Here is a 215,781-nt window from a genome sequence, read left to right as displayed (position 1 = left end):
TGATCATGAAATAAAGATCTATCACGAGAACCAAAAATTAAAGGTAATTGTGAATATTCAGCAGACTGGTTGCAGAAATTTAAGAAAAGGCACAGCATTAAATTTTAAAAGCGTCTGATCACAAAGCAGCAAAAAAATGCATTGTTTGCTGCGAACATAACTGATGAAAATTTACTCCAGAACACATCTACAATGCTGATTGTTTTTATACCTTACATAAAACCTACAAAAAAGTAAAATACAGATACAGAGTACCGTAACCTTTTAATCAAAACACGGAATTATAGGTGGAGACTGAAAGCCTGCCATTGTTTATTGTTGTTCAACACCTAAATCAGGTATTCTCTCCTGATGATGCTGTGCTGCTTTTGTTACTTTGCACACATTATATTTTTATTATATTAGTGGTATGTAATAATTTTTACTGTTAAGTACATTTGGTATGGGTGATGAACAAGTGTAGGACAAAGACTGCTGACCAGTAGCACATAATTTCAGAGTTGGAAAGGAAATGATAGTGATCCCAAGCCATCTCATTATATATTCCAAAATCTGAAAAAATCCAAAACACTTCCAGCCCCAAGCATTTTGGATAAGGGGTAGTCAACCTGTTTCTCCTTCTAATGTTTATTTTCATTGGTATTACCACAATATTAAAACAAATATAAAACTAGATGAACATGGACATTTTTTTTGAAAAACAACACAGTGAATGGATAAGTTATATAGATTTACTGTTCTAAAGAACCATCATTCTACTTCCTTGAAATTCCCATGTCAAGTAAATGAAATTCTGTTACTCTTCAATAGGGAGGATCTTCTTTTCTCTATCCATCCTATCCAAAATTTCACTGTAGAGCCCCATCATCTGTTGAAATAAGTAAGTAATGTGCCACACTGGTTTACCTTTTTTATATACAAAGTTTATTCAATGACTACATTACAACAGAAACCTATATGCAATACTCAGGACTACATAAAACACTATTTACAGTTTCAAATTAAAATATGTTATTACTATCTACAACACACTCCAGCTTCTGAGGTGCCTTCAGCGCCCCTCCTCCTCATCGCAGCATAATCCCCACAGGCCCCTGACTGGTTTTGCCCTTGTGATACTCCACATGCCATGAATAAGAAAGTATTTTAAGTAATTACTTAACTTCAAAAACTAAGAAGAAGATAGGTAGTCAGAAGTTCTTCATCTCTCAGCTGTTCTATTGGTGGATTTCAAGGAATTATAATTTGTTTAAAACTGTATTTAATTAAACACAAAATAGTCTGCAGATGCTGGGGTCAAAGCGACATGCACAACATGCTGGAGGAACTCAGCAGGTGGACAGCATCCGTGGAAATGAACAGTCAATGTTTTGGGCCAAGACCCTTCGTCAGGACTGAAGAGGGAGGGGGCCCTATAAAGATGGTGGGGGTGGGTGGGGAGGAGAAGGCTGGTAGGTGCCAGGTGAAAAACCAGTAAGGGGAAAGATCAAGGGGTGGGGGAGGGGATAGTGCTTTCCCCTATTCCTTCTTCACCTTTCCTGCCTATCCCTAACCCCACCCCTTGATTTTTCCCCTTACTGGTTTTTCACCTGGCATCCACCAGCCTTCTCCTTCCCACCCTCCTCTCCCCTTCTTTATAGGGCCCCTGCCCCCTCCCTCTTCAGTCCTGACGAAGGGTCTTGGCCCAAAACGTTGACTGTACATTTCCACGGATGCTGCCCGACCTGCTGAGTTCCTCCAGCGTATTGTGCGTGTTGCATTTAATTAAAGCTTGTCAGTCATTTAAAATTACTTGCACCTACAATTACTGCAGAAACCAAAAATGGAGGGGAGAGGCATGGGAACACAAGATTGTATTCCTTAGATCAGAGCCTATAATCGTTCTCTCACTCCGAACCAACGTAACACCTGATCTACAACTCACCAAAAGTCATTCCAAAATTTGCCTATTACATTTTTTTAAAAATTATTGAGATACAGTGTGGAATAGGCCTTTCCAGACATGCCACCCAGCAACCCCCGATTTAACCCTAGCCGAATCAGAGGACAATTTACAATAACTGGTACGTCCTTGGACTGTGGGAGGAAACCCACGTGGTCGCGGAAGAACGTACAAACTAATTACAGGCGGTCACGGGAGAACGTACAAACTAATTACAGGCGGTCACGGGAGAACATACAAACTAATTACATGCAGCAGCAGGATGTGAACACGGGAGATCATACAACCTAATTACACGTGGTCACGGGAGAACATACAAGCTAATTACATGCAGTCACGGGAAAACGTACAAACTAATTACATGCAGCAGCGAGATGTGAACACGGGAGAACATATGAACTAATTATAAACACAAAATAATCTGCAGATGCTGTTGTCAAAGGAACACTCAATGCGCTGGAGGAACTCAGCAGGTCAGTCAGCATCAGTTGAAAAGATTAGTCGACGTTTCGGGCCAAAGCCCTTCGTCAGGACTGAAGGAAGAACTTTGGGGAGGGTTTGAAGAATGCCGGTAGTTGAAAAAAATAGTAATTTTAAAGACAAAGGGGTGGGGGAGGGGAAGCAGGGAGGCGATTGGCCGGAGAACAATGCGAAGTAGTAGAAGGAGGCGGAACTATGAGGGAGGTGATGTGAAATAGGGATAGAGGAGGGGGGGGGGAGGGAATTACCAGAAGTTGGAGAATTCTATGTTCATACCAAGGGGCTGGAGACTACCTAGATGGTATATGAGGTGTTGCTCCTCCAACCTGAGTTTAGCCTCATCATGGCAGTAGAGGAGGCCATGTATGGACATATCTGAATGGGAATGGGAAGCAGAGTTGAAGTGGGTGGCTACCGGGAGATCCTGTCTGTTGTGGCGGACGGAGTGGAGGTGCTCGATGAAGCGGTCCCCCAATCTGCGTCAGGTTTCACCAATTACAGGAGGCTGCACTGGGAGCACCGGATGCAACAGATGACCCCAACAGATTCGCAAGTGAAGTGTTGCCTCACCTGGAAGGACTGTTTGGGGATCTGTATGGTGGCAAGAGAGGAGGTGTAGGGACAGGTGTAGCACTTACGCTTACAGGGATAAGTGCCGGGTGGGAGATCTGTGGGGATGGACGTGCGGATAAGTGAGTCGTGGAGGGATCGATCCCTGCGGAAAGCGGAGAGGGGTGGAGAGGGAAAGATTTGCTTAATGGTGGGGTCCTGTTGAAGGTGGCAGAAGTTGCAGAGGATAATGTGCTGGATCCGGAGGCTGGTGGGGTGGTAGGTGAGGACAAGGGGAACTCTGTCCCTGTGGTGGTGGCAGGAAGATGGGGTGAGGGCCGAAGTGCGGGAAATGGAGGAGGTGCGGGTGAGGGCATCATTGATCACCGTAGAAGGGAAACCACGATTCTTAAAGAAAGAGGACATTTGAGATGTCCTGGAACGGAAAGCCTCATCCTGGGAGCAGATGCGGCGGAGACGGAGGAACTGGGAATAGGGAATGGCATTTTTGCATATGGCGGGTTGGGAAGAGGTATAGTCGAGGTAGTTATGAGAGTCAGTGGGCTTGTAGAAGATGTCAGTGGACAGTCTAATACAAACTAATTACATGCAGCAGCAGGATGTGAACACGGGAGAACGTACAAACTAATTACAGGCAGCAGCAGGATGTGAACACGACTCACCTGTGCTGTAAAGTGTTGTGCTAACTATTATGCTACTGCGCAATATACTTTGGGTAAGTGACTGTAAAAAATAACTGATTGTCAATATCACCATCATTGTAGCCTTGACCACAGAACAAACTTACAAAGTGGTTTTTAAATGAAGTACATCTAATAAATATTATCTTTTGTCCCTGATGACTTCAGACAAAACTAATATGCCCAGGGTGAACTCGTCAACTTTATTTTGCCAGGGAACAGTGAAGTTTAAAGAGCCTGCCTATATTTCTAAATTAGATCCAGATATATATAAAACAATGAAAAGGTAGAACAAACAGACCTTTTCCCACTGTTTCAGAAACCATGATTCATATACAAGGACTCTGGGCACAAGATTACACTCCTGGGGAAATCAATGCTCCCAAGTCAAACAAGCGTTAGTGGTTAATAATATGATTGAAAACGCAACTTTTCAAAAAAAAATCAAGAAAATTTATCATAGGTCATGCAGCAAGTCCTTCTTCAGCACTTCTAACTTAATCAATCATTAATTTAGTTATTTAGATCAAAAAAGGTTCTGGGCCTTGCTGAGCCACTGAGCGCTAACAGCTAAGGAATAAATCAAAGACACATTGAACTGAAATATTAGCTTTCAACAAGGGGAAATGCATCAGTAAAATGTTAATTCCAGACAAATTTTTGAGAAATGGTTGATGGGAAAGATTAAAATGTTGTTCTTAATTAATTCCCAGAATAGTATACTTCCTTTAGGAAAATAAATATCTCGTGAAGAGAAAACGTACTTGTCTTGAGGAGAAACAATGAGATTGAATAACATGATCTGAATTTATTTACATAATAAAGAAAACTGTGGTAATGAATATGTAATAGCTTCTGGTTGAATTGGATATCTCATAAAGGTAGGCACATTGAATGCATGTGTGATTAACCTGCATCTGTTGCTACCTGTTTATTTGCATGACTATAGTTCCTGTTGCTCAATATTTGCAAACCGCAATAAGAGGCCAATATTGTAAATCACTTGAATGTATTACTTAAGGATAGCAAGCAGTTCATGAAGGATGATGAAATGTGGGATGGCCAAATCCAGACACTCCAGCATATTAAGGTGGATAAAGAACAAGATAAGCAACGAGAAAAGCAGATATACTGTATGCCATGCATCAAAAATTTAATACAGCATAAAGCTTTGAGGAATAGACAAAGTGCAGGATGAAAACTAAGGTTGCAAGTAAAATTCAGAAAACAATCTTGGTTTTATAACTACATTATGGACCAAAAGATAACTATCAGACATAACCTGTGTGGGGAGATGGGTCATGCAGGAAGGGTTCACAGTAAGTAGTTTGTGGCTGCTGTTTTCACAAACGAGAGGAAAGACATCAATGGCTAAGACTGATGATGCTTAGGCAGAAGATATTGCTGAAATGAAATTCAGTAAAGCATTTGGCAAGAGTGGTTGACATCTGGAATTGACTGCCAGAAGAAGTGGTTGAATCATTTAAACAGGCACTAATATAGGCGATATACAGAAAGATATGGGTTAGTACAGATAAGCAAAAAGATTGCCATGGACATGAAAGGCAGGATCTGCGTTGTACAACTATTTTGTAAAATAAGTATTTAGAGGATTACCATTTGTAAAAGACTGCAAGGTAATTCTAGTGGGGGGGTCAATAGATGAGTGAGTAAGAAGGAAGTTATTGGTTAAAATGGGAGAAAGGTCTAAACCAAGTAAATGAAACCAGTTGATGTAACTTCAGTGATGGGCAACCTAGTAGAATCAATTCTGAGGTACAGTATAAACATTTGTTTTTAGAAAGGAGCACTTCGATCAAGGTCAATCAGAATTGATTTGTTAAAGGAAGTCTGTGTCTGATTTTTTTGGCTAAATTTTTTGAGGAGTCACATGAAGGATTGATGAGAATAGTGTTTTTAATATAGGGTACATGGACCTCATGAGCTTTTCAACAGGGTCAAACAATAAAATCCCATGGGGTCCAAGGGACAGTAATAAATGGTATCTAAAATGGGCTCAGTGGAAGAAGCATAGTGGTTGAAAAATGTCTTTGTTATGTGGAGTTTCACTAATGACAATGCCACAATCACCCAAGTGCTTAGTTAAATAATCCCAACTGGCTTGTCATATGTGACTCCAATTCCTTAAATTTGATTATCGATGCTCTCAAGACAGATAAAAAGAGTGTCAATTACAGTACTCACAAAATGCTGGAGGAACTCAGCAGGCCAGGCAGAATCTATGGAAAAGAGAACAGTCGACACTTCGGACCGGTACCCTTCAGCAAGTCCTGCTGATCGGTCTCGGCCCGAAACATCGACTGTATTCTTTTCCAAAGATGCTGCCTGGCCTGCTTGGATTTCCAGCACCTGCAGATTTTCTCTTGTTTGTTAATTACATTACTGCCAAGTCTACTGAGAATGCCACTGGCACGCTTTGGAGCACCATTCTACACTTTTCCTCTCCTACTCATGTCTTCTATTAATTCTATATTTTATTATGATTTAATTATGTAATTTAGTACAAAATTGAGCAATTCCATCTTTGTGATATTGCTTTTACCTGACTTTCATAGCTGGTCCTGAGAGAACCCAGATATTTCAGAAAACGCATTCCAAGGCCACACCATTGTTCTGCTTCAGAATATTTTGCAAAACTATGTAAGCAAGCTCCAGTGTTCCAAGCTCGAGTCATCAGCCACAGGATCTCAGTCTCTGGGTATTCCTCCTGCTACACAGAAAATTCTATAAGATAGTAAGCCCAACTTTATCTCACCAGACAATAAATTCAAATTTCAATCTGCAAGTCCATTCTTCCTCATGATAAATGTCGATATTTTCATCTTCATACTACTTAAATTTCAAGGATGCATTGTGTATTGTTTCCACAATTTGCAATACAACAAAACAGGAATGCTCTTATTCTTGGCCTCAGTTGGTCGGGGTCGACTATGGATGTTGCATCTTAGCTGTCTGTCAATACACAAGCCAGAACAGTACAATATAAAGAACAAGCTGTTACCCTTGCAGCAGGCTCCCCCTCTCCATGCAGCTGATGAATCCAAAGAAATGGCAGAGACCGATACACTTCGGCATCCATGGTGTTGAAGGAGTTGCCAATCAACGTTGAACTCAATGTAGCATGCCTTAGCAATTCCAGGTCCAGATTTTTCCCTTGGGTTTACTCCCGAAGCCTTCCCAATGAGTGGGTATAGCCGCAAGGTAGTGGAAGTTTGACGTCAGTTTTCCTTCTCCTAGATGAGCTGCCAACCACGGCTGAGAAGTTCCATCTGCCTGAAGCGACTAGTTTAAGGTGCCACTAACCCACCTTTGCCCCTTCTGTTAGTTCCACTGGGCTTAGTAGCTAAGTGTTACGAACCCTGTGATGGGTTGAAAAGGACCAGCAGAAATGGAACACACCTGGAGTCTGGTTTACTATAAATTAGGACTATATTTATTACTACTACGAATTAATATCATTAAACTCGATAATACGATACAGGTTATAAACTATTCCACATATCCGTAAATGTGTGTGTGGATACAAAAATAAATAATAGTCCAGGAAGTAGATATCAGTCTTACGGTGTCAGGTAAGTTTAAGCAGTTCAGTTCACTTTGTGTTGCGTCGAGTTGAACTGAGGGAGGGAGAGGGGGTTAATTGAGTTGATGTTCAAGTTGGCAGCTTTAGTTGTTCTTGCTTCCGAAGTCTTCAGAGTCACTTGGTGTAACCCCCACACATACACAGATGGACAGAGCCCCTTCTAGGGAACGGTCTACTAACCCATGGCACGGGTTCACCACCAGCAGACCCCCACAGGCAAGCTCTTACCCACTCTGGTAATCACGGGTCGAAATTAATCGGTTCGTGGCCTCCACCCTTGTGGTGGTCTTAAACTCCGCCAGTGGTTCCTCGGGTAGCTTCCACAGTTCCCTCGTGTCGTGTCTCCTCTGCCGTTATCAGACCAAAGGATCCGCTTTTTATAATCCATCGAAAATTCCAGTGTCCGTTAGCTCAACTGCTCTGAGCTGTTACCATGGTGACTTCCCAGGTCGTGTCTCAGCTGGCGCCGTACTCTCTCTCTCTCTCTCTCAACGTCACAATTAAAAGTGTTATCAAAACAAAGTCAGAGTCCTCTCATCTTTTAATTGCCTCCTTGTTCATTAGACAGCTGAATTTTCTAGCAGTTTCTCACCTGCGTGACACTAAGGCACACATGAAGGCCAGAAGTAGCACGTGGTTGTCAGACGCTATTTGAAATGCATGCCATTGGGAGCATTTAATAGGTAGTGGGAGCTTATCGCCACTATCTCCTCCCAGCTATGATAACCTTAAGGAACCAAGGATCAAGTATATAATATGGTTATAGAGCTATTTATGGCCAAATGAATGCTATCAATATTATCTTACCAATAACTCACTTTGGGGCTTCACACAGGCATCTAGTGTGCATCAAACTCAGAGAAATTGTGTTGAGAGAAGGTTCAGGAGTTAGCTATTTCTTGGAAGTTTGATGTTTCTCTGATCCATTCCAAACTCATTGTTCTGGCATTGGATTTCTGTGAACATGTCTTCAGCAAAGGATTTATTCCCCCCCCCCCCCATGTCTTTCCCATAATCATCCCAATAACTTACCGAACTCTCAATAATTACTAATGCTTCCTCATAGAAAGACCAGACTTCCTCCAGAATCCAAGGTTCAATTTCAGTCACTCGTGTCGGGAGTGAGATCTGGATCAGACTGTGTAGAATCTTGCTGTGTGGAAAAAAAAATTGCAAATCCTTAATGCAGTCTACAGACATTAAAAGGAGGATTGAAAAAAGGAATGGTTTGTGAAAGGGTGGACCTTCAGGGATCTCCACTGGCCAGGCCATGCTCTCTTCTCAGTGCTGCCATGGACAAGAAATACAGGAGCAGTTGTTAACCTTCAACCATCAGGCTCCTGAACCAAAATGGATAATTTCACTTACCTCAACACTAAACTAATTCCACAACCTATGGACTCACTTTCAAGGACACTACAACCCATGACCTCAGTATTATTTATTTATTTTGCATAGTTTGCCTTCATTTGCACATTAGTTGTTTGTCAGTATTTGTTTGTGTGTAGTATTTCACTGATTTTATTGTATTTATCTGTTCTACTGTAACTTCAAGAAAATAAAGTATATCTTGACATATATGTACTTTGATAATAAATTTACTTAGAAGGAGTAATTAAATGACAAAAGGCTGATGTTGTGAGGTGGAAGAGTAATTACAGATTTTCTTTCCTTCCTGATGGGAAGTAGAAGTGTAGAGGAACTGGCATCCATAGTGAAAATAAGACAATCAGGGTATTCTACTCTAGATTGACAACTGCATTGGTACTGCTTTTTACACACATACGGAACTTGTCATTGTCATCAATTTTGCCTCCAATTTCCACCCTGCCCTGAAGTGTACTCTGACGCCTCCCTTTTCTCAATCTTTTTGTCACCATCTTTGGAGACAGGCTATTTACTACGTTGTTTTATAAAACACTATCTTGATTGAAGTGATTAAGAGCATGTGAGTATCACAGGTGTAGTTGGGAAGGAAGTGAACCAAAAGGAAGTAAATGGGGTCGAGGTATGTGTGTTTGAGTTCAGTGGGGTAGGTGCTGGCAGAAACAATAGGCCTACCTGGACAATCAGGTTCATGGATCTTGGGTATGAGGTAGGAACAAGCAGTGCAGGATAAGGAGAATATGAGACTGTTGGCAAATCTCTGTATGGGAGATCTCCAGTCATGTCCTCACCCACTCAGCTGGTTTGCTTACATTCTCCTCATAATTCATATTACCATCCAGCTTTGTATCTGCAGCAAACATGACGGATATTTACTGTATAAAGTCATCTCAAGACTTGAAGTAATATACCCAGATAATTAATTATTTAAGAGGCCAATCTTCCGTAATTAAAAATGATGAAAGGTACACTTGTTGGCATTTGTCTTCACACTTGTCACATTATTCAGGCACAAGGTCAATGAGTTTTACTTAGGAAGCTTAAACAGCTATCTTTACCAAAGGAACCAAGTAAATATTCACTTCAAACAACAGGAATTCTGCAGATGCTGGAAATTCAAGCAACATACATCAAAGTTGCTGGTGAACGCAGCAGGCCAGGCAGCATCTATAGGAAGAGGCGTAGTCAACGTTTCAGGCCGAGACCCTTCGTCAGGACTAACTGAAGGAAGAGTGAGTAAGGGATTTGAAAGCTGGAGGGGAAGGGGGAGATGCAAAATGATAGGAGAAGACAGGAGGGGGAGGGATGGAGCCGAGAGCTGGACAGGTGATAGGCAGAAGGGGATACGAGAGGATCATGGGACAGGAGGTCCGGGAAGAAAGACGGGGGGGGGGTGACCCAGAGGATGGGCAAGAGGTATATTCAGAGGGACAGAGGGAGAAAAAGGAGAGTGAGAGAAAGAATGTGTGCATAAAAAAGAGTAACAGATGGGGTACGAGGGGGAGGTGGGGCCTAGCGGAAGTTAGAGAAGTCAATGTTCATGCCATCAGGTTGGAGGCTACCCATACGGAATATAAGGTGTTGTTCCTCCAACCTGAGTGTGGCTTCATCTTTACAGTAGAGGAGGCCGTGGATAGACATGTCAGAATGGGAATGGGATGTGGAATTAAAATGTGTGGCCACTGGGAGATCCTGCTTTCTCTGGCGGACAGAGCGTAGATGTTCAGCAAAGCGGTCTCCCAGTCTGCGTCGGGTCTCACCAATATATAAAAGGCCACATCGGGAGCACCGGACGCAGTATATCACCCCAGTCGACTCACAGGTGAAGTGATGCCTCACCTGGAAGGACTGTTTGGGGCCCTGAATGGTGGTAAGGGAGGAAGTGTAAGGGCATGTGTAGCACTTGTTCCGCTTACACGGATAAGTGCCAGGAGGGAGATCAGTGGGGAGGGATGGGGGGGACGAATGGACAAGGGAGTTGTGTAGGGAGCGATCCCTGCGGAATGCAGAGAGAGGGGGGGAGGGAAAGATATGCTTAGTGGTGGGATCCCGTTGGAGGTGGCGGAAGTTACGGAGAATAATATGTTGGACCCGGAGGCTGGTGGGGTGGTAGGTGAGGACCAGGGGAACCCTATTCCTAGTGGGGTGGTGGGAGGATGGAGTGAGAGCAGATGTACGTGAAATGGGGGAGATGCGTTTAAGAGCAGAGTTGATAGTGGAGGAAGGGAAGCCCCTTTCTTTAAAAAATGAAGACATCTCCCTCGTCCTAGAATGAAAAGCCTCATCCTGAGAGCAGATGCGGCGGAGACGGAGGAATTGCGAGAAGGGGATGGCGTTTTTGCAAGAGACAGGGTGAGAAGAGGAATAGTCCAGATAGCTGTGAGAGTCAGTAGGCTTATAGTAGACATCAGTGGATAAGCTGTCTCCAGAGACAGAGACAGAAAGATCTAGAAAGGGGAGGGAGGTGTCGGAAATGGACCAGGTAAACTTGAGGGCAGGGTGAAAGTTGGAGGCAAAGTTAATAAAGTCAACGAGTTCTGCATGCGTGCAGGAAGCAGCGCCAATGCAGTTGTCGATGTAGCGAAGGAAAAGTGGGGGACAGATACCAGAATAGGCACGGAACATAGATTGTTCCACAAACCCAACAAAAAGGCAGGCATAGCTAGGACCCATACGGGTGCCCATAGCTACATCTTTAGTTTGGAGGAAATGGGAGGAGCAAAAGGAGAAATTATTAAGAGTAAGGACTAATTCTGCTAGACGGAGCAGAGTGGTGGTAGAGGGGAACTGAATAGGTCTGGAATCCAAAAAGAAGCGTAGAGCTTTGAGACCTTCCTGATGGGGGATGGAAGTATATAGGGACTGGACATCCAAGGTGAAAATAAAGCGGTGGGGGCCAGGGAACTTAAAATCATCGAAAAGTTTAAGAGCGTGAGAAGTGTCACGAACATAGGTCGGAAGGGATTGAACAAGGGGTGATAAAACAGTGTCGAGGTATGCAGAAACGAGTTCGGTGGGGCAGGAGCAAGCTGAATATTCACTTCACCCAATTGTCAAAGTACAAAGAGCGGTTAACAGAAGACTAACAGGAAATAAAAACTCAAAAAGATACACTATCACTTTTAGCAAAAAAACTGTAATTCCATGAAATTTCAGTAATACACCATGTCTTTTTTGTAAATATTATATATTGGAAGCTGTTTTGGGAAAAAATCCATCATATGAGCCTCATGACTAGGAGAAATACACCTAGATAATTAATTCATAATGAGGCCAATCCTTTGTAATCAAGATTAATGATTCTATAAGGCATGCAGTTACATGGGGAGAACAAATACAATGAAGTATATGCTAATAAAAGAAGTATCATATTTCATAGCAGGGAAAATGTTTTTCAAGTTTGAGTGCCTTAATAAATCTAATATAATTCTACAATACAACAAACAATTTCATGAAGCATTGAATTTTGTTGTGTTCTGTTTTACTTCAAAGAGTTGGTACTTGCACTAACTTAAAAATATTGCTAATAAAGGGAAATGTTAATGGATTGTGCTAAGATAAGGTGAAGGCTGCATGGTGATGGGTTGCCTGGTTAAACAGATTAATGGAGGAAGTTAGAGGGTGAATGTACTTCTTTTTCTCTGTCATGTGTTGCTAAAAGCAGGATTGTTGGATTGGCCGGCAGGTAAAGTTGTAATAATGTTGGACATCTGCAGAAAATACTATATCTTATGATTCTTGGAGGAACTGCTCACTAGAACCCCCAACATGCTTGTGTGATCAAATAAAGGTCTGTTATCTCTGGTCTCCAGCTAGCATCTTAATCGACAACATCTTGAAGTGGCACACGCACAAACTTCTTTTTATGGTTGAGACAAGACTTCCTGTGAATAGTGTGTGAGCTGCATATATACAATCGAACAATGCAAGGCAAATATCAGATGAACTTTGCATAAAGATTGAAGCAATCTGGTATATATTCAACATAATTTGGGTGCACATATACCACCCAATTCAATATCAATAGTAATGTAAAGCATGCTACAATGTTGAAGATATAATTGCACACATAAAAGATAAAAAACTACAGTGTGATTAAAATTCTGCCCTGAACTGTTTTCCGGTGTTGTATATAAGATTATTTATTTTGATTAGTGAGTTATGCTGAAAACCTGATGTTTTTTTTTCTCTTTATAGCAATCGATGTCATTGGTATTGCAGCCATTCAATAAAACTTTTCATGTCACAATTATAATTTCTGACAGGTGGTTCCCATGCAAGTTTGTTACCAAATGAATACTGACAACAGCAATGTGAAACAAGAAACAATGAACTGGAGACAATGCTCATAAATTCCTGGAAAAAGATAAAATTTATGTGAACAAGTGGTTTTACAAGCCCCTCTGACTTTATTACTGACCTGCATCGTATTACATCCATACCAGGTTGCTTCTTTTGAAGAGATAAAGCAATCTTCAATGCCTTTTTACAGAGTGATGGGTAATGAGCAGGAGGTTCCATGGATAAAGCTTTGGTTTACAAGAGAATAAAAATTCTATTATACTCCATGTAGTAAACTGCTATACAAAATCATTTACTGACATGGTTATTCTGTGGCTGGACCAAATACTTTGAAATTGTAGTAATATTAAATAAGCAATACCTTTTCATAGCACAAAAATAAAATATAAACACAATGAATATAAATTCAAATATTTTGTTTCTAAAGGCATTGTACTGCAAGTTTTCTAATTGAGCCACAGATAAGGAACAATTCTGCCATTTATAGAAAGAGGAAAAAACAAATCCAAAGCTTTAAATCATCCATGCCATCAAAACACACAAAATGTAATGAGTTATAATAACACACCAAATGCTGGAGGAACATGCAGAACCTAAGGGCAGGAATTCACTGTTGACGTTTCAGGTCAAGACCTTTCGTCAGGACTGGAAAGGAAGGGGTAGAATCCAGAATAAGAAGTGGGGGGGAGGGTGGAAAGTACAAGCTTACAGGTTATAAGTGAGACCACATGAGGAGGATGGATGGGTGGAAGAAAAGGTGAAATAAAATAAAATAAAATAAAATAAAAAATATAAGTGAAAAGCTGGGAGGGGAGAGGTGAAAGAGCTAAAGAGCTGAAGAAGAAAGAATCTGAAAGGAAGTCTAGTGGACCATGGAAGAAAGAGAAGGAAGAGAGTAACCAGAGGGAGGTGATGGAAAAGTGAGGAGAGGGTAAGAAGGTAAGTAGAATGGGAAATAGAAAAAGAATGATAAAGAGTTGGGGGAAGAGATTACTGGAAGCTTGATTAAGGCATTCAATGTTCATGCCATCAGGTTGGAGGCAAGCCAAACAGATTATGAGGTGGACAAGGGAGTCATGTAAAGAACAGATTCCTATAGAATGCTGGGGGCGGGGGGCAGGAGAGAATGATGTGCTTCGTGGAAGGATTCCGTTGGAGATGGCAAACATCCCCCTTAATTCCTCAGCTAAAACAGCAGAAAATTTCAGTGGGATTCTTACATTCCCAAACAATTGTGAAATGCTTATAATATTAAAATTCAAATATTATTTCACAACAACATAAACCTGTTTGTTAAAAGAATTCACAAGGGTCTGTTAAGTGGTAATAACTTAATTTTAATGAAGATCAAAACATTTTCCTGCAGGCACAAGTTAATTTGCAGACTTCACCATGTCTGTCAAGGGCAGACAATCGCTGAATAAAATAGAAGAATGATGGCAGTAATCATTTTCTGTGTAATTACAAGAGTCATAACCTTTTAACAGTCTGGTCCAGACAACATTCAAATAATAATGCAGATGGCTTGCCTCACGGAAACTTCCATAAACTAGATTACTCTGAACAAGGGAGCTGTTAATTAGATAAATATTTTTTGCAAAGTAATGTCTGATTAGGAATAATGTGACATCTATAAATAGCCCCATCAAACAGCTATTTTCAGATTAAAAATAAAAGGCTGACATGTAGCTGACACTATCACAGTTGCACTAAATTATCTTTGCAACAATTCTAGCCTGCAAATGAATAGTTAACATGGTAACCAAATGTAACTTGTACAGGTTTTGACCAGGCTTAAAAAGCTATAACTGAAGCACAAACTGCAGATGCGGAATCTGGAGCAAAAAAGAACTCCTGGAGGAACTCGGTGCGTCTTAACTTTGGAGGAAGGAGGATGGTCAACATTTCGTGTTATGACCCTACACAGGTCCTGATGCAGGGTCTCATTGACCAACCCTCTGCCTCCACAAATGCCGCCTGAGCTATGAATTTCTCTAGCAGTATGTTTTCTTGCTAAAAGGTTTTAACACCTACCTGCCAGAGTTTCCAGTGTCTTAGGTTCTAATTGCTGTAGATGTAAGACTCTCTCTAGTACATGCTCTAATTCGGGATCATTTAATTTAGCCCTGGCTTCAAATTCATAAAGTAGAAGTAGGGTCTCTGTAGGATCTTTTGAGAAGTCTCCTGCAGAGAAAGAGAGAGTGATTGATAGCGCAACAAAATGGTTACACTAAATACATCTTGATTCATACCGTTTAAAATATTAACTTTAACATTCATAGAACATTGCTTTAAACAGTTTCACTGTAGTGATGCTCTAATGATAAACATTAAAAAATTAAAGCAAAACTGTTTAATTGAACAGAAAAAAAAACTTCGATCTGTGGAACGGAAATTCTCAATGATATGGAATACACAACAGATATTATCGTACTGGAAGCAAGGGGCATCAAACATGTTCAAGTACTTTTCCACATGTTTCATTTAGTTAAGAAAAATATATTTTCTTCATTGTTTCTCATTGAGATTCCAATATGTTCCTGGAAGGTTAGATAATGCACTTATGAAATATGGCTTAAAAGTGACTCTTGAGTAAATTGTTCTTTATTGTGGGTGGTGCTCTGACAGAGTGGATTGCTTGCCTGTTGTGGAATTCACCCATTTTTCAGCTTTTTGAAAATTGCTTGAATGAATGAAGCTTGATAGCAGAGGTTTAATAACAGGAAAATAATCCACTCCAACAGATTCTCATCTATAAGGAGAAGACGACAGTTTATGTCATGTTTTCTCTCTATTAAGCTTGAAAATTAGATATGTGCAGGTCAAGGTAATACAAGATCTCCACAGGATTTTTAAGAACTGTTCACGTGGGAACCAATCAAACAATATAAAACAATTCCCAGGGAGTAGTTTTCATGAAAACTATTTGCTCCACATTCTGGGCCTATCAATCAATTTGCTCCACATTAATGCCTATCAATACATAATTTTCATGTATAAGCAGGAGAACTATAATTTTGACTGCAACTTTTTCACCTATATTTAGAATTTTGAAATAAAATGAATTAAATTGGGGGATTCAGAAATATTAACCTGGTCTCTAATGACAGTGTGGGTACAAACGATGCTGATTCATTCAAACAGATTTAAGTTATCCTTAATCACTGACCGGCAGTTGTGGATTTTAATGTTGCCCAAATCTCCCAACAAACTTTAATATCCTCCCTTGCTTGAGTCAGACTTCCAATCTAAGAGATGAAAACAATAATGAAATGCTAGGGAATGTGTAGAAATTTCTAGTATTTTAACTTGGCAAAATAAAATATTTTATAAACTTATTTCATACTGTATAATTTGCCAAATTGTACATCCTCATATGTTCCAGTCGGGTTGCTGTGTGTGCAACAGTGAGATCTTCATGAACTTACAATAATTAATTGATAGCTAAACCATAACAATTTGAGGATATGGATAAATATACACTTACAAGCAGATGTCATAAGAATATGAATACAATAAAAGTAATATTAGGACAGTTAGCACCTTGTGCCTACTCCACCATTAAATAAGACAATGGCAACATCTTCTACCACAGTGCACTAAAATAATATTCCTTAATGACCTTAATATGTAATAATCTATCAATTTTGAATATATGTGTCTACATAGAGACTAATTGGAACCCCAGAGAAACAAAAAACATATTTCCAAAGCACATGTATCCTGTCTTGTAGAAGCTTCCTTAGGTAAGGAAAGACACAAGATCCTAGAAGATAAAAACAAAATTAAGCTATAAATTTAGACAGTACATTACAGATTATAAACACAAGACACTAAAACGTTGGGATTCCTGCTCCAGCCAAGTGCTAGGGTAATTAAGCGAATAGCGTTTAAGGAAACTGATGCATGTCTAATAATGCAGTGTCAGGATGAAGTATTCTGTTTCACTGGGAAATCTCACCAGATGAAGCAGAAGGAATCTATTTTTCCTAATAAGCTAAAGCTTAGTCAAATGTTGATGTACTGTTAAAATAACAAAAGAGTAGCAAGCTAAGTTCAAGTTGAGATCTGATTGAGGTATAGAAAACAATGAGGGATATAGCAAAAGTAAGAAGTTTAAGGTAATGGGTAGAGGTTTGAAAGGTGTTCAGAGGAACATTTCTTTCCTCACTCAGAGTGACTGGAATCTGGAATTCAAGGCCTGGTAGGATAGGTGGTGAGGCAGAATCCCTCATATTTATTAACAGTGCAAATGTCCACATAACTGGTCAAGGCATAGAAGGTTATCAGTCAAGTGTTGGAAAATGAAATAGTGTAGGTAGTGTAGGTGGGTACCTGAAGTTTAGTAAAAATATGGCAAGCTAAAAAGCCTACTCTGTGCTGCATGACTTATTCACTATAATTATCCACAATGAAGTTCATTTGCTATTTATAATCTCACAGTCCGACACTATATTAATTATAATTTTGTGTCAGCTGCAAATTTTAAGTTACACTTTCAAATCATTTATATAGAGCTTCTCTTAGAGAGGTTAGTTATTAAATTTCTGTAAAATTAATGTAATATATTTTTGTATCAATTGAGATGGTTGTTTAATTTGGTTGATAAGCGTTTATGGAATATAGTTTTCAATTAAAAATCCCTAACCGGGCTCATATGCAAACTTGGCTCGATAGCTAACTCTGCTAACAGCCACCTGACAGTGAGAAGGCCACCTTTCATAAACCACATACGTCTGGAATCCGTATGATTTGGGGTTCAACTAAACAGGAATGTCATGATGTTCCAATTAAAGAAACCTCAATTTGAGCAAATGCTGTGTAAATACTACTCATAAACAATTATCGGCCGGCACATTGCACACTGCAATAAATGATAAAGGAAGTATATATATTAATTTCAGCTTTATCAAAGTTAGTAAGGGAAATAAAAGAGAGAAAAAAAGGGCCCAATACAGTTAAACCAGTCTAAATGTGCATGTGACCATTGGAGCTCATTCAAAAGCTGGGTATAACTGTTATTCACAGCGTTGAAATCATTGTCTGCATGAAAGCATCAGTCACGATCCAAAATTCCTTTGAAGTCCATCGCGAGCAAACTGGCTTTCTCTCTCTCAGGAGTACTGGTCCTCCTCCTCGGAGCAATTCATCTACACAAAGCACTTCTTGTAACGGGGACTCCCCTTCCCACAGCATTCTGCAGCATCTTACCTTCTGTCCTGCTCCCCTGCTCCAGCCAAAAAGACCCCAAACCAGACTACTGTCTGTCACAAATCTCTCTCTTCCTTGCTCTCTCTAGTATTTTTTCCAGATTCCACCATCCTGATTGGCTGACACAACACTCCTAAGTTGAACAGCAGAGCTTCATATCTTAGCCAAAACCAAAACATTCTACCGGCAGGACACACTGCTTTTGCAGAAAACTGCTCAAAGAAATACCCAAAATGCAGTAGAAATCTTAACCAAGGCATTACACTCTCCCTCCACCAAAAACAGTCATGACCTCATGACTGTGGAACTTATTAAACCATTATTAATAAAACAGTAATGAAATGAATTTTGTGGTTTCAGGACCCCCATCCATTTGTAAATGGAAGTAGCATTTCCCAGCATGGAAATGGATATACCCACGTGCATCCTCTGCCGGCCTAGCTAGGGGTTTCCTAACTGAAGGAAGCTAAGTTCTGCTATAGGACAGGGGGACCTGAGCTGCCTGAAGATATGAGTAATAGACAAGGGGAGGCATCCTCTAGTAGAGAGAAAAGGTCACAAGGACTGGCTGAAGCTTGAGAAGCTGAAGATGAGATAAGGAGGTCTCAGAGAATCAGGAAACCCCTAGCTAGGCCGGCAAAGGATGCACCTGGGAAACAGAGTGTCATATCCATTTCCATGCTGGGATATGCTACTTCTGGTAGCTCAGGTCCCCCTGTCCTGTGACAGAACTTAGCTTCCTTCAGTTTAAGCAGCTGCTGTTGAACATCTTCAACCTCTTGGAAAGGGGTGTCCTCGATCAGTCTAATAGTATGGCAAGTACTTTTGGAGCAACCAACATCAAACTCATCAGTAGAAAAGACATCTTCTCAATTAATCTCCTTTCCATTCCTTGGGTATGAATGAGTCACCAAAGTTGCATGACTTCGATGTCAATTTCCTCGATCCAGGAGACTGTTTCTCTTCCATTTCTCCTTGAAAACTAGACACTACCGTCACAGGAAAAAGAGGGATAATTGGCATCCCATGTCTGAAGATAACATCTCTTCCTGAGGTGCTCCTGATAATTGCTGTCATCCTGTTTGTGTAGTCAGCTGAAGATTTCTGCATTTCAAGTCTCACCAGCACCCCTGCAGGTAAACGTGACTCTTCTTCCTGATCATCAGGAGCATCCACCTGGATAGCTGAGGTGTCAGGAATTCCAGCATATTTAGGGGTTTCCGTCACTCTAGCTACTCTTCCAGGACGTAACATGAAAGATTTAGACTGGATGTACCACATAGTTCCTCACTACTGCTCATCATCCAGCTTAGGAGGAATTAGCACCTTCTCAAAAGCATCTCTGAACACCGAGTGAATGGACAAGGTTTTCAAAAAGTTCTCTCCGTTTCCTTCCTTGCATGCTCCCATGAGCCTTCTTATAATAGAAGTATTTGTTCCTACAAGAATGGAAGCTCCACCCTTTGCGACCAGATCTGGGCAGACCAACACTGTCAATAGTCTCAGTTACTCCAACATCTGCTTCCAAAAACTCCAGTTTCAACAAGTAACCATCATACAGTACTCATCAGTACTAGGCCCCTCAATCTCAAGGGCACTGAGTAGCACCAATGCTAATTGTATCAAATACCAGTTGTATAAGGATCTATAAAGCAAAGTAACTTGAGGACCTGTGTCAAGTATGGCTCTAGCATAAGCACCTTCAATCCATATGGACACATCACAGCCTAGTCCCATTAACCCTTCAGGAATAGTGTTTTCCACTCTAGTATTTCCCTTGATATACTGATTAAAACGTATCCTCTCCAAGATGCCAGCCCCCTCCTTTACTGGGTCCCTCCGTAGTTTGGCCTCTTCTCTGTTTGATTATCCACTGACTTACTTTTCGAAAATTTTCCTGTCCCTCACAGCCTGGCTTGAAAGGTCCATCTTCTCCACAGTTAATACAGAAAATACCAGTTGCCTCTCTAGTCAAGAGACCTTTTGTAGCAGCACTCCTCTGCGTCATAAGTCCTACAGGTGTGCAGGGTTTCGCAACGGACGTATCACATTTAGCTGAAACATTAGCAGACAATCATCAAATCAGCTCAGCTCAAAAGTTTTCCACCTCATTCCTCAAAACCTCTATCTCTGTGGCATCAGGGTTCACTTTAGCAGCAGAGGGAACCACTGGAGACACTATTCAGCTTTTGAAAATGTTCCGTTCTCAATCATGTTTTCCTCCACTCTAACTTCTCTGAGTAACTTGGTAAAAGATGGAGGAGGGCACATTTGCGGGTCATTTGAATACATAGAATAATCACATCAACTGACAGCACACTCTTCACAATTTCTCTCAGACAGTTGAATGCCCCCTTTGTGACACAATCAAAGCAGCAGTTTCTCCAACCTAGAAAAATGGGCAGGCAGCTTCTCCCCTTCCTCCAAGAATGTGTACCTAAACTTGATCATAAGATTGGTTGAACTTTCAGCTGTGCCAAAAGTATCTTCCAGAGCTTGCAAGTAATTAGCTGATGTGGCTACTGGGTTTTCTGTCGTTAGGAATGTCACTATATCAGCTGCTGGACCCTTTAAACTCTCTACCAGTCTCTGTTTTTTCATATTATCTCAGCACTGCTATTGATCCAGTAACTGAGATGTCTGCTCAGACCTAGCTTCACATTCTTCCTTCCCACTGGGTATGGGCTTGACTCCAGAGAATACTCCCAGCCTATGACAAATATGGCTCTCCACAGGTGCACTTTGGAATTTATTAACCAGTGCTGTAATAGCCAAAACGAGCTCAGAAATTAAATCAGCCTCTGAAGGATCTATTAGACCTTTCACATTAGGCATCTCTTTTCCCTTACTTCACAGAAACTAGAACAGCTTGTCTTTAGGTACCTTTGCCCCAGCTTAAAATATGGACTGCCCATGATCCCACCTCTTCAGGATCTCCTAATGTATCAGGCAGTACTACTTTAGTCACGTCACTGCTAGCCTGGTCTAACGTGACATCCTTACCAGCCGACTGATCAAAATGCCATTCAATCAGCATAACTTTCCCCAACACTTTTACAGAACTCAGCACTCTGGAGTAACAGTTCATTGGGACTTCGGATATCCACCCTGCTTAGAACACAAGCATTATTTGTGGATAATCTCTTTGAATCACACCAAACCTTAATCCCTGCAGTGTCCATAATAAAATACTTTAATCACATTCCCCAACCCTAGTTTAAACACAGGTTTAAACAAACAAACCGCTTAATCAATTCCAAAACAGCAGTTACAGAGCATGCGAAAAATCCCAAGACAATGGTCCCCACAAATATAATCCCCTCAGAGGGCCCTTATGCAAACTTGGCTCGATAGCTAACACTGCTATCAGCCTCGTGACTCAGCAGTGAGAAGGCCACCTTTTCTAAACAATATACATCCAGGGTCAATATAATTTGGGGTTCAACCAAACAGAAACATTGTGACGTTCCAATTAAAGGAACCTCGATTTGAGTGAATGCTGTGTAAATGCACAATTATCGGTCAGCAAGAGGTAATAGATCATATACCACATAAAATTATGAAGTATATATATATATATTAATTTCAGCTTTATCAAACAGTTAGTAAGAGAAAGAAAAGAGAAAAAAGGGCCATTACAGTTAAACCAGTCTAAGTATGCACATGACCGTAGGAGCTCATCTCTTCCAAAAGCTGGGTATAGCTGTTACTCTCAGTACCAAACCTACTGTCTGTGTGAAAGCACCAGCCACAGTCCAAACTTCCCTTGAAGTCAATCTCGAACAAACTGGCTCTCGCTCTCAGGAGTATTAGCTCTCCTCCTTGGAGCCATTCATCTGCACAAAGCACTTCTTGCAATGGGGACTCTCCTTCCCACAGCATTCGCGGTACCTTCCCTTCTGTCCTGCTCTGCAGCCTCCGCCAAAAAGACCCCAAACCAGACTACTATCTGTCACAAATCTCTCTCAGACCCGCTCTCTCTAGAACTTTCTCCAGATCCCACCCTCCTGATTGGCTGACACAACATTCCTAAGTTGAACAGAAGGGCTTCTTATCTTAATTGAAACCAAAATATTCTACCAGCAGGACACACTGCTTTTACAGAAAACTGCTAAAATGAAATACCTACAGCATGCAGTAGAAATCTTAACCAGGGCATTACACATATAGGGAGTAAGGGTCACAGGGAGAAGGAGTGAGATGATTGAAAAAAAATCAGCTGTGATTAAATGGCTTAGTAGATTTGATGGGCCAAAATGCCTGTTTTTACTCTTATATCTTATGAAACTGAGATGATACTGACAAACATAAGCTGCATCACCTGCTCCGAAGTAATTGTTGCTTTTCGACCAATCTCCAGACTAGCCGCTGCCGCCATTAGTAAACAAGTCTTTTGTCCAACCAAAATGGTCTTATCAATTGATAACATCTGTGAAAACTAATGGCAAATACAATTCAATTTTATTATTTCTAGGTGACTGATCTATATTAAAAATTTAGTTCTGGTATTGGAGGCCAAAAGGATGGAAGCAAATCTGTGCTCTTTACTTCAACTGACATGGGATCAGATCTTGTAATTAGATTTTAATCAACTAAGCGCAGCTTTCATCTTCACCTCAAGTGCTGACCCAGGTTCTTTAGCACAAAAACTTGATTCCTGTGCAACACTGGACCTGACCTGTGCAACAATTTCTGCAGCAAAAAGGTGACAGATTGTACCTACATTATTGGGAGCAGATTCCTACAGAGTAAAGGCAGCTTGAGGTCTGCATACCTAGAAAATTACCAAGCACTATATGTCATTATGAAAATCAAGAGCATTTCAAATTACACATTCAGAATATCTATCTTAACTACAGACTCTCAATCAAATGGTTCTATACTATATTACTCCTTAAGGACCAACTACTGAACTAGTTATGCTATGTTAATAGATTGGGCTTCTGGTATTTCTAATAACATATACGCAATTATTGTAATTAAGTCATGGAGACAACATTGAAACAAAGACAATGGCTATGTGTTGGATGAATTGACACCCAGTTTGCTAATAAAGAAAATTAGTTAATGTCATCTTTTTCTTTTAAAACTTTACTCTATCCACCACAGAAGTGATCAGGGATGGATAAAAATACTAGCATTATCAGTGACATCCACATCCTATTAAATTAACATTTTAAAAATTATATATACATAAATCCACTTTGCAAACACTAATTCCTTATTTTTAAAAGCTTAGTAAATTATTTAGAGTATTAGAAAATGTATTCTGCTGAAAGGAATGCCATAAAATACTCAAGACACAGTACACACCTGGTAAGAAAGAGTGAAGAATTCTCTCATTCTAGCTGGGCAGTCTTCACACTGTAGAGCCGAATTCCATGCTTATAAATATAAATCACATTGATATTATTTACAATGTTTTTTTTTAAAGTCAGTTTTGGTTTGTTACTGTAATTTTTTTAAAACTGCTGATTATCATGTCATAGATTAATGTTCATATATTTAGGTTTTTTGTGAGAAACTCTTCCAGGTCAAGCTCTTCCTATTACATACTCACTAAACTGCTCATAGTTCAAAGGGCAACAGGGCTGAAGTTAAACAAAAGCTGTTGTATGTGTGTTATCATAGCATATTCTCACAAACATTAATCGTTTTATGAAAAGCCTACAGAGTACGTTATTTTGATGCATGTTGCCAGCTGCACTTTGTGGATACCATAAAAATGCAATGGAGAATATAAAATTACAATCTCCAGACCAGATGGAGGGTTTTATCCAAAACATCGATTACCTATTTCTCTCCATAGATGCAGCCTGGTCCACTGAGCTTCTCATGTGCTTTGGCATTCCTCCTGATTGCAGCACTTACAGTTAATGTGCCTCCATAAAAATACAATCTTCCCTTCCGGTTTTATTTTTATTGGCAAACGACATGCAAGTTTTTCCACACAGAGGGTGATGGTTATATGGAACAAACTGCCAGAGGAGAGGGTAGAGGCAAATACAATCACAACATTTAAAAGGAACATGGAAAAGAATTTCAATTGGAAAGGACCAGAGGGATACTCAGATCCGAAGCAAGGTGAGGCAAGCTGAGGCAAGCTAAGGCAAGGCAGATTCGAGGCAACACGGCCTGGGCCCAAAAGCAAGGAGCAAGCCCGTGTCTGACTAATAGAAGCGCTAGCCAGATTGGAAAGATTGAATTAAGGCGGCAGGACCCAGGCCCGGCAGTGTATTGAAGCAGCAAGGTCCAGGTCCAAGAGTGAAGAATGAGTCAGTTTTTGGCTGATTTAAATGCTGGGCCAGATTGACAAGATCAGGGGGTTTTGGCCAGAAGCAAATGATACATGGTGTTCAGCTTGTTGCTTGTCAAGATTTACTCATCTCCATGCTGAACTAAGTCTATGGCCTGCAATTAACAGGCTCCTTGACCAGCTGCAGTGATGACTGACTTCATGGCTGTCAACTCACTTTCATGAACTTTAGTTCTGAATGTTACTGGCTTACTTTTTATTGTTTGAACAATTTATTCTTTTTTTCCACATTGAGTGTTTTACGGTCTTTTTTAAAATGGGTTCTATTGGGTTTCTTTGTTTTGTGGCTGCCTGTAAGGAGAAGAATCTCAAGGCTGTACATAGTATACCGTACATATTTTGATAATAAATGTACTTTGAACTATTGAACCTTACATGGTCAAATGGGAATAATGTAGACAAGTATCACAGTCAGTGCAGATAAGTTAGACTGAAAGGCCCATTTCTGTGCTGTACAACAGCAGTGGCTGATGCAACAATAAATTTATTCTCATAAAAAAAAGCACGTATTATTCTTGAATGTGGACACACAAGATGCACACATTCCAGAGAAGTTTCATGGGATATGGGAGGAAACTTGTATTTAAAAGTGGCATGCTAAATACTAATGGGAAGAAATTAAGCTTTGGTCACCAAAGTTCAACAGATAAATTCACATCCAATCCATTCACTTCCATTAACATCAATAGACCTGAACATGTAAGTACAAGCAGTGGTATTTGCATGTAGAATTTTAGCAATCAGAGGAGAATTTAGTTTCCTGTGCATCCACCAATGTTTGGTACATGTCTGATCACTTGGCTGCACTTCTACCTGCATACAGGGAGATGCTAAAGAGCCAGGCTCCAAAGATTAGGACAACAAAGAGGTGGTCGAGGGAGGCAATGGAGCGGCTACAGGATTGCTTCAAGTCGGTGGACTGGGCCATGTTCAAAAACTCATCGGTAGATCTGAATGAATACACCATGGCTGTCATAACCTTCTAAAAACAGTCGTAGATGAGTGTGTTCCCACAGAATCATTTAGTCTTCGCCAACCAGAAGCCCTGGATGAACCATGAGATCCACAACCTGCTGAGAGCCAAAACAGAGGCATTCAAGTTATAAGAGATCCAGGTAAGTTCTCCAGAAAGCCATCTCTCAGCCAAAATAGCAATTCCAGACTGAATTTAAAACAACAAAGGATGCTCAATAGCTGTGGCAGGACATGAATGCAATCATCTCTTACAAAATTAAATCAAACAACATAGGTGACAACAGGGCTTTGTTTCCGGATGAGGTCAATGCCCTCTATGTTTGCTTTGACAGTCAAAGCACAGAGGAACCATCACGAACACCAACAGCTTCCATTGACCCGTAGATATCAGTCTAAGGCCAACATGAGAGCATACTTCAAGAGGGTGAACCCAAGGAAAGCATCTAACCCAGATGGGGTATCTGGCCAAGTACTAAAGACCTGTAGTGATCAACTGGCCTGAGTGGTCACCGAGATCTTTAACCTCTCAGTTAGGCAATCTGAGGTACCCCCCTGCTTCAAGCAGGCTTCAATTATATCAGTGTCTAAGAAGGACATGATAACCTGCCTCAATGACTATCGTCCAGTAGCACCTACATCCACAGTGATGAAGTGTTTAGAAAGGTTGGTGATGAAACATATCAACTCTTGCCTCAGAAGTGAGTGGATCCGCTCCAGTTTGCCTACCAGAGCAACAGGTCCACAGCAGATGTCATTTCATTGGCTCTTCACTCAACCCTGAACAACTGAACAGTAAAAATGCATACATCAGGATGCACTTTATCAACTGTAGCTCAGCATTCAATAGTGTCAACCCCTCAAAACTAATCAATAAACTTCAAGACCCTGGCCTCAATACCTCCTTCTGCAATTGTATCCTCGATTTCCTCACTTGCAGACCACAGTCAGTTCGGATTGGCAACATCTCCTCCGCAATCTCTATCAGCATGGCGCAGCACAAGGCTGTGTACTTAGCCCCCTGCTTTACTCACTGTACATTAAAGACAGTGTGGCTAAGCACAGCTCCAATGCCATATTTAAGTTTGCTGACAAAACCATTCTCATAGGCCAAATCAAAGGTAGTGATGAATCAGAATATAGGAGGAAGACTGAAAATCTGGCTGAGTGGTGCCACCACAAGAATTTCTAACTGAATGTCAGCAAGACCAAGGAGCTGATTATTGAATTCAAGAGGAGGAAACATGAGGTCTTTGAGCCAGTCCTCATCGGGGGAATCAGAGGTGGAGAGGGTCAGCAACTTTAAATTCCTCAGTGTTATAATTTCAGGAGATATGTCCTGAGCTCAGCCTGCAAGTACAATTACAAATAAAGATGGCAGCATCTCAACTTCTTTAGAAGCTTGTGAAGATACGGCATGCCATCTAAAACTTTGACAAACTTCTCTAGATGTGTGGTGGAGAGTATACTGATTGGCTGCATCCCAACCTGGTATGGAAACACCAATGCCCTTGAACAGAAAATCCTACAAAGGGTAGTGGATACGGCCCAATCCATCATAGCCCTGCCCATCACTGATCACATCTAAACATCGCAGGAAAGCAGCATTCATTATCAGCGACCCCCACCACCCAGGTCAAGCTCTCTTCTTGCTGCTGTCATCAGGAAGGTACAGGAGCCTCAGAACTTACACCACCAGGTTCAGGAACAGTTATTACCCCTCAGCCATCAGGCTCTTGAACCAGAGGGGATAACTTCAGTCAACTTCACTTGACCATGACTGAACTGTCCCTAAAATGTATGGATTCATTTTCAAGGATTCTTCATCTCATGTTCTCGATATTTATTGCTTATTTACTTATTAGTATTATCATTATTATTATTTCTTTATTTTCTTTACTTTTGTATTTGCATAGTTTGCTGTCTTTTGCTCACTGGTTGTTAATCCTGTTGGTGCAGTCTTTCATTGACTCTATTATGGTTGTAGGATTTGAGTATTTCCATAAGAAAATGAATCTCAGAGTTTACATGGTGAGATAAACAGTTGAAGTTAGAAGTTTACATACACCTTAGCCAAATACATTTAAACTCAGTTTTTCACAATTCTTAACATTTAATTCTAGAAAACATTCCCTGTCTTAGGTCAGTTAAGATCACTACTTTATTTTAAGAATGTGAAATGTCAGAATAATAGCAGAGAGAATGATTTATTTCAGCTTTTATTTCTTTCATCACTTTCCCAGTAGGTCAGAAGTTTACATACACTTTGTTAGTATTTGGTAGCATTGCCTTTAAATTGTTTAACTTGAGTCAAACATTTTGGGTAGCCTTCCACAAGCTTCTCACGGTAAGTTGCTGGAATCTTGTTCCATTCCTCCAGATAAAACTGGCGAAACTGAGTCAGGTTTGTAGGCCTCCTTGCTCGCACACACTTTTTCAGTTCTGCCCAGAAATTTTCTATCAGATTGAGGTCAGGGCTTTGTGATGACCACTCCACCCCTTGACTTTGTTGTCTTTAAGCAATTTTGCCACAACTTTGGAGGTATGCTTGGGGTCAGAAAGCCTTTGATAAAGTCCCACATAGGAGATTAGTGGGCAAAATTAAGGCACATGGTATTGGGGGCAGAGTACTGACATGGATTGAAAATTGACTGGCTGACAGAAAACAAAGAGTAGCGATTAACGGGTCCCTTTCAGAATGGCAGGCAGTGACCAGTGGGGTACCACAGGGTTCAGTGCTGGGACCGCAGCTGTTTACAATATATATTAATGATTTAGATGAGGGAATTAAAACTAACATTAGCAACTTTGCCGATGACACAAAGCTGGGTGGCAGTGTGAAATGTGAGGAGGATGTTATGAGAATGTAGGGTGACTTGGACAGGCTGGGTGAGTGGGCAGATGCAGTTTAATGTGGATAAATGTGAGGTTATCCACTTTGGTGGTAAGAACGGGAAGGCAGATTATTATCTAAATGAAGTCAAGTTAGGAAAAGGGGAAGTACAACGAGATCTAGGTGTTCTTGTACATCAGTCACTGAAAGCAAGCATGCAAGTACAGCAGGCAGTGAAGAAAGCTAATGGCATGCTGGCCTTCATAACAAGGGGAATTGAGTATAAGAGCAAAGAGGTCCTTCTGCAGCTGTGCAGGTCCCTGGTGAGACCACACCTGGAGTACTGTGTGCAGTTTTGGTCTCCAAATTTAAGGAAGGACATTCTTGCTATTGAGGGAGTGCAGTGTAGGTTCACAAGGTTAATTCCCGGGATGGCGGTTCTGTCGTATGTCGAAAGATTGGAGCGACTGGGCTTGTATACTCTGGAATTTAGAAGGCTGAGGGGGATCTTATTGAAACATATAAGATTTTTAAGGAATTGGACACGCTGCAGGCAGGAAGCATGTTTCCGCTGATGGGGGAGTCCAGAACCAGAGGCCACAGTTTAAGAATAAGAGGTAAGCCATTTAGAACGGAGTTGAGGAAAAACTTTTTCACCCAGAGAGTGGTGGATATATGGAATGTTCTGCCCCAGAAGGCTGTGGAGGCCAAGTCTCTGGGTGCTTTCAAGAAAGAGATGGATAGAGCTCTTAAAGATAGCGGAATCAAAGGTTATGGGGATAAGGCAGGAACTGGATACTGATTGTGGATGATCAGCCATGATCACAGTTAATGGCAGTGCTGGCTCGAAGGGCCGAATGGCCTACTCCTGCACCTATTGTCTATTGTCATTGTCCATTTGGAAGACCCATTTGTGACCCAGCTTTAACTTCCTGGCTGATGTCTTGATGTTGCTTCAATATATTGTGACGGGATCCTGAATTATCCCTTATGAACTGTGCCTCTAAAAAGAGAGAGAGCTGTACAACACACACATCTTGTTATTAAGAGACAGAGAGGCAAAGACTGCTCACAGTTTGCTTGGAGATGGTGTTATGGTTTCTCTGCAGCGTGTTTACACTTTTGCAAGGACACTGCCAACTTCTGAGTTCCTACAGAGAGAGAAGGGAGGAGCTACTTGTTGGACAGTTGGCATTCAGCACAACAGTATTTAAACTAGCGTAATTGCTTGTTTCACAGGTCACGCAGATGCACTAAGGTGTGGTGAAGTTACCACTATCCTGTTTAGGTGCCCACGAGTGTGGGACTGTGGATCGATTATGAGGTATCGATCTGTGATCACTAGTGCATGAAAGAGCGACCCTGTGGAGTCTACCTGTGTGTCTAACCCCTGCCTGGGTTGGTAGACTATCACTTGAAGACGGTGCTCTTAAGTTGGTCAAGTTTGGCTAACTTGGAAGTTTCGGAGGACAACGGGAAGATCGACGGCATCAGCTCACCTGAAGAACTAGACACCTCTCTCTCTCCATCACTAGTCAACTCAATACCACGAACTGAACTGAACTTTACTTAATATCGTAAGACTGTTAATTTATCCCCAGGCTTGAAAAAGCTTGGTTTTTATATTTCCACACTCATTGCTAACCTGTTTGATATATCTGAATTTTATTACTGTATTGCGTAGTTACTAATAAACATTGTTAGTTTACAGCAATACCAGACTCCAAGGTGTTTTCCATTTCTGCTGGTTCTTTAACCCGTCACTTGCAAACTGTAGTCTGGCTTTTTTATGGTGGTTTAGGAGCAGTGGCTTCTTCCTTGCTGAGCAGCCTTTCAGGTTATGCCGATATAGGACTCGTTTTACTGTGGATATAGATACTTGTGTACCTGTTTCCTCCAGCATCTTCACAAGGTCCTTTGCTGTTGTTCTGGGATTGATTTGCACTTTTCGAGCCAAAGTATATTCATCTCTAGGAGACAGAATGCGTCTCCTTCCTGAGTGGTATGACGGCTACGTAGTCCCATGGTGTTATACCTGCGTACTATTGTTTGTAGAGATGAATGTTTGTACAGATGTTCATGCATTTGGAAATTGCTCCCAAGGATGAACCAGACTTGACATCATTTTCTGACCTCAATCCGAGAGAAAATTTGTGAGCAGAACTAAAAAAGCATGTGCGAGCAAGGAGGCCTACAAACCTGACTCAGTTACACCAGTTCTGTCTGGAGGAATGGAACAAAATTCCAGCAACTTACTGTGAGAAGCTTGTGGAAGGCTACCCAAAACGTTTGACCCAAGTTAAACAATTTAAAGGCAATGCTACCAAATACTAACAAAGTGTATGCAAACTTCTGACCCACCAGGAAAGTGATGAAAGAAATAAAAGCTGAAATAAATCATTCTCTCTACTATTATTCTGACATATCACATTCTTAAAATAGTGATCTTAACTGACCTAAGACAGGGAATGTTTTCTAGGATTAAATTCAGGAATTGTGAAAAACTGAGTTTAAATGTATTTGGCTAAGGTGTATGTAAACTTCTGACTTCAACTGCATGTACTTTGATAATAAGTTTACTTTAAACTTTGGTCATTAATATGCACTGAGATTATTTACCACTAAGCTAACATTAAGTGAATAGACTTTGTAACAATTCAATGCTGCATCTAAAATCCAGGAAATGCACTGGAAAAGAAAATGTCAGTTAAAGTATCAAAGGCTGCTGCCTTGGACAATAGTATTTCACCAATATTTGAAGGTATGTGTTTAATATTAAACAATACATTCTCACCTATTTTTCGAAACCAATTGGCTTCACTACTTTTCAGCTCAACACTCAGCTTCCCTTCCGCTAACTGAATAATCAGTTTCTTATGAGCTACAATAAAAATGAAATCAAGTGTCAAAAAGTTAAAAAGAGTAGAGCATTATTTAAGTTATTTTCAATGTTTCAAATTGAGCTTTGCAGTGTACGTTTTTATGTGAGACTGTGAAAAACACAGATGATTTTCCATGTCTCGGGAAACACCAATTGGCGAAACTAGCCAACGCGTGATGAAATACGCCTTCATGTTCCAACAGTGACTTTGAATGATTGTGAAAAAGGGTTCTTGAGGATTAAGACATCACATTTGCCACCAAACTCAAGGTCTACGAGGCAACATCAATCCCTGCCCAGTGCTATGTTTCAGAAATCTTGACCACCAAGAACAAGTGCCTCAGGGCACTAGAAAACAGCATCAACATTATCCTTACAAAATCATGAAACAACAAGCAAACTGATGTCAGCCTCCTCTCCCAGATCAATCTTTCCCAGCACTGAGGTCTTATTTGCACCCAGTCAGCTATGCAAGGCCAGGCTTTGTTGTTTACCTGTCTGGCACCCAACTTCTGAAAGAGATATCCTTTTTCAAACTCCATCATGGGAATAAATTATCAGGTGAACCAGAGGAAAGTTTCAAGGCTATGCTCAAAGCCTTCATAAAGGAATGTAATATTCTCAGTGACTCCTCGGATCTCTGGCCCACACGGTCAAAGTAGAGAAACAGCACTCAGGATGATACTGGGAACACCAAGGTCATACTTTGGGACTACACATAGCCTTGCACAAGCAACTCAAGTAACTGACTATCAGCTACCACTTGTTCTAATTGTGGGAGAGTCCCACATTAGCTTTTCAGCCAGTTCAAAAATCACAATTGGAATTGGAAACAAGAGAAAATCTACAGATGCTGGAAATCAAAGCAACACACCCAAAATGCTGGAGAAACTCAGCAGGCCAGGCAGCATTTATGAAAAAAAGTACAATCAATGTTTTGGGATGAGACCCTTCGGCAGGAGTGATCGGAATGGGAGAGGAAGCAGACATCAGTTTGCTTGTTGTTTCATGATTTTGTAAGGATAATGTTGTTTTCTAGTGCTCTATTAATTGGAATTGGAATTGGTTTATTATCGTCACATGTACAAAGGAACAGTGAAAAGCTTGTTCTTCTACTGAAGTCACTCTTAATCCCAAGGGACTGCCAAGGAAGTTAAATAGTAAAGAGCCATTTCAAGTTTTAATTATTATTTCCCTAATGGATTCCAAGTGTTTTTGTATTTCAAGGACAGTTCTATAAGCTGATCTGTTTCGCAGCAGGGATCCAATGCTGTCTGAACTGTTCTCAGTGTCCAGGAAGCTGTGCCTTGTTGGGTGAGCACCTAAGTGCTCAATAATTGTCCAGCAATTTTCAGATAACCTTGGATATCAAGATTAGGATATCAAGACGTGCGATGCAAACCATCATAGGAAACCATCATTTGTTGAGCACATCTACAAACAGCAGAGCCGCAAGAAAATATCAACATCAAAGACCCCCATCATCCAAGCCATGCTCCCTTCTCACTGCCTCCATTGAAGGGGAGGTACAGGAGCTATACCACCTACACCACCAGGTTCAGGAACAGTTATCACCCTTCAACCATCAGGTTCTTGAACCAGCATGGATAATTTCACTCACCTCAACTCTGAACTATTTCCACTATCTATGGTCTCGCTTTCCAGCACTCTACAACTCATATTTTAAGCTTTTTTTTGTATTTGCGGTTTGTCTTCTTTTGCACATTGTATATAGTTTTTCATTATTTATATTGTATTTCTTCGTTCAACTATGAATGCCTGCAATAAAATGAAACTCAAGGTAGCATGTAGTAGCAGATACAGTGATGCTAGGAAGTTTGCGAACCCTGTAGAATTTTTTCTATTTCTGCATAAATATGACCTAATATGTGATCAGATTTTCACACAAGTCCTAAAACTAGATAAAGAGAACCCATTAAATAAATAACACGAAAAACATTATACTTGCTTATTTATTTATTGAGAAAATGATCCAACATTACATGTATTTGTTGGAAAAAGTATGTGAACTTTTGCTTTCAGTAACTGGTGTGATCCCCTTGTACAGCAATAACTTCAACTAAATGTTTCCAGTCCTGCATATTGGCTTGGAGGAATTTGCATTATCCAACTCCCATTAAGTTTCAGGTGACAGACTGCTACCCTCATATTGTCCCGTAAAGTGTCTTGATACAATTTTGAATTCATTGTTCCCTCAACAATTACAAGCTGTCCAGGCTCTGAGGCTATAAAGCAGCCCCAAACCATGTTGCTCCTTCCACTATGCTTCACAGTTGGAATGAGGTTTTGATGTTGGTGCGCGGTGTCTTTTTCCCTCCAAACATAGCAATGTGCATTTCTGCCAAGAAGTTCAAATTTTCTTTCATCTGTCCACAGAACATTTTCCCAGAAGTGTTGTAGAACACCCAGGTGGTGTTTTGCAGAACTTGAGAGACATGCAGCAGTGGATGTTGGAGAGCAGTGGTTTCCTCTGTGGTGTCCTTCCACAAACACCATTCTTGTTCAGTGCTTTTCTTACAGCGGACACATGAACAAAGATTTTAGCAAGTTCTAGAGATTTCTGCATGTCTTTTGCTGTTAATTTTGGGTTCTTTTTCACCTCCTTCAGCATTGTACGTTGTATTCTTGGTGTGATCTTTGCAGGATGCCCACTTCTAGGGAGAGTATCCTCCATTTGTAGACAGTTTCTCTTACTGTGGATTGATGAACTTAGTTCTTTGGAACTGCTTTTGTAGCCTTTTCCAGCTTCAAGCGTCCCAACAATTCTTCTTCTAAGGTCCTCTGAAAGTTGTTTTGATCAAGGCATGGTACAGATGCCTTGATCAAATAGATCTTTCTTGAGAAGAGCGGGCTCTGTCAGTAACCTGACTTTGTGTGTCTTTTTTTTATAGGGCAGTATACCTCTATAACCCATACCCACAATCTCATCTCACTGATTGGAACACCTGACTCCAAATAGCTTTTGTAGAAGTCATTACCCCAGCGGTTCAAATACTTTTTTCAACAAATACATGTAATATTGGAACACTTTTCTCAATAAATAAATGAAGTATAATGTTTTTGTGTTATTTATATAATTGGGCTCTCCTTATCTAGTTTTAGGTCTTGCCTGAAGATTTGATCACATTTTAGGTCATATTTATGCAGAAATAGAGAACATTTTACAGGGTTCACAAACTTTATAGCACCACTGTATGTACGTTGTTTTTAAAAAATTACTTTGAAATTTCAACAAATGCTTATTTCTGAAAGTGCAGTCAGAAACATGAAACTACCCTCTTGATAATTACTCTTAAGAGAAAAACAGGTACAAGATGAACATGTGAAATTGAAATAAAATACTATTCAGTGCAAACAGAAGATGAAAAAGCAAGTAATAACGGTTACAAGAATTTAAACATGCTTCCAGAGTCAATCCAATCAGCATAAGCCCAACTCAAGAATGTGTGCATAGCCCACTGCTCTACTGACCATGTGGCTGGCACAGCTCAAAGGCCATCTATAAATTTGCCAATTACACCACTGTTGCTGGCAGAATCTCAGATGGTGACAAGGAGCGAGATAGAATGGCTAGTTGAATGGTGTCATAACAATAACCTTGCATTCAATGTCAGCAAGACCAAGGAATTAATTGTGGACTTCAGGAAGGGGAAGTGGGGAGAGCAAAGACCAATACTCATTGAAGGTTCATTAGAGGAAAAGGTGAGCAGCTTCAAGGCCCTGTTATCAATATCTCAGAAGATCTAGCCTGGGTCCAATACATTGATGTGATCACAAAGAAAGCACACCAACAGTTATATTTCATTCAGAATTTGAAGGCATTTTGGATATCACCAAAGGCTCTACCTTCCACATTTGTACCGTGGAGAGCATTCTGACTGGCTGCATCACTGCCTGGTACGGAGGCTTCAATGCACAAGTTTGAAAGAGATTACAGAAGGTTGCAGGCTCAGCTAGCTTTATCATAGACACCAGTCTTCCCACCTTCAAAGACATCTTTTAAAGAGGGGCCATCCCTCTTTACATCAGTGGCACAGCAGTGGAAACTGCAAGCAGTTTCAAACTCCTGGGAGTGCACATCTCGCATAACCTTTTATGGTCCAAGAACACATCCTAAACAATCAAGAAAGCTCACCAATTCTCTACTTTCTGTGGAGGCTGAAGAGAGCTTGGCTATGCACACCTATACTCACATCATTCTACAGATGCGCAGTAGAGAACATCCTAACATGCTGCATCACTGCATGGTACGAAAACTTCATTGCAGTGGACAAGAAGGCTCTACAACGGGTAGTCAGAGCTACCCAACACATCACCGGCAGCAACCTACCCACCATCAAGGATATATACAGTATATGGAAAGGTTCCAAGGGCTAGAAACATCGTGAAGGATCCCACCCATCCTGATATTGGACTACTTGTTCAACTTCCATCAGGGAGGAGGCTAAGTAGCATCCATGCCAGGACTACCAGACTCAGAGACAGTTTCTTTCCCCTAAGTTAGGCTAATCAAAACCTCCACCCACTCACCCACTCTTCCACTATTTTATCATTTCCTATCAGAGTCACCTTATATACAGACACTTCTGTACCTGGAGTCACTTTATCGACATACAGTCAACCTATGTATTTACACTATCTTATGTATTTCTATTAATTGCAATGTTTAAAATTATTGTATTATATTATTGTGTATTTTTTGTGCTGCGTCGTATCTGGAGTAACAATTATTTCATTTTCCTTTATACATGCCTACTGGAAATGACATTAAACATTCCTGAATCAAACAGTCTTGAGACTCAATACAACAGCATCCATCCATCAGTGACTACCCTCACCAACTGGGATGTACCCTCTTCTCATTATTACCATCAGGGAGCGATGTTGGAACATGAAGGTCGCACTTTTGAAATGGCTTGTATCCCTCTGCCTTCAGATTTATGAACAGTCCATGAACAGAACCTTGTCATTCACCTTTCACACTATTTATTTATTTATTGCAACTTATAGTAATTATGTAATATCTTGCACTGTACTGCTGCCACAAAACATGTCAATGATAATAAATCTGATCGGATATCGAAAGCTAAATTTTCCCTTAAATGCTACCACCTTTTATAAGCACTTCAAAGGGCACTGACCTCATTCAAGTCTCATTCAAAATACAACTTTTAATATAATGTAGAACTCTCTTAGTATTTCGTATTATTTGCTTGAGGCTTAATCCACAACTTTCAGAGGAAAATGTACTACCAATTTAGTCAAGGCTGGAACCTTGGACCATAATACCATGACACAGCAGCAGAATTAGGTAATTCAGCCCATTGTGTATGCTCTGCCATTCCATCATTGCTGATTTATTATCCCTCTCAACCCCATTCTCTTGCCTTCTTCCTGTAATGCCTGGGCTAATCAAAAACCTGTCAACCTCTGCCTTAAATATACCCAATGCTTGTGATTTCACTTTGTTCTTTGAGTCTTGGAATTGGGATTCCCTTTGATGAGTTTTTTTTTCCTAAGTTCTCTCTATGATTCTAGGTTCTCATGCTTTTCTTGGGTTTGGTAAAGTTTTATATCTTGTTTACAAAACCTTCTGCTATTCCCATTGTTCCCTCCATTGGAATGTTCTGCAGATTAATAGTCCGGTCCAAGTCTGACCTATTTCATTCATCTTAATCCTGTTGCAGCTGGACTACTGGCTGCCACAGTATTTCCTCCATTTTCCATTCTACCAATTGTGAAGTATTGTAATTATTAGTACTGAGACAGTCAGTATAAAGGAGTGTGGAATTAGTTGCTCCTGATAATTCATGCCAACACCACATTTCCTATGTGGGTTTTGTGACCATAAGACTATAAGACAAAGGAGGAGAATTCCACCAATCAGCCCATTGAACCTGTTCTGCCAGTCCATCATGGCTGATGTATTGTCCCTATCAAACCCATTTTTCAGCCTTCTCCCCATTACCTTTGAGGATCTAACTAATTAGGAACCTATCAACCTCCTTTTTAAATATATCCAATGACTTGACCTCCATAGCCATCTGTGGCAAGGAATTCCATAGATTCAATACACTCTGCCTAAAGAATTTCCTCCTCATCTCTGTTCTAAGTGGACTTCCCTCTATTCTGAGGCTGTGGTCTCTGGTCCTGGACTCCACCACTACAGGAAACAGCCTCTCCACATCCACTGTATCTAGGCCTTTCAATATTTGATAGGTTTCAATGAGATCCTCCCTCATTCTTCTAAACCCCAGCAAGTACAGGCCCAGAACCATCAAACATGCCTCATAGATTAACCCTTTTATTCCCAGAATCATTCTCATCAACCTCCTCTAGACCTTCTCCAATGGCAGCACATCTTTTCTCAGATATGGAGCCCAAACCTACTCCCAATATTCCTATTGTGGTTTGCCAATTTTCCCTCTAATTTGCTTTACAGCGGCGCAGACCAACTATTGCTCTGAGCATAACATTTTTACACGGCCTGAAAACTGCATGCACCTTTAATGTTTTTCTTGTAATATGCACACTATGAATATTTAGAATGAAAATTGAAAGTCACATACTTTTGATTTTATTTACTAATTGAGAGGTGTAATGAAATACAGTACAGCAAAGAAAATCTTTCACATTTCATAAACGTTTTTGTCAGTATTTAGAAAATAGAAAATAGAATAGAAAAATTTAGAAAATAGTCTATGCCGTTAGTCCTTCTACCAAAGTACATGACCATACACTTCTCTAATCTATATGCCATTTCTTTGTCCATTCTCTCAATCTGTCCAAATCCTTCTGCAGACTCCCTGTTTTCTCAACACTACCTGCTCCTCCACCTACCTTTGTATCATCTGCAAACTTGTCCACAAAGCCATCAATTTTGTTATCCAAATCATCGACAGATAACATGAAAAGAAGTGGTCCCAACACTGATCACTCTAGCACACCACTAGTCATTGGCAGCCAACCAGAAAAGGCCCCCTTTATTTCCACTCTTTGCCTCCTGCCAGTAAGCCAATCTTCTATCCATGCTAATATCTTTCCTGTCATACCATGGGATCTTACCTTGTTAAGCAGCCTCATGTGTGGCACCTTGTTAAATGTCTTTCGAAAATCCAAGCAAGTAAAATCCACTAACTTTCCTTTGTCTATCCTGGAATTCAAAGAATTCCAACAGATTTGTCAGGTAATTGGGCACGTGGCCAATTGGTGAAGGCGTTCGTCTAGTGATCTGAAAGTCGCTAGTTCGAGCCTCAGCTGTGGCAGCGTGTTTGTGTCCTTGAGCAAGGCACTTAACCACGCATTGCTCTAGTGTCTGTGCGAGGAGTGGCACCCCACACAGACTTCCAATCTGCACCTAGTAAGGCATGAAAATGCCCGACGCAGGCCTTTCATGGTCTGAGTCGACGTTCCCTCCCTCCCTCCCCTGTCAGGCAAGATTTACCCTTAAGGAAACCATACTGACTTTGGCCTATTTGATCACGTGTCTCCAAGTACTCAAAAACCTCACCCATAATAATAGACTCCAAAATTTTCCCAACCACGGTAGTCAGGCTCACTGGCCTATAATTTCCTTTCTTCTGCCTCTCTCCCTTCTTAGGCAGTGGAGTGACATTTGCAATTTTCCAATTCTCCTGAACTATTCCAGAATCTAGTTATTTTTGAAAGATGCCTCCACAATCTCTTCAGCTACCTCTTTCAGAACCCCGGGGTGCAGTCCATCTGGTCCAGGTGGCTTATCAACCTTCAGACCTTTCAGCTTCCCAAACACATTCTCCTTAGTAACAGCAACTACACTCACTTCTACCCCTTGACATCTTGAATTTCTGGCATACTGCTAATGTCTTCCACAGTGAATAACACAAAATATTTATTAAGTTCGTCTGTCCTTTCTTTGTCCCCCATTACTACCTCTTCAGCGTTATTTTCCTAGTATCAGATATCCCCTCTCATCTCTTTTACTCTTTATATATCCGGGAAAAAAAACACTTCTGGTATTCTCTTTTATATTATTGCCTAGCTTACTTTCATATTTCATTTATTTCTCTCCTTATGGCTTTTTAGCTGCCTTGTTGTTGTTTTTGAAAAGCTTCCCAATCCTCTACCTGACCACTAATTTTTGTTATATGTCTCTCTTTTGCTTTTATGCTATCTTTGACTTCCCTCATAGTTGCATCATAACCCCTTTAAAATACTTCTTCACCTTTGGGATGGATCTATCCTGCTTTCAGCAACTGCAGCCACTGATGTTCTGCCGTCATCCCTGCCAACTCCTCTCTCATACTTCTGTAATTCCCTTCACTCCACTGTAATAATGATATATTGAGTTTAGCCTTTCTCTCTCTCTCTCAAACTGCAGGATAAATTCTATCACATTATGTTCAATGCATCCTAAGGGTTTCTTTACCTTAAGTTGTCTAATCAAATTTAGTTCATTACACAACATCCAATTGAGAATTGCCTATCCCCTAGTGGGCTCAGTGACAAGCTGCTCTAAAAGGAAACTTGTTGGCATTCTACAAATTCCCTCTCTTAGGATCCAACACCAACCTGATTTTCCCCGATCAAACTACATATTGAAATCCCCCATGATGATAACACCGCTTTTTTAAATGACTTTTCTATCTCCTGCTGAAATTTGTATCCTACATCCTGGCTACTGTTCGGAGGCTGATACATAACTCCCATTGGGACCTTTTAATCTTGCAGTTTTTAAACTCAACTCACAAGGATTCTAGATATTCTGATCCTATGTCACCTCTTTCTAAGGATTTGATTTCATTTTTTACCAACAGGCTCTTACCAACCCCACCCCCTGTGTTTACCTGCCTATGCTTTTGATATAATGTGTGTCCTTGGATGCTAAGCTTCCAACTGTGATCTTCTGTCAGCCACAATGTCAATCCTGCCAATCTCTAAACGTGCTAGAAGATGACTTACCTGATTCTGTACAATGCATGTGTTCAAATATAACATCTTCAGTCATGTATTCATCATCCTTTTCAATTTTGCCCCCATGTTACACTTCAGCTCCTCCAAATGACTGCAATTTTGCCCTATCAACTGCTCGTCGTTCCTCACAGACACATTACACACTGCATCTACTTGCATACCAACTGCCACATCCTCAGCCCTATCCCTCCAGTTTCCATCCTCTTCCCAAATCAGTTTAAACCCTCCCCAACAACTCTAGTAAACTTTCTTGTAAGGATATTGGACCCCTCGTGTTTGGGTGTAACACACTCTTTTTGTACAGGTAATACCTTCCCCTGAAGAGTGCCCAATGATCCTGAATTCTGAAACCCTATCCTCAGTCACACATTCAGCGGCCACATCAGGCTATTCTTACTCTCACTGGCAAAGGAGTTCAAAACATCATGTAAAATGTACAGTCTATAAAGTTATAGTGAAAGATGCCAATAAAAGCATGCTTACTGTAATGGACCATTTAAATTTGATAATTATACTGTCCAATGTTAAGTATTGAACAGCTAAGTGCCTTGATTAAAAGGAGATGTGTTTTTGTTATAAGGTGTTGTGTTCATCCACTAATACTGCATTTAATAATTTAACTTAAATGGCTGAAAAATTACAATGTATATGTAATAACCTTTGAACATAAAATAATATAACTGTACCCACCTAGCTTTAAATATGTTAACAGGGAGTCCAGTCGTTCATATCTGCCAAAATAAATATTTATGGTTAGGTACCATAAATGCAAGATTAAAGAGTTAGAATCTACCTATATATGTTTTAGCTCCAAAATATAACCAGGTCTGGATTCTATAGAGTTTAGAAGAATGAGAAATTTTATTGAAGCTTCCAAAATTACTATACAGCTTGAAAAGAAAGATGCTTTCCTGGCTGAAGAGTCAGGAACCAGTAATCACAGTCTCAGTATAAAGAGTAAGCCAGTAAGGATTGAGATAAGGAAAATGTTTTTCACTTCGAGAGAGCTGAACCTTTAGACTTCTCAATCTACGGTGGTTCAGTCATTGAGTTCACTCAAAACAGAGATTGATAAATTTCTGGATTTAAAGAGAGTCATGATTTATAGGTATAGTGTAGGAAAGACTAATTAGATATTCAGAACTGTGATAAATGTCAAAGGAAACTCAAGGGGCAAAATGTCCTACTCCTGCTCCCAATTCTTATATTTTTATTGTGTAATTTTAGCACATTCTTGCCTCCATCAGTAAAGTTCAGTTTTGTGGAGTAGAAAAATCACAAACTGTAACCCAGTAGTGACCTCTTTATCATTAAATTCTTATACAAAATTGAATAATTACATATTCATGTAGTTCTTAACCTGCTTTCAGTCTTCCTCCAAGCTTCCAGATTAATAGGGTTGCAAGCACTGCTTCAAACACTCAAATATCACTCCCATTTCACCCTATTTCTAATGCTCCAATCCTAAGATCTCCCTTCACTACATTCCTATCTCAGAGTCTGTCTTCTAATCATTCGAGATGCTGAAATACTTTGTTACATTTCTAGATCTTCCTTCAAAGAATCATGGAGCCCTTCTCACTACCACTGCAGGATATTCAGATCAAAAGCCTCAATTATTCACCTTTATAAAATTTATCACTGAGCAACAATGTTGCAAAGTTCCCTGATGAAGTACGTAAGTCGGTGATCTCAAGTAAATGTACTTGGCAAAGCAGCCCTGCTTCTTATAAAGTATCATCTGTATAATTTAAATTCAATTAATGATCTACAAGTTGGAAAAAATGATTCTTAATAAGGAACACCACAAAAACTACTGTATTCTCACAAAAGACCATCTGATTCTCCCATATCCTTCAGGGGAAGACATTTGCCATTTTTATATAGTGAAGCCCAATGAAGTTGACTCTTAAATATCCACTGAAATGCTAAGCAACCTACCGGGCCGTACCACAGCCATTGGATTGAAATGGAGGAAAAAAACCAAATAGACCACCTGATCAATAGGCACCAAATACGGCCATGGCAAATTTGCTCTTCACAAACATCTGGGGACTTGTATCTAAGTTGGAGGAAGAATCCTGTAGATTGGTCAAGCAACACCATTACATAACTTGTAAGGATTTTTAAGAATGAGTATGATTATGTACCAGACTCTCCAATTACAATTTCCAGGTACACAATGTATAATCAACAGCCACCAGAGGAGGTTGCACAGTTGTTTACAGCTGCATTCCACCAGGACCACTCTGCTCCATACCTCAACACAAACTCCAAACAAAGATGGATGAAGGAGCTGAATTCCAGAGGTAACATGAAGGAGCCTGCAATTGAAATCACGGTAACATTTGACTGAATGTGGTATAAAGAGAGCTTGGGAAAATTGAAATCATTCAGCATCACTTTGATGGTTGAAGCCGTATCTTTTTCAGAAAGGAAACTGATTGTGGTCATATAAAATCAATCATCCCAGATTTAGTCATCCCTCCAGCAGCTCCTTGAGGTGAAGACCTTTGGGCAACCATTCTGAGCTGCTTCACGGATGACCTTTCTTCCATTATAAAGTAACAACTACAGATATTTGCTGATGATCACGTAATGTTTAACTCCACTTGCAACTCAGCAAATTAAACAATCTATACCAGCATGCAGCACGGCCTGGCCAATATTACATTCAATAAAGGTGACAGTGTACTCAACATCACCCTTGACTGGAAACTCAACGATAAAGTTCTTAGATAAGAGGCACACCGAAACCTCTCCACCATCTAAAATGCACAAATCAAGAATGTGAGGGAATACCAGCAACTTTAATGTGTGTTGTTTGAATTTCCAGCATCTGCAGAATTCCTCGTGTTTGTGAAGGAATATTCTCCACTTGGCTAGATTAAGATAGTTAATGCCATCCAGGACAAATCACAAACAAGATAAAATCTGCAGATGCTGGAAATCTGAGCAACGCACACAAAATGCTGGAGGAACTTAGCAGGCCAGGCAGCATCTATGGAAAAAAAATACAGTCAATGAAATGTCGACTACACTTTTTTCCATAGGTGCTGCCTGGCCTGCTGAGTTCCTCCAGCATTTTGTGTGTGGTGCCAGGACAAATCAATCCATTTCTTTGGAATTAACATTCAATCCCTCCACTACCAGCATTAGCTGCTACAGCGTGTATCATCAACAGAGTACATCGCAATTACTTGATCTGATTTACTCTCACAGCAACTCAAATCTGTAAACTCTTCTATTGAGGAGGACAAGGTCAGCAAGCATATGGGAAAACTACCTTCAACTGCAAGCTCCCCTTCAAGTCACACACTATACTGATTTGGAAATCCATATTAATATTAAAATGTACATGGAAGTATCTCTTTAGTCGCAGAACTGGTACAGAAAAAACTTTTAATCATTTGTTGGATATACACAAATGCAGGTGAGTGATTTTGCTAATCAACTACAGTGGTGAAGCCAGAAGGACCAATGGAAACCAGGATCTTCCCCAATAACCATGAAGCATATTAAGGATACCCTTTAAAATTTGGTTAAATTTTAATTCTTACCCACTCATCTTTTTACACTGGTAAGAGGGAAAGCATATAAGAAACTTCACCATAATGCTGGAGCCTATGGTTGGGATAGAAGTAGGGCTGAATAATCAAAAGATTATCAAGGAACAGCTATCTTACTTTGGTTAGTTTGCTCTAGTTATTACTATCAAGAATTTCAGTGGTCAGATCAACAACAAAAGACTAAATATCTTGATTTGAATTCCTATTAATGCCTAAAATTAGTGTGAACTAGCATGGGAAAATTTCTACATCTTTTATCAATGGTCACATTGTTCACAGCGAGCATTGCAAAAATCTGCTGCACAGTGCCATGAGGTAGAAAGCATGAATGAGAAGAGAAGCAATCGTAGTTTAAACTTTGGTTTACTCCAAATAAAGTTCTGCAAAATGTTCTCCAAGATACTGTAATCAGGTCTCAGGGGCAAGAAACTCAAAATAATATTCTGGGAAGTATTCAAAACTGTATTCACCCCACCAGTAACAACCTTTAACAGGGCACTTAAAGAAAAGCAGTATCATTGGATCACAGCAATATTCAGAATAAAGGTGCAGGTAAGTTACCTTACGTTTTTATCCTCTGTGTCCGAAATAGATGGCACGAGGTGAATTAAACTTCTGCTTAAAATAAATTGTTCAAAAGAAAATTAAGCTACAGTACATCAAAATTACAGCACATAAACATCGTCTAAAATCTCAAATATATTCTTACAACTTAAAGTAAGGGGTCAGCCATTTAAGAACAGGGATTTCATACTTAAATGATCATCAATCGAAAGAATTGTCTATGGCAGAGAGCTGTGGAGGATGAACTATTGAATTTATTCAAGGCCATTATAGACAATTTTAGGGAGTGTTCAGGAGTTATGTGAAAATAGCAGATTTTAATTCAAACAAGAACCAGGCTTCAGTTCTTACTATAAATGTAAGTTTGTTCAGGAAGCTTGCAACTAGCCTTCAGTTTTTTTTGTAAGCAAGCAGTAAATTGAAGTTAAAAGCACAGGCTGGTCCACAGACTAAGAGATTGCAAATGCAAGAGCAAAACATTAAAACAATGGCATTGTGTTAATTGGCTTTCATCAAACCACTGTTGTGTCTTGAGTGCAAACTGATAGGCCAGACGGATGTTGTCACTTAGTGTATCAAGGATGGTATTTGTGTACTTACTGTATCAATTTTATGTACTCAGAGGAAGCCCTGATAACATTATTTCTGGGTGCCTGGCTCTCTGTTGTCAAAAATATTTTATAATATTTGTGTTCATTAGTTTCTCCCAAAGGCGTTTAGAACTTCAGAGGTGAACATGAAGTACAATGCGCTCCCACATCTCAAAAAAATCATTTGTCAACCCAAAGTATTGAAGTAAACCATGTCATTGTAACTACTGAAATTTCATTGAATCACATGCTGCTGCCATTGATCCTAAGGGTATAAAAATATGATGCACCTTTGGGTTTGTAAGCCTCTAGCAAGAATGTCTCCAGAATGATGTCTGTTAGCTGTGCTGAATAAAGACTTCTATATCACCAGCTTCAATGTCTCTACAGTGACTTCGATCAATGCCACAACAGACAAGTATCTTGGTCTTTAGTTTTCAGGGAACAAGAAGGAAAGAGGACCTCAGGGCAACTTTAGATTAGCTACGAGTGGAGCAGGCTTGAGGAACACATGGCTTACTTCAGCTCCTATTTATGTTCTTTCATTCATAGACTTTAATACACAATGCCCAGAATTCATATGCACCAGAGCACCCTGCAGGATTACTAGGAGCAGGGCACACTTGAAAGTCAATGCAGAGGTCTTGGGGGAGGGTTCTCCTTCTATTGATCAGGATGTCAGAGGTACCCGTAGATTAAGGCTCAAAACCAAAGATCGATGGTTGGAAGATTTCTGAAGATCAGAGTTTGTGAGTTGGTGATGGCCAGATATCAAAGACTAAGACTTGGAGGGAGGGGATTTGGGACTCAGATAGCTCAGTACCAAATGATTGCTTTCTCTTGATGCTGAAGCACGTGTGAACATCAGCCAGGTTAGATGAACCTCCCTACTTTCTTCTACAGTACCTTCCAAAATTTTTGCTTCTGTTTGAATAAACAACATGACCCAAGTTTATTAGTAAATCTTAACAGAGAAACTTAACAAAGTATATGAATGTTTACCATAATCTTTTTTAAGTTGGCACAAGGGGGGGAAGAAATGCTCAAGATGCAAGATCAAGCTGTTTTTAACAATTATATACAGACACCTTGTGGCTTCCATCAGCTGCAGATGGCTTCATATGAATTTCAAATGTTGTCATATTCTGTGAGTACTCCAGTGTAATAGAGAGCAGTACGTGGACAACCAGTTAGGAAGAACTTTCTTGGTGATAATTTCCAACAGAGAAGACCTTGAAATCTTTCTTATGTACCAAAGGTAAAAAATGAACAGGAGAAAATTTTTAAATTTAAAATTGAGTTGAAGTACTGAATCGGAGGGGGGGGGCAATGTTACCACTCAGACATAGTTGTAAAGGTAATTTGATTTTTCTGAATAACCAATAAGAAACCTGACTTACTACATCACATTAATGCCAGTTCTGTACCTGAGAGCTGTGAATAACTGAATACTGTCTTGGGAATATTCACATAGATATTCAAATGCTTTTCTGGCAGCAGCATCCTGCTCATTCTAAGGACATACAAGTGTCATTAATCACATATTAAAATATTAAGTCATTACAAAATGTATTTAGATTGTTTTAAAAGGAAACATCAATTAATTAACAACTTTCATTCTCAACTTTTTTTTTAAAACAATACTTTCAATATTGGGATTTTTGCCAAAATTAACAAGGACATGGTTGGAATTTGTCAACAAAAGTTTAAAGGATAGAAATTTGTCCTCTGTTGTAGTGATTAAACTTGGAAACACTAAAGTGCACGCACATTAAATTCCACTTGGGACCAAGTTCAACGTATATTTTCTACTATATATATAGTTATCCCTTTACATATCATAAGAATCACCAATAACACTCGTGTTCAAACTGGCTGACTAACTGTACTGTTTGCTGAACTGTAGGATTAGGCTGTTGATGATAGGTCAGCTATTTTTCACATTATTTGTTAATGCTCTGGATGAGGGAATTGATGGCTTTGTGGCCAAGTTTGCAGATGATCTAAAGATAGGTGAAGGGATAAGTAATGTTGAGGAAGCAGAGAGTCTGCAGAAGGACTGGGGCAGATTAGGAGAATGGGCAGAAAATGACAGCTAGAATAAGGTGTGGGGAGTCTGGTGAGGAAAACAAAGCCCTCTGATTGAGTGGAAATCCCCATTTCATTGCCATCTTATCTCTTCTTCTGGAAAACAGAGAAAGAGTTAAAGCCAATATGAGTAAATGAAACGTGTATGAACAGATATTGCAGAAGACTAAAGACATTTCAGACAGTTCTTTTAAGTAAATAACATTTGCGGATGCATTAGCTTTCATCAGGCACATGAATGTTAGCTTCAAGATTTCATCTTCAAAGTACTTGATAAGGTACATAAGTTCTGAGACACTGAAGAATATTCCTATATGAACCACAAATAATTAATTTTCTCAAACCACAAAGCTATGAAACTTTTACAATAGTGACTATTTTATTCTTTTTTTTGTTATCTAGGTGTTATTGGCAATCTACTGCCCATCCCTAACTACCTTTGAGGAGGGGGTGATAAGTCACCAACTCATCTTTCTCGTGAAAGTATTTCTGCAGGTTATTGAGCAGAGAATTGCCAGATATAGAGACAGTGACAATGCAGGGCGAGCAATATATTTAAAAACATGTTGCTGTGCAGGTGGAGGTGGTCCGATCCACCTGTTGCCTCTGCCCTCCTTAGTGGTCGTAGATCTGAAAAGTAATAGTGGAATAGCCAAACTACTAAAAGCTGTGCTGGCATATTGAAGACAATGACTATTCACCATTAATGTCTGCCTTTGTCAAAAAGCAGCAACCACGATGCGGTGCATGTTTTCCAGAGTTTCTGCATGAACCGTTAATGTCAATAGAGAACTTTGGTTTTACAGATGAGTGTAAGGCGTTCTCTCTTCTATACTTCAATTATCCAATTCTATCAGTTCAACACTATACTTCCTACTCTGTCAGATGCTTGCCCAAGCTTTCCTCAAGTACAGTATATCTCTAATATTAATTCAATTGCTACACTTCGTAGTGAACTTTGCATTCTTACCATTCTTTAGATAAACACATTTCCTCTGAATTACCAATTGGATTTGTTGATGATCTATACTCTTCCCCACAATTAGGACTATTTTCACTGCATCAATTGCATCAAAAAACTTCATAATTTTACAGACATCCATCAGATAAGCCCTCACATTCTACTGCATTTCTTTGTATCAATCAGATGTATCAATTGTAATAAATATTTTTGAATAGATATATTCCACAATGTTACGTTACTTTGCTGTACAGTGTACAGAATTTTGAAGTATGTCAGTCATCCAGTAGTAGCAGTTCTGAACTTCGCAAATGGGCATCATTTACATCATGTAGCGCATTTTTTTGTTGAATATTCTGATCTTACAAAACTAATCTTCTTTACCTCGAGAGCAACTTGTGCAGCAAGACTCAAAATATCAGTCACTGGGATTCTGTCAGTTAACATCTTATCCTCGCATCCTTCTGGCTTTTCTGCAAGATTCCCTATGATTTTAATCGCTTGCACAGCTAAAGCATAACAGAAATGTTCAAAAATTATGTCTTTCTATTCATACTTTATATCATTACTTTGAAATAACTCCATTATTAAACAGAATACATACTTTCTTTCTGCATTAGCCTATGGGAAATTTAAAGGGAAATTTTATTTATATACAGTATATATATATATTTTATATTTACATTAAAAGAAAAATTGAATTTCCTTGTTAGTTCCAGAATTCTCATCCTTCATTTACCCTTCAATCTCAAACAAACATTCCCTAAACCATGCAATTCTAGCAAAGATTGGTAACTAACTAGTTTCAGAAAAGGAGGAAGTCATGGAGGGATTGTCTACTGAGTCTTTGTGGGTGGAAGTTAGAAACAGGAAGGGGTCAATAACTCTGCTGGTTTTTTATAGACCACCCAATAGTAACAGGGGCATTGAGGAGCAGATAGTGAGACAGATTCTGGAACGGTGCAGTAATAACAGGGTTGGCATGATGGGGGATTTTAATTTCCCCAATATTGATTGGCATCTCCCTAGAGCGAGGGGTTTGGATGGGGTGGAGTTTGTTAGGTGCGTTCAGGAAGGTTTCTTGACACAGTATGTAGATAAGCTTATAAGAGGAGAGGCTGTACTAAATCTGGTACTGGAAAATGAACCTGGTCAGGTGTCAGGTCTCTCAGTGGGAGAGCATTTTGGAGATATAGATGACAATTCTATCTCCTTTACCATAGCATTGTAGAGGGATAGGAACAGACAAGTTAGGAAAACGTTTAATTGAAGTAAGAGAAAATATAAGCTAGATAGATAGACAGATATACTTTATTAACCCCGAGGGAAATTTGGTTTCGTTACAACTGCACCAACCAAGAATAGAGCGTAAATATAGCAATACAAAAAACCCCAACAATCAAACACCAAAATGCAAACTATGCCAGATGGAAAATAAGTCCAGGACCAATCTATTGGCTCAGGGTGTCTGACCCTCCACGGGGGGAGCTGCGCATTCGATGGCCACAGGCAGGAACGACCTCCCGTGCCGCCAAGTGTTGTATCATGGTGGAATATGGCCGAAGTCCAACAGTAAAAAGTTCAATATCCAGTCTGCAAACATGTTCCTCGATTGTAATATACCCCGGATTGCACCATCCATTGTTAGCCAGAACAGTAAGCACTGAACTCCTTTACGCTTACCGCTCTCAGCGCACTTCCAGTCAGCCAGAACGGTATTACCCACCGAACTTCTCTTCTTCAAAAGTCTCTGTTGTCTCGACCCGGTCCTCTTTCCTCGGCTTTGTGATCCCCCTCTGTGTGTTTTCCTCCGGATTTCAGCAGGGGTGTCCACCACTCTGTTCGCTAAGCCGGCCGGTCTTTGCTGGTCCGTGAAGTACACAATGCGACCCTTGCTTCTGTCCCGCGTGTCGGGATGTAACCATTTGCAGCGCTAAAGAAAACCCAAATAAAACTCTCTCTACCAGCATGTTAGAGAGGGTGCAGCTTCGAAGCGTTACCGTGAGAAAAAAAATACAAAAAATAACGTAAATTAAAAAGTAAGAAGAAGAAAGTAAAAATAGATCGGAACGGCTGTACCAGGCTGCATGCACGACCGGCACATGCGCACTATCAGGCAGGAACTTGGAAGCAAAAATTGGAAACAGATGTTCTCAGGGAAATGTACGGAAGAAATGTGGCAAATGTTCAGGAGATATTTGTGCGGCGTTCTGCACAGGTACATTCCAATGAGACAAGGAAAAGATGGTAGGGTACAGGAACTGTGGTGTACAAAGGGGGCTGAAAATCTAGTCAAGAAGAAAAGTTTACGAAAGGTTCAAAAAACTAGGTAATGATGGGAGATTTAGAAAATTATAAGGCTAGCAGGAAGGAGCTTAAGAATGAAATTAAGAAAGCCAGAGGGGGCCATGAGAAGGTCTTGGTGAACAGAATTAAGGAAAACCCCAAGACATTCTACAAGTATGTGAAGAGCAAGAGGATAAGTTGTTAGAGAACAGGACCAATCAATTGTGACAGTGGAAAAGTGTGTATGGAACCGGAGGAGGCAGAGGCGGTACTTAATGAATACTTTGCTTCAATATTCACTACGGAAAAGGACCTTGGCGATTTTAGGGATGACTTACAGTGGACTGAAAAGCTTGAGCATATAGACATGAAGAAAGAGGATGTGTTGGAGCTTTTGGAAAGCATCAAGTTGGATAAGTCACCAGGACCGGATGAGATATACCCCAGGCTACTGTGGGAAGCGAGGGAGGAGATTGCTGCGCCTCTGGCAATGATCTTTGATCTTTGCATCATTAATGGGAACGGAAGAGATTCTGGAGGATTTTGGAGGGTTGCAGATGTTGTTCCCTTATTCAAGAAAGGGAGTAGAGATAGCCCAGGAATTATAGACCAGTGAGTCTTACTTCAGTGGTTGGTAAGTTGATGAAGAAAATCCTGAGAGGCAGGACTTATGAACATTTGGAGAGGCATAATATGATTAGGAATAGTCAGTATGGCTTTGTCAAAGGCAAGTTGTGCCTTAGGAGCCTGACTGATTTTTTTCAAGACTGATGAAGGTAAAGCAGTGGATGTAGTGTATATGGATTTCAGCAAGGAATTTGATAAGGTACCCAATGCAAGGATTATTAAGAGAGTAAGAAGGCATGGGATCCAAGAGGACCTTGCCTTGTGGATCCAGAACTGGCTTGCACACAGAAGGCAAAGAGTGGTTGTAGACAGGTCATATTCTGCATAGAGGCTGGGAGGTTGGTGAACAGTGATGTGCCTCAGACATCTGTTCTGGGACCCCTTCTCATTGTGACTTTTATAAATGACCTGGATGAGAAAGTGGAGGGATGGGTTAGTAAATTTGTTGATGACTCTCAAAGGTTGGGGGTGTTGTGGATAGTGTGGAGGGCTGTCAGAGGTTACAGCAGGACATCAACAGGATGCAAAACTAAGCTGAGAAGTGGCAGATGGAGTTCAACCCGGATAAGTGTGAGGTGGTTCGTTTTGGTAGGTCAAATATGATGGAAGAATATAGCATTGTTGGCAAGACTCCTGGCAATGTGGAGGATCAGAGGGATCTTGGGGTCCGAATCCATAAGACACTCAAAGCTGCTGCGCGGGTTGACTGTGTGATTAAGAAGGCATATGGTGTATTGGCCTTCAGCAACCATGGGATTGAGTTCAAGAGCAGAGAGGTAATATTACAGCTATACAGGACCTGGTCAGACCCCACTTGGAATACTGTGCTCAATTCTGGTCACCTCACTACAGGAAGGACATGGAAACCATAGAAAGGGTGCAGAGGAGATTTACAAGGATGTTGCCTGGATTGGCGAGCATACCTTATGAGGATAGGTTGAGTGAACTTGGCCTTTTCTCCTTGGAGTGATAGACGATGAGAGGTGACTTTATAGAGGTGTATAAGGTGATGAGAGGCATTGATCGTGTGGATAGTCAGAGGCTTTTTCCCCAGGGCTGAAATGACTAACACGAGAGGACACACTTTTAAGGTGCATGGAAGTAGGTAACAAGGAGATGTCAGGGGTAAGTTTTTTTTACGCAGAGAGTGGTGAGTGCATGGAATGGGCTGCCGGCGACGGTGGTAGAGGCAGATACAATAGGTTCTTTTCAGAGACTCCTGGATAGGTACATGGAGCTTAGAAAAATAGAGGGCCATGGGTAACCCGAGGTAATTTCTAAAGTAAGTACACGTTTGACACAGCATTGTGGGCCGAAGGGCCTGTTTTGTGTTGTACGTTTTTCTGGTTCTATTTCTATGTAACTAGTTTCCCTGCCTTTACGTTGAATTGATGTTTATCTATCTCATGTTCCCCTAGATCTCTTTCCCTTCTGCAATCCAATTTACTTTCCTCCATGAAATTTTAACAAAAGGTCACTGGTTCTAGAAGTGACTAGTATTCCATTGGTGGGTCAATCACTATGCAGTGGGACAACAAACAATTTGTGGATCCGCTGACATGAAGTTTCACTGCACTTAAGGCCCACGGCATGCAAACTACCAAAATGTTTTTGCGCAAGAATCTTTCCTTTGCACACACCCTGAAGCTAATTAGATTAAGTCTAAGGCAACGATGAAGAGAGGAGGTGATACTCACTCGGAAATGGAAGGCCAAGTTGGCAGGTAACAAAGGGTGAATGTGGGGGGGAATCAGAAAACATGGTGACCAAATTCAGTAAATGAAGAGATCAGGATTGCTTGAAAATTCCCGTGAGAACCAGCTACCAGGATTCATTTGATCTAAGGAGAGAGGGCTAATTCAGTAGATAAGGTAGAGATGCAGTTACCGGTTCGGGAGTTTGCGGGAGTGGTGAATAGTCAGTGTTTGTAGGTGCATAGTCAGGTTTAATAGCAAATTGATAAGTGGGACAAGTGGTCAGATGAGGTTGTAGAAACAAGAAATTAAGCAGTTATGTAAAGAAGATCTACCTGATTCAGATTCTAAGGGCTGGCTTGGAAACTGTTCACCAGGTTAACAGATGCTATGAAGGCCTGCATGAACATGAGTAGTCCACATATAAGGTGCAATCTATACGTGCAGTAGAAATCCCAGAAACATGTGGTTCTGGGAACCTCCACGTGACAGTACAATGTACAAATGAAGGATCTAGACTAGGAGTTGATAACATGAATTTTAACGATGCCTTCTTTTTCACAGAAATTGTATTGCATAGTGCACAGAAATACGATACTGCGTGATACAATTTCTAGGCAAATGACTCAACACTGGTTAACTGGCAGGTATTGGGTGTATCGAGTTCTTTGGAAAAGGAACAAAACTTTTCTAAAGGTCCTTTAATTCCTAACAGTATAACAAATACTTTCGAAAGTCAAAAAAGCAAAAGATTGAAATCAGAAATAAAAGGCCAATGGCCTGAGACATTTAAGAGAAGTTTGTATAGGTACGTGGATCAGAGAGGTACAGAGGGCCATGGACTGAGTGTGGGTAGATCGGACTAGGAAGTAAAGCAGCTTGGCCTGGACAGGATGGGCCAAAGGGCCTGTCTCTGAGCTGTAGTGCAATCTTATAGTTCAACTCCTCCATTACAGGAATGTCCCTCTCCAGCATCGAGAACATCTTCAAGAGGCAGTGCCTCAAGAAGGTGTTACCCATCATTAACAGTGCTCACCATCCATCTGGTTGAGTGGTGTTGCAATAGCAATCTGCACTCAGCATCAGCAAGACCAAGGAATTACTCGTGGACTTCAAGAAGGAAAAGTCAAGGGAATAGAGAGCAGTCCTCATTGAGAGATTAGCAGTGAAGAGAGTGAGTAATTTTAAGTTCCTGGGTGTCAACTCTCTGAAGATCTATCCTAGGTCCAACATATTGATGCAATTACAAAGAAGGTATGACAGTGGAAATATTTCAAAAGGATTAAGGTGACTTGGTACGTCAATAAAGATTCTTGCAAGTTTCTACATGTGTACAGTGGAGAGCCAAGGGGTCACTGCACAGGATCAGAATACAATGCAGAAAATTGTAAACTCAGCCAGCTCCATCATGTGCACTAGCCTCTCCAGCATCAAGAACATCTTCAAAAGGTGATGCCTTGAGGAGGCGGTATCCATCTTTAAGGTCTCCTATCATTCAGGACAAGCCATCTTCTTATTGCTACCATCAAGGACGATGCACAGTAGCCTGAAACACTCAGTATTTCAAGAACAGCTTCTTCCCCTCTGCTGTCAGATTTCCGAATAGGCAATGAACCCATGAACACCAGCTCACAATATATTTTTTCCTCTCCTTTTGCACTACTTATGTAATTTAATTTATATACAGTATATATTTCTTATTGTAATTGTTTTTAAGATTATTATGTATTGCAACGTACTTCAGCCACAAAACTACAAATTTCACGACATATGCCAGTGATATTAAACCTGATGCTGATTCTGATACTGATTTTGAGTTTGCATTTCTATAGAAGATAGTTTGATGTCATGTAGTATTTGTCATGTAAATTGCAAATGGAAGTTCAGTTTAAATACTGGGCAAGTCCAAACAGCAGTTCAGCATAAATTCCCTCACCATCTTAAAGCTCTCATTTATCTAGCTGCTGCTGGATGTTTGAATTAAAATTACTTAGTCAGTCAGCCCTGACACTGCAGGATTGAGATGTAGTTGTAAGGGTATTAAAGATTCTACCTTCTGCACAGATAATCTTCATTGTCCTGGAGAACTGCACAGGTGTCAGTATATGATAGCAAATAATCCCAAGGGGCCATTTGTATCAAAACATAAACAGGGGAGGTGGAAGGAGATCAGGTAAAGCAATACCTAAGAACAAATACATAAACCCTATTTTTTTTTGTAGATGGTTCCTCACTTATGCAGGATGGTGACAGAAGAATCAACTGTGGAATATGTGTAAGGATAAAAGAACACAGAGTAATCAAGGAGAACGCTCACTCAAAATTATCCTGTGAGGGAATAAGAAGCTAACAAGTTAGAAAAACAAGGTGATGCAATCAAAAAGGCAGTGGCAGACTAGGGACATTGGAAGACAAAAGGAGGAACAGGTTGAGATAATGGATTTAAGAGGAGAAAAATAAAAACAGAATTACAATAATTGAAATATACAAAGAGCAGTAAATAGAGTTTCTCTCTGCGCCTAACTGATCATTATTGTTGAGGGTTAATACTTGTAACAGCAGCTCAAAAACCCACTCAATGATTCAGAAACAGATTCTTCCTCTCTACCATGAACCCATATTCCTCTTTTGGACTATACTTTTTGTAACTTAGAATAACTTTATGTCTTTGCACTGTACAGCTGCCACAAAATAAAATTCATATCACATAAGACAGTGATAATAAATTTGACTTGGAACACTGAGATGCAGGTAGGCAAGAGTAGATGCCCAGGTTAGGAACATTTGGGTTGAGGTGTTGGAAGGGAAGAAGGAAGTGGGGTGCTGGAAGGGAAAGGAGAAGCCGGTTGGGGGCTTTCAGGAGAATTCAATCTGCTCAGGTTCCTCGTCTTTTTTCTGCGATGGAAGGCTAGTCTGCTGAACATCAATTGAAACTAGTACAAGGCTACTTCAACACACCTCTCAAATCACCATCTCTTTTGCCAAGGTGGATATCGGAACACCACCACTGGCAGGTTGCTCCAAGCCATACCCAATACTAACCTGAAGCATTAATTCTGCTTCTCTCTATTTGTAAGCTGACTGACTTATTAAGTATCTCCAATATTTTCAGTTCTTACAATTACCTTTTTGTACATCATTTTCCAAAATAGCAATCTTGTAGATACTGAACTGTGTGAAGATATTATCAGGATCAATTTGTTCTGCTTCTTTTATGGCCTCTTTTGCCTAAAAATAAGAAGTTTGAGGAGACTTTTTAAATCTGTAAAAAGTAAACTCAAATTTAAGATTGCTTAACTGAACTAATTCACAAAGTTAACAGATGTATTGCTCCAAAGCAGTCAAATACTGCTTTATTTAGAGGCCATTTCCTAATAAGGTATTTGTTCGAGTAATAATCTTATTCATGAAAGGTACAAATTGTTTTAACACTGACAGAATAAAGAGTGTAACAAACAAAATCAGAAGTACGTCTATACAAAGAACTACAGCCAACTCCTGCTTTATGGAGAATGTGACTTGTTCCTAGAAAACTGTCTGTATCATAATTTTTGTAACATGAAGCTGCATCCGCTCAAACATCAAGAAATGAAATTGATAAAAAGTTTTTTTTTACTTTTTTTTAAACACATAAATTTCACAAGAACAAATTTTATACTACATTTTACATTAGTGAATCCTGTAAAGGATGACAGCTATAACGGAGGAATCATAAACAGAAAGGTCCTTTGGCTTAACTTGTCCATGCCATCTCAGCTAGGCTCATCTGTCTGTGCATGGTCGATATCCCTGCAATGCTCTCTTAACCTTGTACCTGTCCAAATACCTTTTAGAGTTGTTTGTAATTACATTCAATTAATGTGATTCTGATGTATTATCAACAAATCACCAGGATCGGATGGTTTCCATGCCAGACTGTTAAGATATTTGGCTGAGAAAATAAGGCATTTTGTAACGAGCTACTAAACCTCACTAAATTCAAGAACTCTTCTATTAAATCGGAAAATTGTTATTTTCCTTCTAATATTTAAGAAAGATAAGTTGAACAAAGTAAAAAAAAACTCAAAGAGAACAGAGTCAATGAACAAAATAATTTAGAATAGTGAATTTAAGCTTAAGAGAAAAGGCAAAAGTAAATAAGACCATAAGATATAGGAGCAAGAGGCCATTTGGCCCATTGAGTCTGCTCAGTCATTCAATCATGGGCTGATCCAATTCTTCAAGTCATCCCCACTCCCCTGCCTTCTCTCCATACCCTTTGATGCCCTGGCTAATCAAGAACCTATCTATCTCTGCTTTAAATACACCCAATGTCTTGGCCTCTACAGCCACTCGTGGCAACAAATTCCACAGATCTACCAGCCAGCCTCTGACTAAAGTAATCTCTCCGCATCTCTGTTCTAAATAGATATCCTTCAATTCTGAAGTCGTTTTGTCCTAGGCCTACCATGGGAAATACTTGCCATATCTAATCTGTTCAGGCCTTTTAACATTTGTAATGTTTCTATGAGATCCCCCTTCATTCTCCTGAACTCCAGGGAATACAGCCCAAGAGCTGCCAGACGTTCCTCATATGGTAGCCCTTTCATTCCTGGAATCATTTTCGTGTATCTGTACACAATACTCCAAGTGCGGTTTCACAAGTGCCTTATAGAGCCTCAACATCATATCCCAGCTCTTACATTCTACACCTCTAGAAATGAATACCAACATTGCATTTGCCTTCTTCATCAGCAACTCAACCTGGAGGTTAACCTTTAGGATATCCTGCACAAGGATTCTCAAGTCACTTTGCATCTTGGCACTTTGAATTCTCTCCCCATCTAAATAATAGTCTGCCCATTTATTTCTTTCACCAAAGTGCATGACCATACACTTTCCAACATTCCTTGTTTCCTCAACACTACCCACTCCTCCACCTATCTTTGTATCATCGGCAAATTTAGCCACAAATCCATTAATCCCATAGTCCAAATCACTGACATACATCGTAAAAAGCAGCAGTCCCAACACCAACCCTCATGTGCAGCACCTTGTTAAAGGCCTTCTGAAAATCCAAGTACATCACATCCACTGCATCTCTTTCGTCTATCCTTCTTGTAACTTCCTCAAAAAAACTGCAGTAGGATTGTCAGGCAGGATTTTCCTTTCAGAAAACCATGCTTTCTTTGGCCTATCTTGTCATGTAATCTCATCCCTAACAATCGATTCCAACAACTTCCCAACCACTGATGTCAGGCTAACAGGTCTATAGTTTCCTTTCTGCTGCCTCCCAGCTTTCTTACATAGTGGAGTAACATTTACAATTTTCCAGTCATCTGGTACAATGCCAGAATCTATCGATTCTTGAAAGATCATTGTTAATGCCTCCGCAATCTCTCCAGCTACTTTCTTCATAACCCAAGGGCACCTTCCATCAGGACCAGGAGATTTATCCACCCTCAGACCATTAAGCTTCCTGAGCACCTGCTCAGTCATAATTTTCACTGCACATACTTCACTTTCCTGACACTCTTGAATGTCCGGTGTACTACAGATGTCTTCCACTATGAAGACTGATGCAAAATATGCATTCAGTTCCACTGCCATCTCTGCATCTCTCATTACAATATCTCCAGCGTCATTTTCTATTGGTCCTATATCTACCCTCAACTCTCTTTATATACTTAAAAAAGCTTTTAGTATCTTCTTAAATATTAGTCGCTAGCATCCTTTCATAATTCATCTTTTCCTTCCTAATGACCTCCTTAGTTTCCTTCTGCAAGTTTTTAAAAGCTTCCCAATCCTCTGTCTTTGGCTTCCTTGTATGCCCTCTCTTTTGCTTTTACTTTGGCTCTGACTTCACTCATCACCCACGGTAGTGTCCGTCTTCCATTCAAAAATTTCTTCTTATTTGGAAAATATCTGTCTTGCACTCCCTCACTTTTCGCACAAACTCCAGCCATTGCTGCTCTGCTGACCTTCCTGCTAGTGTCCCTTTCCAGTCAACTTTGGCCAGCTCTCCTCGCATGCCATTGTAATTTCCTTTATTCCACTGAAATACCGACACGTTGGAATTTAGTTTCTCCTTCTCAAATTCCAAAGTGAACTCGATCATACTGTGATCACTGTTCCCTAAAGGTTCCTTAACCTTAAGCTCTCATATCACCTCCGGATTATTGCACATGGCTAAATAAATGTACAGTAATACAATAAATATTCAACTTTAATTAAAAAATGTAAAGTTTAACCTAATTCAACACCCAAAATACTGGGAAATAAATCCATAACCTTGCCATTTCATATGAGTTTTGTTTATTCAGTCATTTGATTAATTAAATCATCTGCTTTATAATAATGTTATATGCTACTGAGAACTACTTTGGGGAATCTCCCAATTGACCACCCTACAATTAGTGGAGTCCTAGATAATTGTGAACAGTATTTCTCCCATTTTGCCACACCAGTACCTGACTGACTGATCAACTGTCTGTGAGCTTGAGAGTAAGTTTATTTTGTATAGAGCACAAAATATCATTAACATTTTACATCATCATCCCTTCATGAGATATGTTAGAGGAAAAAATGGGTCTTTGATTACAAATGTTAACTGTTCCTCTTCTACATTTGCCACTTAACCTGTTGAGTGCTTCACATTTTCAGTAACTGCAATTTTGTGATTTTCATTAATAAAACAGCACTGTATGGAGAATGTTAACAATTTTTAAATTTGCACTCTATACTCAGTTGCCACACAAGATATGCAATACGATAACAAGTAAGAACTATGCAAAGTTCCTAGGCCTATCAACAATCAGCTGTTTCATCTGATGAGTGAGTAATGTTTCATTCCATTCACATCTCATTATAAAATAAAGCAGTCCAAATCAGCATCCAGGAAGAGCTAGACAACATTCTGAGAATTGGCAGTTACACTGGTGCCACAAAAACCCAGCAAAAACCAATCCAACATGAAAGTAAACACCTACCACTAGCACTCAATTGCACTATGCCATCAGAACCTCACTGTTATATCCTGGGCTCATCATTAACTAAGAAACTCAAATGAACAGGGCAGATAAATATCATGGCTTCAGAAGTATAAGATATAGAACACAGAAGCAAATTAGATCAACAGCTGGTTCTGCTTCGGTCACTGAGTCATGCTTTAATACTCCAAAACTTTTCTACAATCTACAAAGGCTTAATTGAAACTCCCAATCTGCAATAATTAATGCAACTCCAACAGCATATAAAACTGAATGCCATGCAGGACAAAGTAGTGATTCATTTGAACATTCAAACCATAGCTGCAGTGAAGTACTGCTGTTATTCACCAGTGTACTCCAAGGGTTACTTCTTCCCACCTGTTTATCACATTACTATCACCTCTGTTGGGTCTATCCTGCAGGTGGAACAGGGGAAACCAAAACACTGGCAATCCAATGCTGCATCAGGTCAAATTGGTGATCCAAGACCCCACTGTTTTCCTTGAGATTTAGGAGGCAAAGCTCTGCTTCCAGTTTATCACCGTTAGAAGTTGGGGCTTCCTCATTAGGCTCCAAGATCTAATTGCTGTGCAGAGCTTACATTTGTCATGGGTGAATGAAGATTGTAGAAAAATTGTTGGTGTCCATTTTAGCATAAGCTGGTACAATAACTCTCCACTTTTATATCACCATCCCTGTAGCACCATAAAAATTGAATATGTAGAACCCTCTCCTTGTTAATCATTGTTGTCATAAATAATTTCAAATTATATGAGCAGATCCAGCAAACATCAATTCATCTTTTAAAAGTGCTGTTGAAATTTAAGCTGCGTAGTCTACATTTAACCATATAACCATACAACAATTACAGCACGGAAACAGGCCATCTCGGCCCTTCTAGTCCGTTCTGAATGCTTACTCTCACTGAGTCCCACTGACCTGCACTCAGCCCATAACCCTCCATTCCTTTCCTGTCCATATACCTATCCAATTTTACTTTAAATGACAATATGGAGCCTGCCTCTACCACTTCTACTGGAAGCTCATTCCACACAGCTACCACTCTCTGAGTAAAGAAGTTCCCCCTTGTGTTACCCCTAAACTTTTGCCCCCTAACTCTCAACTCATGTCCTCTTGTTTGAATCTCCCCCACTCTCAATGGAAAAAGCCTATCCACGTCAACTCTATCTATCCCCCTCATAATTTTAAATACCTCTATCAAGTCCCCCCTCAACCTTCTACTCTCCAAAAAATAAAGAACCAACTTGTTCAACCTTTCTCTGTAACTTAGGTGATGAAACCCAGGTAACATTCTAGTAAATCTTCTCTGTACTCTCTCTATTTTGTTGACATCTTTCCTATAATTCGGTGACCAGAAGTGTACACAATACTCCAGATTTGGCCTTACCAATGCCTTGTACAATTTTAACATTACATCCCAACTCCTATACTCAATGCTCTGATTAATAAAGGCCAACATACCAAAAGCTTTCTTCACCACCCTATTCACATGAGATTCCACCTTCAGGGAACTATGCACCATTATTCCTAGATCCCTCTGTTTTACTGCGTTCTTCAACGCCCTACCATTTACCATGTTTGTCCTATTTTGATTAGTCCTACTAAAATGTAGCATCTCACACTTATCAGCATTAAACTCCATTTGCCATCTTTCAGCTCACTCTTCTAACTGGCCTAAATCTCTCTGCAAGCTTTGAAAGCCTACTTCATTATCCACAACGCCACCTATCTTAGTATCATCTGCATACTTACTAATCCAATTTACCACCCCATCATCCAGATCATTAATGTATATGACAAACAACATTGGACCCAGTACAGATCCCTGAGGCACAACACTAGTCACCGGCCTCCAACCTGACAAACAGTTATGCGCCACTATTCTCTGGTGTCTCCCATCCAGCCACTGTTGAATCCATTTTACTACTTCAGTATTAATACCTAACGATTGAACCTTCCTAACTAACCTTCCGTGTGGAACTTTGTCAAAGGCCTTACTGAAGTCCATGTAGACAACATCTACCGCTTTACCCTCGTCAACTTTCCTAGTAACCTCTTCAAAAAATTCAATAAGATTTGTCAATAAGATTTTTAAGTATAGCTACCAAGAAATGATATTAAACCTACTACTTATGTTTGTGATCAATGGTAGTATTTTCGGCTTTGTCATCATTATAATTAGCAAGCAGCAAAGAGTACTCTCTACATTACATTGAATGGTTACATCATCTTTAATCTATTCTGTTATCTCCACCCCAGAAATAAGAGGTGAATTATCATCGCTCTATTGCTGACAAACTTTTTTTTCATGCAATATAATGGCCGTCATCTGGATATCTTCATATCATTATCCAATTTAGTGCGAAAACATAATATGACCGAGGCCACAAAAAAAATTGCTCGTACAAACATTGCTATAGCTTCCCCCACCCGCCCCCCAACTCATAAGAAAAGAGCAATATAGAATAAAATTTACCTTTTCCTTCTGATTCAGATGCAAATAGCATGATGCCCTGTTTCTTTGTAGTCTAGCTAGATTCAGATCCATTTGCCCAGCAGAGAAAAAACTTAATGAATAACTGTACCACTGAAGTGCCTCAGTATAATTCTGCACCTAAAAATTTGGGAGGAGAAACTTGCTAAGTACTACGATTCCTGACCCTTCAAAACTTAAAAGGTGTCTGGATTTTTCAGAACTTTCAGTTGCACTTATGTCACAATTAGGATACAGGGTAACACTCTATTTGCAATACAAGCAAGGAAGAAAGTGAACAAGGAACTAAAGCAGAAAAAAGGCTGGCAGTAAGTCCTCTATCTCAAAACTCCTGTTGGCTACTCAACTCTAGAGGTTTAATGAATTGAGTAGAGTGAACCACACTTGCTATAATTACAAACCACTAACTAGTAAGTTGTAACCACCTGTTTTTCCTTGTGCTGAAGAGTTTCTTTTATGTTCATAGAACTTTGCAAGACATTTTCTGCTCCCAACTTTGACATGTTTATACTACAGTTTTACTCAGAGCCTCATGCTACGAGGGTTAGATCATACACTATATCATGGGCTTAAGTCAATTAAATGCATCTTTTGCATTCACAATTATAGGAAAAAGTGAAAAATGTGCAGAACAAGGCAGCTCAATCAAATAAAGGCTTTGGCATGTGTTTCACCATCCTTGGTCTCCCTCTGCCCCTCTTTTCCCCCCAACTAAAAGTAGATCAAATATTCAAAAATATTATTTTAACATTTAATAACTGGAAAATGTAGAATAAATAGAAGCTCCATTACTGGTATTGGTCATTACTGGACATTTTTCCCTAAAGCAGTCATAAAGTAAAAATTTTCAAAACATGATATGCAGTAAAGTCATTCTGTCCCAAAACTATAGGAGTAAGATCAGATCTAATCTAATCATGGAGGACTATTAAAAGTAATTTTAAGCAGTATATTTATAAGATACTAGTTCTAGAATTTTGTTGAACCAGACTATACATCTGACATGGGGCCATAAGTACAATGGAAGCATTTATATAATCCATTCTGTAATCTCCACCCCAGAAACAGAAGTGAATTATCATCACTCTATTGTAGACAAACTTCTTTTTCATGCAATATAATGGTCATCATCTCAATATCTGATAATATTTGGTAAAATAAAAACAGCACAACGTCTGGACTTGGACGTTTGCATTAAGTAAATGGAACTTGTGTTCTTGTAATGTTGAAGAAAATTTTCACAATCTTTTGCACAAGTTTAAAGCACACAACACAGCTAGCAGAAACCTCTGCAAAACTTGCAATTGTCACCAAATTGCAGAATTACTGGTGCTACAGCTAATTGTACACATCTGTGAGCCTTTACAAAACTTTTAAAAAAGCTCATTCATCTGCATCTGTGCATTAACTGGAGTATTTTAATGGCTTTTGGATTCCTAATTTGCTAGGAAACAGAGTGCTGTGTACAACCTAACAAGAAATAGCTTATGCATTTCTAAAGATAATATTCAGTCATAAAAATTAATGCTAATTGTGGGTGGGATTAATCTAAAGTCCATTTTGCCTTATGGGGAATACATAGGGTGAATGACCATCTTCTCTGCCATAAATTTTAATGACATGGTGGATTGACAACACCCAATTTTTAAGGTGTAAAGGGAGGACCTGTATTTGCTCACACAGAAGTAAGTTACAGTCAGAAGTCAAGAGAGAGAGAAAAAAACATTTTAAAGGAGTCCTATTTGCAATTGTTGTCATTTTACCAATTGTTCACAAAGCAGAATTTTTACCCTAGAAACTGATAAATAAAGTAACAACTGAATGCTTGAGGACAATTTATAAGGACCTCATTAGTAAAAATATTAGACATCACTAAATGTGAATGCAATAAAAAGCTGAACTCAGCCTTAAGGGACTCAGGTCCAGATTGCATCTCATAACTTTTGGTAGGATTTCATGAGAGCTCTAGTATGTCTCACCTCAAAATACTTAGCAGCTCTTTCCCAGAGGACAATGTGAAACCGAGTCAGAATTTCTGGTGAAAGTCTTTTGCCTGTGTAATGACCTAAAATTGTGATTAAAAGAATTAACCACAAGAAAATAAACAGGAAGACTTAATTATCGGAACACAGATTCACAGAGTCAAGCAACACAAAAACAGACACTTCAGTCCAACTGGTGCATGCCATACACTTTATTAGAAATATATTTAATTATAAAGTCTACTAAAAGATAATGTGGCATCTAAATTGAACTAACTTAAGGGGAATTTTCTTGATGAAACATTTCAAAATAATAATTTGATCATTACTGGAAGTTTAAGAAATTGATGTTCATGCCATCAGGTTGGAGGCTACCCAAACGGAATATAATGTGTTGCTCCTCCAACCTAAGTGTGCCCTTATCATGATAGTGTAGAAGGCCATGGTTGGACATACAGGAATGGGAATGGGAAGTGGAATTAAAATGGAGGGCCACTGGGAGATCCCCCTTGTTCTGGTGGATGGAGTGTGGTCTCCCATTCGATGTCGGGTCTCTCTCACTGATATACAGGAGGCCACACCAGGAGCACCGACATAGTATATGACTCCAACAGACTCACAGGTGAAGTGTCACTTCATCTGGAAGGACTGTTTGGGGCCCTGAATGGTAGTAAGGGAGGAGGGTATAGGGGCAGGTGTAGCATTTGTTCCACTTGCAAGGATAAGTGCCAGGAGGGATATCAGTGGGGAAGGACAAACGGACAAGGGAGTCGCATAGCGACCGATCCCTGTGGAAAGCAAGAAGTTGGGGGGGGGGGGGTATGGAAAGATGTGCTTGGTGGTGGGATCCAGTTGGAGGTGGCAGAAGTTTCAGAGAATTATGTGCGGAGTTTGGTAGGGTGGTAAGTGAGGACAAGAGGAATTCTATCCCTAGTAGGGAGGCAGGAGGATGGGGTAAGAGCATACGTGCGAGAAACGTAAGAGATGCGGTTGAGGGCAGCGTTAATGGTGGAAGAAGGGAAATCCTTTCTTTGAAAAAGGAGGACATCTCCTTCATTCTAGAATGAAAAGCCTCATCCTGAGGGCAGATGTGGTGGAGAAAGTAGAATTGAGAGAAGGGGATAGTATTTTTACAAGTAACAGGTTGGGACAAGGTATAGTCCAGCTATCTGGTGAAAGTGCATTGGTTTATAACAGACATCGGAGGACAAGCTGTCTCCAGAGATAGAGACAGTGAGATTGCGAAAGGGAAGGGAAGTGTCAGAAATGGACCAGGTGAATTTGAGGGCAGGGTGGAAGTTGAAGGCAAAGTGGATGAAATAGACAAGTTCAGCATGGGTGCAGGAAGCAACACCAATGCAGTCGTCAATGTAGCGTAGGAAAAGTGTGGGATGGTCATCAGTGTAGGCTTGGAACATAAACTGTTCCACGTAGCTGACAAACAGACAAGCATAGCTGGGACCCATGTAAGTGCCATGGCTACCCCTTTTGTTTGAAGGAAGTGGGAGGAGGAATCCTACATATCCTACCCAACACTGCTACAATGAGAAGTCCCAATTGACTTTTCTCATACCTGTAATAATGTCTTCTATTTTTTGCTTGGCAAGGACCTCTTTGCCTTTCTGCAAAAGTTGCATAAAATGCACCAGCAAAATCTCCCCAATGTCATGATGGGTTTCAAACTGCTTGGACAGAATTGTCAAAAATTCAAAGGACAGCATATCTCTGTTGAAATATAATGCATTAGTTATTAAGTCAACACCTTATGTGTGGATTCAGCAATAAATATTTTGTAGATTTATTACTACCTAGTACCAAGAAAATCTCTAAACCACGAAATCATCTTTTAATTGCAAGCACCTTTATTAATTAGCATGCTTGCAACTGGCCAAAAATAATTCAAGAAAAATTGTCTTCAATAATGAGAGGTGGACTGTTTTAATTAACTTTTACCTGTTCCAGCAAGAATTTTTTAAATGGGCCAATGTTGAATTAACTTTTGCAAGCTTACTCCTGCTAAAATTTTCTAGAACAATTTTTGAAAATGTACAATCATATGAAACTTCATTTCAGTTTGTTTAAAATTTTCTGGGTCCTTACAAATTTAAGTCATTCAGAAAAATTACAAATGAGACTGGATCATCAAAAAATGCAAAATAAATGTATAACAAGGAAAACATAAATGTAAACCCAATGATTTGTACTGGCAAAATTTCAAACAAATTTAATTAGAAAATGCGGCAATAATAAATAAGTCTTCCAGTTAGGAATACATATATACATTAAATTGATTTTTTCAGTGTTAATATATGACCAAAGTTGAGAGCAGAAAGGAAATAGTAACATGAATATCACATATTCTTTACACAACCCAAACAATTCTCAAAATATAGGAAACAAAATCAAAAACCTACTGCATCATTTTTACAAATGCTGTAGCAGCAAGTGAATTGCACTGACCGGTCATGTTCCATTAGTAGTTTTGCAGCTTCAAGACAAACAGTAAGCGAAACTTTTCCAAGGAGATCTCTGACAGCTAACATAAATGCCAAAATGGCAAACAAAAAGACCAATTAGTATCAGAAGTTGTCAAAACTTTTAAACCAAGTTATGTCAAAATGTTTGGAATTTATTTACTCTGTTTTGATACACTAGATGAATTTCATATTTTGTTTAGGGCAGTGTGACAATAAGAAGATTATTAACAAGGATGGCAACACAGGAACTGCCATTCAAGGATTTGGGTTTCTCTGTATTATTATTGCTCAAAACTGGTGGGTATTTATCACATATAAATTCCATCAAAAATGGTGAGGAACTATCTCTCTAGACTATTATAGTACTATTTGTGAAGGATCTCAGGTAGTGCTATTATGGAAGACAGTTCCATCATTGTGAATCAGCAATCACAGGAACAAGAACATACATCCCCAAACACAAATGATGTGCGACTTAGAATCCAGATTGCTAGTTTTAAAATGATGAGCCAACAGCTGCTCCAGCCTCTTAAGAAGGTACCAGTCAGGGAAGGAGTACTAAAGAATAGTTGCCATCCATTTTCAACAGAGCACACAATGCAGCCAAAGCATGGTGGCTTGATTTGTTCTTAATGAGTTAAAGCTTTGCCACTGTCTTTGGTACTTCATTTTATAGGACAAAGTAGAAAGCACTTTTCAAAATCTTTTAAACTGCACTTATAAACACAAGTAGAGAGCATTTTTAATGTCCCCTTAGCCAGAGAGAACTTAGCTTCACACCACAACTTGTCTTGTGTACTTTGAAAAAATCCTGTTTCTCAGTGCTAGGTAAGGATCATCCTACATCTGGAAGTGAGCAACCTTCAAGGAAGAGTTTCAAAGCTTTGTGAAATAGCATCGAGATGATGTAGGAGATATCCTCAGTACTAACAAGAGTCTGCCTGACATGATTACTGGATTCTCAAATTTCTAACATTACCATTAAAAAATTTCTGTTTCTTACCTGCAGAGACAGTTTCATCAGGAAAGGTACAACTTAAAAGGATTTTTATCTTTAAGAACAATCCAGCTGGATGGGGATTTTCCTATTGGATTAAGTAACCAGAAATCCTCATCAGCAAACAATACATTCCTTTCCTCTTAAGTTCTGATTAATTATTTTCCATTCATCATCTTTTTTTTTGCTATATTTTAGACTAGTCACATTTCCTGTGTCCTAAATCTAATAATGATGCACTCTGCATCTCAAAACTCCCAGCAAACCATGTCTCATTCTTTTGAAAATCCTCCCAGGCATGTCTAAATCAGACATGCAGCCATGCAGAGCACCAAGCTTTGTCTCCAAATACAACTCTTCATACTTTTCCTATTTTATTCTTCCCTAAAGATTTCCTGAGTAAATATTCTTGGTTCAAACAGATTTCAAATCTTTATAATTATAATCAACAACACCTTGTGTTCCATTAATGCTGCTTATTTTCAAAGTGCAAGAGATTTATGAATAGAGAACATTGATTTTAGTAACAAAGTAGGGACATTGTACGAGAAATTGTGAAAATATAATAGCTAAAGGAAAGACAGTCAATGTTAAAAAGTTAAAGCAATGAAGTAGAAATAAATGTCTTGGGCTGAGGAAATGTTGCAAGGTACAAGTGGGGTATCCTAAGTAAATTCACTGCACTTATTTGATAAAAGAAGTTAGAAAAAATAAGGAGCAAGTTTTAGTGCAGATGCGGTTTTAGATTATGTTGTTTTGAATGAGTTGAACATGTGAAGCCTTGGAGAAAATCAAAGAGAAATTGAAAAGAAAAATAAGTCAAAACATCCATGCAAAAGGTTGTTACCCATAGGGAATGAGAACGTAGAGAAGCTTGTCAATGTAATGGAGGTAAAAAAAAATATTTTTGGAAACAGAAATGGAGGTAAGACACCAAGGCTTTGCTATTTTGAATGAAAATTACAGCAATCTATGACGTTAAAAACAATAGAGGTACTTTAAGATTAGTTAGTACTTAGCTATTTTAGCTCATCAAACTCCAAATGCTGAAGAGATGACTGGAGTAAAAAACAATTGCATTTGTTAAAACGACAGGGAGACATTGAAAAGGGTTCTGTTGGCATCCAAACAGTAGATGAACCCAAGTTTCTCGGTGCTGTAATGGGAGCTTATAATGAAGAAAATGAAGAGGTAAAAGATGGAGCTCCTAGCTGCTGAAAAATTGATAATCCAGATTACCAAAATTTATCCCATTGTGCCTACAATGAGTATAATAATAACATGCACTCTGCAAGAAAGGAATTCAAGCCAAAAGATACTTCTAACTCTGAGAAAGGCTGTGAACAGGAAGATAACATCTCACAGTTGAAAACACACAGATATTTATGCTAAATTAACAGACATACCACATGGTAAAATTATAAGACATACAAGTTAGAGTTAGACTATTCTGCCCACTGAGTCTGCTTCACCATTTGATCGCTGGTTCATTTTCCCTCTCAACCCCATTCTCCTGCCTTCTCCCCATAACCTCTGATGCCCTTATTAGTCAAAAACTTAACAACCTCTGCTTTAAATACACCCAAGGACATGGCCTCCACAACCATCTGTGGTAATGTATTCCACAGATTCACTACCCTCTAGCTAAGGAAATTGCTCCTCATCTCTAAAAGAGTGCCTACAGAATTGCATAATATGCTTTACTTCATTTGCCAAAATGACCGCATCAAGAGCTCTCTCCTGGTGTTGCTTGATGTCCCACTCCAGATAAACATTAGCCAATAAACGCAAAACCTTGGCCTAAAGTAGAGAAATGTCAGTCAATTATAAATAATATTCTTCATGTTGTCTGCAATCCTTAATACAATGGAGTAGAAAGCCATCAATTCAACAAATGCATAATACAGTATTTGTTATAGTACTAAAGAGATGATTATTGACCTCAGGAGGAGAAAACTGGAGATCCATGACCCAGTCTTCATCGGGGTTCAGAGATAGAGAGGGTCAGCAACTTTAATTTCCTCCGTGTTATCATTTCAGAGGATCTGTGCTGGTCCTAGCGTGTAAAAGCCATTATAAAGAAAGCATGGTAGCACCCCTACTTTCATAGAAGTCTCCAAAGATTTGGCATGTCATCTAAAATTCTGACAAACTTCTATCCATGTGTGGTGAAGAGCATATTGACTGGTTGCATCACCGTCTGTTTATGGAAGAACCCGTGCCTTTTTACGGAAAAGCCTACAAAAGGTAGTAGATACGGCCAAGTCCATATTAAGCAAAGCCATCCCCACCATTAAGCACACCTACAGGGAGCATTGTTACAGGAAAGCAGCAACCATGATCAAGGACCCCCACCATCTAGGCCATGCTCTCTTGTCGCTGCTGCCATCAGGTAGGAAATACAGGAGCCTCAGGACCCACACCACCAGGTTCAGGAAGTTATTACTGCTCAACCATCAGGCTCTTGAACCAGAGGGGATAACTCCACTCAATTTCACTCGCCCCATCACTGAGCTGTTCCCTATTGACTCACTTTCAAGGACTCTTCATCTCATGCTCTTATTAATTATTGCTTATTTATTTATTTTTTCCCCTTTTCTTGTATTTGCATAGTTTGTTGTTTTTTTGTACATCAGTTGTTTGGTTGTTGGGTGTAGTCGTTCACTGATTCTATTGTGTTTCTTGTACTTACTGTGATTGCCTGCAAGAAAATGACTCTCAGGGTTGTACATACTGACATATATCTACTTTGAAATAAATTACTTTAATTTGCACTCTACTTCCATACTTCAGTTTCTTGCCTTTAGTGAAACCAAATTATATAAGAGAGGGAAAGAAAAAGCAGCTGTGATCATGGTGTATTAATGTAAATGCCTGCAAAACAAATTTTTATCCCATCACCTCTAACATGACCTTCAGTCATGTATGGCATAATACAAGATTCAAGGATCCTTCAATGCAAAGTAAGAAAATTAACATGCGATACAGCAAACCATTAATAAGACAAAAATCACTTTAGCCTTTTATGGATGTAGGATTGAGATGTTGGAATAATGAAGGCTTTATATAGAATCTGAGGAGGCTATAATCCATATTTGGTGGCACTTGAAATATCATCTGCAATTTTAATCTTTATATAAAGAAAGACATATATGCTTAGCAGTGTTGGAACAAACATTTACCAGATGAAGTTTCTTAAGAGAAAAAGAGCAGATTCCATTCCCGATAGGCCTGTGGACATAATTGGTTGTTCAGTGCACTTTAATACAGGTCAACCTTCACTAATCTGGCACCATTGGGACCTGAGGAGTGCCGGATTAGTGAAAATGATGAATTACAGAAGGATCACATTAACTATAATCAGTGCCGGATTATCGAAGGAACCGGATTACAGGTAGTTGGATTAGTGAAGGTCGACCTGTATTGGAATTGATTTCTGGGCAATAGGGGATGAAAAAATTAAATGCAGATAAAAAAAAATGAAACTTGAAATAAAGAGCTAGTTCTGATGTAATTGACTAGTTGAGCAGATTATAGTATCCTTAGTTATTTGGTGTTTATAGGATAGAAATTGATAGATTTTTGGACAGACTTCAGGACCATAAATTCTTACATCCTATGTCCTTATGTGACATAATGAACATAAAATCTGTACATACCTGCACAGGAGAACCTGTTGAATATCTTTCATCCATTTTCCCAATGTCATAGCTCTGACTGGTAGTTGAAAACACACCTTTAGTAACGCTAACAGTGTTAAAAATTCCAACCAACAGGATCACATTTTCCTTTGAATATTTTGCATGGCATCAGCCAACCAATCATATTCTTGCAGTAAAATAAGTTTGTGTGTACAGTATATGAAAGAGCCAAAGTTATCAAATAGAATTGTATGTATTTTGACTTAGGTGCAAAAGTTGGCAATTATTGAGTAACCAACAATCGTACTTCCATTATTTGCAAGAAAAATGCATTTCTAGTCTGTCACGTTATAAATCTCCAAAAAGAAACTAATTGATACTATGAAACAATGCAACAGGTTGAAGGCCCTGGTGAGGGAAATTATACTGTAACAGCATACCCTCTTCAAAGGTCCATTTTGATGATTTCAAATTTATAAGAGACAGACAATCAGTGCTCTGATCAGTACAATTTAACTGAAAAAGACAGTGACAAGTGTTATTCCTGTAAGGTGGTGGCACATTTAGTCGCAGCAGCCTCTCCACGTCCAACCAAAGATGTAATTGTTCACCTTTAATGTCTCTTTTTTTCCAATTACAATACACTGTTGGATACCCAGAACATCAGCTTCTGCAGGTATATCCCATCAGCGAGTCACTTAATAGTGATGGAGCTATGTATTGTCGTGCTGTCACCTAGACCTGCTGCATACTGTTGTTGCACGGAGGCCATATGCAGTCCAACAATCAGAGCAAATGATTGTCCTGGACATTTTTATAGTGATCACAAGACACTGCTGGACTTTGGTAATGTAAAAAACTGCAAGTTTGGTTCACTGACGAGGCCGCAGCAGGGTAACTGTATTGCCCCAGTTGTTGTGCATTGTAGGCCCTCATGCCACGCTATCGCCTTTTGCAGCCACCCAGGAGAAGAAACACCAGAGGCAAGAGCAGAGGCCTCTTTGGGTGCACTGGAATCCAAAGTGGGTTGGAAGCTGGCCCCTCCCATCGGTGGTGCCCTTCAGTGTTTGGTCAATGGAAGACAAGCTGGACCAGGACAACATCTCATGCGCCATCTATAGGCTATGCCACCCAGGGACTTGGGTTATATATATTTTTTGAGACTGGATGTTTTTCTGCTATCATAACTATATGTGCTATGTGCTGTGTTTTGCACCTTGGGCAGAGAAGCACTGTTTTGTTTGGCTGTATTCGTGTATGGCTGAATGATACTTAAACTTGAACTTGAATGAACAGATGAAAAGAATGAGATTGTGAAATCAGAGGAAATCACAATTTCTGAAAGGGGATGATAGGATAAGTTTTGAGTGTGTTTCTCTGGCTAGATAACCTTAGAGAACTTATTATTCTGAAACTATTTAGGAATTTCTGGATATCCTCTCACTGAGTACATTCAGGATTGAGATTAATATTCCAGATTCCATGGAATCAAAGACAAAGAGATCATGTGGGGTGGTGGACAAGATACAGGACATCTCATTATATTTAAGGGCAGAATAGAAAAATGTGCTATGGGTGCTTCTACCTCCTATCAGAATGTCGCATATCAAAGACATAGTGATAACATGTACTTTTTTAATTCTCCTTTCATTTTGCAGGTATAATAGAAAAGGCTGAGATAGGAGCCAGTGACTAAAAATAACTGTGTATCTTACATTACCCGACATAATCTTATTAAAAAGTTAGATGCATCCAAACAAGGATATTTAGAAAGTAAATTTGATGAGGGTACACTGGGTCAAATAGTTTGGAGTAGGAGTGGGTGGTAGAGGAGAAAAAACAGCTGTAGGATTGTATCCATTCAATTGCCAGGCCCCAGCATAAACTACTGCTCACAAGTTTTCATGCTTGGCAACTGGCAAGGAGGTTGCCATCAAAAAGGGCAAGGTTACAAGCACATTCAGTCTTCAAGTACAAGGAGAAGTTATTCCATCCATAGAGGACAACCCAGCAAAGTGTCTTAGAAAGTGATTTAATGCAGCAATGATGACAGTGCTAACATCATCAACACTGTAAAGCAGACTGAAGAGTGGCTGAAGAAGATCGACAAAACCGGACTCCCTGGTAAATTTAAGACATGATTGCACCAACATGGTCTTCTACCAAGGCTGCTTTGGTTTTCATGGTGTACAAGTTCCCCATGACCACCGTAGAAGGCATCCAGAGGAAAATTAACAAGTATCTGAGGAGGTGGCTGGGGATACCCCCCATGTTTTTTCTTCAATTGAGCTCTACATAAAATCAGGCCAGCTATAGCCCTGTTGTATTCGGTAGTGGAGAAGTACAAGGTGGCAAAGCGTAGAGTCGTGCTTACATTGAGCTGCTCTGATGACAAACTAATAAATTAAGCAGGAGTCACAAGATTGGACCGAAAGTGGGCTGTCAACTCAGCCACAGACTGGGCAGTGAGCTCCCTGCAATTGAAAGACATCATCAGCAACACATGACTGGGACGGCTAGGCCTCAGCTCTGCACATTTCCAATGATGGGGGAGTGCAAGTGCAAGGGATAGGTGTGACATAGTCCAGGCAGAGTTAAGGAATCTCAAAGACGAAAGGCAGTTATCCAAGGCAGTGGAGCTGGGGGTCACAGTGTGCCTGTACAAAATGGGATCTGGCCGAGTGCAAGATCACTTGGACAGAGCTTTGGAGACTGGGGCCCTTCCACATTTCTTTCCTTCTGAGGTCCATGTATGACACTCTCCCTACACCATCACAGCTGCATATACGGGGGCTGAGAAAGGACCCTATCTGCAAGCTTTGTGGTCAGCAGGGTTCAATGGCACACATACTGTCAGGAGGTAAAACAGCTTTAACTCAAGGAGGGTATTGGTGGCGCCTCAACAAGATCCTGCTTTCCCTTGCTCACACACTGGAGTGGGAATGGTGTTAAAAGAGACCAGCTGGTAGAGAGCCAAACGGGGCAGTCATTTTCATCAAGGAGAAGGCCACGTCAGTCATATTATAGAGGCCTGAATCCAATTTGCTGCAAACTGCCAAAGCAAGAGAGATGAGTCAATGTGGGGAGGAAGCTGCAGTTCCCAGAGATGGTGCAAACCACACTTTGACTAGACACTGTACTGTGGTCCACCAAAGACAAGAAAATCATTCTGGTGGAGTTCACAGTACCACGGGAGGAAGGATGCAAGGAGGCTCACGAGAGGAAGGCCCTGAAGTACTAGCCCTTAGTCAAGGACAGCAGGGACAAAGGATGGCAGACGTGGCTATTCCCCATGGAGATCGGCTGTAGAGGGTTCCCAGCTAGGTCAGCTCAAAGGTTGCCATCTATGCTGGCCTTGATGAAAAGAACCAACCAAATAGTTCACAGGATGGAGGAGGAAGCAGAAAGAGCCTCTTGCTGGATATGGAGCAGGCGAGAGGAGTTGAGCTGGAAGTCAGGAGCAGATGGGCAGTGACTTGGCTACCACTGCTATCTGCCAGCTGGAGAGTCCAGTGGTTAAGGTTCAAAACACTTTATGAAGGTTGGGCGCCACCTGACAACATCTGCCCCTGGGTGAAAGCTACAGTTACCTCATCAGGTAATTAAAGAAAGCACCCCAGTGCATGATGCAAGCTAGAAGTTTATATTGTATACTGTAATTGTGTTTGGTATAGTCTGTGTCTATTGAATCACTGCACATTTATAAAATTTTATAAAGGCCTTCCATAAATTGTAAAATTACTCAATTTTTCTAAGGACACTGAAGATTTTTCTTGGGGTTATTTCTACACTGTCATTCTTACTCTGCCTGCAATCAGAAACCATATTTAGTTTTTTTTTTAATTTAGTAAACCTTTCAGTTATAAGAATTGAGCAGGACAAGTTCCAACGAAATTCTTTACATGTAACTCACCCTGTGGCATCGGGAGTAATATATTGACAAAGACTGTGCATGGGGTTTAGAAGAATAGAAGTTGATCATATAAAATATGTATATAAAGTTCCTATAGTGAGAAAAGGATCTAGTGCTTTTCCAGCACATATGATGAATAAACTCTTCTCGGGCTTCCAGCCGGGTACAGGCATCGATTTTAACTGACATTTCAATGACAAACTTTGCCACCTTCATCAGGGATGATGCCTGGACACATCTAGTCCAGTGGTATTTATACAATCATTGTCTGTCCCTCCTTATTGGTTAGTCCTCATCCAATCAGGATTCCACTTGTTTACAATCAAATTCCAGTTCTTTCTTAGAGCAAGACTTTCAACTTTGTTAAAATTCTTTTCCTCTAGTTTTATTTCCACACAGCCAACAATAAGATAGGCATAGCTGGGACCCATGTGACTGTCCATGGTTAGACCTTTTGGCCGACAAACAGGCAAGAATAGCTAGAATAAAAGCTAGAATCTTTTGTGAGGTTTTAATTGCAGCAGTTTGAGAGAAATGCAATGAAAGATGGAAATTAAATTTTCTGCCTGTTTAGTCGACATTTATTATAAACCCACGGATTCTTACAGCTACCTGGACTATACCTCTTCTCACCCTGTTAGTGCAAAAATGCCATCCCCTTCTCTCAATTCCCTTCTTCCCCACATCTGCTCTCAGGATGAAGCCTTTCATTCCACAACTAAGGAGATGTCCTCCTTCTTCAAAGAAAGGGGCTTCCCTTCCTCCACCATCAACGCTGACATCAAACGCATTTCTTCCATTTCGCACCTGTCTGTCCTCACCCCATCCTCCCACCATCCCACCAGAGACAGGGTTCCTCTTGTCCTCACCTACCACCCCACCAGCCTCCGCATCCAGCACATAATTCTCCATAACTTCCGCCATCTTCAATGGGATCCCACCACCAAACACATCTTTCCCTCACCCCCAGTTTCTGCTTTCCGCAGGGATCGCTCCCTACATGACTCTCTTGTCCATTCATCTCTCCCCACTGATCTCTCTCCTGGCAGTTATCCTTGCAAGTGGAACAAGCGCTACACTTGCCCCTACACCTCCTCCCTCACTACCATTCAGGGCCCCAAACAGTTCTTCCAGGTGAGGCAACAGTTCACCTGTGAGTCTTTTGGGGTCATCTACTGTATCTGGTACTTCTGGTGAGGCTTCCTGTATATCAGTAAGACCTGGCGTAAATTGGAAGACCGCTTCGCTAAGCACCAACACTCCATCTGCCAGATCTCCCAGTGGCTACCATTTTAATTCCACTTTCCATTCCCATTCTGATATATCAGTCCATGGCTTCCTTTACTTCGTGATGAGGCCACACTCAGGTTGGAAGAGAAACACCTTATATTTCATCTGGATAGCCTCTGACCTGATGGCATGAACATAGATTTCTTGAATTTCCAGTAATGACCCCCCCACCTTCAACATTACCCATTCCAATTTCCCTTTCATACCTTATCTCCTTACCTGCCCATCACCTCCCTTTGATGCTCCTTCCCCTTTTCTTTTTTCCATGGCCGTCCGTCCCCTCCTATCAAATTCTCCCTTCTCCAGCCCAGTATCTCTTTTACCAATCAACTTCCCAGCACTTTACTTCACCACTCCCCCTCCCAGTTTCACCTGTCACCTTGTGGTTCTTTCTGCCCTCCCCCCACTTTCTTACTCTGACTCCTCATCTTTTTTTTCCAGCCCTGATGAAGAGTCTCAGCCCGAAATATTGACTGTACCCTTTCCATAGAGATGCTGACTAGCCTGCTGAGTTCCTCCAGCATCTTGTGTGTGTTGTTGGATTTCCAGCATCTGCAGATTTTCTCATGTTTATGGTGGGACAGCGGAAACCTGATTGGATGAGGACCAACCAATTCAGGATGGACAGTCGATGGGGGTTTAAATATCACTGGATGAGACAGCCCAGGCATCCCTGATGAAGATTGTAGAGTTTGTCAGCAAAACGTCAGTTAAAATCAATACTTGTACCAGTCTGGAAGCCCAATGGGAGTTTACATTCCTACAGTATATGTAAACATGGATGCTGAGAGACTATTTTATTTCTCTGAATATGCTACTATCAAGGATACTGATCTCAAGGTCAACCATCAATCTCCTAAAACTAGGATGAGAAGAAATCACTTCTATCAGAGGATTACAGATCTAGGAACTTCAACCACAGGTAGCTTTTGATTATCCAAGTACACATAAGATTTAGACTGATGGACTTTAGGGCAGTGGAATAATCAAAGGATAAAGGGAAAACACTCAGCCATGTTCGTCCTGATGGCAAAACTAGTTTACCCCTGATCATGCTTCTTATGTTGCTATTTTTAGAGAAGGGTTAAAGTTAATAATTTTATCAAATGAATCTTGTTTAAGAATCCATCAGAATTACTGGTTGAAACTCCAGGACCCTTGGGACTTGACTAATGCCAGACCACAGAAAATCTGAGCACAAAAATTGCTCCATGAGCAGAGCAATTATTCTTCTATGTACAGAGACTCCCAGGTTAAGCAAAGTTCCAAAAACTGTCCATAACCCAAGATTCCCCAAGTCAGAAATGTAAGCATTCCATTGATAGGTTAATTACCTGCAAATCAGTACAGATCTTAGTTGATTTTAGATCATAAATACAATTAATTAAAATGGACCTGAATGCGATTCAAAACACCACTGAAGTTGCCGAGCTACAGAATTATAGACTAGAGTGTTTAAACTGCATTAAATAAATTGACCTTACCTCAACCAGAAAGCACTTTCTTCATACTTTTTCTGCTGATAAGTTTCTACTCCAAAATTGTAACACAGCAGGGACAAATAACCTGTCTAAAGAAAAGGAGGTAACAAATAGTGAAGGATAGTAAATTTTAAAATGTGCATCATTGTGATTTGGAGCAAGCATCTATAAATCAGCAATGTGGGTTTCTGCCCTTTAAAATTAATAATAAATAGAAACTAAATTTGATAATTATTCCATCAGATATATAAAACTAATTTTGATTCAAAGGTTTCAAAGGTACATTTAATGTCAGAGAAATGTATACAATATAGAAACATAGAAAAGTACAGCACAGTACAGGGCCTTCGGCCCACAATATTGTGCCGACCCTCAAACCCTGCCTCCCGTATAAGCCCCCACCTTAAATTCCTCCACATACCTGTCTAGTAGTATCTTAAACTTCACTAGTGTATCTGCCTCCACCACTGACTCAGGCAGTGCACTCCACGCACCAACCACTCTCTGAGTAAAAAACCTTCCTCTAATATCCCCCTCGAACTTCCCACCCCTTACCTTAAAGCCATGTCCTCTTGTATTGAGCAGTGGTGCCCTGGGGAAGAGGCGCTGGCTATCCACTCTATCTATTCCTCTTATTATCTTGTTCACCTCTATCATGTCTCCTCTCATCCTCCTTCTCTCCAAAGAGTAAAGCCCTAGCTCCCTTAATCTCTGATCATAATGCATACTCTCTAAACCAGGCAACATCCTGGTAAATCTCCTCTGTACCCTTTCCAATGCTTCCATATCCTTCCTATAGTGAGGTGACCAGAACTAGACACAGTACTCCAAGTGTGGTCTAACCAGAGTTTTATAGAGCTGCATCATTACATCGCGACTCTTAAACTCTGTCCCTCGACTTATGAAAGCTAACACCCCATTAGCTTTCTTAACTACCCTATCCACCTGTGAGGCAACTTTCAGGGATCTGTGGACATGTACCCCGAGATCCCTCTGTTCCTCCACACTACCAAGTATCCTGCCATTTGCTTTGCACTCTGCCTTGGAGTTTGTCCTTCCAAAGTGTACCACCTCACACTTCTCCGGGTGGAACTCCATCTGCCACTTCTTAGCCCACTTCTGCATCCTATCAATGTCTCTTTGCAATCTTTGACAATCCTCTACACTATCTACAACACCACCAACCTTTGTGTCATCTGCAAACTTGCCAACCCACCCTTCTACCCCAACATTCAGGTCATTAATAAAAATCACGAAAAGTAGAGGTCCCAGAACAGATCCTTGTGGGACACCACTAGTCACAATCCTCCAATCTGAATATACTCCCTCCACCACCACCCTCTGCCTTCTGCAGGCAAGCCAATTCTGAATCCACCTGGCCAAACTTCCCTGGATCCCATGCCTTCTAACTTTCTGAATAAGCCTACCATATCGAACTTTGTCAAATGCCTTACTAAAATCCATATAGATCACATCCACTGCACTACCCTCATCTATATGCCTGGTCACCTCCTCAAAGAACTCTATCAGGCTTGTTAGACACGATCTGCCCTTCACAAAGCCATGCTGACTGTCCTGATCAGACCATGATTCTCTAAATGCCTATAGATCCTATCTCTAAGAATCTTTTCCAACAGCTTTCCCACCACAGACGCAAGGCTCACTGGTCTATAATTACCCGGACTATCCCTACTACCTTTTTTGAACAAGGTGACAACATTCGCCTCCCTCCAATCCTCCGGTACCATTCCCGTGGACAATGAGGACATAAAGATCCTAGCCAGAGGCTCAGCAATCTCTTCTCTCGCCTCGTGGAGCAGCCTGGGGAATATTCCATCAGGCCCCGGGGACTTATCTGTCCTAATGTATTTTAACAACTCCAACACCTCCTCTCTCTTAATATCAACATGCTCCAGAACATCAACCTCACTCATATTGTCCTCACCATCATCAAGTTCCCTCTCATTGGTGAATACCGAAGAGAAGTATTCATTGAGGACCTCGCTCACTTCCACAGCCTCCAGACACATCTTCCTACCTTTATCTCTAATCGGTCCTAACTTCACTCCTGTCATCCTTTTTTTCTTCACATAATTGAAGAATGCCTTGGGGTTTTCCTGTACCCTACTCGCCAAGGTCTTCTCATGCCCCCTTCTTGCTCTTCTCAGCCCCTTCTTAAGCTCCTTTCTTGCTTCCTTATATTCCTCAATAGACCCATCTGATCCTTGCTTCCTAAACCTCATGTATGCTGCCTTCTTCCACTTGACTAGATTTTCCACCTCACTTGTCACCCATGGTTCCTTCACCCTACCATTTTTCATCTTCCTCACCGGAACAAATTTATCCCTAACATCCCGCAAGAGATCTCTAAACATCGACCACATGTCCATAGTACATTTCCCTGCAAAAAGATCATCCCAATTCACACCTGCAAGTTCTAGCCTTATAGCCTCATAATTTGCCTTTCCCCAATTAAAAATTTTCCTGTCCTCTCTGATTCTATCCTTTTCAATGATAATGCTAAAGGCCAGGGAGCGGTGGTCACTGTCCCCCAGGTGCTCACTCACTGAGAGATCTGTGACCTGACCCGGTTCATTACCTAGTACTAGATCTAGTATGGCATTCCCCCGGTCGGCCTGTCCACATACTGTGACAGGAATCCGTCCTGCACACACTTAACAAACTCTGCCCCATCTAAACCCTTGGAACTAATCAGGTGCCAATCAATATTAGGGAAGTTAAAGTCAACAATGATAACAACCCTTTTTTTTTGCACCTTTCCAAAATCTGCCTCCCAATCTGCTCCTCGGTATCTCTACTGCTACCAGGGGGCCTATAGAATACCCCCAATAGAGTAACTGCTTCCTTCCTGTTCCTGACTTCCACCCATATTGACTCAAAAGAGGATCCTGCTACATTACCCACCCTTTCTGTAGCTGTAATAGTATCCCTGACTAGTAATGCCACCCATCCTCCCCTTCCCCCCCTCCATCCCTTTTAAAGCACTGAAATCCAGGAATATTGAGAATCCATTCCTGCCCTGGTGCCAACCAAGTCTCTGTAATGGCCACTACATCATAATTCCATGTATGTATCCAAGCAACACACTAAATGTAATAAAAGGACTCCTGACGAAGGGTCTCGGCCTGAAACGTCGACTGCGCCTCTTCCTATAGATGCTGCCTGGCCTGCTGCGTTCACCAGCAACTTTGATGTGTGTTGCTTGAATTTCCAGCATCTGCAGAATTCCTGTTGTTTATGTATCCAAGCTCTCAGTTCATCACCTTTGTTCCTGATGCTTCTTGCATTGAGGTACACACATTTCAGCCCTTCTACCTTACTGTCTTTACACCGTTTATTCTGCTTCTCTTTCCTCAAAGCCTCTCTGTATGTTAGATCTGGCTTTACTCCATGCACTTCTTTCACTGCTCTATCGCTCTTAGTTTAAACCCTCCCGAACCATGCTAGTAAACCTACCTGCAAGGATATTGCTCCCCTTCGAGTTCAGGTGCAACCTATCCAATCCGTAAAGGTCCCACCTTCCCCAGAAGAGATCCCAATGATCTAAAAATCTAAAACCCTGCTCCCTGCACCAACTCCTCAGCCACGCATTCAACTACCATCTCCTCCAATTCTTACCATCACTGTCACGTAGCACTGGCAGCAATCCTGAGAACGCCACCCTTAAGGTCCTGTTCTTCAGCCTTCTGCCTAGTTCCTGAAACTCACACTTCAGGACCTCATCCCTCTTCCTGCCTATGTCGTATACATCCTGAAATGCTTTTTCTTCATAATCATCAACAAAAACAGAGGAGTGCCTCAAAGAATGAATGACTGTTAAGTGTTAGAACCCCAAAGTCCACCCAGCTCCCCTCACTCCCACGCGTAAGCGGCAGGAAGCAACGATCCTCCCTCCCCCCACCGGCAAAAAAAGCATTGGCAGCCACCACCGAACACTCAAGCATGAAGCAAAAGCAACAGCAAAGATGCAAGACTTGCAGTACTGCAAAGACTACGCATTCACCCGGTATATGACATACCACAGGCTCTCTCGCTCCCTAATAAGGGAGAAAGAGATGTCTCCATTTCACAATGTAACTTTATATTGTCACGACTATCATTTGAAATGTTTTCTGAACATTTGTCAAAATTACAGATGAAAATCCACAAGACTAGTCAATTAGACATTTTATTTATATTATCTTTAAATTTAACTTGTTTGGGTGGTACAATTCCATTTAGTTAGTTTTGGCTTTACTTGACGATTTTGTTTCTCCTGCATGAGATCCAGGAGAACAATATGTATGATACATTTTAAAAGCTGACATTTTGTTAGTTTCAAAAAAAGTGCTACAGAGGTTAGAAATCAGGTTAATAACCTGAAACAATGACCTGGGTCAGGTTTATTTTCAGTAGTAGTGCTGTGGAGAAAAGTTAACCATCTGTGCACACATGGCCAAACATACAGTAGAGTTGAAAGATGCTGGCATTTTTGCTGCAATGCTGGACTCAAAGCATTCAGTGTAATGACAAAACATTCACGTGCTGAGGAGTGGGACTGGATTATGGAGACCTAATCGATTGTGATGTGTCCATCTTGTTGTCGAGATACAGAATATATGTCCACTCTAAGACATCTTCAACATCATCCAATGCCTCAAAAATGGGCAGAAGAGCTGGACGCTCTGGTAATAAGTGACAATCAAAGGGTTAGGTTAACAGAGTAAAATAGTTAAGTGAAGAAACCTAGCCATGAAATCCAGATAGGAAATGTGGTATCTGCATGAACTGTCAGGAGCAACTAATTCCTCAATGCTCTGTACTGACTTTCTCAGTGCTAATAATTACAATCCTTCACAACTAATGAAGTCAAAATTGGAAGAAATACTGTGGCAACCAATAGTCCAGCTGCAACAGGATTAAGCCAAACGGAACAGGACAAATTTGGACCGGATTATCAAACCGTGGAACATTCCAATAGAGGGGAACAGAGGGAATAGCAGAGGGTTTTGAAAACAGGATTTAACACCTTAATGAACCCAGGAAAAGCATGAGAACCCTGAATCACAGGGAGGGCTTAGAAAAAACACTCACCAGAAGGAATTCCAATTCTGGCACTCAGAGAACAAAGTAAAACCACAAGTCTGACCCAGAGTGATCACCTTGCATTTTAATGGGCTGAAAGCTGTACAAGATGGAAGTGTATCTTGTTTTTACAATTAGGATTCTGAATAAAGCTAAGTCTTTGGTCTTGTAACAACACTTATAATTATTTTGCAGGATTGAAATCAAAACTATTAAATCTGTGTGCAAACTGAATAATATAATGTTTTTAAAAAAGGCTCTGTGTATCAGACAAGAATACAGGAAATATATGTCCCTTGCAAGTTATTTCCACACACTGTGATGACAAAATTCATAATTTCACTATAAGATCAAGTATATGTATGCATTTCTTGTAGATCTGAGAAAATAAACTCAGCAAGTAAGGCATATTCTGCAGACAGAAATTGAGTTACTATTTCAGGTCAAAGGTCCTTCATTACGTATGTTTAGCTTTACGATTTTAGGAATCTAGGCAGAAAGTTAAACAGCAGGACTTCCGGGGTTGTAATCTCAGGATTACTACCCATGCTAAATATCTGTGTGGTGAGAAACTGATACACAGTGCAGTTTAGTACGTGGCTGAGGAACTACTGCAGGTAGTAGGGCTTTAGTTTTATGGATCATTTGGCTTTCTTTCAGTGCAGATGGGATGTGTACAAGCAAGATTGGGGAACCAATAGCTTTACTGGGAGGTTTGATAGTGCTTTTCACAGGGAGGAGGGAGGTTGTTTAAAATAGAATGGTAATAGCAGGGCAACAAAGATGTTATGATAGATAAGACTGAAAAGAAGAACAGCAAGGGACAGGCTAATAAATATAAATACAAGAGATTCTGCAGATGCTGGAAATGCTGGCTAATAAACATGGTAAGACTGATGGACTAAAATGTGTTTATTTCAATGCTGGAAGTATTAGGGTAAGGCCAATGAACTAAAGAGCATGGATCAGCACATGGAATTACAATGTTGTTGCCATTATGGATGCATGAGGGACAAGACTGACTGCTCAACGTTCCTGAGTTTCATTGTTTAATATGTGTTACATACCCCGTAACTGGGTTGCCAAACCAGCAGAAATGGATCACTCAGTTGGAGTCTGGATTACTGGAACTAAGAAAGTTTTATTAAAGAAATAAGCAACACAGTACTTTAATAGTAAGGATATAAATGCAACAGGTTAGCACTGAATAAACACACATGCACACAGAACTAGGATAATAGGATCAATCAAGCTCTATCGCAGTCTAGGGGTAAAATGTTCAATCACAAGTGACAGAGTTCAGTTTAGTTCAGTTCGCAGCAATCGTTGTTGTGCCGTTGAAGAGAGAGAGAGAGAGAGCGAATGCTGATATTCAAAATCGGATTCAACAGACCTTTGATATTTCTCGCAGTTAGCTTTCGGGCGAGCCCTTTGTAATGTCTTCTGAGGTCACCGACTGTGACCCCTCCGTTTTCAGATACGATCGTTCCTCTGCGGTGAACCCGGCACCCAGGCAAAGGTGGACACACACACCAGGTTCCCACCGACCGAATCTTTCCACCCTGTGCGTCTATGGCTGGTCCCGTGACCAGCCCTCCAAAACTCCCACCGACTTGTGGGGGCGCACCGCTTCCAGGGTCTCGATACCTCATGGTGTCGTGAGTGGTGTCTCGTGTGGTGTCTGTTGCCTTAGCGAACCTGTCTCTTTTTATCCCCCTGTTGGGGTATCGTCTGTCCATCACTTCAAACAGTTCAGGATCAAAGGAGCCGGTCTTGACAATACGCAGACCGGTGTCTCCTTCCGTTAAATTCTCTCGTCTCTTCATTAACATTTCCAAATGCTGCTCCATTGTCTTATTTATCTCTCTCCTGAAGCCAGGTGGCAGATCAACTGTTGATCCCACTGGTGATAGCACAGGACAGTCAACATCTTAGTCTATGTGTACTTTCGTCACATATGTAATAGGGAAGGAGGTAAAAGAGGTGGAGGGGTTGCATTACTGATAAAGGAGACTGTCACAGCAATATCTAGAGAGGACATAATGGAGGGCTCATCCACAGAGGCAATTTTGATGGAACTCAAGAAATAGGCTAGGTACAATTATGCTGTTGGGATTACACTATAGGCCTCCAAACAGCCACGGAAAAATGGAGAAATAAATATGTAGACAAGTTATAGAAAGACCCATAAACAATAGGTTTGTCATAATGGGGTCTTTAACTTCCCTGGTATTGACTGGAACTTCCTTAACACAAGAACTTTAGATGAGACAGAATTTTTTCAGTGCATCCAAGAGGGGTTCTTGAAACATGGAGAAAATCCAACTGGAGGAGAGAACATACCTGACCTAGTTCTGGGAAATGAGGCAGGCCAGATTACACACCTGACAGGTGTGAACATTTTGGGAATAGTGACCACAACTCATTATGTTTTAAAATAGTTATGAGTAAGAATAAAATTCGATCTTTAAAAGGATAAAAATGAGCAAAAACAAAGATAAGGATGGTAAGATAGGAATCTTTGATAAACCAAGAGGTCTTAAATTTAGTCAGGAAGAAGAAGGAATCTTACATTAGATTTAGGAAGCTCAGATCATACTGGACCCTTGTGGAATATAAGGATAGCAGGAAAGTGCTCAAGTAACCAATTAAAAAGGCAAAGGGGTCAATGAAATGTCTTCGGAGAATATCATTAAGGAGAATTCTAATGCAGTTTAATATTAAGAATTAGAGGATATCTAAGGAAAGAAGAGGTCCACCCAGGGATAAAGAAAGAAATTTGTGCTTAGAGTCAGAGCAAGTGGCTGAGGTACTAAATGAGTACTTTGTATTGGTATAGTGAAAACAGAGTGGGGCATGCTAATGCTGTGGGACATTCTGAGATGAAGGAGGAGGTTATGCTGGGTCTTCTGAAAAGCATCAGGGTGGGTAAGACCCCAAGACCTGATGGCATTTATACCAGAATATCGAAAGAAGTAAGAAGATTGCTGGGCTTTGACAAGGATCTTTGTGTCCTTATTAGCAACAGGTGAGGTCTTGGAGCACTGGAGAGTAGCAAATGTTGTGCCTTTGTTCAAGAAGGGAAATAGGGGTAATCTAGGTGATTATGGGCCAGTGAGCCTCATATTAATGGTAGGGAAGCTACTGGAGGGGACACCGAGGGACAGGATTTATGCATATTTGAAAAGGCATGCCATGCTTAGAAACGGTCAGCAGGCTTTATATGGGACAGGTCATGCCTTACAAATTTGAGTGAATTTTTTTAAGATGACAAAGGTGCTTGATGAGGATAAGACGTTTGATAAGGTCCTTCATGGTAGGTTGATTCAGAAGATAAAAATGCATGAGATCTGGAGTGAATTGCAAGCTTGGATTCAGAACTTGCATAGAAAACAGAGATTAAGTGTGGAAGTGTGGAAGCTCGAAGACCATGACCAGGATTCGTGTTAGGACCACTGTATATATACAGTAGATATTGGATGAAAACACTTTAGATGATGAGTTTAGCAAATCTGAGGGTGGCACAAAGATTGGTGGAGTTATGGAGACTGTAAAGGACTATCAAAGGATGCAGTCAATATTGATCAGTTACAGATATGAAAGAAGTTGCTGCTGGAATTTAATCTGGGCAAGTGTGAGGTGGGAGATCAAATGAAAGGAGAAAGTATACAGTTAATGGGAGGTCCCTTAATTGCATTAAGCTACAATGGGATCTTAGGATCCAGGTCTATTGTTCACTGAAAGTGGCTATGCAACTAGGTAAGATGGTAAGGAAGGTACAGTATATGCAATACTTGCTTTCATTGGTGGAGGTGTTGAGTATAAGAATAAAGAAGCTTCAGTCACTTCACACTCTATGTTGTGTAGTTCTGGTTTTAGAAAGGATTTGGAGATTGTGGAAAAGGTGTAGGAGCTTACCAAATGAAGCTGGTAGAAGGTGGTGCCTGGATTTGAGGGTATGGACTATAAGGAAAGGTTGGAAAAACCTGGGTTGTTCACCTTAGTGTCTGAGCCTCATGGGAGACCTAAAAGAGATTTTTTAAATTATGAGCAGCATAGATAGACAGTCAGAATCTTTACCGAATGGTAGAAATGTCAAACACCAGAGGACATACTTTTAGGATTAGAGGGGGGAAATTAAAAGCAATGTGAGGGGCACTATTTCTTACGCAGATGGTGATAGGTGCCTAGAATGGGTTAACAGTCCTCTAAGCAGGCAGTTTGGTGGTGTTTAAGAGGCTTCTAGACAGATACATGAATACTAAGAGAATGGAGAGAAATGCAGGAGGAAGATATTTAGTATAAATAAGCATCAAGATTACCACAACATCGTGGATTGAATGACCTGTGCAGTGCCGTACTGTTCTATGTTCTATTTGGGAGGTACTACTGCAGTTGTACAAGGCCTTGGTGAGACCACACCTGGAGTATTGTGTGCAGTTTTGGTCCCCTAATCTGAGGAAAGACATCTTTGCCATAGAGGGAGTACAAAGAAGGTTCACCAGATTGATTCCTGGGATGGCAGGACTTTCATATGAAGAAAGACTGGATGAACTGGGCTTGTACTCGTTGGAATTTAGAAGATTGAGGGGGGATCTGATTGAAACGTATAAGATCCTAAAGGGATTGGACAGGCTAGATGCAGGAAGATTGTTCCCGATGTTGGGGAAGTCCAGAACGAGGGGTCACAGTTTGAGGATAGAGGGGAAGCCTTTTAGGACCGAGATTAGGAAAAACTTCTTCACACAGAGAGTGGTGAATCTGTGGAATTCTCTGCCACAGGAAACTGTTGAGGCCAGTTCATTGACTATGTTTAAGAGGGAGTTAGATATGGCCCTTGTGGCTACAGGGGTCAGGGGGTATGGAGGGAAGGCTGGGGCGGGGTTCTGAGTTGGATGATCAGCCATGATCATAATAAATGGCGGTGCAGGCTCGAAGGGCCGAATGGCCTACTCCTGCACCTATTTTCTATGTTTCTATGTTTCTATATTACGTTAGTTATACTGATGACTCAACTCTGAATCAAATATGACAACCCAAGGACGAGTTAAAATCAATACAAAATCCAATGAATGCTCCATTTCACCACTGCCACAATCTGCATTTTACAGTAATCATAATTAGTATATACATATAAATTGCACTAACAAACCTCTTTAGGCATTCTGAGCAGCATATCTTTACAGCGCTGGATATAAGTTACTGCATTCTTATGTTCACACTGAATCACAGCCTAACGATAAAGAAGGAAAAGTGAATAGAATCTATAAATCAAAATAGAACACTGATTTGCATGACACTTTTTACAGATTCACCATATTAAAGTTAAGATTCTTCCTCCTTAAGCAGAAATCATTCAACACTAAGAGAGCCAGTGAACTGAGAAGATCAGTGCAACTGAACTATGGATTATAATTCAATGTAAGTAGCATCTTTACTGAAACAAAATAGTTTTATTTATTTCATTCCAGAGGTGGTAAGTTTCTTGGATATCAATTGAGCTAACTCTGTGTATTTCATCCATCTTCTTTCTAGTACTTACAATTAAGCTACTCTATGGACTAGTAGCATACACTCAGTGACCACTTTATTCGGTAAATGAGTAGAATTGGTGTGGCCTTCTGCTGCTGTAGCTCATTCCCTTCAAGGTTCAATGTATTGTGCATTCAAAGCTGCCCTCCTGTACACCACTTGTTGTAGCACATGGTTATTTGAGTTACTGTCGCCTTCCTATCAGTTTGAACCACTCTGGCCATTCTCCTCTGCCTCTTTCATTAACAAGATGTTTTTACCCACAGAACTGATGTTTACTGGATGTTTTTAGTTTATCGCACTCTGTAAACTCTAGAGACTGTTGTGTGTAAAAATCCCAAGAGATCAGCAGTTTCTGAGATACTCAAACCACCCATCTGGTACCAATGGTGATTCAATAGTCAAAGTTACTTACATCACATTTCTTCCTCATTCGGATGTTTGGTCTGAACAATTGAACCTCTTGACTTTCATGCTCTTATGCACTGAGTTGCTGCCATATGATATTTAAGTTAACAAGAAGGTGTACCTAACAGAGTGGCCACTGAGTGCATTTCTCCTCATGTTAGAAGTCATGCACAACATTTGGATTCTATGCAAGATTAGTCATCTTTTCTCCTATTAAGATTTTAGTCTTGTTTTATTAAAGACAATTTTCATCTCACTACTGTAACACACTGGGGTGATATGATAGAATCTGTTATAGAAACCCATCAAAAAAGACAGAAGCTCAAAAAGATATCTTAGTTTTCTCCAAGGTTGGCAAGAGTATTATTAATATGTGCATGTGGAAGAGTATTATTAATATGTGCAACAATGGGTTTAAATGCATTTGGAAGTTGACTATCAAGCACTTTGATTAAAAATGGGTACAAGGCCTCTTTATAAAATTCAGTGCTCAGAAATTTCAAAGATACACAGCTTTTGTTTTTACTTGTTGTTACTGGTATTATGCTTATAAGACTTTGTGCCAAATGCAGACATTCACATATTTTGTCTTAAGCTTTCTTTATTGGCTAAAGTTTTGGCACCGACAAGATGACATGAAAAGGAAAATTCTCTATGCTGTCTTGTTCAGCCTAAAATCTACAGTGTACCTCTCTGGCAGATGCTGCAAGTGAAGGATCCCTATGACTCAATTGCTGCCTGAGCAGGCGTACTTTTTCACCAGAATGTGAAACAATTGTCTAATCGTTATCCAGAATATTCACCAAGAGCATTGTAAGGTTATCATGCCACATTTTACAAGTGTTTATATGAAAACAGCATGATCAGAAATCTTTGTTTAGTTTGACATACTTGTCAAGGAGCTACCAATGTTTCCAGTATATCACCTGGAAATAATTTTTATAAAACCAAAATGTTCAACTGGAAATTGTGACATATTATACAAATTGTTAACTCTTGTAATCTTAATTTAGTGTCTCAAGATTTTGACATACTGATTCTGCCTGATAGGAATGCACTTTGAAAAGGTCCTTTTCCACATCATTCTTAAGAACATTTACATCTGATTTGCCATCAGATCCAGCTATTAGTTTCGCATATAACATTTCCAAACTCTGTGGAGATCATGTAGACAGAAGGGAAAAAAGATGCACATTGTTATTAACTTTCTTAATGCAATAAGAAGTAATAGGAAGTTTTTTAAATACTCATGTTATTGCATTTGTGAGAAAATTATATATTTATACAGCAAGCTTGGAAATCATTTCTGGCAGTTATTGTAATCACTAGCCAACTCTAAAATCAATCTACATCAAAATAATAGCAGTCAAGTTCAAAGTAAATGAACTTTGAAATTTGAGGCAACAATGTAATTTGCTTGTCAGCACTAACTAAAAAGAAACTTTGTACATCAGCAACAGATTATGGAATTGAAGCTTAATTTGACAGGGCAGTGAGATGCAAATCACAGTGCAGCCTCCCTCAGTAGGTGGCCAAATAACCATAGCTATGAGCACAGAATAACCATACCATTCAACTTTATGCATCAGGAACTCTGAAGGGGACTGATTTCACATTCCAATCTGCTGTTATTATATCACGAATCAGGTCAACAATGCCCTGTTTGCCAGTGCTAAAAGTAAAACACCTTTATTTTTCCAGATAAAATGGCCTACTCTCTTGTAGAATTAGATTGCCACCTAGAGCAAAGTTAAGAGAACTTCAGATATAAAAGGCCATGAAGAAATAACATGGGCATGAGAAACAGATTGCAAAAGTGTTGTCTCATGGAATAAAGCAAAGGAGGTTTGAAACAAGGAGGAAGACATTGGCGATGGGCATGTCCCCCCATCCCCCCCACTCCATTTTGTTTTCCCCTATTACTTTGGCTCTGAATGGCTGAATGGTGGTGAGGGGCAGCTGTAACACTTACAACAGTTGCAGAAATAAGTGTATGGAGGGATATCTAGTCAAAAAATGACTACACTCCCAATGTGGCCTCCTCTACATCAGTGAGACCTAATGCAGACTGAGGGATCACTTCGTCAGACACCTTTGCCCCATTCGCTGCAAGAGCCAGAATCGCCCAGTGGCCATCCATCTTAATTCTACTTACCATTCCCACATTGACGTGTCTGTCCATGGACACATCTACTGCCACGTTGAGGCCAGATGCAGATTGGAGGAGTAACACCTCAGATGGTCTCCAACCTGATGGCATCAACATCAATTTCTCTAACTTCTGGTAACCACTTCCTCACATCACCTCTCATTCCCTTACCCTGTTGTCTCTGTACCTTTATTTTCCCTTCCCCTGCCCTCTCACCTAGATTCACCTATCACCCACCAGCTTGTGCTCCTCCTCCTCCCTCCACCCTTATATTCTGGCTTCTGTCCAATTTCTTTTGAGTCATGAAGAAGGGTCATGCACCAAAACATCTCTCTCCACAGATGCTGTCTGACCTGCTGAATTCCTAGAGGTGGTTCCCGGCCCAAAATGTTATCTATTTGCTCTTTTCCACAGATGCTGTCTGACCTGCTGAATTCCTACAGAAGGTGGTTCCCGGCCCAAAATGTTATCTATTTGCTCTTTTCCATAGATGCTGCCTGGCCTGCTGAGTACTTACAGGATTTTGTGTGTGTTGTTTTTTGTCAAGAAGTATTTGTGGAAGGAGAACCTATGTTAATATTTCAAGTTAATGACCTTTTATCAGAACACATGCTGAATATTTCCAGAATTCTGTTTTTAAACCCCACAATTACATGTGGAAACTTTCATATAGTAAGTCAAACATATACAGTATAAAACATCTCTGTAACTGCACTTGTTCATCTTCCTGTTTTACACTCTTCCAGATTTGTTTCTTAAGCAGCAATGAAAATAATTGCGTCACCTGGACAACTTTGATTCCCCTTCCAACTCCCTTTCAAGGAGAATTTTTTTGTTTTCTTCTCCTCTTTATCTTGCTACAAATTAAAGCATGTTGTTTTCTCACTTTTCAAGTTTTGATAAAAAGTTAAATGATCTGAAACTTTAGTTCTGTTTCTCTTTTCACTATCTGACCTGTTAACTAACCCCAGCATTTTTGTTTGTATTTCATATTTCTAGCGTTTCATTTTTTTTCCTTTCCAATTATTTGGAACGCCTGCCTCCAGGGAGCAGAATGATTGACTACTATTCCTCCTCAACTCCCTCACTATACTCCCTCTATTAAAGCTAAGACAGATTTGGTTCAGATTTTGATATCCCACCTAACCCAATCCCTGTAAAGCTTGCTAACTCATGATCAACCAAGAACAAATTTAATCATTACAATGTAGGACTCTCCTTCCAACGGCATTTTGCAGCATCATCCCTTCTGCCCCACTCTGCAACTCCCACCAAAGGACCCCAAACCAGACTACTGAACTCATGGGTCCCAATATGCCTCCCTATTTGTCAGCTATGTGGAACTGTCTATGTTCCAAGCCTACACAGGTGTATCATCCTGCAGTTTTCCTACACTACATCAACAACTGCATTTGGTGCTGCTTCCTGCACCCATGCTGAACTCGTCGACTTCATCCACCTTGCCTCCAACTTCCACCCTGCCCTCAAATTTAAAACACCTCCCTCCCCTTTCTCGATCTCCATCTCTATCTCTGGAGACAGCTTATCCATGGATGTCTATTATTAACCCATGGACTCTCACAGCTACCTGGGCTCTACCTCTTCCCATCCTGTTACTTGTAAAAATGCCATCCCCTTCGTTCAATTCCTCTGTCTCCACCACATCTGCTCTCAAGATGAGGCTTTCATTATAGAATGAAGGAGGTATCCTCCTTTCTCAAAGAAAGGGGCTTCCCTTCCTTCACCATCAATGATGCCCTCAACCACATTTCTTTCATTTCATGCATGTCTGCTCTTACCTAATCCTCCCAGCACCCCACCAGGGACAGAGTTCCTCTTGTCTTCACCTACCACCGTACCAGCATCTGCGTCCAGCACATAATTTTCTGAAGCTTCCGCCATATCCAACAGGATCACACCACCAAGCATATCTTTCCCTCACCTCCACTTTCTGTCTTCTGCAGGGGCTGTTCCTTACACGACTTCCTTGTCCATTCGTCCCTCCCCACTGATCTCCCTCCTGGCACTTATCCTTGCAAGCCGAACAAGTGCTACACTTGCCCCTACATCTCCTCCCACACTACCATTCAGAGCCCCAAACAGTCCTTCACCTGTGAGTCTGTTGGGTCATATACTGTGTCTGGTGCTCCCAGTGTGGCCTCCTGTATATTGGTGAGACCTGACGTAGATTGCGGGACCGCTTCACTGAGCACCTACCAGAAAAAGCAGGATCTCCCAGTGGCCACCCATTTTAATTCCACTTCCTATTCCCATTCCAATACGTCCATGGCGTCCTCCACTGTCGTGATGAGGCCACAGTTAGGTTGGAGGTACACCTTATATTTTGTTTGGGTAGCCTCCAACCTGATGACATGAACATCGATTTCTTGAACTTCCGGTAGTGCCTCCCACCCTCCTCTCCTTCATCATTTCCCACTCTCACTTTATTTCCTTCCCTTTACCTCCCTCTGGTGCTCCTCCCCACTCCTCTTTCTTCCACAGTCTTCTGTCTTTTTCACCAGTCAACTTCCCAGCTCCTTACTTCATCCCTCCCCCTTCAGGTTTCACCTATCACTTATGTTTCTCTCTCCCTTTCCCCCACCTTTTAACTCTACTCCTCAGCTTTTTTTCTCCAGTCCTGCCAAAGGGTTTTGGCCCAAAAGATTGACTGTACTCTTTTCCAAAGATGCTGCCTCGCTTGCTGAGTTCCTCCAGCATTTTATGTGTGTTGATTGGATTTCCAGCATTTGCAGATTTTCTCTTGTTTGTTACTGTCCTTCAGAAAACTTTCCCCCATAATGCTGATTGGATGACTTACATTCCTAAATTGAACATACATTCCTAAATTCTTATTTTAGCCAAAAACCAAAACCTTCTACCAGCAGGACACACTGCAACTACTGAAATGAAAATCCTACAGCATAGCAGTAGAAATCTTAACTAGGGCATTACATATTGTTCACAGAATTTCAGATGGTGACGACGAGGCTTACAGTTAACATCAGTAAGTCCAAGGAATTGATTGTGGACTTCATGAAGGGGAAGTGGAAGGAACACACACCAAGTCATTATTGAGGGATCAGCAGTGGAAAGGATATGCAGTTTCAAGTTCTTGGGTGTCAACATTTCTGAAGATCTACCCTGGGCAAAACATATTGATGCAATCACAAAGAAGGCATGAGTCACTAAATTTCATTAATAGTTTGAGTAGACTTGGTATGTCACCAAAGACACTTGTAAATTTCTACAGAAGTAACATGGAGGGGATTCTCTCTGGTTGCATCACCGTTTGGTACAGAGGGGCCATTGCACAGGATCGGGAAAAGCTGCAGAAGGGTGTAAAGTCAGCCAGCCAGCTCCATCATCGGCACTAGACTACCCGCATTGATGAAACCTTGAAAAGACGATGCCTCAAAAAGGCAGCATCCATCATTAACGACCTCCATCATCCAGGATATGTCCTCTTCTCATTGGTACCATCAAGGAGGAGGTACAGGAGCCTGAACACACACACTCAATGTTTCAGGAACAGCTTCTCCCCAGCCACCATCAGATTTCACAATGGACAATGAATCCATGAAGATTGCCTCATTATTATTTTTCCTCTCCTTCTGAATTACTTATTCATCTATTTTATTGTAATATATAGTTTTTTGGTTATTACATTCTGCAATGTACTGCTGCCTCAAAACAACAAATTACACGACATATGCTATGATATTAAATCTGATTCAAAGCACATTTATTATCAAAGAATGTATAAATTATACACCTTGAAATTTGTCTGCTTACAGGCAGCTACAAAGCAAGAAACCCAAATAACCCAATTTTTAAAAAAAGACTAAAGCCACTGTGCAGAGAAAGAGAGGGTGAGAAAAACAGATCATGCAAACAATAGAAGCAAGCCAACAGCATTCCAAACCAGGCTGAGTCCCAGATCCACTCCCAGAGCAGCCGGAGTAGGCCCAAGCAGCAGGGTAAAAACAGAGCTGGACGTTCACAGCCTTGGCGCTGTGGAGAAAGGAATGAACATTCACAGGAGAGCAAGTGAGATCAGCCCAAACTTTGCCTCCATTCCCTCAGGGTACATTCGGGCTTCCAGACCATCTGTGTTGGCGTTTAAATTGTCCAAACACCAGGTAGTGCCTCGCTTTAGGACCTGGACACTGGTGCCACGATACGCTTGTGCTACCTAGCCCAAAGCCAATCTCCATCTCACTAAATTAACTCAACGCTTGAAATGATCCAACCTCACACCCGGGTAAGGTGGACAGGCATCAAAATCTTCCGCCTCAACTCCTCTCCAAATCACTCACTCCATCTCCAGCAGCAATACAAACTCAACCTGCGACCCTGGCTCGAACCCTCAGTACCCCAGCATGGCTCATCCCCTGGACCAGCCTCACCTCTTCCTGCCTCCTCACTGTCTATGGTGATAGCTTCCCATAACTGGCTTCAGAAAAGATGTTATGAGTATTGTTTTTCGTCAAATCTCTTGCCTTTCAATCCACCAACATGCTGTCGTACATCTTCGGTAGCACCATCCTAAACCAGAAGTACTGTTTTTGATTCTGTGCTGTGATTTTGATGATGACGAATAGACCACATTCCAATGAATGTAAGGAATGACTATACAACAGTCACACATCCTGCATTCGTTTTCTTCAATGCAAAGGATATTACATATGCAATACATTGAATTGATTTGACTTTATTACTTACATCCTTCACATACATGAGTAAAAATCTTTACGTTATGTCTCTGTCTAAATGTGCAATTTATAGTAGTGTAATAAATAGTATGTACAACAAGACAGTCAAAATAGCATAGAAATACAATTGCATCAGCGTGAATTAATCAGTCTGATGGCTGAATTGAAAGAAGAGCAAAATTGAAGGAATCACTTTGCTGAGGATATACTATAGACGTAAAAGCAGCAGGAGGTGGAGAAACAGACATATACTGTAGACGAATGACAGTGGTGTGTAAGAGATATCAGCTTCCTCAGTATTAAATGATAGGCTCAGGAGAGGAGTATTTTTTAAAGTGCATCTAAATGGTTTATTTAGGCCAGCACATGGATAGTCCCACTAAGGTCAGTAGTGGATCCAATCTTTAGACACATAGTTGGGTGAATGAACGTAATATCAATGGAAGAGCATTTTGAAAACAGTGAACATAATTCGAAGTTTTAAAGTTGTTAAGGAGAAATTTGAATATACAATGGAACTTAAGGGTTCTAAATTGGGAGAAGACCCTTTCACCATGATGAGACAGGATTTGGCAACAATGGACTGGGAGTACTTACTTGCAGATACGTCTAAGTGGGAGCCACTGAAAACTAAAGCACTAAATTTAAAGCCAACATGTTTTCTTCATGATGAAAGTAAGGCAAGCAAATGCCCCTTGATGTCAAGAGGATTAGATAAAGGGAGGGGTTTGACACCACTACAGTTACGGGACATTCCCAAACATGCCAACTTCCAAGATTTAAATGCTCTAACGCTCCAGAGTATGGTGAGCTGGTGTGACCTCTTTAAGGATGTTCCTGTAAATTGATAATCATGTTTTGGGCACCAAGAATTGAGTATTAAGGAACACTCAACTAGGTTCAGTGCTCAATCGTAAGCCGACCAATGATTTCATTTAGCGTTTGTTCTGTGCTCAGTTTCTTGATCCTGTTTAAGACTGTGTCTCAATCCTAACCTCGGATACTCCAGAACTTGGGTCCAAGCCATCTTCGTCAAAAACTCTCGTCACAGTACAACTGAGCCAACACAAACCCAGCAGGATATCATAGACTATCGTCTGCTGTGACTGTCCAATGTTGTCAGGGCTGTGATGGTAGGTAGCAGTCACTACACCCAATCCCACGCGACTGCTACCATCACAGTCCTCTCGACATTGGACGGCTTAGCAGTTCCCCAGGTGGCTGCAGCTTCGGCGTTCACCCAGAGTAAGAATCTGAGGCAGTTGAAGGCTTTTGTAGACTCGTGGGCAATGGGTAATTTTGTGGATTAGAAAACGCCCATCATTTTGACATACCGCTGCAAGAGTTGAGCCAGTCCTTGCCAGCAACTGTCTTGGACAGCTGACTGCTAGGTTCTGGGCAGATCCAGCAACAGACTGTGGAATTACAGATGAGGATAGGGGAACATGTAGAAGACATTAGTTTCTATATTATTAACTCTCCACTCATAACCCTGATCCTTGGGTACCCTTGGCTGTCTCAGATTAACCCATCCATGAACTGTAGGGAGGGAGGAATCATTACTTGGTCCAATCATTGTAAGAGGCTTTGTTTACAGCATGGCGTTCCAACACCCACACTCTCTAGTGACCAACGACCTATAATGGGGTAGATTCAGTGCAAGGGAACCTGAGACTTTCTGGAGACCTAGTCCAGTCCTCAAGAGCGGACAAGCCGGTTCTGGCCAACTGGGAGCGCAAGTCCCAACACAGTCTAGTCAGAATCCCACAGGAACTACAGAGAGGAAATTTCTAGGTCAGGAGAAGACCAAGGAAATGCCTGAGCAGTCTGGGAGACTTACCACTAAGCTGAAGGGAACCAGCTGCCAGGCCTCAAGGAAGGAAAAGACTCCTTTATGCTGATCCTTGAGGCCTATTCCCAGGGATGCAAGAACCCTTTGTAACACCTTGCTGCCACTGCCTGTGGATATAGACAGGGAGTCGGACTCTGATTTGGCCACTGTTTCCACAGATGAACTTTGTGAGCTTGGAGAGAGGACTCCGAAGCCCATTGAATCACCCCTAATAGCAAAGTCTCAGGAGGTGTCTTCGAAGGAAGGTCCGGACTAGATAGCAACACCCAAACTAGTTAAAATCCCTTTTGTTTACAAGGACTTAGAGGAGATCTTCAGCAGGGGAAAGGCCTCGACTCTTCCACTGCACCAACCCTATAAGTGTGCCACACACAGACCTGTTGCCTGGTAATTGTCCTTCGTAGGGTCATTTATACATGCTCTCAGGCCCAGAGGAAAACGCCATGGAGGAGTATATAAAGGAAGCTCTTGCCACAGGCCTCATTCAGCCCTCCACCTCACCCACTGGTGCAGATATCTTCTTCGTACAAAAGAAAGATGGGAGCCTGTGGCTGTGCATGTCATGGTCCCATCTGGCAATTCCCCACCTTGCTATTACCTCAGTAATTGGCATCAATCCCCTCGTCTAATTTCCAATTATTCCCAGTTCCACTAATTACACACACCTGCCTTGCATCAGTAAATGCAGGATAAAAACCCTGTAATCACAACAAGGAGCTGCCTTTCAGAGTGGTTTTAGAAAGGGAAGGAGTTCCATGAACTCAGTGATTATGTTAGAGACTGAAATAAGGAAGGCCCAGGCAAATAGAGAATCAGTAGTGGCAGTGTTCTTTGACATTGAAAAAGCCTATGATATGATGTGGAAGGAAGGATTATTAATTAAACTGCACAAGATGGGGGTTGGTGGGAGAGTTTTTAATTGGATTAAAGATTTTTTGTTTGGCAGAAAAATTCAAGTTCAGATTGGATCAGAATTATCAAAACAGTACATAGTGGAAAATGGCACACCTCAAGGTAGTGTGATTAGCCCATTACTTTTCATGATTATGATCAATGATGTCTTCACAAAGGTACCAGTGGGTATAGGTAGGTCACTGTTTGCGGATGATGGGGCCTTATGGAAAAGAGGCAGGAACATGGACTATATAATCAGGAAACTACAAGAAGCAATTGATGAAGTGATGGAGTGGGGTTATGATTGGGGATGTAGATTTTCAGTAGATAAAACTCAAACTGTATTTTTTACCAGGAAAAGGGTTGAGGTAGGGAAGAAGTTAAGGATGTATGGGGTTGAATTAGAAAGGGTTGCATCATTTAAATTTCTGGGAGTTATATTTGATTCACGATTAACATGGGCAGACCATATCGGGAAAGTTGAGGAAAAATGTAAAAAAGTAATAAATGTGATGAGATGTTTGACTGGTAGGGAATGGGGAGCAAGTTGTTCAGCTTTGAAGAGAATGTATGTGGCTTTAGTAAGATCTGTATTGGATTATGGAAATATAGTATATGGATCAGCAGCTAGGTCTCTTATAAGGAAACTGGATGTGATTCAGGCTCAGGCCTTGAGAGTGTGCAGTGGGGCTTTTAAAACGTCACCAGTGTCAGCCCTAATAATGCCTTTGGAACTAAGAAGGATGCAACTGATGGCAAACTACTGGGCTAACTTGCAGGGGCACAATGATTCTCACCCTACTAAAGGAGTGTTGCAGGAGTGCTGGGAAAATGGGAGGTTTCAGAGGGATACCTTTAGTCGGGTAGGGAATGATATCGCGAAAGAATGTGGAGTGTTTGATCTGCGGATAAGTCCTTCAGTAGTTTATCCGGTTGTAGCTCCATGGAAGCTTGTATGGCCTGACATAGACTGGCATTTGTTAGAGGTAAAAAGGAAAGAAAGATATAAAACAGATTTGGTAAATGCATTTAACTGTCATGTGATGGAAAAGTATAGTGATTATACTCACATTTATACAGATGGTGCGAAGGAACCTGAAACAGGAGTGACAGGGTTTGGGGTGGTAATACCAGCGAAAGAAATTGGAATCAGCAGAAGAACATCTAATAAGTTAGGGGTGTTCACAGTGGAGATGCTGGCAGTGTTGGTTGCATTGCAATGGGTGCAGAAAGCCAGACCATCCAAAGCATTGATATGTTCAGATTCATCCTCAGTTCTAGCAAGTTTAAGGTCTTTTCACACAAACAGTCGGCAAGATGTACTTTATGAAGTCCTTCAGTTAGTTACAAGAATTGCAAATCAGGGAGGTCAGGTAAAATTTCTATGGGTTCCAGCACATGTAGGGGTGAAGGGGAATGAGAGGGTGGATGAGTTGGCAAAGAGGGTGTTAAAGAAAGAAAATGTGGAAACGCACATTAGTATCAGTAAAGCAGAGGTTAAGTGTGTAATCTGGGAAAAAGTCAACCGAATGTGGCAAGAAAGATGGGACAGGGAGGGGAAAGGGAGGCATTTATATCAAATACAAAAGAGTATTGCAGTTACTAGGGTAGGTAATGGAAACAGAAGAGAGGAAATTGTGTGGACTAGGTTAAGGCTGGGGCACTGTGCATTAAACAAAACATTGAAAATGATAGGGAAACACCAGACAGGATTGTGTGAGGAATGTCAGGAAGAGGAGTCAGTAGAACATGTAGTTCTGAGTTGCAGGAAGTATGGGATACAGAGAGAGATGATGAGAAATAAATTAAGGGAGTTGGGGATGCAGGAATTTACATTAAAAAGGTTGCTGGGCATGGGTGAGAGAGCACAAGTCTGGGTATTTTTAGCGTTTTTAAGGGGTACAGGGGTTTTTTTTATAGAATATGACGAATAAACAGGAATAGGATACTAGGATGGTCAAAGATGGGAGGGTGAAGTGTAGGTTTGTGTGTGTGTGTGTGCGTGTGTGTGTGATTGGGTGAAGGGATTTAGAATGTATGTCTAGTGCACATTCTGGAGCAGAGGGTGGCGGTAATGCACCATTAAGCTGGATGCCAACCGCCGTAAAACAAGATACAGACAGACAGACAAGGAGCTGCCTTGAAACAGGAGTGATAGGGTTTGGGGTGGTAATACCAGCAAAAGAAATTAGAATCAGCAGAAGAACATCTAATAAGTTAGGGGTGTTTACAGTGGAGATGCTGGCAGTGTTGGTTGCGTTGCAATGGGTGCAGAAAGCCAGACAAGCCAAAGCATTGATATGTTCAGATTCATCCTCAGTTCTAGCAAGTTTAAGGTCTTTTCATACAGTCGGCAAGATGTACTTTATGAAGTCCTTCAGTTAGTTACAAGAATTGCAAATCAGGGAGGTCAAGTAAAATTTCTATGGGTTCCAGCACATGTAGGGGTGAAGGGGAATGAGAGGGTGGATGAGTTGGCAAAGAGGGTGTTAAAAAAAGAAAATGTGGAAACGCACATTAGTATCAGTAAAGCAGAGGTTAAGTGTGTAATCTGGGAAAAAGTCAACCGAATGTGGCAAGAAAGATGGGACAGGGAGGGGAAAGGGAGGCATTTATATCAAATACAAAAGAGTGTTGCAGTTACTAGGGTAGGTAATGGAAACAGAAGAGAGGAAATTGTGTGGACTAGGTTGAGGCTGGGGCATTGTGCATTAAACAAAACATTGAAAATGATAGGGAAACACCAGACAGGATTGTGTGAGGAATGTCAGGAAGAGGAGTCAGTAGAACATGTAGTTCTGAGTTGCAGGAAGTATGGGATACAGAGAGAGATGATGAGAAATAAATTAAGGGAGTTGGGGACGCAGGAATTCACATTAAAAAGGTTGCTGGGCATGGGTGAGAGAGCACAAGTCTGGGTATTTTTAGCGTTTTTAAGGGGTACAGGGGTTTTTTATAGAATATGACGAATAAACAGGAATAGGAGACTAGGATGGTCAAAGATGAGAGGGTGAAGTGTAGGGGTGTGTGTGTGTGTGTGTGAGAGAGAGGCAATGGAGAAGTACATTAGCGAGTCCCTCACGGCGGGCATTATCAGACCTTCCTCCTCCCCGGTAGGTGCCGGTTTCTTCTTTGTAGAAAAGAAGGACGAGTGGCTTCGTCCTTGTATTGATTACAGAGGCCTAAACAGTATAACAGTTAAGAATAAGTACCCTCTACCCCTCATTAGTTCGACTTTTGAACCACTGCATGGGATCACCATCTTCTCAAAGCTGGACCTTCATAACGCCTACCATCTAGTCAGGGTGAGGGAGGGGGATGAGTGGAAAACGGCCTTTAATACACCTTTGGGCCACTTCAAATATTTGGTCATGCCGTTTGGCCTCACCAATGCTCCCGCCATTTTTCAAGCCCTAATCAATAACGTACTGAGGGACTTTATTAATCAGTTCATATTCGTTTACCTCGATGGTATCCTGATATTTTCTAGCACCCCCCAAGAACATGTTCACCACGTCCGTCGAGTCCTCCAGAGACTGTGGGAAAACCAGTTATTTGTGAAGGCGGAGAAATATGAGGTCCATGTTCCTTCTGTCAGCTTCCTGGGTTATATCATCGAGAGTGGGCAGGTGAGGGCAGACCCCAAGAAGATCCGGGCAGTGGAAGAATGGCCTAGGCCCACAACCCACAAACAACTTCAATGATTCCTTGGGTTTGCAAACTTCTACCACCGATTTATCAGAGACTACAGTCGAGTGGTGGCCCCCCCTTACCCGGCTTACCTCGCCTACTACCCCTTTCTGTTGGGACTCCGAAGCTGACTCAGCGTTCATTGACCTGAAGAGGTGTTTCACCACCACTCCCATCCTGGTCCATCCAGACCCAACCCGTCAATTCATTGTTGAGGTGGACGCCTCTGACTCCAGGATAGGAGCAGTGCTGTCCCAACAATCAAGTTCAGATGAAAAGCTTCACTCCTGCTCCTTCTATTCTCGCCAATTGTCCCCCGCCGAGCGGAATTACGATGTGGGGAATCGGAAACTCTGGCGGTCAAACTAGCATCAGAAGAATGGAGGCACTGGCTGGAGGGGGCAGAACAACCATTTGTGGTGTGGACTGATCATAAAAACCTTGGGTATATTCAGACCGCCAAACGTTTGAACTCCCGCCAGGCCCATTGGGCATTATTTTTTTGGATGGTTAAAGTTTTCCCTCTCCTACCATCCAGGGTCTAAGAACGGGAAGCTGGATGTGCTCTCCCACCAATATGACTCCAAGGAGGACACTTCCAGCCCAGGGACTATCTTCCCACCATCCTGCGTGGTTGTCGCCCTCACTTGGGAGATCGAGTCCAAAGTAAAAGAAGCCCAACGGGATGACCCTGACCCCAGCAATGGCGATTGCCTGTATGTGCCCATTTCTGTCAGGTCTCAGGTTCTCTAATGGGGGCACACATCTCAGTTCGCCTGCCACCCCGGAAGAGATCAGACCCTAGCGCTGCTAAAAAACACTTTTGGTGGCTGTCCATGGAGGCAGATACCTGTTCCTATGTCTTGGCATGTTCCATCTGTGCCCGGGGAAAAGCCTCTCATCGGCCGCCTGCGGGTTTACTTCGTCCTCTACCTGTCCCTGGTCGCACATCACCCTAGACTTCGTCACCGGTCTACCCCCTTCACAGGGAAACACCACTGTACTCACTGTGGTAGACCGGTTCTCCAAGGCGGTGTACTTCACAGCCCTCCCTAAACTCCCTTCCTCTCAAGAAACCGCAGATCTTCTCGTCTGCCACATTTTCTGCCTCCATGGAATCCCTGCGGACATTGTCTCTGATCGAGGTCCCCAGTTCGTCTCACAGGTATGGAAGGCCTTCTATCAAGCCTTAGGGCCATCAGTCAGCCTGTCATCGGCTTCCACCCCCAGACGAACGGGCAGACAGAACGGGTCAACTAAGACCTGGAGGCGATGCTACGTTGTGTAACGGCAAACAACCCGTCAACCTGGGTGACCACCACCCATGGGTTGAGTACGCCCACAACTCTGAGTTCTGCCATTGGAAGGTCTCCATTCGAATGCTCCCTGGGGTACCAGCCCCCGCTGTTCCCCGCGCAATTAGTGGAGATTGCTGTACCGTCGGTTCAGGACCATATCAGTCGGTACCTTAAGGTTTGGGAGGAGACACACACGGCCTTACTCAGATCAGCAAATCGCAATAAAAAGACGGCCAACCAACACTGGACTCCGGCACCTGAGTACCAACCAGAGCAGATGATGTGGCTTTCATCCAAGGACATCCCACTCAAGAACGAGCAGAGGAAACTTGCCCCTCGCTTTCTGGGACCATTCAAGGTTGAAAGTGTTATCAAACCCGCAGCGGTCCACCTAGACTGCCAAGATCTATGCGCATCCACCCGACTTTTCATGTTTCCCAGTTAAAGCCAGTTTCCGTCAGCCCCTTGTATCCCCTGGCTGAGACTCCCCAACCTTCCTGTATCATCAACAACCATCCGGCATGCGCCGTCTGGGTAGGGGTTTCAACTACCTGATAGACTGGGAAGGGTATGGTCCAGAAGAGCATTCCTGGGTTCCCCGCTCCTTCATCCTAGACCAGGGGCTCCCAACCTTTTATTGCAACGCGGACCGGTATATTGTTGACAATATTCTTGTGGTCCAGCCGACCCCGGGGGGCGGCGGGGGGGGGGGTGTTTAACACAAAATAATCTGCAGATGCTGTTGTCAAAGGAACACTCATAATGCGCTGGAGGAACTTAGCAGGTCAGTCAGCATCAGTTGAAAAGATTAGTCGACGTTTCAGGCCGAAACCCTTCATCAGGACTGAAGGAAGAACTTTTGGGAGGGTTTGAAGAATGCTGGTAGTTGAAAAAAAACAGTAATTTCAAAGAAAAAGGGGTGGGGGCAGGGAAGCAGGGAGGTGATTGGCAGGAGAACAATGCGCAGTAGTAGAAGGAGGCGGAACTATGAGGGAGGTGATGTGAAATAGGGATAGAGGAAGGGAGGGGGAGGGAATTACCGGAAGTTGGAGAATTCTATGTTCATACCAAAGGGCTGGAGACTACCTAGACGGTATATGAGGTGTTGCTCCTCCAACCTGAGTTTAGCCTCATCATGGCAGTAGAGGAGGCCATGGATGGACATATCTGAATGGGAATGGGAAACAGAGTTGAAGTGGGTGGCTACCGGGAGATCCTGTCTGTTGTGGTGGAGGTGCTCGACGAAGCGGTCCCCCAATCTGCGTCGGGTTTCGCCGATGTAGAGGAGGTCGCACCGGGAGCACCGGATGCAATAGATGACCCCAACAGATTCGCAAGTGAAGTGTTGCCTCACCTGGAAGGACTGTTTGGGGCCCTGAATGGTGGCAAGAGAGGAGGTGTAGGGACAGGTGTAGCACTTACGCTTACAGGGATAAGTGCCGGGTGGGAGATCCGTGGGGATGGACATGCGGATAAGTGAGTCGCGGAGGGATCGATCCCTGCGGAAAGCGGAGGTGGGGGAGAGGGAAAGATGTGCTTAGTGGTGGGTTCCTGTTCAAGGTGGCGGAAGTTGCAGAGGATAATGTGCTGGATCTGGAGGCTGGTGGGGTGGTAGGTGAGGACAAGGGGAACTCTGTCCCTGTTGTGGTGGCGGGAAGATGAGGTGAGGGCCGAAGTGCGGGAAATGGAGGAGATGCAGGTGAGGGCATCATTGATCATCGTAGAAGGGAAACCACGATCCTTAAAGAAAGAGGACATTTGAGATGTCCTGGAACGGAAAGGTTCATCCTGGGAGCAGATGCAGCGGAGAGGGAGGAACTGGGAATAGGGAATGGCATTTTTGCATGTGGCGGGGTGGGAAGAGGTACAGTCGAAGTAGTTATGAGAGTCAGTGGGCTTGTAGAAGATGTCAGTGGACAGTCTGTCTCCAGAGATGGAGACCGAGACATCAAGAAAGGGGAGAGAAGTGTCAGAGATAGACCAAGTGAATTTGAGGGCTGGGTGGAAGTTTGAAGTAAAGCCGATGAAATTGACGAGCTCAGCATAGGTGCAGGAAGCAGCACCAATGTAGTCGTCAATGTATCGAAGGAAAAGTTGGGGAGCAGTACCAGAATAGGTTTGGAGCACAGACTGTTCCACATAACCAACGAAGAGGTAGGCGTAGCTGGGTCCCATGCGAGTTCCCACAGCTACACCCTTAGTCTGAAGAAAGTGGGAAGAGCCAAAAGAGAAGTTATTAAGTGTGAGAACCAGTTCCGCCAACTGGAGGAGGGTAGTGGTGGTGGGGAACTGCTGAGGTCTATTATCCAGGAAGTAGCGGAGGGCTTTGAGGCCTTCTTGATGGGGAATGGAAGTGTAAGCACCTGGCACTTATCCCTGTAAGCGCAAGTGCTACACCTGTCCCTACACCTCCTCTCTTGCCACCATTCAGGGCCCGAAGCAGTCCTTCCAGGTGAGGCAACACTTCACTTGCAAATCTGTTGGGGTCATCTATTGCATCTGGCGCTCTCGGTGCGGCATCCTCTACATCAGTGAAACCCGACGCAGATTGGGGGACCGCTTCGTCGAGCACCTCCACCACAACAGACAGGATCTCCCGGTAGCCACCCACTTCAACTCTGTTTCCCATTCCCATTCAGATATGTCCATCCATGGCCTCCTCTACTGCCATGATGAGGCTAAACTCAGGTTGGAGGAGCAACACCTCATATACCGTCTAGGTAGTCTCCAGCCCCTTGGTATGAACATAGAATTCTCCAACTTCCGGTAATTCCCTCCCCCTCCCTTCCTCTATCCCTATTTCACATCACCTCCCTCATAGTTCCGCGTCCTTCTACTACTGCGCATTGTTCTCCTGCCAATCACCTCCCTACTTCCCCTCTCCCACCCCTTTGTCTTTAAAATTACTTTTTTTTTCAACTACCAGCATTCTTCAAACCCTCCCCAAAGTTCTCCCCTCAGTCCTGACAAAGGGTTTCGGCCCGAAACGTCGACTAATCTTTTCAACTGATGCTGACTGACCTGCTGAGTTCCTCCAGCGCATTGAGTCAAATACATTGTGTTTACCCCAAGAAAGACTACAATGACCATGAAGCCTTGCGCGGGCACCAGTGCACATGCGTGTACATGCCGCTTCCCCCCCCCCCCCACAAATCGTTTTTGGCGATTCTGTACAGGGGGGTTGTTAATCACGACTGGAATATAGGTGATTAGAGGCTAATACACTCAATTTCATTTTTAAAAGGGTTTATCTAATGAATTTAATATTAAACACACAGCGCATATTTTCCTCGCATGAATATAGTGATAAGTCAATTAGCAGCAATGAGGAAGGGTTAATTAGCAACCTTGTCGTGAGAGGCCCCTTGGGTAAGAGTGACCATAATATGGTGGAATTCTTCATTAAGATGGAGAGTGACATAGTTAATTCAGAAACAAAGGTTCTGAACTTAAAGAAGGGTAACTTTGAAGGTATGAGACGTGAATTAGCTAAGATAGACTGGCAAATGACACTTAAAGGGTTGACGGTGCATATGCAATGGCAAGCATTTAAAGATCGCATGGATGAACTACAACAATTGTTCATTCCAGTTTGGCAAAAGAATAAATCAGGGAAGGTAGTGCACCCGTGGCTGACAAGGGAAATTAGGGATAGTATCAATTCCAAAGAAGAAGCATACAAATTAGCCAGAGAAAGCGGCTCACCTGATGACTGGGAGAAATTCAGAGTCCACCAGAGGAGGACAAAGGGCTTAATTAGGAAAGGAAAAAAAGATTGACAGAAAACTGGCAGGGAACATAAAAATTGACTGTAAAAGCTTTTATAGATATGTTAATAGAAAAAGATTGGTTAAGACAAATGTAGGTCCCCTACAGACAGAAACAGGTGAATTGATTATGGGGAGCAAGGACATGGCAGACCAATTGAATAACTACTTTGGTTCTGTCTTCACTAAGGAGGACATAAATAATCTTCCGGAAATAGTAGGGGACTGAGGGTCCAGTGAGATGGAGGAACTGAGGGAAATACATGTTAGTAGGGAAGTGGTGTTAGGTAAATTGAAGGGATTAAAGGCAGATAAATCCCCAGGGCCAGATGGTCTGCATCCTGAGTGCTTGAGGAAGTAGCCCAAGAAATAGTGGATGCATTAGTGATAATTTTTCAAAACTCTTTAGATTCTGGATTAGTTCCTGAGGATTGGAGGGTGGCTAATGTAACCCCACATTTTTTTTTAAAAAAGGAGGGAGAGAGAAACCGGGGAATTATAGACTGGTTAGCCTATCATCGGCGGTGGGGAAAATGCTAGAGTCAGTTATCAAAGATGTGATAACAGCACATTTGGAAAGCGGTGAAATCATCGGACAAAGTCAGCATGGATTTGTGAACGGAAAATCATGTCTGACAAATCTCATAGAATTGTTTGAGGATGTAACTAGTAGAGTGGATAGGGGAGAACCAGTGGATGTGGTATACTTGGATTTTCAAAAGGCTTTTGACAAGGTCCCACACAGGAGATTAACGTGCAAACTTAAAGCACACGGTATTGGGGGTATGGTATTGATGTGGATAGAGAATTAGTTGGCAGACAGGAAGCAAAGAGTGGGAATAAACGGGACCTTTTCAGAATGGCAGGCAGTGACTAGTGGGGTACCACAAGGCTCAGTGCTGGGACCCCAGTTGTTTACAATATATATTAATGACTTAGATAAGGGAATTAAATGCAGCATCTCCAAGTTTGCGGATGACACAAAGTGTTAGCTGTGAGGAGGATGCTAAGAAGATGTAGGGTGACTTGGATAGGTTAGGTGAGTGGGCAAATTCATGGCAGATGCAATTTAATGTGGATAAATATGAGGTTATCCACTTTGGTGGCAAGAACAGGAAAACAGATTATTACTTGAATGGTGGCCGATTAGGAAAAGGGGAGGTGCAACGAGACCTGGGTGTCATTATACACCAGTCATTGAAAGTGGGCATGCAGGTACAGCAGGCAGTGAAAAAGGTGAATGGTGTGCTGGCATTCATAGCAAGAGGATTCGAGTACAGGAGCAGGGAGGTACTACTGCAGTTGTACAAGGCCTTGGTGAGACCACACCTGGAGCATTGTGTGCAGTTTTGGTCCCCTAATCTGAGGAAAGACATCCCTGCCATAGAAGGAGTACAAAGAAGGTTCACCAGATTGATTCCTGGGATGGCAGGACTTTCATATGATGAAAGACTGGATCGACTAGGCTTATACTCGTTGGAATTTAGAAGATTGAGGGGGGATCTTATTGAAATGTATAAAATCCTAAAGGGATTGAACAAGCTAGATGCAGGAAGATTGTTCCTGATGTTGGGGAAAGTCCAGAACAAGGGGTCACAGTTTGAGGATAAAGGAGAAGCCTTTTAGGACCGAGATGAGGAAAAACTTCTTCACACAGAGAATGGTGAATCTGTGGAATTCTCTGCCACAGGAAACAGTTGAGGCCAGTTCATTGGCTATATTTAAGAGGAAGTTAGATATGGTCCTTGTGGCTAAAGGGATCAGGGGGTATGGAGGGAAGGCTGGTGCAGGGTTCTGAGTTGAATGATCAGCCATGATCATACTGAATGGCAGTGCAGGCTCGAAGGGCCAAATGGCCCACTCCTGCACCTATTTTCTGTGTTTCCATCAGGGAAGGACAGGGGAGCTTGAAGTAAGTGTTGCACAAACTTCCAGTAGAAGTGGTAGAGGCAGGTTCGATATTATCATTTAAAGAAAAATTGGATAGGTATATGGACAGGAAAGAAATGGGGAGTTATGGGCTGAGTGCAGGTTGGTGAGACTATGTGAGAGTAGCGTTCGGCACGGACTGGAAGGGCAGAGATGGCCTGTTTCTGTGCTGTAATTGTTATCTGGTTATATAAGTCACTTATAAGTCAATAGCATCATAACATTTTAAGTAACATTTGGATATTAAACACACAGCACATATTTTCCTCGTATGAATATATAAAATCATTGCAACACACCAATATCGCTGAATCACTGGGAGCCCTAGGCTTGTTTTCCTGCAACAAGACGGTCCTATCGAGGGGTGATGGGAGACAGCGATACTCGAAGGGGGTTCCTTATGTCCAGTCTATTCCGCAATTTAGTCATGGCATTCATTGCAGAGATACGTTGGAAATGGGAGCAACATTTTCAGTGCTTTCATGACTACCTCAGGATATTTAGTCTTGACTTTGATCCAGAATGCCAGCAGAGATGTTATGTCAAACATACTTTTCAGCCTGCCGTCATTTGTAAGCTCGAGGAGTTGATCTCCTTCCCGCGCTGACATGGATGACACGCGGGTGATGACACGCAGGTAATGACCTCGCGTGCGTTCAAGCTCAACAGTGGCCGTGACAGGGAATGAGGAAAGGTGCAGCTGACTTCTATCGCCAAATCATATCGTTTCCTCGCGGCCCGGTAGCACATGCTTTGTGGCCCGGTGGTTGGGGACCGCTGTCCTAGACCCTTCCCTTACCCAGGACTTTCATCGGGACCATCCAAATAAGCCTGCAGGGTTGCCCGGAAGCTCCCGTTGGGCGGGGGGATACTGTCATGGTCCCGGCTGGCAATTCCCCACCTTGCTATTACCTCAGTAATTGGGCATCAATCCCCTCGTCTAATTTCGAATCATTCCTAGTTCCACTAATTACACACACCTGCCTTTCATCAGTAAATGCTGGATAAAAACCCTGTAATTACAACAAGGAGCTGCCAGTTCATTGGTTGACTCTTGTATGAGTAACCTTGTTTCATGGTTCTTTCGGGCTGTCAGTTTGAAGTTCCGCATTGCTTTCCTGGATTTTCTACGTGAACCTTGTCTCATGTGAAGACTCTCCTGAATAACTATTCCATGCTCGCAACTGTGCTAACGCCTCTCGATCCTACCTCCATGCCTGTGTCCAGCACTTGGGATTTCCCCACAGCCACATCCTTGCAACAGTGCATTGATTACAGAGGATTAAACAGCATTACGACTGTTACATACCTCATGGGTATCTTGTGACTGTCTTATGACCATGATGTAATTGAGTATCTGATGAGCATGATGTAATGGTCTTGTGGAGGTCACATGATGTAATTTTCCCACCAGTGTGAGGTCACGTGATGACATGTTCACCACGGATATAAAAGGGAGACCCCTGGGGTGACGCAGTTAGTTTTAAGTTTAGTTCGTTATTTAATTCATCAGATACTCCGTTATGCTGCGTATTCATCTTATGACGCAGTTTCGTTTTAAAGTGGAGTTCTACTTTCTATTGTAAGTAGTATTGGAGAGTGAAGACCTTACCAAAGTACAGGAATTCGCCGAGTTGAGTAAAGCTGATATCGTTTGGTGGTTTTGGAGAGGATCGACCTTTATTGAATCTTCGTTCAAGAAAAAGTGACCTGCAACTGAGATATCCTCTGTTAAAGTAGGAAGGATAGTGCAGTATCTATTCTCCAGAGGAAAAGGTCAGTTCCTTTAAACCATTTTATTTCCGTCATCGTGAATCCTGCTGGCTCCAGCTGGGATCAGCAGTAACGTCACATCTTTGAGGAATTCTTTATTTCAGGAAAGTCTCTCCTAATTGACTGTATAAATCTCTTGGACTTTCGAATTTACTGTTCGAAGAACTGTGTTCGAATTTACCACTTTAAGAACTGTTTTTACATTTACCTTTTTAAGAACTATTCCAGAGTTACCGTATAGCAGTTAACTTCCGGTTAAATTAGTCGTTTGAATATTTTTTGCTACTGTTGAGCAGAGTTTAATAAACGTTTGTTTTTATAAAACCTGACTCAATTCTATATTCATCGTTGCCAGTCACGTAACACAACCAAGAATCACTACCCCCTTCCTCTTATGAATATAGCTTTCAAGATACTCCAAGGGGCACAGGTATTCACAAAATTAGACCTCCGAAGAGCTTACAATCTGGTCTGAATCAGGGAGGGCCATAAGACATAGCAGGAGAATTCGGCCATTCAGCCCATTGAGTCTGCTCTGCTATTCCATCATGGCTGATCCCACATCCTACTCAACCCCATACACCTGCCTTCTCGCCATGTCCTGACCAATCAAAAAATTATCAGCTTCTGCCTTGAACATACCCACAGACTTGCCCTCCATTGCAGTCTGTTGCAGAGCATTCCACAGATTCAGTACTCTCTGGTTAAAAAAATTCCCCCTTCCCTCTGTTCTAAAAGGTCACCCCTCAATTTTGGGGCTGTGCCCTCTGGTTCTGGATACCCCACCATAGGAAATGTCCTCTCCACATCCACCTCATTTAGGCCTTTCAACATCCGGTAGGTTTCAATAAGGTCCCCCCACATTCTTCTAAATTCAAGTGAGTACAGGCCCAAAGGTGCCAAATGCTCCTCATATGTTAACCCCTTCATTCCCAGAATTATCCTTGTGAACCTGAGGCTATGAATAGAAGATGGCATTCAATACACTGACAGGGCACTATGAGTACCAGGTTATGCCCTTGGGCCTTGCAAATGCCCCAGCCATTTTTCAAGTCTTTATAAATGACATACTCCAGAACACTCTCCATAAGTATTTCTTTGTCCACTTGTATGATATCTAATCTTCTCTAAATCCATGCAGCACGTCACTTACCTCATGGGCATTTTAAAGAGGTTACTAGACCATAGACTTTATCTCAAGGAGAAGTCCAAGTTTCATATGACAACTGTTTCATTTTTGGGTTTCATCACCTCTAATGGTAATCTCAAGATGGATCCTACCAAGACACAGGCAGTCAGACACTAGCCACCACTATACAACATCAAACAGGTCCAACAATTCCTGGGGTTCGCTAACCTCTACAAGATGATCATCAGGAACTTCAGCTCAGTGACAGCTCCACTGATGGCCCTGAATAAGAAATCCATGGGCCCTTCTGTCTGGACTACAGAAGCAGACGCTGCTTTTGCAGAACTTAAACAGTAGTTTACTCCCACTCCCATCCTGGTTTTTCATAACCCAGACCTTCTCTTCATTGTGCAGCAGGACCCCTTCAGACATCAGAGTAAGTGCCGTCTTGTCTCAACATCACCTTCGGACAGTAAATTGCACCCGTGTGCATTCTTCTCCAGGTGGCTATCACCAGCAGAGAGGAACTATAACATTGAGAATCAGGAGCTTCTTGCAGTTAAGTTAACTTTGGAGAAATGGCATCACTGGCTGAAGGGGGCCAAGAACCTTTTTATCATTTGGACTGACCATAAGAACCTAGCTTATATTCAGGAGGCCAAGAGGCTGAATTCCAGGCAGTCCAGGTGGTCTCTGTTTTTTAACTGGTTTATTTTCATCCTGACCTATTGATTTTGATTTAAAGACCAAAAGCCTCTTGATCTATTCCAGCGGTCCCCAACCACCGGGCCGTGGACCGGTACCGGGCTGCAGAGCATGCGCTACCAGGCCGCGAGGAAACGATATGATTTGGCGATAGGAGTCAGCTGCACCTTTCCTCATTCCTTGTCACACCCACTGTTGAGCTATTACGCATGCGAGGTCATTACCCGCGCGTCATCCATGTCAGCGCGGGAGGGGAGATCAACTCCTCCAGCTTGCAAATGACGGCGGGCTGAAAAGTATGTTTGACATAACATCTCTGCCGACATTCTGGATCAAAGTCGAGGCTGAATATCCTGAGTTAGCCACAAAAGCACTGAAAACGTTGCTCCCATTTCCAACGTATCTGCAATGAATGCAACGAAAACTAAATTGCGGAATACACTGGACATAAGGAACCCTTTCGAGTATCGCTGTCTCCCATCACCCCTCGATAGGACCATCTTGTTGCAGGGAAACAAGCCCAAGGCTCCCACTGATTCAGCAATTTTGGTGTGTTGCAATGATTTTATATGTTCATACGGGGAAAATATGTGCTGCGTGTTTAATATCCAAAAGATACTTAAAATGTTATGATGCTATTGACTTATATAACTATATAACAATTACAGCACAGAAACAGGCCATCTCTGCCCTTCTAGTCCGTGCCGAACGTTACTCTCACCTCGTCCCACCGACCTGCACTCAGCCCATAACCCTCCATTCCTTTCCTGTCCATATACCTATCCAATTTTTCTCTAATTGATAATATCAAACCTGCCTCTACCACTTCTACTGGAAGTTCATTCAACATTTACTTCAAGCTCCCCTGTCCTCCCCTGATAATTGACTTATCACTATATTCATGCGAGGAAAATATGCGCTGTGAGTTTAATATTAAATTCGTTAGATAAACCCTTTTAGAAACGAAATTGAGTGTATTAGCTAATTATCATCTATATTGCGGTCGTGATTAACACCCCCCCCCGAACAGAATCGCCAAAAACGATTTGTAGAAAAAATCGTACACCCATGTGCAAGTTACGCATGCGCACTGGTGCCCGCACAAGGCTTCATGGTCATTGTAGTCTTTTTGGGTAAACCCTGCGTATTTGACTGCTACTCTTGTCCCCCCCCCCCCCCCCCCGTCGGCCGGTCCACAAGAATATTGTCAATATGATACCGGTCCGCAGTGCAAAGCAAGTTGGGGACCCCTGCTCTATTACACTAGTTTGACGAACCAGAATGAGAGGAGCAGCCTACCACTATTTTACCTCAAGCTAAGGTGGTAGCACCAATTTATAAGGGAATCAATGCTCTTGTTCAAAAGGCCCAAGCACAAGGGGAGATTCCTGAGAACAGTCCTCTGGGTTGGCTGTTCATTCGTCAAGAATGACTGTACACCCAGGGATTGCTAGGACCCACGAGTTTATCAACAGAAGGTACTGGTGGCCCGGAATAATGAGAGAGGTTCGGCAGTATGTGCAGGGATGCAAGGTGGCTGCCCAGAACAAGGAGCACCGTACCCGACCTCAAGGGCTCCTCCATCCCCTACCCGCTCCAAAAAGACTTTGGGCACACATCTCCATGAACTTTGTTACAGGTCTCCCGCCATCCAAGGGGAAGTTGGTCATCATGGTGCTTGTCAATCGGTTTTCGAAAGCCTGTAAGTTCATTGCCTTGGAGAAGCTACCTTCCACAGCGGAGACGGCCAAGTTTGTCCACGGATTTCCAGTGCACATTGTTTCAGATCATGATCCACAGTTCTCATCACAAAGGCTTTCTGTAAACTGATAGGGGCAACAGCAAGCCTTTACTCTGGGTTTCACCCGCAGTCCAACAGCCAGATGGAGCAGACCAACTAAGATTTATAACGTACCCTGAGATGCCGGACTCGGAAAGATCTGATATGGGCAGAGATTACCCACATCTTACAGCACTCAGTGCATGGGATGTCACCATTCGAGTGCCAGCTTGGTTATTCTCCGCTTCTCTTTCCGGAACAAGAAGCTGAGGTTGGGGTCCCTGCAGCAGAAGATCTTGTCCAACACTGCAAGGAGAAATTAATGAGAGCAAGAGAGATTTTACTGGCCTCTACAAGACAGCGAAGACCAAGGCAAACTGAAGGAGAAGTCTGGAATCCATGCTACAGCCTGAGCAATAGGTCTGGCTGTCCACTCATGATTTGCCTCTCCAAGTGGAATCTAGAAAGTTGGCATCCAAGTTCATTGGTCTCTTTAAAATCATGAGGAAAGTATACCTGGTGGCTTACACCTTGCAGCTCCCCAAGACCCTAAAGATCAACTCCACCTTCCACATATCTAAATTAAAACCTGTCTGCACCAGCTCCTTAGCCCCACCATCACCCAGGTTTATCAAGAGGGTACAGATTTTCAGGGTGAAAAGTCTTTTGAACTTGCATACTGTTTGAGGTGTTTGGCAATGCCAAGTGGACTGGGAGGGATTCGGACCGGAGGAAAGATGCTGAGAGCCAGATCTGACTCTCATCCACAAATACCATCACTGCCTCTTCAAGCAACCAGGGCAGTCAGGAGTTGCCCATTGGGGAGGGGGTTCTGTTACAAGATGCTCCCAAGTACGCCAGCTTCTGAGATTTAAACGCTTTAACTCTCTGGAGTATGGATAGCTGGCATGGTCTCTTTACAGGCTTAGGACATTGGTGCCCAAAACATAACTGATAATTATGTTTTGGGCACCAAGAATTCAGTATTTAAGGAACACCTGAACATGGGTTCAGCGCTCAATCGTAAGCCTACCAGTGATTTCATTTAGCTCAGCTTCTTGTTCCTGTTTAAGACTGTACCTTGATCCCAGCCTCAGATACTCCAGCATTTGGACCCAAGCCATCTTCATCAACGTCTGTCATCACAACTACAGAATATGTGGCGGCTACTTAATAAAGGATTCCAGAGGATGAAGAGAAACCCGAAATAGCACAAATATACCATGTGCTAGGAGGTAACCAGAAAAAAAATAATGCCCATGAGGGACCAAAGAGGGAATATGTACGCAGGATACATTTGATTTCACTGCAGAGAAACAAGGTCAATGAAGTTGGAGAATTCAGGGAGAATGAATGTCAAACTCTAAAATGAATTGCCATCAAGATGTCTTAAAAGACTTGACAATGTATAAATTCCCAGGGCTTGATGAGATGTGTCCAATAATTGCTATTAGGCCAGGCAGCATCTCTAGGAAGAGGTGCAGTCGACGTTTCAGGCCGAGACCCTTCGTCTGTCCTGACGAAGGGTCTCGGCCTGAAACGTCGACTGCACCTCTTCCTAGAGATGCTGCCTGGCCTGCTGTGTTCACCAGCAACTTTGATGAGTGTTGCTTGAATTTCCAGCATCTGCAGAATTCCTGTTAATTGCTATTAGGGTCAGGAAAAGGATTGCTGGACATCTGACAAAATCTTCAAATTTTCTCTGGCCACAAAGGCATAGAATATACCTTATACAAGAAAGATATCATGAATCTAATATAATTATAGGCCAGTGTAATATCAGTGGTAGGAAAACTAATGGAAAGCTTGAGGACTGCATTGATATGGCATCGTGAGTATGATGTTAAGGAACAGATAATTTCTGACTAATCTGATTTTTCTGGACAATGACTGAGTACATTTGTGCAATTGATGTTGTTTATGTTAACTTTAGTAAGAGATTTGAAAGATCCTAAAAGGAAGACTGATCAATAAGATCCAGGCAATTTGGATTTGTAATTGGCTTCATGACTGAGGCTGTCTGTAATAGTCAAGGGTTGTTTCAGTCATTGGAGGCCCACAACCAATGGTGTACCGACATTTTTAACAATCTAAATGTGAATGTAGGAGTTACAATTAGTATGTTCATAGATCTCATGAAAAATGGTGGAGGTGTTGTTGGTGAGAGGGATAACCTTTAGTTTCAGGACAATATTGATGAGTTATTAAGAAAGGCAGAGAAAGGTGGAATTTAATCTTGAAAAATGCAGAATGAAGCATTCAGGAGAGGTAAGGTAGTAGAGTATAATCTAGGATAATGGTCGCCAACCAGTCGATTGTGATTGACCAGTCAAGCTTTGAGACTTTCCCAGTAGATCCCAAGGGGGGAAAAGATACGCACCGGACAGAAAAGACCAGAAGCAAAACCCTGCAACCCCGGAAACAACCTCTCTCCACAAATAGCTCTCCGCAGCAGGAGCACCGCTACTTCACCATTATCCTAATCGGCATCAACCTATCTTTATAATGCTCACATTACAACACTTCTCCCCCTTTAAATTCCAACATTCCTCAAATGTAAAAGAACTGGGAAACAAAAAACAGTGGTGTTATTAGCTTGTGTACCTCTGAAACTTATACTAGCGCCTCAGTAACAGTTTACCAATACGAAACACCTGAAAAATGTGGCAGATTCAACATTCAGTCTAAACATTCAGGAAACTGTCCATTCAAATATTCAGTCTGTCAGGTGGTTTGCAAGGGCGCTGAGCTGCAACAGATGAAAATGATTAAATCTAAGTACAGGAGCTGTCTTACTGACAGACACCTCACAGACTGTCTCAAACTGGCTGTCTGTAGTTATAAGCCAAATTTCAGGGAACTAGCAGAAAGTATTCAGTCCCAGTCATCACACTGAGTGCAACAGTCAATTTTTATTCATTTATTTTTCATGTTGAAATAAAATTAAATAGTGAAACATAGAATTAAAGGTGTTGTAATGTGAGCATTATAAAAATAAGTAATACCAATTAAGATAATGGTCACACAGCAACACTCCCGCTGTGGAAATCCGCCTGCAAGGAGAGACTACTTCCAGAGCTGCAGGGCTCCACTTCCAGCCCCTTCTTTCCGGTGCGCATGCGTGTGTCTAAACGATTTAGTAGATCGATCTTGCCTTTCACTAAGGCCGAGGTAGGGGACCTTGGGCTTAAAAAGGTTGGCGACCACTAATCTAGGACGTACTAAGGCACAGTGGAGCCTTAGTGTAAAGATCTTTGAAGGCAGCACAACAGGTGATAAGAATCTTGCCATTATTATTTGGAGTACTGAATATAAGGCCAGGGAGATCATGGTAATGTGGTAGTCCTTCGGATTCGAAGAAGAGACGCTGTTGTGCAGCTTATCTGTGGACACTGAGGTGGCTCTGCAGTCCCAGTCTGGAAGCGCAGAGTATAGCACAATGGGGGCACTGGAAGTCCATTGTTGTACTAATTGTGGCTGCTGTTCTGTGACACCGCTCACGGTTTTCCATCAGTTTTTGGCAACGCCTGTCTTCAAAACTAGTGTAGGCTTCACAGCACAGGGCTTGCCAGCGGGTTCTGTCAGCAGCCGCAGCTTCTAGTTCCCTTGGCTGGATGTCACAGTAGTGTAGGGTTTCCTTCACAGCATCTTTGTAGCACTTGTGTGGTCCACCTTGAGGTCTCTTTCCCATCAGCAGTACACCATAGAGCAGCTGGCGAGGCATACAGTGGTAGTCCATTCTGAGGACATGTCCCACCCACCGCATCTAGGCTCTGACGATCAGGGACTTAATGCTGGTGGATTCCACGCAATCCAAGACCTCCAGGTTGGAGACATGGTCTTGCCAATGAATGCCAAGGATGGAGCGGAGGGCGCGCATGTGAAATTTCTGCAGTTGCCTTATGTGTCGTCAGTACAGAGTCCAGGTCTCACATCCATATAGGAGAGAAGGGATGACCACAGCTCTGTAGACTTTCAGTTTTGTGGAGATGCGGACATTGTGTTGATTGAGCACTCTGGTACGCAGCCTCCCCAGAGCCTGGCTGGCCTTGCTGATCCTGGAGTCAATTTCTTTGTCCAAAGACCCATCACTCGAGATGATGCATCCCAAGTATTTAAAGCTGTTTACATTTGTCAGCTGGGTGTCGTCAACAGTGATTTGTGGTTCTATGGGGTTGGTGTTTGGCACGGGCTGGTGAAGTACTTCAGTCTTGTTCAGGCTGGTAGTCAGGCCAAAGAGCATAGCAGCGTCTGAGAATTTGTTCAGCAACTGTAGATCACTGTCTTTGTGCGCCAGGAGTGCACAGTCATCAGCAAAGAGGGTTTCTTGAATGACTGTATGGAGGCACTTCGTCTGTGCGTTCAAGTGACGAAGGTCAAAAAGAGAACCGTCCATTCGTTACCTGATGTACAGTCCCTCCTTCAGACCTTGGACAGCACGTGACAACATGCAAGTGAAGAACTGTTGAACAGGACTGGGGTTAGTACACAGCCCTGCTTAACCCCATTGGAAATGGCAAATGTAGCTGACATATCACCACTGCAAAGGACTTGTCCTGTCGTTCTGTCATGCAGCAGCTGAATCATCTTCACGAATTTCCTCAGGCATCCGTAACGTCTCAGGATGATCCAGAGAGCCTCCCTGTTTACAGTGTCAAATGCCTTTGTCAGGTCAATGAAGACAGAGTAAAGAGGCTTGTTCTGCTCGATGCACTTCTCCTGGACTTGCTTCAAGGCAAATATCATGTCTACTGTACTCCGTTCTGGCCGAAAGCCACACTGTGCCTCCGGGAGGTTCCTTTCCGAGACAGTGACAAGTCTGTTCAGGAGAATGAGGGCAAAAATCTTGCCTGCAATGGACAGCAGTGAGATACCCCTGTAGCTTCCGCAGTCTGATTTGCTTCCCTTGTTTTTGTAGAGAGCCACAATGAGGGCATCGCAGAAGTCATCAGGCATCTCCTCTGTGATCCAGATGTCTTCCAGGATGTCTTGGAACACCTGTAAGGTGTTTGGGCCTAATGCTTTGTAGATCTCAGCAGGAATGCCATCCTGCCCTGTTGCTTTATTTGAGTTCATCTGCAAGATCGATTTCTTGATCGCATCAGTAGAGGGCGGCAGGTCTAAGTCATCCAGGACTGGCTGCTGAGGGATCTGCTGTAAGACATCAGGACCAACTGTGGACGGCCTATTGAGTAGGTTGGAAAAGTGTTCAGCCCAGCAGTTTTTCAGTCCTTCCTGGTCTTTGAGCAGCCTGATTTAGAAGTTTATGAACTGACTTTATGGTGCTGAAGAACTCTCTGGTGGCATGCATGTCTGCATAGCATTCCACCTGCTCAGCCTTTCTCTGCCACCACTCGCCCTGCATTTCTCGCAGTTCCGCCGGTACTTTGGACTACAGGTGTCTAAACTTGTCTGTCTTTGAGGCAGATGACGGGTCATTCTGCCAGTCTGCATAGGCCTTGTTCTTGGCCCAAAGGGCTGCTGAAATGGTCTCGTGGTTTTCAGCAAACCAGTCTTGATGCACTGGTTTTCAGTCCGAGTACAGTTGTTGCAGTCTGTGTGATGACATCTTTGAACTGCGTCCACTTTTCAGAACAGGTTCCCACAAGCGGTGAATTGCCAGAGAGTTTTTCATTAAGTACATTTTGAAAACGTTGGACTTGATCTGGGTCTTGCAGTCTACTGAAGTTGAATGACGTTCTGACAGTCTTTGGTTGCTTACGATGCAAAGGGGCTATGTGCAGGTTGAGGACCGACCGAACCAGCCTGTGATCTGTCCAACACTCAGCACTTTGCATGGCCCGGGTGATGGTGACACCTTGAAGGTCACGCTGGGGTACAATGACATAGTCAAGTAGGTGACAGTGTTTGGACCTGGGATACATCCAGGTTGTTTTGTACTTGTTTGCAAGTCTGAACATCGTGTTAGTGATGCACAGGTTGGGCTAGGCACACTAGCTCAGAAGCAGCAGGCTGTTACTGTTTAGCTTTCCCACCCCATGTCTCCCAAGGACTCCGTCCCAGTTGTTGCTGTCTGTCCCCACCCTAGCGTTGAAGTCACCCAAGATGACGAGTTTGTCACTGGCGGGGGTTGTCCAGGTCCTTGGAGAACTTTCCTTGTCTTCGTCTGGACTCACGAGAGTTGGTGCACAGACACTGACAATGGTGATATACCGGGACTTGCGGAGAGGAAAGTGGAACTTCATGATACGTTCATTTATTTCAGTGGGTAGAGTAGGGATGTTCTTCAGCAGAGCAGTTTTGATTGCAAAACCTACTCCGTGGATCTTGTCATCAGTCTGTGGTTTCCCTTTCCAAAAGAACGTATATCCACTCTCTGCTTCCTGTATTGAACCCTCGTCTGCAGCCCGGTCTCACTGAGTGCAGCGATGTCAATGCGATAACGGTGAAGTTCGGCCGCTATGAGTGCTGTTCGCCTTTCAGGCCTTGCCACCTTGCTCCACAATCCACTGCAGCAGGAGAGGTCTCCAGCCATAATGGTTGTCCGTGCCACTAGATCAAGATCTCTTCTGCTGAGAGAGTGGGATTGCCCCTGTGCAACGGCTGTTCCACTTAAAACTCCATCACGCACAGGTTTCTGTTGTGCGATTCATCTCAGTCCAAACTCAACTTGTCAAGCCCTGCTGCGACGGGGGAGGCGAAGCAACAGGTGGAGATGACCACTGGCAGTTGTAGTCAGCACCTCTGGTGGGGGGGGGGGGGCCTGCCATGCCCTTTTCAGGGCAGCTCGTCCACCTTTGGTCCCCACCTGGCGCTCAGCTCTCACCTGTGGCTCCAAGTAATTGTCACACGTGCAGCTGCCACACCCCAGTAAACCGTCTCGGCAGACAGGCCAAACCAGGTGGGGGTAGCCGACCGGTCTTTGACCCTTGGTGAGGTAGGGGATCTGTCTATCCCAGTGTGTGAAGTCTGGCCCTGGCAGATTGAGCGCAGGAGACCGATTAATGGTCTAATGGTCAAGGAAGCCATGGTTCTATCATATAAAACATTCATTAGGCCACAGCTGAAATACTGAGTTTAGTTCTGGTCATCACACCACAGGAAGAATATGATTACACTAGAGAAGGTACAGGTGAGATTCACCACAATTTTACCTGGGATGAACAACTTTTCCTATGAGGATAAACTGGAGATACTGATTTGTTTCACTCAGGTCAAGAAAACTGAGGGAGGACCTAATTGTGATATATAAAATTAAGGGGCATTAACATGGTAAAAAAAAAGTTCCCTCATCAGTAATACATATAATAGAGGGCAAACATTTAAATTAAGGGGCAGGACATTTAGAAAAGATTTGAGGATGAATTTTTTTCCCATTCATATGATTGTTGACATTGGAAACACAATACCTGAGGGACTGGTGAATGCAGATACCCGTACAACAGTAAAGGAAGCACATAAGCCAAGGACTCTGTGTCAGAAATTGAGATACATAATTAGGTACCAGGTGACCAGCATGGACCTAGTGAGCTACAAAGGACTGATTTCATGCTTCATGACTAAGTAAATTATTGCTTCACCTAGAATTGTTTGACTACTAGATGGTGAGAAGGCATAAGCTTAAAGGTAAGATGTTTCATCTTCTCTTGTTGTTTTGGAAAGAAGAGCAGTGTTTGCTGAAAATAGAAGTGTGAATTGTGGGTGGGGGGGGGTGTCACATCCCTTTAGAATATGCTTGTCATAGGATGCAGGTAGAGATGGTGGAAATTATGGAAGATGATAGAGTGGATAACAAGAAAAAGGGAAACCCTCTCTTTCTGGCTGGGAGAAAAAGGAGACAAGAGCAGAACTGGGGCAAAAAAATCAGACACAGTTCAGAGTCCTGTCAGCATCATTAGTCTGTAACATTAACGCATTTCTTGCCCCACAGATGCCATCTAACCTATTTAGTATTTCCAACATCTTCTATTTCAGATTTCCAGAAACTGTCTAGCATCATTGATGCTTTTTTCTCCTCTGCAACTACCCTAATTTTTCTTCCTTTATTTACATTCTTCTGGATTCCTTTCTTGGATGACACAGAAAACACTGTGTCACATGAACAACTTTGGTCTTCATCTACTTAATTATATTGACATCGCTCTCCCAGGCCTCCCTCTCTAACTTTCATTTTCCTTTATTACTCTTTTTCATACAGATGGTACCAAAAGCAGCTGTCTTGTTTACAATAGATTTCCACCCTATTGTAGACTTTCCATGTTTTCACCCTATGCAGCTCAAACACATTCGTTTCCTCACTGTTTTGATTAGACTATATGCCTCAGATTTTCTATCACTTTCAATTTTAATGTCACTTAGGAAACAACATTAAAGGAGACAAGGACTGTACTATCCAGCTTAAGCTAAGAGTTGCAGGTGACACCCTAAAGAAAATGTTTTCTTACCTCTGATCAAAACCATTGATTTCCCTTCCACCTGTCATGCCTAAATTGTTAAACTTTTATTTGTAGGGATGCAGATTCACCTCAAACTATGAAAACAGAAGCATGACAATTTGCTCGTTATTTCGACCACAAACAGCAAGAACCATAATAGTTCCTTGGCTGTAACCTGGTACTGCCTCCATGACAGTTAATTCCCCATGACAATACTAGCCACTAAATCAGAACTCCTGTTTTTGGAAATTTTAATGGAACACTGTATCTATAGCTAAGCTTACTCTGAAACATCTTTACCAAATGAAAGTAAATTGAAAATTAAAGGAAGAAAGTAAATAGTAAATACAATCCTCTATGTTATTTCAAATGCATATTATGCTACTTCAAAATTATTAACCAAATTACATTTATAGTATAGTATACTATTAATTAAATATTTCTATAAATAAAACTATGTATTCAATTAAGGTTAGTTTTTAAAAAAAGTAAAATACTGTCACAGCTAAGTCCAGAAATCCATTTGCCAGCAGTGGCTTCCTACAGTCCAGCCAGCTTCGCCCAGTTTTTGTGAACATCTGGAATAGAAAGTAATAATCATTCTTTATGTAATCTATCTGTAAGTTATTGAACCATTTATAAATGCATGACAGCTGATTTTAAAGGGCACCTGATATACAAGGAACAGTCCTAAAATGGCATCAATTAACCGAGACCTTTGTGTACACTTGGATTCCAGCCAGTCAATGTGTCTGGGGCTTTTGGATGGGGAGCCAAAATTCTTGACCTATAGGGAGGAAGTATTAGTGTGCAAACAGCTACAGAAAGGGTGGATAATGTAGCAGGATCCTCTTTTGAGTCAGTATGGGTGGAAGTCAGGAACAGGAAGGGAGCAGTTACTCTATTGGGGGTATTCTATAGGCCCCCTGGTAGCAGCAGAGACACAGAGGAGCAGATTGGGAGGCAGATTTTGGAAAGGTACAAAAATAACAGGGTTGCTATCATGGGTGACTTTAACTTCCCTAATATTGATTGGCACCTGATTAGTTCCAAGGGTTTAGATGGGGCAGAGTTTGTTAAGTGTGTACAGGATGGATTCCTGTCACAGTATGTGGACAGGCTGACTAGGGGGAATGCCATACTAGATCTAGTACTAGGTAATGAACCGGGTCAGGTCACAGATCTCTCAGTGGGTGAGCATCTGGGGGACAGTGACCACCGCTCCCTGGCCTTTAGCATTATCATGGAAAAGGATAGAATCAGAGAGGACAGGAACATTTTTAATTGGGGAAGGGAAAAATTATGAGGCTATAAGGCTAGAACTTGTGGGTGTGAATTGGGATGATGTTTTTGCAGGGAAATGTACTGCGGACATGTGGTCGATGTTTAGAGATCTCTTGCAGGATTTTAGGGATAAATTTGTTCCGGTGAGGAAGATGAAGAATGGTAGGGTGAAGGAACCATGGGTGACAAGTGAGGTGGAAAATCTAGTCAGATGGAAGAAGGCAGCATACATGAGGTTTAGGAAGCAAGGATCAGATGTGTCTATTGAGGAATATAGGGAAGCAAGAAAAGAGCTTAAGAAGGGGGCATGAGAAGGCCTTGGCGAGTAGGGTAAAGGAAAACCCCAAGGCATTCTTCAATTATGTGAAGAAAAAAAGGATGACAGGAGTGAAGGTAGGACCGATTAGAGATAAAGGTGGGAAGAAGTGCCTGGAGACTGTGGAAGTGAGCGAGGTCCTCAATGAATACTTCTCTTCGGTATTCACCAATGAGAGGGAACTTGATGATGGTGAGGACAATATGAGTGAGGTTGATGTTCTGGAGCATGTTGATATTAAGGGAGAGGAGGTGTTGGAGTTGTTAAAATACATTAGGATGGTTAAGTCCCTGGGACCTGACAGAATATTCCTCAGGGTGCTCCACGAGGCGAGGGAAGAGATTGCTGAGCCTCTGGCTAGGATCTTTATGTCCTCGTTGTCCACGGGAATGGTACCGGATCCAGGGAAGTTTGGCTAGGTGGATTCAGAATTGGCTTGCCTGCAGAAGACAGAGGGTCGTAGTGGAGGGAGTACATTCAGATTGGAGGATTGTGACTAGTGGTGTCCCACAAGGATCTGTTCTGGGACCTCTACTTTTCGTGATTTTTGTTAACGACCTGGATGTGGGGGTAGAAGGGTGGGTTGGCAAGTTTGCAGACAACACAGAGGTTGGTGGTGTTGTAGATAGTGTAGAGGATTGTTGAAGATTGCAGAGAGACATTGATAGGATGCAGAAGTGGGCTGAGAAGTGGCAGATGGAGTTCAACCCGGAGAAGTGTGAGGTGGTACACTTTGGAAGGACAAACTCCAAGGCAGAGTACAAAGTAAATTGCAGGATACTTGGTAGTGTGGAGGAGCAGAGGGATCTGGGGGTACATGTCCACATATCCCTGAAAGTTGCCTCACAGGTAGATAGGGTAGTTAAGAAAGCTTATGGGGTGTTAGCTTTCATAAGCGGAGGGACAGAGCTTAAGAGTCGTGATGTAATGATGCAGCTCTATAAAACTCTTGCTAGGCCACACTTGCAGTACTGTGTCCAGTTCTGGTCACCTCACTATAGGAAGGATGTGGAAGCATTGGAAAGGGTACAGAGGAGATTTACCAGGATGTTGCCTGGTTTAGAGAGTATGCATTATGATCAGAGAGTAAGGGAGCTCGGGCTTTACTCTTTGGAGAGAAGGAGGATGAGAGGAGACATGATAGAGGTGTACAAGATAATAAGAGGAATAGATAGAGTGGATAGCCAACGCCTCTTCCCCAGGGCACCACTGCTCAATACAAGAGGACATGGCTTTAAGGTAAGGGGTGGGAAGTTCAAGAGGGATATTAGAGGAAGGTTTTTTACTCAGAGAGTGGTTGGTGCGTGGAATGCACTGCCTGAGTCAGTGGTGGAGGCAGATACACTAGTGAAGTTTAAGAGACTACTAGACAGGTATATGGAGGAATTTAAGGTGGGGGGTTATATGGGAGGCAGGGTTTGAGGGTCGGCACAACATTGTGGGCTGAAGGGCCTCTAATGTGCTGTACTGTTCTATAATAATAAAATATTAACGTCCTGAGTCTTCCATGTGAAATCATATACAGTATATGTGTATCATTGTCGTTTAAAGGCAACTCCTCTGGCCTGTAGAGAAAGATAAAGGCCAAAGAGAGAGGGACACCCAGTTTCAGTGGGCTACAAAATAACATATGCCATGGGCCGAATAAAGAATATGACTCTACTGAGGGAATATGAGCTAGGATTTAAATTAACGAGCAGGACAGCCAGGACAATAATCCCTTAATCACAAACTTAGCCTTGCGCAAATTGGCATGGCATACACAGATGAAAGTGTTGAACAGACAGCTCAAAACTGGTGCATAAGAAACAGTTTTCAATTTAGGAGCACTGGCACCAATCTTGAAGAATAGTGGAGTTGGACTATTGTGAGGGTTTTGCTTAAATCAGGCTGAAACAAATGCCCTGTTGAATGAAATAACAAAGGCTACAGGCAGAGCTTTAAGTTAAATAAAGTTCAATAATAAGAGTAAATGAAATGAAGAATGTAGCACTATGAAGCTGCGTGCGTAATTACGAGTGTCACAGGAGTGTAAATTGGTAAATTAATTTCTTATTGTCAAATGTACCAAGTTACAGTGAAAAATGTCTTACATATCATTTATACAGTTCAATTCATTACAACAGTGAATTGAGGTAGTATAATGTAAAACAATAACAGAGTTCAGAATAAAGTATTAAAGTTACAGAGTAAGTGTAGTGCAGGTAGACAATAAGGTGCAGGGTCATAATGAGGTAGACGTACATGGTCAAGAGTACATTTTATGGTATCAGGAAACAATACAATAGACTTATAAGAGTGAGATAGAAGTTGTGCTTTCAGCCTGGTGGTATGTGCTTTCACACTTTTGTATCTTCTGCCCAATGGGAGGGGGAAAGAAGAGAGAATAACTGGGATGGGTGGGATCTTTAATTATGCTGGCTGCTTTACCAAGGCAGCAAGAAGTACAGATAGAGTACAAGGAGAGGAGGCTAGCTTCTCTAATGTGCCAAGCTGTGTCAACAACTCTCAGTAGTTTCTTGTAGTCATCAGCAGAGCAATTGCCATACCAAGCTGTGATACATCTGAAGAGGATGATGTATCTATAAAAATTGGTGACGATCAAAGGAGACATGCCAAATTTCTTGATCCTCCTGAGGAAGTATAAGCTGATGAGCTTTCTTGGCTGTGGCATCAACGAGGTTGCACCAGAACAGGCTGTTGGTGACGTCATTTTTAGGAACTTGAAGTTCTTCAAGTTCAGCACTGTTGAGGTAAACAAAGATTGTGCACCAACCCCAAACCTCACCCCTACCCTTCCTGAAGTCAATGATTAGATCTTTTCTTTTGGTGACATTCAGGGAAAGATTGTTGTCATGACATCATGTTACTAGGCTCTCTATTTCCTTCCTTTACTCTGACTCATAATTATTTGAGGTATCATCTACAAACTTGTAGATGGAGTTAGAGAAGAACCTGACCATGCAGTCATTAATGCATAGGGAGTACAGTAGGGGGCTGATGATGCAACCTTGTGAGATATGAGCATCGACAATAATCATGGTAGTGATGTTACTACCCATCCTTACTGATTGCAGTCTAAGCATATAACAGTACAGGGTACAGAGCATATATTAATAATGTATGAAGCAATAAGATCCAAGTAAGGAAAAATGTTGTAAAGATTTTTTTTAATCTGAATGTTTGAAGCAGTCATCGTTAAATAAATGAATTAGCAGGACAAAGTAGAAAAATGGGCATTACCTAACATCATAAAAGTTTGCAAACTGGGATCTGAATATTCCAGGTAATTGATAGTTCAGGAAGTTAGGAAGAATGAAAACTGCAGAGAAGTAGTACCTCTTTTAATAATAGCTGTCTGAATAGTAGCAAGAATGGATCGTGGCTCAGAAGTAGATTCAGTTTGAGTGGAGATTAAGTCACAGGGCCATTAAAACTTACGGTAGTAGCAGTTTAGATGCCTAATTGTTGGTCATTGTATCAACCAAGAAATAGAGACTTGTACAAAAAGTAAAGCGATAATTGTGGGTGGCTTTAATCTTCCCATACACTAAAGCATATATAAATGATCCTATCAGAATGCTGATGAAGGTGCAGCTTGTAGATCTGCAGCCTCACATCTCTAGCTACTGAGGTTCGATCCTAACTTTTGGTCTTGTCTGTATCTGATTTGTACGTTTCCCTATGACTGCTTGAGTTCCTTCTGAGTGCACAAGTTTCCTCTCAAGTCTCAAAGACGAATAGGTTGGTAGCTTAAGTGGTTGCTATTAACTAGCTCTAGTGTGCAGGTGAATAATAGAATCTGATAGGCACTGATGGCAACCCAAGAGAACAAAATGAGATTTGCACAGAATTAAGTAACATTAAGTGTGATGGTCAAAAATGAAATTCACTTCCATGCTTTATTACTCTGTGACTCAAATAGGATCCTGAGACAGTGGACACAAAATTCTGTGGTAGAATCTAGGACTAGATTTATCATTTGGGGTTCACTCACTCAAGGCAGATGAAGCAAAATAAATTTCTCTTAAGAGGACCATAAGTCTTCACAATTATCTTCCTCAAAGGATAACAAAAGCTTATTTTCCTTTAGAACATATTCCTAATAACCTATCAGTTGAGAAGTACTGTGAACTGTAGGAAGGCAGAGATAAGATTGCAGTCACGATTTTTTCAAAGTTGAAGCAAATTCATGAGAGTGATAGTGTTACCTGTTCCTAATTCATATCCTCTTAATCTCATACCCACGTGGTTGCAGTAACATTGCAAACTGAAATGACAATGGGGTAAGAGGCAATGTTATCACTGAAGTTCAGATAATGATGATGCTGATGAACCTAAGCATGACAGAGTTAATAATTCATCGACTGAATTTGACTGTGATTTGATTGACTGATTAAGTGCTGCTGAAGGCAAGTATTTTTCCTGTTAGGTTCCTATTTCGCTGATATAGCAAAGCACAGCATCTTCCATAATGCAGCCACATCTGATCTTTCATTCTATCTTAGAACTGCCATCCTTGAGAAAGACTTATTTTCCTGACTTAGCAAAATGCCTTTGAAAAGTCTTTTTGTAATGAGCTACCTGGTGATAATGTTATCTATGTCAGTGATTTCTTGTACCTCTTGAGACTTTTGTTCAAGCTTTAACAGTTCCTCATTAGTGACTCATTGCTATGGGATTCCTGTAACTCTCCTATATCATTCTGGTCTACTTCACCAAATTCAGCCTCATTTGCCAATCTGACAACGCATTCTCGGAGATTTTTCATATTTGTATAGCCCTGGAATGTTGTCCATACACCATAATTTGCTTATTACTTTAACAGGTTATGTTATCCCAAGAGACACTAATGTTGACAAGGGCTATCTTGATACTCTTCCTTTTAAAAATTTCCTGAATGATGCATTTGTCATTGCTGCCTGCCTCAGCAATGAATTGTCCCATTATGGAATGATCAGCAAGTAGTAATCTTTGAACCTACTGACAGCACCATGTTCCATAAGTTATAACAATTAAGTGGCATCAGGGAATAAAAAACATCAGAATCAGGTTTAATATCACCGGCATACATCATAAAATGTGTTAACTTTGCGACAGCAGTTCAATGAAATACATGATGAATATAGGAAAAAAACTGAATTACAGTATGTAAATGTATATTAAATAGTTACATTAAATAAGCTGGGTAAAAACAGAAATAAAAAGTAGTGAGGTAGTATTCATGGGTTTAGTTCTCATTTAGAAATCGGATGACAGAGGGGAAGAAGCTATTCTTGAATCGCTGAGAGCGTGCGTTCAGGCTTCTGTACTTCCTTCCTAATGTTAACGAGGAGAAGAGGGCATGTTCTGGGTGATGGGGGTCCTTGAAGATGTCTTGGATACTACAGAGGCTAGTGTCCATGATGGAGCTGACTAATTTTACAACTTTCTGCAACTTACTTCGATCTTCTGCAGTTGCCCACCCGTCCGCCCCCTCTCCCCATACCAGACGGTGATGCAATCAGTCAGAATGCTTTTCACAGTACATCTGTAGAATTTTTCGAGTGTTTTAGGTGTCAAACCAAATCTCCTCAAACTCCTGATGAAATATAGCCACTGCCTTGCCTTCTTTATAGCTGCATCAATATGTTGCAACCAGGTTAGTTTCTCAGAGATATTGACTCCTAGGAGCTTGAAATTGCTCACCCTCTTCATTTCTGATCCCTCTATGAGGGTTGTTTGGTGCTCCCTTGTCTTACCCTTTCTGAAGTCTACAATCAGCTCTCTGGTCTTGCTAGATGGGTTGATAGATATTTTATTGATCAAAAAGGAAATTACTATGTCACGGTAGCATTACAAGTGCACATGGGGTGTATGGGGTGTCAGGGAGGGGTAGCACCTCTGGTGGGGGAACATGTTGCGTCCTTTTCAGGGCGGTTAGTCCACCTTTGGTCCCCACCTGGCACTCAGCTCTCACCTGTGGCTCCCCGTAGCTGTTTGCATGCGACAGCGGCCACACCCCGGACAACAGCTTCGACAAACCAGCTAAACCAGGTGAGAGTAGCCGATGGGTCTCAAACCCTCGGTGAGATAGGAAGTTGTCTATCCCAGCATGTGAACACAGACTCCGGCGGACTGAGCGGACAAGACCTATGGAAGGTCCAACGGTCAAGAAGGCGGTCTCTGCAAGCGTCGTGGAACGTGTAGAGCTGGACAAGACACAGAAGACGTCCTGGTCATCCACTGCGCCTAGTCCCATCTCCAGCCGTCTAGACTCTGTCTTGCCACTGGATCCAGATGGGAATTGGGAAGAGAGAGTGAGCCTGACGCTGCGCAACTCTCCCTCACTTAAATCCAAATCACGCGCTAGTCTTGACACCATCATAATGGTGTCGAGGTCCTCATCGACGTCACCGATGGACGAACAACCAACCAACCAACAAGTGCACAGGTATACAAATATTAGAAGCGAAGAAAGAAAGAATAAAACATAAGTTACCTCTAACAGTCTAACAGGAGGAGGTCATCACTTCCCTGGCTATAGGTTGGCTCATTATACAGCCTAATGGCTGAGGGTAAGAATGACCTCATATGGCTCTTTTTGGAGCAGCGCAGTTACCTTAGTCTATTACTAAAAGTGCTCCTCTTTTCAGTCAAGGTGGCTTGCAGAGGGTGAGAAACATTGTCCAGAATTGCCAGGATTTTCCATTGGGTCCTTTGTTCTACCACAGCCTCCAATGTGTTTGACTCCTATAACAGAGCCAGCCTTTCTAATCAGTTGATTGAGCCTGATGGCATCACCCGTGTTGATGACATTGCCCCAGCACACCACCACATAAAAGATTGTACTGGCGATAACAGACTGGTAGAACATGGGAAAGAGAGACCTGCATACTCCAAAGGACCTCAATTTTCTTAGGAAGTAGAGGGGACTCTGGCTAACATTGAGTGCAAGGTTGTTGCTATGACACCATTCAACTAGCTAGTATAACTCACTCCTATACACTTTCGCCGCCATGTGCGATTCTACCAACAATGGTTGTATCACCAGCAAATTTATACATGGCATTTGAACTATGCCTAGCTATCCAGTCACGGATGTATAAACAGTAGAGCAGTGGGCTATGCACACATCCCTGTGGTGCACATGTTGATCGTCAACGAGGTGGAGATGTTATTTCCAATCCACACAGATTGTAGTGTTCCAGTTTGGAAGCCAAGGATCCAGTTGTAGAGGGTGGTACAGAGGCCCAGGTTCCATAGCTTTACTTGGAATATAATATTTAGGGGCATTGTTGATGATGAACAAATCTCTGTTGACCAAGTTTCTACTCACAGAATAGCCTTCACAAAAGACAAGAAAAATTGTCATTCAGACTCTTTTGTTAGACTACCACACTACTGGAAGATTGGTAATTGAATATTTCATTAGAACCTTGGGTTCTGAGTGGTAGATTGAGAATAGCTTAAGCTCACAGTCATCCTTAACGTTAGCTCTAATGAGAAAAGTAAGGTGATCTTGAAGCCCACAGTTGTATCCACATCCAGATTAACTTGACTAGAAGAAAGCCACCTTCTTCAATAAGCTCCTATGGTAAATTTTCTCTCACTGAGGTACCAGCCTCGTGAATATTTTGTATGTTTGAGACTTCCTTGAAACGTTTCAAGCCAGCTGTCACTGGCTTTGAAGATCATTGGTACTTTCTATAGATCGATCTCCACCACCCCTTTTTGCACCCTTCCCATGCCCAGCTCCTCCATCTTCTTTGCTTTCTTTCAAGTTTTGCAATAATCTCATTTTTTCATGGCTCATCATCAACTGAAGCCTCACACTCAATGTTTTAGAAACAGCTTCTTCTCATCTGCCAGTTAGATTTCTGAATAGTCTATGTACACTATTTTGCATTTTATCTTTTGCAATATGTATTTTTTTGTAATTTATAGTAATTTTTATATCTTGCACTGTTCTGCTGCCACAAGACAACACATTTCACAGCATATGTCTGCGATAATAAACCTGATTCTCAGGGGCACACATCATTGATTCTGATCTTCTACTCACATGCTTAACCCATTTTCCATTCTTTTCATAAAACCTTTGCCCTTCATAACACATAATGCACATTTAGAACTAACATTCTGTTACAACCAATGAAGATCCATCTTACATACAGTAAGGAGCAAATGCCAACTTCTGCCTCTCTATACAGATACAGATACAGATCAAATTTCCCCTACTGTACTTATATTTAAACCAGAGGAGTCTACTTCCAGTGGCTTATGTAAATTCTCTGATTACTTTCAAGGAACAGTTGTTTCTACTGGAACCCATCACTTCAAACATCTGTGGTCTGTAATTTCAAAGTGTTAACATAGCACAGCTCTCATCCAAATAGTTAGTGACCCTGTCACACAACTGCATTTATGATTTCAATTGCTGCTTATTATATCATCTAAGGAGAACTGGAAACTTTCAAAGGATAAATTGAAAATGGTTGAAGGTCGCTACTTGTGTTATTGATAGGTTCTATTAACTATAACTACTATCTCTCTGCCTGCTAATATTAAGGCATCTTAACAGAAACTATAATGAATGTCACAAAGAAAACAGCTATAGGGGTGACCATAGGGATTACAGATTTAATATTACCATGTACATAGTGGTAGATGAATTAATAATGGTAGCACAATACCAGTAGCTGAATGATGATCACTCATGCCTCTCACTAATGTGACTTTTTAAATGTAGGGTGCCCGTTTTCAACAGCTGGGTAAATACTCCCTCTATTGGCTCTCTCTCCATCAGCATCCATGGAATACTTCAAATCTTTCAAACAGAAATTTGACTGACCAGACCAAAAGCATGTGGACAGATGCCAAAACCAGGTAGTAATGTGTTGTTACAAGCAAGCTGTGCACACTGAGCTTTACTATTACTTTAATAGGATCAGAGTGAGTAACTATAATGTGTCCTGGAGCACCTCAGTAATTCCTATAAATCTAGTTTAAGTTTCAACACTCTGTAACAGCAGAACAAGGTTAAGAGCAAAATAAACTGCATAAATACAATGCATAAATTTTGTGCAATTACATCCTGAAAGCATTGGAAACAACTCACTATCCTGAGCACCAAAGGATTAAATATACTAGGAACACTGGTTACAGAAAAAGTCAAGGGCACATACCTAAAGAGTCAGTTGAATGATTGCAAAAAATTACAAATAGAATGTTTGCAAATCTTGGAATGCCTCTGCATTCCATCAAGAAATAAAAAACTTCATGGAGAATATGATTCATTCATAGCTAACCATAGAAAGATGGTAAAAAATGTATTTTTATGAAGTTGCAAAAAACAGCTGGGGACCTGCAGATTGGCAGATTTTTTAGAAACCAGTAAAGGATCACTAAAATAATTGATTTAAAGAGAAAAAGTACAATAAAAGGGACATTAAATCTATTATAAGAGTTTCTAAATATATCTAAAATAGCAAAAAAACTAAATGATTATCCATTTTGTAGAAATAATGAAAGAACAGAGATGTTAAATGAATAATTAGTATGTCTTCATAACTGAAAAACATATCAAAAATAAAAGGTAACTAAGGAGCATTAAGAAATAAGGTATTAAGAAAACTAATGGAACTAAAAGTTGACAGTTCCACTGGTAAATGATGTGTGTAGGACTTGTCTTTGTCTGATGATAAGGGGTCAGCCATTTGACAGAAGCCAGGACGATGGCAAGAAAAGCTTTTTTTTGATAAATGCTTACTTATGTTGATTCATAACAACCTATGACATGGAGAGTGACATCAATTTCAATTGTATACTGTACACATTCTCTAATATTAAATTGAACCAATAAACCATTGCAATGCTAAACCAATTTATTTTAATGAAGTAAATTTGCATGAGGTAAATGATAAATATTTACTTGCATTCATCTGGCCTTTCACATTACCTGGATAAAGTTCAAATTGCTTATTAAACAATTATTTTGAATTCTATAATTAACAGCAGTCATAATGCCCACATAAGATAGAAAAATAAATGATCAATCTGAAGTTACTATATAATCAAGCATATTCTATTTATAAAAATATCTAACAATCTATTAAATATATTTAAAACTCACCAGTATTTGTCTTTGCAGTGATACTGCAGTGGGATCAGCACAATCACTCAAATAGGCAAGCTTGCAGGCCACATGACGCACTGAAAAATAAAAGGTACACAGACATATAGTTAGTCATCATGCACTAAATATCTGCCTGATCTTTCAGTATTCTTCTCCATTTTCAAGCTTCAAGAAAACTGCACTAACATTGTATTTATGCTGCAACTTAAGAGGTCTGTACCCCGTATCATAACATCAGGTATAATGGACAAAAACAATAAATTCCACAATTATTTGAACTCCAATTTTAGATTAAAGAAAAATTATTCTAGGGTCAAAGCTCCATGCCTACATTTACCAAAATAACTGAACATTCCAATGTACTTGACATAAATAATTTGAGTGTAAAATTGCTCAGCAAAACTAGACCAAGTTATATACATATAAGCTATGATTCATACATTTGCACCAAAATCAGATTCACTGACATCAGGGAGCAGAATCTTTGGTGAGATAGAAGCATAGGAGGAGGAAAAGGGCAAAACATCTACACGAAAACTGAATTTTAGCTGGTAAATAAAAAGTGTCTGAACAAGCATCAAGTCCAGCCCATGACTTAGTATTTCAATCAGCAGTAAATCACAAGTGGAATTCACAAGAGGGGTAGTTACCACTGAGCATGGCTTAGCCACCTCATCCCACTTTGATCTTAAATTGCAGTAGCAAGAAAATCTACTCAAAATGAGCAGTCTTCCTTCAGTACATTTTAAGGTGGAAAGTCAAATATCAATATCCAAAAATAGAGAAAGTAGTGAACTGTAGATAAGTAAGCCTGATATTGGTAACCAGAAGCACTGAGGCTTACAACAATGAAAATAGCAAAATTATTTCCATAAAAAGGAACTAGCATAAGTGAGAGCAGGCCAGCTAGTGATAGGTCGCACTAAACCAATAGTAAAAGAAAAATAAAGAGAAATAAATATACATGGAATCAAATACTCACATTTTGTTCTCTGTTCATCATTAATTGAAGATTCCAGTCTTTTAGTTACTGCCCAGTTCCACAGATTAATAGCATACTCTTCCATCTTTATTAAAAGAACAAAATATTTTATGACTTTTCTATGTGAACTTGCATCTTGATTATTTACTATTCAAGTTCAAGTTTATTGTCATTCAACCGTACACATTATACCACCAAACAAAACAACATTCCTCTGGATCAAGGTGCACAACACAGTACATATAATTTACACACAACACATAAAGTAATACTATCACAAGATAATTAACAAATATTAAGGTGCATTTATGACACAAGTTAAAAAGTGAACATGGTAACACTACTGGGGCTTCACACGCAATGAGACCTAGGTGATGGCAGGGAGTTCAGTAGTCTTAGTCCTGGGGCAAGAAGATGTTTCCCATCCCAACAGTCCTTGTATTAATGCTATAGTACCTCTTGTCTGATGGTAGGGGGTCAAAAAGATAGGTGAGATTCAGTATTCACTCAGAAAATTTAACTGATAATTATAATAGACCAGGTACTCTGATGTTCTGCAACATAAGCAATATTATAATATTTATTGTCAAAGAATTTTGCAAAAAACATCAGTACATGGACAAAATACTACTTACATTAAATAGTACAGCATAATTTTTTCGTTCATTATGTGCCAAGCATATGACAGGGGCAATCATGGTCTTTCCATGACCATGATTGTTCCTGGCAAATTTTTCCACAGAAGTGGTTTGCCATTCCCTTCTTCTGGGCAGCATTTTACAAGACTGGTGATCCAAAACATCATCAATACTCTTTGGAGATCACATAACCAGGACTTGTGATATACACTAGGCGCTCATACAACCATCCACCACCTGATCTCAGGGCTTCACATAACCCTGATCTGGGGGCTAAACAGGTGATACACCTTGCCCAAGGGTGACCTGCAGGTTAGCAGAGGAAAGGAGAGCCTCAGAACTCCTTTGGTTGAGACGTACCTCTACCTTGCCACCCAACAGCACATTAACTGAAACCATGCTGAGCAGGGGAGGGTTCAAAGGAAATGAAATCATGAAAATGATTCCAGGATTGAATGGTTTGTCGTGTGAAAGGCATTTGGTGGCTCTGGGCCTGTATTCACTAGAATTCAGAAGAATGAGGGGTGACCTCACTGAAACCTATAGAACGGTCAAGGCCTTGATAGAGTGGATATGGAGAGGATGTTTCCTATGGTGGGAGAGACTAAGACCAGAGGACACAGCCTCAGAATAAGGGACATCCTTTTAGAACAGAGATGAAGAAGAATTTCTTTAGCCAGAGAGTGGTGAATCTGTGGAATTATTTGCAAAAGACAGCTATGGGGGCCAAGTCTTTATGTATATTTAAGGCAGAGTTTGATAGATTCTTGATTGGTAAGGGCATGAAGGATATGGGGGGAAGGCAGGGGACTAGGACTGGAGGGAAAAATGGATCAGCCATGATGAAATGCCGGAGCAGACTCAATGGGCCCAATGGCCTAAATCTGCTCCTATATCATATGGTCTTTTGGTAACAGCCACTTTGGCTCACTATGTCACCTGTCTAAACTAAACCTATCTGCATGCACATGGTTCCCCCTATTCCCTGCCTGTTCATGCGCCCATCCGTTGCCTCTAATATGTTGCTATCGTAATACCGCCCCAACAGTGTGTTCCAAGCACCTACCACCTATGTTAAAAATAACTCTGCAAAATTCTATTAAACTTCCCTTCTCTCGCTTTATATCTATGCACTAAGATAATTTGATACTTCCACTCTGGGAAAAAGACTATCCACCTTATTTATTCCCATCGTAATTTTACATACGTTTATAATTGCTCTCAGCCACCAACACTCCAGACAAAATAATCCATGTTTGTCCAACTTTTTACAGCTTCTCGATATTCTCCACAAAGACTCAACTTCCTCCCTGTACTGTGGCAACCAGAATTGTAAATATTCCAAATGTAACTGAATGAAAGTTTTATGTGGCTGCAACACGATTTGCCAATTTTTATACTTAATGTTGCAACCATAGGTAAGCATGCCATACACACGCCTTACCATCCTAAACACAATGTTGTCACTTTGTGTTGGCTCATTTGGATTTACACACCAACATCACTCACTGTTCAACAATGCTCAAAATAATCTTGCCATTTACTGAATACGTTCCTCTTGCAAATGACTTCTCAAAATGCATTACTTCACACTTGTCTAAATTAAGCTACACCTTCCATTTTCCCTCCCAAATTTTCAAATGATCTATATCCTTGCCAATCATCCTTGCTATCCACAACTCCACAAATGTTCATGTCATCTGTAAATTTACTCATCAGACCACCTACATATTCACCCAAATAATTTATATTACAAACAGCAAAGTCCTTGCACTGATCCTTGCAGAACACTACTGTTCACGGGTCAAGAAAAAAAACTTCAACCTACCACCCCACCAGCCTCCGGGTCCAACATATAATTCTCCGTAACTTCCGCCACCTCCGACAGGATCACCCCACTAAGCAATCTTTCCCTCCCCCCCTCTCTCTGCTTACCACAGGGATCGCTCCCTATGCGACTCCCTTGTCCATTCGTACCCCCATCCCTCCCCACCAATCTCCCTCCTGGCACTTATCCTTGTAAGCAGAACAAGTGCTACAGATGCCCTTACACTTTCTCCCTCACCACCATTCAGGGCCCCAGACAGTCCTTCCAGGTGAGGCGCCACTTCACCTGTGAGTCAGCTGGGGTGATATACTGCATCCAGTGCTCCCGATGTGGCCTTCTGTATATTTGCGAGACTCGACGCAGACTGGGAGATCGTTTCGCTGAACACTTATGCTCTGTCTCCCAGTGGCCACACATTTTAATTCCACGTCCCATTCCCATTCTGATATGTCTGTCCACGGCCTCCTCCACTGTCAAGATGAAGCCACACTCAGGTTGGAGGAACAACACCTTATATTCCGTCTGGGTAGCCTCCAACCTGATGGCATGAACATTGACTTCTCAAACTTCCGCTAATGCCCCACCTCCCCCTTGTACCCCATCCGTTATTTATTTATATACACACATTCTTTTTCTCTCTCTCCTTTTTCTCCCTCTGTCCCCCTCACTATACCCCTTGCCCATCCTCTGGGTTTCCCCCCCTCCTCCTTTTCTTTCTCCCTAGGCCTCCTCTCCCATGATCCTCTCATATCCCTTTTGCCAATCAACTGTCCAGTTCTTGGCTCCATCCCTCCCCCTCCTGTCTTCTCCTATCATTTCAGATCTCCCCCTCCCCCTCCCACTTTCAAATCTCTTACTAGCTCTTCTTTCAGTTAGTCCTGATGAAGGGTCTCGGCCCAAAACGTCAACTGTACCTCTTCCTATAGATGCTGCCTGGCCTGCTGCGTTCACCAGCAACTTTTATGTGTGTTGCTTCAATTACTACCCTTTGTTTTATAGGATCTAGGAAATTTTGGATCCAATTTGCTAATGCACTATGGATCCAATGTAAATTAATCTGGACCAGCCTACCATGAAGGATCTTGTCAAATGATCTACTCAAGTCCATATGGACAGCACCCACTGCCCTATCCTCATCAATCATCTTTCATCACTTTCTGGAAAAACAATCAAATTTGCAAGACAAGACCTCCCTTGCACAAAGCCATGTTGACTATCACTCAGAAGTCTGTACTTTTTCCAAATGCAAAAAAATCTTGTCCCTAAGAATCTTCTCCCGTAATTTCCCTACTAAAGGTTGGTTCATCATTCATTCAGGTGCCTTGCCGTTCAGCATGGGCAAACATGTCTCTCCATCCATCACGGTCCCTGACCCTCCGAATTGTAGTTGTTGCCTCCCGTTTCTAACCATGATGTTATTCCATCTGTCATTTTCATTCTTTGTCTGCCTCTGCTTCTTTTTCCTTCCAGCTTTCCAGTTGTAACTAAATGTTCTAATGTCTCTCTTCGCATGATGTGTCCAAAGAACTTTGATTGCTGTTTCCCGATTTTTTTAAGTAATGTACGTTTTGTTTTTGTTCTCTGTAGAACTTCTTCGTTGGTTATCCTGTCCGTATATGATATGCATAGCATTCTTCAGAGGAACTACATCTCTGCTGCATTGATTCTTTTTTCCATTGCATTTGTAATGGTCCATGACTCGCAGCCATACATCAAATATAGGAAGAATGTAGCAGCTGAGAGTGCTAAGGCGGATGTCAATTGCTATTTTCTTATTCGTTAGGATGTTTCTCATTTCTGTAAATGCTGTTCTTGCCATTGCTATTGTTGCTTTTATGTCTGTTTCGCATTTGCCATCAGATGTTACCCATGATCCAAGGTACTTGAAGTTGTGAACTTGCTTCAGGATTTAATTTCCCAATACGATCCTACAGTTTGGGATATCAGGTTTCTTTGATATTACCATTACTTCAGTTTTCTTTTTGTTTAAGGTTATTGCCAAGTCTTTCGCTCTCTGTGTTGATGGTAGATACTAGTTTCTGCAAATTTACTTCACTGTTTGCTATCAGTACTATATCATCCACATAGTCGAGGTTGATACAATACACTAAGTATTGTATCCTCCTGTACTTATTCCAGGTAGGTCTTGTATGGTTCTCATGATGTTTTCACTGTACAGGGAGAACAGGTCTGGTGATAGAACACAACCCTATCTGACTCCTCACTTTATTGGCTGATATTCACCAATCTCGTTGTCTATCCATATGGTTGTACTTTGTTGCCAGTAGAGATTCCTGATTATTCTTAGATCTTTTCTGTCGATATTAATATCTTTAAGCATTTTCATGATGACTTGGTGTTTCAGTCTCAAAGGCTTTTGTGCAGTCAATGAAACAGAAGTACAGGTCTTTTACTTCTATTGACCTTTCGATAATATTCCTGAGAATATAAGTGGCGTTTGATGTTCCCTTGCCTTTGACAAAGCCGCAATGTTCTTCACTAATCTCTAGTTCAATTTTGTCCCTTATTCTGAGCATGATGATTCTAAGTAGAATTTTTGTGAGGTGGCTCATTAAACTAATTGTTCTGTGTTGTCCACACTCTGTTGCACCTGGTTTCTTTGGCAGTGCAATGAATACTGTCTTTAAAAGATCTTCTGGTACTTTGCCACTGTTGTATATTCTATTCAACAAGATTGTTAATTTCTCTACTCCAAAATCTTCTAGCGCTTCATACAGTTCAACCAGAATGTTATCTGGTCCTGATGATTTCCCCTTTCGCATTTTCTTCATAGCATGTTCCACTTCTTTCAGTATTGCTGGGCCCTTGTTGTTGTTGCCAACATCAAGGTTGTCCTCTCGGTCTTTGTCATCGTATGGGTCTTTGATGTATTCTGACCATCTTTGCATTATTTTTCCTTTTTCCATAACTGTAGAGCCCTCTTTTGCTTTTATACATCCTGTTGTTGCCCCACTTTTCTTCCAATTTGTGACCTCTTTATCTCGTCGTGCATACATTTGCTGTTGTTTGTTTTCTGCAATTGTTCTATTAACTCACATTTGTCCTTAAGCCACTTTTCTTTTGCTTCCTTGCACCTGGTTGTTATCTGTGCATGCAAGGATACATAGGTTTTTTCGTTTTCCTTACATTTTCTTCTTTGTTCCATAAGATTCAGAATTTCTTCTGTCATCCATTTCTTTTTAGCTTTTTTCTGTTTGGGAATCACCTCTTGTGCTGCTTGTGTTATGCTGTCTCTGCAGTTTTCCCATTGCTCTTCTATAATAGTGATGTTTTGTAGAGCCTCAAATTTGTTCTTCACTGCCATTTTGGAAGATTCACATGCCTATAATTTCCTAGTTTGTCCCTGTTATTCTTCTTGAACAAAGGAATATTAGCTATTCTCTGGCCTCATGGCAGATTGCCCTTGGCTAATGAGGATACAAAGATGTCTGTCAAGGCCTGAGCAATTTCTTCCCTTGTTTCACTCAGTATCCTAGGGTAGATATCATCATGCCACCTTAACATTTTTCAATAAGGCCAACACCTCATCCATATAATATCTAGAATACCAATATACCCCTCCCTAATTTCATCATCATTCATATTATTTTATTTCATTGATGAAGGCCAAACCCATTATGTTATATGCCCAATTCATAACATACAAATGTTTCATAATTGTAAACAGCCTACAATTGGTTTGATCTGTTCCTTCCAAGTTTTATTTTAAAGGGCGCTTATCTCATTTGTATGGACAGTTGGTTTCCCTGTATCTAAAATGTAGTACTACTTACATAGTGTCTAATTATAAATTACGTAACTGGCACTTATTTTTCCAAGAACAGTCAGGATAAATGTTTGATCTAAATCATGTCTGAAAGAAAAACAAATAAAACTTCCGGGCAAAGGTATCAAGTGCTTTTACAAACCTGTGCATCCGTGATTTTGTTCTTCTCTATTTCATCCAAAACTGCAACTTTATCAAACAGTGTGTCAATCGCATCCTCTATACTTCCAACTAACTGATTTCTCAAAAGCTCTTCAGCAAATCCTTTAAAAAAAAACAAAAGCTTTTTTTCAGTTATAATGTCCCTTTCCCCAAGACATGTCAGTATCTTCCAACCAATAATATATTTCTAAAATATACTCATTGTATGTGACAGTGCTGTAAGCTTCCAAAATGACAATGTAATGATGACCATTAATTTATTATGTATGATACTGATTGAGGGATAAATATTTACCAGGATTCACCTACAATTTTCCAAAATAGAGCTTTTGAATATTTTATGTCAACTTAAACCAGCCAGTGTAAATTAATTTTAAAATCTCATCCAAATGATGGCACCTTCAAAGTAAAATCCACTTCATACAGCGTTGTGGTGTCAACTTTTTGTATTAAATTTTCAAGAAGCAGATTAAACCCTCAACTATCTAATGAAGAGCCTGTGGCAGAATACCTGGAAAGATCATAGAAAATAGAGGTATGTTGGTACTACTTACTGCAGAAAGTGGCAAATCGTTTAACAGAATCATTCCCACAGTTCTGATCAAAAAGCTTGAAACCTGGGCCACTGCACCTTCCTCTGCAACTGGATCCTTGACATTCTCAACGGAAGACCAATATCTGCGGATCGGAAATAATATCGCCACCTTATAATCAACTGTGGCACATCTCAAGGCCCACTGCTCAACTCTGTCTTACACCCAAGACTGTGTGGCTAGGCACAGCTCAAATGTCATCTGAATTTACTGGAGACACAACTATTGTTGGCAGAATTTCAGATGGTGACGAAGTGGTGTAGAGGAGTGAGATAAATCTGCTGGTTGAGTGGTGTCGCAACAACAACCTTGCAGTCAACATCAGTAAGTCCAAGTAATTGACTGTGCCCTTCAGAAAGGATAAGATGAGGGAACGCACACCAGTCTTCATTGAGGGATCAAAAGTAGAAAGGGTGTGCAACTTCAAGTTCATGGGTGTCAACATCTCTGAGGATCTATCCTGGGCCCAACATATCGATGCAATTACAAAGAAGGCATGACAGCGGCTATATTTCGTTAAGAGTTTGAGGAGATTTGGTATATCCCCAAAGACACTCACAAATTTCTACAGATGTATTGTGGAGAGCATTCTAACTGGTTGTATCACTGTCTGATATGGGGGTGGGGAAGCAGGGAAGTAGTGCACAGGATCAAAATAAGCTATAGTAAGTTGTAAATTTACTCAGCTTCATCATGAGCATTAGCATCCCCAGCATCCAGGACATACCCTCTTGTCATTGCTACCATCAGGGAGGAGGTACAGGAGCCTAAAGGCACACACTCAACGATTCAGGAATAGCTTCTTCCCCTCTGCCACCAGATTTCTGAATGGATATTCAACCTGAACACTACCTCACTACTTTTTAACTCTCTCTTTGCACTACTTATTTAATTTAACTTTATTAATATATATACTTATTGTAATTTACAGTTTTTATTGTTATGCATTGCAATGTACTGCTGCCGCACAATAAATTTCATGACATATGCCAGCGATATTAAACTTGATTCTGATTCTGATCTTTGGAATCCTCCATCCTAGGAAATATCTGGCTCTGTGACTCTAAGGGCAAAGGGGGAGAAGAGACATACTGTAGTAATAGGGGATTCGTTAGTTAGGGTAACAGACAGGAGGTTCTGGGGGCGAGAACGAGATTCCTGGATGGTGTGTTGCCGCCCGGGGCCAGCACATCGCGAATCAAGTCCTCAGCATTATTAAGTGGGAGGGTGAACTGCCAGAGGTCATAGTCCATGTAGGTACCAATGACACGGGTAGGACGAGTGATGAGGTTCTGCATAGGGAGTTAGGTGCTAAGTTAAAGGGCAAGATCTCAAGATTGTTATCCATGCCACATACTAGTGAGGCCAGAAATAGGAAGATTATATAGCATAGCACATGGCTAAAGAATTGGTGTAGGAAGGAGTGCATAAGATTTTTCAATCATTAGGCTCTCTTCCAGGGAAGGTGGGACCTGTAAAGAAGGGATGGTTTGCACCTCAAATGGAGGGGGACTAATATCCTCGCAGGAAGGTTTGTTAATGCTGCAGGGTGGGGTTTAAACTGGAGTTGCAGGGAGATGGGAACGAGAGTGCCAGAATAGTTAATAAAGAGGTTGTGGAGGCAGATGTTGGTAAGACCTCAGATAAAGTCAGGAATCAAAAGGTTCAGCATTGTGCAACTCTTTCCCTGAGCTGCATATATTTCAATGCAAGAAGTATCGTAGGAAAGGCGGGTGAACTCAGGGTATGGATCAACACCTAGAATTATATCGCTGTAGCCATTAGTGAGACTTGGTTGCAAGACGGACAGGACTGGCAGCTCAGTATTCCAGGGTTTTAGACATGACATAGCGGGAGGGATTAAAGGAGGAGAGGTGGCATAACTAGTCAGAGAAAATGTCATGGTAGTGCTTCGTCAGGACAGATTAGAGAACACAATTAGTGAGGCGTTATGGGTGGAAGTGAGAAATAAGAAAGGCATGACCACATTAATGTTGCTATATGACAGACCACCCAACAGTCCTAGGGATTTAGAGGAACAGATCTGTAAAGAGATCACAGACTTGCAAGAAAGATAATGGTGCTATAGTAGGTGATTTTAATTTTCCATATAATGGCTGGGAATCCCATACTGTTAAAAAAAACTAGATGGGATAGAGTTTGTCAAATGAGGTGCTTATGGAGTACAAAAAATGCAAGAGAACACTTAAGAAAGAAATCAGAAAGGCTAAAAGAAGGCATGATATTGCTCTAGCAGACAAGGTGAAGGAGAATCCAAAGGGATTCTTCAGATATGTTAAGAGCAAAAGTGTTGCAAAGGACAAAATTGGTCCTCTGGAAGACCAGAATGGTAATCCATCTGTGGAGCCGAAACAGATGGTGGAGATCTTAAATGCATTCTTTGAATGTATTCTCTCAGGAGATGGATACAGAGTCTAAAGAAGTGAAGCAAAGTGGCATCAACTTCACGTATCCTGTACAGATTACAGAGGAGGAGGTGGTTGCTACCCTGAGGCAAATCAGGGTAGATAAATCCCCAGGGCCTGACAAAGGTATTCCCTCAGACCCTATGGGAGGCAAGTGCAGAAATTCCCAGGGCCCTTGCAGATATTTAAAATACCCTTAGCAACAGGAGAGGTTGTTACGTTGAATTGGATTTGTGGGTCTGGTGAGGTAAGACAGAAAACACTAACTGTGAATAAGTATATTAATCATTTATTTATAAGCAGTAAAAATGCAACCAAATATTCATGTTCCCCAAGTTACAGAAACTACAAAGCTGAATATTCAACAAACATACTTAATTAAAAGCATGGGCAGAGCACACCTTCCCAATCATTATCTGCATCGCTTGCCTTAAACAAAGGAATAGAAAGCAAGCCTCTTCTATGTGCTATTTTATGTGTGTGTAACTGGGTCTTAGTTACACTGGTTGCTGAGGTGTCTAAAATGGCTTCTTTGTATGTTATATAAAATGGCTTTTCTGTAATAATAACTGCGATGTAAGGAGTTTTCTCTCTCTCTCCCTGCTTGTTTGGGTTATATTATTGATAAGGGAAGGAACGAACCAATGAGTGTCCATGTTATTCTTTTTGTGGATGATATTCTGTCTCATATGGCTGGGGACAGTGTGGTTTGACGGGTTTTTCGGGCGGAGAAGATGGAGGAAGGTCGCACTCGGAGGCGCTCTGGTCGACCACCCGAGGAATGGTCCCGTGCGAGTCATCGGAGGCCGAGGGGTTATGTGGTCCGCTACTCCTTCTGAAGTCAACAACCAATTCCTTCGTCTTGCTGACGTTGAGGGATAAGTTATTGTCTTCGCACCATGCCACCAGGTCCTTAATTTCCTCTCTGTACTCAAACTCATCATTACCCAAGATACGGCCTACAATTGTGTCATCAGCAAACTTATATATTGAGTTTGATGGAAACTTGGCTACACAATCATGGGTGTACAGTGAGTACAGCAAGGGGCTGAGTACACAGCCTTGTGGGGCACCAGTGCTCAGAGTGATTGTAGAGGAGAGCTTGTCCCCTATTTTTACAGCCTGGGTCCTGTCTGTGAGGAAGTTGAAGATCCAGCTGCAGCTCTGAGTGCTAAGGCCCAGGTTCCAGAGCTTAGGAATCAGTTTATTTGGAATGATGGTATTAAAGGCAGAGCTGTAGTCAATGAAAAGGAGCCTTACGTATGCGTAAACAACAGGAATTCTGCAGATGCTGGAAATTCAAGCAACACACATCAAAGTTGCTGGTGAACGCAGCAGGCCAAGCAGCATCTATAGGAAGAGGCGCAGTCGACGTTTCAGGCCGAGACCCTTCGTCAGGACTAACTGAAGGAAGAGTGAGTAAGGGATTTGAAAGCTGGAGGGGGAGGGGGAGATGCAAAATGATAGGAGAAGACAGGAGGGGGAGGGATAGAGCCGAGAGCTGGACAGGTGATAGGCAAAAGGGGATACGAGAGGATCATGGGACAGGAGGTCCGGGAAGAAAGACGGTGGGCGGGGGGGTAACCCAGAGGATGGGCAAGAGGTATATTCAGAGGGACAGAGGGAGAAAAAGGAGCGTGAGAGAAAGAATGTGTGCATAAAAATGAGTAACAGATGGGGTACGAGGGGGAGGTGGGGCCTAGCGGAAGTTAGAGAAGTCAATGTTCATGCCATCAGGTTGGAGGCTACCCAGACGGAATATAAGGTGTTGTTCCTCCAACCTGAGTGTGGCTTCATCTTTACAGTAGAGGAGGCCGTGGATAGACATGTCAGAATGGGAATGGGATGTGGAATTAAAATGTGTGGCCACTGGGAGATCCTGCTTTCTCTGGCGGACAGAGCGTAGATGTTCAGCAAAGCGGTCTCCCAGTCTGCGTCGGGTCTCACCAATATATAAAAGGCCACATCGGGAGCACCGGACGCAGTATATCACCCCAGTCGACTCACAGGTGAAGTGATGCCTCACCTGGAAGGACTGTTTGGGGCCCTGAATGGTGGTAAGGGAGGAAGTGTAAGGGCATGTGTAGCACTTGTTCCGCTTACACGGATAAGTGCCAGGAGGGAGATCAGTGGGGAGGGATGGGGGGGACGAATGGACAAGGGAGTTGTGTAGGGAGCGATCCCTGCGGAATGCAGAGAGAGGGGGGGAGGGAAAGATATGCTTAGTGGTGGGATCCCGTTGGAGGTGGCGGAAGTTACGGAGAATAATATGTTGGACCTGGAGGCTGGTGGGGTGGTAGGTGAGGACCAGGGGAACCCTATTCCTAGTGGGGTGGTGGGAGGATGGAGTGAGAGCAGATGTACGTGAAATGGGGGAGATGCGTTTAAGAGCAGAGTTGATAGTGGAGGAAGGGAAGCCCCTTTCTTTAAAAAATGAAGACATCTCCCTCGTCCAAGAATGAAAAGCCTCATCCTGAGAGCAGATGCGGCGGAGACGGAGGAATTGCGAGAAGGGGATGGCGTTTTTGCAAGAGACAGGGTGAGAAGAGGAATAGTCCAGATAGCTGTGAGAGTCAGTAGGCTTATAGTAGACATCAGTGGATAAGCTGTCTCCAGAGACAGAGACAGAAAGATCTAGAAAGGGGAGGGAGGTGTCGGAAATGGACCAGGTAAACTTGAGGGCAGGGTGAAAGTTGGAGGCAAAGTTAATAAAGTCAACGAGTTCTGCATGCGTGCAGGAAGCAGCGCCAATGCAGTCGTCGATGTAGCGAAGGAAAAGTGGGGGACAGATACCAGAATAGGCACGGAACATAGATTGTTCCACAAACCCAACAAAAAGGCAGGCATAGCTAGGACCCATACGGGTGCTCATAGCTACACCTTTAGTTTGGAGGAAATGGGAGGAGCAAAAGGAGAAATTATTAAGAGTAAGGACTAATTCTGCTAGACGGAGCAGAGTGGTGGTAGAGGGGAACTGATTAGGTCTGGAATCCAAAAAGAAGCGTAGAGCTTTGAGACCTTCCTGATGGGGGATGGAAGTATATAGGGACTGGACATCCATGGTGAAAATAAAGCGGTGGGGGCCAGGGAACTTGAAATCATCGAAAAGTTTAAGAGCGTGAGAAGTGTCACGAACGTAGGTCGGAAGGGATTGAACAAGGGGTGATAAAACAGTGTCGAGGTATGCAGAAACGAGTTCGGTGGGGCAGGAGCAAGCTGAGACAATAGGTCGGCCAGGACAGGCAGGTTTGTGGATCTTGGGTAGGAGGTAGAAACGGGAAGTGCGGGGTGTGGGAACTATAAGGTTGGTAGCAGTGGATGGGAGATCCCCTGAGCGGATAAAGTCGTTGATAGTGTGGGAGACAATGGCCTGGTGCTCCTTAGTGGGGTCACGATCGAGGGGTAAATAAGAGGAGGTATCCGCGAGTTGTCGCTGTGCCTCGGCAAGGTAGAGGTCAGTACGCCAGACTACAACAGCACCCCCTTTATCAGCGGGTTTAATAATAATGTTAGGATTAGTGCGGAGGGAGTGGAGAGCACAGCGTTCCGAAGGAGTGAGGTTGGAATGGGGACAAGGTGCGGTGAAGTCGAGACGGTTGATGTCCCGTCGGCAGTTGGCAATAAAGAGATCCAGAGCAGGCAGAAGACCAGAGCGGGGTGTCCATGAAGAAGAGGAGGGTTGAAGACGGGAGAAGGGGTCATCGGTGGGGGTGGAAGAGTCCTTGCCGAAGAAGTAGGCTCGGAGACGGAGACGGCGGAAGAAAAGTTCCGCATCATGGCGAACACGGAACTCGCTGAGGTGTGGGCGAAGGGGGACAAAGGTGAGGCCCTTACTGAGGACAGAGCGTTCTGCCTCCGACAGTTGAAGGTCGGAGGGGATGGTAAAAACCCAGCACGGATGAGAGCTGGGATCAGAGGGGGGAGGGGGGAGGCTGGGTGTGTCAATGGAGAGGGGAGGGCTGGGGTGAGAGGAAGATGGAGCCTCTGAGGGCCCAGGAGCTGACGGTGGGATCTGAGGAAGACGGGGCTGCGGAGTGGTGGTGGGGGAAGGGGAGATGGGAGTCAGAACAGCAGCACATAAAGACCCGGCCTGGTGTTCAAGGCTGGAGTTGCAGTTGGTGGTTGCGTAATCACTTCGAATGTGTCCATGGTCGTTGCTGGAGTCCGGGTTTTGAATATGTCCTGAGGTGTTGGAGCCGCCGAAATCAATGGCGGCTTACGTATGCGTCTTTATTCTCCAGGTGTTCTAAGGAGGAATGTAGGGCCAGAGAGATGGCATCTGCCGTTGACCTGTTGCTCCGGTAGGCGAATTGCAAAGCGTCGAGGTTGACCGGTAGGCTGTGGTTGATGTGTGCCATAACCAATCTCTCGAAGCACTTCACAGCAATTGATGTCACAGCCACAGGTCAATAGTCATTCAGGCATGCCACCTTGCTGTTCACAGCAATTGACGTCAGAGCCACAGGTCGATAGTCATTCAGGCATGCCACCTTGCTCTTCTTCAGCACTGGGATTATCGTTGCCTTCTTAAAACACGAGGGGATCTTAGACTGAAGCAAGGAGCAGTTGAAGATGTCATCAAACACTCCAGCTAGCTCGCTTGCACAGGCCCAGAGAACCCATCCTGGGACACCATCTGGGCCCATCGCCTTCCTTGGATTTATCTTCAGGAAGACCCTTCTAACGTCCTTCTCGGTGACGATGAATCTCGATGCCACCAGGTCCGGTTCATCCGGAGGGAGCGGGATGCTCCTCTTCTGTTCGAATCTTGCGTAGAATACATTAAGTTCGTCAGGAAGAGAAGTGCCACAGTTATTGATATTCCCAGCCTTTTCTTTGCGCCCAGTGATCTCATTTAGACCCTGCCATAGTCTACTGGCATCCCTTTGGTTAGCCTGGGCTTCCAACTTGGCTCGATATTGCCTCTTGGTGCCCTTAATGGCTTTCCAGAGTTCACGCCTGGATTCCGTGTAGCGACTGGTATCCCCGGACCTAAAAGCCGCAGCTCTAGCCTTTAAAAGGGACTTGACCTCATAATTCATCCAAGGTTTCCGGTTAGGGAATACCCGGATCGTCTTGCGAGACACACAGTCCTCAATGCATTTCCAAATAAAGTCCGTGACAGCTGAGGCATACTCATCAAGGTTAGCTGCCGAGTCCTTGAATATTAACCAGTCCACCGATTCAAAGCAGTCACGGAGGACCACATCCGTTTCCTCTGTCCAAGGCGACACTACTTTTGACACCGTGACCTCCCGCTTCAGTTTCTGTTTGTAAGCCGGGAGGAGGAGTACGGCCTGATGGTCCGATTTTCCGAAGTGAGGTCATGGGACGGAACGGTAGGCATCCTTGACTGCTGTGTAGCAGTGGTCAAGTATATTCAGGCCTCTAGTGGGGCAGGAGATATGTTGGTATAACTTTGGCAGCGCCTTTCTGAGGTTGGCCTGGTTAAAGTCCCCGGCTGTAATGAGCAAAGCCTCCGGATACCTGGTCTCAAGTTCACTGATGTTGGCATACAGTATGTTCAGAGCACACTCCACGTCTGTAGACCGCTGTCAGTTTGACCAAGGTGAATTCCCGTGGCAGATATTCCAAGGGACCAGATATACAAGTATTTGGATCGACATGGACTGATTAAGGATAGTCAGAATGGCTTTGTGTGTGGTCTAACCAATCTTCTTGCTTTTCAAGGAGGTTACCAAGAAAGTGGATGAAGATAAGGCAGTGGTTGTTGTCAACATGGACATTTTGACAAGGTCCCACAAGGGAAGCTGGTCAAGAAGGTTCAGTCGCTTGACATTCAGGATGAGGTAGTAAATTGGATTAGATATTGGTTTCACGGGAGAAGACAGAGAGTGGTAGTAGATGGTTGCCTCTCTGGAGGTGTGTGAATAATAGTGTCATGCAGTAATCGGTGCTGCATCCATTGCTTGTCATCTACACCAACGATCTGGATGATAATGTGGTAAACTGGATCAGCAAATTTGCAGATGACACCAAGACTGGGGCGTAGTGGACAGCGTGGAATGCTATCAAAGCTTAGAGCAGGATCTGAACCAGCTGGAAAAGTTGGCTGAAAAATGGAAGATGAAACTTAATACAGACATGTGCAAGGTATTGCACCTTGGGAGGACAAACCAGAGCAGGACTTACACACTGAATGGTAGGCACTGAGGAGTGTGGTCAAACAGAAGGATCTGGGAACACGGATCCATAATCCATTATGTCAGAGGTAAATAGGGTCAAAAAGAAAGCTACTGGCACATTGGCCTTCATAAATTAAAGTACGGAGTACAAGAATTGGGATGTTATGATGAAGTTGTATAAGACACTGACAAGACCTAATTTGGAGTATTGTGTGCAGTTCTGGTCAACTAAGAAAAGGAAAGGTATCAGTAAGATTGAAGGAGCACAGAAAAAAATTACAAGGTTGCCAGGACTTGAGGACATGAGCTATAGGGAAAGGTTGAATAGGTGAGGACTTTATTCCCTGGAGCGTAAGAGAATGATGGGAGATTTGATAGAGGTATACAAAATTACGAAGGGCGTAAGAGAATGATGGGAGATTTGATAGAGGTATACAAAATTATGAAGGGCATAGATAGGATAAATGCAAGCAGCCTTTTACTGCTGAGGTTGGGTGAGACTAGAACTAGAAGTCATAGGTTAAGGGTGAAAGGGGAAATATTTAAGGGGTACTTGTTCACAAAGTGTGAAATGAGCTACCAGCAGCAGTGGTGGATACAGGCTCTATTGCAATATTTAAGAGAAATTTGAACAGGTACATGGATGGAAGGGGTATGGAAGGCTATGGTCTGAGTGTACTTTGATAGGACTAGACAGATTAATAGTTTGGCATGGACTAAATGGGCCAAAGCACCTATTTCTGTGCTTCTATGATTTTAGTACATAAATTCTGCTCATATGTTTTATGGTCACTAATCTTCTCAGGGGGTGTATGGGGTGGTTGGATCCTGACTAAATATCAGGAAATGCCAACAGCGATTATACAGCTTCTATCACCCAAGACAACTCCGCCTTCACATAGGACTTAGGTCCGGGTGCTCCCTGTATTGTTGAAGGAGCTCTGTCTATGGCGAGTGTTTGGTGCCAGAAAAATAACCAGACCAATGGTGGTGGTGTCACCTAAAATCACTGACGTCTTCGGCAGCAGGGAAATGGATTCCAAGCTTTGTTGGAGGATTGTCTTTGTACAACAACAGCAAAGGTTGGACGATGTCTAGTGTATGATTCCCAATTGGGAACACCAGTAGAGGTCGAATACTCTAGATAGATGAGCACTGCGGCAACAGAAGGCAACAGCAAACCACTGTTGTAATTTCTGCCTTGTCAATCATGGAAAGAAACAAAAGAAGGAAACCAGGCAACAGCGTGAACGGGGTTGATTCTAATCAACAGAACAACACCTCACTCGGTAGGGGTAGTCATGGGCTGCAGGTGACACCAGACCGTCATCCAAAGACTGTAAGCAATAGGGAAACGCTGAGGGTAACAACATGGAACATCCGTACACTTTACCAGAAAGGAAAGTTGGACAACACATTAAATAAAATGAAAAGGTTGGAAGTTGATATCTTAGTCAGAAATTAGATGGACCAACAGTGGCAAATTCACTAAGAATAGTTCTCTGGTAATGTATTCTGGAGGTCAACAGCATATGTATGGAGTTGGAATTATCTTAAACAAACAAGTATCAAAATATCTTATGGGATATTGGGCAATATCCGACCGGCTACTTTTAGTTAAATTAAGGGGTAACCCTTTTAACATTAGCATAATCCAAGCCTATGCACCAACAAATGATGTGGATGAAGAAGATATCAACAAGTTTTATGAAGATCTCGACAGTGCTTATGAGCAATGTAAATCCCAGGATATAAAACTAGTCATGGGAGATCTTAACTCCAAAAGTTGGACAGGAAAGGGTTGATAACATCATAGGACCTTTTGGATCAGAGGAGAAAAATGAAAATGGAGAAAGGTTTACTGATTGGTGTATCAGAAACAACCAAGTGATCACCAGTACTTGGTATAAAAACCATCCACATAGATTCTGTACTTGGATTAGCCCTGGAGATAGAACAAGGAATCAAATAGATTTCATTACCATCGATGAACACTTTAGAAATAATATCACAAATTCTAAAGCCTACCCAGGAGCAGACTGTGGTTCAGATCACCATCCAGTAATAGCTACCATTAAAACAAAATTAAAGAAACTGAAACATGGAAAAAAGAGAAAGAAGTATATGTTGGGAGAACTTAAAAATGATAGCATACTTAAGCAACAATTCAAAACAGTTGTAGAAGAACAGACTTCAATATGCTATACAGCAATCAGCAGAGGAGATAATCCCAGTACAAGAAATCCAACACACCAACAAGGGGTGGACAACCCAAGAAATTTTAGATCTGATGGAACAAAGAAGGTTAGTGAAGAATAATGAAGTGCAATACAGAGCAAGACAGACGGACCAGACAATTGTGCAATATTGCAAAGGAAGAATGGCTGAATCAAAAATGCAATGAAGTAGAAGGCCATATTAAAAACAGCAAAGAAATGCACAAGAAAATTAAGGAAATTACTGGAATTAAAAAAAACCTCCTCTACAGGATGCATAAGATCAGAAGACGGATCCATACTAACAGATCCAGAAAAAGTATGTGAGAGGTGGATTCAGTATATAGAGCAGCTTTTTGAAGATAACAGAGGGGAACCCCCAGATATTAAACACCCTAATTCTGGCCAACCTATTACCAAAGAAGAAATAACTAAAGCAATGAAAAGCATGAAACATGGTAAAGCCACTGGACCTGATGAAATTTCAGTGGAAATGATACAAGCCCCAGAAGATCTGGGCATAGATATTCTTTTTGAACTGTTTAATGGCATATATGAGTCTGCTGTGTTGCCTGACGATCTCTTGAAATCAGTATTTATAACTCTGCCAAAAACTCCTGGAACAATTGACTGTGAAAATTATAGAACAATCAGTCTTATGAGTCACATAATAAAGATTTTGTTGAGAATTGTTCTGAGTTGAATTAAAAACAAGTTAAGGCCAGAAACTTGTAAACTGCAATATGGGTTTATTGAGGATACAGGAACTAGGAACGCAATTTTCATACCACAAATGCTTTCAGAAAGGGCAATTGAGTATCAAAATGATGTCTTTTTATGTTTTATTTCACTAAAGCATTCGACAAAGTGCAACATGAAAAATTATTTCAAATTCTCACTAAATTAAACATAGACGTAAGGGACCAACAACTGCTTCAAAACTTATATTGGAATCAAACGGTGTGGTAAAAATTGATGATAATATAAGCAGTTGGACTAAAATTCAAAGAGGAGTTAGACAGGGATGCGTTGCCTCACCGGAATTGTTTAATATCCAGAGTGAAATGATTCTCAGAGAAATAGAAGACCTAAATGGAATAAAAATTGGGGGTGTTAACATCAACAATATAAGATATGCAGACGATACCACCCTAATAGCAAGTGCTGCAGAAGACCTACAAATCCTTCTAGACAAAGTAGTACAAATAAGTGCAGATTTTGGTCTAACCATCAACTGTAAAAAAATGAAATGTATGGTAATATCAAAACAGCAGGATACTCCCAACTGCCAAATGTACATCGGTAACCAAGAGATTGAACATAGGACCAGCTTTAATTACCTTGGTAGTTTTATATCACAAGATGCTAGAAGTAAAGTAAAAATAAAAAGGAGAATTGCCATTGCCAAAACCAACTTACAAAAAATGAAACCCATTTTTACCAACAGACACATTTCTATGACAACAAGACTTAGGCTACTAAAAATGTTACATCTGGTCAATCTTGCTGTATGCTTCCAAAACATGGACTATAACACCAGAACTCCAAAGAAACTTAGAAGCAACAGAAATGTGGTTTCTTAGAAGAATGCTAAAAATATCATATAGAGATAGGGTAACTAATGAGACAGTACTCCAACGTGCCCATACAAAAAGATCTTTAATGAGAACATTAAATGAGAGGAAACGTAAATTCCTGGGCCATGTCATCAGAAAGGGAGAAATAGAATGCCTTACATTACAAGGCCGTATGCCTAGGAAACGCGGTAGAGGAAGGCAAAGAGGAAAATATATAGACACTGTGAAAGAACTAACAGAACTAAGTATGCGAGATATCACTGACGCTATGAAGGATCATTCGATGTGGAGAGCCATGATCGCCCAAGCGTGTAATGCGCAAGGCACATGAAGAAGAATCTTCTCAGAAATTATTTAATGGCGTAATAGTGTTATTTCATTATGTAGTAGAATTTACCATTCCTTATAAAGCAGCATATGACTAAAACCACATTAGATTTACTATTATCTTTATAGGTATTTTCTAATCCATACATTGCCCCCTGAATTCTCTGCTCTTATTTACTGCATATATAATCTTCCTTAGAAAGGAGTTGATCCAAGAATTTAATTTCAACATACACAAGTTTTTCCATAAATTCAAATATCTCAGGTTGTACCAGCTTCATTTGGGAGAAATTATCCTCCAGCTTTAATTTCAGTTCTACTTTCTATCTTATTCTCTATTCGCACATACATTTTTACAAATCTGGGGGTATCCTGAGTTATTGCAGACAAATCAAGTAAGCATTTTTCATGTGTAACGCAAAAGAACTAACATCATTGGGGTATCAAACCTTTATTAATGGAGTTTTCATTAGGCTCAACTATGCCCTTGCCAGCGCTCAAACTCTAAGAACAACACCAAAAGCATGTCCAAGAGTGTTTTAATAAAGCTGCTTTATATGGAACAGAGCATTTATTCCTCCAGATATTCTAAAGTATACACAATGGTCTAGAAACAGGTGGAACATGCTGATTATTTTGTTCTAAACTTTTGCTAAATCAGTGATGGAGAAGTCAAATCTAAATCTGTTACATAAACTGTACTGGAAATCTTTCCATCTATACAGATTAAACATGATGCAGCTTTCCACAACTCTTAACACAGTTCATTATAACCATTTATTTTGTAACTTCAGATCCATGAAAAGCAACTTTCACTTACATAACACTTTCAATACAAGATTACCAAGATGTTGCACAGAAATATAAAGCATTCCAGATAATTGAGGCAGCCACTTATTTGGGACAACTCTTAAAGAACACTTAAAGGGCTTCCAGCAAAGGTGATGGAGGCGGATATGAAAGGGTCTTTTAAGAGACTCCTGGATAGGTACATGGAGCTTAGAAAAATAGAGGGCTATGGGTAACCCTAGGAAATTTTTAAGGTAAGGACACGTTCAGCACAGCTTTGTGGGCCGAAGGGCCTGTATTGTGCTGTAGGTTTTCTATGTTTCTAACAAAAGCTAATTGAGAAAATAGCCAGAATTCCCTTTGTTTATTTGGGACACTATACCAATTAATTGGTTCAAAAGACCGTTGCCAAACAGTTTCAAACTAATAAACTCTTCGCAGGCTTCAAGTCAGGTACAGGTATTAATTATAACTGATGTTTCAATGACAAACTCTACCATCTTCTTCAGGGATGAAGCCTGGGCATGTCTAGTCCAGTGGTATTTAAAATCAGGCATCATCCCTGAAGAAGATGGCAGAGTTTGTCATCAAAAGATCAGTTATAATCTATAACTATACCCAGATTGAAGCCTAAGAAGAGTTTATTTGTCATATATGCCTGGAAAGCACTAGATCCAGTTTCTAACTAGCATCAGCTGCGTACATTTACGTGGCCATTGGACTCTATGCTGCGCTTAGAGTGAACAGTTTTTAAACAGCATCAGTTGTATGTGTCTGTGTTCAAAAAGCAGTAATTTTTGTCACTGACAGTTGAAGATAAATAAGCAGCAAGTCAATTCAGAACTGTTTTGCTCACTCATTCAGGCTTGTAGATGCCAAAAACAGCTGTTCGACATTACAGAGTGAACAGCTCTTAAGTATCATCAGTTGCATGTGCTTGTGTAATGTTATCCATTTGGACCAGTGGGTGCCAATTCAAAAAGCAGTGACTTTTGATCATGGAATGCAGCAGGCCAGGCAGCATCTATTGGAAGAGGTACAGTCGACGTTTCGGGCCAAGACCCTTCATCAGGACTAACTAAAAGAAGAAGTAGTAAGAGATTTGAAAGTGGGAGGGGGAGGGGGAGATCGAAATGATAGGAGAAGACAGGAGGGGGAGGGATGGAGTGAAGAGCTGGAAAGTTGATTGGCAAAAGGGGTACAAGGCTGGAGAAGGGAGAGGATCATGGGATGGGAAGCCTAGGGAGAAAGAAGGAGGGAGGGGAGCCCAGAGGAAGATGGAGAGCAGGCGTTATAGTGAGAGGGACAGAGGGAGAAAAAGAGAGAAAACAAAAAAGGGGGAATGAATGAATAAATAAATAAAGAAAGAAAGAAAGAAAGAAAGAAAGAAAGAATGGGGTAAGAAGGGGAGGAGGGACATTAACGGAAGTTAGAGAAGTCAATGTTCATGCCATCAGGTTGGAGGCTACCCAGACGGAACATAAGGTGTTGTTCCTCCAACCTGAGTGTGGCTTCATCTTGACAGTAGAGGAGGCCGTGGATAGACATATCAGAATGGGAATGGGATGTGGAATTAAAATGTGTGGCCATTGGGAGATCCTGCTTTCTCTGGCGGACAGAGCATAGGTGTTCAGCGAAATGGTCTCCCAGCCTGCATTGGGTCTCGCCAATATATAGAAGGTCGCACCAGGAGCACCGGACGCAGTATATGACCCTAACTGACTCACAGGTGAAGTGTCGCCTCACCTGGAAGGACTGTCTGGGGCCCTGAATGGTGTTGAGGGAGGAAGTGTAAGGACATGTGTAGCACATGTTCTGCTTACAAGGGTAAGTGCCGGGAGGGAGATCGGTGGGAAGGGATGCGGGGGTGGAACAAGTGGACAAGGGAGTTGTGTAGGGAGCAATCCCTGTGGAAAGCAGAGAGAGGGGGGGAGGGAAAGATGTGCTTGGTGGTGGGATCCCGTTGGAGGTGGCGGAAGTTACGGAGAATTATATGTTGGACCCAGAGGCTGGTGGGGTGGTAGGCGAGGACAAGGGGAACCTTATTCCTAGTGGGGTAGCGGTAGGATGGAGTGAGAGCAGATGTACGTGAAATGGGGGAGATTCGTTTAAGAGCAGAGTTGATAGTGGAGGAAGGGAAGCCCCTTTCTTTAAAAAAGGAAGACATCTCCTTCGTCCTGGAATGAAAAGCCTCATCCTGAGAGCAGATGCAGCAGAGACGGAGGAATTGCGAGAAGGGGATGTACATCTTCCAATCGATGCTGCCTGGCCTGCTACGTTCCACCAGCATTTTGTGTGTGTTGCTTGAATTTCCAGCATCTGCAGATTTCCTCGTGTTTGGACTTTTGACCATTTTCATTTTATTTTGACTTCATGCAGGAAGGCAATGAAGGCAGTCCATTATCTGCACGAAGTATCTCCACTGATTTTGATCACTTACATTCAATCAAAGCAGCTAGAAATTCTTCCATCAATAACTATTAAGAACTATTACAGTTCTATAATATTGTATTAGCATTTGTGCTGTTCTAATTTGTTGTGAATTTCATCTAAATGCATAATTTGTTATTCAGTTAAATGGTAGTTTGTCTTTTTATGCCTTTCAACTGTTTCCATGAAACTTCAGCTAACTGGGGCAGCCTTTTAATTGGATATTCTCTACTGTACATGAGGTATAAGATGGGAAGATGGCCAGAGGGTCTTTATAACAGTCAAATCTTGAGGTATCAAAGGCAATGATAACCATGAATGACAACAGCACATCAAGAAAAACTGTAATACATTGCTAGTGACTAAGCGACCTGAACCATGTCAGCCAAACGCATGCCCTCTGTAAAACAAATACTAAAATAGTGTTTATTTTAGAAACTCAGCCACAAACCATTTCTAGAATTTAAATAAAACAGCAAACCTATTGATTAATTTAGAGCACTTGAAGGAACTATTGTCTGTTCCAACACAAAATCATTACATTCGGGTGCTATTCACGCATTATTCAGATAGAAGAAAATAAAAGGATGTCTGCAACATTATGAACATTAAATAGTTTACCTTTTATCTCTGTGAAGATCAAGTTTATATCCATTTTGTTCTAAAATGAAAATATCCATTGTTAAGTAATGCACCATTACATAGCTGCAAAATAATATTAGTCAATTCAATAAACATACAAGATCTTTAAAATTGAACAATAGCACATTCTTCCTCATTTCAAATTTTGGTAGGTACATCATTCAGTCAGCTCTTTTTAATCTTGCAGTGAAATCAATCAAAAATTGTAGGCTGCAAAAAAAATTGCTGGAGGAAGTCAGTGAGTAAAGCATCCATGGAGGTAACATTTCAGACCGAGATCCTGTTCCACATTACAACATTTGTAGTCTCGAATCGCCCCATAAATTGGGATACCCTATGACTCACAGGATGTTGCTGAGGCTACACCTGGAGTATTGTGTTCAGTTTTCGCCATCCAGCTCTAGGAAAGATGCCATTAAGCTGTAAAGACACAGAGTAGATTTCAAAGTTCAAAGCACATTCATTATCAACGTATGTATACATTATACAACCTTGAGATTTGTCTCCTTACAGAAAACAAAGAAACCCATTTAAAAAAGACCGTCAAGCACCCAACATGCAGAGGGAAAAAAAATCGTGCACACAATAAAAAAAAATAAGCAAATAGTATTCAGAACAAAAGTAAGTCCATAGGCATGGAGCCCAGAGCAGCCGGAGCAGGCCACAGCCTCTGTTCAACGCAGAGCTGAGTAAACGTCACAGAGCAGCAAACAGAACTGGCCTGACCCTTGCCTCTTGTCCCGACACCCTACCTTTTCAAATGCCTGGCTTTTAAAGCATTCAAGCATCAGATTGTTCCTTGCACTAGGACTCGGGCCCTGTCGCATCGATATGCTCTGGGCCTGGAACTCACCTCCACATTTCAGTCCGTATCCAACCTTTACCTGCTGCTTAGATCAATCAAACCCCGCTCTCAGTTTAGGTGGACAGGCCTTGAATCTGCCTCTTCTCTGTTCCGCTCTGTTGTCCCCGACTTTGCCTTGACTTGGCCTTGCACTTTGACTCAGCCTCACCTTTCCTTTGTTTGGGGTGATTGTTTACAATAAATTTTACAAGAAGAAGTGTCATTAATAAAGTATTTAGTTGTATTCTTTGTTTTGTTTGCCACCAGTAAGTAGTTGCTGGGCTTCACGAGCGCCACCTTAAATCTAATGTTGCTGAAACTCAAGGGACTGTGTTATTGAGAGAGATTGAACTGGCTGGGACTATTTTCCTTTGGATCATAAGAGAAGGAGGAACAATCAGAGAAGTCTATAAGATTATGAGGGGCATAGATAGGGTGAATGCACAATCTTTTTCCCAGAGTTATGGAATCAAGAACTCGGGCTCAGGTTTAACATGAGAGTGGAGAACCTGAAGAGCAACTTTTCACCCAGAAAGTGATCAATATATGGAAAGAGCACCAGAAAAAGAGTTTGGGGCTGGTACATTAGCAACACTAAATTATTTGGGAAGGTATATGGATAGGAGAGATCTAATGACAACCTTAGGGGAAAGAGGCAAGAAGGGGAGCTGGGAGGGTGGAGTATGGACTGAAGACAGGAGGAGGAGGTGGGCAGGTGAATGGGAGGTGAGCATGCAATGGGGGGAATGAAAAAGCAGATTATTAGAATCTATTGTTAGAGCATACAATGCAGTGCTATGGGACATGTTCAGCAGATCAAGTGCAAGTTCAATTTGTTGTCATTCAACCGTACACATGTATAATGCCAACGAAACAATGTTCCTCCGGACCAAGGTGAACAACACAGAACACATAACTTGCACAAATAACACAAATAGTACCACAAAAGAATTGACAAATAATAAGGTGCACTTACAAGAAATTAAAAAAGTAAACAAAATGCTACTGGCACTTCATGCATGATCAGAGCTGGGGGGTGGGTGTCTTACAGCCTGGAGGGTAGAAGCTGCTTCCTATCTGAACAGTTCTTGTCCTAATGTTATGGTACCTTCTGCCTGATGACAGGAGGTCAAAGAGATTGTTAAATAGATGGGAAGGAGCATTGACAGTGCTTACAGCCCTGCATATGAAACGCTCCTCATAAATATCTCTGATGGGTGGAAGAGGGAGCCTGATAATCCTCTCAGTAATCCTTACAATTCTTGGTAGGGACTTGCAATCAAATGCCTTCCAAATTTCCATACCAGACAGTGATGCAGGATGCTCTCAATAGTGCTCCTATAAAACTTGGCTAGAACGAGGAGCGGTGGGGGGGGGGGGGGCTTCACTCTTCTTAAGAAATGGAGACACCGCTGGGCTTTCTTGACCAAAGAGGTGGTGTTGAGGAACCAGGTGAGATCGTCTGTTATTTGCACTTCCAGAAACTTGGTGTTCCGAGCTCTCTCCAAGGAGGAGCTGTGTATGTTCAATGAGGAGTGTCATCCTGCACCTTCCTAAAGTCCATAATCATCTCTTTGGTCTTGTCTGTGTTGAGACTCAAGTCGCTGTGCTCACACCACTTCACTAGCCGCTCTACCTCCTCGCATGACATCTCATCTTATCTTCATTAATGAAGGCAACTGCTCTTGTGACAATGGTGAACTTGATCATTCAGTTTAAACTGAATCTAGCAGTTCAGTCATGTGTTGGCAGCATTTACAGCAGCAGCTGAGCATGCAGCCCTGAGGAGCACTGTTTTTTAGTGTGATGGAGCTAGAGAATTCTAGCTAAAGAATGTGGCCTTTGTATCAAGAAGTCGAGGATCCGGTTATAGAGAGAGGTGTTGAGAGCCAACAAGGAAAGTTTACCCACCAGCTTCTGAAGGATGATCGTATTAATCGAGCTATGCAAATGGAAATAGAAATGAACTTAACTAATATTACATAAGGATGGCCTGTTGCAGGTCACCAGTTCAAATACAGGGAGAGAGCAACTTATCAAAAGTTAAAGAATTCAATATGGCTTGGATGGAATATGCAATCTAGTTCCTCAGTCTAGTGCAACTAGTTTAGAAGATTAAACTGGCAGGCAATAGGAAGCTCAGGAATACCCCTCTGTATTGAATGCAAGTGTTTCACTAAAGCAGTCACTCAATCCATGTTTAGTTTCTCCATTTTAGAGGACAGGATATAATGAACTCCAAATGCATTAAGCCTAATTGCAAGTATAACAGTTCAAGAGGACATAAAAGTTGGAGCAGAAACAGAAGGGTACCTGATCCTGAAGCCTGCCTTGCAACTGAACAGGACTGTTTATCTGCCCCAACCAAGCCTCATATTGCCTTGTATATGCATCATTTCACATTTATCAGGATTAAATTCCATCTGTCATTATTCGTCTTTTCACTCATCAATATTTCTGTAGCCCAGGGATTCCCAACATGGGATCCACAGACCCCTCGGTTAATGGTAGGGGTCCATAATAGAAAGTTGGATAGCAGTGCAAGTTGTAGTATTGTTACAGGATAAGGCAAAGTAATTAGGTGCAGAAATATAATGTAGAAAAATGAGGTCTTCTGCTTTTATGAATAAAAATAGAAAAACAATTATGTAAAGAATTAGTATGCTGGTTTTTATTTCAAGAGGATTTGACTACAAAAGATGAGACTTATTGTAATTTTAGAGTCCTGGTGAAACTACACCTTGAAAAATGTACAGAACTATTCCCCATAACTAGGGGAGGATATAACTGTGTTAAGAGTGAGAATAAGAAAAGCTCACCAGTTTTATTTCTGAAATACCCAATTTATCCTAATAGACTGAGTCTACATCTTCAGGGTTTAGAAAAATGAGGTGCAAACTCATACAAAATTGTTTCAGGGCTTGAGAGAATAGATGTGGAGTTAATGGTGTCTAGGATGAGAGGAATAAATGGAGGAGTGGAAAAATGTCTCTTTACCCTGAGGTGGTGAATCTTTGAAATTCTCAACCCAACTGTTGACAGTTAGTTACTAAATACATTTCAGACAAAGAAAATCTGCAGATGCTGGAAATCCAAGCCACACACACAAAATGTTGGAGGAACTCAGCAGACCAGGCAGCATCTATGGAAATGAGTATGGTCGACATCCTTCAGCAGGACGAGAGAAAAAAAGTGAATAGATTTAAAGAGTAGATTTAAAATCTCTCCCCCACCTTTTAAACCTTCTACTCATCTTTTTTCTTCCAGTCCTGCTTAAGGGTCTCGGCTCCAAACGTCGACTGTACTATATTTCACAGTGCGTAGATTTTTGGATATTAATGGTCATTACAGATATGTGAGTTAGGCGTGAGGTAAAAGTGGTGTTGAGGTAAAAGGTCAGCCATAATCTTAACCAATTGCTAAAAAGGCACAAGAGGCTGAATGGCCCAGACCGACATTTATTTTTTATGCCATTAAATCCCTCTCGGCCGTCTCGTTTGCAGATAAGGTATGTCGTTTAAACTTACTGGAAATCCTCAAATAATTTAGAGGATTTGAGGAAAAATATTCATTCCAAATAAAGAGATTGATAGTCTTGCATGCAAAACTTGGAATCTCACCTTATCCAATGTCCAAACGTGTAACTTTTAATTACGAACCGACAAGATCTAATACTTTACAAGTAGTACCAGGGGAATTGTTTAAACAGGAATATAAAAAGATAGCATTAATTACATTAGAACTGTTGAAAGACAACGACTGAAGCGCTGAGATACCGTGGCAGGAAAAGGCTTCGCACTCTCCCACATCGCTTGACACTTCAATACCAGCGCCTCTGTGGGAAAGAGCGAAGACACGTTTAGCCGCGCCGGGCCTCGCGCCTCGCGCCTCTAAGCGCGGGAGCCATCGCGTCCCGTCCCGTTCCGTTCCTCACTCGCTCGCTCGCGACGCCTCGCGGCCCAGTGTCGGAACTCCGCCGCACTTTGCAGAACGAAAACCGACGTCTTATGTAAAGTGAAACCACATAGTTCATTCCAGATATGAACCTTGTCGATCTGTGACATCGATTTTAACTGGTAAAAGCAGCAGGGCTGTGTTTATGGAGTTTAATCATCCAGGATATCAGTAAATTAGGGCACAAAGCAATCAATGAGCTCGGCGCAATAAAACCAAACTACTGTGAGAACGCAGCAGTTATATCCACTCGCCTCCTTTAGAATTCATCTGTGGAGGCAAGGGATAGTCACCGTTTAGTATGGAGTCCCTGCAGAATGATTTGAGATGTATCCTTTATTCACTGGAATAAAAATATTTAAATACAGTGGATTCCGGATAATTGGGCCATCAGTTAAGAAGGCAGCCGCTCATTAGGAACAAATCTTTACGATCAAAAGCTAATTTTGAAAACAGCCGGGATTCCCTTTGTTTATTGGGACGCTATGCCACTTAATTGGAACAGGAGACTTGCCAAGCAGTTTCTTTCTAGCGTCAGCGGTATGCACTTGTGCGGCCGTTAGAAACTACACCCCGACTCCCAGCATTTTGTGCACCGTGCTTAGAACTAAGTCTTTAAGAGCATCATTTGTGTGTGCGTGTTATCCATTTGGGCCGAACAAACCAATTCAAAAACAGTGATATTTGATAATTTGGTGGCAGGAAAATTATTTTTGGATTACACTTCATGCAGAAAAGCAATCATTAATTGCACTAGGCGCTGATTTTATTAATTTACAATAAAAATGGCAGCGTACACTCCGTCGATTAAGTAGTAATATTGTTTTATAGTACTGTAATGCCATTGGTAGAGTTCATTTCTGTATTTCATTTAAATACGTAACTTGTTATCAGTTAAATGGTAGTTTGACTTTTTTATACCTTTTAATTATTTCCATGAAGCTGCTCACTTGGCCGAAAATGTACTGGTGCCCATGTGTCCCAATCAACCGCATCACACCATCACTCCACCTCATAACGAGGAGTTTATTAAAATTAATGCTGTTTCCATTATTATTTCTCTATCCACATTTCTCCTAATCTATGTTTCTCTGTTGTAAAAGATATCAATATATTGTTAATCTAGAAAGCAAATAGTTATTATCGCCGCTCCACCCTACTTTGGGGGGGGGGAAGAAATCAACCAATAGTGTTCTCTTTTTTAGGATAAGTAATATTTGTACTTTCCAGAAATTCCCAATGACTGATGGCCTACAAATACTATTCAAGGTTTTCATACAGATTCTGACAAAGCAATTCTATCTCCCTTTCTCAAGTAAAGCTTATTGATTTTCAACTACGATTTCACGAACAAAATATTTTTAGACAGATTTAGTAATAAAGGAAGAAAGCAGCATTCTTGGTAATCAAACTTTATTTAACACAAGCAGGTTACAGTTTCCACAGCTAACCCTAATACACAATTAGCATAGACTAAGCATAATCCATTAGGATAGAACAGAATTTTAATTACTAACCTTACCAAAGGCATAATCTCATTAGTTAAAAACCTTACAGATCATGGTTCAATATATTCAACTCTCCTTCCCTTTCAACTGGCCAAATGTCACATTTTAAGCTTAATAATGTCATTTACTCCATTGAATGTAATTAAAATGAATCAATTTGTAGAAACTTTTGAGAACATACCAATATGAATTCCTACAGGGAAATGACTTTCTTTGTAAGAATAATGGATAAGCAAATCAAATTTCTGCAACATTTTCTGAACTAGTGCCTTCATTTGCTTATTTCAGACACATTACCTTTAATCAGAAAGAATCATTTTGAAAAGAATATGTTTATAAGGCTATAATCTGTTATAGAAATAATCTATTCCTTAACATTTCAAATGTTTTCATTTAGTTGCCATTTATACTGGACTAACTGGTTTGCTGCTCTTGCATAAAGTGCCAGAAAGGGGACACTTTCATCAGAGTCAATTTCCTGGAAACTACTATCTGCACAACAGTTCTTAAAAGTTACAAGTGACATTGTACAAAAATAAAATTTTAGTCCTTTGTTCTGAAAAAATATGTTTTCTGCCATTTACTGAAGGTTTATAAAAAGATCAATAATCAATAGCTGCCATTTTACAATCAAAATTAAAGGAAAAATTACAAAAGTTGGCTCAGTATAATGCAGGTGGTTTAAAATGAATAACCTGTAGTGCATTGCTTTGTACACATGATAGTTATTTGCCTGTGCTAGTACAGTGATTGCACTGTTTTTGAGTAGTAATTTATGAATAAAATTCATTTTTATTATTTCCTGATATTTATGAGTTCTTTCCACAATCAGCAATTGACTTGGTCAAGCAAATAGAATTTTAAAAAATAGTCCCAGGACATTAGTACTTCATTGGAAGTTTCAAAGCAAATGCAGGACATAAGATATCTCATTCCACACTTTTAAGTTTTTTTTTGGTGAGGGTATGCATTTTGGGATAAAGAATAGCACCAGGAAACAAAAGCTTGCTGATCAAAAACATTCTCTTTAACTTAACATAGCTGCAGGGGAACCTCTCGTTAACCTTCCAATATAATTGAAATATGTTCAAAATTTATTACTGCAAAAGACACAAATTTATACACAATTACAGCAATGTATGCAATAGCCAAAACCATGTTATTTCCAAATAGATTCTTACCACTGCATGGATTTACACCAATTTAATCAGTTTGATACTGCTTGATACCAGGATCAACGCAATGAGACATCCAATATTTAAATCAAGAAATAAGCATTCAACTAACCTTTGTTCATCATTCACAAGTTTATCAATTACCCATAACTTAGCTATTACATAATGAAAAATTTCAGAATTTTCATAATAAAATCAATTGGACCTTTCAAATTAATTTCAGCAGTATCATCAATTGTCACTGACATTACATTGGAATTGAAATACTTGATATTTCTAATAGGAACATCTTGTTTTGTGGAAGGCAAACATACCTGATATAACATTTTTGGTTAGAACACAGAAAATTAGCTTCCATATTTCTAATTATTGTCTTAGAAAGTAGGCTACAAACCTTCAACAAAAAGATGAAATGCTACTTATTTTATGAAGGAGATCTTATAAGTCAGAAATCTGTGCTTTTTTCCCAAAGTCTACACTCAATTTCCGCATAATCTCTGCATGTTTAAGTCCTTCATTTTCCTTTTTGGTTGAACTATAGTTCTCTTTCACAAACTTAGCAAATGGTGCTAACTCCCTTTTTCCAGGAGTGCTGTACTTAACAGAATTTGATAAAAGCTCAAGGGGACTGTTACATATGGCGCAAACAAAACGTTGTGTGTCCAGTGACTTGGAGTGACGGCCAATCCTGCGGAGAAAAAAAAATGATTACATAGTACATGTAGCAGAGCAGTTGCAGCGTTAACTTAAGTCACAGTGACAGAGCTCTACAACACAGAAACAGGCCCTTGGCCTATGGCATTCATGCTGAGCTGTTTGTCAACCTATACTAATCGCAATTGCTGCACTAGTTTTGTGTCCTTCTCTGCCTTGCCTATTTAAGTGCCCATCTGAACTTCTTTTAAACTTAGTGATCGTATCTGACTCCACCATCTCCTCTAAACAACAAGCTCCAGCCATCAAGTACACAGTTAAAATAAATTCCCATAAGACTCTCTTTAGAAAAACTACCTGAAACCTTACACCTATGCTCTCCATTTTCTCCCTTGATAGAAGTATCAAAAACGATTCCAACTATCTTTCTCATCGATGCCTCATTTACAGCAAAAATATGAATCAATCTTTAATAATGATCTACACCCTTACACTGACTATACAAGAAGATTCTAATGGCTAATACAAGGAGGCATAATTTTATGGTGATCGGAGGAATGTATAAGAGCAATGCCGGAGATGAGTTCTTTAGAGAGTGGTGGATCTGTGAAACTCTCTGCCAGGGTTGGTGGTAGAGGCAGATACATTAGGGGCATTTAAGAAACTCAGACAGGCACATGGATGATAGAAAAATGGAGGGCTATGTCAGGGGGAAGGGTTAGATAGAGGAGGTTAAAAGGTTGGAACAAAATTATGGGCCGATGGGCCTATACTGTGATGTAATGTTCTATGTTTTAAATGCAAGAATTATATACAACTATTTACACACAGATTAATTTTATCCAATGAAAAAGGGTTTTTTTAAAAATTATCTTTCTGATTATTCACAGGATCAACTGTAAAGATCCTTGAAGACAGCAGCACAAATAGATTATGTGGTCAGCGAAGCATTTGCATCATTAGCCTTAATTAGTTAGAGAACTGAATACAAGAGCAGGGAGATTCTACGCCAACTTTATAAAATATTGATCAGACCTCAGTTGGAATACAGCTTGCAGATCTGGTCACCACACAAAAGGAAACATGTAATTTGACCCAGATAGGCTGCAAAGGAGATTTACCAAGGAGATTCTATTGCCTAGAAAGGAGCATATTTATTATGAGGAGAGACGAGGCCTGTTTTCACTGGAGGAGAGGAGGTTAAGATTAAGGTACATATATAACATTATTAACAGTATAAAATGGTATACTGCAGGAAACTTTCCCTACATCAAGTGCATATAAAACAGATTCAGTGTAAACGGGCAAGAGATTTGGAGAGGATCTGATAGGGACCTTTTTCAACCAGAGAATGGAGAGAACCTGAAATACACTGCTTGAGAGAATGGTGGAAGCTGTGACTGACAGCATTTAAGTAGTGCATAGAGAAGCATTTGAATCACCCAGCAGAAAAGGCTTTGGGTCAGCTACTGCAAGATATAATTAATGCATGCCCAGTAGTTGAAGTGGATGTGTGCTAATGGCTTGTTTCCATGCAGTTCAACTCTGATAATCCATATTATAAAGTGTTGATGAATAAGTTATAGGTGAAGAGGTGGTGAGATCATGCTGATTATTGTAAAGCAAGGGGAAAATGATGGTCTCATGAACCATACCATCAAGAAACGTCTGTTCACCTATCCACCACCGTCACCCCATTCCACATACTTATCAATCTCTGTGTAAAAAACTGACCCCTGACATCTCCTCTTTACCTTCTTCCAAGCACCTTAAAACAGTGTCCTCACGTGTCAGCCATTTCAGCCCTGGGAAAAAGCCTCTGACTATTCACATGATCAATGCCTGTCATCATCTTATACACCTCTATCAGGTCACCTTTCATCCTCCGTCCCTCTAAGGAGAAAAGGCCGAGTTCGCTCAACCTATTCTCATAAGGCATGCTTCCCAATCCAGGCACTACTACTACTACGTCGACTCAGGCCTAGAGGGCCGGCGTCAGGCACGATTACGGACTCTCCACTTCTCCCTCATCAGTGTGTTCAGTTCATCTACATTAGCCGTGCCGCTGTCTTCTAGGAGCGTGTTGACCATAGTCTTGTGAGGGTGCCCAGGGTTCATCCTCCCATGCTTGGGCTCCGATATGATGACTAGGCTGGCAGGTAGCTCGGGGTGGTGTAGACAGTGCCCCTTATTTGTGTCTTCTCGCCTCGATTTTAGTGGTGAGCATCGGTAGGTCGTTATAGAGCTCAACGTTTGTCATGTGCTGTTGCCAACTCACGTCAAGAGCCATCCGGAGCATTCGCGAATAGCAACCATCTAGAGACTTTCGCATAGTCTTGGTGAGTGTCCACGTCTCGCATCCATACGTGAGGATGGACTCTTATGAAAATCCTCTTTTTAAGCCCTCTGGTCAGGTTCGACTTCCAGATTTCCTTCATGTCGTTCATTGCCCTCCACGCCAGCGCCTTCCGTATCTTTATGTCCTTCTCCGAACTCGTCATTCTTGACCCGAGGTACTTGTAGTCAAAGACTTTCTTAATGGTAAATCCAGGCAACATCCTTGTAAATCTCCTCTGCATCCTTTCTATAGTTTCCACAACCTTCCTGTAGTGAGGTGACCAGAACTGAGCACAGTACTCCAAGTAGGGTCTGACCAGGGTCCTATATAGCTGTAACGGCTCTTAAACTCAATCCCACGGTTGATGAAGGCCAATACACCATATGCTTTCTTAACCACAGAGTCAACCTGCATAATAGCTTTGAGTGTTGTATGGACTCGGACCTCAAGATCCCTTTGATCCTCCACACTACCAAGAGTCTTACCATTAATACTATAGTCTGCCATCATATTTGACCTACCAAAATGAACCACTTCACAATTATGTGGGTTGAACTCCATCAGCCACATCTCAGCCAAGTTTTGCATCCTATCGATGTCCCGCTGTAACCTCTGACAGTCCTCCACACTATCCACAACACCCCCAACTTTGTGTCATCAGCAATTTACTAACCCATCCCTCCACTTCCTCATCCAGGGTCATTTATAAAAATCACAAAGAGAAGGGGTCCCAGAACAGATCCCTGAGGCACACCACTGGTCACCAACCTCCATGCAGAATGTGACTCATCTACAGCCACTCTTTGCCTTCTGTGGGCAAACCAATTCTGGATCCACAGAGCAAGGACCTCTTGCATCCCATGCCTCCTTACTTTCTCAATTATACTTGCATGGAGTACCTTATCAAATGCTTTGCTGAAATCCATATACACTACATCTACTGCTCTACCTACATCAATGTGTTTAGTCACATCCTCAAAAAATTCAATCAGGCTCCTAAGGCCTTTGACAAAGCCATGCTGACTATTCCTAATCGTAGTATGCCTCTCCAAATATTCATAAATTCTGCCTCTCAGGATCTTTTCCATCAACTTACCAACCATTGAAGAAAGAAGACCCCTTTCTTGTATTTCAAAGACCACTTACTGCATTTCAAACTGCAACTAAAGTCTAAGACTGTTCTCATCTGTTCAATCGAATATATACCAGTGATTATTTGCATATCATATTCTAACCTTAAACATTCAGAGAATACTAAACTAAAAGGAAACTTATTGCAGACTCACGTGTTCTTACACCTGCTACACTGATAGGTGTATTTGTAATTTATTTCATAAGTGTGACATCGTTTCACCATCGGTAATTCGGGATGGATCAATATAGATTTCTGTGCATAAAATTTCCAGATTGGTCCATGTCCATCACGAACATTATTAATAAGCCAGGTAGCGGCATGGCACAGTTCATGGATGAGTGTGTCCCTGAGACGTTCTGCAAAGCAAAAAAAAAGAAAAAAATTCCACAAATAAAAATGCATAATTTTCAATGTGCATTAAGCATTTACTAATTCTTAAGTTTAGTAGTTCAAGAATACAAGTTTGAAAACATTCAAAGTGGAAAATTGATTCAGACAGAAAATTTCTTTGCAATAAATTTTTAATGTGCATATCCATTTACAGCCAATACTGTAGAAATTTGCACACATATGTAACAGTGACCAATGACTTCCTCCGACGTGTATCCAGGACGATATTAACAAAGATGGGTGCAGCCTAACAAGCTGTTCCTAAAATGTTTTAGAAGCCATGATTTGTCATTTAAAAAAGGACCATCAGGAAAGTGGAGAAAAGTAAATGATAATATTTGCTCTCCAGTGAGCAGAACTGTTTAATTCACACCTGTTCTTTTCCTTCCTCAAAGGACCTGTTCCTATCAATAAATTGGTCAAAATAACCTAATTGTAACCATCTGGAAAATAAAGAGAAACAGTAAGTTATCATTTGTTTCAAACACTTTCTCTTCTATATGGCAAAGCTGAATCTCGGCTTAGCATTTCTTGTAAACTCAGCTAAAACAAAAGCATAACAGGTTTAAAAAAAAAACACACCAGCACTACACTTCCAAATGAAGATTCTCAGATGGCAACAGCAATCCAGTGCAAGATCTTGCTTAGTTAATATGAATTGGTGGTGTATATGTCTGCTATCAAGCCAAACTGTAATCAATTCATATTAATGGGGAAAAATATGAACATTTATATTAAATGTTTAAATTATATGCATGCATTCCTTTCAATCATACTGTCTATAAAATCAATACAACAAAATCCAAAAAGAACAAAAGCGCAGCGGGAAAGATAGATATTGACTGCGAATGGTCCAGATCTGTCAGAGTTGTTAAATATTAATAGGTGTAGATAAAAATGGAACAGTTCTTCAGATAGCATTGACCAGATGATACTGTATTTCTTTCCAATTGCTTTGTAAATTTATGTTCAATGTTAATCGAAATTGATGTTTTGTGTGTGTCATGAAATTAGGTGCTAATCAGCAAAAAAATCTGTGGATTGGAAGCTAACAAGAGGTGATCATATAAAGGTGCACAAGGCTATAAGGGGGCATAGATAAGTTGAATGCACAGTCTTTTTCCCAAGGTTGTGGAATCAAGAACTAGAGGGTGTAGGTTCAAAGCTGGGGGGGAGGGGGGGGCGGGGGAAGAGCTTTAGCAAGAACTTGAGGACCAACTCCCAGAAGATGTTCAGTATATGGAATGAACTGCCAGAGCAAGTAGTTAAGTAAAATAACATTTGAAAGGCATTTGAATAGATACAGTTTCAAGAAAAAGTTTCTGAATCATTTGCAATTACCTCTGCGTTAATTATTCCTAAAATGTGGTCTGATCTTCATCTAAGTCACAATATAGACAAACACAACCTGCCTAAGCTAAGAACACACAAATAATTGGACTTCCTCTCATTATACTGAGCACACCATTTAAATAATCACAGTCTAGGTTCAAAAAAGTATGTGAACCTGTAGGGTAATGCCTCCTAGAGAAGCTATTTGGAGTTAAGTGTTCCAATCAATAAGATGAGATTGGAGGTGTAGATTGTAGATGTGTCCCACCCTATAAAAAAATACACACCAAGGCAAGTTACTGATAGAGCCTGCTTTTCTCAAGAAAGATATGTTTATGTGCACCATGCCTTGATCAAAACAACTTTCAAAGGACCTTAGAAGAATAATTGTAGGGATGGATGAAGCTAAAAAAGGCTACAAAAGCATTTCTAAAGATTTAAATGTTCATTAGTCCACAGTACGAGAAATTGTCTACAAATGGAGGAAATTTGGTATTGTTGCTACTCTCCCTAGGAGTGGGCGTCCTGTAAAGAACACACTTAGAGCACAATGTGCAGTGCTGAAAGAGGTGAAAAAGAACTCAAGCGAAACAGCAAAAAACTACAGAAATTGCTAAAACTTGCTGAAGCCTCGGTTCATGTGTCCAGTATAAGAAAAGCACTGAACAAGCATGGTGTTCATGGAAGGATACCACAGAAGAAACCACTGTTCTCCATTAAAAAAAACACTGCTGCACGTCAAGTTTGCAGGGGGAAAAAAACCTGGATATTCCACAATGCTTCTGGGACAATGTTCTGTGGACAAATGAGGCAAAAGTTAAACGTTTTTACTGAAATGCATATTGCTATGTTTAGAGGAAAAAGGGCACTGCACACCAACTCCAAAACCTCATCCCAACTGTGAATATTGGTGGAAGGAGCATCATGGTTTGGGCCTATCACAAACAAGAAAATCTGCAGATGCTGGAAATCCAACAACACACAGAAAATGCTGGAGAACTCAACAGGCCAGGCAGCATCTAGGAAAAGAGTACATCTAGGAAATGGGTTCTGCCGAAGGGTTTCAGCCGGAAACATCAACTGTACTCTTATTCTAGATGCTGCCTGGCCTGCTGATTCCTCCTGCATTTTGTGTGTGTTACATGGTTTGGGAATGCTTTGCTACCTCAGAGCCTGGATAGCTTGTTGAGGGAAAAAAATGAATTCAAAATTGCATCAAGACATTGTACAGGAGAATGTCAGGGTAATAGTCCATCACCTGAAACTTGAAAGAAGTTGGATGTTGCAACAAGACAATGATCTGAAACACAGGAATAAATCAACAAGAGAATCATTTAAAGGAAAGATGGGTGTTTTCAAATGGCCAAGTTGGATCCAAACCTTAACCCAATTGAGATACGGAGGCATGACTTGAAGAGGACTATGCATGCAAGGTGTCCCAGAAATATTGATGAACTGAAAAAATTTCATACAGAGGAATGGTCTAAAATTCTTCCTTGCCGTTGTGCAAGTCTGCTCAGCAGCTACAGGAAATGTTTGGTGCAGATTATTGCCACTAACGGAAGTTATTAAATACAAGGGTTCCCATACCTTTCCAGTATAGACTGAATGATTAAGCAATGTGTTCAGTAAAGACATGGGAAGTACAATTGTTTGTGTGTTATTAGTTTAGGCAGATTGTGTTTGTCAATTATTGTGACTTAGATGACAGATATTTTATGAGTAATTAATGCAGAAAGCTAGGTAATTGCAAAAGGTTCACAAACTTTTTCTTGCAATTGTACATGAATTTAGAGGGATATGGGCCAAACGTGAATAAATAACATTATCTTGGATGGGAATCTGGTCAGCGCGAGCCAGTTGGGCCGAAGGGTTTACTTCCAAGCTAACACTAGAAAATCAAAAAAGCACATTTATCCAATTATATTTTGTTTTACACTCACCAGCCGAGTCACACACTTTCTCTGATAACTCAATTCTAGCATAGCGTTGCAAAGCATCCCGTTTCTTTCCAGTTACACAATACCCAGCTGTTTTGCGCATTTTTTTATTCCAGATGATTTCCATTTTCTCTGGAAGCTGTATGAACAGAAAACCATTTCCATTTGTTTTCACATCTCAATGAGTAGCCAGCCAATACTATTTTTAAAAAAAATTACCTTTTGTTGAAAGACAGTCTTATTGTATAAATCATAGAGTTCTTGCGTTAATTTCTCTCGATGACGCTTGAAATTTTTTACATATTTCGATGAACTCAGATTTAGTTCCTGAAGGAAACAACCTGGTGTTTTACACCTGATGAGATGAAAATAAACACCAAGGAATTTAACTCAAATGAAATTATTCGGTGTGAAAAGGAATTCTATAATGTGTTCATCTTCAATTACACAGAAAACTCTGAAAATAGTATTTGCAAATTTTTAGTCAAGAAATAATCATTATACTTTGCTAAAGTATACAAATAGAAATAAACAATTTGAGCAAGAAATAGCCTGCTTATCAAATAGAGAAAATTACAGCACAGACAGGCCCTTTGGCCCACAATATTGTGCTATACTAAGATAACCTATTCCCTTGCCTTCTACATAACCCTCATTCAGCAAGCATTTAAGACTGAATACAAAGCTTCAGTGGAAGGGAAACTACTCTTTTAGTTTAAAGAGTAGATGCATCAGAGTGAGGAAGGAAGCAAATGGCATAAGTAATATGAAATGTGTAATGTGTCTCTCTATTCAAAGTAGCAGTCATTGTTCGTGCTAAACTGAAAACTTGAGGGCAACAATATAGAAGAGCACTTCAAGTGCCAAAGTGCCCCCATCTCCCTTTACCTCTCAGATGGACACAAATCATAACATTAAAGGAACTGAAAGCAACAAGAGAAACAATGAAACCAAAATTTGATTACCCATTTACTTACTTGCGCCAAACTTCATGTTGGGATTGTGATTCAGATAGACCAGAAATTTTGAAGTCTGGAACTTGATTCAGTGAAGTAGAATCAGATAGAACACCTTTCTTTGGTTTAGTTGGCTGGACAAAGACTGGAACAACATTTTTTTCTTCAGGTTTGGGTTTAATTCCCTGTATTTTACTTTTGGTTTTTTGTTTCACTGGCTCTAAACGAAAGATTAACAAAAAATGTTAATGACAAAACAAAATAAACAATTCCTACCCATAAAATTCAGATCTTCTTCAGTTCCTCATGCTTTTAAAAATATACCACTTAGCCTAAAATAGAACCCAGCAGCTAATCTGCCATTCTTATCTGATTGGATCTGTATTTGCATAAGGATGACTCTGAAATAATCAGATTATGCAAATAATCTGTATTTGCATAAGGATGACTCTGAAATAATCATAACTTGACATAAATCAAGTTATGATTTGTGTCCATCTGAGAGGTAAAGGGAGATGGAGGCACCTTGGCACTTGAAGTGCTCTTCTATATTGTTGCCCTCAAGTTTTCAGTTTAGCACGAACAATGACTGGTAAAATCCAGTAAAAGGATATTACTGCCCTTTTCAAACTCAAGAATAAACCCAGACAGAACTCCTGGAATTCAAACAACGAGGTCATTACCTGCACTTTGAAAAGCCCTTCTGTACATCAGAAATCATATAAACTGAAAGAACTGTGCACATTAGTCAAGAAATAGCCCATTAGTTTTAAAAACAGAAATGCTGCTAACAAACAAAGAACCAAACAAACTCCATCATTATCCCCAAGTATGTCCTAAGATCTAGCAGGACAGACCCAAAAGAGGTAATCATACAGTGCCAGACAAGAAAGATATCTAACAATCAACTCAGGACTCGAAGCCTCATGACATCAGGTCAAATACAAGCAAAGAAACGGCCTTCTGCTTACCACCTTCTGTCCTTCAGCTAGCAAATCAGTGTCCAACCCTCTGATATAGATAAACTAAATGGCACAGGAGAAAAGTGCAGAATCCAGATTTTTTTTTTTAAACCTTCCCTGGCTACAGTAGTGGTGTCAGAGGATTAGGTGACTATTAAAATTGTATTATTTATTTGAAAGAGGAGGATAAACCAATTACAGGTCAGATATTAGAGCTTCAGTAGTGGGCAAACATCAGGATCATATACAAACGTAGTATAAGCATTCATAATGATGAACAAGTGAGACCAGGGTGGAATCAATCTATAAACAAAAAACTGAATTTGACTTCCACTACAATGATAAAGGAATGGCTTACGTCCAGACCATGAAATTCATAGGGCACCACAATAGGGTGATAAAAAGTGGATTTAAAGAAAAGAAAACAGAATGCTCTGCATTATCAGCTAAGGCATTAAATGTTATGCTCTAACTATGAACAATGCCAAAGTTTGAGTAAGTTTCTAGTTACATTGCACTGGGGAATGTGCTGAAGAGGTTTATGACTAGACTGGTAAATTACACCCATTAGAAGAGATTGAATTGATATAGGGTCATATTTTATTGGTATATTGTTGGCAGTCGGGCAGCTGATAAGAAATTGAAACAAATGAGAGCTCACCAGTAACAGCCATTCTTTTTCCATTCAATGTACTTGAAGCTGTAGCTGGAGTTTTGCTCTTTATCCTTTCGATTAGAGACTCAAACTCATCACTTGATGTATCTGATGAACTTGAAATGTGATTTAACCTCTTGGAGTGCACAGAATGGTACGAGGAACTATCATCTGATTGCTGAGACCCTCTGTCCCAAGTGTGAGGACTCAGCTGCAGAGACTTCGTTTTCTGTCCATTCAAAGTGGGAACTCTCTGTGTGTTTTCAAAAACAAAATCCTCTATACTGCTGTTCAACACTGGTGACATCGATCTTGCTACAGAGGATACACTAGATACTTGTTCCTTAAAATATTTAGTTCCTGGCTTACAGCTTTGTTCACGTAATTCTAGGAGAAAAGAAGTGAAAATATTAACACGAAATAAATAAACCAAATGCAGAGCTTGCTCAAATTTCTTTCACATTTTCCAAAATGTCCATGAAACAAACAAGCCCTTCAAAAATAAAAGTCCAACAAATAATTTTAAATAAATTATAAATACTTAACATAAAATTGCAAATCCTGACCTTTCCTTACCAACAATTCATTTTTAAGTAAGATAGTGATTTTCTTTCCATGGGCGACTTTAGAGTTAATTGATGGATCAGTTTGTCTCCAATATAGAAAAATGAAGTCACATGCAGATTTGGATACAATATTGAAATTAGCTTGGAGCTGTATTTGTTACATGGTCAAAAGGAAAAATGAAATTAGGCGGTGGCTTGGTGACATACCAATTAAAGCCACTGCCTCACTGTGCCAGAGACCCAGATTCAATCCTGATCTCAGATGCTTGTGGATTTCAAAGTGCTCGTTTCCTCCCGTACACTAAAGACAAGAGAGTTGGTAGATTAATTTGCCACTAACAATTATCCCCTTTCTGCAGGTGAGTGATAGAATCTGACTGAAGAGTTGATGGGAATGTGAGGGGAGAAAAGGGATTAACGTAGAATTGGTGCAGACTTGGTGGGTTAAAGGGCCCATTTCCAAGTTGTATCTTTCTCTGTGACTGTATAAATATTAAAAATAATTATAGCAGAAGCATACTACCCACCCTTCCATTGGATGGTTCACCAACAAATAAAACTAAGTTTTCTGACCAGAGATTTAATTATTTATACATCAAAAATTGCTCGATTAAAAAACAGGAATGAACAAGGTACTTGCCAGTATCAGCAGTGTCTTCAAGTTCCACAATGTCCTTTATAGGCAATTCATCCAGAGATGAGTCGCTCACTATAAAATCATTCAGGCTGTATAAGAAAATGTTATTACTACAAAGAAAATGAGGAGCATAAGATAAAGTTACTAAATCTGCAGTCAGATATCCTGATGTCAGAATACAACGTTGAACTTTAATAATAACTTCATATCTTGGGATTAAAATTACTTGTAAATACAAAGATTTATTTAAGACTAACTTTTTACCATTAATAGACCATATTATTCAACTTTCATCTAAATGGTTTCCTTTATATTTAACTTTGATTGGTCGTATTAATGCAGTTAAGATGTTTTTTTTGCCAAAATTTTTATATATATTTCAGGCATTACCAATCTTTGTTCCAAAATCTTTTTTTGACAAACTTGACTCTAAAATTTCTTCATTTATTTGGCAGAATAAAAACCCGAGACTGGGTAAAATACATTTACAGAAAGCTAAGAGAGATGGAGGCTTAGCATTACCTAACTTTAGATTTTATTATTGGGCAATTAATATTCGACATATGAAATTCTGGTTACTTGACCAGGATATACTATCCATTCCTAAATGGGTAGCATTGGAATTACAATCTGTTCAGGGTTTTACACTTGGCTCTATTTTGGGTTCCTCTCTTCCTTTTGATTTGAAACGCCTTAAACAGGTGTCTAACCCGATAGTTAAATATACCTTACGTATTTGGTTTCAATTCAGAAAATTTTTTGATCTTAATCAATTTGGGTTAGCGATTCCTATTTTAGGTAACATATTTTTTCCTCCCTCTTTTACGGATCGTGCTTTTCAAATTTGGAAGACTAAGGGTATTTCACGGTTTTTGGATTTATTTTTAGATGGTTCCCTTATGTTTTTTGAACAATTATCTAATAAATATAACTTATCAAGAATACATTTTTTTAGATATCTACAAGTTAGAAATTTCCTAAGTACTATACTTTCTTCCTTTCCAATGCTTCCTCCTACATACATTTTAGATACTATAATTAACCTTAATCCATGTCAGAAAGGTGCATCGGCTATGATTTATAATATTATTATGAAACTTAGGAAAGCTCCATTTGATAAGATTAGGGTAGATTGGGAACAGGAATTGGAGTTTACCATTTCCGTGGATGACTGGGGGCAGATTTTACAATTAGTCAATACTTCCTCTATCTGTGCTAAACATTCCCTAAATCAAGTTAAAGTTGTTCATAGAGCACATATGTCCAAAGATAAGTTAGCGCGCTTTTATTCTCATATTAATCCTTTTTGTGATAGATGTCCGGGGCAGATAGCCTCTTTAACTCATATGTTTTGGTCTTGCCCTACTTTGGAAACTTTTTGGAGAGACATTTTTAATATTATCTCCAAGGTATTGAATATAGATATCTCTCCTCACCCTATTACTGCTATCTTTGGACTACCTAAAATTTCCAGTAATCTTTCCCCTTCAGCCCGTAGAATGATTGCATTTCTTACTTTAATGGCGAAAAGATGTATCTTACAACATTGGAAAGAGCTTAATGCTCCAACTACCTTTTTTTTGGTTTTCTCAGACGATATTATGCTTGAATTTGGAGAAAATTAGAAGCAATCTTTATGACTCCTCATTTAAATTTGAACAGACTTGGAGATCTTTTATTCAATATTTTCATTTAATGTAATATATACCCTTCTTGTTTTTTTTTACTGTTTTTAATGGAGGTCGGGATTGAGGACGTGATTTTAAGATTAACTCTGTTTGGTTTCAAGTTAGCCCATTGCTTTGCTTTGCTTTTAGTTAGTTGCACGGTGGGTTTTTTTTGGGGGGGGGGTTTCCTTTTCTCTATTGATATATATATAAAAATTAGTATACTCTTATGTTACCTTGGTATGTTATGTTTAAATTACATTGTTTGTAGTATTTTTTTTGTATTAATATCTTCTGTAATTTTATTATATTCTAACAGTGTATTAGTGTCTATATGGCTTACCTTTTTGTATACTTATTCAATAAAAAGATTTAAAAGAACTTTAATAATAACTACTAATCACTCATCAAATATCATTTGATACTGAAGAAACAGCACCAGAGAAAAAAAAATCCATCTGTTTTTGACTTCCATCCTCATGCATTATTAGGTCCTAGAGTTTCTTGCTAAGAGTATGCAATTTCTCATCAGCTCAACTTTATTAAAATTTCCTGCCTTAGAAATTATTGAAAAAACAAAACTTAAGTAATCAATTAGATTGTTCAGCACAATATAGACTCATCCCTGCGATCTCAAACACAATTTGCTTTTTTAATCTTTGATACATAATTGGAGAATTTGAATAAAAGGACATACAGTTTCTGCAAAAAGCTGAACATTTTTAAAAGCTAATAGAAAACATATACTGTATCCATATGGTGTATCATGATGTGCTGGGAATAGCAAATATTAAAATAACTCAACATTCACAATGTTAAATATGTTAGAATGGGGGAATATGGGAGAAAAGTTAGATCATAAGTATGAATTTAACGGAGTGAATAAGCTCTTTGTCTAAATAATATGTCTTTCAATAATACCACTCACACACCCCCCCCCTCATACCACCGAATTGATCAGTATTGTTTTTGGAGCTACCTTACTTAAAATCAACTGTTTTAGACAAACTGACAATAACTTGCACAAAGAATCAAATGCAATTATATATTTTAATTAAAATAGCAATGTTTCTGTAAATTCAAAAATATGGGATCATGATGAGTTAAGTAGAAGCCTGGGATGCAAATTAAAGCAGAAAATGCTAAGTAATAAGCCAAAAGTCATATAGAAATTTGAAGTTTAAGCCTCATTTTTTGCTTGATCATTTACCATACAATCCCTTCCTTCTTAAAATTGTCTTATCACTTGCCTGATATTCCCTACCAGGTGATCAGGGACTTCCTCGAACCAATTTTAGGTCTCCCTCCCAATTTTGATTCTCTATCTGCTCGTGCTAATGCTTTCTCTCTAACAAGAAACTGGGAATGAGCAATACCATAACCAAGTTAAACATTTAACACATAAGCAGCAAGCTTCACATTTTGAGGTCATATCATGACTAAAATGGCCCTATTGCTAACTATTCCTAGCTTATAAATTTGCAGGTGAAACATAATAGATGTCTTTTACCTCTACATTTCACTGTTTTGGTTTGTTGCATTGTAAAGTTGAGGTCACCTCAAAGTTCTTCTAACATGTTCTCACTGTACTTGATTCTGTTCTTTTTTTCCACCCCTCTGTTAATCACCTGCAATGAACTCTTGTTTTCAAATTCCTTCATGTCTACCCTCTATCATTCACGAATTTGATCAATCCAACATTTACAAGCCATCCCTCAATTGGTAAGCCCTCATGGCTTGGAATTAAACCTCTCTCCAGCATTAAGATTCAACTTAAATCTGAATCAAAATTTGGTCATCTGTCTAGCACGTCTGTGTGGTCAGGTTGTTTTATATTATTCCTACTAAATGCCTTGCTGTGTTAAAATGGATTCAACCTATGATAGATGGAATCCACGTGAATAGATAAGGGGGGAAAAAAAAGGACAGTTGACCAGTTATAGCAAGGGTAACAAATACGGCTGTGAATATGTTTTGGTATAGATACCCAACTAGTAATTTAAGAAAAGGAACGTGTGTCTGTGTCAGTAAGATGAGGTTTAAAGGCACTCCAGTTCTGACAGAAGGTCTCCAAACTGCTCAGTGCTCTTAGATGACAATGACTTAATTTCTGCTCATATTATTAACTCACTCTTATCAATGAATTAAATGCCCATCATGTTTAATATTAAAACCTGTGAAATCTAATCCTCTGAGGTTTCTGTTGAATTTATTCATATCATATACGAAATATAAGAAAAACAACTGTAATATTTAACAAAGAAAACTTTTTACATCATTGGTGACCATTTGGGGAATAAAACAGCCAGTGACCACAGAACTGGGGGAAAAAAGTGGAATATGGACTGCACCTAACTTGAGTGCACACATTTCTATTAAAGGAGACAAGTGTGCTTTATCTTAGCTTGATGCTCTACAATTACTTCTGGTGATCTGCAATTTCCATTTTCAGGAACTTACCTGTCATCATCTTCCTTTAAAGTTCTGTATTTCTGTGATTTTGAATGCGGCTTTTTTACTGATGTTAGAACTGATGGAGAAAGGTTATTAATAAAGCAGATTTCTTCCAAATAATTATAAACTCATCAAATAATCCTGCATTGCACAAAATCCTGATTGCAGCAACAATAGAGAAAAATCCAAGCATCAACGTTTGCCAACAAAATGCAATGACTGATCTTAGAAGATTTAACACAGAACAATTACCTCAATGTGAACTTCTACAGTAAAGTAGTTATTCATCTGTTCAAGGAAAACCTCCATCAAGCCAATGTAATTGCTTTACTTAAAGTTCTTCACCCAATAGTAAATTAAATCAAAATTAAATTTATATTCCTCCACTAACTTAAATCTCTTCTCATAGCTGCATAGGATCACCCTGATGAGGCTGTTTATATATATGTATATATAACAGTATTTTATATATACACACATATAACAGTATATACTTATAAATATTTTTAAGATATAATACATTTTTGTTCCTGGAATATATTATGTATGTAAATGTAAATTTTAAAAATATTATATATTTAAATCATCACTGGCCAGCTCAGCTAAAGTAATATGGTGTACAAATTATATTGTTTTATAGTCTACACCGTAATTTTAAAAAGCAACATAATGCCCAACTCTTAACTTCCTTAGAATGACCCAAAAGGCAATGTCTTTGAATCTTCTTGCTCTACCACATTGACTGCTTTCAGCCATTCCTGGATTTCTTTTCAAAATTCATTACTTTACATTACAATTATTTGAACGAATAACACTAACATAAATTGGTAAAACTTAACTTCTAATCTCTGATTTATCTTTGTTGGCACATTCAAAAAGTCATTGGCTATATTACTGAAAGAATTAGAAATGTAGATTGAGCAAAGTTAAATAGATAAAGGCTCTTCAATATTTCACTTTTTTCCTCCTAGGTACTGTACACAGGTCACAATGCAAAAGCACCTTCTAAACTCGGCTTACTAGCAGATCACAAACGGAGAAAAGGATCCAGCATGTAAATTTACACTGAGCATCCATACATGTGCTTTAGAGGTGTGAGTCAAGATACATTTCTCAATCATATTATACAAATAAAATGTGTCATACTCAATCTGGGTGTGTTCTGTGTAAATATTTGCAAACCCTCATTGCTGAATTTGAAGAGGAAATTAAAATACATTTAAGATACAACTCACATTTTTCAAACTCTTCATCCCCACTAGAATCAGAGCTCAACTCAGAAATATTGTCAGATCTGATGATAAAACAAAGAAAACAACTGTCATTCTAAAGCCATAAAATAGAATTTATTATACCAAGCAACACACGCAAAATGCTGGAAGAACTCAGCAGATCAGGCTGCATCAATGGAGGGAAATAAACAATTAATGTTTTAGGCCAAGACCCTTCATTGCAAATGGAAAAGGGGACAGAAGCAGAGGGAGTTCACGACGGCATAGGAGATGAGGAAAACCAGACTGGGGGGAAAAGAAACAAAATATGAAAAAAAAATTGGGCAGGAAAACAGAAGAGGCTGCGTACTGAAAGTTAGGAAAATCAATGTTCGTGCATCAGATGGAAAACTAGCTGGACAGATCATCCTACCAGAGTCTGGCCTCATGATGACAGTAGAGAAGGCCATGATCACTATAAAAATAGGAAGTCAAATTGAAAGAGGTGGCCACCAGGGGATCCTGGCTGTTGCGACGGGTGGCACAAAGGTTCTCGAACCAAGCCGTACCCCAGTCCATGACTGGCCTCACTGATGTAAAGGAGGCTGCACTGGAAGCATTGGATGCAATAAATGACACCAACAAACCCACAGGGGAAGTGCTGCCTCATCTGAAAGGACTGCTTATTTCCCTAAATGGTAAAGGATGAGCTGTAGGGACAAATGTAACAATCGTCACAGATGCAGTGCGTGCCAGGATGGAGTCCATTGGGGAGATAGGGTGAGGGCAGTATCAACAGTGGTGGAAGCGAAAGCAAATCTGGAATAGTGAGAAAGAGGACGTCTCAAATATTCTGAAATGAAAAGCATCATCTTGAGAACATATGTAACAGAGGCACAGAAAATGAGAGAAGGAAATAGAATCTTTACAAGTAACAAGTGGCACGATGGGAAGAGGTATAGTCAAGGTAACAGTAGGTTATAATACTTAGCATCACCATTAAACCACTCTTTTAGCAATCCCATTAAATTTATTAATCCTAATGGAAAAGCTGTTTCGTTAATTTTTCAATATGTAGGTAGATTGGGAAAATCAGGTTGGTGCTGGATTCAAAGAAAGAAAATTTCTAGAATACCAAGATGGGTTTTTAGAGCAACTCGTGGTTCAGCCCACTAGGGGATCAGCTATTCTGGATTGGGTGTTCTGTAATGAACCAGACTTAAATAGAGAGCTTAAGATAAAAGAACCTTAGGGGCAAGTGACCACAATATGATTGAATTCACCCTGACATTTGAGAAGGAGAAGTTAAAGTCAGATGTATCAATATCACAGTGGTGTAAGGGTAATTACACAGGCATGAGAGAAGAGTTGACCAGAATTGATTGGAAAAGAACACTGGCAGGGATGAGGGTAGAGTAGCAACGTCTGGAATTTTTGGAAGCAATTTAGAAAGCACAGGATGCCTACATCCCAAAGGGGAAGTATTCTAAAAGGCAAGATGACACAGCTTTGGCTAACAAGAGACATCAAAGCCAACATAAGATCTAAAGAGAGGACATAAAATAGAGCAAAAATTAGTGGGAAGTTCAGGAAGCTGTTAACAAAGCAACTAAAAAAGTCATCAAGGAGGAAATGATGGAATACAAAAGTAAGCTAACCAATACCAATAATATTAAAGAGGATATCAAAAGTTTCTTCAGATATATAAAGTATAAAACAGAGTTGAGAGTGGATACCAGACGACTGGAAAATGATGCTAGAGAGGTAGTAATGGGGGACAAGGAAATGGCGGACAAACCAAATAAGTATTCTGCATCAGCCTTCAATGTGGAAGACACTAGCTGTATGGTGGAAGTTTGAGAGTGTCGGGTCAGAAGTGAAGTTACCATTACTAGTGAGAATGTTCTTGGGAAACTGAAAGGTCTGAAGTTAAATAAGTCACCTGGACCAAAAGGTATACAGGTTTCCCCCACCATCCGAAGGTAGAGTGTTCCTATGAAACGGTTCGTAAGCCGAAATGTCGTAAAGCGAAGAAGCAATCACCATTTATTTATATGGGAAAATTTTGTGAGCATTCGCAGACCCAAAAATAACTACTAAATCATGCCAAATTACACATAAAACCTAAAATAACGTAATACATAGTAAAAACAGGAATGATATGACAAATACACAGCCTATATAAAGTAGAAATACTTTTCCACAATCATTACTGAACTGTTCTCCGTAACCAAAATCTCACGTAAGCGCCGTCGGCAGAAAATCTCATGCAAGTGCCGATGGCAAAAACACGGCGCAAGCGCTCTCCATTAACCTTTAAGCTATGAAGCAGCCAAATCATACCAAATAACATGTAAAAGTACACAGCCTATATAAAGTAGAAATAATGTATGTACAGTGTAGTATCACTTACCGGAATCCGGACAGCGCCGAGCACACTGATGATAGTGTGTTAGGCTGAGTCGGAATTTGGGTGGTGCAGTGGCCCCCACCCTCCAGGCCGCTGAGCGATACATTGCCACGAGGCACGCAGGGGTCCAGCAGTAGCTGGGAAGCACACAGCACATCTTTAAGAAAAAAGCCAAAATAAACATGCTAATTAATTAGCATGTTTATTTCGGCTTTTTTTCTTAAAGATGTGCTGTGTGCCTCCCGGCTACCGCTGCATTCTCCGCAAATCGCAGCGTGGTGGGACACTGGGGTGTCATCTCGTCGTCTGCTTCCATTAGAGCAGGCAGCTCATCTTCTATGACTGCCCGCCTCGATGTCGAAGGTTGAGGTTCGTCATCTGCTGTGGCTGATGTGGAAGGCTTGCTTGACTGCTGAGCCTCGCGCATTTTTCTATCATACAGTTCTTTATAAGGACTCAAACTATCTTGCAAATATCCCCTAAACCTACATACCCTTCCAAAATTAAAGTCGTACTTTATCATTGCAGCGAAAATCTCACGCAGTTGCTTCACATTCAGTTCGCTACTGCATTCGGTTTCGATTGCTATCCTTTCCTCTTCCAATTGCTCAGCTCTTCATCTATCAGTTCTTGGTCATGGGATGCCAAAACCTCTTCAACATCATCTTCATCAGCTTCCACAAGCCAAACTCACTTAGTCCTTACTTCGTTCACCACGATCGAAACGCTTAATTATGTCTAGTTTTATGCTAAGTGTAACACCCTTACAAGCTCTTTCAGGCTTTTCCGATACCATAGAACTCATCTTGCAAACGACTGCTCACAGGCACGTGTCTAAGCAATGCCGGGGAGAATGCCGTTCCGAATCCAGGGGAGAGTGGCTGCTCGGGGCGCGCGCTGATTTTTATCACGCGCTTTTTTTTTCATAACAGTGAAAACACCTTCTGAAAGCGAAAACAGGGTACTAATGTAGGTCTTTCGTAACAGTGAGGTTTCGTAAAGTGAACATTCGAAAAGCGGGGGACACCTGTACACCCCAGGGTTCTGAAAGAGGTGGCTGAAGAGATTATGGGTGCATTAGCAATGATCGTTCAAGAATCACTAGATTCTGGAATGGTTCTGGAAGACTGGAAAATTGCAAATGTCGCTCCACTCTTCAAGAAAGAAGAGAGGCAGAAGAAAGGAAACTACAGGACAGTAGTGTGACCTCAGTGGTTCGAAAGATGTTGGAGTCGATTAAGGATGCGGTTTTGGGGTATTTGGAGGCACATGATAAAACAGGCTGCAGTCAGCATGCTTTCCTCAAGGGAAAATCTTGCCTGACATATCTGTTGGAATTCTTTGAAGAAATAACAAGCAGGATAGACAATAGAGAATCGGTGGATGTTATGTACTTGGATTTTCAGAAGCCCTTTGACAAGGTGCTACATATGAGGCTACATAACAAGTTAAGACCCCATGGTATTACAGGAAAGATATTAGCATAAAATCATGGCTGATTAGCAGGAAACAGAGTGGGAATAAAGGGGACCTTTATGACTAGTGGTGTTCCACTGGGGTCTGTGTTGGGACCGATTCTTCTTACATTATACGACTTGGATGACAAAATTGATGGCTTTGTTGCAAAGCTTGTGGATGATACGAAAATAGGTAGAGGGGCAAGTAGTTTTGAGGAAGTAGAGAGGCTGCAGAAGGACCAAGACAGAAAAAATGAGAATGATTAATATGGCAGATGGAATGCAGTGTCGGGAAGTGTATAGTCATGCACATAGGTAGAAAAAGAAAGGGTAGACTAGTTTCTAACGGAGAGAAAATTCAAAAATCTGAAGTGCAAAGGAATTTGAGAATCCTTGTGCAGGATTCCCTGAAAGTTAATTTGCAGTTGGTGATGAGGAAGGCAAATGCAATATTAGCATTCGTTTCAAAAGGACTAGAATATAAAAGGAACGATATAATATTGAGGCTTTACAAAGCATTGGTGAGGCCTTACTTGGATATTCAGAGCAGTTTTAGGCCCCTTATCTTAGGAAGGATGCGCTAACACTGAAGAGGATTCAAAGGAGGTTCACGAAAATTATTCCAGGATTGGATGGCTTGTTATATGAAGAGCATTTGATCGTTCTGGGCCTGTATTCACTGGAATTCAGAAGAATAAGTGGTGACCCAATTGAAACCGATTGAATGAAGAAAGGGCTCGATAAAGTGGCTGCAGAGAGGATGTTTCCTATGGTGGGAGAGTACAAGATCAGAGGATACAGCCTCAGAATAGACAGGTGTCCTTTTAGACAGAGATATGGAGGAACTTCTTTAGCCAGAGTGGTGAATTTGTGGAACTTGGGGGTGGAGGCCAAGTCTTTATGTATACTTAAGGCAAAGGTTGATAGATTCTGGATTGGGCAGGTTATGAAGAGATATGGGGAGAAGGCAGGAGTCTGGGACTGACAGCGAAAATGGATCAGCCATGATGAAATGACAGAGCAGACTCAATGAGCCAAATGGCCTAACTGTGCTCCATTATACATCTCATCTTAAGAATCTCTACTATAATTAAGACAAAATACCTCTGTATCCTGTCCATGACCAAATCAAGCTGTATTATTTTTAAAGAACGCAGAAAAACAGGTGAGCAGCTGCTCAACAAAATGCAATATTTCTTCCAAAATGGGGATTTTTGTTGGGAATGTGCTCAACAAAATCACCAATGCAATAGTTCAGAAAAGCCGTTGGATTTCAATCAATTGGATTGAAATTTCTCCCACTAATTTTGTAGTACAATTCAGAAAACGATCCTGCATAAATTATTCTTCCGCCTTCTCCAGAACAGCTTTGTTTCCTATTGTCACTCATTTCCACTATTTTAAGTATTTGATCTGTCCTGCTTTCTACCCCTTTACAAACCTGCTTTACCCTTTCCTTCTCCCCACCACACCCAAATTTTGCTACCTTGAAACCTGTTCACCTATAGCTTCTTCCAATTATGATAAAACATCATCTCAGTTTCCATCTCCACAGAAGCTACCCGATTTGTTTGGTATTTCCAGCACTATTTTTGATTCCCAGTACCAGCATTATTTAACTTTGTGTTTCATTGAAGCAAAGTCTTGTGTATACTCATACCTTTTATTCTGGATTCTTGAGGGCTTGTTTGTTTTGAAGTCTAACTTCTGGGTCAAAGCTGAAAGAAATTATGTAAAAATGTAAATAATAAACTTGACTTTTAAAAAAAAGCACATACATAGCTTTACAGTTAAAACCTTTGCCAGACAAATCTACTTTCTTTAAACTCACATACAACATTCAAACAGTGCTGTACACCAAAGAGGTCTTAAAAAGGAAACTAATATCTTCCATTTGCAATCATTCTTTCATACATGCAGTAAATCAGTTACATTTCAATCAATCCAATTGGGATTGGGGTGGTGGAGAGGCACAAGTAAGAAAAATACCTGTTTGGGATTTATAAATTTAAGAATTCTACTCACAAGAGTCACAGAAAAGTACAGCGCAGGAAAGATCCTTTAGCCCATCTAGTCTGTGCCATACCATTTAAACAGCCTAGTTCCATCAACCTGCACCTGGACCATAGCCCTCCATTCCCCTACCATCCATATATCTATCCAAACTTCTCTTACACGTTAAAATCAAACTCGCATTCACCACTTGCATCGGCGGCTCGTTCCCCACACTCACAACCTTGAGTGAAGTTTTTCCTCATGTTCCCTTTAAACTTTTCACCTTTCACTCTTAACCCATGATCTCTAGTTGTAGCCCATTCAACCTCAATGGAAAAACCCTGCTTGTATTTACCCTATCTATACCCCTCAATTTTGTATACCTCTATCAAATTTCCCCTCAATCTTCTACGCTCCAAGGAATAAAGTCCTAACCTATTCAATCTTTTCTTATAACTCAGGTCCTCCAGTCACAGCAACATCCTTGTATATTGCCTCTGTACTCTTTTAACCTTGTTTACATCTTTCCTGAAAACAAGGTGACCAAACTGCACACAATACTCCAAATTAGGCCTCAGCAATGACTTCTACAACTTCGACATAACGTCCCATCTCCAGTTCTCAATACTTTGATTTATGAAGGCCAATGTACCAAAAGCTTTCTTTAAAACCCTATCTACCAGTGACACCACTTAATGAATTACAGACCTGTATTCCCAGATACTTTATTCTACAGCACTCCTCAGTGCACTACCAATCACTGTGCAACAGCTACCCTGGTTGGACCTCACAAAGTGCAACAACAAAGTATCTAATCCAATTTACTACCTCATCTTGAATACTGAGCGACTGAACCTTCTTGACCAACATCCTATGTGGGAACTTGTTAAAGACCTTGCTAAAGTCCATGTGGACAATGTCTGCTACCTTGCGTTCAACTTTCATGGTAAATACCTTGAAAAACTCCAAGATTGGTTAGACACAACTACCATGCACAAAGCCATGCTGACTATCCCTACTCAGTCCCTGTCTATCCAAATACTCATATATCCTGTCGCTTCGAATACCTTCCAATAACTTTCCCACTACTGATGTCAGTCTCAATGGCCTACAATTTCCTGATTAGTTTTAGAGCCTTTCTTAAACAATAGAACATTAGCTATCCGCCAATCCTCTGGTACCTCACCTGTCGCTAAGGATGTTTTAAATGTCTCTGCAAGGGCCAAAGGCAATTTCTACAATTGCCTCTCACAGGATCCAAGGGAACATCTTGTCAGGCCTTGGGGATATACCCACTCTTGATTTGCCTCAAGACAACAAACACCTTCTCCTCTGTAATCTGTATAGGGTCCAGGGCCTTGATGCTGCTTTGCCTTACTTCTATAGACTCTGTGTCCATCTCCTGAGTAAATACAGATGCAAAAAAATTAAGGTCCTATCTCTTTTGGCTCCACACATGGATTGCCATTTTGATCTTTTGGAGAACCAATTTGTCCCTTACAATCAATTGCTCTCAACAATCCCTTGGGATTCTCCTTCACTTTTCTGCTAGGGCAACCTCATGCCTTCTTTTAGCCCTCCTGATTTCCTTAAGTGTTCTCTTGCATTTTTATACTCCTTAAAAGTACCTCATTTTTTCCTACCTACCTGCCTAAACCTGTTATACACTTTTTTTTCTTAACCAGGGCCTCAATCTCTCTTGAAAATCAAGGCCCCTAAACCAGTGATCTTTACCTTTTATTCCGACAGGCACAGACAAGCTTTGTACTCTCAAACTTTCACATTTGAAGGCCTCTCAATAACAAAGTGCACCTTTGCCACAAAAAACGGCCTATCCCAATACACACCTGCCAGATCCTTTCTGATAACATCAAAATTGGTCTTTCACCAATTAAGAATCTCAACCCAGACCAGACCTATCTTTTTGCATATTTACTTTGAAACTAATGGCATTATGATCACTAGATGCAAAGTGCACAAATTCCACGATAGCAGATCAAGTATCACACACTCTCTCATTGGAACTTCTATGTACTGATTACAGAAACTTTCCCGAACGCATTTGACAAACTCTACTCCATTCACTCCTTTTACAGTATGGGAGTTCCAATCAATACGTGGAAAGTTAAAATCTCCTACTATAACAACCTTATGTTCCTTGCAGCAGTCTGCGATCTCTACAAATTTGTTCCTCTAAATCCTATGGACTTCTGGGTAGTCTGTAATATAGCCTCATTAACGTGCTCATACCTTTCTTATTCCTCAGTTCCACTGATGACACCTCACTAGACAAGTTCTCCAGTCTGTCTTGATAGTTCCCCAAATACTAACACCACCCCTCCTCCTTTAATTCCTCCCACTCTGTCACGTCTAAAACAACGGAACCCCAAAATATTGAGCTGCCAGTCCTGCATCTCCTGCAAACAAGTTTCACTAATGACTACAATATCATAATTCCGTATGATGATTCATGCCCTGAACTCATCTGCTTTTGCTATGATACTTCTTGCATTGAAATTTATGCAGCTCAGGACATTAGTTGCACAATGCTCAACCTTTTGATTCCTGATTTTGTCTGAGGTTGTAACATCTAGTTCCACAACCCCTCTACCATCTGTTCTGGCACAATGGATCCCATCCCTCTGCAACTCTAGTTTAAAACAAGCACATCCCACCCCCCACCAGCAAACCTTCATGCTATGATATTAGTCCCCTTCCAGTTCAGGTGCAAAACATCTCTTCTGTACAGATTCCACATTCCTTGGAAGAGAGTCCAAGGATCCAACAATCTGACACAACTCCCTCCTACATCAATTCCTTAGCCACATGTTAAACTGTATAATCTTCCTAATTCTGGCCTCCCTTCCATGTCGCACAGGTAGCAATCCTAAGATCACAATCCTAGAGGTCCTATCCTTTAATTTAGCACCAAACTCTTTAATTTTTAAATTTTATTTCTAAATCGTTAACTTGGCACCTTTGAACTTCCTTGCAGAACTTTGTCGCCCTACCGATGTCATTGGTACCTACATGGACTGTTCACCCTCCCACTTAAGAATGCTGAGGACTCAGTCAAAGATGTCCTGGACTGTGGCACCCGGGAGTTACAGTATGATATGGGAAATTTGTTCTTGTCCACAGATCCTCCTTTCTGTTCCCTTAACTAATGAATCCCCTATGACTACAGCTCGTCTTCTCGCCCCCACTCAGTGCCAGAGAACTGACCACTATGGCCTTCCTCTGCTAGATCACACCCCCTCCCCCCCACCAACAGTTTCCAGCTCCAGCTCCAACATTGACATGCAGAGTGCTAGAAGCTGCAACTGGGTGCGTTTCATGCAAGTGTAGTTGTCAGGGACACTGGAGGTCTCCCTGCATTACATCTCGCAAGAGGAGCATTCAACTATCCTGCCTGGCATCCCCACAGTTCTAATCAAGTAAAGAAAGTACAACAATAAATAAACTATGGGGGGGGTGCAGGGTGCGGGGGGAATCTAGCTACAGCTTTTCACTTTCTCTCACTCAAGCCTCTCCTCGCTGAAGCCTCAAAGAGCTAAATTCTCAAATAACCGCTCCAACACTGGCTGTTCTGCTTGCCCTGCCCTATTTTAATTTGTTCTTGTTGATCAATCCCAATCACTGATTGGCCACTGCTCAAAACACCAAACTGCCATAACTCAATACCTTATGTACTCAACAGTGAACCTGAGCGAGCTACGTCTTCTAACACTTCAGATCTCTGATTGGCTGCTGTTTGAAACACCAAAACACCAATAATTAAAGCTCTAGAACTTTAATTATTCATCAGCTGTGGCACTAGTCTCCAAGACAATGATGGGCACGGATGGAGAGCGCGCCCGGGAGCGCTCTGTCACTGGATCGAACTCGGTAACTTCCGTTCCTGAGCCCGGCAATGAAACGTGTTTCTTAAGTGTTTTATATGCATAGAAAAGTAAAATATATGCTATATACTAAGACAAACATTTGACTAACTGACACTAAATAATACCGGGTCTACCTGTTCTGACTTACTTAGTAAGAGAACTTCAGGTTTTTTTTCGATCCTGAGCCAGGATAACCTACGCACATCCTCCGGTATACTTTAAATGATCTCTAGATTACTCATAATACCTAATAAAATGTAAATGCTATGTAAAATAGTTCTTATACTGCATTGTTTAGGGAATAATGACAAGAAAAAAAGTCTGTACATGTTCAAACAACAAGTGCTGGAAGACACTTCCAGGTTTTCTCGATTGGTTGAATTCGCGCATGCAGAACTCGCAGATAAGGAGGGCCGACTGTACTTTGCCTTTTCTCCTTGGAGCAACGGAGGATGAGAGGTGACCTGATAGAGGTGCATAAGATGATGAGAGGCATTGATCGTCATGGATAGCCAGAGGCTTTTTCTCAGGGGTGAAATGGCTAACACAATGGGACATGGTTTTAAGATGCTTGTAAATAGATACTGAGGGGATGTCGGAGTAAGTTTTTCCACACAGAGAGTGGTGGGTGCGTGGAATGCACTGCTGGCGGCAGCGGTGAAAGCAGATACATAGAAACATAGAAAACCTACAGCACAATACAGGCCCTTCAGCCCACAAACTTGTGCCAAACATGTTAGAAATTACTAGACCATCCCATAGCCCTCTATTTTTCTAAGCGCCATGTACCTATCTAAAAGTCTCTTAAAAGACCCTATTGTATCTACCTCCACCACCGTTGCCAGCAGCCCATTCCACGCACTCACTACTCTCTGAGTAAAAAACTTACTGACATCTCCTCTGTACCTACCCCCCAGCACCTTAAACCTGTGTCCACTTGTAGCAACCATTTCAGCCCTGGGAAAAAGCCTCTGACTATCCACATGATCAATGCCTCTCATCATCTTATACACTTCTATCAGGTCACCTCTCATCCTCAGTCGCTCCAAGGAGAAAAGGCCGAGTTCACTCAACTTGTTTTCATTAGGCATGCTCTCCAATCCAGGCAACATCCGTGTAAATCTCCTCTGCACCCTTTCTATGGCTTCCACATCCTTCCTGTCGTGAGGCGACCAGAACTGAGCACAGTACTCCAAGTGGGGTCTGACCAGGGTCCATTATAGCTGCAACATTACCTCTCGGCTCCTAAATTCAATTCCACGATTAATGAAGGCCAATACACCGTATGCCTTCTTAACTAGAGTCAACCTGCGCAGTTGCTTTGAGCGTCCTATGGACTCAGACCCCAAGATCCCTCCGATCCTCCACACTACCAAGAGTCTTACCATTAATACTATATTCTGCCATCATATTTAACCTACCAAAATGAACCACTTCACACTTATCTGCATCCTGTCAATGTCCCGCTGTAACCTCTGACAGCCCTCCACACTATCCACAACACCTCCAACCCTTGTGTCATCAGCAAACTTACTAACCCATCCCTCCACTTCCTCATCCAGGTCATTTATAAAAATCACGAAGAGTAAGGGTCCCAGAACAGATCCCTGAGGCACACCACTGGTCACCGACCTCCATGCAGAATATGACCTGTCTACAACCACTCTTTGCCTTCTATGGGCAAGCCAGTTCTGGATTCACAAAGCAATATCCCCTTGGATCCCATGCCTCCTTACTTTCTCAATAAGCCTTGCATGAAATGCAAGGCTTATCAAATGCCTTGCTGAGATCCATATACACTACATCTACTACTCTTCCTTCATACAATAGGGTCTGTTAAGTCTCTTAGATAGGTACATGGAGCTTAGAAAAATAGAGGGCTATGCGCTAGGGAAATTCTAGGCAGTTTCTAGAGTAGGTTACATGGTTGGCTCAACATTGTGGGCCGAAGGGCCTGTAATGTGTTGTAAATTTTCTATGTTCTATGCTATGTAATTCGGTGTTTCTCAATACTTGGCACATGCAAATTACAATAAAGCAAACATCAGCACTAAACCACAACTTCATACTTACAAATCTCAAAACTGTCATCATTGGAATCAAAGTCAGCTTCACTTCCACTGTGAATTTGAGGCATTTCAAGCATTTTCTTAGTCACTGCACATTTGTCATGTTCTTTTCGTCCGTTATCCAATACTTTTGAGCATGATTCAGCCATATCTTCCGAGCTAGAAAGTGTCAACTTGCACACACATGAATCATAGATATCTGGGCTCTCCCCAGATTCTGATGGCAGGCTGATCGAAATATCTTTACCATGATCTTGCTGTTTGGATTTCTGAATTTTTTGCTGAAGCTGTGAAGCAAACAGCATAAACACTCAAAAACAATTTTGACATATTCTTATATCAATTGCTTCATAAAAACAATAATTAATCTGTTTTGAGCTCCCTCCTAAATTGCCTTCTCATGCTTACAACTAAATAATCTCTATAAACAGACCCATCTCCAACTGACCCAAAGTCAAAAAAAACTTCTTTAAAATGATAGAATGCTTTTAACCTAGAAATTAAATTCCAAAAGAAATTAATGGACACTACATTACTGGGAAGTTAAACCTGGCCAGGACACACACTGTGTTGGAACATCATGTTACAGTTGTACAAAACATTGGCTAGAATGCACTTGGAATATTATGTGTAATGCTCGTGAAATATAGAAAGGATGTGAAGTGAGAGGGTACAGAAAAGATTCATAAAGATGTTGCTTGGACTGAGTTACACAGATTGTTTTCCCGAGAGCAAAGGGGTCTGGACATGATTTTCTAAATGTTTATCCCAGGGTAGGGGAGTTTACAACTGGTAGGCATAGATTTAAAATGGGAGGGGGAAGATATACAAGGGATCTAAGAAGCAGGCTTCACCTCCCCGCCCCCCCCCCCGCCTCCCCAGAGTAATGACTATGTGGAACAAGCTGCCAGAGAAAGTGGCAGAGGCAGGAATAATTACGACATTAAAGAAACACTTGGACAGATGTACGAATAGGAAAGGTTTAAAAGAATATGAGCCAAACACAGGCAAATGGACTTAGCTTAGCTTATATTGATTAGAATGAACAAGTTAGGCTGAATGGCTAGCTTACACACTGCATGAATCTATAGGAGTTTTCCAGAAAATTTACAAGGTTTATAATCAGGCAAAATGATGAAAAAGGCACAAGTAAGTGTATTGGGAGAATATAATGAGAGATCAATCAGCAACAGGAGGTAGTTTTCTAAAACAATCTCTCCAAAATAAAAATAAAACAGTATCTTCATATTTATTTTTTTTTCTTTCCCATTTTTTTTATATGTATAAAACTACAATTATTTATACATTCTTAAGTACACATTGAGATGATATAAAAGCAAAATAAACATTTAAATAGATAATTATGTAGTGTGGTAAATCTAACCTATTAGGCTAAGTAATGAAATTAGTTGTTAAGAAAAATGGTAATAATAGTTTCCATACAGCCCTTCCGGACCATTTCCACTGGTCCAAAATGTTGCATACAAGCCTATATACCAACCATTGTAGGTGTTTATATCCCAATTTGTTCGTGCTTGTTCCTGCCCGCAGACATAATTATCCAATCCCTATGTACTTACTTACTTAATTATTTCATTTTTTTTTATCCCTTTCCCAAATCTTTCCCTTTACTTGTGTTAATTCTCTATTTTCCAAAAAAAACATTTAGACTAGGGGTGCTTACGTTAGCAATATTACTGTGTTGATGAGAAGAGCAATATAAATCATTAGGAGAGTCATCTAAAGTCTGCTCGCATTGGGGTTATATATTCAATCCATTTATTCCAGATTTGATACAATGTTTCTTTTTGAGTTCTCAGGGAGTAAGTCAACTTTTCCATTTTAAATATTTCCAAGATAATTTCGTACCAATCTTCTAATGTAGGTGGTATTGGATTTAGCCATTTTCTAGTGATTGATTTCTTACTTGCCGCTAAGAGGGCCTGCAGCAACTTTATATCTTCCTTCTGTTCAAGGAACAATACATGCCCCAAATAGAGCGTCTCAAAGTTCAGAGGTATCTGGGACCTAAGTACCTTAACTAATATTCTATGAATACCTTCCCAAAATAGACTTAATTTAGGGCAATCCCAGAAAATATGAAAATGATTTGCCTCCTTGGAGCCGCACCTTCTCCAACACGTCACATTTGTATCTTTATATTTTTCCTGATATGGGGTCTTGAAGTATCTTATAATGTTTTTCCAACAATGTTCTCTCCAAGTCAAAGAATTAGTCGAGGACCATTGAAAGCTGCAGATTTTCCCCCAAGCCTCCTCTGAAAGTACCAACCCCGCTTCTTTCTCCCACTTCTTTAGTATACAGTGTATTTACATTTTTAGCATGGGAGAGTGCATTATATAGGCGAGAAACTGATTTACTAGGTATTGAACTGCAAGCCGAATTCAGAATCTTGAAAAATTCTAATTCTACTGTTGATAGGTCTGTATATCTACAACTCTGGTTAACATAGTTTCGTATTTGAAGGTACCTAAAAAAGTCATTATGTTCTAGGCCATGTTTGTCCTGCAGGATTTGGAAACTTTGTAATACTCTTTTATCTATAAATGAGAGGTAGGTTGTAAGACCTTTCTTTATCCATAGCTCAAATCTTTTATCTCCTCTGTTGGGAAGGAATTCGGTATCATATGCACACCATCTAAAGAGTTTTAACATGTTATTAATTCCACATGAATTAACCACCTTCTGCCATACTTTTAATGTAAGATTTATCCAAGCATTATTAAATTTTTCCAACTGGGCCATCAATCCTTTGTCAGCTATTGAGGCCTGAAGGGGAAAACTGTCAACTAATCCAAATTCTATTTCCTTCCATCTAGCCTTATATTCCCTATTACACCAATATAACAGAGGGGTTATCTGTGAGGCATAAAAATAATTTCTCAGGCAAGGAAGAACCATACCTCCTCCTTCCTTCCCTAACTGTAAGGTGTTATATCGAATTCTAGGTTTCCTTCCTTGCCAAATGAAGCGGGAAATCCATTTGTCCCATTCCCTGAATTGATTATCATCCACCTCCACTGGTAAAGTACGGAAAAGATATAATAACCAAGGAAGAATATTCATTTTTATAGTATTTATCCTTGAATTTAAACTTAAAAAGGGGATAAGATTCCATCTATGCATATCTGCTTTTATCTCTGAGATTAATGGCCCATAATTTACCTGTGACAGTGTTGAAAGATCCTTCGGCAGGGTTATTCCTAAATATTTTAATGATTTAGCTTCCCACTTAAGATCGTATGTATCCCGCAATTTTTTGGATGGTGTATAATTTAGGGACATAACCTGCGTTTTCTTTACATTTATTTTATAACCTGATATTTTCCCAAAGTCATGCAACAGTGTAAACAATCCTATAAATGATTTTTCTGGTTCACTCAGATAGACCAAAACATCATCTGCGAATAACGCCACTTTCTGTTCAATCCCTGCCACCTTGATACCTTTTACGATTTCGCTCTCTCTTATTAGTTGGGCAAGTGGTTCAATATATAGCGCAAAAAGGAGAGGAGAAATTGGGCATCCCTGTCTAGTGCCTCTCTCTAAAATGAAGGAGTCAGAGAGGTCCCCATTTATCTTAATTCGGGCTGTAGGGCTGTCATATAGAATCTGAATCACTTTAATAAACCTTTCTTGAAAGCCGAATCTTCCTAACACTCTGTATAGGAATGCCCAACTAACCGAATCAAAAGCTTTCTCAGCGTCCAATCCTACTACCATTGTCTCTGTCTCGTTCTTATTAACCTGTTCTAATATGTGCAGAGTTCTCCTTATGTTGTCCTGTGTTTGTCTTTGTTGAATAAATCCAGTCTGGTCTAAATGGATTAGGCCAGGTAAAAGCTTTTCCAATCTGCGCGCTAATATAGATGTAAATAGTTTGTAATCTAAATTAAGAACACTAATTGGCCGATAATTGCCACATTCTAGTTTATCTTTACCCTCTTTAGGAATAACTGAAATAATCGCTTCTCTCCAGGAAGGTGGAGTTTCTCCTCTCTGCAAGATCCAATTAAAGGTGTTAAGTAGTAATGGGGCTAACTGTGTCTTCAGGGACTTGTACCACTCTGAGGTAAACCCATCAGAACCCGGGGACTTTCCAGCCTTTAACCTAGAGATGGCCACGTTCAGTTCTTTGACAGTTACTGGTTCTAATAAACTTTCATTTTGTAAATCTGTAAGTTTAGGTAGATCTAAAAAATTCAATACACTGTCTATATAGGGCTCATTGGGGGCCCGGGGTTGGGAGTACAGCTCTCGATAATATGTTTCAAAACTCTCTTGAATTTTCCCTATTGTACTCTCCACAAGCTTTGTCTTTGGATTCTTTATTTTATGAATTGTATTGTCTGCTTGTTGTTTTCGTAATTTATATGCTAATAATCTAGCTGATTTACCTCCTACTTCATAATTCTTTTGTCTCAGGTAAAGAAAATTTCTTCGAGTTTCCAACGTATAAATATCATCAATTTCACTTTGCAATTTCCTAATTTCCTGTTTTCGATTTGAATTACTTTTGTTGCTATCTCCAACTTGAAGTTGTTTTAATTTTCCTTGAAGGTCTGCTAATTTTTGTGCATTGATTTTTTCATGTGAGTAGTAATGGAAATAATTTTCCCTCTCAGTACAGCTTTCAATATATCCCAAAAAATCACTGGTGATGTTTCTCCCGTGTCATTAAGGTCTAGATATTCTTTGATTTCTCCCCTTAATCTCTCCATTACTTTCGGGTTATTGAGTATATGTGAGTTTAGCCTCCATAGTGTTTTCCTCATTTTCCTTTCCAGGATTAGAGACATAGAGACTGGGCTATGATCCGACAGATCAATTGTTGCAATATTACAGTTTTTTATCCTGAGTCTATCTGTATTAAAGATAAAGAAATAGTCTATCCTTGAATAGGCTGAATGAGGGAAAGAGTAATATGTATAATCTTTACTAGTAGGGTGTAATTCCCTCCAGACATCTATAATTCCCAACTCCTCCATCAATGAATTCACTTTCCGAGTCAGAGGTTTATTCTGAGTAACTATTCTTGAAGAATCTAATATAGGATTTAATCTAATATTAAAATCCCCTCCACAAATTACTACCCCTCGAGAACTGACCATTAGGTCAAAAATGTGTCTATAAAATGACCGTTCACTACCTGGAGGAGCATAAACATTCAGCAATGTTATTTCTGTACCTTCTATTCTTCCTGTGATTTTTACAAACCGTCCTTCTTTGTCTCTAGTCTCTGAAATATGTTCATAATTAAGAGTACTTGATATTAAAGTTGCTACCCCTCTTTTGTGACTCAATTTATATGATGAATAAAATACATGCTTAAAGCCCATTCTTTTTAATTTTCCATGTTCAGATTGGCTCATATGTGTTTCCTGGAGGAAAGCTATTTGTGCCCTCTCTTTTTTCAATTTAGACATAATCTTATTTCTTTTAATTGGATTCAAAACCCCATTAACATTATAGGAAATTATTTTTACCAATTCAGTTTGCATTTTTCTCTAGTAGAAAAAAAGCACTCTCCTTTTCTAACCAAACAGTAAGCAATCCCTTCTCAACAGTAAACCAAGACATATAACCACACCCTAGACATTTCTGAACGTATAACATTTGAAAATTTTTCCCGACTTCCCACAGTGAGGCCTGAGCACCGACCCGCCTCAGTTCAGAGGGATAACCTCTATCTTCACCCTGTGTTAGAGGGCCCTCAGCAGTTTGAATAATCATAGAGAATTTTCTCCTATTTATGTCTCGACCATATTGCTATCATTCAAGTTATTCCGCCTAGTTTATTTTCAGTTACCAGTTTTCATTTTACTTTTAAGTCCGATTTACTCTTTTCAGTCATTTCTCTTAATTAATCTGTATTCTCTGTACATTCGCGTCTGAATATTTGCAGCTTTTCCTTGTAGTTTGACACTCTGGTTCGAGTGGAGCGTCCTCGCCCCACTAACTGCCACGACTTCTGCCGAATCCTCTCCAGTAGCGACTCCGGTTGGGTGATAACTTTAATAGGTAGTCCCCGGTCCGCCAGGTCCGACGTTGCCTCCTCCACCGTAGCGTAAGTTTTTGTCCCTTCGTCGTAAAAGACTCTCAGCCGAGCTGGATACAGGGTCTGGAATCTGATGTTGTTTTCCTTCAGGACTCTCCGTGTTTCCGTATATTCCTTCCGTCTGGCAAGAATCCCCGGTGCGTAGTCGTGGTCTAAACTGATTTTGCAGTTGTTCCACATGAAACCTTTCTTTTGCCATGCTCTTTTAAGCACCTCTTCCTTCGTTCTGTAACTGAGAAATCTCATCAGAATCGATCTGGGCTGGGCGCCTGCCGGAGGCTGTGGTACCAACGCGCGGTGAGCCCTTTCTATCTGTAGGTCTTTTGCGGCCGGTATATCAAGGTTCTCTCTAAGCAGCTTCTCCACGAAGGGAATCATCAATCCGGGTTTACCTTCGGTTCCTTCGGGAACTCCGTAGATCCTCACATTTTCCCTTCTCGAGCGGCCTTCTTGATCTATTAGTTTCCACTGGAGCTGGTCTTGTAGCTTCAGCATTTCTGCTATCACTTCCTCGGCGTTTTGTAGCTTCTCTTCAATTCCAACAATCCTCGCTTCGGCTTCATCTATCCGCGAGTTAGTTTTTACTATTTCTCCTTTAATATCTTCCAGCTGTTTGCTGTTATCTTGTCGGAACTCGCGAATCTCTCCGAGAATCAAAGACATCAAAGACAGAGTCACCGATTCCCCCTCATTATCTCCGTCCTGGCTTGCCGTGGGGGAGCTAGGCCCGTCGCCTTGCTGCATCTCTTTATGTTTATCAGCCTTGGAAGCGGACTTTTTATTCTTGTTCTTAGACATCATCCTTGCCCCTTTTATTAATATAGTTATGCAATATTAAGTATTTGTCTAAATTCGATTTTGGGGCAGTTTACCTTCTTTTTTGTCGAGAGACCTTTTCCTTACGCCGCCATTCCCTTGATGACCCGGAAGTTCAGTATCTTCATATTTCAACTAGCATAAATGCAACAGAACTAGTTCACTGGTTCCTTCCTTTTTGCAATGCAATTCGGCTATTTTTCAAGTGGGACTAACTATATTAGCCTGCAAGAAAATAAAATACAGGTGTCCCCCGCTTTTCAAACGTTCGCTTTACGAAACCTCACTGTTACAAAAGACCTACATTAGTACCCTGTTCTCGCTTTCAGGTGTTTTCACTGTTATGAAAAAAAAATTCAGCGCGCTATAAAAAATCAGCATGCGAAAAAATCAGTGCGCGACAAAAGGCAGCGCGCCCCCAGCAGCCGCTCTCCCCCGGATTCAGAACTGCTTTGCTTTAACACGTGCCTGTGAGCAGCCGTTTGCAAGATGAGATCTATGGTATCGGAAAAGCCTGAAAGAGCTCGTAAGGGTGTTACACTTAGCGTAAAACTAGACATAATTAAGCGTTTTGATCGTGGTGAACGAAATAAGGACAATGTGAGTTTGGCTTGTGGAAGCTGACGAACATGATGTTGAAGAGTTTTGGCATCCCATCACCAAGAACTGACAGATGAAGAGCTGATGCAATTGGAAGAAAAAAGGATAACAATGGAAACTGAATGAGTAATGATAAAGTACGACTTTAATTTTGAAAGGGTACGTCGGTTTAGGGGATATTTGCAGGATGGTTTGAGTCCTTATTAAAGAACTGTGTGATAGAAAAATGCGCGAGGCTCAGCAGTCAAGCAAGCCTTCCACATCAGCCATAGCAGACGATGAACCTCGACCTTCAACATCGAGGCGGGCAGTCATAGAAGATGAGCTGCCTGCTCTAATGGAAGCAGACAACGAGATGACACCCCAGTGTCCCACCACCCCAACCCCAAGGCCACGGACAGATACCGATCAGCAGAGAATGCAAAGGTAGCCGGGAGGCACACAGAACATCTTTAAGAAAAAAGCCGAAATAAACATGCTAATTAATTAGGTGCCACCGACACGTAATTGTCGGCCCAGATCAGAGACAATGCAATCGGAAATCGGCACTGAGCTGGGCCGACAATTACGGGCGGCACCTAATTAATTAGCATGTTTGTTTCGGCTTTTTTCTTAGATGTGCTGTGTACCTCCCGGCTACTGCTGGACCCCTGCGTTCTTCGCGGCAATATATCGCTCAGCGGCCCACAGGGTGGGGGCCACTGCACCTCCCAAACTCTGACAAGTCTAACACACCATCATCAGTGTGCTCTGCGTTGACTTCCCGATTCCCGTAAGTGATACTACACTGTACATACATTATTTCTACTTTATATAGGCTGTGTATTTTTACGTGTTATTTGGTATTATTTGGCAGCTTCATAGTTTAAAGATAACTGGAGAGAGTGTTCTTGCCAACAGCGCTTGCGTGAGATTTTCTGCTGACGGCGCTTGCGCGAGATTTTCGCTTCGGCGAACAGTTCAGTAATGATTGTGGAAAAGTATTTCTACTTTATATAGGCTGTGTATTTATCATATCATTCCTGCTTTTACTATATGTTACTGTTATTTTAGGTTTTATGTGTTATTTGGCATGATTTGGTAGGTTATTTTTTGGGTCTGCGAATGCTCACGTATTTTTCCCATATAAATAAATGGTAATTGCTTCTTCGCTTTACGACATTTCAGCTTACGAACCGTTTCATAGGAACGCTCTACCTTCGGATGGTGGGGGAAACCTGTAAACTCATTTTCCAGGGTCCTGATTGAAATTAAACACAGAAAAATAGGAACAAACATGGGCCTATATTGAGCTTAATTAAATTGGTTTTAAGTGAATGGCTAGCATATAAAAATTGTTTTAATGTGAAAATCTGAACTATGTGAAACCATATAAAGCAGAACACTAGGTTTCATAAGCATAATCAAAATGAAGGGGAGTTCGTTTCAGCATATGTAGCTGAATTAAAGAGATTGTCTGAACATTGTCAGTTTAGTAATGAGCTTAATGATACACTAAGAGATTGGCTAACTGAAGCACAACTTATATTTAAAAGAACAGTGGAAATCGCTGTTTCAATGGGAACTGCAGACAGAGGTTCAATTGAGTAGCAGCCAGGAATGAAAGTGAGCATGAACAAAACTGCAACATCTGAAATGAAACTTGCCTGGCCGCACAAATTGTGTTACCATTGTGGCAGATGCTCACATACATCAAACAAATGCACATTTAAAGGCAAAGACATACAAAAGGTACATTGGGCAGATCAAAACAAATGGACTGCTCAAGGAAGAGGAAAAGGCTATAAAGTCAAGTTGCCGTTTCAAAAAGAGCACTAATCTAATAATGATGAGAGCAACATAGGATTGTGTAGTCTTGAGATTTACAGTGTGAAAATTAGCAATAGACAAGCAATATGGCTTATACCAGAATTAAACAGCAAATTAATTAAAATGGAATTGGACACTGGCTCACTTATTTCAGTCATTCCACAAAATAAGCTTGAACCACATTTCAAAGATATCAAACTGAAGTCTGGGGAACTAAGAACTTATACCGGAAAAAAGATCATTGCTGATGGAATGACATTCTTGACAGTGAAATACAATAACCAACAAGCCACATTGAGCTTGCATGTGGTAAAAACATAAGGACCAGCATTGTGGAGGCATGACTGGCTGAAACAACTGCAACTTGGTTAGAGATTCATCCACAATTTGCATGCCACCACATCCCCTGCAGTGAAGCCATATAAAACTGAATTAAGAAAGGTACTGGATGATGCCACAACTATCTCCGGCTGAACACCATGACCTGATGTCCAAGGGAGGACAAACAGGTGTTGATGCCAAACTCTGTGCCTCTGGTTGGAAAGCATACTGAACACTTTATTATATACTGCAGAGGACTTTGACAAAATGAAACAGGTTTAGAATTTCTAACCGATCCTGCCTCCACATTTTATTAATTGTTGTTGCAAATCTTTTGTGCAGTCCGGTTCTAAAAGGGACTGTCTTCTTATTTTACACCATTAGGGGAAAACTAGGTGAAAGGTGTTTAAATTTGATTGACTTTTATTACAGTATATTCATGGCTCTTAATTAAATCACTTACAGTATAAACATTTATTACAAGCTGCCTAATGGCTCCATGTGTAGAGTCAACCTCAAAGGCAGTTTTGGCTTCAGCCTTACCTCTGTTTCAAGGACATCCAGGTCTTCATATTTAGACCAACCAAGTCGATCAGCTAAGCGCTGGAACAAGCCGCATGTTTCATCCATCCCAAGTCAATGACCAGCTGCAAGATCAATGGTTAAATTCCAAAAATCACTAACACGTTCACCTTCATAGAAATATTAAGCGAAACAAATGCAGATTGCTAAATTAACAAAGATATTTCTTGGAAACCAGGCGTTAGAATTATGTTGCCGGATGTACATTTCCACTACAGAACGCTGAAAATATAAATACGTAATGCTGGAAAGGATAGATGGACAAACTCCGAACTTACAACTGACAATTAGTGTCACCGGGAGATAATTTGCAGCATCAGGGAAAAGGCTAGCTCTCAGGGCTAATGCCCAGATGCAGGGTTATTTCAAGATCAGAATCAGGTTTAATATCACTGTTGTTATACGGCAGCAATATTTAATACTAAAACCTGTGAATTACAGAGTGTGTTTGTGTGTGTTGTGTTAAATTAAATAAATAGTGACAAAAAAAGGGGGGGGAGGTAGTGTTCATGGGTTCCCCATGGAACCAAATCAAAAGCTGAACTACGACAGTGAAATGAAAACCCAGCAAATGCAGATGCTGGAAATCTGACAGAACAAAAACCGCTGGAAATGTTCAGCAGGCTGGACAAATTGGGTGTTTGCAATGTATTGAGTTTCAGTGAGTAAACTCAGAGAAGGGGGCAGAAGTCCGCACGGCAGTCTCCGGACGGACGTTGCTTGAGCTGGAAAGGATTCCCGAGTTCTGTCAATCTCAGGCTCAGAACCAACTCACTCTTACCCGCACACCAAGAATCGGAATACTGTACTGTGCCACGCCGAGGGCCAAGCCTCACTCCAAGACCAAAATAAAAAGGAGATTGTTCTGGTAACCGTCGGCGAAATTTTTGAATTCTGGCGCCAGAACGAGGCGCCCGCACGGAAGTGGTCACAACGTGGGGCGGGGCATCAATGACTGACAGCGGAGGGTTTAAATTACAGCCTCAGGCTCCAGAACCGCCCCTCATGGCAGTAAAGAGAAGAGGGCGTGTCTCAAATGGTGAGAGTCCTTAATGATTGCTGCCGCTTTCATATGGCACTGCCTTTTAAAGATGACCTCGATGGTGGGGAGGATTGGGCCCGTGATGGAGTTGATTGAGTGTACAGCCCTCTGCAGAGCCGTGGGTACCTGGAATGCTCTGCGGGGGCTGGTTGTGTAGGCAGATGCATTCAAGAGGCTCTTAGGGACACGAAGGTGCATAATATCGATACAGTAGCCCAATCCCCCTTCTGCCTGCACTAACTAGTTCAGCGCAACATTATGGGCTAAAAGCCCTGTGCTATCTTGTTTTATGTTCTGTCATCTGGACTAGGTTCAAAGTAGAGCTTGTCATAAGCACGAGTACATGTATGCGCAAGTGCAATGAAAAACTTAGTTGCTACTCGCAACTATGCACATAACATTCAAGCACTAAAGTTAATACATAACGTCTATAAGAAAGAACACAATTAGTGTTGCGAAATTGTAGTGATGATTTGCCAGATGATCTAACAGCTTTTAAAAAGACTTGCAACCCAAGCAAGATTCTTCTCTAAAGATCCCATTTACCCGCTTGAGATCAAGATTCCCTTTCCATGTTTTCCTAGCCAAATATTTTTTTATTTTGTAGTAAATATCTAACATTTAATACATTTTACACTAACTAGTGTACCTGCTGCTACTTCCAGGGAACCATATTCCATCCCATCGTTCTTTTCAACAAAAAGTTCTTGGATCCAACCATACTATATATACATCCCAGCCTTAAAGTTGTCCGATTTAAATGCCACTTGCAACTGGCTTGTCCATTTTCCCAATTGCTTTATATCTTATTACAGCCTTAGACAACTTACTTCACTCTCCATTTTCCCATCAGCATTAACATCATATGCAGCTTTATTAATCATACCACCTAAGTTCTCAACCCAATCTTTAGTGTTTGGTAAACAGAGTCCAACACACATCCCTGCAGCATATCACTGGTCACAGGCCTCCAATCTGGAGAAAAACAACTCTCCACCATCTTCCTTCAAGCAGGTTTCAATTATACTAGTGCCGAAGAAGAATGTGGTAACCTGCCACTTCTATAGATGTGTGATGGAGAGTATATTGATTGGCTGCATCACAGCCTGGTATAGAAACATCAATGCCTTTAATCCTGCAAGTCATGGATACGGTGCAGTCCATCACGGGTAAAACTCTGCCCACCATTAAGCGCATCTACGTGGAGCATTGTCACAGAACAACAATTAAACAAAAGTTTCATTAATCTTTCCAAATTTTTTTAATCCTAAATGTGTTCTCAAAATTAGTTACCACTCAGTTTCCCTTCTCAATCCCAACATTTGCTGACATCGTTAGCCACACTCTCCTTGGATATCAACTCTGCACTTCAGATTAACCAGTTCTTAACCTGCAAACCAATATAAAATCTTCAATCTTCCTTTTTTCACAAAAGGTACATGGAGAAATTATATCCATGAAGTGCTGCTGGTCCTTTAATCATGCGCCTGAACAAAGTACAGTACCAGCAAAGGAACAAATAATATTTTTGGATACTGACAGTCTGCTACATTTGATGATTGTAATACTGTTGTAATTGTGATCAAAGTCACCAGAGAAACACTGAAGCTGATAAGATAGAAGTCCTTACTCGTCACAAAGATCTGGGATTCTCACAGAGACACTCTCAGTAAAGTCGACTGTACCGCTTCCTAGAGATGCTTCCTGGCCTGCTGTGCTCACCAGCAACTTTGATGTGTGTTGCTTGAATTTTCAGCATCTGCAGAATTCCTCGTGTTTACCTCAGTAAAGGTACATCACTTTTTTATGCCCTTAATATCCAAGATAACGATAACTGATACAATACAGTTTCAATAGTTGCAATTACATTGTTTTCTTTAATATTTAGGGTTCATAATGCTTCCTTTGAATTACATATCTACAGCGACAGCTGTCTGAATGTTTGAACCCCTTTGTCACAGAGTAATTCACACAAATCGTCTAAAAACATAGAGGCAGAAATTCCAGACACTCAAAATTGATAAGTACACAAACACAATTGATTGCCTATACCCGTCACCATGTTTGATGTGCTAAGTAACAACATCTGTCCAGTCTGCCAACTTGCACTCTAGTCACAATGGTCCAAATAACTTAGCTATGTTGCCTGGTTTGATGCAAGACAATTAACACAACCTCATTGTCTGTGGAGCAGTCTGTGCTCTTAGCTTCAATTTATTGCTTGAAATTTACAAAACAAATTAAGACTAATTGCAAGCTTCCTGAACTTAATTATATTCACAATAAGAACTGAACCTGGTTCTTGTTTGAATTAATATCTGCCATATTCATTTAACTCCAGAATACGCCCAAACAATGTTATCTTAAAGTATCTACAGTGCCTTGTAAAAGTATTCAGCCCCCAGCCCTTTATTCACATAAATAAGTATTACATAGAGGATTTTGATCAATTTAATTGAGAATTTTTGTTTGTGAATCACATGCTCCTTTTCCCTATAATAGAGCCCCCCAAAAAAGGACAGAAAAACTAAACTTTCAAAAATGAAATGTTATCAGTTCATAAGTATTCATCCCCCTTTGCTCAGTACATAGTTAAACCATTTCTTGCAGCTATTACAGATAAGACTATTAGCTTTGCACAATGTGATGGAGCAAGATTTACCCATTCCTCCTTGCAAACTTGCTCAAGCTGTGCCAGGTTAGTTAGGGAGCAGTGGTGTACAGCAGTCTTGAGGTCTTGCAAGATATATTTGATTAGGTTAAGGTCAGGATCTGACTCTGCCATTCAAAGACATCAATTTTCTTCGTTTGAAGCCACTCCATAGTTGCTCTGATAGTGTGTTTTGGGTTGTTGTCCTGCTGAAAGACAAACTTCCTGCCCAGTTTAATCTTTCTGGCAGAGGCTAGCAAGTTTTTATCCAGGAACACTCTGTACTAAGCAACATCAATTGTCCCATCAATCCTGACTAGATTTCCAGTCCCTGCTGCTGAAAGGGACATAGTGATGGTGTTTCATGGTTTATTGCACGGTATTAGATTTACACCACACATACCACTTAATGTTGATGTGAAAAAGTTCCACTTCAGTCTCATCCAACCACAAACCCTTCTTCTACATCTTCATTGTATCTTCTAAGTGACACTTTACAAAGTCTTTACAGGCAACGATATCCTTCTTTAGCCAGGGCTTCTTCCTTGTCATTCCTTAAATACCCCTTTTTATGCAAGGCTTTTAGAGATTGTGGGGCCATGAACTTCATCTCCAGTTGCAGAGACTGATTTCTGCAGCTCACTCAGTGACTGTTGGTGTCACTGTAGCCTCTCTTATAAGTGTCATTCTTCTCTGGTGACCAAGTTTAGAGGGGCAGTCTGACCAAGACAATATGGCTGTCATTTCATATTTTTTCCATGATGAACTACATGGAGCTCTGAGGTTTGTTCAGTGCCTTTGAGATGGTCTTGTACCCTTCCCCAATTTTGTGCTTCTCTATTATCATTTCCCTGAATTGCCTTGACTGCTTTTTTGACTTCATTTTGATTTGGTCTGTTGAAAATCTACCATACCATTGGACCTTACAGAGAGAGGGAATTGGGAGGAGAGACTGAGGCTGACACTGCACAACTCTCCCTCACTTAAATCCAAACCACACGCTTGTCTCAACATCATCATAATGGTGTTGAGGTCCTCATCGACGTGATGGATGAACACACACACACACACAGGGTATTATTCAAGTGATCCTCCAATTTTCTACATCAACAAATTGGGTGAGTTGGTAAGGCAATACACGGTATTCAATCTGAGGAAAGTTAGCATAATAATTACAAAGGGGATGAATACTTTTTCAGCCTCACAATTTTGAGGCAAAATAGTTGTGGGAGCTAAATACCTTTTCAAGGCACTATAGTATTACATTTCACTTGTTCCAAATTATGTCCATATGTCAACAGCAAAATAACCAAAAATGTATTTTTTTTTACTCATATTAATTTGGTGACACTAATGGTGACCTTTTCCTGCCCCATTTCCTGCACCAAGAACAAGTCAAGGCATTGGGTTGTCAACACAGCTCAGCACATCACAGTAAGCAGCCTCCCCTCTATGGGCTGTCTAAACTTCTTACTGTCTCAGTCAAGCAGCCAGCATAATCAAAGACCCACCCACCCACCCAGACATTTTTTTTACTACACTCTCCCATCAAACAGAAAGGCAGCACATGTTTTACAGTACCAGTGACCCGAATTCAATTCCCGCCACTGTCTGTAGGGAATTTCTACTTTCTACTCGCAACCACCTGGGTTTCCTCCAGCTGTTCTGGTTTAACCCCACAGTCCAAAGGTGTACCGATTGGTAGGTAAACTGGTTACAGTAAATCGTTCTGTCATTAGGCTAGGGTTAAACTGGGGGCTGCTGGACAAACTCTGCAAATATAAAAGAGAAATTAATCATAAATAAATCACCAATAGACTGAACATGAGATGAAGCGTCATTGACAGTGAGTCCATAGGTTGTGTGATCAGTTCAGTGATGGGGCAAGTGAAGTTATCCCCTCTGGTTCAAGAGCCTGATGTCTGAGGGGTAACAACTATTCCTGAACATAGTGGCGAGAGTCCTGAGGCTCCTGTACCTTCTTCCTGATAGCAACAGGTAGGAGAGCAAACACAGGTGATGGGGGTCCATGATGATGGATGCTGCTTTCATGCGACAGCACTCCGTGTAGATGTGCTTAACAGTAGAAATGGATTGGGCCATATCCACTACTTTTTGTAGGATCTTCTGTTCAAGGGCATTGGTGTTTCCATACCAGGCTGTAATGCAGCCCATCAATGTACTCTCCAATACATATCTATAGAAAATAGTCAAAGTTTTAAATGTCATGCCAAATCTTCGCAAAATCCTAAGTAGAGGTGCTACTACACACTTGCTGAAGGCAATAATCATCTCCTTGGTCTTGCTGATATTGAATAAGAGGATGTTGTTGTGGCTCCACTCAGCCAGAATTTCAATCTCTCTCCTATATGCAGATTCATTACCACCTTTGATTTGGCCAACAGTGGTGTCATAAGCAAACTTAAGTAAGGCATTGGAGCTTAGCCACACAGTCGTAAGTTAAAACAAGTAGAGCAGGGGGCTAAGCACACAGCCTTATGGTTCATCCAGGGCTTCTGGTTGGAGAAGACTCCGAATAATTTTGAGGTGACACACTCATCTACAACTGTTTTGATATAAAGCCCATGGCAGCTGGGGTGAATTCATTGAGATCCACAGAGGAGTCCTTGAAGAAAACAGCCCGGTCCACCAATTTGAAGCAATCCCGTAGCCACTCACTCCTGTGACCACATCTTCATTGTTCTAATATCTGGAGCCTTGCTCTTTAACCTCTGCCGGTATGCAGGTAAGAGGAGGACAACCAAGTGACCAATTTCCCAAAATGCAGTCTGGGCATGGAACACCAGATATCCCTCATCTTAGTATAACAGTGGTCTAGTGTGTTAGGACCTCTGGTGCTACAGATTATTTGCTGATAATAATTGGGCAGTGATTTCTTCAAAGCAAGCTTGATTGAAATTCCGGACTATAATTTGAAATTCAGAAGGTGGACTGTTTGTTTGGTGTTGGCACCATGCAGTATCTCAAGTGCTTGATTACAGTCAACTGCTGGTGGTGTGTAAACTGCAGTTGGGATCATGGAGAACTCTCTTGATAAATGGGTGTTCGAGGTCGGGACAACACTAGTATGACAAGAACAGCACATTGGAGCACCATAGTGTTTATCATCAAATATACGCCTCAACCTTTCTGCCTTTTTCAAATAAGTAGCTCAGTACATCCTGTGTATCGAGAAGCCTTTGGATCTGATTGCCATATCTGGCGTACTCTTAAGTTAAAACTCGGTAAAACACGGAACACAACAATCCCTCATTTCCCTAAGATAGGGCAATCTTGCTGTTATGTTGTGTGAGGGGTCTCATCTCTCTGTGTATCAGCCCAGCTTGGAGTCCACACCCTCCTGCTCGCATCCAGCAAGGGCAATAAACTTTCATCTACACAAAGGTGCTAGACCTGCTTGCTTGAGAGTTAAGCGTGCTGAGTCCTCCAGAAGATCATAGAAACATAGAAAATAGGTGGAGTAGGCCATTCGGCCCTTCGAGCCTGCACCGCTATTCAGTATGATCATGGCTGATCATCCAACTCAGAACCCTGTACCTGCCTTCTCTCCATACCCCCTGATCCCTTTAGCCACAAGGGCCATATCTAACTCCCTCTTAAATATAGCCAATGAACTGGCCTCAACTGTTTCCTGTGGCAGAGAATTTCACAGATTCACCACTCTCTGTGTGAAGAAGTTTTTCCTCATCTCGGCCCTAAAAGGCTTCCCCTTTATCCTTAAACTGTGACCCCTCATTCTGGACTTCCCCAACATCGAGAACAATCTTCCTGCATCTAGCCTGTCCAATCCCTTTAGAATTTTATACGTTTCAATAAGATCTCCCCTCAATCTTCTAAATTCCAGTGAGTATAAACCTAGTCGATCCAGTCTTTCATCATATGAAAGTCCTGCCATCCCAGGAATCAATCTGGTAAACCTTCTTTGTACTCTCTCTATGGCCAGAATGTCTTTCCTCAGATTCGGGGACCAAAACTGCACACAATACTCCAGGTGTGGTCTCACCGAGGCCTTGTACAACTGCAGTAGTACCTCCCTGCTCCTGTACTCGAATCCTCTTGCTATGAATGCCAGAGCATATGAAATCTGTAGTTCATTAAGTCAATTCAAAAGTGTATTGCTCAATGGGAAACTACAGTTGCAAGTAAAAGTTTGTGAACCCTTTGCAATTACCCAGTTTCTGCTTTAATTACTCATAAAATGCCTGATCTTCATCCAAGTCACAATAATAGACAAACACAACCTGCCGAAACTAATAACAGATGAACAATTGTACTTTTCATGTCTTTATTGAACACACTGCTTAATCATTCACAGTCTAGGCTGGAAAAAATATGGGAACCCTTGTATTGAATAACTGGTAGAACCTCCCTTAGCAGCAATAACTTCCACCAAACATTTCCTGTAGCCGCTGATCAGACTTTCACAATGGCAACGAGGAATTTTACACCATTGTTAATTCATTGTTCCCTCAATGATTGAATTTGAATTGAATCGACTATTTCTTACATTCTTCACATACATGAGTAAAAATCTTCACATTATGTCTCTGTCTAAATGTACAATAGTACAGTAATTTATAATAAATAGAAGTCAATGTAACATGGAATACAGTCAAATCAGCGTGATTTATTCAGTCTGATGGCCTGGTGGAAAAAGCTGTCCCGGAGCCTGTTGGTCCTGGCTTTTATGTTGCGGTACCGTTTCCCAGATGGTAGCAGCTAGAATAGATTGTGGTTGGGGTAACTAAGTCCCCAATGATCCTACGGACCCTTTTTACACACCTGCCATTGTATATGTCCTGAATCATGGAAAGTTCACAACTACAGAGGCGCTGGGGTGTCTGCACCACTCTCTGCAGAGTTCTGCAATTAAGGGAGGTACAGTTCCTATACCACACAGTGATGCAGCCAGTCAGGATGCCACTGTAGAAAGTTCTTAGGATTTGGAGGCCCATACCAAACTTTTTCAACCATCTGCGGTGAAAGAGGTGCTGTTGTGCCTTTTTCACCACACAGCTACTGTGTGCAGACCACGTGGGGTCCTTGGTGATGTGGATACCGAGGAATCCGAAACATGATGTTCACCCTCTCAAACCCAAATCCATTGACCTGCTCTCCAGGCCCTGAGGCAGCAAAGCAGCCCCAAGCCATGATGCTCCTTTCATACCTTGCTTCACAGTTGGGATGAGGTTTTGGTGTTGGTGTGCAGTGCCCTTTTTCCTCCAAACAGCGGTGTGCTTTTCTGCCAAAAAGTTCATCCTTTGTCTTATCTGTCCACAAAACAAAGTTTCAGAAGTGTTGTGGAACATCCAGGTTTTTTTTTTGTTGCAAACTTGAGATGTGCAGTTTTTATTTGGAGGGCAGTGGTTTCCTGCATGGTGTCCTTCCATGAACACCATTCTTACTCAGTTTTTGTTATATGGATACATGAACAGAGACATTAGCAAGTTCTAGAGATTTTTGCAGGTCTTTTATTATTACCCTTGGGTTCTTTCACCTCCTTCAGCATTGTATGTTGTGCTCTTTGTGTGATCTTTGCAGGACACCCACTTGTAGGAAGAGTAGCAACAGTACTGAGTTTCATCCACTTGTAGTCAAGTTTCTCTTACTTGGACTGATGAACACTCAAGACTTTAGAAATGCTTTTGTAGCCTTTTCCAGTATCATGCATCTCTGCAATCCTTGAGGTCCTCTAAAAGTTGATTTGATCGAGGCGTGGTGCACAGAAACACATCTTTCTTGAGAAGAGCGGGCTCTGTCAGAAGCCAGACTGTATGTTTAATTTAGTAAGGGCACCTCTACAACCCACAACTCCAATCTTTTCTCACTGATTGGAACACCTGACTCCAAATAGCTTTTGTAGAAGGTATTACCCCAGAAATTCACATACTTTTTTTTAAAACCTAGACTGTGATTGCTTAAATGGTGTACTCAGTATTGATGAGAAGTACAATTGTTTGTATTTAGTTTAGGCAAATTGTGTTGGTCTATTATTGTGACACCAGGTACAGTATTTCAGGTTTAATATTACTGGCATGTGTTGTGAAACCTGTTACCTTTTATTTATATTTTAACATTATATTATAACAGATATTTAAAAAGGTGAGGTAGTGTTCAATGTCCATTTAGGAGTTGGGTGGCAGAGGGGAAGCAGCTGTTCCCGAATTGTTGAGTGTGTGCCTTCTGTACCTCCTTACTGATGGTAACAATAAGCAGGCATGTCCTGGGTGATGGGGGGTCCTTAATAATAGATGCTGCCTTTCCGAGGCACCGCTCTTTGAAGATGTCTTGGATACTATGGAGGTCAGTACCCAAGATGGAGCTGTGTCTAATTTTACAGCTTTCTGTAGCTTCTTTCAATCCTGTGCAGTAGCTCCCTCATACTAGACAGTGATGCAGCCTCTCGTTTTAGTTGATAAACCAAATTTCCGCAAATTCCTAATGGAATATAGCCACCACTTTACCTTTATAGCTGCATTGTTCTGTTGGGACCAGATTAGATCCTCAGATCTTGAC

The 215,781-nt window shown here is 41.0% G+C and overlaps 2 protein-coding genes across 3 annotated transcripts; both read right to left on the bottom strand.

Moving 5' to 3' along the window:
* Positions 1–796: 796 nt before the first annotated feature.
* Positions 797–164,060, bottom strand: tex11 (testis expressed 11). The gene is made up of 29 exons (XM_063059816.1): positions 163,931–164,060; positions 141,987–142,108; positions 135,592–135,676; positions 134,607–134,686; positions 123,390–123,470; positions 89,853–89,972; positions 88,031–88,111; positions 77,797–77,882; positions 71,128–71,185; positions 69,173–69,268; positions 67,475–67,556; positions 66,455–66,530; positions 65,568–65,719; positions 63,992–64,077; positions 61,995–62,132; positions 55,655–55,757; positions 48,307–48,431; positions 46,301–46,386; positions 44,087–44,217; positions 42,793–42,918; positions 31,091–31,177; positions 23,489–23,559; positions 22,497–22,613; positions 16,134–16,212; positions 14,999–15,148; positions 13,083–13,191; positions 8,309–8,429; positions 6,236–6,403; positions 797–868 (listed from the first exon to the last, which is right to left on the bottom strand). Exons 1-29 carry the CDS (start codon positions 164,058–164,060, stop codon positions 797–799), a joined length of 3,018 nt encoding a protein of 1,005 aa, XP_062915886.1.
* Positions 164,061–165,354: 1,294 nt separating this feature from the next.
* Positions 165,355–206,466, bottom strand: gcna (germ cell nuclear acidic peptidase). Of its 2 annotated transcripts, none has more exons than XM_063061400.1 (13): positions 206,334–206,466; positions 205,514–205,617; positions 195,350–195,632; positions 189,058–189,115; positions 183,555–183,613; positions 182,326–182,395; positions 178,202–178,308; positions 177,002–177,382; positions 175,400–175,598; positions 174,642–174,777; positions 174,426–174,561; positions 170,912–171,116; positions 165,355–167,321 (listed from the first exon to the last, which is right to left on the bottom strand). In XM_063061400.1, the coding sequence occupies exons 2-13, from the start codon at positions 205,598–205,600 to the stop codon at positions 167,072–167,074; spliced, it is 1,971 nt and encodes a 656-aa protein (XP_062917470.1). In that variant the 5' UTR covers positions 205,601–205,617; positions 206,334–206,466; the 3' UTR covers positions 165,355–167,071. The 2 variants fall into 2 exon arrangements, with proteins under 2 accessions (XP_062917470.1, XP_062917471.1); XM_063061401.1 differs by having other exon boundaries at positions 178,202–178,287.
* Positions 206,467–215,781: the final 9,315 nt, after the last annotated feature.

This window comes from Mobula hypostoma, chromosome 10 (genome assembly GCF_963921235.1).
Source record: "Mobula hypostoma chromosome 10, sMobHyp1.1, whole genome shotgun sequence".
In the NCBI taxonomy this organism is placed as follows: Eukaryota; Metazoa; Chordata; class Chondrichthyes; order Myliobatiformes; family Myliobatidae; genus Mobula; species Mobula hypostoma.
The sequence above is the reverse complement of the archived record's forward strand: the minus strand, read 5'-3'. Positions and strand labels throughout refer to the sequence as shown.

Bases quoted from the DNA above. Each gene is read 5' to 3' on its own strand.
- tex11 (XM_063059816.1), bottom strand. From the start codon at position 164,060: ATGTCACAGATCGACAAGGTTCATATCTGGAATGAACTATGTGGTTTC. The intron at 71,186-77,796 runs GTAAGGTCAATT...TTCAACTACCAG, and splicing joins GAAAGTGCTTTCTGGTTGAG to TCAGAGCTATGACATTGGGA. The intron at 55,758-61,994 runs GTAAATTTTATT...TCTTATTTTTAG, and splicing joins ATCTGAATCAGAAGGAAAAG to GCAAAAGAGGCCATAAAAGA.
- gcna (XM_063061400.1), bottom strand. From the start codon at position 205,600: ATGGATGAAACATGCGGCTTGTTCCAGCGCTTAGCTGATCGACTTGGT. The intron at 189,116-195,349 runs GTAAGTATGAAG...AATTTCTTTCAG, and splicing joins TGATGACAGTTTTGAGATTT to CTTTGACCCAGAAGTTAGAC. The intron at 174,562-174,641 runs GTAATTTTTTTT...CTGTTCATACAG, and splicing joins AGACTGTCTTTCAACAAAAG to CTTCCAGAGAAAATGGAAAT.